Source organism: Onychostruthus taczanowskii, unplaced genomic scaffold (assembly GCF_017590055.1).
Source record: "Onychostruthus taczanowskii isolate IOZ18803 unplaced genomic scaffold, ASM1759005v1 scaffold53, whole genome shotgun sequence".
Lineage (NCBI taxonomy): Eukaryota > Metazoa > Chordata > Aves > Passeriformes > Passeridae > Onychostruthus > Onychostruthus taczanowskii.
This window is the reverse complement of record NW_024502902.1, coordinates 3,174,944-3,449,981: the sequence shown is the minus strand read 5'-3', so window position 1 is coordinate 3,449,981 and position 275,038 is coordinate 3,174,944. Positions and strand designations below refer to the sequence as shown.

At 52.4% G+C, this 275,038-nt stretch overlaps 17 protein-coding genes across 32 annotated transcripts in view; 10 read left to right on the top strand and 7 right to left on the bottom strand.

The window, feature by feature from the left end:
* Positions 1-4,290: 4,290 nt before the first annotated feature.
* On the bottom strand, positions 4,291-7,141 carry ELFN2 (extracellular leucine rich repeat and fibronectin type III domain containing 2). The gene has a single exon (XM_041416776.1). It carries the CDS (start codon positions 6,807-6,809, stop codon positions 4,383-4,385), a length of 2,427 nt encoding a protein of 808 aa, XP_041272710.1. The 5' UTR covers positions 6,810-7,141; the 3' UTR covers positions 4,291-4,382.
* Positions 7,142-77,830: 70,689 nt separating this feature from the next.
* MFNG (MFNG O-fucosylpeptide 3-beta-N-acetylglucosaminyltransferase) lies at positions 77,831-88,320 on the bottom strand. Its single transcript, XM_041416775.1, has 8 exons — positions 87,471-88,320; positions 82,817-82,865; positions 82,213-82,315; positions 81,972-82,125; positions 80,856-80,941; positions 79,378-79,543; positions 78,783-78,868; positions 77,831-77,954 (listed from the first exon to the last, which is right to left on the bottom strand). The coding sequence occupies exons 1-8, from the start codon at positions 87,807-87,809 to the stop codon at positions 77,888-77,890; spliced, it is 1,050 nt and encodes a 349-aa protein (XP_041272709.1). The 5' UTR covers positions 87,810-88,320; the 3' UTR covers positions 77,831-77,887.
* Positions 88,321-92,630: 4,310 nt separating this feature from the next.
* CARD10 (caspase recruitment domain family member 10) lies at positions 92,631-121,038 on the bottom strand. Of its 4 annotated transcripts, none has more exons than XM_041416932.1 (21): positions 120,985-121,038; positions 106,326-106,547; positions 105,866-106,003; positions 105,208-105,533; positions 103,174-103,356; positions 102,669-102,824; positions 102,424-102,549; positions 102,085-102,279; positions 101,849-101,986; positions 101,053-101,168; positions 100,765-100,805; positions 99,947-100,064; positions 99,297-99,477; positions 98,345-98,468; positions 97,753-97,993; positions 97,399-97,468; positions 96,962-97,061; positions 96,483-96,641; positions 94,404-94,525; positions 93,647-93,762; positions 92,631-93,436 (listed from the first exon to the last, which is right to left on the bottom strand). In XM_041416932.1, exons 1-21 carry the CDS (start codon positions 121,016-121,018, stop codon positions 93,229-93,231), a joined length of 3,114 nt encoding a protein of 1,037 aa, XP_041272866.1. In that variant the 5' UTR covers positions 121,019-121,038; the 3' UTR covers positions 92,631-93,228. The 4 variants fall into 4 exon arrangements, with proteins under 4 accessions (XP_041272866.1, XP_041272869.1, XP_041272870.1 ...); XM_041416935.1 differs by lacking the exon at positions 120,985-121,038 and adding an exon at positions 108,413-108,442; XM_041416936.1 differs by lacking the exon at positions 101,849-101,986.
* Positions 121,039-122,909: 1,871 nt separating this feature from the next.
* CDC42EP1 (CDC42 effector protein 1) lies at positions 122,910-131,213 on the top strand. 2 transcript variants are annotated; one of them, XM_041416819.1, is made up of 3 exons: positions 122,910-123,352; positions 126,825-127,707; positions 128,744-131,213. In XM_041416819.1, exons 2-3 carry the CDS (start codon positions 127,263-127,265, stop codon positions 129,538-129,540), a joined length of 1,242 nt encoding a protein of 413 aa, XP_041272753.1. In that variant the 5' UTR covers positions 122,910-123,352; positions 126,825-127,262; the 3' UTR covers positions 129,541-131,213. The 2 variants fall into 2 exon arrangements, with proteins under 2 accessions (XP_041272753.1, XP_041272754.1); XM_041416820.1 differs by lacking the exon at positions 122,910-123,352 and adding an exon at positions 124,657-124,761.
* Positions 131,214-132,145: 932 nt separating this feature from the next.
* On the bottom strand, positions 132,146-138,206 carry LGALS2 (galectin 2). The gene is made up of 4 exons (XM_041416967.1): positions 137,989-138,206; positions 133,788-133,870; positions 133,417-133,576; positions 132,146-132,292 (listed from the first exon to the last, which is right to left on the bottom strand). Exons 1-4 carry the CDS (start codon positions 137,992-137,994, stop codon positions 132,146-132,148), a joined length of 396 nt encoding a protein of 131 aa, XP_041272901.1. The 5' UTR covers positions 137,995-138,206.
* Positions 138,207-151,394: 13,188 nt separating this feature from the next.
* On the top strand, positions 151,395-161,704 carry GGA1 (golgi associated, gamma adaptin ear containing, ARF binding protein 1). Of its 3 annotated transcripts, XM_041416759.1 has the most exons (17): positions 151,395-151,550; positions 151,934-152,018; positions 152,318-152,393; positions 153,008-153,106; positions 154,338-154,461; positions 154,929-155,029; positions 156,021-156,101; positions 156,397-156,534; positions 156,682-156,763; positions 156,962-157,069; positions 157,348-157,503; positions 158,266-158,330; positions 158,464-158,642; positions 158,754-159,037; positions 159,258-159,427; positions 159,669-159,779; positions 159,953-161,704. In XM_041416759.1, exons 1-17 carry the CDS (start codon positions 151,520-151,522, stop codon positions 160,061-160,063), a joined length of 2,001 nt encoding a protein of 666 aa, XP_041272693.1. In that variant the 5' UTR covers positions 151,395-151,519; the 3' UTR covers positions 160,064-161,704. The 3 variants fall into 3 exon arrangements, with proteins under 3 accessions (XP_041272693.1, XP_041272695.1, XP_041272694.1); XM_041416761.1 differs by lacking the exons at positions 152,318-152,393; positions 153,008-153,106 and having other exon boundaries at positions 151,517-151,550; XM_041416760.1 differs by lacking the exons at positions 151,395-151,550; positions 152,318-152,393.
* Positions 161,705-163,635: 1,931 nt separating this feature from the next.
* On the top strand, positions 163,636-174,778 carry SH3BP1 (SH3 domain binding protein 1). The gene is made up of 19 exons (XM_041416860.1): positions 163,636-163,828; positions 165,662-165,704; positions 167,117-167,221; positions 167,605-167,681; positions 167,985-168,096; positions 168,194-168,270; positions 168,650-168,785; positions 169,422-169,490; positions 169,882-169,972; positions 170,263-170,405; positions 170,503-170,614; positions 170,702-170,783; positions 171,075-171,155; positions 171,262-171,378; positions 171,833-171,924; positions 172,103-172,232; positions 172,400-172,515; positions 172,951-173,290; positions 174,659-174,778. The coding sequence occupies exons 1-18, from the start codon at positions 163,767-163,769 to the stop codon at positions 173,283-173,285; spliced, it is 1,980 nt and encodes a 659-aa protein (XP_041272794.1). The 5' UTR covers positions 163,636-163,766; the 3' UTR covers positions 173,286-173,290; positions 174,659-174,778.
* LOC121342432 (pyridoxal phosphatase) lies at positions 173,824-176,196 on the top strand. Its single transcript, XM_041416861.1, has 2 exons — positions 173,824-174,411; positions 174,659-176,196. The coding sequence occupies exons 1-2, from the start codon at positions 173,835-173,837 to the stop codon at positions 174,982-174,984; spliced, it is 903 nt and encodes a 300-aa protein (XP_041272795.1). The 5' UTR covers positions 173,824-173,834; the 3' UTR covers positions 174,985-176,196.
* A 19,706-nt stretch (positions 176,197-195,902) lies between these two features.
* On the top strand, positions 195,903-199,679 carry LGALS1 (galectin 1). Its single transcript, XM_041416730.1, has 4 exons — positions 195,903-196,130; positions 197,641-197,720; positions 198,921-199,092; positions 199,471-199,679. The coding sequence occupies exons 1-4, from the start codon at positions 196,122-196,124 to the stop codon at positions 199,612-199,614; spliced, it is 405 nt and encodes a 134-aa protein (XP_041272664.1). The 5' UTR covers positions 195,903-196,121; the 3' UTR covers positions 199,615-199,679.
* Positions 199,680-201,997: 2,318 nt separating this feature from the next.
* LOC121342480 (urotensin-2 receptor-like) lies at positions 201,998-203,107 on the bottom strand. Its single transcript, XM_041416966.1, has one exon. The coding sequence runs from the start codon at positions 203,090-203,092 to the stop codon at positions 201,998-202,000; it is 1,095 nt and encodes a 364-aa protein (XP_041272900.1). The 5' UTR covers positions 203,093-203,107.
* A 2,531-nt stretch (positions 203,108-205,638) lies between these two features.
* Positions 205,639-212,854, bottom strand: LOC121342429 (arf-GAP with dual PH domain-containing protein 1-like). 2 transcript variants are annotated; one of them, XM_041416855.1, is made up of 11 exons: positions 212,411-212,854; positions 211,288-211,418; positions 210,336-210,427; positions 210,155-210,237; positions 209,349-209,461; positions 208,565-208,711; positions 208,065-208,148; positions 207,687-207,749; positions 207,103-207,174; positions 206,383-206,614; positions 205,639-206,295 (listed from the first exon to the last, which is right to left on the bottom strand). In XM_041416855.1, exons 1-11 carry the CDS (start codon positions 212,499-212,501, stop codon positions 206,267-206,269), a joined length of 1,137 nt encoding a protein of 378 aa, XP_041272789.1. In that variant the 5' UTR covers positions 212,502-212,854; the 3' UTR covers positions 205,639-206,266. The 2 variants fall into 2 exon arrangements, with proteins under 2 accessions (XP_041272789.1, XP_041272790.1); XM_041416856.1 differs by lacking the exon at positions 207,103-207,174.
* Positions 212,855-213,351: 497 nt separating this feature from the next.
* On the top strand, positions 213,352-217,513 carry NOL12 (nucleolar protein 12). Of its 2 annotated transcripts, none has more exons than XM_041416857.1 (6): positions 213,352-213,786; positions 213,939-214,044; positions 214,143-214,191; positions 214,616-214,758; positions 215,575-215,732; positions 216,741-217,513. In XM_041416857.1, exons 1-6 carry the CDS (start codon positions 213,710-213,712, stop codon positions 216,910-216,912), a joined length of 705 nt encoding a protein of 234 aa, XP_041272791.1. In that variant the 5' UTR covers positions 213,352-213,709; the 3' UTR covers positions 216,913-217,513. The 2 variants fall into 2 exon arrangements, with proteins under 2 accessions (XP_041272791.1, XP_041272792.1); XM_041416858.1 differs by having other exon boundaries at positions 213,395-213,786; positions 215,632-215,732.
* Positions 217,514-221,028: 3,515 nt separating this feature from the next.
* On the top strand, positions 221,029-243,880 carry LOC121342468 (TRIO and F-actin binding protein). 3 transcript variants are annotated; one of them, XM_041416948.1, is made up of 22 exons: positions 221,029-221,062; positions 222,166-222,370; positions 223,692-223,825; positions 224,214-224,325; positions 224,848-225,049; positions 225,450-225,771; positions 226,540-226,672; positions 227,033-228,019; positions 228,291-228,386; positions 233,617-233,673; positions 234,022-234,090; positions 234,495-234,584; positions 235,383-235,492; positions 235,941-236,496; positions 237,079-237,189; positions 239,148-239,295; positions 239,795-239,906; positions 240,378-240,537; positions 240,877-240,990; positions 241,284-241,370; positions 242,236-242,393; positions 243,082-243,880. In XM_041416948.1, the coding sequence occupies exons 2-21, from the start codon at positions 222,257-222,259 to the stop codon at positions 242,389-242,391; spliced, it is 3,870 nt and encodes a 1,289-aa protein (XP_041272882.1). In that variant the 5' UTR covers positions 221,029-221,062; positions 222,166-222,256; the 3' UTR covers positions 242,392-242,393; positions 243,082-243,880. The 3 variants fall into 3 exon arrangements, with proteins under 3 accessions (XP_041272882.1, XP_041272883.1, XP_041272884.1); XM_041416949.1 differs by lacking the exons at positions 221,029-221,062; positions 222,166-222,370; positions 223,692-223,825; ... (4 more) ...; positions 227,033-228,019; positions 228,291-228,386 and adding an exon at positions 229,620-230,449; XM_041416950.1 differs by lacking the exons at positions 221,029-221,062; positions 222,166-222,370; positions 223,692-223,825; ... (4 more) ...; positions 227,033-228,019; positions 228,291-228,386 and adding an exon at positions 229,621-229,972.
* Positions 243,881-249,225: 5,345 nt separating this feature from the next.
* Positions 249,226-250,168, top strand: LOC121342469 (histone H5). The gene has a single exon (XM_041416951.1). The coding sequence runs from the start codon at positions 249,427-249,429 to the stop codon at positions 250,003-250,005; it is 579 nt and encodes a 192-aa protein (XP_041272885.1). The 5' UTR covers positions 249,226-249,426; the 3' UTR covers positions 250,006-250,168.
* A 1,766-nt stretch (positions 250,169-251,934) lies between these two features.
* Positions 251,935-256,771, top strand: GCAT (glycine C-acetyltransferase). Its single transcript, XM_041416965.1, has 10 exons — positions 251,935-251,967; positions 252,074-252,335; positions 252,414-252,544; positions 253,147-253,248; positions 253,755-253,901; positions 254,177-254,331; positions 254,850-254,932; positions 255,302-255,473; positions 255,881-256,002; positions 256,400-256,771. Exons 1-10 carry the CDS (start codon positions 251,935-251,937, stop codon positions 256,549-256,551), a joined length of 1,359 nt encoding a protein of 452 aa, XP_041272899.1. The 3' UTR covers positions 256,552-256,771.
* Positions 256,772-256,912: 141 nt separating this feature from the next.
* On the top strand, positions 256,913-268,887 carry GALR3 (galanin receptor 3). 5 transcript variants are annotated; one of them, XM_041416798.1, is made up of 4 exons: positions 256,913-259,542; positions 261,975-262,041; positions 262,664-263,035; positions 263,615-268,887. In XM_041416798.1, the coding sequence occupies exons 1-4, from the start codon at positions 259,230-259,232 to the stop codon at positions 264,507-264,509; spliced, it is 1,647 nt and encodes a 548-aa protein (XP_041272732.1). In that variant the 5' UTR covers positions 256,913-259,229; the 3' UTR covers positions 264,510-268,887. The 5 variants fall into 5 exon arrangements, with proteins under 5 accessions (XP_041272732.1, XP_041272731.1, XP_041272735.1 ...); XM_041416797.1 differs by having other exon boundaries at positions 256,913-259,665; XM_041416801.1 differs by having other exon boundaries at positions 259,244-259,460.
* Positions 268,888-269,022: 135 nt separating this feature from the next.
* The window catches only part of ANKRD54 (ankyrin repeat domain 54), a 9,835-nt gene continuing 3,819 nt past the window's right edge, over positions 269,023-275,038 (bottom strand). Inside the window, exons 3-8 of one of the 2 annotated variants that reach the window (XM_041416804.1) lie at positions 273,604-273,702; positions 273,083-273,154; positions 272,624-272,671; positions 272,386-272,510; positions 271,445-271,552; positions 269,023-270,786 (exon numbers count right to left, since the gene is read on the bottom strand). In XM_041416804.1, coding sequence (XP_041272738.1) covers positions 270,712-270,786; positions 271,445-271,552; positions 272,386-272,510; positions 272,624-272,671; positions 273,083-273,154; positions 273,604-273,702 — 527 coding nt within the window. In that variant the 3' untranslated portion in view covers positions 269,023-270,711. The remainder of the gene's footprint in view (positions 270,787-271,444; positions 271,553-272,385; positions 272,511-272,623; positions 272,672-273,082; positions 273,155-273,603; positions 273,703-275,038) is intronic. The other variant, XM_041416805.1, reaches the window with a different exon arrangement.

The window sequence follows — 275,038 nt, the reverse complement described above, 5'->3', positions numbered from 1 at the left end:
ATACCTTATTCATCCCTACTGTGTCTGCCCCTCGTCTCTTTCTCAGCTCCTTTTCCACCTTCCTCCTGCATCTTCTCCTCCTTCCTTCAAGCCTGCCAGGCAGAGCCTCCTCCAGCCAAGAAGGCTGATTAGCATTGCAAACACACTGAGGCCTCCTCAGCCCGACATAATTCTTCATTTGTCAGTCATGAATATTTCACACCTGCCTCAAGAGGGATTTATTCAGTATGGAAGAGTGGGGAGGGGGAGAAGGGAACATGGTACTGCAGCATAAACTGGGGCAGCACCAGCAGATATGGGAAAGAGCACTGCCCCACAGGAACAGCATGCTCAGCTAGAGTCTCACCTTCTCTCTCCTGGGTGCAGGACCCCAGCCCAGGCTCCTCCCCAAGGCTGTTCTTGGGGCTAGAGGGCAGGTCTGCATCCAATCTCATTCCTCACCCTCCACAATTACTAGTGAGATGAACTAAGCCCCTGTTTTCTCTGCGAGTATTCACCAAGCCAGAAATAAAGTGTGAAATGTTTTGGTCTTGGTTTGGCCCCAGAAGCCCACTTTCCCCTAGGAGAAGGCAGCACTGAGGGACTTGCCAAAGCCAAGCCCTAGAGGCCTTAGAAACTTCAGGCAGTCTCTCCACACTTTTTCCCAACAAAGAGGTTTTTGAGGCCCTGCCCTCTGTCAGGCCAGCCAGAGTAGAGAATGCATAGGATAAACCTAATCCAGAGGTCTACACAGCCAACAAGAGGAAGGTGGTGGGAGATCTTCCAAGTAATTGCAATCAGCTGCACATCAAGTTTTCACTGTATCAGATGTTTCCCTTCAGCTAAAGCACTCCACATTCCCTCTAGAATAACCTTGCTTTTTGGGAAAGAGCAACCAGGGCAAAGGGAGGGCAGTGACGATTTCTCTTACAACATCTATCTTGACAGGCCTCACTCCTGTTCCTCAATAACAAGGAGAGACAATGGCCACCAGAAAGAGCAGGCCTTTGGTACATAACACCTACCCCTTTACACACATGACTGTGAAAAGCAGCTGAGAGACCACGTTTGGAGCACGGGAAAGGGGGACACTGGAAAGAAGAAGGAATAAGGTTTATGGGGTGATTGGTTTGGGTTCTCCTTGGGGTATGTTCCCTCTCAAACTGGTAGGAGTCTCTCATAAAATCACATCAGGGATCAATGAAAGGAGCAGAGAAAACAGGGACAAGGACAGGAAAGACTTGGAGGGAGGAGGTTAAATTCCAACAAACTGGCACATACACAACAGGTGTTTGCTCAGAAAAATACAGTAAAATTGTCATGCAAATAGAACGTTAAATCTGCTTTCCTCCAACAGGGCTGGCATCACTTTGTGAGCCCTCATCCTGAGGGAGGGGGCAGGACAAAGAAGAAGGGAGGAGGAAGGAAGGTGAGACACTTTGTTCCCCTTCCTTGCCCTCTTCCTCCCACAGAACAGTCCATCTTGTGCAAACTTCATCCAATGGTTTGAAATGGGGGGCTACAGCTGGGAGAGAAATGGCTTTTCCCTCCTATCCAGCCTTACCCCCACTTGAGAAAATAGAAGGGCCTGATGATAGCTGTATCCCTGACCTTTCTTTTCTATCTTGTTGAGGTGTTGAGGAGAAAAAGCAAAAACCCTTACAGGTTAATGCTCCCCCTTAAAGTATTGACTGAGCAGAACTGTTTACAAGACCACACAGCAGAGAAGCACAGGGAGGGAAGAGCTGGGGAGAGGAACAAGACTCCATCCCCCCTAGCCTGTCATCCCCCTTTTTCTGTCCAATTCTGTGCCCCAGCCACTGGTCTTTTCTGCCTGGATGGTTGCCCTGCTGGAAGACCACTGAGCCTGCTCCATGTGGTAGCTGGGGAGGTCCCTAAGCATCTCTCACAGCATTTACCTGTCTTGGTTTGCTGCATGGTCCCAGCATGGAGGTACACTTGCCAGCAGTGATTGACTTCCCTTTGTGACTTCCCTTCACCCTCCTGCACACAGGTGCACATACACAGGTGCACACACATCCCTTCCTCTGGGTTGGTTTGGCTCTTACCATGTGGAGTCAGTCCCACAAACACCTCTGGACTCAAGGCAAAATAAGGCTTTGACTGTGGGAAAGCAGACTGACAGTGAAAAGTCTGAGGCAATGGGGTCAGGACCTGGCTTAGGACTGTTACCATCAGCATCCCTACAAGGAAGAAACTCCACAGATCTTCATAGGTTTACACTTTGGGGATACCTGCTCTGGTTTTCATGCACCAGACTCTGCCTACTGCTCCACCTCACTTACAGAAGGTGAAATTGTCATGTGTGGCATAGAAGCCAGCTCTCATAGCTGGCATTGCTACTACCTGGCAGATAACAAGCAAGTTCTCAGCATGCAGCACAAAAATCCCTCCTAGAGAAGCTTCTACATCCTCATCCTTCTTCCAGGGCCCTCTAAAACACTGGGTCTTCTGAGGAGCACCTCAAAGAGAAATAACTACTTAGGGAGGACCAACATAACATAGGCCCTCACCCTCATCCTGACAGAGGTGATCTATGGTCAAGTGTTGGGCAGATCATGGAGAGGAGGCTCACTGTGCTGCATGAAGACGTGTTCAGCAGGCAGCACTCCTGCCTGACAGAAAAATAGTGGGGGAGGTGGTGCCAAGATTGTGCTTTATTGGGTTGCTCAAAAATGGGAATAGGTGGAGAGGGCAGTAGGCTCATTGCCAATTCTGTGACAGATCTTCTATGCAAGAGGCAGAGGTTGCGACCTAGCAAGTGCAACTAGGATTTTGTCAAGACATGACAGGATCCCTAAGAAAAGTTTGTCACACCTGTGAGGATTAGGAGATGATATGTTGTTCTCACTGTCAGGAGGGCATCTAAGTAGTCAAAGGAACACTGCCATCCAGACACTGGTGTCCTTTTCCAGCCTGGCACGCACAGTGCAGCTTCACACACAAAGGGAGCTTCTTCCAGGCCATCCTTCTTGGGCTACTCCCAGGCCCCATTTTCACATCCCATTTGTTCCCTGTGCTCCTGTCTTCACCCTAGGCTGTTCCCTATCCATGCCAGCATGTCCATAGCCTATACAAGAGAAAGACTCTTTGTGAGGCCAACCCAATGAGATGAGCAACTGAAATCCTGTTCTTCACATTCACCTGGAACTGAGGAGGTTGGATGATGCTCTTCTCATGGACACCCACCCCACAGCCCCTGGTGAAAATCAGTTGCGAAGAGCTGCAGAAGGTTAATGGAGAACTTGTTCTGCTGAGGTCCTCTCCAGGTCCCTTCCTCATAGTAAGGGGGACATGAACAGGGAGTATTAAACTGAATAAAATAAATACTGTGAGTATTAAACACAAGGGCAGCCTGAGCGTGAGGGGTGAGGAGGACCTCTGACCTGTAACGCTTGTGGAGAGATGGGAACCCCATACACCTCTGATACACCAGACCTTCCTGCCTTTTCCTCCACCACTCCTTGAGGAGTCAAGGCTTTCTTTGGCTTGTCATGCCAAAGAAAACATTCACAACCTGTTTCTCCCCACTAACTGGCAGAAAACTTGCTCTGAGAAGGCCTGAAGAATGCCTGTACCTCCAGATTGCTGGTGTTCATCAGCAGCAACCTGGCAGGAGAAGGGAAGGAGGAGGAAGAGTAGCAAGGGCACAGAGCCTGTTATACGGCAGGTCCTACCTGCCTTGGTCCTTCACATCTCTTCTCCTTCCTCTGAGGAGGACAGAGGTTTGTGAAGTATCTAGACAGGCAGTTCAAGCCTAGGGATCCTTAACAGAGAGGGATAGGGAAGGGCAAAGAAAAAGAAGGGAGACAACTTCTTCCAGCAATTCCCACCTTTTTTGGAAGGGGAAGGGGACTGGAGAAAGAGAAAAGCCTCCACTGCTAAAGAAAATGAGGGAAAAAGTTAGTGATGGAAAATTTGGCATAGCAGGTGTACAAGGTGGACAAGGAAGCTTTCTTAACCAAGGTCCTTCCCTCCCACCCAAAAGAAAAATCAGCCTTCAACAGGAACAGAAAGATGAATAGTTCACAGCTGAGTTTCATGCCCAGTGAGTGTCCATCTCTGCCCTTCTCCTACCACCACTGCCACCCACTCCCAGGCCATTCCCCACAGTGTCAGTGCAGGGCGCTCCTCCCAACCATCTGTGGGCAGAACAATGGTCCCCGTAACACAGTAGAGACAATTCGGTGTGTGTGTGTGTGTGTCAGTGTGTGTGTCTGTGTGTGTAAGAGTTGTTGTAAACTTTAAGAAAAGGTTTTGTCAGTTTTATATTTGTCAGGAGTATTTTGTTGTTGGTTTATTTTTCACAGTCAAGTGGCTTTTTTTTTTCTGGTTGTTGGAGGGGGGGGTCTTGGTTTGTATTGTTTCCTTGTGAGGAAGAGTCACAGCTTCTGCTGAGCAGAGACTCCTTTCCAGTAATCCAGGATGTCATGCAGATCCTCGTCCTTGGCAAATTGAACTTTCTTCCGCAGGGCATGCCCAGCTGCCATGTAAACCTCCTCCCTGTGATGCTTCTTGTAAGGCCGGAATCGCTCCCAGATCTTGTGGGTGCTCTCTGAGGAGTACTCGGGGCTGGAAGAGTAGCCCGAGAAGTAGTGTCTGGGGGACAGCTGGGAGTACGTGGAGTCTCGCTTGGACCGGGACAGTGGCTTGAGGAATGACACCCGCTGGCTCAGGGTGTCAGCACTTTCCTCATAGTACAGGGCCGGGAAGGAGTGACGGTGCTCACTGCAATGGTAAGAAGGCTTGACCTCCAAGTGGTGGATGGCGCTTGGAGACACCAAGGGAAGACGATCCAAAGGGCTGTTTAGTGGGCTGCCCTTCTCAATGTATTTGGAGTCAGACTTGCTGAGTGGTGGGTGGTCAGGCACATCCAAGCTGAAGACCTTGGCGCTCTTGATGGAGCCACTAGAGGAGATGCTGCAGGTCTTTCTGGCCACCGCAGCATCAGCACTGAGCTGGCGCTGCAAAGGGTGGTGGGAGCTTTCCTTGTAGGGTGGGGAAAGAAAGCTGGGCCGCTCTAGCCCACTTGAGGAACCGGCTGGGATGGACTGGCACTCAAAGGCCATATCTGAGTCAACACCAGTCCCACCACCCAGGAAAGATGCTGTGTCCAGCTTGAGGGCATCAATACAGTTGTTGATGATCTGGTTGACCTTGTCTACCTCCTTGGCTATAGTAGAGATCTCAGCAGCTGAGCCTTGCCCATTGTCAAGCTCCCTCAGGTCCTCATCTCGCTGGGTTCTCTCCAGCCCATCCCCACCACCTGTCCGCACCTCAATGTAGTTACCTTTAGTGGTGACTTTAGGAGTCTCCATCCCAGCATCCATTGACTTTGACGGGGGCAACTTCTCCCCAATCATGGAAGGGATGGAGGACATCCGTGAGACAGGAATGACAGGTGGCTCACCCAGCTTCTGGGAAGGGTGAACCATGGTACTGGTATCAATATCTGATCCATAACGCATTTCTAGAATGGTCTTTTTGACATTGAGTGACTTCTGTTTCTCCTCCTGCATCCTCCGCTTCCGCAGGCAGTAGTACACCACCCCCAGGACAATGACCATCCCAAAAAGGCAACCCAGGGTGGTCATAATATAGTGTGTAGTGGTGGAAGTACTGGAAATAGGATCCTCCCTGCCTTTGCTCCGGGTTGCAAAGGTCAGGCAAGTATGGTTGTAACGCCTGTTGTTGCGGATAGAGGCCACACAGAATGTATAATCAGTGTGGGCCTTCAGCTTGTTGACAGTGACATATTCCTTCTTGCTCTTCAGTGTTGCTATGTCAGAAACGTAGCTGTTGTTGTATTGGACCAACACATACATCTTACTGTAGGGCATGGGGATGGTGACCATCAGGATGGCTGAAGTGATTGTGACATCATGTAGCTTGATGCTGGGACTGAAGGAGGAGTCAGTGGTGGAAGAGGCTGGAGGCTTGACTGAGAGGAAATCCCCAGGGCTGATGGCTGACCCCTCATCCAGATCTCGCTGGGAGTCAGGGGTGTAAGGAGTTGGGTTGACCCTGGAGAGAGAGGGGATGGTGCCTCCTCTGCACATGGACTGGAAGATGGTGATGGCATTGCGGTTGTGGTGAGGCCGAGGCACCAGAAGCGGATACCCAGCAAACTCCCGTGGAGTCTCACACTGGAGGCGGTCATAGTTCTTGGTGACGTTGTTGAAGAGAGCCAGCCAGTTAAGAAAGCCGTAGAGGCTACAGTCACAGTTGAAGGGGTTGCCAGCCAGCTCGCACACCATCAGGTTGCTCAAGCTGGTGAAAGTGTTGCCCTCCAGACGGCTGAGGCGGTTGGATGACAGATCAATGCTAATCAAGCTGGGGCACTCAGAGAAGGCAGTGGGGGTGACCAGCTCTATTAGGTTATGCTGCACAAAGAGGAACTGGAGGCGGGCCATGCCCCGCAACATGCCCTCTGTCAGGTTGGTGAGTTTGTTGTAGCCCAGCTGCAGGACCTGGAGGTTTGACTGACCCATGAAAGCCCCATCCTCAATGTAGGAGATCTCATTCTTGGTCAGGTTCAAATCAGTCAGGTTGCCGAAGCGGTTGAGGGAGGAGTACAGCACCACCTTGAGCTTGTTCTCGTTCAGACGCAAGTCGTGCACTGTGCTGTTGATGTGCTGGGGGATGGTCTCATACGGGGGCTGGTTCTGGCTGCAGATGGCCAGCCACACATACCCTTTGTCCCCCTCAATCAGCCAGCAGTCACCTCGCACAGTGCCAGGGGAAAACAAGCAGAGCAGGGCAGCTGCCCACAACCCCAGGCACAGCATGGTCTGCAGTGGTGCCCTCATCAGGATGGGGGAAAATAAAACCCCAACAAAAAACAACGCCAAATCTCAGGACAATGGCAAAAAGAAACTAGGGGGCAAGAACTGGGATTCAACAATGGAAGGGAATGAACACCGCAGTCCTATCAGATGTCATCACCATTATTTCTTCTTGCCCTCTGGGTCAAGCCAGGAGCATAGAGGAGGGGGAACACATGCAATATTCTTCCAGAACACTCAAAAGCTATGACCATGGATGTTTGGTCTGGAAGGGAACTACCTTGTGCTTCTTTTCTAAACAAAAATTCAGGCCGAGGATAATGAATCTTCTTTGATGCTCATGAGCGACTCACACACTTTTTCCCCTTTTCACCCACACCAAACCCACCCCAAAACAAACCCAAGTCCTCCCCCTCTAGTCTTCCCCCGCCCCTCCACAGTGTGATTTGGAAGAACAAGGCAGGGCTGCCTCCTGTGACGCTCACGCTCCCTTGATTTCTACTCCTTCTCTTCCTTCTTTCCTAGGTTCCCTCTGAGAAGCTTCAGAGCTTTGGATCAAACATGTCGAAAACAAAAATACAGAGAAGGAAAGAGCAAGTGTGCACGAGAGAGATCCATCTGTCACTGGAATCTGGAAAAGAAAACACAAAAGACATGAAGAGGCATCATTTGGAAGGGTCTTTGAAACAAGTGTATAGACAGCAATGTTTCATGAGAGGAGGGAGATGGGGAAGAGACACTTTAAGGGGGGTGCAAGCAAGAGAGGTGTGGTACTGCCTGCCGTGCTGATAAGCCTTTGAGGAGGGAACCCTCATGATGTAGAATGTCATATCAGGGATATGCAGAAGGGTATCTGGGCTCCCTTAAGTAGTGTGATCACAGCCAGGGACCCGAGGGAAGGCAGTGGTGTGGGAGTAGAAGAGGAAGGGAAAGGAGAGTGGGAAACATAAAGCTGTTATTGCGGGGGCTGAAAACCCCTAGTGTAAACAAAGGCAAGCCCCAAGCACAGCCAAAGCCATGAATTTTCAGCTGCCTGGAAGTGATGTACACAGAATGCATGAAGCAGGGAAAATGCAGACAAGCTTCTCCCCCCAACCCCCCCAAAAAAGCCAAACATTTTTTTCCTTTCCTTCCTTCCTTGATGCAAGAGGGATAAATAATTCAAACCACGTGTAACCACTTCTGCTCTAAAAATTGTTCCTGACTCTCGGTGCATGGACAAGGCTGTTGAGGTGAACCAGTCTGGCTTGCACACAGTGAGGGGGTGGGGAGCAGGCAGTGTGTCAAATACCAGCCTCCAGTCTCTCACCCAACAATGCCAGAACTCCTAATCTGAAGCACAACACCCATCTACCCCCCATCAAAGAGTGGTGCACAGTTTACAGCTTTGAGCTTTACTACCTCTCTTGGGGGCTATGAACACTGCCCCTTTGTACGAAAACACACCTTGCAGACAAAGTGACATTTGCCTGTTAAACCACAACAAATGTATTTCTGGGCTCTGGGCAAGCTCCTGGTTCTGACTGCGAAACACAGCCTGGAGCACCTTTCTCTCCAGCTACAGCTTCAACCCTTCTCCCACTGTGCTGAGACAGGAGCCTGGCAGGAGTGTCCTCAGGCAGCACAGAGGAAATAATTTCATACAGTAGATAAAACATGTGACCACTGTGCTATATCTTTTTTTTTTTCTTTTTTTTTTTTTTTTTTTTTTTTTTTTTTTAATTTTGAGGAGAAAGGAAACACTAAAAAAACAGAGAAAAGGATTATGGGTTAATGAAAAATAAAGATCCCCTCTTGCCCCTTTTATTTTGGGGGGAGGCTGCTCACTAAAGATATCACTGAAGCTTTTGCTGCAAAAGCTGAACCAATTTCTAGCACAGAGACACAAAGGGCAGAAATAAAATGAAGGAAGATAAATGAAGGAGGAGTGAACCCTTGAGGAACAAGGCTTACGTCTGTGGAGAAATCTGAGCTGATTTGGGTCTGTGGAATTACCAGGCCAGCTGGATTAAGGGATCAGAGATAGTGTCACAGAGAAACACTTAAATATTCAATAATCCAAAAAGTAAAGCCAAGACAGAGAAGGGAAGGGGGAGAAGAGCTACACCAATGGAAAAGACAGAGAAAAAGCCTCCATTCTCCACAGCTCATCATCTGAGACCATCAGACTCATGTCACTTATGATTGTCATATGATGGCCTTCAGCTGCTGCCTCAGCTTTACCTCAGCCAGCAATGAAGCAGAAGGCAGAGGTGTTTACAGTCTGTTGATTTGTTTCTCAGCCTTGTAATCCAATGAGAAATAATTTTCTGACACTGTTTCCCCTGATGCCTCAGCTAGGAGGCACATCTGGCTCTCCACAGGTTGGGACCCACAGGCCTCTGATATTCCTCAGCACCAGTCCCCTGCCTTGTTCCACCATTTCCAGAGTTGACTCCATGAAGAGACACAGCCAATTCCCCACACCATCTCTGTCCCTTCACCTTCCTCTCTAATGTTCCTTCACTTTGCCTGATTTCTTCCACTAAACAAAGGAATGGCAGATACTATCATGCTTTTTGCACTTTGGTGCCCAAAGTATGTCTACCCAGGCAGAGGCCAGGGGCACCCCCTGAGCAAGCAGTGGAAAGATTTAGAGATTAGAGATTTTAGCCACCATCCTTCTCTGACCATTATGTTCTGGCCTGCCTGCCTCACCTCACCAATTAGTCTGCACAATATCCAGCTCCATACAGGAACATCCCAGCCCACTTGCTTTGACCCCTTCTGGTAGGGCAGACTGCTCCAAAAGGTGTGCTGAAGTCACCATTCCCTGCTGTAGCTTGTTCATGGTGCACATGCACAGAAAGAAACTCTTGCCCAGGACCATGTTCCTCTGCAGCAACCCCAGCAATCCCTGAGAGCCAGCCCATCCCACTCAAGGAGCTGCACTCAGGCAAGACAAAGAGGGTTTGGAAGGGCAGATGTCCTAGTAGCCTGGAAAGAAAAGAGGTGGGTTAGGGATGGATGGAAACAGAGGTGGTGTTTATCGTTGCTATTTGTCAAAACCAAGAGGGACCATGCAGAAATCCCTGCCTACCTCCCACCTGGGCTGTGTAGCTTTGCCTCAGTCACAGGCCACAGGAAGGATCAAGCCACCCCTCAAGCCAAACTCACTGGTCCCCTTGTGTCCCCAAGGTAACCATGTATGAGAAATACACAGACCTTGACATTCTTCCCCCAATGGCTCCTGTCTCCCCACCATCATGCTGGTTTTAAAGGCGCTGAATCCAACCCAATCCATGGCCTACTGCACCCCTGCCCATGGCCCAGAACCCCATTTCTGCTCAGCCCAACACCATCAGACCCTGCTAGAGCAATGCTGTAGGAGTGCTGGTCTCCAGCTCTACCACAGCCATGTCCTGCCCTCTAGCGAGCAGCTGCTCCCTCACCCTCGCAATCCATAGTCAAAGGGAGGCCAGGAATGAGGGGCAGCACTATGCCTTCCTTTAACTGTCTACAGCCAAAAGAACATAAATCACACAGCACTGGAGTCCAGCAGCACAAGGAAGCAACACTCTGTCCTTTTTGCTGGACTGAAAGGTGCTGACAATGGAGTTGGCTGTTTCCCTCTCTTGCTTCTCAGGCACCAGGGCAAGAAGGCACAGGGCTGGAGTGTGGGCAGGGAAAGTAAGAATGAACAAATCCAGCACAGCAGAGAGCCAAGGAAGGGGGATGCAAGAGTTGTGGAGAACTTATGGGCAAGAGAAAGAGTTAGAACATGGGTTATGTTTTATAGGGAAGGTATAAGATAACCACCTCCACGTGCTGGGCTTATTTAGTTGTAGGTTTCCAACACTCTCCAGTGTCACCCAAGATGTACAGCAAGCCCTTGGCTCCTGGCCATCCTCACGTATGTGTGAACATGAAGGAACAGTAGTGACATGGCACCCGTGAAAGCTGTGCTCTCCTTGGCAGGCACAAAGCCAGCCTAGTGGCTCCCAGGTGATTTCCCTCTCCTTTACTCTCTCTTAATGGATGTCCCAATGTTATTGGCATTTATCTACAGCATGTTGGAGAAGAACAGAAGGCCACAGGGATGGTCCCATTGTTCACAGGAAAGAAAAGAGAAGGGGAAGTGAAACAGAGGGTGGAGAGTCCCACATCAGGAGGTAGGTGTCAATGGCCACAAACATCCCTTTGACTTGGAGCTCAAGGTAGTACAGGGGATGACACAGGATTGAGGTCACTAATGAGATGGCAGCATAAAATACACCCAGTGAAAGTATGGACAGGCAGGATAGGAGGCACAGAGGCAAACTGGGGCCTGAGGGAGTGGAAGGACCAAAACTGAGAGAGAATACAAGGCAACCAGAAAAGTCACATACAGCTGCAATTTTGGCCTGAAATTCTGACCTTGTCAGCCTTGTCTTCTTGGGGCCCCATGCACTGGAAAAACCACCTCTTAATTCTACCATTGCTTAAACGGTGCTAAGAGCCTCCCATTTGAAATGCATGCATTAAAAACTTGCCAAACACTCTTGACTCCTCTGGGGACACCCCGAAACCAGGCCAAAGCTCCTGCTGCTTTCTTAAGCTTCATGCTGCAGCTGAGCATCATCCCTCTTCCCAGCTCAGTGTGCTGCCTGCTCCTGGCAGGCCTCAGGGCACAAACACCATCTCCAAGGGACTCTCCTCCTCTTCTTGCCTTTAAGGTCCTTCCAGGATTCTCTAACTACTTTCTGAAAGAGGAGCCTTTCCCAGAGGTGCTTGGCACTCAAAATTCATGCTTTACTTGAAGGGACTCTCCCTGTCTGCTGGGTAGTTTCTGTAATTCACAGAGGTCTGAGCATCACTGTAGCCACCCTAAATCACCACCCAGAGATTGTTCTTGCTTTTGCATCTGGCTCTAGTGGAAGCACAGTGCCATGGGAGAAGCTTGCAGCACAGCTGTGGCACTTACAGGACAGTAGTCCCTTCCCTCTCAGCCCTGCATCTAGGGAATTATTGCAGGAGTTACCTTCAAGTCATGCAGCAAAGAACCTGTGACTGTGCCCACAGGTGCTCCAAAAGCTCTGACAGGTCTGGGACCAAGAGAAGAGATAGCAGGAAGCCTGATGGCCAGTGGTTTTGTGGCATGGAAGACATTTGTGCATGTACAAGAGAGAGAGAGAGAGAGAGAGAGAGAGAGAGAGAATGCCTTCTACTGTAGATTCTCTGATGTTCACCAAGCGTTGAGCTCCACAACACTCTTTCCTTTAATGGGCCTCAATGAAGGTTTCTTTCTCACATTCTCTCTTCTCTAATTTATACCCTATCTTCATGGAACACATTGTAGGAATTTTTAAAATTTGAAGCTTTTAAGAAAGTTATAAAAACTGAGTTTTCTCTCTGTTCCATCCCAATGTTCATTTGAAATCAGCTCCATAGTTTCAAAACTCCAGAGGTCAAAGGAGCTGTACAGCCACACTAGGAAGTCATGCGACAAAAGGTGTTCCCATGTCACTAACCAGACAAAGCCTTACAGGAGTTGAACTGAATTTCATGAGTCCTGCTGAAGGGTGTCCACTCAGCCTCAGAGGCTCTGTGAATTTGGCAGTGTTGCTGCAAGAAAAGTCTCATGCTTCAGCTCTGGGCAGGTTCATTTCACTCTAAACAAATTCAAAATGCCTGCGGGTAGAAAACTCATTCCTCTGAAAGCTGGGCTGGCCCCGCCATAAGTGGGGAGGAAGATTGCAGTTCCCTAACTCCAGCTGTCCCTGACATCTGGAAGCCCAAACCACTAGGATCCCAGCAGGACACTGGGAACCAAACAAGATCCCAGCTGTCACAAGACACTACTGCAAGGATACTCACGAAGCTCAAATTCCAGGCAGCAAGGATGGGACCCTGCAGAGAGGAAGGGAAAAGGGATAAAATACAGGCTGCACTACTGCCCCACGGATATGCTGCTCTGCACTCTTGCCCTTTGGCCAGTTTGGGGCACGGGAAGGAAGAATTTAGAAAGAAAAATTCAGAAGGAAGAATTCATACACCCGGTCTCAAACTGCATTTGACTCCAAATCTTTGCTGCGACAAACAGCTTAAAGACTAACCATGAAAAAAACCCCAACACGTTGCTGGATATAAAACCCCTGCTCTCCCATCGCGTCTCCCCAACAGCGATTAGATGCCTAATTTGTTAGGCAGCAAGAGAGAGAGAATGGGAAGGCTCAAGGGAGAAAAATGAAGCAGCTCAGAAGCATGAAAGAGAGAGCTTTAGAAGTATAAATCTTATTTTAGAGTGATAAATACTGGCAGAAAGGTCTTTCATATGCCTGTGGTTCCCTGGCAGGCCAGAAAGCCACTTTTGTTTTCCAAAGTGAAATGGTTACCTTTTATATTAATATGATTATTGAAGATTAAGGCGGATTTGCATCAAGCCAGCTCCACCCAGACAGCCTGCAGCAGCAATCCACAGAAGCGTGTACATGGGGGTAGGCTTGGGAAATAGCCTGCTCCAGGTAGAAGAGCATGTCAAGAGATTAGAGGTGCCACAAAAAATATTATCAACAATAAGGCTGCCTTCCGTGCTCTCCCTCCAGAGCGGGGAGGAGGGCCTGGGAAACATACTCCCCTTGTCATCCCATGAGCCCAGACATGAGGCAGTAGAGAGAAATAGAAATAATTAGAAACAATTCCTGCTGGCCATGGGGAGGGAGCATGGGGCCTGTGTGACTCTCTGTAGCCTCCTGCCACAGGGAGTGTGATAGCAAGGCTGGCTCTGCCTGGCGCACTGGAATGGCTGTGAGTCACTGTAGGGAAAGACGCGGCACTGTCGGCTCCAGGAGCGCGAGGCGGAGGGGGTGTGTGTGCGGAGGAGTCGCTGCAGGTGATGGGGTGGATGTGTGGGCTGCGGGTGCATGTGGTTTAGTCACTCTGTGAAGCAGAGAACCAGTGCTGGCTCCTGGGTAGGGAGGAATTGCCATGGAGAACCAGGCAAAGGCTGTTTGTGAGTTTATGTGTGCTTGCATGAAGCAGGCACCTCGGAGAAAGGGGTGGGAGTGTTTGCCTGTGTGAGAGGCGCTGCAGGGGACGGGGTGGGAGTGCAGGCTGCATGGCGGCGTGCAGGGATCATGGGAGACAACCAGTGTGTGTTTGGGAGAAGGGCTGCAGGGAAAGGGGTGGGAACACTCCTTCTGTGTGTCCCCTGACGCGAATCACTGTAGGGAGCAGGGTGTGAGGGCAGGCTCTGTGCATGTGCATGAGCACGTGTGAAGGAGCTGCTCTAGGGAGCAAGGAGTGACCTCTGCTGTCTGTGAGCCACCGAGGGGTAAAGGGACAGGAATGGCAGCGCTGTATGAGCGTGTGTGTGAGCTGCTGCAGGTAACAGGCCAGGAGTGGGGGCTCTGGTGCTGTCCTGTGCTGGCCTTGGTGCCCTATTTCCTTCAACAAGTCCTGGCTCTCAGCAGTCTGACTATGAACAGCAGGAAGCTATTTGAAGGATGCCCTCACTCAAACCAAGCATACCGCCAGTATTTCTGGATGCTAATAAAATCCCCAGCAATCCAGCAGTGCCAGTTTAGAGGGCCCCCAAACATGCTACCCTGCAGGTGGGATAGGAAAAGGGTATGGTCCTTGAATTACAGCTCACTACTGTCGCTTACAGGGAGGCCTCAGAGCCTAAGGAATCACATATGTCCTGGAGTGACAATCACTTCCTGACATTTGCCCTGTGTAAGACACCTCCAGGCCTGCAAACTCCTGCAGGGCACAGGCATTGGCATTCAAGCATCCTTCAACATTCTCTCGCCTTCCAGCCAACCTTGTCCTGGGTGACCACCTGGGAGAGATTTCCTCACTGGCAGTAAGACCCTCAGCCCCTCAAAGCTTTTCCTCTGGTCAATGCATGCCTAGATTCAGCAAGAGGAGTAGCCTCACACTGGACAGGGCATTATGTTTCCACACGGATGCTTCCACTTTCCTTCCATCCTCCACCTGCAGGCAGTGGCACAGCTCAGCCCTGCTGGGGAGGGACCCTCCTCCCGGCCGGCTCGCCCACCTAGATTTCAAGCTAGCATCTGACATGCATTTTGACACAGCCGTGCCTCCCCTCTCTTTTCCCCACTACCTTGCCTTGTTTAGAGCCTGGTTTTTTCTTCCATTGCCAAAACACAATGACTGTTATAATTAACAGATTATCTCAGTGCGACAGCTGCAGTCCTTTGAAAATTAGGTTGAATAACAGGATCCTGCCGTATGGTAATTTCTTTTCATCTCTCAAATATTTTCTCTCTCTCACTCTCGTTTCTACCTCATTTCTATTTTTCTTTCTTTCTTTTCTCTCTCCCCCCTCCTACATTCCACCAGCTCCCTGACTGCACGAGCAGTATCTTTGGGGTGAGACAGGCTGAAGGGCTCTCTCTGCCTTCATCAGCTGTTTTCATTCCCCTTCTTTTACTACCACACCTCACAGAGGCAGTGCTTGCAAGTAGGTTCATAAACACGTCAGGAAAATCCGTGCCCACCAGAGGCAATGGTCAGGGGCCCCACTGGTTCAGAAAAGCAGCCCAGGGAATTTCATGGGGAGGGGAGAGACTGGGATGCAGTAGCCCGAACCACTGCATGCAACTTTGCCACAGGGAGCTGAGTGCAACATTGCAGCTGAGTGGTTTGCACAGTTAGCCAGGGTGCTCTACCCACCCACTACCCCTCCGCCTTCTTGCTGACTCAGTATCTGCCCCTGACTCACCACTTGCTCACTGAATGGGGACTGGCAGTACTTACACGGCATCCTTCTCTCTCGCTCAGGCAGTAGCTCTGCCACTTACCACCCCCTTTCCCATTATCCACCTACATCTGTCTCTCTACCAACTCAATCAACCCAAGACAGCCAGAAAAGCAGCTTGCTGGGGATTCTGGGTTTCAAAACCAAAATAAGAACCGCTCCCAGCTGGACCCAAATTAGAGGCTCTGGAAATCTCCTCCTCCAGGACTAGAGATCCCCTGGCCCTAGCTGTAAACAGGACTGATCCATTCACAGAAGTGGCTGGACTCCTCGGTCTCTGCTTGGGCAGATGCCCCAGCACACAGCATTTCAGGCTGTGAGGATGACCAGCCAGACACGTGGGATGGGTCTGTTGGAATGGTGTCCGGGATTTGGCAACTGAAAGGTTTCAAGTTCATTATGTTCTGGACTCAAGAAGTCTGCAACTTTGTTGTTGACTGCACCGGGAGCATTAGTTAATTATTGTCAATGCCTGGCTTGAACTCACGCAAAATGCCTTGGTCCTGCACTGCTTATTTCAGCCATGCCTATAATCTATACAATATCATCTGTTACACTTAAACACTGCTTTTTCCTTTTGAAAAACAGGGAGGGATTCCTCCATATCACATGTCCATCACAGCCTAACATTCCTCTGCAGAAACCAGTTCCAGCTGGGTCCTGGGCCCCCTCCTGCCTCCTCAGCACAGCCGTTTCCTCTCCTCCCATGGAGTTCCACCTCATTTAATTCCTTAATCCCAACTCAGTAGAACAGAAACTCTTTGTCACTATTATTCTGCCAAAAGCCAAGTAGTTTTATAACAAATACTCATCCATTCCATTGTATTTCAGCAGTCTCCAGCAATGCTTCTCATCGTCCATGATCTCTCTTTTTTCATCCTTTGCCATCCTCAACCCCGCATTTTCTCTCTGCTTTCACTCCAGGCCCTGTGATAGCTCATGGCATTTATAGCACATCTCCTCATTCATTCACTGTCACTTACCCAAATGTTACCTTCATTTATTAATTCTTCTTTTTTCTAGTAGCATCCCTCTTCTGAGTGCTTTGTACAGTCCTACTTACATATCCAATAATAGTATTTTCCCAATGAGTGAGTCATATACCCCTTTGCTGACATTTAGAATTCTCCTTGTTCTTTGAAACACGTTTATTCATTCCCCATCTCTACAATTATATATGTCTACTCATGGCGTTGCATTTCCTACAGCAGCTGTGCAGCGAACAGATGATTCGTGCAAATAGCCCAGCAAAATACTTTTTCCTCCTGGTACCTTGACATCCTCCATTTTAATTATGTAGGCCAAAGCTAATTCAGGCTATGATGCAATCAAAAATGGGGGACAGCTCAATTTAAAAAACACCCCACCCTTTCCTTTGTTCTTGCTCAGTCCAGTTTTCCATCTTATTTCCCCACCTGTTCTCTGCTCTGCCTCTTTCAGTGCTGTCGGTAGCAGAGTACATGGAGGCTGCAATTTTTATTGGGCCTCTGATTTCATAGGTGCTGAAAATATTTTCAGTGAGAAACAAACTTTGTTTCAGACTGTTTCTGGGCTGAAAGGACCAAAAAAACAAAGGATCATTACCCAGCTAATACAGGCATGTAAATGTCTTACCCACTAACCCGCGTAATAGGTACTTCATGGCCAGGGAATGATGCTTATCCCACTAAATCTCTCTCCAGGTAGCCCTAGAAAGCAATTAATCTGGCAGCCCCTCCTTGTTCCTCACTGTGGCCCTATTCCTTCCCCCACAGTTCTTTGCTTCTCTTTGAGTCCTTAGTCACCCTTGCATATTTCATATTTTATTTATTCCTTGCTACTCCTCTTAATCTGCATAGGCCAAACCCTAAGCTCCAGAGTCACCCTGAGTCATTTCCTACCCAGGAAAAGCAATGTTTTATATCAGTGGGAAAGCCTGTGATGTCAATCTGGACAGAGACTGATTCTGCACGGGGACTCCCGCATGATTATTTCTTGTTCTCACTCATTCAGGTCTCCATTTAGCAACATGCTTAAGCATGCACCCAACTGTAAAGCCATGCAAGTCCCATTCAGCTTCTCAATTGCTTTCTTCTGCAACATCTGTGTTGATGGTTCCCACATCTTCCAAACACAACAGATTATCCCTCTGTGCTTCCTCTTCCTAACCTCTCTGTTACCCACTCACCAGCATCCTTCCTCTTGCTGTGAGAAATTCAGTTTTTTCCATTTTTTTTTTTCCTTTGCTTGTTTGGATTTTCTTATTTTCACTGCTGCCAGGGGAGTCCAGCTTGTAATTTCACCTCCCTGTTCCTGAGATTGCTATGTTGAATAAAACACTGACTTCCCCCTCTTCTCTCCAGCATTCTGAAATGCTGAATTGGGCCACTAAGGAGAAAAGCTATTAGCCAGGACTGCTGTCTCTGATACTGAAACAGAGCTGGCAGCAATATTTACAGGCGACTTTGAAAGCTCCAAGGATGGCTTGTGGCCAAAGCTGATGATATCCACCCCCTCTTTTTTTTAATGATGTCTTCCTATGACTCAGTCTGGTCCATAAGTCAAAATAAGATTTTTTTTTTTACCCATCTTCCCTTTAAGCAATGAGAACAAGAGCCTAAGAACAGAACGCTGTAGCATCACGGACAGGACAAGTTACGTCACGAGTAATGCAACTTGGGGTGTCCTTGGTAGCTTAAAAAGAAGCAGAACAAAAGGCGTACGTCCTCTTTCCGGAGAAATGAGTTTTGGCAGAGCTAAACTGGCAATTGCTTGAGTTTTCTAAACTTAGTTTTATCTGTAAGCAAAGCAAGAAACACGCGGGAAGCAGAGACACGGTGACCTCGGGGGCTCATGACTTCCCAGGCTCAGCAAGGAGCTGCGGTGCCCTTTATTATCCACCACTGTGCGGAGGCAGAGCCTCGAATAAAGGGACGGTGTCGGGGGAGCTGTGACAGCTCTTTCAGAGTGGGGCTGCGGTGTACCCAGCCAGCCTGCCCACACAGCCGTACCTCTGCCACCAGCCACGCAGGCTGCGGCGACAAACAGCCACTCAAACGCCTGATAAACGAGCAGTTCGGCCCCAGACCACTTAATTTGCTCCTTGCCTTCTTTGTCTGCCAGTGGCAGGGAAAAAATGCATGTTTGGAAATTGGTAGTGTTGTGTATAGCATTACCAGGCTGGAGTTATACTGACTGCTAGACTGCTACAGGGGAAAAAAAACAAAACAAAACAAAACAAAAAAAAACCACAAAAATGACCAAACAAACAAACAACAACAAAACTCCCACAAAACCAAAAAAAATCACCCCACCACCACCACCCTAAAAAAAACCACACCCCCCCCAAAAAAACCAACCAAACAAAAAACCCCAACAAAAAAAACCCAAACAAATCCAACAAAAAAAACAGGAAAAATTAAAAAAAAAAATCCAGAAGAGGATAGCAGGCTGAGAGCTGCGAAGAAGGGTGGGGTGTGAGTGGGGGAGAGCCAGGCAAGGAAATAGGGAGAGAAATGATACAGTACTGTATCCAAGAGTAGATACTATGATGATGGGGACATTAAGAATATGATAGATAGGCAGGGAAGGAAGGCAAGCAGACAGAGGAAGGTACAGAGAAAGAGACAGTGACGAGGGAGGGAGAAGGAAGAGAGGCAGAATTAATTTAGGAGGAATATATTGAAAACATAATCTTCTCAACAGAGTTAAAAAAGAGAGTGAGAGAGAGAATTAAACAAACAGCGACAGGAAACTGAGAAAGAATAACTTTTTTTTTATGAGCTTGTTAACATTTGTGAAGTTAAGTAACCCTAAATTTATGCCATTAATTTGCATGTATTACATTTTTTTTCTGTGCTGCCAGTTTATAGTCTCTGTGAAACCTTTAAAAAGTGGGGTTTTTTCTCCTTTTCCCTTTGCCTGTGTTAATTAAGGCTTGTGATATATGTATATTTTTACACTGCTGCTGTGTTCTAGCATTTAATCATGAAATGGCCCTTTTTGCCTTTTCTTAGGGCTGCTCCTGCCTCATCCTTTCACCTGCACAGAAACCTGAGGAGGCTTGCGGGTCCACCCACCTGCACCGATCTGCAAGCATGCCTAGAGCCAGACTGAGATCCCATGATCCCAGGCTGGGATTCTCCCTGTCAAACAAGGCAGCTTTCACAACAGAGAGAGGATCTTCAGCTGCTGAAGGGTTAACAGTCCCGATGCACTAGGGCATTCACATTGCCATACTGAAGCACACGGTATTTACACATTAGCAATCACTGGGGAGCCATAAATCGGATTCTCAGGGGAAATCCAGCCAAAGAACAGAGTGAGATTCCTAATGAAGGAAGTCACAGCCAAAGCTGGGGGAGGCACAAGTGACAGATACCCTCTAATCAGCTGCTGCAATGAAAGGGGATGCAGGTCATCCTCCAGGGCTACAATTATCCAACCTAGGATGCACATAGAAAGAGCTGCTGTAGAAAATGCAAGTCCAGTTTCTCCCCTGCTTCCAGGGGACTGCACCACGCCGGTTCTCAGGAGCAGTGTCCCTCTCTCCTCCCAAGGACTCTTCTTTCTGGGCAGACAGATCTCTCTCCTAAGCACATTGCTGACTTTGGAAGTGCCCAAGGCCAACACAAAGCGTAGCTGGTGGAGCCCTTTTGGCAGCTGTCCCAGCGAGCATATTTCTGAGCTCAGCTGGACAGGAGTCCTGGTCCTAAATGTGCTTTGATTGCTCTGCTCCTCTCCAAAGGCTGTTTCTCCCAGCTGTAAGCAGAGTTTGCTGAAGCAAGAAGCAGGTTGCTAAGTCTGGTTTGGATGCTGTTTGGTCCTTAGTGGAGCTGATGGGACTCATCTTGTTAAAAGCCAGCTGAGCTGAGACCACGAACATTGAACATTGATTCAGACCTAATCACCCTCCACGGGAGACACAGCAACTGGAGGAGGGAATAAGGGGGATTGCTGGTCACAGCAGAGGTGGTGTTCCCTCATCCCCTGTGGAGGAAGCTTGTGATCTCCTTGGGGTCTGACAGGCATATGAGAGGTCTCTGGAGCATCTCTGCTGAACTGGAGCTGGGAAAGAAAGGTAGGGGAGACAGACCAGGCTTTCCACACTGTCATTTATTTTGCCATATGGGGGTGTTGAGCACCAGAGAGGATATTCTGATTTACTCCCTGGCTTACCGTTGCTGTGGCAACGGGAGAAATACAGGCCAAACCAGGCTGCATCTGCAATGTGGTGGTAATAGGGAGTTTGGATTCCCATGTGCGTGTGTGTTTGTTTGTTTGTTTGTTTGGCTGTTACAGGAGCCACACGGTGAAAAAGCACCATTGCGATGAAAAGGGAATGAGGTCAGAATTGTACCCAGACAAATACTCCCTCCTCTCATGCAACAGCCAAACAGCCATGCATGCAGTTCTGCCAACAGCACACAGCCCAAGGATCACCAGCAGACACATGTGGCCTTTTTTCCCACCACAAGTACACCCCTGGAGCTGAGGGTCCTCAGCTGCTCTCCCACTCTTAAAAGAAGCTGGAGTTCTTATTTCATAGGTACAAAGCCCCAGTGCACCAGATACTTTGTAGTTGGGCTCTGAAATGCAGCTGAGAGTCCAGGACCCCCCTAGTGCCAGCAAGAGAATCTCCTCTGCTGTGAGACCCACACATCCCAGTCAGCTGTGACTCTAAGGGATCACAATGCCCCCACTGGTTACTGACAAATACTCCTCCCTGCAAATACTCCTCCAGCACATCGTAGTGACAAGTCTCTACCACCCCCCACACACACTCCCCAAGCTGATCAACAAAACAAACTCAGCCCTTTCTCCACAGTCATATCCCCATTTGGGAGAGATGGCCTTCCTTGCCAACGTCAGAGTGAGCCCTCAGGTCACATAATCGGCCTGCTGCAGACACCAGCCTCCAGCTGTGCACGCTCATGAGTCTGCCAGCACAATTCCCACCCCAGAAGGCAAGTTGTGGAGCTCAGTTAAGTACAGCCTCTTTCCTGCCCTCTCCACCAGCCTGCTGGAACCTGAGTATCCTCAGCCTAAAGACTGGCCCTCTGGAGAAAGGCTCCATGTCCAAAATACTGGCCCCAAAGACCAACTTTAGGTTAAGCGGAAGGAAGGCTGTTTTTCAACTGCCCCTCACAAACCCAAAGCTTCTCCCTGCAGCACTGGAAGCACAGAACAGCCTTGTAGCGAGACAAAGTTGCTGTTCAGCCCTACCATGATCTGTTCTTCCTCATCCCACAGTCCATAACAGGATGAACATGGCATAGCTGCAGGGAAGAATGGCCACATAACAGGACAAAGACATGGTTTGCTCAGGCACAGAGACTTTGGAGTTCCTGGAAATCAGATTCCTAATCAGCTTTGAGGGTCCTCTGTTGCAACTTTTGCAAAGGAGAGGAAAAGTCCATGGCAGAGATAGACTGAATTTCCTCAGTCTGGCAGAGCAAGAGCCTGTGAGGCAGGATTTCTCTAAGAGGACAGCACACTTGGGGTGAGACTCCAGCGCAGACAAGGGGTGTCACTGAAAGGCTGGTGATGCCAGTAACCTGTTGGCTGCTGCTAATAGTGACACTGAGATAAAGAATGGGGAGGAGAGGGGAAACAAAGGCACTAAGGTTGAGCTGGAAAAGATGAGGGGATGCAGATGAGAGGCTCTCCAGGTATGAAAAGCTTCTATATTGTGCAGAAAGGAGATGTCCAGCTCAATCCCAGCGAGGACAGCCACAGGAAATGTTTGGTGGCTGCTGGTGTGCTGCAGGAATGCTGTGAGTTTGCAGAAGCCTATCCACCCAGGATGTGCAGGAGAGGTGAGACAGGATACAGATTCACCCCCCTTGACTCCTGGCTGCCTTTTCTCTCATTATTCCTGAGACTCCATCTGGCCTCACTATTTTTACACACATACATATTAAAAAAAAAAAAAAAAAAAAAAAAAAAAAAAAAAAAAAAAAAAAAAAGATAGAATAAACACTTAATTTCTAACCTAATCAGCCCTTCTCTCACTAATTAGCACCCTCTGAGCACATCCACAGGCTGTGAGAGACACTCTGGGGCTGATAATGACCCCCAACCTGCAATTGCATATGCTGAAGGGTCAGCAGAGCCAAGAGCAAGCCGTGGGGAGGCAGGGAACAGAGCGACCTCTGTCATTGGGTTTTTTTCTCTGAAATGTGGGAAGATGGAAAGGGGACATGTCTTTTTCGGCAGGGTCCCTTGTGCATCCACGTGTGTGTGTTTTTCTGTGAATGTGTGTGTGCACACATGTGTCGAGGAGGGGGGAAGCTGGAGAGGTTTGGAGGGAGGGGACTGGAACAAAATTCTGGCACTGAGCCCAAACCTGAAACACATGCCAATTTATGCCTCTTGCTGGTGGTAATGAAGGGCTCCGTTCAGGACACACGGGACACTAATTAAGGGGCTTCAAAGGCGGCTTTCTGCAGAGTGCTCTCTAAAGGGGGGCTGAGGGGAGGAAGGAGCACAAGAGGGGGGTGTTCTCCACTCAATGGAAGACTTCTGGCTCCTAGTGCTGCTGGGGAAGGCACTTTTTCTTTCTCGCTGTCTCCCATAGCAACTCCTACCCGTGAGAGCTGAGAAGGTGCAAGCATCTGGCAGCTCCGGGCCAGCCCTCAGCAGCCAGCAGGCAAGGCAGGCTCCAGTAGGCAAAGGTGGAAAAGCAGCATGGTAGAGAGGAAGAAAAGAAGAAAAAGGTGGAACTGGGGGGGTAAGTCAGTGTAATTACAAAGGTAGCACCTATAGCAACAGGAGTTACCGTTAGTCTCCAGGGATTTGGAGGGACAGAGCTCTGGATCACTCCAGATCAAAACTCCATAGCTAAGGCTTGTCAGCTTCATCCCATGGGATTATTTCATAGGAAAGTGTGGGTGGGGAAGACTTTGAGAATAGGACAATGGGCAGAGCTGGGAACATGCCTCCATCACGTCAGTTTGGGAACAAGGGCTTAGCTGGGCACCAGAGACAAAAAAAAAACTGCACAGGCACCCAAAGAGCTCTAGCCCACTTCCAGGAGCTTCGCAGACTTTGGCCCTAGAACCTCTAAGCATTGCAGATTCACTTGTAGCTCAGTGTTCCCGTGTCACAGGAAAGGAGCCAGGCCATGGAATGGGTGACGTGACTCAGCCATGGTCACGAAAGGAGGTCTCAGTTCAACTCTCCTGCTTCCTACCTGTTACCTTACCCTCACACCTGCCTGCCCTCCCTCCAACAGAGTAAACATGAAACAGCAGCTCTGGTGAGAAACAGGACTGTGCTGAGATTGATGAAACGGGGACAGAGTGTGGGAGGAAAGAGAAGAATAAATTGGCAGGGGGAGCAACAGAGTGTTAGTGAGAGACACGAAGAAAGGATGAGTGAGAAAGGTAGTGAGGAACAGAAAAGAGAGAACAGAGGGTTATCATGGATTATAGTCAGTGGGCCATGCACCACACAGAGAAAGTGAGGGAAAGAAAAGAGAGGTGATATGAGCACATGAGAAGGAGAAGTGAGAAGAGGCTCACAAAGAACAAGAGAAGCAGACGGCTTGAGAGATGAGCAGTGTTTTACTGATCCTGCACGACAGCATGTTGTCTGCCATCACTCACTACCCCACAAGCTGCCAGAATGCCCCACAGCTTCCCTTGGTTTTTGACAGAGCCCTCTTCTCTATGCCAGGCAGTCTCAGCACCACACATGGGTCATCTGGACACAGCTCTTTGGGAGTCAGAACCAGTCCAGCCATGGTGAACCACAAGTACACATTATTTAACCAAGGTGAAGCAGAAGATCTTCAGTACCACTCTAATGCTTCTCCACAATTGTATAGTTTTAACTAAACTAAAGCTAGTTTTTCTAACCTTTCTGGCCTCTCCTGTTCACTGTCCTCCTATGCACCAGCCCACATTTAACTGCTTATTCCGGATGACCTGCTCCATGTCTCCCATGTTCAGTGTCACCCAGCCAAAAGCACGGCCACCTACAGCCCAGAGCAGTTCATCCGGGCTGTGCCTGCCACTGGAGACAAGGAGGGAGGAGGCTTACCCTGGAAGAAGCACCTGGGGTGAAACTGGCTGAGGTGTGGCTGAGGCCAGTGACTGCCCAGAGCAAGGACAGTGCAGTTCTTAACAGCAGCTCTTGGGCAACAGGCTCCACATGCACATCTAGAAATTCAGTTTTTTCTTACTACTGCCCAGCAGTAGTAAGAAAATGGTGAATCTTGCTGCCCAGCCTGAGCAGTTTCTGAGAAGAGGCGGTCAGGTTCCTAGGAAGGCAGAATTAAAAGGGGGTTGGATGCAGAAACACATTATGGTGCTAGAATCAGCCCTACAACAGATCTTGCAACTGCCTGGGCTGATTGCATCTGGGGTCTGCTAGGATCTGCAGAGAAAATAGATCAGCCTCAAGGAGGTACAGGCACAGTCTCGGATGCAGTTGCGAGACACAGCCTTGGAAGGGCTTAGCTCCATCACTGACACTTCCCTCATCCAAGCATAACAACCAGGCCAGACAAGTTCAGGGCACTCATGGGCCTGCCCCCACCCATCTCACAGACCACCAAACACTTCCCATCAGCTGCCAACAGCTGCTGAGTCTTTACAAGGAAACCCACAAAAGACCAAAATAGAATGGGAGGACAGAGCTGATCATCAGCCTCTTCTGACCATAGGGGAAAAACAGCAAAGATATTCAGGTTCACAGAAAGACACCAGCCTCAATTTCCATGGAGAGAGGAAGCAGGAACACTCTCCAGCTGCCCCCTTCATCTCCCAGTTCTTCCTTCTCCCCCTGCACCTCACCTTTCTGCCCTGTACAATCCAAAGTGGACACCATGCCAAAGACAGATAAACAGGCAACTAGTGAATCACTCTTATTAAGTTTGAACTTATTATAAAAAAAGAAAAAAATAAAAGAATAAAAATTTAAAACATGAAAAGAGGGAGAGAAAATCAAAGCTGGGATTACAGGCTTAGCAAGCATGAGTGCATATTCAGCCTACACTGTTCCCTTTGTGCCTCTGTCACACCAGTAGACTGCTAAGAGAGTTATACCATTACTAACATGACAGCATTGTCCTATACAGCCTGGATTAGAAATCCCAGTGGCTGTGTGGAGGGGAAAAGTCCCTTGGCAGTGGCAGGCACTTGGCCTCACGATGCCTTCCACTCGCAGCATGCTGGCCAGGCAGCGAGAAGTATCCAATTATCAGACAGGCTCTGCCTTTTCCTAGACCAGCTTTCTTTCATTGTCTGACTGCTTTCTCCCTGGCCAGTGATGCCTGAGAAGTCTGTCACGCAAGAGAAACTCAAGATGGTCCAGGCAATTCCTGAATCAGGCAGACTTCTCACAGCTGAACCCCTGCTCTTCCTCACAAATACGGTCTTCTCCAAGTATGGATAGGATTCAGTCTTGAAGGTGGTGAATATCTCATTCACCAACAGAGGACCTCCAACAACTGCCTGGAAAACTGGATCTCCTTGTTCTCTGCTGGGCAGGAACACCAGTCAGTTGTGATTCCTTCACATTTCTCTGGCCTAAAAATCATCCTACTGCACCAAGACTGATTGCCCTCATTACTTGCACTTCTTAAGCAGGACCACACCAGTTTTTAAACACATCAAAGACATGTATGTTGCTCTGATGCATTTTTCAAAAGCTTCCTTTTCCAAGTAATCCCCATAAAAACATCACCCAGAACACCACAGCAATCAGATAATCACCCACACCCTCATCCACTGTTTGTACCCTTTGTGATGTCCTCGGGGTCTGTGTTTCCTCACTGGGACAGTGGTGTTATAGGGTGTGGGTGAACTGGCACGGATTGACAAGAACAAGGCAGCTGGCAACAATAAATGTATCACCCCAGCCAGGATGCAGAACGAGGAAAGGTCATTGTGTAAAGTGGTCTCTCATTGCTCTGGCAGCAGCCAGCATTCCAGCTCATGTGGTCACCAATGCAGGGGCTCAGCTTTGGTACTACTGAGGGAAGATGAGCTGGATGCTGCATGAATTGGCTGTGTCAGTCCCTGGGTCTTCAGAGAGGGAAAGAGGAGCTGGAGTGAGAAAGGCAGTGAGCTGAGAGGAGGAAAGAATTGGGTATGCAGTGCCTGGAGGGTGAGGGTCAGGACCAAGAGTAGCAGAAGGAGCTGCCTAGGACAGCTGCTCACCCAGATGGTCCCCAGTCTGTAGCCTTCAGATCTTGCCTTAGCTCCAGCCCTGTGGCTGTGCTTGTGGCCTCACCTCCCCACATCTCTGTTCTGCAGCCAGTAAAGCCACTGGTGGGGCAGGCTCTGTACCACTACAGGAATTGGGGCAGAGACCATTCCTCATTCACAGAACCCCAGTACTATTTTCTCTGTCCCAGCCCAAAGAGACAAGGGGAAAAAACCATAGTTTTTCTTTCCAGAGCTGCCCTGGGGCTAAGATACAATATTTTATGGCCCAGTTCTTAGCCTATTTGCATTTTGTATTTTTACTTCAACTGCTGTTTGTTTCCAGGCATTTGGGATGCCTAATGATTTTCAAAGCACTGTTTATTTTAATCCCTCTAATTTATTAATAAATTAGTTGGCCTCAAAGTGCTTGGGAAAGAAGGGCAAGGAAGTTGTAACCAGTTCTTTGAATAAAGCATCAAACTGTCATATGATCACATCAAAGCAACAGCAAGCAGATCATTTTGTTGGCTATATCATGATACAGCCTCATAGGTCCTCCAGCTTGGTGTCAGGTTTCTTCATACATGTCACCCTGCAACACTACCAGGCTCACCAACTCCAAGGATGAAGTAAAAAATAGCAATGCCGATGAGATGGGAGAAAGGGGATCTTTATCCCAGTGGGATCACTGAGATCAAATGGGCCGAGAGATCAATAGCAATGCCGAGAGCTCCCTCTGAAAAGTCTGCCCCTTCTCACCCTCTGCGTGTTGTGAGAATGTAACATGTCACCGTGGTGCAGATAATATAAACCATGCTGACATCCACGTGGCTGTGCAGGCAAGGTTGTAATCTTCCCATAAATCACAGGTGCACTCAGCCTCCACTGCACTCTCTTCAGCCCAGTGCTCTGTGGCAAGGCTACAGTTTCACACACAGGGCAGTCCCTGAAAAAACAGTGAGCATAACCCTGTTAATCATGTAAATGAAGGTCTTGGAATCTCTGCTAGTCAGTCCCAACAGGAACGTGCCAGGTTTTCTCATCACCAGAAAGCAACTGACAGATCCTGAAAATCCTAGGGGCTGCCCTCAAATAACTTTTCCCATCTCCAGAGAAGCTGTGAGTGTGCCCCATCACGTGTTTATGAGCCTGCCTCCATCTAGGGCCTTAAGACCATGTAAAGTCTTTTGCAGCTGATAACTTCACCACATCCCCACTGCTGCAAAGCCCATTTGATCTCAGTGATCCCACTGGGATAAAGATCCCCTTTCTCCCATCTCACGCTGACCTGTCAGCATTGAACATGTTAGTCATGGGCTAGCATTTGCTGGGGACTCGCAGGAAACAGAAGCCTCTCTCTTCTGCAGTGGCAGGGCTTGCTGCAAGTGTACATCTTGTGCTAAAGGGCTGAGGTGATTCCACAAACAGCTCTCTGAAAGCAGCCTGAAGTTGCTGCTGGTTGTCATGATGAGTTAGTTGTGCTAGATGTCCTCCAGAAGCACCATTCTGCCTAGGAATAGACAATGACTGCTGTTTAGAGGGGGTGAACACATCCTGCCTGAATGAGCTGATTACAACAGCCAGCAAGGCTGTCTGGCACGGGGGGGACCACCTGCACTCGTGTTCCCTTTGTACTTGTGGATAAATTGACAGAAACAGAGATGCCTTAAGGAAGGAAATGGTGGGATAGAAGCTCTTTCACATCTTTCGGATGCAGAAAGAACAAAAACAGTGCCAGTTGCAAAGTGGATTCCAAAGTGGATCTCCTTGCTGATATCCACAGGTGCTGTCAGTGCCGATGAAGCCTGAGCAGAAGTGAGCCCATCCTGGCTCTGCACCCATCTAAAGGCAGGTGCCTGCATGCCCAGCAGCTCAGATGCAACATATTTGCAGGAGAAGTGTATAATCAGGAGTGCCAGGTCAGGCACCTTCCTGGGATCAGCAGTCACAGCAACAGATTTCTCCCCTCTCCACCACAGACTAGGCCCTCAGGTCCAGAGCAGCTCCAGTTCCTGCAGAAACATCACTGCTGAGTGCTCACTGTGCATTGCCATAGCCCCAATCATCATATTAATATTTTTGCTTCTGTTCTTTAAGTAAAACCCCCCTTCTCTCCAAACTGCATTTCCCATCTGATGAAGGTGAGCCCAGAGCCAGGGGCTGACTACCACAATGCTTGCTGGCTCCCCACCACCTTGAGGGGTGCCAGCTTGCCAACAGAGCATCCCCCCTCCCTTTCTTCTTTCCCTGACTCCGTGCACTGCCACCACCTCTTGCCAGCACAACAAGAGCCACGTGGGGAGGCACTGAGACTGCTCACCCTCTTTCCTAGCTGTTTCCTCTCTCCCATCTCCTCCCTGTGTGTGGACACCCTGGTGGCACCTACCCACTCACTGGGAGGGCCGCCAGAGACATCGTGTCTGCCCTGCCCCTGGTACTCAACATCTGACACCTTGTTTTGAGGGCATATCAACCACTCCAGCAGCCTTTCCCTCTCACCCAGACCCCCAGAGTCAGCAGGCAGTAATCCATGCTGTGCAGGAAGAAAAGGGATGGCATGAATCCCAGCACTCTGCCCTGTGTTGTGGACAGGGAATTATCTTCACCCTATAAAGATGTAACAGGTGTAACTCTGCTCTTGGCTTGATTGTGGGCACTCAGTTGATACCTGCATGCCCTGGCAATGCACCAACTCTCCTGTCTGCCCATCTTCCCTGGGCAGGGACCCCCCTGCTTTAACAAAGTCTGATCACCCAGCGAGTTCTCCTGTGTGGCAGAGGAAATAGAGATCTTCAAAACAGGATTTGAATTGAGTCCTCAGTTTGATGATGTACCACTTAAAGAGAAGGCCAGGGTGGATGAACCCTGATCTTTGCTCTCAAAAAGGTGCACGAACACGTGATAAGGACTTTGGAGAGAAATAACAAGGGGAACAGCATCTCTTGGAGCCTTCCTGAGAGAAGCATAGCCAGCTCATGTACTTAAGGCTGTAACCTTTCTCATTCTCCCCATAGGTCTCTTGGTATCTTTTCTTCTGTTGCCTCTCTGATCCCTGAGCAAAGAGCACAGCCTTAGCAACCCAGCCTCTGCAGGGAAGTCCAAGAAAGGCCAATCCCTCCAGGATCATGCCTTACTTGTCTAAGGACACAGGGAAGACTCATCTGCCTCCAAAATGCTTTCCCCAGCAGTGGCCAACACTGAGGCCTGGGCAAAAGGAACAGAAGTTGGCCAATAGAGAGATGCCTCCCCAGGCCTCCCAGACAAGTTGAAAATGCTGGATTTTGTGAGTTGGCCAAAATTTGCTATGAAGTTATTAAACCTCACAAAATGATTCCACAAGGATCTTGCCCAGTGTTCACTTTAACTGTGCTTCATTTTTACATTTCACAGCTACACACCAGGTGCTTTTCTGCTGGGAAGAAAGGGGGGGCTGTAAAAGGCCTATCCATGAACGAGAGACTGCTTTGCACGGAGTGGTGTGTCTGTGGGCAGGGAGGAGAGCAGGCATTTCTTCTCCGTGCTCCTCAGCAGGAGTGGACAGTAATGAACGTGCTGGGAAAGGCCAGCAGCGCTCAAGTGAGGCATGTGGGTCTTTATGTAAGAGATGCCAGCCAAAATGAAGAGACCATTCCTGTGTTAAATCATGTCCAGTGTGTCCATAAAACTGGTGAATGCAAACGTCCTATTGTGAATGTTCACATGTGGCGTGCCCACAGTGGTCCTGGGACGTGTCCCCAGCCCCACGGGGGCTGCGTGTGCATTGTCTGGCTGCCAGGGCACCTGCCCACTGGGGAACTTTCCATCTAAACCAGCTGACAGCTGCTCTCCTGAGTTTCCTGGGCACCAATAATGTTTTCCCTTTTCTAATCTCCCCAATGTAAATCCATTCACAATGAGTGCCTAGAGACTTTTAATTCCATCGGCATTAAACTCACTAAAACCTCTATTACCAAAAGCTTTTAGGATTTTCCCCAGAATCTACAAGTCAGGTTCATAACATGACAGAACTCCACCTCTCTAGGGTGTCTGAGAAATTAATTCATGCTTTCTAAACACCAGGATCACTGACCAGACATTCAAAGTATCCCTCTTGCCGTTAGTAAGCTCGAGCTGCTGGTACAACACAGCCCTTGCCAGAGGCTGAGCTGTCTTCTGAAACACCGCTGACAGTCTGAGAGGATGCCCCTCCCTGTACCTGGCAAGAGCAGATAACCTCACAGCAAAGCAGTACCAGAAGTTCACAGATGCTGTGTTAAAGGCAAGTGGTTTATTTCATTGCTCCTTTGCTGCATTCTTAGAGTGAAGGTCTGGCAAATGCATCACAACACCAGTGCTCCCCCTATCCCAAAATAACTGAGAAGATAGTGTGGTCTCACCTCAGTGCTGCACACAGGCAGGCACTGTAAAAGCACACAGATTATCCAGCTACACCTCAGCAGAGAAGGTGGCTGGGTGCCGAGACAAATTGAAAGTGGTTGTGGTGGAGGGGTCAGACAGCTGTGAGTCAGTGAGTGAGGTTTCTAAGTGCTGTAATACTCCAGTGATGGTGCATTTATCCTTTGGCCCTGGAGGTTCATTGGCTGCTGTAATAGAGCAGAGAGATGCAATCATCTTTTGATCCCAGAGGTCTTTTTAGGTGCTGTAATAGAGTAGTGATGATCAAGCCATCTCCAAACCCTTGGGGTTGCTGGCATGCAGCATGGGTGACGTCAGTGTCTCTCTGCCCCCACAGTCCCCAGCTCCTGGATTCCAGGAGAGGTGTTGAAGATGTTGCTTCCAGCCCAGAGGTTTGCAGGGGCTGTGGTGATGTCAGATTTGACACACTGCCAAAGCTCCCTCTGGCCTCACAGGAACTTTTAGCCACGTGGAAGGGTGTGATACTGACCCCAGGTCTCTTGGCAGCAGGATACAAGCCTGGCTGCTCCCACTCTATCCACATCAGCTGTGGTGGGTGCAGCTCCAAGCTACCCACCAAAACAAATCAAGCTCTAAGAATACAAGAGAGCTCACAGAGATCCAGCAATGAGCAGCATGCAAAGATGATCCCCAGTGGTTTTTTGTCTATTTCCCTGTGCAAGCAGTCACTCTGCTCACACCTCACGGGCTGTCCAGGAAGGAGACATACTTACAGGGAGTCTAGGATTTGTGTGTAGCTACACATGCATTTGTAGCTACACACAAATAGCTAGAAATCAAACAGGCTAAGTTTGATTAGCCAAGCTGTTGAAGATTTCAGCATCCTATATCGTGGACTCAGGGGGAAAAAAAAAAAAAGAACAAGAAGTGGGACCTTGCTCCTAGGTAGGGAATGCTGCTGGACCTGGAAGATATGTTTGTAGACTCAGGTCCTTACACTGAAGAGACGAGGAAGTAGTCAAATAAGGTTTCAGGTTTCCATAGGCTCAGGGATTTCTCTTCTCCTTTCAGCCCCAGCAGATTTTTAATTCTGGGCTCCAGCTTGGCCTAGAAATTGGAAAGTTTGCTGGATACCCTGTTATCCTGGCACTGATTCCTGTATCCATAGTTCAGGCAGAAGATGGAAGCATGTGCAATCTCCCAGGAATGTCAGGGAACTTTGCAGGTTAGGTTTCTGATCTGAGACCATATCAAGAGTTTAGGTGGGTTTGCACCTTTTCTGTGGCAGGAATGGGGTTTGGTTTCCCCCAGAACTGAGTTCAAACTCAGAGGATGAAAATTCTCCTTCATACTATGGACTTCAACATGATTAGACATGAAAAGAATTTCACTGCTCATGTCCCAGCAGGTACCATGAACCTTTGTAAATTCTTGGACCTGACAAATTCTCATGCTTTAGACCTCCACAGTTCAACCCTGCAAACCTAAATCCCATGCATTTTAATTTCACTGTGCATTCCTTCACTCCTAGGTGATGAGGAAAGGAATAACAGATATCCTCATATCTCTCATGATTTTATTTCCTCCCACCATACACTCCCAGTCTGACACCAACAACCCCTTGTCTCCTCCGTATCTTCACTTGGGGGTGTTCACAGGTTTTCTGCCTCACCTCAGAGGCCCTTCAGTTCTCCAGCATCCCTTCAGAAACAGGCTGACCCGGGTTTGGCTTGCTATTCCAGATGAGGCAGCACTGCAGGTGTACCAAGAGCTCTTCCAGAGCCCTCTCTGCTCACTGCCTCTGCATCCAAACAGCTTTTGCCTGCTCAAGGGCATCACAGCATGGGGCAGAGCTCTGCAAAGACATTCACCCCCACTTTCATTTGGCTGATACTCTTGATTCAGGACCTTTTGGGTGTCTAAAGAGTTTTGAGTCTGCCCTGCAATACACATTACTTTGAACGTACCAACATCCATTTTCATTCACCAGAGCACAGTGTGTTCATTTAACTTAGTTCTCTTTCCCAGGCATTTCCCACAGCCCTTTCTGTCCACAGCCAACATAATAATTTTGTCTCATCTGCTGATTTCCATATGGTGTATCTCTCCTCCCACCCTTCCAATTCATTAAACAATAAGGTAAATCACAAGGGATTTAGAGGAGAACCTGGAGGCCACATTAACCTTTTGCCATGGTGAAACTTGACTGTTTAATCCCCTCATGCTTTCAGTCTCCTGCTCAGTTTTTGATCTATGTCAATATTTTGTCTCTCACAGACTGCTTAGCTTCTTTAGCAGCCCAAGTACAGGATCTTTCAAAAGCCTTTTGGAAGTCTAAATACGTTATATCACTGGGTTTTCCTTTATCCACTGCATTATTGACACATTCAAAAAGTGTAGGAGATTAGCATGCTGCAGTTTTCCCCTGCTGAACCCACACTGGATAGGCCCTATCAGACCACAATCTTCCAGATGTCTTCAAGCACTGCTTTTTAATTATCATTCCCACCAGTTTACCAGACACAGATGCAAAGCCTACTGATCTTTAATTCCCCGGATCATCACTGAAGCCTTTTTTTAAATATAGGTACAACATTTGGTCTTCTCCCATTCCCCGAATCAGTAGCTTTTTTTTCCACAAGAGATTGCATATTTTTGTTAGCAGCTCAATCACTTAAGCTCCTTCCAAACTCTCGGATTTAACCATCTGGACTTGATAACTTATTGTTCAGGAAAAGGGGGGGTGGAGGTTTTGTAGTTGTTGGGGATTTTTTTACTGTGTTTGTGGGTTTTTTATGAGTTGCTTTGTCCCAGCACCCATTATTCTGCCAGCATATTTTCCAACAGATCCTCATCTAAGCAGATATAGGAAAAGAATCTCACAAATACTGTTGGTAGGGACAGCTGATACAAGAGAAATCATAAGAGAATTCAGCTCCCCAGCAACATCCTAAAAATGGAGATACTGAGTCACTTTAAGCACAGGAGGTGACTGGAATTGATCAATGCGAGTTTTCTTGGATAACATCCACTCTGTTCTGACCAACCAGGCTAGTTTTGCTCATTTGTTTGGGTCTCTTGCTGAATAGTGATTTCCATCTTGACCCCAGAAGATTCAGGGCAGGAACAGTGCTAGCTTGATTATATACAGCCTAAGGTGTGATGAAAAGAAAGTGACCTCAGTGCTGGGGGATGCATGAACCTGGGAGGAGATGAAACCCGGCGAGGATGAAAGGAAGTAAATCAGAAGGTGAGCAGAACATTGCTGGGCTGTTAGCTCCAGTGATTGCCTTTCAACTGCATCAGCCACAAGACATGAAATGTAATGGGCAATGCTGGAGAACTCAAATAAGTAGCCCCATTATATGAGTGTTTCTCCCTTTGTGCCAGACTGGTTCTCCATAGATTTCACCATGCTGGCTGGCTTTAAAAGGCATGGCAGTTAAGAACGGGGCACAGTCCCATGGCCCTGATGTGCCACTCACTTTAAGCCATATCTTCTGCTGGTCCTGCAACAGGGAGTCAGGGAGGAAGCTTGAGATGGAAAAGAAGCACCCACAGGTTTGTCACAATGAACACACAACCAGCTGTGGATACATGTTCACGTGTCAACCTGCCTGCAAGCCAGCACAGGCATTCCAGCTTCTGGAAACCATCACACTCGCATCAAAAGTGACACTTAGAACATCTGTATGAAATCCACCTACCCTGTGACAGACCTGGCATACCTACCTTACCTGACAGACAGGTACTCAAGTGTCTTTCATAAAAGAGGAAGAGAAATTTCCATAAATCACTCTTATCTAATTGCTGCTCTTCAGTTCTTGTGGGACATATTTGTGGGGCAATTGTAGAAAAAAAATGTAGAAAAAATGGTGGAAAAAAAATGTAGAAAAAATTGTGTAGCTTGTTGAATACATTCCCTGCAGACACTGCCTGTGTGGGGTGATGTGACCATAAGTTTTTCTGGGAAGCCATCTAAAGGCAAGTCTGTGCCTCCCTCTGAGGCCTCACCAACATCCCTCCAGTAGAGAGCAAGGCAGTTCTCAGCAGTGCTGGGCAGCACGTTCACTTCCTCTGGCTCTGTGGGGCGAGGGCTGGGAGGACAGAGGACACCAGGAGAGGTTTCTCAGCCATGTTCCCTCCTCCATATTGGGAGCAGAAAAACATGCACAAGAAGGCGGCATCTCAGAGCAGAACAATTACAGGCTGGCTATTCTCTTAATGAAGAAGGTGGATAGAAGATGAGCAGTTTACTGTGCAGAGCTGGTCCTCCTGCCACAGAGATTTTGAGACCACATCCTGCCCAGTACAAACGTGGTCAGGTCAAACTCTAGTCTGTAATATCAATATAAGATACTTCCATACCACACTGTCACTGCAGGGACATGCTGCTCTCTTTCTGCCTCCCTCTCCATCCCTTTTTCCTTTGCTGCTTCTGTCCTTTTTCTCTCAGGTCCTCCCTCTTTCTCATCTCAGTGTCTGCATCCTCTCCATGCTCTGTGTGTCTCAGATTCCCCTTTCCCTCTGCAACACCTCCCTCCACTGCCTGCAGGTCTCCACCTCCACGAAGCAAGAGAGGGCTCACACTGGGATGAGACAGAGAAGGAACCTGAGGGAGAAAGAGGTCTTCATGCCCTGACTTAGCCCAGCAAGTCTCCCTACACACCAGACATAGCCCTGCTGAAGGTGCCTATTTGGGCTGGAATGAAGCAACATGGACTCTCACACAGATGCTGTTCTACTGTACAGGGCACAAACCAGGCAGGGAGGCAGCACAAATTCCATCCAGCTGCGTTTCTAGCAAGGCTTTTAAATAGTCTCCGTCTCTTCACATGCACTGGTGTGTCCTCTGTGTGTGTATCTCAGGGCTGTCCTCAGCCGCTTGGCAGTGGCTGTGCAGAGGGTGCAAGGGGGAGGTGAAATGACAGGGGTTGGGGATGGCCAGCTGCCAGTCATGGCCTGTACCAGGGTCCCCTTAGTCCCCTGACACACACAGACACGTGGCACGGCTGCTCGGGGAGGCCCAGCCAAGGAGCCTGTCCTTCTCCACTGAATCTCTACTCTGTTTCCCAAGTGACAAGCCACAAACTCCCTTTCTCTTCCCAAACAAACAGAGGCTTGAGTGAATCGCTGTGTCGGCCCTGGCACGCAGCCCCCTGGTCATTACGGATTCTCCTGTGGCATCCAGCCCCTGCGAGTGACAGCACTCAGCCATGTCAGCAGAGTCACAGGCTGAACCTCCCTCTCCCCACAGCATCCTTCTGTGCAGCCTCAAGTGTTGCTCCTTCACATCCCTACCCCCCAATCCCCTCCTCTCCCACTGTGTTTGTGGCTACTGCCTGTTCCACGTAGAGGCAGGGGAAGCTGTGGCACAGCATAGTGACCAGTGTGAGAGTTTGCTAGGATTAGGACCCTTAGCAGCAAGGTTTGGTAGACATTGTCACCTCTTGACTTTAACCTCCAAAAGCTCATTTTGCTGGGATTTACAATAAAACTTGCTTCAGACTGCTAAACCTGGTCAACAAATTCTCCTCCTAATCACCAGAGACTTGCACACATCCACACAAAAGCATGAGGCAAATCACCCCTCACCATCTTCCTGCCCTTTGGCCCTTCAGCACAAACAAAATTACCTCCCTCAGCAAGACAAACACCTGAGTGACAGACCTGGAACAAGTCCCTGCAGCACAACAGTGAGGGTTTGCACTCATACTCTGTCCCAAACAAACAAATGCCTCCAGCGGGGCTGGCTTGGCCTCCATCCATGGTGCAACCCCATTTTCTGCCAACATGATCCTGTGAGGAATGAGGAATGATAATGCCTCTCCTGGAGCTTGTGCACTGACCTGTGGAGTGGTCAGGGCTGGAGAAAAACATTCTCCTGCTGAGACAATGCTTCCCTCCCCTTCCTCTTCCTCTTCAGCACGATGCCTGCCCTCCTCCCAACCCATGCCATCCTCTCCAGCATCTGTCTGATGTGTGACATGGCTTGCTCCCAGACTGTAATTTAACCCTCTGTCAGACTGGCTTGCCTGACAGGAGGGACTGAACCAGGCTGGCCACATTGTGCTATTACATCTGTCAGATTACCCATAGCATGCATGATCCGGAGCACATGTCAGATGTGGCACACAAACAGCACTCGAGCCAGCACCAAGAGAGGGTTGTGCAGACAGATAATACCCAGCACAACATAAATCTTGCCAGTACAGACTTTTCTAAACAAATCACAAACAGCAGAGTGCATTCATACTGGATCAGCATTTTCTACCATGTATCTGCAGCAGTTTTGACCCAGTACCAAGCTCCCTAGAGCTGGATTTATTGTCTTGTCCACCCTGAGTAAGTGCCAAAGCCATGTCCCGAGAGGACTGAGGAATGAAACCAATGCCAAATGACTTTGGAGGCTCCATACAGGAAGAGCTTGCTTTCTTCTGCAAACTCCTCAACAGTGACACCGAATGTGACTGCATGGGCACGCTCCCTGCCAGGCCAGGAGGAAGAGTGACACATCAACAACACCACGGTCACTTGTCACCCCAACACACGCCTGCGCGCACCGGAGGGTGTGAACCACAGGGAAAAGGATCGCTTCACGGTATCATCAGCTGGCACCAGCATCCAGAAACAACCCCAGCAGGCAGAACCAGCCCTTCCCAAGGCTGACCAAAGCTGGCCTGGTGCCTGGCATGGCATCCTGCCTGGCATGGTGATCACACAGGAGAAGTGAGGAGCAGCACAGAAGGAAAAGCAGGGCTCAGGGCACCCCAGAGAAGGAAGAAAAACAGCATGAAGCAGCAAAGAGAAGTTGAAGGCAGCAGTTTGTGTAGAAGGGTAAGTATTGGAGTAGTGGGTCTGGGGGCATTGAGGAACTGCAGATGAGGAAAACTGATGGCAGAGTCCTGCAGTGGCAGCAGAGAAATGCACTGGAAGACGCAGTGGAAGACGTGCATCACCAGGTGGGACCTGGGCAGGAGGGGAGCAACTCATCACCTCCTTCAGGGGACACCACACCAGCACCACTGTTGGGGCTGCACAGTAGCACAGACCCTGCAGTCCCTTTCCCTCAAAGAAACACAACAGCCCCCAAAATCTGACTCTGAAAAACTCTGGTCTCTGCCAGAGTCTGTTCAGAGCCTGAAACCACAGCCTGGCAGGCTGCAAACTCACAGACCTCCCCTTTAAAATCCACTCCTCTGAGGTTACCCACTACTTAGCCAGCAGCTCATTGCTTTAGGGTCTATTTTGGGGAGAGGCATCTCCAGGCACGTTCATGCTCCTTGAGGACTGGCAGCACATCTGGGCCTGCCCAGGCACTGGGAGAAACAGCTGCTCCCACTCCCCTCCCACCCCCACATCACAGCAGCTCCAGCAGCACGGAGACATGGCATGGAAATAGTGCAGCTGATCTTCCTGCTTTCCCTGCAGAGGAGCTGAGGAAAGGGGCACTGAGGGCAGCCCCAGGCAGCAGGAGGCCCTTTCAGGTGCTCCCAAGAGCTTTGCGCCCCAAAATGGGTCAGGCTCGGCACAGGGCCCCTTCAGTGCCTGTGCAGGGCACACAGCGTTCCCAGCTTATGAAACACACTGTCTCCAGTAGGAAAACATCCCTTCCAGTTGAGAAGAAGCACCAGGGGACAGCAGATAAGCAGTGACAAAGAGCATGCCCATCACCCCAAAAGCTGTGGCAGGCTGAGCTGGGTATTCAGAGGAGGTACCTGGCTAGGAAATGGAGGCCAGCATCTTCTGTGGGGAATTGGAATCCCCAAAATATCTGTGAGATGAAGAGGGAGGAGGAATCCTCCCCTCTCTGGCCCACTCCCGGTAGCACGATGCCCACTCCTGCTCTGCTGCAGGCTGCATCTCCAAAGTGACCCAGGCCAGGGCTGCGGAGCCCAGCTTTGCTGCTGGCCTGGCTGCAGCAGAGTCAGCCTGGCTGCTCCTTCTCCTGAGAAATAGGGGAGGTGGAGAAAAATGACAAACGGAGAGGAGCAGACAGGTGTGTGCCCAGGGAGGGGTGGGGAAGGGGCGGAATGCACTCGGGACTGCGTGCGGGGGACCCTCAGCGCGTCCCTCGGCTGCTCTGCAAACAACCCCTCCCTGCACACGCATGCAGAGCCGCAAGGAAAGGGGCTCAGAGGGGAGGGAGCAGCTCTCCGTTGTGGGGAGGGTGCTGATGAAAGCCAAGATTTTGTTCACAGCACAGCAGAAACCCCTGCCCTTCTCCTCCCTCACACCTCTGGGGAACGAGAAACGAGAGGGAGGGAGGGCGGGATGCAGAGAGGCACAGACAGAGGTGCCGAGGCTGGCTTACCTCGCAGTGCCTGCGCTGGGGGTGCCCGGTGCACGGGAGGTAAATCCAGGGCTCTGCTCTCCTTGGCGAGTGCTGGGAAAGGTCTCTGTTCAGTCACATGAAGGAGTGGCCTGTGAGTAGGTGCTCCAGCTCACCGCCCGATCGAAGCTGCCATGGATTCATTGCGAACGACTTCGCCTTCTGTGAGGAGGTGAGGAAAGGGGAGGGAAAAAAAAAAAAAAAGGAAAAAAACCACCAGCTTAAGACTTGGAGGGTAGATTCACTTCTTTCTTAGGTTTCCAATGGCAACTGAATATGCCACATATGAAGATCCAGGGTGTGTGTGTGTGTGAATGTGTGTGTGTGGGAGGGACGGAGAGATGCACAGCTGCTGAGTCCACAGGCAGTGTAGGGTGTGAGCTAGTCAAGGCGTATCGGTGATTATGGGAACAGACAACTGGACACGGGCAGCAGAGTAGACAGACAGCCAGATGGAAAGAGACTGAAAGCATGGAAGGAGGTTGGCCTGTGTGCTAAGAGCCTGGCTGTCCCACTGCACACAAAAGGAGAGAGCACCTGACCCAGCACAGGGCAAGGTGCTGACAGAGCTGCTCCGGGAGAAGGTGAAGTGTGCTGACACACATGGCCGTCCACACACACACACACACACACACACACACACACACACACGCCACCTCCCAGCCCACACAGTCACCCAGGCACGCTCCTGCAAGGACACTCTGCACAGACAGGACAAACACACACACACTGAACACACACACACAGACATTTACTCACTGGTCTTTCCACACCAGCTTGCACACAACCCCTAAAACTCAGAGCTCCTCTAAAGGATGAGGTGCTTCTCTTCTTCACATACACCCTGCACCTACCTACAAGGTTGCACATCTGTATTAAGATGCACACGTGATAACTCAGACAACGATCACACAACACCACATCAGCTCCACCCAGCCTATTCCACCACTCCTATGAGTACACAGCAAAAACATTTTATAGCACAGCAAACAGTGATCCCTGCACAAATGCACGTGGAATACACAAACATGTCTACCACACACCAGCTCCTGACCCCTTATACAAAACTGTCACTGCACAAACACACAGTGTTTAACGAGACCACTCCCATAGCGGAGACCAGAAAAGGTGCCATGTACACACACACACACATCCATGTCAGTGCAAACACCACACTAGCAAATGACATATCTGTAAGAAAATGAGGGCACATCAAAGATCCGCATGCACTCAGGAACATAAGTCAAGCAAGCACCAGTGGCTGTATATCACACACAAACATACTCTGCCTATGAATTGCCTGCAGCATACAAACTGATTGTATCAGACACTGTTACCTACCTAAACTCAGCCCACACAGTGGTATAGCATCCTTCTGGATCCTAAACATTAGCCCCAGACATATTCTGTCACATGGAAAACACAAATACTCATCAACATCCAACACAGGCGGACAAATACAAACGAGACATGAAACACAGACAGCCAGCACCACTCACCAAAAAAAAACCAAAAAAAAAAAAAAAAAAAAGACGTTCTTGAAAGTTATGAAGCTGGAACTCACTTTGGAGACAGCTGTATTAGTCTGTGCAAGTGCACACACACACTCCACTGCCACACCAAATCTGCTTTAACTGCCCCATCTCTGAGTAAGATCTTCCCTTTTTTTTTTCCCACACTTCCGCTAATTCTGCCCATTCTACAATCTCCCATGTGTCTGTCCACGGACTGGAGTTGCCACTCTGGGGGGCAAAGTTTCTGGAGCAGAAAGCCTGCAAAAGCAGCCACACTCATCCCTTCTCTTTCCCTCTGTTCTGGTGTTAGATGTGCATAATTTGCATGCAAAGAAGAGTGCGCAGTCCCACCAGCCCCGAGTGCTGTGAAATTGGCTGATAGTGGCATCAGGGGATGTGACTGCAAAACCTAAGCGTGGCAAAGAAGTACATAAATCCTTATGGGAAGTTGAGGCACCAGCTTTCCCCAGGCCCCAGGAAAGACAAAGAGATACACGAGGTGGGTAGGAAGGGGCAAGGGAATGAAAGGAGATCGGCCCAGCACCAGGGACAGCACAGCGAGCACTCCGCCAGGCCGGTGTAACAAGCTCGGCAGTGTCACAGCGGGATGCTGCCAGCGATGACGGACCATGATCAGGGTTCGACATCAGGGCAGGCAAGCATACCTGTGTGCCCCCGGGAAATGGGAGAGGCAAGGGAAAGCATGAGATTTGCAGCGGGGAAGAGCAGCTGTGGGTTATATGGCATAGGGGTCCATGGCTGCACTGGGATCATTGGAGCAGTGGTGGCACAGATAAAAAAGGAAGAGCTCACAGGCAGAAAAAAGGCTGGCATAGGCGTGGCTTAGACACAGGCAATGCAGGGGTTGCAGTCGGGTCTAGCCCCAGCCACACGGAGGAAGTGTGAAAGGAGTCCTGTAAGTTCTTGTCCCATGCTATTGCACAGCATGGGCTTCCAGCACATATGGATACGCCTCGGTGTAGGTCAGTGGGATGGACATTGCAATGGCCTCTTCAGGAGCTCCCTGCCCTCACACGCATTACATGCCCCAGCAGCCTCAGCCCCTTCCCAGTTCATGTGCACTTTCCACACTCTGGCATGCCAACTCTCCGCTCCTCAAAGCCACCTGCTTCAGCACACTCCCACCTCCCCACATCCATGTCCATGTGGCAGCATCAGAGGAGCCAGAAGAAACATGTAGGGAAGCTCCCACTGCCACCTCATCCCTAAACACCCCTCTTCCCCTCTGCCTTCACCGGTGCCACCACCATTCACTTTTCTTAAGTGCTCTGGAGAAGCAGAAATTTCCTGTCTCTCTCAGCTAAGCATCGAGGCAATTTCAGCTTGCTAGTAACGTCAGTGCCTCGGCACTATGCTCAATTGTACCTGCGTGCCTCTTCCCACAAACATCCATTGTGCATTACAGCAGATGAATAATTTAGTCTGAAAGGGGACAAGTGAGAGAGTCTTTTGGGTCTCAGCAAGGCACATGTACAAAGCAGAGTGGAGATGGAGCTGCCTCATTTGGTCAAAGCTAACAGATGCTGTCAAACCTAGAAAAGCCACTATGGCCTGAAGTGCTACTTGGGTTAAAGTACGGTCATGGGGGCAATTTAAAGAGGCATTTGGGCTCAGAATTTCTAATAGGTGCTGAGAGTGTCACAAAGGTGTTGTGTGTGCATGGGCAAGGAGGATCTTCATCTCTGAGACACTTAGCACTGACCTAAGCAGCTGAAGAGAGCCACTAGTGGTAAAGGGAACCATCATCCTAAACTGACCTGAAAACCATCTGCTCCTGTGCTTCAGAAGCATGGAAGAAGTACTGTGATTGGCTAAACAGGGAAAAAGAGGTTGAGAAAGCACAGCAAACAGGAGCTGAGTGGGATGCAGATGCATGTTTGGATATGTGCATCAGTGTTCCTCTCAAACAGATGCCACATCACAGTTTTGTGGTGGCATGCAGGGGGACCTGGAAGACGCAAACATGGGTCTGTCAGTGCTGCCCTGAGTGAGCCCATCTGCATGGGGTAATGCTGGAAGGGGGCAACGTGGACAATGTGGCACCACATGTGCAGGTGGGTGTGCAGGAATGCATGGCCTCTGGTGAGCACCTATGTGTTGGTGCTGTGCATGAGCCTGCTGTGGGGAGTGGATGCCAGGTATGGATGTCTAGGAAGTGCCTGTGTGCATCAAGTGCTGCAGTGCAGGGTGAGCAGTGACTGTGTGTATGAGCCTGCTCCTTGCTGAACACAGTGGCACATTTGTGAGGTGCCACAGGGAGCGGTGGGTCCCTGTGGGCTGCCTTGTGTGTGTGTGGCAGCATTTATCTCGGCGAGACACCGGTGTGGTACTGCACACCTGCAGAGCCCTGGGAAAGCAGTGCAGTGCAGCAGCACAAAGCTATGGCAGTGTGCATGTACTGGAGGGCACCCCTGCGAGCGTCCAGGTTGGCAGGATGGGATCCCCCCTCTGGGTGGAACAGTCTGTCTGGCTCCTGCACTGCCTCTCCTCCTGGACTCCGCTTTTCCTTTCTCGCCTTCCCTCAGCTCCCCTTGCTCACTGGCAGCAGCATGCTCTGCCCTGGGAACCAACTCCCACTCACCACACAGGGAGGGAACTCCTTTCTTAGCAGTTCCCTGGTATTTTCCCATATTGAGAGCCAGAAAGTGAAGGAAAAACTCACTGGGCAACCTGAACTGGACCTATTCCCTTTCCATGTCCTTATTCCTCTTAACTGCATTACAAACTCACAGATTTTACCCAAACCCACAAACTTCCACCACAAAACCCCAAAGACTACAAACCAGACTCAGCTCACATCTGAGCCATGGGCCATCTCAAGCTGACACAGCTCAGGTAGGGCAGCTCAAGGAAACAGAGTTAGGAGAGAGGGGTCCCTGTAGCTGGGAATATGGAGAGGCTCCTGCAGCTGCAGCCATACCTGTCTGACTTTCAGCTCCCCAGACAGAATTACCCATAGCTGGGGTTGGAGTGAGAAATTTTATGCAGGAATTGCAGTCAGCACAGCCCAAACTCACGCTTCTGGAGCCAAAGCAACATGTCTTAGCTGCTCTGTTATTGCTCCTATCAGAAGGCTAAACATTCTGCCAGACCCCACTTCCAGGGGAACTTCCAGGCTGGATTCCAAAGCATGGAGCCTCTCCACTTGGAGCACGTCCTGGGGCAGTGGGACTTGAGTAGGAAGAAAACCCCAAAGATATTTATTTATTTATTTATTTATTTAGCCAATTCTGCAGATCACTACCTCCCTCCCAAACACCCTTCCCAGAGCTCTACTTGTTTGTTCTGAGGCTGATCTAAATTACTCAACTCCCCAAACTGAAATGCAAACAACTGGCCTCCATTTCAGGCTTTGCTTTTGCCCTATATCCCACTTCACACCTATTCCCTCAGGAGGACAAAACTAGCACACAGGAGCCACTTGTGAAAATATGCTCACTTTCCCTGGAAGGCTTCGTGGGCTCCCAGTAGGACCCAGTTTCACCCAGGACCAGAAACATACAGTTTTGCCATGAAGTTGAGCCTTCACACTTAAGCACCATCTGGTTTTTTCCCAACTGCAGTCCTGAATCTGGGGTATCCCCAAACTTTACTCAATCCTATGCACTGAAAGCCTCACCTCTAAGCTCCATTTTGAACCCTTTGTCTCCAGTTTTCTTCTGAACTCAGCCTTTCACTTCACACATGAGAGTGTTCCATACCAAATTCCTTCTCTGATGTTTTCTCCACACCATACAAGACGACAGACTGGGAAAGTCTGGCTGTCTGATCCACTGCCTAGCAGCAGTCACAACCCACAGTGCAAGTCTCCAGGAGGCAGGACAATATTTGCCAGATTTTTTTTTTTTCCCTACAGAGGAGCCCTGTTTATGGCTTAGACAGTTTGGGTGACCTTTTCACTGCTGGCAATCACAACCAGGAAAATAGCCCTCTGTGCTAATATTTAAATGTCCACCATGAAAAGCACAGAATCAGCCTCAGCACCTGCTTCGGGCTTTCCCCTGTGCAGCACCACAGCATTGCTACTCCAATTCTTCCCTCACACTGAGGTCTTTCCCTCCAGCCCTGCATCCTTCTCTTCCCTGCTCAGCTTCATGAGCAGCTCCAGCCGATGCTTTTCCCATATCCTGCCCTGCAGCCCTGCCAGCTTTCCAGGTCCCACCAGGCATGCAGAGAGTGAGCCCCTGATTACCATTCAAGCTGGATTCTCATTAGGCTGAAATGCCCCTCCAGGAGATCCATTAACAGTCCATAAGGTTAACTTAATCCAGCCAGTCTTGTGTGGTCTCTGCCCAAATTCCCTATTACATTAACAATCTTGAGCCTTAATTAGCATGTGAGGCAGAGGTGGCATTATTAATGGAGATAATATGGAGCGTTAAGAATAAACAGGCCAGGCTGTCTCTCCCCCACCATGCATGCAAATCCTCTTCTGTGCAGAAACAGTGTGAGCTTCCCCCATGAGCAGCTCACTTGAAGGGCTCGGGTGCCCCAGACCAAAGACAAACCCTGGAGCGTACAGCCAGGCTGCTGCAGGAGGGTGATGGGGAGGAAATGAGATCCCGGAGTGACCCTTCATCCGCCTGGGAGATGAGGGGCTGATAATGGGAAGACCACAGTGTGGCAAGTCCTGTGAGGCAAATCCTTGCACCAGGAAGGAGCAGTCATATCCTTGGCTAACCCAGCCACCCCATCTTTCTGGGAGGCTTGGCAAAGCAAGGCCAAGGTTATGTGAACCTCAGTTCCCTTGCAGGTTCCATTCACGCTGCCGTGTGCGTGCACGCAGGATAACAGGATGGGTGTAAGGGCTTGAACACCGCGTGTAGGGAGGGCATGTCTGCCCGAGGGGAACAGGCTGTAGGAACCAGCTGCAGCTCTGCAAAATGCTCCTCATGAGTCTCCTTTCTGACCACTGAGCCCCAGTACACTGGGAATACAGGACAGGACAACCAGCTGAGGGAGAGAAGCAGTAATCTGGGGGACCAGAGAATCAATGATGGGGATTCCAGCTTGGTGCAGATTGACCATGAGGTGGGGAAGGTACAGGTCCCTTTTCACACGGGCTGGTGACTCGCCACACAGGTGGCTGCTCAAAAGAGCTTGGTCATTACAGGTGAAGAGTCAGTCTGGGGCAGACCCTCTCCCAGGCCAGGCAGAGCCAGCACAGGCTTGAGAAGAGGAGGGGAGAACTGGTGCTGCCAGCAGCAGCGAGGGGCTAGGGTAGCAAAGGGTCAGGGATGTGCTGAGTATCATCCAGGAGAAATTGCAAGCCTGACACTTTCTTCTAATACAAGCACTTGCAAAATCATAAGGCAAAACAGAGGAGAAGAGAAGCAGAAGCAGCTAAGCCAAGGAAGCAGAGCCTAATGACAGGACCACTGGACTGCTAATTCGCTTCCAGCAGCACCCAGCAGGATGGGGGCGAAGAGAGAAGCATGTCCCAGGGACCCACAACTACAGGGAATGGCTTCCTGAGTCTGGCTTGTCCCTGAGGTCTGACCCATGCTGTTGCAGCATGGCTCTGTTGTGCTGAGTGTGTCCCTCCGGGCTTTGCAGAAGGGCTTGCACTGAGAGCAATGATCCCTGAAGCACAGAGTGATATCCCTGTGCCTCGGCCCTGGAGCACTCGGCCAGTGCTAAGTAGCCTTGCTTAGCGAGGAGCAGTGCCTCAGGCTGGGCTCTCTCCCAGGGCTGCACTCAGCATCAGCCCAGCTGCCTTCCCATGCCCAGAGGAGCAGCAGACAACAGCAGAGGCCCTGAGCAGGGCCCAGTTCTTCCACTTTCCAGCACAGCAAGTTCCCACTCCCCCAGGCCCACCAGCCAGCCCCTGCCAAATCCATTTGTCCAATCTTGTGCTTTCTACTAATCCTGTTGAGCCATCCTTTAAGTTGCTCTGAGGCAGAGATAGAAAAATACAAAGATGCCCTAAGAAGCTTCCCCTGACCTTGCTCAATTCAAGATAAAGGGCTTTGATTTAAAAAATTACAGTGGGGGTCTGTCAGTAATCCATTGCATGGATGAAAGGGAAACAAACAGAGACACAGGATGCAGCTAGTGCTAGGTGAGCAGACAGGGAGGGGAGAAAGGTTACAACCAGCATGGGGGAGGAGACAAAACAAAAGAAAGGACAGAAAATGAGAGGGGAGGAAGAAAAATAGCTTCTTCCTTGCCATCTCTGTACTTGACTATTGGTAGAAGAACTCTGTACATTCATGATGTTATACAATGCCCCATCACCTTTCATGGCCTGTAAGGAAGAGCAAGGCAGCTGCACACTCTGTGGTGTGGCCAGGCTGGGGACAGGGCAGTAGGACTGAAGAGGAGCTCCTTGCCCTGTCAGAAGCATCCAATGGTACCTGACCGAAATCCCAAGGCACAAGTGCCTGCTAAAGAGGCACTTTCATCACTGTCTCTCCTCAGAAAGTTGTTCAGACTTTTCGTCTTCCACCCCTTCTCCCTTCCTTCACACCAGACCTCTCAGCTCATCTCCTTCCCTTCCTGACAGTGCTGTCTCCCACTCTCCCTGCTGCTTGTCCTGGCCCACATCACATCTGGCAGCATCTAAACAGGCTTCCCACCACCCACCTCAATCCCCTGCAGCCCTTGACTCAAAGGTTACTCAGAACAATTTTCCTCTGTAGGAAATGTCATAATGTCATAAGGACTGGTGACGGCAGCTTCTTCGTCCCTTCCCAACATTTGTTGCACCCCACAAGGGACCTTTAGTCCCTGGCAGGAGCCTGTTTCCCCCTTCTGAACCTCTTCTGTTTGAAGATCACTCACAAGATCGCTGATGTTTCATTTTCATTCTTCTTTTACAGGTATGTTAATCAGAAAAGGAAGCTTAAAGAAGGTGTACACCTCTGATAAAAAACTGATAACAATGGATGAGGAGAAGGCTAAGTGCTCAATAATATTTTTTTGCCTCAGTCTTCAATGACATTTCTTCCCACATCTCTTGAGTGGATGGACAGTGGAATGGGGACTTGGAGAGCAAAGAGCTTCCCACTCCAAGTTCAGGTTCATGAGCACCCAAGGAACCTGAACATACATAAGCCTATGGGCCCTGACAAGATGCATCCCAGAGTCCTGAGAGAATTGTCTGATGTAGTTGCCAAGCCACTCTCCATGATATTAAAAAAGTCATGGCAGTAAAATGAAGTTCCAGGTGACTGGGAGAAGGGAAGCACTCTACCCATCTTTAAAAAGTGTAGAAAGGAGAACTCTGGGAACTACCAACCTGTCAGCCTCATTTCTGTGCCTGGGAAGATCATGGAAGATCCCCTCTATTGTTCAAGCCTCCTCAGAACCTGCCCACTTCTATCTTGATGACCAAGGGCACCTTCAACTGGTTTCAGAATTTTTGCCCACCTTCTTCAGCTCCTCCTGTACCATATACGGGCACCGCAGCTGACTGAAACATTTTCACCTGAGTGGGACCTGGTGCAGCTCATTGCTGTGGTGTCACTTCCCACCCAGCAATGCCCCATGTCCTGCTGCTAAAAGCTACACCACTGTCACCATGAAGGAGGCAGCAGATAGATGGAGAGAGATGAAAGGTGGAGGGATACAGGAAAAGAGACAACACAGACTGTGAAATTATACAGGTCTATAAAACCACAGATGACAGAGGAAGGGCAGGGGAAAGAGGTGTTAACAGCCTCTTCCCACTCAAAGATCAAGGGTCAGGAATTAAACCAGAAAGTTACAGGTTCAAGACAACTGCATGTGCGTGCTGAACAACTTCCTACTGTGAGATTCTGAGGATGCTAAAACTTTATCTGACCTCAAAAATCGGCAGGACAAATTCAGGGAAGAAATAAATCCACTGAGAACTATAAAGTGCACAGCAGATCTTCCAGCATTGGGTCCCTCTATGCTGAGGCTGAAAGGGTGTTCAGAGGTAGTGCTGCTACACAGTTATCCTGCCTGTATGCTATTCCCTCTTTCTACTGCAGCTGGAGATACTGCACTGGAAGAATCACAGCCCTGGCTTGGTAAAGTCTTTTTTGTATTCCTATGGCTTTCCATAGCCAGGCTGACCCAGATGTCATGGGCAAGAGTAGCTCTGTGTAACAATAGTGTTTTGGTGCATTCAACCATTTTGGAGATGGGTGGACAAGGCAGCAAACAACATAGCTCATGCCAAGAAAGATTTTTTTTTTCCCTGACCAAAAGCTGGAAGGATGTCAGGTGTCATTTCAACCAGTCATTCCAGTATGGATCTTTGTTGGGAATAAAATCTCTGCTTGAGCCCTAGCTCTCTTGATGCCTATTTCCAGACTTTTCTAAGAGCAAATCCCCTTTCCCTGTTGATAAACACAGAACTCTTTAAACAGACCATCTGTAACAGGTCCAACCCCCTTGAATTCCCTTCCATTTCCCTGACCTGTCTATCACACTATTCATGGCAGGCTCTCCACACTAATCCTTTTATTATGATCTCGCTCAATTTTCCTGGCCTATGACTGCAAAGAGGAAAAAAGGGAGGGGTATTAATCCTTCTGACCTTGTTGTCCCAATTCTGGGCCATCTGTGACTAGGAATTCAGAGGAGGAAAGTCTGATCCTCCTGACCCCACTATCAACCCCTTGCTTTGGGAGGTTCAGTTTGTACTGTCCTAGAAAGATGTTGTGGAAAAACCCCTTTTCACTTACAGGCACTTCCTGTGAGATTGCTTCCTAGACTACCTTTCCAGCCAGAGAGGCTGGAGGGAATAACACCCTCCACCTCCATCAGACTCTGTTTACTTATTCCTCCTGTATCACCTCTCTGCTCCCTCAACAGCAGTGTCTGTGGGTTCTTCCCAGCCATGAGACAGGGAATCAATAAAAGGTGAAAGACAATCAAGCACCTCTCAAAATTTCCCTGGCAATGCTGCACATAAAGAGGAGGCCTTGCAGCTCACCCCCTTTCCACCAAGGGCTGAGTGCAGCCTGTTCCCTCCACTCCTTCCCACCAGCATGTTTCCTTGCTGCCAGCAGTTGCATCTCCATGAACCTGCCACACTATTTCATAGATGGTTTGAGCACTCACAGCAGGAAGCTTGCATGTATCCTCAAGAGACAAATATTCTCCTCTTTGCTCAGCTTCATCCACACCTCTGACTTTGCCCATTTTTTGCCACTTTAAACAATCTCCTCCTTTCCTTGGTGTTTACAGTCCTCAATACACACAAACTGTTACATATCATTGTTTAGTCAAGCACTACATATTTTGTTCTTTTAATCTCTTCTCATAAATAAGTACCTTCAGCTCTTTCATAATTTTTATTGCTCTTCTCTGAACTCCCTCCAATTTATCACCCTCCTTCAGCTAGCACAGCACCCAGGTTTGCATGCTAGGTTTTCCAGACTGATCTTACTAAGGCCTTGGAGGTAACATGAATTTGGTCTCCCTAGTGCTTCAAGGCTTGATGTTTCTGGGTGTGCTTGAGTTTCTGGATGTCAGGAAAGCTGTCTCACTTCATACATTTGGCACCAAGTAATACAACTCAAGGCTGTCTCCCCAGGGAGAGGAAGAAGTTTCATGAGAGGTGGGGAGAAGAAGACTCATGGACAGGTGGGACAGATGTCCTGCAGCTGAACAAGGGACATGGCTACAAACCCTTACATACTCATACACCTCGAGAAGAGACATCAAATCCTGGATATGGAAAAGGTGCATATGAACACACACATAAACCCATTTTCACTCCACAAATAAACCCCCAGTGACCTGCATCACACACAAGTGCACACAGGGATAATACCACGAGACAGGAATGACACACATGTGCATGGAGACTTTGGGCATGCATACGTAACCTGTGCACACAAGAGGACAGGACAAAGTCTAGCAGAAAATGGTGTTCTCCCTGCTCACAAACATACATGTTCTCATGCATAAACCAATGCTCCCAGAGGAAAGATAGCAGTTCATGGAGTCCTTATAGTAGCCTAAAAATACACAGGCAGCTCTGACCCATCTGGTCTGCAGATTGAGCCTATGAGCCATGGAAAGAATGAAGACAAACATATGACACCTTGCCTTAAGGCAACTGGTAGCACATGCATCATACTGAGCCAGTCTTCACATCTACAGACCCTTCCATAGTGATTACATTATCACCAAAGCTATTCAGAAGTGAGGTGAAAGCTGAGGACCACAGAGGGGACGAAAGGGACTCTACAGGGCAGTTGTGGCAGAGCTAGGGACCCCACCTCCTACTCTGTGACCCAAGTCATGTTACTTATGATCCTTCCTCACAAGGATGTATTTGCTCCATCTTTCTGCTATCAGACATCCAAAGGAGTCAAAAGCACCCACAGTTTCTTGCAAACAGTCCTTCCCCTACAGCTTACCAAAACCAGATATTAACATTTTGTGAGAGTCACTGTATAGAGAACACAAATTCTTGGCCCCCAGACACATCTTCTCACTTCTGTGAAATTCATACTGCACCATCAGCTCCCCAGAGCATCACCTGGAATGAAATTCTGTGCTAAAGGGCTGAAAAGCTGGAGATGCACTCCCCAGGGTGACTGCAGATGAGAAAGAACAGCCCCTGCATATCAGTCGGGTCAGCACAGAATGGGCTTCACCTTCAACAGCAGAACAGACTCACCTGTGGGGTTTTGATCCCATGCCTATCTCCATGGCATCTCATGCTATGCTATAGGGCACCATGTAGCCACTGAGACTCCCAACACCAGGGATGCCTGGAGACCTTTGAAGACTCCCTGCAAGTGGCAACATCTAAGGACAAAACACATCAAGTCACTCACCTCAACCTGACTCCTGGTTGCTTGTTTGCCACCTCTTAAAACGCTGTGGAAAGAGTGGCAGCTGCCCTTCCCTCCTTCTGCACCTCAGCTGGTCAGCTGGAACTGGGTTTCCTCTTGGCTTATGAATGTTGAGAAAATGAGGTCATTTCTCCTCAGTGACAGAAAATTATTTGGTGAGGAAAGCAGTTCATCTCAGGCAATGGCTATGTACCCCTGAGCTACCCAGGAGACCCTTAAAGAGGAGGTCAGGGCAAAGCAAGGCACGAAACCAGGACCAGCTGGGGAGCACAGGAAAGGGCACAAATGTAGTGCTGCTAAAGTGGGGCTGTAACTGCTGCCAGACCAGCTCACCACTGAAGCAAACACAACAGCAGTCCCACACTCATTGTCACCTCCGAAGTGTCAAGCTTGACTCATCTGAGGATTTAAATACAGCACTCATCTGGCTCACAGCTGTGAGAAACTCATCCTGACCCAGCAGAGAGAAAGGGCTGGAGGTGGGTCACAGCCCCGTGGTCTGATCCCTGAGTTCTTCATTCTCCCCTTCCAGACCACAGAAGGGATTTCAGTGCCCCACTACCCTGGCAAAAGAGGTGGCTCCCATGCATGCAGCTTGCCTCTCCTTCATTAGGTCACTCCATGTCCTCCCTCACCCTCTTCCCACATGGAAAGGCACTGGAGGACACAGAGCTCTCTGCTCCTTCAGAACTGCTCAAGCACCTGCTGTAACTCCAGTCTGGGCAATCCTCACCAGCAGAACCTGCAGAGCTACCAGGCAAACTCCAGCTTTCCCCCTAGCTGCCAGCAGCCTGGGGTTCCTCACTGCTCAGGACAGCTCTGCTCCTCCATGAAGGAGAAAAGCAAAACCACCTCTGTTCCCAGAAAAGGGGATGTTTTGCTGGAACACGTTTGCTCTGCACCTAAGCTGCTCCTGTCTGCTTTGGTGTGCAGGCATGGGCAAGGGTTGCAAGTGATTTTTGGGACATCACATCCCTTTATCAGAGCAAGGCAGCCCTCGTGAGCTCACAAGAGTGTGAGGACGGAGGTGTTCCCTACATGTTCTCTGCCCTCCCTCACACCAATAAAAGAAACAACTTAGCCCAGGTCCATGCTTACAGGCGACCAAGGGAAAAAAAAAACCCACAGTATTTAGGATGAAGGAGAGAGCAGCCAGGTCTCTCTCCCTCAGCAAATGTTCTGATATTTTCTGACACAGCTGATAAGAGCACTGGGTGGTTTCAACAGGCCCTGATATGACCAGTCGCTTTTTTCCCAGGTGGGCAGAGCTTTTCACCACTCTTCAACAGGGTCAGATGAGGCAGCTGCACTCTGCCTGGAGCTGCATCTGGCTTCTGACATGACCCAGGTAAGAACAAACATCGCGGACATCATCGCAGCTATGCTTCCCCTCCTTCTGCCTTCCCTGCAGTGGTTACCTTTCCCATTTTAACCACAAGCTGCCCCCCAGCAAAACCTACACCTCTGTATGCCCCCGTTCCCCAAATGCCCTCCCTATCCTCCGAGTAGCTTCTGCTCCACAGCATAGCTTTGCACCAGTGCAGCAGATCAGACAGCATATTCCCAAATACCCACTTTGCCTGGAGGTGGGGAAGAGCGGGAAAGGCCATGCATCCACAGTTCTTCCCTTGGTGTCGTAGTTTTTGATGGGGGAAAAGCAGTGAAGGCAGTTTGCTTCATGCCAACAAATCTGCATGCTTTGTGGGTTGGGTGCCCTGAAAGCCAATCTCCCCCCAAGGAAAATAATGGCATGAGGAGGGTGACAGATGGGGAAGGGGCTGGGGGTGGGGGGAAGGTTGGTATGTTGGGGAAATCAGTGGGATTACAGTGTCTGCTTCTCACCCCTGGCACTGCATCGGCACCCTTCCACTCCCTGCAGCTTCCTCACTGCTGCTGGTACGGTCTGCACAGAGCAGGGAGGCGAGAGGGGGGCTGTATTTAAATATATTAATAATGCATGTTCCATGCAAATGAAGCTTCCTTTGAATATTACATTAGCGATGCTGTCAGGCTGCGCTTCTTGGGACCCAGGAGTGACGGGATGTGTGGGGACTCGGAAGGGGGGTGTGGGGAGGTAGGGCTCACCAGAAATTCCCTCATACCCCAGCACAGCCTCCTTCCTCCCCCTCCGCCCCAGCTCCCCCACATTACACACACTCCCACTCCCTCCCACCTCTCCGTGCGTGACAAATTCCTTGGCTCGCAGCGTGCAATGCAGCCAGGCTCCCCAGTCCCCAGGCCCCCTCCATGGCATGGGACCCCCCTCCATCCCTACACCGCCTTTACGCCCCTCCAATCTCAGCAGTGCTCTCCCTGCTCCACAGCTTGGGGTATAGATCTGTGCCTCCAGAGTGGGGAGAAGGGTCCTGCTCTGCAGCCTTTAGGGGGAAGGAAGGGGAGCAGTACCTGGGTCCGGCCTGCACCCTGTGCACCCCTTTTGTTTGCAGCCACCGTGCCCGTGTGAGCCCAGAGCGGGTGCCGAGGGACGGCGGGCTGTGCCAGATGTATTTGCCCGCAGCACAGGAGCGATGCTGTCCCTCCCCATCACAGACAGCCCGTTGCCTGGGCCCCGGGGAGCACGTTTGGTGTTTGTGCAGGGCCAGCCCGGCTCTGTGCACACTCGGCCGCGGGACACACGCGTGTGCTGCGGGCACGCGTGCAGGGCTGGGGCACACCAGCGCACACCAGACAGGGCATTACGCACAGCGGCTCCCGAATGTGCTGCCTCCTGCAGCATTAGCTGATTTATGCTGCCTTTCCCCAGCCAGATCCAAGCTCTGGAATGGGAACAGCGGCAGCTGTGCACTCCTGCCTGTCCTGGGATAAGAAAAGGATGCGCCTGTTCGTCTCTCTCCCCCACTCCCCATCACTCCTCCTTCCCCCTCCTTTTGCTCCCATTCATTCATTCAGCTTCTCCTCCTCCCCCCCCCACCCCATCCCATGCCCCAAAGCAGGAAGATCCTTATGCATAAAAATGTGGGCATGCTTTCTCTGGTGGAATAAACGGGCATGCAGACACCCTGCAGGCAATACATATACACTTACATATGCATTTGAGTAGCTGTCCTGGGCCCCTACATAAATACCCAGCTCCCACCACCACCACAGACACATTCACACACCCGACAGACACCACGCAATGACTTTTCTGCAGCCAGCCAGTCTCCCAGCAGAGCAGTGTAAGAGCAGAGGAGAGATTTACTCACTCCCTTGCATGCAAACCAGGCGAATATTCACACACCACACAACGGACAGACACACAGACAGACAAACCACTGTCCGCAGAGGCTCCTCTGCAAAGTTTGCAGAGAGACAGGGAGCAGGGGGCTGAGGGATGAGACTGACTCCTTCTGTGTCCCATAACTGCAGGCAATACACAGAGAGGTCTGCCTGTCTGTACATGCACATGTGTGCATGTATGTGTGGGGGTATATACATACACCTATAGCTACACCTATACATGGATACACACATGGACACGCACAGACCATATATTCACATGTACTCACACATATCTATATTCACAGATATAGATACATGTATATATACATACATATATCGCCTCCTTTTGCAAGGTCTGAATAGATGCAGACGGGTCAAACCCAGCTGTGTGCAGCAAGCCCTGAACCTATTCAGCATCCCGATCCTAAGCAGAGCACACACACACACACACACACACACACGGTGAAAGGGAGACCTGTCTCCAAGCCTCTCTCCCTCCCTCCCATCACCCCATGTAGGCATAATCTCCCCCCAACCCCCACAGACACACACACCCTGGGCCACTTCTCCATCTCCTTTGCACTCACCCCTCGCCTTCATCCTCGGATCAGAGGCATCCAACCCCCGGGGAGTGCGTGCACAAGCTGGAGGAAAAGGGCAATCCGTGCATCCTGCCCTTCTCCTCCTTTTCCAATCTCAGCTGCTTCTCCGAGAGGCAACACGGACGGCAGCCGGGAGCCGAGGACACGCGAGGCAGCAGCACAAGGACTGCACACAAAAACGTGTCACACACACGCACACACACACGTACCTGCTTCTGGAGGGGTGACTGCTCCCAGCTTCCATACGGGGCATGACAGAGACGAAGTGGAGGCACAAAAGACCCCGGTCCTCAAGCAACTTGCAGCCCTGCAGATGTGTTTGTGTGGGGGGGTGTCCCCACTTGTGTCACCCCTGGGAGCTGTAGCGTTCCTTGCCCCGCAGCTGGCTCATTCCCGGCCGCACCTAGGCAGTGCTCCCAGCCATGCACAGGCGCGAGCACGGCAGGCGGGGATGGAGCAGCAGTCCGGGGAGGGCACGCACAGCCGGAGGATTTGCTGCCTTCGCCGCATCCGCATCACTGGGGGAAGAAGGCAGAAAGGGCTGTATTGGCATTTAAAACGCAAGTGATTAATTCGCCACAGGCTCGGCAGATAGGGCTCTGGGACCAGAGCCGGCGGCACTGCTTCTCCCAGCTGGGAAGGCTGTGACAGGCAAAGGACCCTCTCCCATGGAGCCAGTTCCGAGCTCTCCTCGCCTGCACAGCCACTGCTCCGGTGCAGGCGGAAAGGGGTGGGCCTCCACCGGAGACATGAGCACACACATGCAACAGCTGCTGGGAGCTGCACACACACGCACAAACACACACAGACACAATTCCCCACAACAGCTGCTCAGGAGCTACACACAACACACAACAGCTTCCCAGGAATACACACGAACAACAGCTGCTGGGGAATCGCACACACACACACACAGAGGCTACAGCTTCTCAGGATTAAGTCACCCACATCAAAATACAACAGCTTCTATGAACCACACAGCTACAAGCAACAGCTGCTGCGGAGCTACACACAAACACACACAGAGAGAGAGAGAGATGCATGCAACAGATATATACCTACTGACACAGGTATGTGCAGCCATCAGAAACTACACCTGGATACAAGCCCCTGTGTTATTTGCTAAAAAAATTGACACATAAAAACGTAACAGGAGGTGGGGAAAACCTTTAATCCACACACAAACACATGCATATGACTGCTCTGGGGACATTGTCTATCACACACCTCCTCAAATCACCACCACAGAAACACAACAGCTCCTCAGGAAGCCCCTGGAGCCCCATAGCCTCCTGTATGTCTGGAAGACCTTCCACCTCCCTCTCCCCAAACCCACACGTGCCATCGCCAATGGAGATCTTGCTCACAGTCAGAAACAAGCATCCATGTGCACCAGGTGTTGGGGACTCAGTATTTGGCCCCCAAATACTTCACACACTCACTACCTGCTAGGAGAGCACATTACCAAACACAGGGTCACTCTTAAGAAATTACTCCCCAGTTCCTTGACAGAAAGCAGAAGCACACATGACAGACATACATCATCTCTGTAGAGACATGCAAGACCACAGCTGAAGGGACACGATGCACCCCTCACACTCACCGCAGCAGTGGAGGGACTGCCTGTCTCACTCAGAGACATGCACACATGCAACAGCTGAAAAAAAACTTAGGGACATTGGATGGGAGCTGGCTTCCTGGGATGTGCAATCCAGCCTCCTGCTATTCCAGGCAACCACATCATACAGTCTTGCTCAGAAATGTCTCAAGATCCATCTGAGTACTGTGAGACTATTTGCTTCCAGCTCAGAAGCCACGTTGAAGTTAGAAGCTGGCCCCAACATCTGCATTTACCCAGGCCCAACTCAACCCCACGTGTTCCTGGGCCAGCCAGACACATTCTTCACCCGGGCATGTTTAGAGGTTGCAAGAACAAGTGGAAGTGCTCTGAAAGCTCCATTCCCACCTGAACAGACACCTCCTGCCCTCCTGCTTCACACAAACATAACACACACACAACATCTGGGTGAAGACCTTCCCCTCAGCATAAACACCAAGATGCTTGCAACAGCTTCTAGGTAAACAGACACCTAGGCCTGCCACCCTCAGCACTCACATGCACTCAGGTACAGAATATACAAACATGTATCACTCTAATGGGAAACTAATGATTTCCTTCATGCAGTCCAGAAACTGAAGAGGAATTAGGATGACACACTCACACACCGCTGCAAGCAGCACTGTTATTATATGTATTATATTAATGGTGTGAAACTGCAGCAGGGAATATTTAGGTTGAATATTAGGAAAAGATTTTTCACCAGAGGGTGGTTGACACTTGAACAGAGTCCCCAGGGAAGTGGTCACAGCACCAGACTGACAGAATTCCAGAGACATTTGAGCAATACTGTGAGGCACATGGTGTGATTTTTGGCTTGTCTTGTGCAGAACCAGGAGTTGGACTCAGTGTTTCTTGTGGATCCCTTCCAATTCAGGGTATTCTATTCTATTCTATTCTATTCTATTCTATTCTATTCTATAATATTCTATTCATTTTGTGACACCCATTGCATCTGAAGAAGGTCATCTGTGGCCCACCTCCCCATCCTTCCAGTTAATATATGAGCACAGAGCAATGTAAATGCCCCATCTATCTCATGCCTGCAGCTTTATAGAAGGAAGGTGAGCTCAAAAGACTGGTCATGCATAATCATCTCATGTAAATCCAACCCCAGCAAGCGGAGGACTGCCCCCAGTCTTCTCACATGCATACAAGAGCCTCAAGGACAGAACACCAAACCAATAAACCTCTACATGGGGAGGCAAACAATAAATAGCTCCAAGGGAATGAGTTGCCTCCCTCAAAACATAGGCAAGCACAAAGGACCCATCTACACAAGGAGGCCTGGATCACACACATCATCTGAATGGCATGAAGAAACAAGTTGACCCACTAGGCACAAACACACAAGTCATCAGTCCTTTTGAAAATGACACACAGGAAGCTTGTTGTGCCCTCTTGTACTCCAAACCTACAAACCCAAGTGGGAAAAATCACCCAGACACAAAATTACACACAAAGACCCACACACTCCTCAGGCAGACAGGCATGCAGCTCTAAGGACACTTCTGGATGTTCCTTGGACCATCTGTAGACATCTGTTCCCAGTAGATTAAATGCCAAAACTACTCACACCTCCCAGAATCAGAGAAGGAAGCTTGTCTTGGCAACTACAGACTTAAATTTCCTTGCCTTTATCACTTTGGGGTGTTATGACTGTGGGGTGTTTCCTCCAAGCTCTTTTGAAGCTAAAAGCTAAATGAACACAGACTTGCTTCCATCTCTCTCTACTTCCTCCAAGGACAGACAGTATCTAATTTTGGAGGGTGTTGAAGTAGGAGAAAAGGTTTCCAAGTCCAAATTAATGCAGGATTTGTTCCTGCTTGAGTTCCTTCAAGATCATCTTGCAGTCTGTTTGTGATGAGTCTCCCAGAGGCTCTCCTGCTGGCACACATCCCTTCAGGACTCTGAAGTGCTGGGGCAGGATCCTTGTACTGCCAGGGCTTTTGGTGGAGGGGTCAAATTGTATTTGCTCATACTCCCTCTGACCCAGGAACAACACTTAACTGCAGCAGAACAGAAGTGCCCCAAGAGACAAGCAGAAGCAAGTACCACATTTCCAGCAGTGTGGGACATTTGGGTCCTCAATCTGATTCAAAGCCAGTCCCTCCATGCCTATTTGTCCCATTGCAGATGCCCTAGAGGGTACAGAAGCTCACCCCCACGTTTATTTTGCAGAGGCTCTGACCTTGCCAAAAGCCCTGGAAAGACTCTGTTGTTTTTTACTTCACAAATGAAAAAAAAAATCACGGAGAGAGGAAAAAAAAACCTCCTAAGGACGTCATAGATACTTTAAGTCAGCTGCAGAGGTGCCTCATTCCCTATGTCCAGCAGCACAGAAAAAGAATCACCTTCTAATTCTTTTGTGCCAATGTCTTTGAGACCACTACCTACAGTCAGGCCTGACCTTTCTGCCCCCCTAATGGGGATGAAAACAGCCCCAAAAACCACTTTGGTTTATACCTTTCTGTTCAGCTCCTGCTCTGTTGGGCTGCCACATCCTCTAAGACTGGAGATGCTGTTAGGGGTGAACAAGGGAGCTGACCTTATTAGAGCAATTCCCTAGTGATTTTCCAACATATGCCAGGGAGTTGTTAAGTCCTAGAACAACCCAGAATCTGGGAATCACAAAAGTGATGATAAAACTGATTTTTTAACCCTCCGTGCCCCGCCTGGGGATTATCAATTCAGTGGGATGGTATCTATACTCCACGTAAGGAGTGGGGGCGGGGAGTGCAGCCAGCCATCCCTCTCTCAGCCATCACCTTGTACCGTTTATCCCAGAAGGAGGGGAGAGCCGGGCAGGGAGGGCAGCCACGCAGTCTGCCTGCACTACCTGCGGTGTGTGCTGCCAGGGAAGGGAGCCTCGCTGGCAGCGGTTCCAGCTCACGGCAGATCAGCCCTTCTCCCTCTCTGCCTTTTCCCCTGCCCATCTGCCCGTCTCCCACTAGGGCACGACTTGGTCCCACGGAGGGGGAAAACAGGCCAAGGGAGAAGGCTGGGCTCTGCCCTCGTTGCAGTCAGAATCTCTCCGCTGATCTATACTGCGGTGAGCAGTGACAGATTGATTTTACAGCTCTGCTTGGAGCCGGCCGCTGGCCCTGGGCTGTGGATGAATCAGCTTTCTCTGGTCCTTGGCTTTTATTTCATTATTTTACTGCAACCTCGCTCACAGGCAGCTAAAGAGGGAGCGACAGGGAGAAACATGAAATTGGCAGGTTTCCTTCCCTGCTCTTGTGCACCCAGCCTCCCAGCCTGGCTTTGGGACTCCAGGAGGAGGGAGGGAAGGGATTGTTTTCCAGGAACTGACATCTATCAGGAATAAAGACATGAGGCTCCTTCTACATGGGTAGATGCATGTTGCAGTGGCTGTGGGAGACAGCAAAGACTGCACAGGCTCTGCACAGCATGAACGGTTCCTGCTCTGCTATGACAATGCCTCGGTCCTTGCCAAATGGAGGGGATCCAGTTTTCAATACAAGGGACAGCATGTTTGGAAATAGCAATGCACTCAATCCTTGACTGCATTGGACACTAACCTGCTTACAGACTCCAGCATGGAAGTGATACCAGGTTCTCCTCTTACAGCTGTGGACATGGAGCAGGGGGCAAGGGCTGTACCCTGCTATCCCCAGGAGGTCTCAGAGCATGCCACAGACACAAGGTTCTCCTGAAATGAGGTAGGTCCTCTAGGAGTGGAATTTACTTCCTTCCTTCTCCTGGCTGTGGATATTGTAGACGTTGCTCAGAGAAAGCCAGTTTTGACTCGCTTGGTTCTTGCACCATCAAGAAGAGCAACAGTGAACTCAAGCAAGCATGGAGCAACAAAATCAAAGGGCAGAAAGGTGTTGGGTTTTTCCAGCTCCAACCTGTAACTACAGTATGACAGCTCAGTCCAGACTGTTAAAGCAGTCTGGAGAGAGAAGAGCAGAGAACCGAGGGACCAACCAAAGAGCAACAAATGTTCCTCTCCATACCCCCAACATCTCAGGTGTGAATAGGAGGAAATATCTGCTCTATCAGACTTGCTTTGAAAAAATCTCTTTGTCAGAACTGAAGATCTACTCAGAGAGCCCCTCACCTGTGCTGGCACCTACTGTGTACGAGGAGGAGTAGCCAAAGGAACCCTACACCAGTTTGGCCTGCTCCAGCCTTCTTCCCACACGCTCGCTTCCCAAGAGGAATTCACATCACAATGGATGGTACTTCCATTGCAGTGGATTCAGGACACCTTGGAGCTTTCTCCTGCCTTATTCCAGAGCTCTCCAGCCATACAGACTGCCTAGGGAAGGAGTGTTCCTCAGAGGACAAATGTCTGAAGACAGACAGCTAAAGCATTGTGTCATTGGGCTCCCCCAAGCTCACACATATCCTTTCTCTCCACCTGCCCCTGCGCGAGCATCAGAGAGTGGCCTTGGAGGTGGCCAGCACAGCTCAAACCGTCAGAAGGCAAGGGCCTTTTGATCTGCAAAGATCAAGGTGTGAGAGGGAAAGGGAGGGGAATCAGGACAAGAAAAGCAGGAGAGGCTTCCCAGTGGTCTGTCCCAGCAAGAGGGAGGGAGACAGCAAAGTCCATCTCATCCACTTTGTGTAATCTTTTAATCTCTTGGTTTTTAATCTTTCACATCAAGAATGAGACACATCATTAAGAGTAGAAAAAATCCCAGTTGGAAGGGAGATGGGGATGGTGAAGGAGACAAAAAGTCCCTTATTTCTAAGTCTTCTGCTTTGTTCCCTTTCTCTATGTCTCTCTCCCCCCTCCTTCCTTTTTCCTCTCTGCTTACAAGCAATAATATAGGTGAACTAGCAGACACAGAACACACTGGAGGCCTCAGCACCCAAAGGGTGGGCAGTGCCATGGCCTAGGTGTGGTGCAGGTCAAGCCCTGCCTTGGTGGCAGTCTTCAGTGACACACAGGCACGAGGTTCAGTGTGCCAGCTCCTCTTGAAGATCTCTTCTGCAGCCAGAGGGACAAACAGCAAACACTGCCAGCCAGGTTTCCTCTTGTCAGAGACAGGGTGACCTGTAGAAGCCAGCCCACCCCTCATCAGGAGAGGAGAAACAAGTTTTTGGAGGGCAAAGGAGGACCTGGTGGCACTGACTGACTTGTCCCACAGCCTCAGGCTGGGCACTCCACATCTCAGCTTCTCCCATCTGTCCAATCCCGTGGATAACAATCCTCACCTCAGAGGGTGATTGAAAGAGGTTAATGAATTAACATTTGTAAAAGCTTTAGATAAAAGGCTAAGGATTATTGCTGTTGTTATGCATGGAAACAACTCCTAACGAGCATTTCCCATCTCCTCCCTCCTTCCAGCCTGGGGGATCATCTGACACAGATCCTGCCACACAGGAGCTCCCCCAGAGATGGAATTACAGGGAGCAGGCTGCAGGCTGCCAGAGACACTAATCAGGGGAAGACAAATTGGGGCCACTCCATGAACCAACAACGTGCTGGGCTGTGGGGCTGAGAGCCTCTCCAGTCACTCTCTAATGATTGGTGACAGGTCCATGCCACTCCCGTCAAAGTTCAGCAGGAAAACGCTGCTGACTTCTGACCATAGCAAGCCTGCCCCTCCTCTTGCCCTTTCAAGGCTGTTGACTGACCCAAGATAGATGCACAAGGATTTGCTTTAAGAAAAGCTTAATCCCCAAAGGAAACTTCTGGGCTGCTGGCTTGCAGCAAGATTCAGGAACAGGCCAGACAGACATTCCAACCACAGGCATAGGAAGAGACTAGCTGGCATCAGATTTCAGTATCTTAAACCTTGAGCAAAATGTTTTCTAGGCTAGGGATGAGAAGTCTTAACATTATACATCTCTCCCTTACACACAAATATAACCTCAAGGGAGAAAAGCCCTCCCTAACTTGCCTGCTATAAATACACCAAACCACTTAAAATGGCTATGTTAAAAGAGAGCTGGTAATTTGATAGTGGTCTCCACTTAATTAGATTAGGCTCTTCTTGAACTCAAGGGCTGAAAGCAGCTGATCCTCCTTTCTTTTTCAGTATTATCCCGTCAGCTGCCACGCAGGAAATTATTGTAGTCACCCATGTCTTGGGCAGCTGGATCACCAACCACATCTGTGCCACAAAGTGCAGAGCTCCAGGTCCCAGAAGAGAGGGGCTGCACCAGCACAGTGCCCCGTCCGGGCTGCTCAGCACTGCTGAAAGTAAACACTGCTGGGCACAGGTGGTGACAAAGTTCTTCCATCACATCTAGGGCACAAATCAGCCTCCCTGCACTGCAGCGGGTGGGAATTACACTTGAGCTAGGCAACTAGCAAACAACACAGTTAGTCCCCCCTGCAACAGGAGACCAGAGGACAGCAATACCTTGGTCTTCTCAGGAGACTGGAGCATTTCTTTAAAAACCATATACACAGCCAGAATCTTTTTTAAAGTACCTTGTTCGCCTGACTTCTCACTAAGAAGGAAGTAAGTGACCTGTTTGTAGGTTACTGGAGCTAGTTGCCAGGGTCTGTACCTGATCATCATTGATAATAAGACAAAAAGTCACTTGGAAGGGAGAGGAGTCACTTGGAAGGGAGAGGCAAAGCTGTTGTGGTCTTAGGACAGTGACTTGAGTTCGTCAGCTCTCGAGGGATTTGCCAAGCCACCCCAGCAATGCAGTCAGCCTGTCATTACCTTTCTCCCTGGAGTCCAATCCAGTTCTCATTCAAACTGAGAATAATTGTGGGACTGCTATTAAACTGCTGTATTGGACTGATGTCCTTCCTATCCGGGTCTTCCAACCTTTGCTCAGTGAACTTTATTCTGTCCCTAGCAGGGCTGCATTCTACTCCCTCCACAAAAAACCTCCAGACTTGGAGAATTAAAATTGCCAGACCTTTTGCTCTCCTTCAGCAATGGAGGAAGTTTGTTTTAACAACACACAATTTTCTATTCAGTATGTTCTTAATTAATAGTAAAATATGTGTCGGATTGTTTTGTTGTGGGTTGTTTTTTTTTTTTAATCCTCTTTTTTTTGTTAGTTATTCAGTTTGATTTTTTTATTTTACCTCGTTAATGTAGTGGTGATTTAGATGCAGTTTCCTCTCTCTGCTGCACTTAATGAGTCGTCAGCTTTATTCACTCTCACCCGCATCCTCATGGGAGCATGCTTTGATTTTCTAGTGGGTGCATGAAAACACAGATTAAAGCAATTAGACAGAAATAATCTTAGGGAAAGGGGAAAGAGATCCAGAGCACCTAATTATACCATTTTAATCAAGATACAATTATGCAGAGACTTTTATAGATTATAAATTAACCAAACTCCAAAGGCAGAAAAAATATCATTTTAAATATGGTTCATTATGCTTGTTGTTTCTGTCTTGTGAACTCTCTCAAACTGGACTTCAAGGTTCATGTAGAAAAATAATCTGGACAGGGCTGTGCAGAAATGGAGGAGAAATAGACTTAGCAGACCCTGCTTGCTAGGATCAGGGTCTGGAAATGGCCTCTAAGGGAAGGTGGGGAGCACAGCACATTTCTCACTCCCTGGTTTCACAGTGTTTTCGCAGTGAGTATGTGCACCTGCTGGTCAGCCAGGCTGACTGAAGACCTCCAGCCACCTTGCATGGCTCAGGTAAGGAAAGCCCCAGTTCATGTCTGGGTCTTGCTTTGCCCAAAAAGGCTGTGCCAAGCTGCCAGTGAAGGACTGTGGGTACTGTAGTCTAAGGAGCAATTTTCCAAGCTACAAACATTCCAATTAGAAACACAGTGAGTGGGCAAACAAAACACATCAGGCTGGATGTGTTTTCTTCTGAACCCTGGAGGAAGTTAAGCCAGCTGCTCCAGATTTATAGCTGCTCCAGATTTATTGCAGCAAAACCACAAGGCACTCAGGCTCTCAGAGCACGTAGGAAGGTGCTCTGCTCCTGACATCTCTGCAGAGGAGACAGGGAGACCCCCATCCTCCCAGAATCCCAGGGAATCCCAGTTTCCCATGTAGCTGTCATACTGACTTTATGATGGGGAAGACGTCCAGACCTTGGGCAGAAGCAGGAGGGCAATTCAGGCACCTCTGGCTGGGTGGCTGCAGCCCAGTGATGCCAGTGAGGTATCCTGCTGGTCACTTCTGCTGTGAGCACCGTTCCAGCCATCCCTCCTGTGCGTGGCACTCCTTGAGCTGCTTCCAGGTGATGAGGAGACAGGAGAGGCCTCACCACAGTGATCCTCAGCTTCCTCAGAGGTTTGCCAAGTCTCCTGAAAGGTTTTGCTGCACTGCGGCCTGTGCAAAACACTTCTCCAGAAGAGTCTGCTGCCAGGCACCTCTCACAGGGCTGTCCCAGCCCACCAGGGCTTGTCTCCATGGCCATGGCCACCCTGTGCCATCAGCAGCAGTGCTGAAATGGCTCCTGTCTTCTCCATTCAGGGCCACACTCTCATTTGCCAAAGGACCAGCCTTGACCATTTCCCACCTGCGAGTCAGTCCTGCTGACACTGTCTGCAAGGTGAGGGTGGCTGGGATGTGCCCAGGGCTGGCCTGCCACAGTGACATCACCAGGAGAGGCAGTTGGGAAAGGAAGGGGACTGACGGGTCCTGCTATTGAGCCCGAGGCTCCAAGGAGTGAAAGACAGCTGCCCTTTCCCTCAGCTGCCCTGTGCCAGAGCTATGCCACTGCCTTGGCAGGGAAATCCCTGGGCTGTGTGTACTCTGTCTCCCATCCACGCCTGTGTCCGAGTGAGCTGATGGAGCCAGACACGGGAGATTCCCAGGACTCCTGTCCCTTGCATCCTCCTCACCATTTCCTCCTTCCCCCTCCCGCAGTGATGAAAACACGGCTTGCAAGGCTGCTGCACTTCATCACCACCGCCCCCTTCAGTCAGGGCAGAGCCCCTGAGGGCCGCGGGGTTCGGGGGCGGCCCCGCTGCCCCTCGGAGGGCTCGGTCTGGCGGGTGAGCGCGGTACCGGAGTGCCATCTGCTGGCCCCATTGCCGGGCTGCCTGGCCGGCCCAGGCCTGGCACACCCCCAGGAGCCCTGGGAAGCTGGGCCTCGGCTTGTCCCCACCGCGCCCGACACCCCTGCCATGCTGGGCACCACTCCAGGAGCAGCACGGAGCCCTGCTGCCTTACAATCATTTCTGTCTCCTCTTCCCCACCCTGCTCCCAGAACCGCGCCCGACACCCCTGCCATGCTGGGCACCACTCCAGGAGCAGCACGGAGCCCTGCCCGTGCTGGGCCAGAGCCCAGAGGAGCCAGCAGGGTGGGGAAGAGGGGACAGAAATGATTGTAAGGCAGCAATTGCTCTCCTGCTTACCCAGTGCTACGGCGGCCATGCGGCAGAGATTCCCAGTGACTCGTGGGATATGTGCCCCATTCCGTGGAAGGAAAAGTCCATCCCCTCCTCCTTAGCCCCGAGAGGCAAGAAAATGAGAGTGGTGGTGAAAGGGGCAGAGGAAGAGCACTCTCTCTCCCTTCAGGCTTGGTGCCATTCAAATGGTTGACCTTGTGACTGAGTCTCCACAGAGCTGGGGCAAAACATCCTGACCATTTACCTGTTCCGGGTGGTTGGGATCTTCCATCACACTGGGATGTGTGTGCATCTTATTCTCTTATTCCTCACGCCAAATTTTCCTGCAGAGCTCCCCTAGATAATTCCCAGTGTTTTGACTGTGCCAGCCTTCCATGGTGAAACTGGCAGGGAAGACTGGAATAATTCTATCTGGACCCAGGACACTAGGATTCGGACCCACCTGTGGATTCCTGAGTGATGCTAAGAAAGCTCCCAAGACTGAGCACACAGAGTGGGGGTCTGAAGTCCCTGTGGATCAATGCTGATTTACACCAGCAGAAAACATGCTGTCTCTGGGCTCTGGAACTAAAAAGGTGACATTGAGTTGCTTGCAGGAGTGGAGAAAATGAGAGAGCGAGATGACAATCCAGGGAGCTCAGGTTCCTCTGTGGAGCTGGTCACTGGGTGCTCCAGCACATAAGGCGCTCAAGCAGGGATCACACTGACCTGACAGACACGAGATGAGCTAATTAGCAGTGCTCTTCTCAGGCTCCTTCCAAGCTCAAGTGCTGCAGAAATGCTGAATACCAGGTCTAGTTACTATTCAGGGCAATTGTTAGCTGGAAAGAGGTAATGGAGACTGGTTATCCAGGGAGACTACTTGAGTTTGGGTCTGGGGGTGTGCTGAGGTATTTGGGGGCCTCTGAGGGAGAGATGCAGCGAGGTGCTGAACATGCCAGCATGAGCGGGCCTGACAGAGCACAGAGGAGTCCCAGAGGAGCCCTGGAGGAGAATTCCTGAGGAGAAATTTCCTCCCACTTGTCATGGGTAGGCAGCTGAGCCCTGCATGCTCTTCCATCAGGAACTGCCCTTTATAAATATTACAGAACAGTGACAGAAAAAAAAAAAAATCATATGCAGTGGAAGGAGGGTTTTTTAATGAAGAAAAAAAGGTGTCCTGCAACCTCATCAAGGGGAGCAGTGCTGCATCCTGCACTGGAAGAAAACATTCAAATTGTTTAGAGATGCAGTACATCAAAAGACTTCATCATGGGACTAACACAAAGTGTTGCCACCCTCACTGGGATTGCTTCTGGTCTTGAAATGCCATGCATGGCAGCTCTCTGCCAGGGAGGGAGTATGAGTAGACACCATTCTTTCCTGGCTTTCATTAGAGTAATGTAAAAAATAAGCTGACAGTATCCAAGGTGAAGTAAAAACTTCCCTTTCCCTCAGCTTTTCATTAAGCACTGCTGAAACCACTGCCCTCTCTCCCTGTCTGATAGTCATCTAAATGTTGAGCCACAGACAATGAGGAGCCAACCTCTGCTCCTATTAACCCAAAGTGCTGGAAAGATTGCAGGGCAGAAAAACCACTTTGCCTGGTAAAAATATAAACGTCACTTTATAGAGGACAACTTCAATTTGACAGAAAATCCACCACCTCTTCCAAACACTTTGTGAGCTCTTTTGGATGCCATGCCATGGCTTGTTGAGCAAGCAAGGTGGAACACAACTGCTATTTTTCCAAACCCATCCACTCAATCTCCATCTGCAGTCCATTTATCTGTCACTGGATAGGCCTGTCACTGCCACAAGGGCTCCCCTTTTTAAAAAGCACCAAAACCAGTGAAAGGCAGCCAAGATCTCCTTCCTGTCTCCTCACCAGACAAATTCAGATCCGTAAGATGCTGGCATGGATCCCATTCTCCATGATCCCCTGGCTAAATCCCAACAAAAGTGGTGTCAGACTGGGAGTTCCCTGGGCTCCTCTAAATGAAAATTATTTTCTGCCACTGAGATTGAGATCCCATCATCCCATTCTGGATCACTTCCAAGTAGCACAGGAGCCTTCAGCCTGTTTTCTCACCCACTAGGTACCAGCTCCTACCAAGTAAATCAATACTCTCCTGTTGTCCTGCAGCAGTGCTGGGGAACAGCTTCAGGGACATCTCAGGATTTGCAAAGCTCCCAGGGGGAAGAAGCCTGTGATTATTCCTGTGCCATCAAAACTAGACTTTCAGGAGAAGAGCTGAGAGACAGAAATCCACAGTCCTGGAAGTCCTGGAACAAGCCCTGACTACAAAGCTTTGCAAGCTTAATTTCCTCAATGTCTCTATGGCCTTCTGCCCCATTCCCAGCCTCGTTGTTTTGTGTTGGCACAGACCACATGAGAAACAAAGACCAGAATTCCTCTGAGATGTAGGAAATTCTTTTTATCAGAGCTCTACCCAACCCCCCCATCCATCAGTCAGTGAGTCCCACTGTCTGCCAGACTGTTTTAATTCCTTTTCTGTGAATGCTTCCTGCCTTCACCACCCTGGAAGTTCCTCCTTAGATCAGGTGGAAGGCATGGGGCAGTGTGTGCAATAGTTAGCTCCCCTGCTGAGGATGCCAATTTCCATCAGCCATACTAGGGTTCCAAAAAAAAAGAACACTCCAGGTATTTTGCACTCCAGGGCACAGAGGGCTCTCAGAGAAATTCACAGCACTGTGGAAATAACCACAGAGAAACAGTCCAAGAGAGAGAAAGAGATATAAAAAGGAAAGCAGAAAAATGCACACATTTGAGGGCAGGGAAAGCACAAAGAGCAATGTGGACATGCAGAGCAGCAGAAAGTGAGAAGATAATATGATATTCACAGAGACCTGGCTATAGGGAAAGAAAAGGAGAGAGAGCCATATAGAGGGGAGAGCACAGATGCAAGGAAAGAGAACACAGGGCATGGAAGAGAAGGGGGGAGTCAGACCGGGGGAAAGGGAGGGATCTGGAGAGATTGCCTGATGTCAAATCTGATAGAAAAGAGGATTTATCTGCAAAAATAACCCAGATCTAAGCCACAGCTTCAGAGCAGCTGCGCACAGAGCCACAGCACATTTGCTCTTAAACAAGAGAAAAAATGCGCTGGTGCAGGTTGCAATGCAAAGCGGGGTCGTGCCACACCGGGAGGCTGCCCACCCCAGGCTGCCCCTCAGCCCGGACCAAGACGAAGGGAAGGCAAGGAAAAGAAAGACAAGACAAGGCAGAGGAAGGCAAGGGCGAGCAGGGGCGGCGGGTCCGTCCCTGTCCAGGGTGCTGACCAGAGCCTGCTGCCTCCAGACCCGCCCGCTCTCCTCCTCTGCCCCTTCCCGGAGGGCTGGGACCACTCTGGATTGCAGGCAGAAAAAAGCAGTGTGTTTCCCGAAGCGAGCTGAGCAGCGGGGGCAGAAACACACAGTCAGCTAAAAAAAAAATGTATATTCTTCCCATTCCTCTCTCCTGCCAGTGTTTTCAGCAGTGGGGCTGTGCTTTCTCAGAGCAGGACTGGATGACCAGCAGTAAAGTGTATGCTCATGGCCGGGGAAGTGAATGAGCATAAGGGACCTCTGGAGCTGCACTTCTGACCTCTCTGGAAACTTCATTGTATGGACTGGACATCCCCTTAGTGAAGGACAGCCCTCACTCCTCCTTGAACTAGCCTGTGCTGCCCTGGGTCTGTAGGGGTGCTCTCTGCCTCTTTTGCTGCTGTATGCCAGGCTGTCAGAGATAGAGATGGGAGGATGAACTAACAGCTACCCCACCTGCCCCTGATCCATCCAGATTACATGACCAGGAAATGGCAGTCGCAAAAGCGCGGTGTGTGTTGGGCCATGTTTGCCACCAGGGAGCTTTTGGTGGGGAGGTTTCACTCCATGGCCTTGATGCTTACAAAAGGCTAAGTCTGAAAAGAGGTCCTAAAACTGTGGCCCACCCACAGGTGGACAGCTGCTCTGTCAGGACAGCAGCTTGAGCTGTGACTGTGGCCTGCCAAGCCATTTCGAAAGATGAAAGGGCTGGAATGGAGCTTGGCCTCCTCTTCCCTCAGCTCTAGGATGTGTCTCTACCTCTTCCCAAACATGTCCTGGCCTCCCCAGGCCATTTTTGTTCCAGAGAATTGCAAATCAGCTGCCCCACAGAGGAGAAAGCAGTGCCCAGGACCCTGACAGAGCTGCTCAATGGGCATCTACAGACGGTGCTGGCACAGCGCTGCAGAACAAACCCGTCTTTTCCAGATCAACCAGGTATCAGTGCTTTACTGGCAGAAACTGGGCTGTCGGTTCCAGCACTGATAGTCTGGACAGAACAATGTGTTTTAAGAGCCAGTTGGACAAACATCTGATGGAAGGGGTATAAGGTGGCTGGCCCTGCTGCAGGATTAGATAACCTCCTGACAGCTGAGTAACAGCATCTCTCTAACTCTCTGCGATTCTAATATGAGACCAAGTCAAAGTGCAGTTTCCAGTCACACAGGTCGTTGTGCTACCAGTCTAACAACAACACAAACACATCTTTCCAACACTGAATTCTTGCTTATATGTCACATGTAGCAGGAACTTGATATGGCATAAACATGATTCATGCCATGTCCATGTATCAGTTATCACAATTCCATAAGCACTTTTCCCCAGGTCACTGTAAGAGGCAAAATGACCTCCAGGGATGCAGATGCAGGGCATCAGCTTGGTCCCAACTCTCCTGTGAACCAAGCAAATCAGGGAGCTTTTAATCAACTGGGTCCACATTACACAAAGATGTGCTCCCTGTCAGCATGCCAGCCCAATCTTTTAGGACGACTGAAGCCAGGAAAATAAACCAGGAAGAATCAAAACAGCACAGTCCCAGGTTAGCTAGGATAAATTACCTGCCTTGTGGCATCTCCCCCAGCTCTGCCCTCCTCGGCTGTCCTGTGCCCAGTAGCTTGCTGGCTGAGTAGCCATCCCTCTCTGGTGGCCAGTGCCACACGTTTAAGTTGGAACATTATTCTCCAGTTCTAGGAAATTGGATTAAGGTTCAGACAATACTGACTGTTATTTACCTTTGATTAAAACCAGCCCTCCTCCCTCCCGGGCCAGAGAGACCAATGTTGCTGTTATTTACTCTGCTGCCAAACCTGGAGTTCAATCCCTGCCCTGCGGCACTCAATAAAAGTCAGCGCAGAGGTGGGGGTGTGCAGCAGGCAGGGCTGAGTGGGTGGAAGAGGAGTGATTATCCAGGCCACCATGTCCATTTTATTTCTTTTGCAGTCAGACTCTGGCTCAGCAAGGACTAGGGTGCTCATATTGCCTGCCTCTGTGGCTGAGGAATCCAGCCAGGGTGATCCCAAGCAAGCCCTGTTTGCCTCTATGCCTGCCTCTGGTCCTCTCCTTCAACAAATCCCCACTTTCACACAGCTTTCCTTTTTGTTTGTGCTCTTTTCTCTCTCTTCCTTCAGCCTCCCCTCTCTGCCTCCCCTTTCTGCCTTTTCCTCTCTTCTGCTCCCACTCTTCCCACCCTCTTCCCCCCAGTCCCCTTCTCATTCCTCTCATTCCCCTCCTTCCCTCTCCCCCACTCTCCAAGCCGCTATTCCAGGACAATAGAGCAGATGGCAGGCTGTTTGTTTTGTATGTCCCTTTGGAAAATCAGCTCAGCTGTTGAATCTGCGACTTTTGCTAAAAACAGACACCGTCCAATACAGCTGAATGCCAGGGAGAAAGAGGGGGGGGGGGGGGGGAGCTGCTCTCCCTACCAGCTGCACCAAGACTCTGTCTGCACCCCACACCATGGGAAACAAGCCTGTCAGAGAGCTCAGAGAGGAGTTTCTCCTCTGCAGAAAAAAAAACGTGGCAAGCAGAGAGCTTGGCCAGCTTCTACAGTCAGCCTCACTCCAGCCAAAACTGATGGTGATGTGGGAAAGGTGGGGCAGTGTGGAAGGGGCAGACTCTTGTCAGCACATCCATCCTGCTCATTGCCCCAGCCTGCTACTCCTCCCAGTGTTCGTGGAAGCTGAGTTACGTGGGGTATGCTCAAGCAGATGTAGAACATAGTAAAAGCTTTGCCAGCCCCATATCTCCTCCTCCTAGGCTACTGGGAGAGCCACGAGTGAGAAACCACCAGCCAGCAACGAGTGTGTGCAGAGGGGAAGACAGTCCTTACCTTTTTCCTTCTGGCTTTCCCCTCTTTTTTTTTAACCCCTAAGCCCCAAGGTACTGGTCATCAGGCCACCATTCATTATTTGCCAGCACAGCCATGAAGAGGGTATAGATTTTTTTTCCTATGGTTCTTTCTCTTATCCAAACCACTTGCTTCATCCCTCACCTCTCCCTTCACATGTGCTTATGCCAAAAATCTTTCAGATCTTCATGGTATTTCTGGGTGGAAAGGAAACTCTGCTCCTGAACTCTGCCCCTCCCTGGCCCAAAAATCATCCTCTTCTCCCTGCTCAGACATAACAATACTGCCTCATCGATCCTGGAAGCCCACTTCTCCTTCCTCACCCTGTCCCTGCCTGTAAGTAATTCAGAGTAAGCACCCTGTCCAGTACGAAGTACAGGCTTGCCTTGGCTCAGAACCAGGGCTGCTGGATCCTTTGCCAGTGCAATTGCTGGATATTTCGTGGCTTATCCTCCATCTGATACAACGTGGCCAAAGGCACCAGCTGTGTGTTCTCTCTGTGCCCCACTTCTGGGGGTGGGATGGGGAAAGCAAGGTTTCAGAATAGCAGCATCTCTCCCCATCCAAGTGCCCTGTTTCATCACACTTCTTCCTACACTGCTAAAATCAACATTGTCTTGTTTTCAAGCAGTGGCAGAAGGGTCAGGGCCAGCAAATCCTGTTTAATTTGTTCTTAAAGTTCACTATGGATCAGATGCAGCTCCCAACAAAACCAAGAGAGGCTTAACCGAGGCACAGTCAGCTGTAAAATCCGAAGAGGCTCCTTAGCCTTGCAAAATCCTGGAAGGCAATTTAAACAGAAGAGATAGGCAAGGAGCCCATTCTTGGGGTCTCTAATTAATCACTTACAGTTCAAATAGGGAGAGAGATAAGTTCCCAGCTTTCTTGGAATCCAAGCTGGATCAAACAGGAAGAGAAAAAAATCTCAGGCTGTCAAGGAACAGCCTTAAGAGGCAATGCCATCTGAGCAACAACAGCTCAGTTCTGCACTCCTTTAACCTCCCAGGTATATAGGTAGAACGTCTACAGGAAAAAATCCTGCACCAGCTGGTGAGAACAGGCACAGCTACTTTAACATTTATGATGCTGCTCTTCTTCCTGGCCTTGCTTACATCTATGGCAACCCTTGCATCCTCTTCAGTGGAGCCACGTGATGAGCACCATTCGGCAGAGGAGACAGTTCCAGTTAGTCCGAGATGCCATCTCAGGCACCAACTGCTAGCAGGTTCCTCAAGGAAAAATGTAAGGATGGCCCATGCCTCCCTGTGACCATGCACTTACTGAATGGAGTAGTCACCCACCATCCTTCAGCTCTGCATCCATCCCAGAAGTGTGCAGAGCCAGCTGTCAAGTCAGGTTTTTCAGAGATAGAAGAAAATCAAAAGAAATTTAACAAATTAATTAAAAGAGTTGCTGATTCCACTCTAGACTATCTAAAAAGTCTGCATTGTAAGCAAGAGCAGAAGAAGTAAATTAAGAAGCTAAATCTGTTGTAAGCAAGTGACTCCAACACTGATGAAAAGCCACTGACTTATCTGGAGTGTTATTAAAAAAAGGTTCAGGGCCAACCAAACTGATCTCACCTCTTCCAAGGTGGACTCTTGTCTCACAGGCTGGCATCCTCAGTGGCATTGGTGACCTGCAGCTGCCCTGATCACAAAAAAATCCAGACCTGGGGGGCCAGGCAACACTCCCTTTCCTGCTCTTGCTGGGCAGCCCCCAAACAGCACTTGCAATGCACTTTTAAAACTTCCATGCTCCTCCAAGGCCTCGCTCGATGGTTTCTTTCCTTCCAACCTCTTTTCTTCCTATTTCTATTTCTCATCCTTTGACTTCTGTCTGATAAACTGCTCTCCTTTTGAAGGCTGCTTCCTCAGCAAGAAGCCTGGGGAGAGAGCTGAAGGCTGCAGTTTGGGTACAAGTTGGGCAAATCCCACAGTGGCTCAGGAATCCGTTTTTCTTTGGCAGCAGAGCGGTTAAGAGGAGTTGGCACCAGAGACAGAACCATTGTCTAGTGTTGCTATTCTTCTCTCTCCCCTTCAAGTCTTTAGCAACAACTGCATTTTCCCACCTATTTCAACTAACTTCTTTTCCCCTAAAGAAAGGATAGTCATTAGCATTTTTTTGCACTGTCAAATAGGGCTTTTCTTATAAAAATTCTTCACGCTAAGGGGAAAGTGAAGAAAAGATATTGTTAACATGAAAGCCTTACTTAATATTTTACATTTCAAATACTGTAACTGCTTTATATTTTTTTTCCCTCCTTCTCCTTTTTCTGTATTTTCAGTATACAGTTTAAACATCATTAATAGTGTTGGTTGCTATGGTTTTGGGCAGGCAGAGGTGTCTGTACTTGAAACCTTGAACTACACTTAATGTTGTACAACAGTAGGGTCATGCCAACACCCTTGACTTTGACCCCATTATTCCCAGTAAAATATAAAGACCATGACTCCATTCCTTTTCGTTCTTGGGAGAGGGTTTGGTGGTTTTTTTTTCCTGCAATAAGAAAATGAAGTATGAGGTAGAGATATTAAAAATTTTTTAAAAAAGAAAAAAATACAAATTTAATAGACCCAGCAGAATCTTTCCAAAATCTTTGTTACATCAAGAGAAAGAGAATAAAAGAAGACAGCCCCCTGAAAAGTTTCACTTGAGATTGTTTCTTATTTTCCCAAGCAGCTAAACATTTTAATAAACTAGGAAAATGAGACTGTAAAACCACAATATCTGACAGCAAGCCCCAGGGACAGGAACCATTCCTGAAACTAATTTTAACTCATGTTTTAACGTTGATCAGATTTCATGCGGTGAGCATCCCATTAAGCTGTCTCTCTGTTCTTAGAGAAAACCTGGTTTCTTTTGTCAACTCAGAAGCTATTTTCTTTCCAGTGTATTGTCGTCACAGGCATAGCAGGACTTTTCTGTCATTCATTTCTCTACGGCCCAAGAGATGCCCTGCCCCAGACATCTTCTCATCTGTTCTGTTTCCTTATGAGACAAGACATTTTCCACAAAAGTGGCACTTAACTGCTCCAGCAACGAAACCCAGTCTTAAACGGGTCCCCATGCAGCCACTCAAGGATTCAACCCATTAAACATCTGATCTTCAGCCATGCAAAAGGCACCAGGTCAATTCAGACCACTGAAGCCAGGATCCAAAGCAAGCTTTTGGTTTCTCTGCTTTGCTTTTATCCCAGGGAAGTGAGGCTGCTCTACCAGTTTCCTCACATGAATCGCATTTTGCTCTGATTGCCACCAGGACATCTACAGCCAGGACCAGCTTTTTAACTCAAAGTCTCTATTAACATCAGCTGAAAATCTGAATGGGGAAAAATGATATATCCAAGTAGTGTAGTTTTCTCTTGAAGACTCATTTCTTCTCACAAAACCGTATTTCATCTTCTGGTCATGCCCAAACCACTAGTCCTGTGGGGCAGGACTTCTGGGTGCTGCATCCCTCTTCCAATAGCTGTGTCCCTGTTTTGTGCCACGTGGATTCCTGGCTGGCATAGCCAAGGGCTTTCCACAACTCAAGGAATGGTCACTGGCCTCAGCTTGCTCCTGTGCCTGCTCAGGATGAACTTCTACTTCAAAGGTGCAACAGAAGAAAGCAAGACTGTGTGCTGCTACACAAGCTGACTAAATACCAGTAAGAACAGCCAGGTTGGAAAACAGCTCTGCAGGCTCCTGCCTTCTGTTTTTTTCAGAAATTAAAGTGCTCGTTCCTTTCTAGATCCCCCTTCTCAGAGGTGGAAGGTCTTTCTGACGCCTTTCCTTTAAACTTTGTGTGCACTGTGTAGGATATGCTGGTGCTTGGGGGTGGAAGGAGGTGACAGAGTGGCCAGTTTTCAAAACGGCAAAGCCATAGTGACAGTTGCCTTTGGCTCTTGCAGCCCACCAGCAGCAGGCTTAGTCACATCAGCAGCATCAAAGCTGAGCAGCTCTTTAGAGAAAGGGCATTTGTCCTTTCATCTGGAGATTACAGGATCTCTCACAGATCCAAGCAGTCTGTTTTGAAATACTCTTTAAAGAAAAATACCTGTTTGTGGCACCACCTGCCATTTAAAACAGCCTCTCTGCCTTCCAGGTTTCTCTGCAAAACCCTCCCCCAGCCACTTAACTGTGTGTACAAGGACAAAATGATGCCCAAGTTCATTCCCCAGCAAGGACCATTGCCCAGTTTTCACACCGGGCACTGTATTGAGAAAAGGACCCTTCACAAACATGCCAGAAAGCCTGTAACCTATTTGGGTCCACTCCTTCCCCCTGTTATGCTCAGCAGGGAGAGCAGGAAGGCAGAAAGCTCCTATTGGCATCTGGAGGGAAGCCCCACAGAGATAAAAAGCTCTTTGCCTTGCTGTTTCCATTCCTTCATGACTTAATTTTTTTGGTTGGGGACAGAAAAGATTACAAAGCTGTAACCTCTAATCCACTCCTGAGCACTCCTTCTCCATCTCTTCCTTCCTCCTCTCTTTCAGCCAGCTCTAATCCTTTATGTCTCTTCTCACAGATAGGAGCTGGACTCTAATCTCAGACGACAGGTCAGTAATTAGAGCAAGAGATTATCCTGACCCCACATCAAGAAGGTAAAAGGAGAGGAATAATGCAGCACCATACAAGATCAAACCTTCAACATTCAATGCGGGAACCATCCCCATCTCACTCAGTTTCCCCCTGGCTCCCTTAGTCCATGCCCTCTCGTGTGTCCCAGCAGAGCAGGGGATTCCTGATTCTTTGTACTTACTGCCCATCTCTCCTCTGTTGAGCAAGGACTATGCTTTTCCAGGATTCATTCAGCCCAAAAATGGTCACATTTTCCATTTCTATAGACTTTGACTATGCAGAGACTCAGCATGTCTGTGGCTGGGGAGTGTGGGCAGTACAGAAAGCACCGATATGGAGGAAGAGGCCCTGCTCAGAGAGCCTGGAGCCATGACATGCTGCCGTCCACCAGCAGCTGGACACCAGTTATGCACACACAGAGCCCTTCTAGTCCAGCAAGATGCAGCCAGGGCACAGAGCAGCAGCAGCAAGTCCTCATCTCTACCCAGATGCCCAGCAGTCACTATCCAATCCTTGATCTGCTCAGAAGGATACTACTCCCATCCCTTGCACATATCCCAGCTCAGATGAGAAGCTCATTCATGTGTCCAGCCCATCTTATCCATCTTTGGATCAGACCTTGTCTCTCTCTCTGACCAGACCAGTATTGAGTGAGGACCAAGAAAGCCATCATAGAGCACCAAGACCACCAGAGTGAAGGTGAAATTGGGAGCACCTAGCTTCTTCAGTGTCCCACTCCCTACAGGTGAACAGGTGTCACCTGGATCTGCTGCAGCTGATGCTCAGGCATCACCAGCCAACAGCCTGCAGGCACCAGGAGGTGTTGGGATAGAGGTGGCAGTGGAGGGATCGAAACCTGCTGGGGAGAAAGCAAAGTAAGGTCAGAGGACAGTTTTTACAGCAGCACACAGCGAAAAGACGGAAGACCTCTCCCTCATGCCCCATTCCACATCAGGGACCCACCCTGCACCACAGAGCTCAGGAATGGTTGTCTTTTCTCAGCAAAGCCTCCTCTGATACCCAAATCCAACTCTGGCCCATGGAGCCCAAGCCCACAGCTCACCCTGATCACGAGCAGGGAGATGGGCACTGCACCAGCCCCTGCTACATGGTTCTGCTGATGCTCTTTTCATCACCTTGCTGCTTCCCACCCCTCCTATCTCCAGCCAGGATCTTCCTACTCATGCTCTGCAAATAACAACTTTAGGTTTGTTCACTCAAATAGGAGAAGGTAAATCAAAGAACAGTTTTGTTTGCAGTCAGCCTGAAGTGAACCTTTTTCTTTTTTCCCTTCAGTTTTCTCAGCAAAGCATAAAATGAAAAAACAAGCAGAATTTCCTTTCCTGAGTTTAAAAGAACATTTCTGTTCCTGTCCCTGAGGTAAAAGGTTAGCTTGCTCAGCCTCAAAATGGGAAATAAACAGCAATACTTTTGGCTTCGGCATTGTCCAAATAAAATGTTTTGAATGCTTCATTTCTTCCCACTCACCCAAAAAAGTTTGCAACATTTATAAGCGTTCACAAATAGCTTAATGCTGGGGTGCCCCTCACCTAATAAGCCATGTGACTATAAGGTTCCTGACCCTCCCTCTAACCCTCCTGCACCCCATTGGGCTGCCTCCCCCTCCCAGCCTGCTGCTGAGGGCTCACACAGCAGCAACACCCAGAGCACTCATGCCCCATACCTTGAGGGATCCTCCTGGGGCGAGAAGGGACCGCTGAGCTCAATGACATTGAGATTGTTCTCAAACACACCATAGCTGAGGGTGACCTACAAAGCAGTGGTGAGAATGGAGTAGGGAGAATGAGATGAGTTCAGGAGCAAGGAATTTGCTGTGGCTGACAAAAACTCCAATTCTAGCTCTTTCTCTGCTGGCTTAGCCTCTGCCTTCCACATCTCTCCTGTCTTCCTTCCCATGATGGTCCACCCTCCTAGTCCTTTGCAAGGCAGAGAGAGTGCCATGTCAAAGGTCCTTTCCCAATCAATCATCATTTCTGCTTGTCCTTGTGCCACATTCTCTCAGGGATGCCCTCAATCCTCCCATCACTCCCCCTACGTGTGCTCCCCACCAATGATCCCAGGGCACTGTTACTGGCAACTGCGCTGCAGGCAACATCTGCTCCTTATTTCAAAGATGCATTTGTCAGGAAAGCCTCCCCAGAAGAGCAGATGGTTGTTTCAATGCACATCACTGCCATCAGTGGAACAACGTGCCTGCAAGCCTCCTTCCACTCCTCCTTCCTCACACACCTCCCTCTTGCTTCCTCTCCCCTCCTCACCTGCTGCAGGAGCTGAGAGGTGGGGATGAGCTGCAGGTTCTCCAGGTGGGAGTGGAAGAGTGCATTGGGAATCAGCTGCCTACCGACTTTGCACTCGATGATGTAACCCACGGTGCAGTCATCCGGCAGGCGGATGAGTTCGGAAGTGCTCAGGAAGTTCCTGCCACTGGAAGAGAGTAGGGCTCCATGGGTTAGGAAAAGGGTAGGGGCAGATGTAGGCATTCACTTGGGCAGGAGATTACTGAAAACCAGAGTAAATTCTGTAACTAGGCAAGAAACCCCTGAGTTCTGCCTGCACGTACTCAGGAACGGGCTTGCTCTTTCACCATTCCCAGCCATGCTGACCCTGATACATAATCCAGGTCCTTGGGAAGTTGATGCAGAGAGCTGACAGACATCTCTGAGTCACTTCTCCACATGTTTGGTGAAGTGCACTGAGGGGCCTGGGGGGTCTGGGGACACCCCTGGGGAGTCAGACAAGCCATCACAAGAGAAACAGTGGGAGCACATGGCCAGGTCCAGGGAGAAGTAAAAACAGGACATGCAGCTTGGATAAGCCATCTACTGCAATGTAACACCACATACTTGGCCACCTTCTGATGACAGTCTAAATCCAATTTTAAGGCTTCTGGAATTGGAATTATTTACACAGTATGAAGTGCTGTCCACTTCAACAACCCCCAGAAAACTGAAATGTGTTTTAAGCACTTTAAAAACAGTAGTGGCAGACTTTATGTCAGGTTAGGCATAGTCCATCTGTGCCACTTTGACTTTACCCCAGATCACAGATCATCCTCTTGACTGGGTCTACCATAAAACACTTATAATGGCATTTCACTAAAGCAGCCACCTGGTGTGGATCAGATCTGTCCTTCTGGGAATGCTCAGATCTGGGTAAGGCTGGTTAAGGCACAGCCAATGCCCACCAGTGTACGTGCCTGTGGTATAACCTAGGGCATCATCTTGTTCTAGGCTGGGATAACACGACCTTGGGACCTTCCTCTGTTTTCCAAGCATCAAGCTGAGGAATGACAGTGGACACCTGAGAAACCAAAGAGGGCTTGGGGTGAGGGAACAGAAAATTAGCTCAGGAGGGAGGTACGGAAAGCTGGAAAGAGGCAGATGAAAGGGAGATGAGATAGGCAGATGGAAAGCTGAGATAGTCAGACAGATAGTCAGACGAAGCTGAAAGGGATGGGAAGGAGTGAGGGGCGTAACCAGAGCCTTAAGGAGAGGGGAGAGAGGAGTGCATCATCCTGTGACCATGTTTACTGATGGTGCCTGCTCTTGCCAGTTTTCAAACAGTTGGCAGACCCACCCACTACATCCTTCCTGCAGTCTCACATCTTGCAGACATGCAGCACGTGGCACTCTGCACCTCTGCAAACACCACATGCACAAATCCAGGTCTGACACAGCCAGGAATTAATGTGCAGCCATGTTCTCATCCCCAAAGGCTCCCACACTCCCCAGCTCACCTGGCCCAGGGCACCATCTTCCTTGCCAGCTTGCGGCTGATGCAGAAGCCAGCCCCTCCTGTGGCAAACCAGAAGTGCACAGATTTCTGGAGAGAACCAGAGAAAATCAATGGCAGAGGCTCAGACAATACCATACTCCAAGAGCTGGGAATGCTGGAAACCCAGCTTTGATGGCAGGACAAACACAGCCCCGTGACTGCTGCCCAGAGGAAGGACTTGCTAGCAGTACAGCATGGATTTTCACTTCCTCATAACTGGAACAGCCAGTTGCTCCTGCTGGCAGCAACAGGTGGGGTGCCTAGGGCAGGCTTTTGTCCTGTCAGACATGTACCCAAAGGAGAGCAGCAACGTGGGACTCTGCCCCTTGGATGATCAAATTTAGTCAACACCTACAGCCATGTTTAGACAAGATGGCAAGTTTTCAGCTGTTGCCATTCCTCTTGGGACCTGTCTCTCCTTGCAATACAGTGCTGGTTTTGGCTGGAGTAGAGTTAAGTTTTTTCACCGTGGCTGGTGTGGGTTGTGTTTTGGATTTGTGCTGAATACAACTTGACAATACAGAGATATTTTTGTTATTGCTAAGCAGGGTTTACACAACAGCCAAGGCCTTTTTTGCTTTCCTACTGCCACATTTGTGAGGAAACTGGGGGTGCAAGGGAGATTGTGAGGAAACACTGCCAGGACTGGTGACCCCAACCAACCAAAGGGATTTTCCAGACCATATGACACCATGCTTAGTATATAAAGTGTGGGAAGAAGGAGGAAGGGGTGGGACATTTCGAGTGATGGTGTTTGTCTTCCGAAGTCACCATTACACGTGATGGGGCCCTGCTCTCCTGGAGGTGGCTGAACACCTGCCTGCCCGTGGGAAGCAGTGATTTAATTCCTTGTTTTACTTTGCTTGCGTACATGGCTTTTGCTTTCCCTGTCTTTATCTCAACCCACGAGCTTTCTACCTTTTGCCCTTTCAATTCTCTCCCCACTCCCTCTGGTGGGAGAGTAAGTGAGCAGCTGCATGGGGCTTGGCTGATGGCTGGGGTTAAACCAGTCAAATGTGAGCCAGAGCACCAAAACAACCCATTGCCCCCACCCCACCACCACTGCCACAGGCTGTACCGTCTGGTTGTTTGGCAGCGTTTCGGAGGCCCAGATGGGTCGGTTCAGGCTGGGTTTGCCCAGGTAAACATCCCACGTCTCTGCGTAGGAGGACAAGAGCTTCAGGAGCGCCCGAGGGTTCAGGTAGTTGTCATCATCCAAGTGGCAAAACCAGCTGGGGCAGACAGGAAGACACAAGAAGCTTGCAGTAAGGAGGGTGCCTCTTGCTCTCGGGGGTCCCCCCACGGCAGCCCTGCCTCACCTCAGGCCGCTGGCCAGGAAGGCGTCGAACTCTGCAGCCATCTTGCAGGACAGGGCCAGGTGGCTGTGCTCGGCAGAGCAGTTGGTGAAGATCACATGGCCACCTGCCAGAGGAGGGAAAGCTCAGAGCCAGCGCACTTTGCACGGTCACAGGGAGGACATCTGGGCAGGAGGGAAGGGGTTTGTTCACAGACAGTCTCCTCATGGCTCCCCAGAAGGCATCCAAGCCCATGGAGACACGGGTTCCACTCCTCCCCTTACCAGGAAATGAAACATGGACAGAGCCAAGCAACTTGGCCAAGACTAGGACGCCTGCCACCCACATGTCCACCCTGCCCACTGCCAACCATGATGCAGAGATTGTGGGGCTCTGTCATGTGCTGCTTCTACCCATGGATGCTTTAAAGCAGACAGCACCCTGCCTCCAGTCGGCTGCATGCCCTGGGGTAAGCCAACCACACCAAATCATCACTATCACAGGACACAGCAAAGGATGTGTTTCAATGGGGAGTGCTGGTGCAGGACAGCCAGCCCTCACACCAGACCCCCTCTCAAGGCCAGGACAGTTCAGGGGCTGAAGGTGGTGTCATAGGATAGGTCATTACCCATTCTCTTTTTCAAGGCACCATCTTCTTCATCAGTGAAGATGTAGGTCTGGGGAAACAATGAAAAGAGATTACTCTCAGGGATGGAGCTGGTGATTTTCCTGGTTGCCCACTTCTTCCTCCCACAGCCAGACACACTTGACATGGTTACCCCACTCCATCCTCTGCTGCTGTGCCCACTCCCAGGCAGCAGATGAACAGAAGGACGGCTGTGCTCCCCCTTCCTGCAGGGCACAACCATCAGTACTTGTGTGGCTTTATTTTCACCCCCATGCCACTGCCTTGGGAACAGGGGACCCATGACACTGAGCGAGGGGGCGAGGTAACCCTGGATTAGGTGTCAGTGGTAGAAAAATTAAAGCATTGTGGTTAAATGACGTTTGGGGTAAAAGAACATCTGCTTGTGTGTGAAGTGTGCACAGCCCCCTGCCACTTTCTGCCCCCTCCTCCTCCTCCTCTTCCACTCCCAGGCTTCTCTAATCCCCCTTGCTGCCATTATGTGGCACATCTCCCCCTCTTCAGAGCCAGGCGAGGATCAGAGCTGGTGGAGAAAAGCTTTCCTCAGGCAGAAAATGAGCTTTCATGAAATGAAAAAGGAGTCGCGAGCCATAAACAGTCTCCCCACCAGCTGCCCACAGGCTGGTTAAACACAGCACCTGCGCAGGCACAAAGGGAACAAGGCAGGCAGACAACAGCTCCAGGAGCCATCACTGCTCCCAAAGACTCTGGCAGGTAGACACGAGTCTCTACATCTCCCCCCACCCAGCATTTGGGAGATATACCCCTATCTAGAGGACACAGCAGGAGAAATGTCCTGTACGTGAAAATAAGGCAGTGAAGGACCCTCAGAGATACCTGGCTGAACCAGAGACAGCAGGATGGTTTCCTGATCTCAGATGGATGAGCTACAGCACTCAGTGAATTACCCTCGCAGAGCTGAGATGCAGCAATGGAGCAGGCACACATTCCTACCCCACCCCACCAGTGAAGTCTCCCAGTTAAAACCACTTCCAAGGGGATCATGTGACAAGCAGCAATTAGCCAAATCCCAGGTAAAGGAACTGCTCTGGGTCAGGGGACCATATCACAACCTTCAGGCAAGGCACGGATTGTCAGCAGCACGGGATTTCCCTTGCCAGCATGTCAGAGTCAGAAATTTCCACTATGGCAAATATTTTCATCTTAAGAAAAGCAAAATCTGAAGCCGTTGAAACTTTCTGACATTTAAAAAAAAAATCCCAAGAAATATTGTTGCTGGAAATTACTTGCTTACAGATATAAAACCAACTTGATATCACGTGTCTAACAAACATCACATTTGATTGACTTAAAATAGCAAGATGCATCTTTTCCAAAGTTTATACTTGTAAAAATATTCTGAGGTTCCCAATTTTCTCTTGATGCAATATGAGAAATGTTAGGGTTTTTTCTGCAGACATCCAACATGTTCCTGTGGAACCCAAGGATGAAAGTACACTGTCACCACAGGCAACACCAGACTGTCCAAAATAACTGGGAAAAGGAAAATATGAGTGTGGGGACCAGGCAAGTCCAATTTTTCTCGCACTTTCAAACTCCGATCTCCATGGCACATCTGGCTGTGCTCAAGAAGTGCAAAAGATCACAACAGCACATGCAGCTGCCTCCATCCTCATCTCACCATCCCTCACATACCTGAGGGTGGGAAACCTGGCACAGCAGTTGCTGCCAGAGATGAAGCACAGCAAGTATCCCTCCATTCTGGAGTGGAGAAGACGTCTGTGTAGGAAAGGATGTCTGCTGGACAGCAGGGTGAGCAGTGATATGGAGCCACTGTGTCAAACAGCTTTTTCCTGGCACCTCTTCATGAACAGAAGAGCCCAGGCAATGGATAAACACTGGACTTTGAGACCTCCTCACCCCAAATTGGGGAAATAGCCTAGCCATAAAAAACTAGGAAAAGGGAATAAAGATGTGGAACCTGACAATCCAGGGCCATGTTCATCGCCTAAGCTCCCAGGGTATATTTCCCTATGAAGAAACCCTCTCCAAAATGCAAACTCATCAGAGGATTACTGTTGTGTCCTGCACAGACAACAGATTGAAAATCTGAGGTGCGTTCACATCACTCAAAATCTGAAAGCCAATTCAGGATGGGCCATTCAAAGGTTTCCTTCCAATTGGCTGGATGTGTGGGCTTCTAAAAGGAGGGGAAGTGCTAAAAATAGTTCACGTTACCAAACCACACCAGAAAGCTGGACTTATCTCCATGAAAACTACTGGGGCCAGGAGTGTAAGTCACTCCAAGATTCTGCCCAGCTAAATAATCATCAGAACCCACACTTGTATTTAGATTAAGCTTCTGCTGAGGAAAAGGCCTTTCACAAAAATGGCTTTCACATCAATCTCCAGTGGGAAGTTTGTCATGGATCAGTTCTCATGAGGCAGAGCATGGTCCAGCAAAGAGTGCCCATCTCACACTTCCCCATCTCTCACCAACTGCATTTCTTCAGATTAAACAGAGCATTTTCAGATTAAACAGAGGTATTTTCTACCCCAACAGAGTCCAACACAGAGGATTTTTAATTCAGCTCCCATACAGTCTGTCCTTGCCATCAAAACCGCAGCTGTTCCTGCCTCCTGTTACAGTCACCTAAACCTGACCTGGGAGGTCTGGGTTGCTTCCTCCAGGAGGAAAGCATGCAGGTATCCAGCTCTGAAGCCAAGCTAGGCATCAGCAACACAGCCAGCTGGTAAAATTTCCCTGCTGGCTGCTGGTGGAGAAACACTCACTGAATTGGTCTCTGGCCATGATTAAGGGCAAGTGAGACAGTAATATGCTGGACCAGCCCTAGGAGAAGGCAGCCTCTGCACATCAGGACTTCTGAGACCTACATTTCTCCAGGACTGATTCCTAAAGCCTGTCTGTCCATAAGGACTCAGTAATAGGAGGTCTGGTGCACTATTCCTGTCCCCACAACAACTGAATGTCCTTTGCAAATTGAAAGTTGTCTCTTTTTTTGCTAAGAGAGGTTTTCTATATTGTCAAATTTTCAAAACTAACCCTTTCCTGTAAACTTTAAAAAAAACCCTTAAGCAGGAATATATTAAAAAAAAGTTTTTGACTTTCATGTACTTCTCTTTACCTCTCTTTCTGCTCCCACTCCCCTTCCCTCAAAGCCATTTCGTAAAAAAGAAGAAGAAAAACACAGAAAATTTAGGAGGGGGAAGGAAAATATCGAGCTTGCAACAAAAATTGACAACACTGAAAAAACTCTGTTTAAAAATGAGTGACACTCCCATTATACCCCTTCCTTCCTATTTTTCTGCTCAGTCTGTGTAGAATTCTGGAGGCTGGCAGCAGCATGGAAAATTCAGCACCTCTTCCAAGGTTTGGACATCACTTGCATTCCAGAGGGGATCAGATGAGTCTGGGGAGCTAGTACCTAATTCCTGTCATCAGCAGAATGGCCAGGCACTGATTTGTCAAACAAAGGAGGGACAGGTGAATTCCCCCTTAAAAACCCTCTGGGAAGGCCCCCCGTGAGCAATATCCTAATGCCAGTGCAGCCACTGGTTGGGTTTGGTTTCTCCAAGGAGCTGCTGGGCTGGAGCTGGTTGGAGAGGAGAAGCACATCTGCAGGAGGAAGCAGGGCATCTCAGACGCTGAGAGGGACACGCAGCCAGGAGAGGAAGCGTGCTCAAAATAGGACATGGCTTCCTGTGACGACCGCAGCAGACCAGACAGTTGCAGCACCATGAAGTGGAAAACCACCCTTACCCAGAAAACCCCGCAGTGCTTCAGGCGCTCTCCTACCCAGCACCTCCGCCCCCGTCCCCCTTCCTCACTGGGGCCTGAATTTGCCTCACAGGCACCCATCACACACAGGCAGAGGCAAAAAAAACCACCCTTCAGGGCAGCCACAGGATTTCTTCTTTCTTGAGGAGCAGCTCTGCGAGGGAGGAAAAAGCACCGGGGCTCTGGGGAGTACTGCTGCCCACCAGTAATCCAGCCTGCACAGCACCACTAATGTGGTGCCCCACATCAGTTTCTCCAGCAGGAAGGAAACTATCCAAACTGTTTTAGCAAAGGATGGAAACATTGGGTCCCCAGTTTAAAAAAAGGAAAAAATAAAAAGTCAAAAATACACCCGCATTACTTCAAGATCATGCACATGAAAGCATCTGCCCAAGAAGTATGGACTGTGCTGATACGCTGGGGGTGAGCAGGGCTAACTACAGGAGGTCCTCCAGGAGCCTGCCTGCCTTGTTCTTTTGCCCACTGCACTGCACCTCTCCAGGGCAATGGGTGCCCAGGCACAGTGTAGGCATCCTGACAAAGGGCCAGGGGAGCCTGTCAGTTCCAAACCCAACAAACTCATGGCACTAGGAGAAATGGAAAGCCACCATTTCATACAGACACAGGATGGTCTGTGCACTCAGTCTGGTATGGCATCTTCACCAGCCTTTCCCAGGAAGCAGCTACCGATGAAACATTTTGCTGAATAGCATCTCCCTTTGAATGTGAAGTGTGAAATAGAGAAAATGAGACAAAGTACTGAGGGGCACTACAGTGCCCAGCCTCCCCTTCCCCTAGTTTTTATCCTCTTGCCCAGACACCCCATGCCTACCCCATTACTAACACCTTCTCTCCAGTCAGAATCCACACACTCACCTGTTCGCTGGCCTGGGATATCCACGTGTCCAGGAGCAGCTCCATCCTGCTCTGGTGAAACCTCTTGGTTGTCTTCACAGCTATGAAAATGTCCCCAAGCGTCAGGCTTCCCTCAGTCCTGTACACCCGCGGCGCATGGAGTCTGAGGTCCTTCTTCCCCCTGCCAGCAGCTCCCTCTGGGCTCCCTTCGCTCTGTTGCTCTGGCTTCTCCAGCATCCCCTCCCCGATCCCTGGGTACTGAGCTGCTTCCCGAGCCCCACGGTGCCGCATGGAGAGGAGAGCCACGCTGGCAAGGAAGACTGCGGCCCCAGAGACACCACGGATGAGCCGACGGCCCATGGCTCCCAAACCGCTCCTGCTGCAGCCCGTATCCTACTGAGCCAGGACAAGCTCTGCCCGCACCTCTGCGTGATGCTGACTGCTCTTCTCGAAGCTTCCAAGGGGACAAGCTTAGTCAAGAGCAAGGTCTGAACAGATGTGGCCAAGGAACAGGGTGGCCAAAGACCAGGAAGCCAAAGACTCGGCAGAGCTGAAGGATCCCGCTGAAGCAGGGGGGATTTTCAGACTACGGAGAGCTCAAAGACCCAGCGAGGCAGGGACACACGACTGGAAAACACTCCGAGGCGACGGCACGTGGCTGGCACAGCCTGCCAGGAGGAAAGCCAGCATCCCAGGCTGGGTGTCGAGGGGGCGGCAAAGGACATCAGAGCCACGAGTGGGAAGTCCTGAGCGAAGGCATCAGAAGCCACCTGCGCACAGAGGTGAGCCAGCGGCTCGGGCAGCATGCGGCCGGGCTGCCCGGCACCTGCTCCCTCCCGCAGCCCCGCTCCTGCCAGCCCCGCTCCTGCCAGCCCCGGTCCTGGCAGCCCCGGCTCCGGGCAGCCCCGGCCCCGCCAGCCCCGGTCCCGCCTCCGGGCACGGGGCGGGGCGCCAGCCCCGGGAGGCAGGATGGAGAAGGGGGATGCCTGCGTCTGACAGCGGGTTTGGCTCACCAGGGAATCCCCGCGCTGGGAGACCCGCAAGGTGACAAACTGGGAGGACAAACCTGTTGCTTGACTGATGTCCCCGCTTCTCTGTGACAGCCCTGCTCATGCCGCTGCTCTTGAGAGAGGAGGGGACGGTGACACTGATGTGGGCTCTGGTGGAGTTAAGGTGCGGGGTCCTCTGTGGTTCTTGCGAAGAACGATTTACCCCCCGAACTCCCTCAGCCCCAAACTTTTCCTATGGATACAGGTCTGGGTTGCTGCCCCTGCCTTTTAGTCCCAGTTTGCCCCAAAGCAGGATCATGTGTTCCCTGCTGTCCCTCCTGCTGCCACACCCGAGTCTCAAGCTGGGGTGTGACCCCCACTTCTGATATCCATCTCCCTAAACCATGACTCTGCTCCAGAAGGTCCCTTTTCCTCTGTCTCCAGCCCTGCAACCCCCACCAGGATATCCAAGGACATTCTACTGCCCAGGTGGCTGCAGAACCAGTGACACTCACAGGAAGAGGTGCAGCAGCAAGCAAAAGCATGAGGAAGGGTGTACTGCCTCCCTTCCAGCTGTAGAATCACAGAATGACTTGGGTTGGAAGGAACCTTAAAGGTCATCCAGTTCCAAGCCCATGGCCACGGGCAGGGACACCTTCCACTAGACCAGGTTGTTTTAGAGCCCCATCAAACCTGGCCTTGAACACTTCTGGGGGAGCACAGGGTGGGGGTGCAGTGTCACTGCTGAGTTTATATCCCACCCAGGGCCTTGCCCCCTGCAGCAGGGCTAAGCTCATCTGTTTGTCCCTTGTGGCTTTCGTGCTCTCCAAGATGTCGCTTCCCTTTCCCTGGGAAAGGAAAGGGAATGTCCTCTCTCTGTGGACAGCCTCAGAGACCTGCAGGCACAGCAGCACAGTGGCACCCCCAGCTCCTTTCTCACCCCCCACCTTCACCACTGGTCTCCCCTGAGCCACCTTTACTTCCAGCCTTCTGGGTGCCAGCAAGGGTTAGGGATATCAGAGGATAGAGACAAGGACAGAGACCACCATGGAAGGGAAATTTTGGGGTCAGCACCACAGATTGCTGCATGCTTTTGCTGATTCAGTTAGACACGGGGTAGGTGACCATGCAGTCCCCTTCCCACTACCTGCAGGCTACTTTATAGAGTAGCCAGAGACATCCAGAGGGACAACCAGCCCAGGAGGGGGGAATGATATCCATGCCCCCATCTCAGCTTCCCTGTGCAGCAAGCCTGGGGACAGCAGGATGGTAGTGCTCTACATAAGCTGCCAAAATCAGAGCGCCTCCTCGGGGAGCTACAAGCTGTGGGCATCCCATCTCAGCATACCAAAAAAATAAAAATAAAAAGTAATAAGTTGGGGCCCTGGAAAATTGGCGGGGGTGTGGAATGGCTCCATGTGGAAAAGGACACCCCCCTCCATGCACATGTCAGATCATGGGACCTTAGAAGAGAGGCAGGGCAGCCTGCCAGGGTCCCTCTGTTCCACAATCCCAGCGTGTGTCCAGCCACAGGCACTTCCCAGGCACACAGGGAAGACCTTCCTGTGGGGCTAAACCCATGTGCTCAGTTTCTCCACATCTCAGACACACTTTTGTTCTGCCCATGTCCCTGGCTACAACTTTTTACTTTTGTGAGGAAGAAACCACTGAATCCACTTCTCTTTCCTCCTCCCCTGTACTTCTCCAAGTCTCAAAGACTCCTGCCTTTCCCTGAAGAAAGAACATCTCCAGAGCTTCTCCCATACCCCTTTGGAGAGTCCCTGCAGGTTTTATTTTTAGATTCTTTTGAATACTGAATGCTTTCTTACACTGATTTGGGGCACGGGGGGAGTCATTCACCTTCAGGCCTTACATTACTGCAGGGATGTGAACCTGGTGTGACTGGGATTGCTCACATGGCTGGCCAATGCTCCTGAACCAGAAATTAACCTCCTTGAGTGCTCCAGCCACATGCCAGCAGCCTCAGGCACCTGTAAAGGAAGCTTCTATAGCTCCAAGGCATCCTGCAGCACCTCCCAGCTCTGGCTTAGGAGATCATTTGGGAGGCACAGGTGGGGCACAGGCAGGGCCCCGTACTGATGGCTCCAGAAGACATTACAAATACAATTCAAAGCTACCTCATACACACCATGGTGCCAGGAAATTCTGCTGGGGCAGGGGTCCACTGTGGACTTCCCAAGGTGACACATGTGCCACCTCAACAACCCCCTCCTGGAGAGAGAAATCCTGCTCTCAGTGACTCTTTACAGGGGTTTGCACAAGGCTGTTACAGCTGGTAATTGGTGCCCAGGGCTGCTAATTGCATTGTGCCTGTTACCTAACCTGTGACTCATTCCTCCAAGCAGCAGCTACCCCCTAGGAGGTAAAAAAAAAGGTGGGCTGGGGTATGCAGGGCAGAGAGGGTCATTTATGTTTGTCTTGGAGCCCTCTGCTCCACTTCTCACCCATGTCCATAACAGGTTAAAGCTGGACTTTGAAAGCCTCAGGGAGAGAAGCTGGATGGAGAGCCTGACCTGGAAGAAGCCTGGGAGCAGGGGAGGCAGTGCTGCTGCTGCCTGGCCAGCTGGGCAGTGCCAGCCTGCCTCTAAGCAGCCTCCCTTTGCCTCCCTTTCCCTGTGGTTGCTGGGAAGTGCTGGGGGATGTGATTCTTTGGGAGGGCAGCAAGGGCTAAGCTGGGAGCACAGCCTGACTATCCAAGGTGGAGGGGCTGCTTTTAACCCCCCTCAGCCCAGGCCATAGGGCTGGGGCTGGTTCCCAGTGCCAGCAGGGACACGAGGAAGTTTGAAGCCCTGAGTCACAGTGTCTCACACATAGTGTTTTCCCTGAATACTCAAATGCTGCTTTTCCGCAGCAAAGATGCAAATTCCAATCTCCAAATCCATGACAGGGTGAATGGGAACTTGTTTTGGGACTTGTCTTCTCATCAGCTCAACAAGAATCACACTTTGTTTGCCTGCAGGGCAAGCACCCTCCCAGGGGACTGGCTGTGCTCGGATGCTCAGGCTGCATCCCCTGGAGTGGATGCCACTTGGGAGCTTTCATCTGGAGCCCTGTGTGTGCCAGCTCCCCCTTCCCTGAGAGAAGAGCTGCATGGCTCCAGGGCAGAGTGAGAACTTTGCTCTACATTTTAGTGACTGCAAGTTAAAATCTTCATTTTCTTTCCTCCCCCTTTCACTCTCGTCCTCATAAAAGACACAGGCAACTGGTTTAGAGCCTGAAATAACACCTCACAGGGGACTCATGAAGATCTGCAAGTTAATCTTTGCTCAGAGCTTCACAAGTGCATGACACCAGCAGTGCCAAACCACAGGGGCAAGGGGGACACAGAGAACCTGACTCTGGTGCTGGTTGCCCATCTTCTCCCACTGACCCCAGCGTCAGCAGGCTCTGCCTGACCTCATGCCCCAAGAGCCCCAAGCCTCCCAGAGCCACAGACTTCATTTTCCTCTGGCATGCCTCAGGAAAGACCACCTACCACCACAACCACCACCTCTCCACAGCGTGGGTATCCTGGCACCCCTTTCCTATGGCATCTGCTAGTGGTGGCTGCATAACAGGATTCAGGACCATGCAGCCTAAGTGAGCACTGCTGTGGCTACCCAAAGCCTCCATCTTCCCCCTGCCAGAGTCTGAACCCACTCTTGGCCCCATGTCAGGGTGAGGAGCCCACCTTGCAGGGGCACCGTCCCCCTTTCTCCTAGCAGCATGGCTGGGCTCAGTCTCCTTGTTGTCCCCCAGGAGGGTGAGGTAGCTGGCTTGTCACATCATGCCAACCAGGGCATGGAGGGATGCAAAGCTCTAGGGACCCCAGCCAGACACAATTCAAAACTCAAGTGAGTTTTTCCCTGACTTTCCTAAGGCACCCTGACCAACACCAGTGCTGGGGAGAGCAAGAGACTGAAAACCAGGGGCCAAATAGAAAAGGGAGGAGACTTAGTCTGTGGCACACTTAGCCTGTCCTCTCCCCACACTTCTTGCTGCCCTACAAGAGCAATGGCAGTGCTCCCTCCTTCCCCTGGAGGGCTGGGCAGTTGGGTCTTACCCGAAGGAGGAGAAAAATATCCCATCGTGCATCACCCACACCTCCCCAGTAACACACAAGCCCGCAGCCTGCCACCCATTCCCATTATGAATGGTATTTAATTCTCCTTTACAGGCAGTTTGCCAGTGAAAGGCTCCATTAATAATTTACAAGCAATAAAGAGTACAGCTCCTATAAAACGAGGGTTTGTTGTAACCTTAGTGTCACTCCAGCCTCAGTGGGTCACGGGTGTATGAGCCATGCTCCCTGTGCCATGGGGCCAGAGGCGAGGTAGATGAGAAGAGAGGACCCGGAGCACACGGTGCCACCGGGCAGGGGAGATGGTGTGACAGGAGAAGAGCTCAAGAGCTTGAAATCTGTGTGAGAAATGTTCCTACGCAGCCTGATCCCACACAGCTCCCCTACGTTCCCTGTCTGTCAATCTGACCACGTACAAGGGCAGCCCAAGGTGACAGGGAACAGCCCACAGGGGTGGTTTCCACCATGATGGAAGATGTCTTTCCAAGGAAATACAGAAAGCTCAGACAGGGGAGGCACTGTTATCTGTTACTTCCTGGCTCTTGGCGGCCCTCAAGGGGATGAGAAATGCTACCCTGGGGGGCCTTAGCTGCCAGCATCCCCTCAGGGAGGAAGAACACACTACCTGGAGGGGCTTGGGAAGGTAGGGACCTCTGAGAGCAGCTCTTGGGGACAGTAGGTGGCAGCAGCCACTCTGCCACCCCCCCACTCAGTCATCGCCCTCCTCAATCCACAGCGGGCGGGTTTGCTCCTGGAAGATGCATCCACGAACCACCTTGGGCAGCTCCTCGGCATGGCTCCAGGCGTGGGGCTCCACTGGGGCCCAGGAGCATGGCAGGGTGTGGAGAGCCCGCTCCACAGCACGGCACACCTTCAGCACCTCCGAGTCCCGCTGGCCCGCCTTCCCCAGCAAGGTCCTATGGAAAACACAGGGACAAATGTCACCCTGGGTATAACAAGATGGGGGGACAAAACCACCACGTACAGAAAGGAATTACTCCCCTCGCAGCGCCAAGCCCAGCGCACACACCCAGTGCTCTCGCCTGATCCCGTTCTGTCTCTGAACAGAGACCAGGCTTCTCTCTCCTCCCGTTACATGCTCCATCCATGCCACGCTTTTTCCTCACCTGAGTCCTCTAACGTTCTTCTCAGTGACCTCAACATGGATAACGATGGGGTATATTTCACTTTTAATTAGATCCCTCACACCCTCAACTCCCAGCTCTAGCAGGCAGTGTTTATTCTGGAAAGGAAATTGAATAGATTTACTGATTTAAATGGAGAAAAAATAACCCCAGCCCCTGACAGTTACATTAAATCAAACCCCATACTGTGCAATATCATTGCTTTTCCAATACTAATTCCATTAAAAGTGAGATTTATGGACAGTGCCAATAGAAAAGGGGAGAATTAAAGAGCAGGGTCACCCACTCCATCACTGCCAATCCAACCCAAGAGCTCACTGGACCCCTCTCTCAGCCACAGCTCATCTTCACATCCTCTTTGTCATCGCTGTCACCCACAGCCTCACATTTCTGCCCTGAGCAGAGCTGCTGCCACCTTGGTGAACATGAGGAATGTGAGAGCAGGGAGGTCACTTCTGAGTATGGCATGTCCCACTGCCTCTCCCACAAATCCCCATTTCCCATTTATTTCATCTGAGCTCATCAGAGACTCAGGGAAATGTCCTTATCTGCTGCTCCACAACTCCACAGCATCTCGACCTGAAACACCCTCCAAATTACACAACCCCCAAGCAAGCAGCTCCTTTTCTATCACCACACCACTCTCCCTCTTCCCCCACTCAGCTGCCCCCTCCTCTCCTCCAGTCTGAATGAGCTGCCCCATCCTGGCCCTTTCTCCCCACACCAAAAGCCTCAGCACCTTCTCCATTGCCTCCCGGATCATGTGGATTCGTCCACTCTCCCTCTGGTCCTGGGGGGCAGTTCTAGACACAGGGTGCTCCTGAGCGTGGGTTGCGCTGGGATCCCCTCCTGTCAGCTTCTCTGCAAGCCAAGAAACAGGAAGAGAGAGATGTCAGCCCCCTCTCCCTCTTGCACAGACTTTCTACCTCAGATCCCACACGCTGGCTGCTGCACTGGTGCTTATCAAGTTCAGTGTTTATGGATTCTGGAGAGCAAGACTAATTATACAGCATCACACTTTGGGCATGGATATCCTGCAGCTTTCTGGTAGGCAACAAGCGAGATATCACAGCTGAAGACACCTTGCACAGCAAGAGCAGCACCTTGTGTTGTACCACAGCAGCCTAAGCTGGCTCACAGACATTATCCACCCACTTCCACACTGTCCCAACCCTTCCCTAACAGAGCATGGCAGGAAAATAACCACTTTATCTTGCCAGATAGGTTTTCTGCAGGGTTTGAGCACTACACAGGCTTACAGACTTCTCCTGTAAGTGAGCACCATGGCTGGGGAAGCAAGAGGAGTGGGTGTATGCTGGGAGAGGGGGAGGAAAATGGGGATGAGCTGCACCTCCTTTTGCTGCTGGCAGCCTGCTCAGAGGCAGGACAGCACGCAGCAGCCAGCACCAGGAAAGCAGCAGAGAGGTGATGCTGGGACAGAGAACTGGGGGACGAGCTGGATGCAGCATGGTCAAAACAATGGTCAAAGCAAGGACAGCCAGGTGCCCCTGGTCAATCCCAAAGGAGGCTGACACAACATACACACCCAGACCTGGCTTGGGGGCCACAGGCTCTGCATCCCAGTGTGGCTCAGGCAGGAGCCAGGCTTTACCTGCCCATCATGCTGCTCCAGGCATCTGCCTACACTGCTATGGAAACATGAGGAGGCATCATAAAAAGGCTTTTAGGAGCTGCTTGTCCCTAAGATGGAAATAAAGTAATATTTTTAGCAGAAGGCATGTTTGGAACTGGGTCCAGAGCATGTTCCAGTTATCCCAGGTTCCAGGCTGGCTGGGCATCCTCTGCCTGGTGACACAGTCCTTCCCAGGCAGACCTGGATCCTGCAAAGCCATTTTTCCTTTGCAGGCAGCAGACTCTCCTGGAAGATGGAAATAAATACCAGCAGCAAAAAAAAGAGAAATGGCTTGGGGCTCATGGATTATTTTCCTTCTCTCACAGCCAGCAAAACTAGCAGGGGACAATGGAGTTTTTGCCCTCAGTGTATATTCCCAATGGCAGGAAAAGCTTGGAAGCAGGTCCCCCGTGCAGTGTGAGGGGGACCCTGCAGAGGGCTCAGCAGGACAGGATATATGGCCAAGTCACGCAGCTGAGAAGCCCAGCAGCCAAAACTTTCAGAGCCATCCTTCAGCAAACCACAGATTTTTCACTACCTCCATCATTACCCCGCAAACAAATAAACCAACTCATTTTTCAGTCCCACAGTTGGCAAAGGGAGAACTCTAAACACCGGAAAAAGAGAGCACTGGAGACATGAGGAGGAAGGAGGAAAGAGGAAGGTGTCCTCTCTGAACATTCCCTATAGGAGAAATGCCCTTTCCCCAGCAGCCTCTTTAGCTGTGTGTCAGCCTCACATCTCCTGGCAGAAAGAGGGGGATAACAGCTCTAAGGTTGGATCCTGCCGTTTTTGGGCAGGAAGAGCTGGCATGAAGTCAACCTGCAGGTCCCACATCAGCCAGGGTTTTCATCTCTGGGAAGAGCCACCCAGAGCAAGGCAATGCTACACCACCACCCACTCAAGGGGAGAGAGAAGATCCCCATGCCTCAGGTGACCAGAAGGGAGGGCTGGCTTCCCTGTGGGCCAAAGGGATAGGACACAGTTAAAACCAGCAGGGAATATCTTGCAGACACTCAGCCCAAAAAAGTGACAAGTATGACGTGGGAAGACCGAGAGATTCCCACACTTACGGTCTGAAGAGAGATCTCATGGGCTTTCCATGAGACCATAACTCAACCTTCCAAGTAAGGAGCAGCTCTTCACTGAAACTGACTGAGCAGCCACATATTGCTGCCTGCCTACCTGCTGGGCACACGTGGAAATCCAGGCGAGAGGTGGGCAGGTCCAGCAGGTTCCTGATGAGCCGTGGTGCAATGCAGCTTGGCAACAGCACCACAGGACGGGGTGTCTTGACCACCACAGGACGCACCAGGCTGTAAGGCTTCAGGTTCGTGTCTGGGTCTGGAAGACAGCATTGAAGAAGAGAAAGCCAAAGGTGAGAACACAGGAGACCAGGACAGCCTACGGACCATCCCATTGTTCTGTACCACCTCCTCATCCTGAATCATGGAGGCACCTACCAAACCATCTTATGTCCCAGGAGAGACCCTACCCTGGCTACAACACTCACTCAAGGACAGATACCCTGGATGTAAACCCCCTGCCCGTTTTCTGGGACTCCCTTGAGTTACACAGCAGTTTATTCCCCAGAAAAGGTTGGAAGACCAGAGGACAACTGGGTCTCCAAGGGTGACAGGGCAGGCACAGGGCTAACAGCTCACCTGAGCAGGGGTCCAGCCACAGCTGCTGGGGAGGTTGTTCTGGGCTCCTCTGTGGCTTGGATTTCACCAAGCGCAGTTGGCCCAAGGCCCGTTTCTTTAGCTGAGGAGAAAGTGAGGGCAATTAGGCTGAGAGCACTGCCCTTTCCACACACATGAAGAACTGGCTGCAGAACATCCTCTGGCAAAAAGGATGGAGCACCCTTACAAAAAGCAAGGGATTAGGACTGCCATTCATTAGGTTCAGTCTGGGAAGTGGGGAAGTGGTAGAAAAGCAGCCACAGAGCAGTAACACTGCCTGGCCTAAAAGCTTTGTTTGCTAACCCATCTGCCACCTCTGTACAAGCTGGTTTACCAAGAGAGTGGGGCAGATGTCTCTGAGATGGTGAGATGGCCACGGGCACACACCACGGCTCTCATCACCCTCTTCTTTGACTTACGGTATTTCTGTGGCCTCTCTGCTGCCCAAGCACCTGGCGCTTCTCCTGGATCTTCAAAAGCTGATGAGCCCTGAAAAGACAGAGAGCTTGCACTCAAGCAACTCCAGAAGCCCCAGGGACCACAGCCTGCTGGGATCCTCTTCACCAATCCCACAGACCTGTTGAAGCATAGGCATATCAAAGCCCTCACTCAACCTCCTCAAAGGCTCCCAAACACTTCCACACCGATCCCCAAACAAGACTCACCCATCCCACACCACCAAGAGGTCAGTCTGCAGCCCCAGGACAGCGAGGGCATGGCCAGCACAGGCAAAGGGGACAGGTAGCCCCTGCCTCCCTCCTCTTGCTGCTCACCTGCTGTAGTTGGGCACCGTGCCCTTGTCCAGGTCCCGCAGGGTCAAGGGGTCGACGCGAGAGCAGTACCACTCCAGGCGGCCCCTGTGCATGGTGTCCGTGACGTGCAGGATCTCCCGGCTCTTCACGCACAGCGCGTACGGGTCTGACGGCTCCAGGAGCAACACGTTGCTGCGGACGTAGAACGAGTCTCCAGAAAATTTCTTCCCTTCCTCCAGGGCTGCCCGCAGAGGCCGGTATCCTGGAGCATAAAACACAGGTCACCACAGGCGGGGACGCAGTAGACAACAGTCACCAGTAAGAAAGCCAAGTCCCCAGCACAGTTGTGATGCTCTGGATTGGGGCTGGGGTGCAGAGGAGGCAAACAGACAGAAGGTCTGTACCTCTGTCCCGTAACTCAGAGGATGCACAAGTCACACCAGAGAGGGAAAGCTACTGGAGCTATGGCCAACCCCTGTGTCTGACATGGTGGCCTAGGACCAAACAGGAGAGGAGAGAGAATAACTGAGATTAATCTCCAGGTTTGGGTGGAGGGTCTAGAAAGGAGGCAGAGAGCTCAGGTTGAAAGGCAACCTAGCTGCCAGCACCTTACCTTCTAGGTCAAGCTGAAAGATGAGACTAGATGGCTCATCCCAGTGCAGCAGGCTCAGGTAGGCAACCTCCCGTGTGCAGTTCTCCAGGGAAAGCACCTCTTCCTTCAGCGATGGCACCCTCAGCTAGCAAGGACCCGATGCCATTAGACCTAAGGGCCGGAAGAGCACGCACCCCCCAGGCTCCCTCACCCATCAGGGTTACACAAAAGGTTTTACAGAGTGAGGCAGGTCTGGGAAAAACTGTATCTGAGGACAAGGCATCCTCAGTCTGCTCTGGCTCCCTCCTCTGCCTCTGAAATACCTGCTGCCAGCCATCACCCAGTCTGGATGGTGGGCTGTCATGAAAGGAAATGTGTGTGTGCATGAACGTGTGTGGGAGCAGGAGCACTGGTTTGTTTTCACTTACAGGTGGGATATTAATTCAAGTGGTGCAGCTGTATTTCAAGTGGTTTCATTCTTGGCCAAACAAATGCCCTTCCCCTCCTCCCAGGAGCCTTCTTCAGAGCAATTATTCTCTATACTCAGGAGGGTCACAAAGGCCTGAGAAATCTTGCTCCAGAATTGATTGGTTTGCAATGGGCATGTGCAGGATGCAGGAAGCAAACTGCTCTGAAAAGCCACAAGGTGACAGACACAAAGGTGAGGGACACAAAGCTGTACTGGCATCTTAATTGTGTGACTCATTTTTGTTTCTCCCTTCCCACAGCTCAAGGAAGGGTTTCAGAAGGTCTTGGCATTTTCACATGCACAGGTACACTCAAGTACTGTGAGACCCGGGTGGGTGTTTGTGCTGTGTAAAGCTCTAGACAGGGAGCAGCCCTGGAAAATAAGAGAAGTGGAGGTGGACTTCAAGCTGGGGAGAGGTCATCTTGCACTGGGGATCACTCTGCACTCCTTGCATCATCTCAGGTGCTTTGCAAACCCACAAAAGGAGCCCATTCCCAGACTCACCTCAATGAGCCGGCACCCTTCCCTGAGTCCTGCTTTTTCAACCCGTGAGCCCGGCTTGACCCACTGGACATAAATTCCTGTCCTGTTCCCTCCAAGGATGGAGATGTCTGCTCCAAGCCTCTTCTCCTGGGGTGAGGGGTGGCTGGGATGACCCACACTAGTGAGCTGCACCACCAGTGACCTGGTAAGGAGAAATGCCAAGTCTGGCAACCGAGGTTTACTGCCTTTTCTAAGAGCCAGTCCCCTGTGCCTTGTGTCCAGCTACAGGGTGTTTACTGCAGCACAGAGCTCGTGACTCAACAGGGTTGACACAGAGCTGACAAAGCCCCACAGCCCCTTCTATCCCACCAGCCCCACCACCAAAGCCAAGCTGGGCTCCCACAGTCCTTCCCTACCTAGACAGATGCATGTCCAGCCCAGAGCAACATCTCCACCCCTGCCATAACCTATAGGACAGTGCAAAAATTGAAGTCCTACTAGGAAGCAGGGACTATAGGATCTTCATTGCTCTCCTCTCCCACTAGCAAGAAAAGGCCTGCAACTGCAAGGGAGGGGCAGAAAAGAAGGGTCTCCCAGGCATGGTCCCTGGCACCACAAAATGCCCCCTCAAGCACCACCACAGAGAGCCCAGCTCAGAGAGCAGCAGTCACCTCCTGGTGACCTCCTTGTGGCTGGAAAGCGTGGACAAGCAGATCTCCGACTTCACCCTGGCGTAGGTGCTGCTGGAAGAAGAGAAGGCCTCCAGCAAGGTTCCAGGAAAACTGCTGCCTAGGAAAGAGCAAAAGCGAGAGGGAGCGCTTTACCTGTACTAATGCCGCAGGGAGCTCGTGTTCTAGGGGTGGCAAGGGTCTGCCATCCTCTCCTGACCACTTTCTAGCATCTGACTGGGAGACTGAGGCTGCAGGGAGGCTTTGAATGGTCACCCTCAAGAAAAGGGTTTCCCATGTTTCCTGAGAACCAGCAAATCTTCATTCCCTTCATCAGCATGTTGGTCAGAAGGCAGCAGCAGCCAGGGCCACCTGGATGTGCCCACAGATCAGCCACCAGCACCTACCACAGGACCTGCAAGCACCAGGATGCAGGATGCTCCTCTTCACTCCAGGAGACTTAAAACCCATCACACAGGAAGTAACAGATAAAGGGAGTATCCAGTAACACCCCAGGGCAAAAGTATTTCCCTCTTCTATTACCAAAAGTATTTCCCTCTTCTATTACCGACTCCCCTCAACAGCTCTCCATGAGCCAAACAGAGCTGATGCAAATAGCTACCTGCTCTGCAGAGGAAAAGCCAGCTTTTCCAGCTGCTGTGCCTCACAAGGCACAGGGGATATGAGGGCCCATGCTAGAGGTTCAGAGCCCTTGCAATGAGCTACATAAACCACAGGTGTGAAGGAGGGTCACTTGTCCAACCCCTCTCCCCACAGCACCCACTCCTTTTTAGCTAAGCCCATTGAGGAAAGCCTTGTACCTGTTCCATCTTCAATGCTGCTAAAGGAGCCACAGGACAAGCTAAAAAGAAGACACAAAATGGATCTGTAAGGTAGCAGCTTTTCCAAAGCCTGTTTGCATTCCATGCTCTATCTCAGTTCCACAGACTTCCCCACCAGTCCAAGCACCCCTAGAGCCTTCCAGACAACTTCCAGACAGCCTTTCCACTCAGTTTCCACTCCAGGTTCTCTCCTAATCCCGCCAGGCATCTCTTCCTGAATCCCACAACCCCCACAGAGGAGACAAGCAGCCCTCAAGCAGCAATCACCTTTTGTGGGGCATGCACCTCTCTTCCCGCTGCCGACGGAGGATGGAGCCGATGCAAGGAGGGAAGGGGAAGGTGGAAAGGCGGTTGATATCCTTCTCACTGTCGGGAGTCTCATCCTTGGGCAGAGTGAGAGACATGCTTGCTAACACCAATACCCAGCACCACTTCTCCCCTCCCCTTCAGGCCAAGGGAGCAAACAGCACAACCCTCTTTAGGATAATCCTCATCCCTTCAAACTGCCAGGGGTACCTTGTTTTCCCAAGCAGATAGCTCAGCTAGAGATCCATGACACTGCATCCCCACCTTTTTGCAAAGCACAAGCTGTGGGAGCACTAGCAGATGGACAGACTATCCAACCCTTGTCCTTATATTTCTGTTTTATCCACCACACACCCAGATGTATGAATAACCTGTGGGACTGCCCATTTCAGGGTGCTCTGGCATGGCAGTTCAAGGAGTCAAAGGAAAGAACCTGACTCCCTTAAAAACAACACAGTGCTGCTATAGGGTTCATTTCTCCTCCAGTATGTGTAGATTAAACAGCATTTTAGGGAGGACAGCATCTTACATGAGGCTGTTGGTTTATAGGGTGTCAAATGGAATGAAGGGTTTTCACACACTTTAGGGAAGCATTGGCCAGTTTGTTAGAGACTGAGAGCTTTGCATCTGAGATCTGCTACACCTTACACACCACCCCACACCAAGGCACAGCCTCACAATGAAGCCGCTCCAATGCCTGTGTGCCCTTCCTGAGCAGTGTCAGCTCAGGGCCAGCCTCACATGGTCAAGCACTCACCATGCTTTGAATGGCTGAATCCCCTGGGAATGGGGTAACAGAAGTCCCCAGGGTATCCATGAGTCCATTTGCAGGGTTGTCTATGAGGCTCCAGGTGCTGCTGAGGTTGGAGCAGAGGGAGTAGGAAGAGCTGCACATCTGGGAGAGAAAGGACTCCATCACCCCATTTGCATCCCCCAGAAATCAGTCCTGACCCCTCTGCCTTCCCTCTTCCCCCTTCCTCGAGCCACCCTCACCTTGCTGAGGCTGCGGCTGCCTCGGCACCGCTGCAGCTGTGCCTCCAGCGTGCTCTTCAGCCCTTCTGCCTGGCTCAGCTTGCTTAGGAGCTCATCCCGCTCCTCCTCCAGGGCCCGCACTCGTTTGCGGTACTGGTCCTTCTCAATCAGGCTCTGGGAGTATTGCAGCTGCACCCCATCACGGCTCTGGATGGCCTGCAAGGAGCCAGACAGCGAGAAAAGACACAGAGCTGCATTGCTGATCCACACCTCCCACCCTGGGCATGGCTGCACAAGATCCACTGGGGAAGGAGAGCTATCCAGAGGCCTGTTCTTGCTGGGCAGTCAAAAGCCATTTACCTGGTCCCGCTCTTTTTCGATCTCCTCCAGCTGCAGCAGCACTGTGTTCATACGATGCTTGTAGAGATCACAGTCCTTCTGCAGCGTTCGGTATTTCAGCTGCAGATCTTCCACCTCCTGGAGGTACTGGTAACAGCAAGCAACCAGCATTAGCCTTCCTGAAAGCAATTGCTTTACAGCATCCCTCCCCTCTCTTCCAGGCCCTGTTCGGTGTGCAGGGACAGAGGTGGTGATGAATGCTCTACCTTATCCCTCAGCTCTTCGGCCCACTGCAGCTCACTCTGCAGGGAGTTGAGTTTCTGACAGAGATCCTGCCGGTCGTCTTGGGCTTCCTTCCAGTCATGCTCCAGGATGTCCAGGAGGATCTGCTCAGAGCCTGGCACTGGGCCCTCACCGGGTTTCTAAGAGGCAAGAGTGCACTGTCACTGCACCACAAGCACCAAGGGGGCGAGAGGCAGGGCAGTGGCTGGCAGATTGGCACAACTGCCATCATCACGCAGCATCAGTCTGCTGTGCACTCCAAGGCACAAAGTCATACTTGTGAGCCCAATTAAGAATTACAGAGCTGGAAAAAAGCACCTGTCACTACCCAAATGCAATGGCAGCCACCACAGCCAAGCAATATGCTCGGAGGATGGGACAGGCCAGCCCAAACCAACAATTTCCCCATCTTTCCAGTGGCTATGTAAACAACACTGGAGGTGGCCCAGGAAAGGAGGTGACCTGGACCTGCCCTGCCCCAGCAGGTACCTGCAACATGCCCTGCAGCTCCTGCAGTGATGCTGTGAGCCGCTGGTTCTCAGCCCACAGCTCAGACACGGCGTCAGGGTGGCCGCGCTCCTCCGCCTCTCGCTGGGGCGGTGCCGACGCCTGTCTCCGCAGCAGGCTGCACTCCTCCTCCAGGCTGGAGACTTTGCATTTCAGCTGGTCCACCTGCAACCCAGGGAAGAAACAGTCTGACACACGTGGCCCTGCACCTCTGCCTTACTAGGAGAGCGAAGCAGAGAAGGTGCTGAGAAGAAAACAGGTCTGGAGGCGAGTAAGGCACGCGAGGCAACCACAGGCAACCATGTGAAGGAGTATCCTACTGCTGGGCCGAGGTTAGCAGCACAGCTGCACACAAAAGCTTCTCCCTCAGGGAAAGGAGGAAGACGCACTTGCATAAGCACATTCAGGATCATCTCTTGGTGCAAGAACTTTCTTGCTACCCTGGGGCATCCACAGTGCAGCTAGCCTTGACCGTGGGTGGATGTGGGACCTCTGGTGCACTGCCAGGGCCAGCAGCTGTGAGTATCTCAAAGATTCCTAGAGCAGCTGAGAAACAAATTCACAACAGAAAAATCCACTGGAGGCTACTCAGTGTGGGAGGCCACCTCTGGCTTGGGAGGTGTTTGAGGTTCAAGCTGCTGGAGGCTGCAGAGTACTACGGGGGCAGGCCTGTCCCATCATCATTCCCTGGCCTGGTCCCACATTCCTCCATCAACACGTCACAGGAAACAGCAGAGGTCAGCAACTTTTAAGGATAAGAAAGATCCTCCCAGACCTGTAATGACTGCTGAGATTGATCAGAGAACCAATTCCACAGGTAAGTAAGGCTTTGAGAGGAAATGGGACAGGAAAAGCTTATCAAAGCCACCAAGAAGCTGCCAAAATTGCCTAGGAGGGATTCAAGGAGGGACGAATTACTTCTGTGAATCTGCCCAAAAGACCTACAATGACTTTTGGGGACCAGACACTTCTGGACCCAAGAGTCAGGAGGGGAAGGCAAGCTGAGACGCTGCTTCCATGGGGATTTCTTCAGCCCACAGTTGCCTTCAAGTGATTCACCTCCCTATTCCAAAGAGGCCCAGGGGAGCTGCTATTGGCAGGAATACCGGAAAAAAGGTAGGGGAGGTTCCTGCCACTGGCAGGAACAGAATGAGGTATGAAAGGCAATCACAAGACTGTGTGAGAGGTCCAGGCCCAGACTGGTAGGGGGAATGCCAGGAGGCAGCAGAGCACTTAAACATATGGGTTATTAATAGGTTCGAGGCAGGGCTGTCCTTGCCCAGGCAGGAAATGGGTGCATGTTTGCAGGAGGTGAGAGCCTGGCAGCTGCAGTGCAGTGTCACGAATTCCTGCAGCTATGCAGGGCATGAGTCTTACAAACGTCATGAGAGACATGAGGAGGCGGTGGGGAGTGGCAAGGAGAATGGAGTCTGGGCCAAAAGGCTCCTAAGCTCAGCAAGGCAGGCTGGGCAGCTCCAGGCAGCACACACACACACAGTGTGAGTGGCTGCACAGCCACTGGCCTCCCTAGGGAGAGGAAAACACAAACCCTTGAAGGGGAAAAAGTAAATACAAACACACAGCTTGACAAAGGGGAGCTGTCTGCTGCCTGCCTGTGCTGCCCAGAGAGCAGGGCAGGCAGCACAGGCAGGAGCACACACGACATCTTGTGGTGCCAGCAGCCAGGCTGAGCATCGAGGGATGCCAGGGAAGGCAGCAGCCCCGCTTCTGGCTCCAACCAGATATATCTCCAACTACACCAGCTGGCAGGAGCTGATGATGCATCTCCAGCTGCCCCCGGGCAGTGGCGAGCCTCCTGCACTGTGCCCATGCCTCAGCCTCTCTGCAGGACACACTTCCACCAAGAGCAGGGCAGGATCCCCATCACGCATCCTGTGTGCCATCAGCTCCTTCACGTTCACAAGCCACCAGGTGTGGACATCCATGTGCATCCTTCTCGGCCGTCAGACCCCCAGCACATCCTGCTGCCCACCCTTGTGCTCCCCAGGACCCTACCAGCAGCTGCAGGTCCCTGCTCCGCAGCACAGCCACGTTCTTCTCCTCGCAGAGCTGCGCGTAGCGCATGGCCATCATGTAGTTCTCGTCCTTCAGCCTCAGCAGCTCCACGCTGTTGGAGTCCCACTCCTCTCTCAGCCGCTGGCAACGCTCCTGCACCTTCAGGAGCTCCTTCAGCTGCTGCTCCAGCCGGACCTGCTCTTGCTCCAGCGCCTGGTTTTTCACCTGGAGCTGGTGTTCCTTCAGCAGGTGCTCTTTCCGTTGAGCCCTCACCTTCTTCACCTCCATCATCAGGAACTGAGTTAGTCCCTCAGGGCCTTCCTCATCTGGGGAGAGACAAAGGAGAACCTGTTCCTGGCTGCTGAAACAGGGGTAACCCCAAGAAACAGATTTGCCCAATGCTCTGCTTTCCACCAAGAGGTGACAAGTTCTCCTGAGGGTTTGCAGCCCTTGTTGTCCCAGGCTTACGGCACCACAGTCTTTCACACCTGTATAGGTGGCCCCCTCCCTGCCAGCTCCAGAGTACAGAACTGTCAGGATTCCTCACACCCTGCCAGCACAAACCCAGTTATTAAGCAGACACATGAACTTGCACAAAATTTTCTGGTCCTTCCCATGCAAGCAGCAGCTGAAGGGAGAACAGAGCACCTGCTCCTACCCAGGATCATAGAGCAGCGCTGGGCCGGTTCCCTCCCCGTGAGCCGTGTGTAGTGCTCTGGGTAGTAAAACTCCAAGGATTCCAGGAAGGCTTCGTAGCCTCGCTTTCCACGGCGCCGAAGGATGTCCATCAGGTAACCTGGAAGAACAGATAAAGAGCTAGGATGAATTCCCTGCAAAACAGAGAGAACACTGTGTAGCCCCACTTCATGATATGAAAATAGCATCTCCATCAGATCTACTTCCATCCACAGAAATGGGAATGGCTAGAGGAGAGAGAATGAGGTGAGAGCACTGCCCTCTTCTGTGTGCCTGCAGGCCAAGGCCCTGGGTACAGAGCACCTCAGAGAACAGCAAAGCTGAGGGAGCAGCGCAGTGTGTGCAGCATCCCCTGTGTGTCAAAATCATGTTATTCCCCCCAAGCCAGGCCCATCCAAGTGCAAGCTGGTGTCTTCTCCCACCTGTCTGGTTGCTCTTGCAAGGGAATCGGCAGGAGTTCAGCACCTCCTCCTCATCCTGCTCGTCTATGACGCGGCACTGGCGCAGGTACGGGGTGAGCTTGGCCGGGTTCAGGGAGCGGGTCAGCTGGTGTCGGGCACTCTCGATCTTCTCCCAGATGGTGTCTTCTTCCTCCTCCTCCTGCTCTGAGAGGCTGCTTGCTTGGAGAGGCACATTCTCCACGGCTGGAAGGATAAAAGAAAAGGAGAAAATGATGAGGAATGATGGAGAAGCACAGGGAGAAGGCATAAGTAGGCATGGGACAACATGAGTCAAGGTATGATCCTACAAATGTTCCACTTGTCCAATCTTGCAAATGAGACTCAGATACATTAGAAAATATTTTACATAAAAATGGGTTCAGCAGCATCTTGTGTGTCCACCTAGAGCCTTAGATATGTAGAAGGCAAGTGGTGCATAAGGGAGTTAGAAGCCTATAAAGTAGGAAGTCTAGAGAAGATATCCTTATCTCTCTCAAATGTTCTTAAATCCCCCTAGCCACACCTTCCCTTTTGTCCCATTCCTGAGAATGGGAAACTCTCAGGACCAAGATTTTTTGCAGCCTGGGACATGCTTTCTCATCCTTGGGGCTGGAAAGTACCCAGCCAATGAATCCCTGGCACTGTGCACCAAGCACTGGCGACCAAACAAGTTCTCAAGGGCACCATTCCACAGAGAAGCTTGGCTACAGGTACTGGCATCAGCAGGGAATCACATGAGCATATCTTTGGTGTATCTTCCACACAGCTGTATGGAGCCCTGAAAATATGTAGCAACAAGGCAAGCACTCTGCCAACCAAATAAAGCAGGAGAGAACCCCTCAAGTGAAGGGGCCCAAACCTCTCAGAGCCATGGTGAACCTGCTCCATTAAGTCCTACAAGCTGTGACGGAGCAGGTATGTGCAATGTGCTCTCTTTCCAGCTGTGGATCAACCCAAACAGAGTTATCTGTTTTCACTTGAGAAATGAAATCTGCTTCTCAGGCCAGCACAAATCCTTTTAGCTGTCAAAGCAAAGCACAGCAAAGATCTCCTGAGACTTAGAAGCCATTTCTCCTCCAACATGTGCACGGTTACCTGCTGCTTCGGTGCTGGCATTAAGTCCAGCTTTGGCAGCCAAGGCACACAAACATCCCCAGAGGCAGGGCAGAGGTTCACATTCCATGGGGGAAGGAAACGTCTTAAGTCTTTTTCCTTTTCTTTGGAAATTTGAGGGTGGAGTTCTGTTTGCTGGTTTTGGGTTTTTTGTTTACTTGTGGTGCAAATTATAGCATGCTATTTCAGACTGATAGCCAGCACAGCAAGGAGGATGGCTAGGAGAGCTGTCTGTGCAGAAGTGAATCCTCCAGATACAAGCACAGGAGGCTTGGGGTCTGATGGATGGAAGACAGCAGGAACAGAGAACTGTTGACACCACAAAAGATTCCCAAGTGTCTCATTTTCTGCACCAAAGAGTTTAGGAGCCTAAATACAAATACAGATATGGATTGTTCTGTGTTGAATAAAACCAGTGTTTCTTGCAGAAGCTGAACTCTCATTGAGACTCTTGTCACATAAACGCAAGCGTGCTGGAGGAGGAGACAGCAGCAGGTCACAGAAGTTGAGCTGTTTCAAACTCCACAGCAGATTTGTCCCTTTAAGTCAAACTCTTCCTCCAAGAAACTCAAGCCGGCCGTACAAGCCGCGACCAGCTTCTCGGCAGAGGTGGAAAGGGAGGGGAGGGGTGGGCAGAAGGTTCCAGAGCCGCAGCCCCGCTCCCGCCCGGGTACCCCCCTCCCGCGGCGGCGCAGGGAGCGCTTCCCTTTCGCCGGTCTGAAGGCGCCCTTCGAGAAAAGCCGAGCCGCAGGCCATTCCTGAGGAGGGGGCTGCCGAAGAGGATAAGGAGCGCAGGCATCCCCCACCACGACCACCACCACCACCACTCCCGAGCCGGTGCGAAACTCACGGCCCGGGGCGATGCCGGCGAGCAGCCGCCGCCTCCGCGGCGCCGGGGGCCCGGCGGGGCTCCGCCGCTCCCGGGACCCCGTTCCCGGCCGGGGCTCGGCCCTTACCTGCCATCCCCGCTCCGGGCGGCTGCTCCCCGCTCCGCTCCGCTCCGCCGCCCCGGCAGGTGTGTCTGAAGCGCCCTCCCCACCCTCTTTCCCTGCCTCCCTCCCTCTCTCTCCTTCCCTCCCTCGTCCAGCCGGCTGGAAAGAAGCCGGCACCCCCTCGGGCTATGGAGAGCTTAGCTCTGCCCACCTCCGGGGGTCGCGGGGGCACTCACCGGCGGGGCGGGGGCGGATCCCCCTCGGCCACTCCCGGTTTCTGAGATCCTCCGGCTGCTCCTCACCTGGGCGAGCCGGGAGGCGTTTTTCTCCGCGTGTGTCCTGTCCTCCTAACTCACCTCGGTCCCCAGCCCCGGGACGGAGCTGCTCCCCGGAAGGATGTGGCTCGCCAGCCGCTTCTCTTCCGAAACGCACCCGACAGACCGGCGGGGGAAGGGGGTGCCCGCCTTATCCAGGACCCTGCCCGGGCAGGATGGGGGTCTCCTCGGCAAGGCACGGCCCTCCCGCGCTCTTCCACAAAGATGAGATTCATAAGGAGAGGCTTCCCTTGGTTCCAGGGCTGCAGAAATTGTAGCCAGGCCACCCAAGCTGTAGGTCTGGTTCTGGATGGAGGGGGGATCCAAGTAAGGGGAAAAAGTTGAGAGTGTTGGAAAGATGCCTGATCCAGGCCAAGAAGAGATCCCTAGGCTAGGTTTTGGCCCCAGTCCTCAGCTGTGTCCGTGGGTGGAACTGGGTGTGGAGACACCCCAGGGCAGTGTGATGGAGATGTACTCCAGGGCATGCAGGGGCTTGCAACCTGGGCCTGGCACAGGCCAGGAGTGGATGCTGGGAAGCCTCCTCTGGTCCAAGCAGCCACAGCAATCCCAGGAGTGGATCTGTGTGTCCACACAGCATCCCAAAGAGTTTGCACAGAGTACCCTGCACACCTGCAACGTAGTTAGTTGCCCAAATCTATGCATGCCACTGGACAAAGAGGGCTCTGGGAGAGATGGAACTGGACACCAATATCAACCCTTCCCCCTCAAGGCTAAGTTGTTCTTCATTTTCTCTAGCAACCCTATTTCACTCTCATTTCTTCATTCTCAGCTGTGTCAGACCTCAATAGCCAGGCTACGCAGTGCAGGCTCTGTACAAGAAATTCCCAATGCATTATCAAGCTCATAAGAAATGGGAGTTCCCTGGTTCTCCCAAACTTTGGAGTCAGCCCAGTCAGAGTACTGCTGTGCATCCCTCCAGGGCTCTGAACACAACATGAAGGAGGCCTGCACTGCTCCCGCACCTGCCAACACACTCGGAAAAGGGAGGTGCATTTAGCACCTCACCTCTGCAGCTTCTAGACCCCACCTTTCCAAGGAAATCTTTCTCTCCTCATTCACATAAGTGAAGAAGCAGATGTATGAACTGGGCCACCCTTTCCTAAAGAATTTCTGCTGCACCCAAACTGAACATCTTCATTTGTGTCTCCTCCAGGGCCAATGGCAGGGCTCCTGCACTAGTTTCAGTATGGTGATTTGAGGGAAGGAAGGCTTTCACGAGACCCTTTCCCCATGCTGCATAGCTCCTTTCAAGATCAAGCACAACCACCACCTGGGAACTGAGAGTGCATCTGTGTGATGCACAGAGCACACAGCCTTTTTGTTGCAAAATATACACAGATATTGAGCAAACGCCGGGCACACGCATGCACGTGGGGCTTTCAGCAAACTGCCCTTGGATGAAATCCATCCCAACAGGCACTGGTTGACATTCTGAGCACATGAATTTGTTGTTGACTCACCCACGCCGGGAGGGGTCCCAACAGCCCCCTCCCCTCTCCTGTAAGCCCAGCACTGCACAGCTCCCACACAGAGGGTGCATGGTGACCCAGGACTGCCAGCAGCAGGGCACAGCTCCTGGCTCCAGCCCTTACCTCCAGCCAGAGGCATCCAGCTGAGTGATGAAAAGCAAGTACAAGCAAGGCTGTCTGCTGGAAACCCATTCTGACTCAGGCCATGTCAATTTTTGCCTGCTAGATATTCTCTCAAAAACAACTCAGGTCTCTCTCTCCCCCTCTCTAGTGAAAAGACTTCCTGAGCTGGGTATTATGTGGTGATAGAAGATAAGATCTCCACAATCCTGATAAAAGTCCCAAAGCAAGAGTTGGTTTCTCTCATTCACACAGACCAACTCAAGGCTGATGACAAAGAAATCCTCTTCCTCCACCCACCCTGACCCCACGGGCAGTGGCTGCACTGCTTTGTGACTCAGAGCACTCAGACATCAGACAGAGCAGGTCCCACATCAAGAACAGCTAAAGAAATATCTTCACCCTAGATTGCCCACGGAAGAGTCTCAGACATCCAAGCCCAGGAAAAAATAAATAATTCAATAATTGACTGGTACTGCAGTAAGGGCAGGTCCTTAGACTGACTAAGTGACTAATTTCCTTAATTTTTTTACAAGTTCCATTACCTATTCTTCATGGAGAGTATCTGAGCTTGGCAGGTACTCCACAAGCAAGAAGACCACCCCTGGCTCTGGGCTGGGGATCTGATCCTGACAGCTCCTGAGAGGAACAATACATTCCACACTTGTTTTTGGGCCAGGGTGTTGGGGCACAAGGATGCAAAGCTCATGCTTTGGAGGGAAGCTTCAGTTGTACAAGCCAACCCCAGTTTACTGGAGATACACAGTCCCACCAGATTGTATGTGATCAGAGCCAGATATTTATTACATTTCCAAAACAACTTTACCAGTAGCACTAGCTTTTGTGCTGCCACACTTGAGTTCACACTAGGAATGACACTGGGGTGTTTGGGTGGGGGTTTTTTTGTTCTTATATTGTTGGTTTGGTTTGTTGTTTTGTTTTTTTTTCAAATCCTAACCAAAATAGTTGCACTGGTAATACTTTCCAAGCCACATGGGCTCACAGAGGAAATCTGTAAGAAACTAGCAAATGGTGAGCCACGTGTCATTTCCACCACCAGAAGGTGGGCTTAGCACACATGGCCACAGAGGGTGGCAGCTGCTGGGTTTTCTGCAGAACCTTGCACTGTGGGGTGACCGGTGCCACTAAGAGGTCAGAGGGATCCCGCCGAGGCCACTGAGCCCGTGCTGTGGAGAGCTGGGCTGGCCATGCCTCAGCACTGCATTGTCTGCTCCTGCCTGGAAATAGCTTTAGGAAGGTCTGCAGCAGGGCAGGAATGCAATAAATTCCTGATTGTGTGGCTAAAAGGCCATTGGTACAAAGCTGAAGCTGTGGTTACAGATGGTGAGCTGGGTGCTCTGTAAAGTCTTGCCATGTGTTTTGGGAAGCACAGTAAATTTACAAAGCTGAAACTGCCTACCCACACAGTGTCCAGAATGTGAGCCAGTTCAGAACATCTTCAGCAATATATTTCTTACTTGGTCCTTCTTTTTATTTTTTCCTTCCTCAATCAAAATAAGCTGTTCTTCTTGCAGCCTGGTGATTTGCAGAGACTTACAGTTTCCATTGAAATTTTCGGAGGGAGATTTACTAAGGTCTTCAGGGTGATCTCCCAAGTCAGGTTGAGGAAGTGAGTTTGAAATAATTCCCCTAATAATAAAAACTTCCACCCTGTAATAGCTGTCCCAACATGATTTGCTGTCATGAAAAAATTCTCTGCAGTTTCTGTTCCTGTGTGAAACAAGACAAATGCCAAAAACACAAAAGGACTTGTGAAACAGAATTCTCTGTGAAACAGAATTATCGACTCCAACCTGCTCTAATTGGCTCATAGGCTGCTTCACGCTGGATTAGTTAACACACACAGAAAAAAAGCTTTTCTTAATGACACTCTTCAAACCCAGTGTTTATATTAACAGCCTTTGCAAGGACTTTGACTACCTGCTCTTTTGCCCAACACTTTTAACAGCAGATGTAAGAGCGCTGCAGCACTGACAGTGGTTTATTCCCCTCACAGTAGCGCCAGCAGAAGGGAGGAGGAATGAGGTCCCCCCTCAAAAACCGAGCGGCCTTTACAGCAGGAAGGAAATGCGTGTATCTGTGTGGAGATAGCAAAACAAGCAAATATTTCCTTCAGCATTCCTCCCCCTCACCACACACACACGCCCATCGCCTGGAGCTACAGGAGCCAAAAGCATGTAGGAGCCTTATGGTAAAATAGTGGCAAGAAATCTGTGTCCTCCTTAGGGCACCAGAGGTGTGCAGGGTCACAGGGAAGACCTGAATTAGAGCAGAATGACGGGATTAGAGTCACTGGGATGAGCTGTCTCGCTCCAAGGCTGCCCAGCTGCCCCTGGCAAAGGGGTTCCAACTCAGCAGTCGCTTTATTCTTAAACCATTATCCCAGTGGGATTAGTCCCAGCTTTTTTCCCCTTGCTTTCCAGAATATAAGGCAATCAAGAGTCTGTCTCACTGGTCATTGTGAATCCAGTCTGGTTGGTCACCCTTTGCAAGAGGACCATTAAGGTCTGCCCTCGGCTGCATAAGAAGGGTCTGAAGAGCGACAGCACAGAGGTTGCAGTGAATACAGGGGAGCATCTGCTCTCCCCAGGTATGACCCACTGCGTCTAGAAACTGGGAGTGAATTCAGCTCTTTGATGTTTACTGGGCTGTGTGCAAGCAGGATTTGTTTCTTAGGGAGAAGAACTACATGGACTGAGGGTGTACTCACAAAGAGTGGTTACCCGCTTCGAGAGGAAAACAAATTACTGTCTAAGAGGAGAGGCGGTGGGGAATGGAGCCTAGAGAAGGAACAAACCCGACGGCATTTCAACTGCAGCAAGCAGCTGCTCACCAAACCCAGCCCGTTTGCCTTAGTGCCTCCTTGCACGCCAAGGCTGCAGCCACCAGAGGTCAATGTGACCACATGAACCTCACCCAGCTGCTGGGTGCTGCACCCCTTTGAAACTGGGACGTTGAACACAACTATGAAGTAGTGTTTTCCACCTCTTAGGACATAACTTTGGGACAGATTTGCATGTAAACCAACATTCAAAGCATTAATCACAATAGGACCTCAGGATTATCCTGGGGAAAAAAAAAAGAAAAAAAAAAAAAAAAAAAAAAAAAAAAAAAAAAAAAAGCTTGGGAATGGCAATGTCTCCAGTTAGCATCCTGCAAGCTGAATTGAGACTCTTACTTGGTTGTGGACCCCACAAGTGCTCCTGACACCCCGAGCATGTCTCAATCATGCTGATTTCAGTATCACTCAGGTATTCTCACTAATCCCAGCCTTGGTGCCTTGGTAGCAGGAAAGGGGTAGAAAGGGGAAATCTGTCCTTCCCTGAGTCCCATTCTGCTTTCTGGCATATAGATCTGTCGTGGTGAATGAGGACTGCTCCAGATCCAGGCTGGCTAGATAAAACAAGTAGCTGACCTGCAGCAATGGGTTAAATGGGTTCAATGAGGCAGGATCATCAGTCTGGGTTAGAAGTCAGAGAGGGATGGTGAGACTGCAGAACAGAAATCAGTGTGTCTAGATAGTTTTGTAACAGCCAGCCATTGCTCTGCACGCCCATGTGTGCCAGTTCTCCTCTCTATCTCCCCTATATCCTCCTCTAGACCTCCTCAAACAGTCACCTAGAAGCCCTTTCCATCCTGGCCTCCCAACCCCTCCATCACCTATGTGGACACCCACCTAGCCTGAGCAAACAAAACACTCCTACTCCACCCCCAGCAGAGCTCCATCCTTGTGGGAAGGACAGGTTTCCCCAGACAGTACACATCACCTCTCCAAGAAGACTCCACTGCACTGCAGGATCACCAGTGACCCCCTCCACAAGGCCAGCTGCCCAGACCAAGTGTGTTTCCACCATCTCCCAGGAACATTAGCTCAGGATGGGAGCAAAGAAGCACCAAGAGGCAAACCCTGGCTTGTCTTCACAGGGCAGCTGAAGGCAAAGACACTGAGACAGTGAGAAGAACCGGCTCAGATGTCATCATAGAGATGATGATGTCTGTAAGCAGTTTGAATTCAGAAGAACAAATTGTCACCAAGACATCAGCTGCTTAGCTGGGAGCGCTGCTCACCCCGGTTCAGAAACACTCTAAATGCTTCAACAGGAGAAAAGGAAGAAGCATAGATAGAAAACCACTTCCATCTTCCCTTCCTCTTCTCTGAGATGATCCAAGTCCTGTATGGCTTCTCTCCTCTGCTGGTACATAAACACGCCCCAGGGTGTTCAGCTGCCAGAGTCCCTGAGTCACTGTCAGGCTGAGATTGGCCAGATCCTGATGGAGGAGAGGCAGGAGAGGTGATACCATCCCACAACACTCATACTGAACATGTGCCATATCAGGGAAAGGGACAGGTCAGGACTGCATCAGGATCTTTTCCTCTGGGCTGGAGAGCAAACCTGTCCGGGACATGAAGAGGGAGAAGAGCTGAGTACATGCTGAGAAGGATAAAGTCTCTGTAGAGAGGGCAGAGAACAGCCAAGTGCTACCATCACTTGTAACACTGCTCCAGAGCCATAGGGTGTCACCACCCCACCAGCCAACTTCGTGGGGAAGGAGGTGCCTGGGCAAAGCCAAAATGCTTTGGATCAGCCTGGTCTTAAACTGGAGCCCTTGCAAAGGGAAGGATATGGGGAGCCAAGGGCTGTGCCTGTTCCTGCCCCACAGACTTGCCAGGGCTCCTTGCTTCTGGCTGTGGGGCCCTTCCCAAGACCGTTCATGGAATGGCTTTAAAATGACAGAGAGCAGGTATAGATTAGATACAGGAAGAAATTCTTAGCTGTGAGGGTGGTGAGAACAGGCTGCCCAGAGAAACAGGATGGATGCTCCAACCCTGGAAGTGTTCAAGGCCAGGTTGGATGGGGCTCTGGGCAGCCTGCTCTAGTGGAAGGTGCCCCTGCCCTTGGCAAGGGGGTTGGAATTGGATGAACTTTAAGGTCCCTTCCAACACAGACACTTTTATTATTCAGTGATTCTGTGACCTACACTGCATTCAGCTATTTGTATCCTACAGCTGCTGCACTGAGCCAGGCCTGGGCTCACTTGCGGGACTGCAAAGGGGCTGTAACTCCCATCTGCTCCTGTTAATGCTGCCTAATGGTGTGTCCTCCAGGGCATCCACCAGAGGTGGCACAGAGCACTCCTCCACCCACGCTCAGCGTGAGCCAAGGACTACAAACCAAAGCTGAGCTATGACAAATTCAGTGCAGATGTGACCTAAGCCAGAGCAGTATGGTGCCAGAGGTGAAGAAAAGAGCACGGCATCTTGGACCTCATTTCCTCCTCCACATACCAGCACAGCCACACCACATGCCCCGCAGGATGTGACCCTAGATAACATGGGAGGTCTCCAGCCCTTCTGGTGGCTGTATGGGATCTATTCTGGAGCCATCATGGCTGAACAGGCACCCTCCCCTAAACACTCCTCCGTGCCTGGCGTTCCCAGTGCTCCCCATTCCTCTGTCCCAAAGCCAAAATACCCAGCTACCTCCTTGTCTTGGCCTGAGTGGGTCTTTGCCCTTTAGACCATCCCACGGAGACCAGCGTCAGCCAGAGACAACCATGGGAGGAATCAAAGCCTGGCATGTGGCAGGAGCTGTCCCTCACTTCCCAGGAAGCTAACCACATTCTCTCCCTTAGAACAGAGCTTCACAAGGCCCCAGAATGCAATCCTAGCCCTCCCTGGAGCTGGATGCCCGTTTCCCCTGCAAAGAAGTCACACCCTGCCACATAGATGCAATCCCTGGGCTAAGAGTCATAGACAGTCGCTGCTGGAGCCCGCCCAAGAGCAATGAGCTTTCCAAGTCCTTTCCCTTTCTTGGGGGTCTGGTAGTCACATAAACAGGAAGAGCCTGGCCCTCTCCCTCCCCCTTCCAGGGCTCTGCCCCCCTCCCCTGCTCTGCGGCGGGCGCCGGCATGATGCAAGCCCCAGCGCTGGGCTGCTTGCCCCCCTCGGGAGGAGCTGCCGGCTGGCCCCTGACCTCCAGGCTCCGCATTTCCTCTGGCAGCCGAGGAGGGAGACGAGGCCCCTTCTTCCAGACGCTGGGGCTGGGCGTAAAGGGGCCTCTATGGGCCAGCGTGTGGGGGAAAAGGAAAGGTCACGGCGGTCCTTTGGCTGCAGCAGCCCCAGGTCGGAGGAGGCAAAGATGCCAGCAGCCCCGGTGGAGGTGGGAGCAGCGCTGGGACACAGGCGTCCAGCCTAAATGACAGGGCGAGGGCCATGCTCCTGCCCCCGCCCTGCAGCCAGCTCTCCAAACCCTTCTTTATCTCCTGGCGTTTATTTTTAAAAGCTTTGTGGCCTTCTGTCCCAAAACCAAAGGCAGCCACACCAGGTCTGGGCTGCTGCCCAGGACGGAGCAGAGCCCGTGCCTGCAGAAGGGTGCAGCTGCAGAGCCCAGTGTCGTTAACCCTCAGCAAGCTAAACCCAGCTGCAGGAATAGGTGCCCGTCCTAAAATTGCCTGGGTGGGTGTTAGCCCTTTCCCCCAGGCCCCTCTAGGGAGGACTAAGCTGAGACAGGCATCCCTGACTCCTCCACACATCTCCCATGGGTCATGACAGGGAGCAGGACTGAGACCTGCAGAGGGAACCAGGAGGAAGGACAGAGCCTTGCTGAAGGCATTCCGTTTAATTCAGGTTAAGAGGCATATCCCTGTCTCTGGGGTCCCCATCCACGCTTGGGCTCTGTGCAAGCCCTGGCTTCTAAAGGCCCGGGATGCTGAGCACACGTGATGCCCGCTCTTCACAACCTGGCAAGAGGTGCCGGATGCCTGGGGAGAGCAGGGAGGAGGGATGGCATCCCGGATGGAAACCTCTGGTATGCCTCTGCACTGATCTCCACTCTGCCCTGGAATGTGCCGGCCAGCAGCATGTGGGAAAGTGGAGGCAGCAGAGACCTTGGATGTGTCAGCTCCCCGGCTGAGTAAACAAGAGGAGCCCTGGCAAGCATTCAGCCCCAACTACACAAGACCTTGAAAAAAAAGGGGGCTGGAATCAGGGAGGTTCTTCTGTCCCTTTCCTGCTCAATCTTTGCAAAATATGTCCTAACCTCTCCCCTACCTCAGGTGCTAACACCACCTCCTCATATCCCTAGCCAGCCTGAAGAAGTGTGGGGAGAGACTCTCCCTGAGGAGTTTCCAGCACCATGCTGTTAGATCTAACATCCGGGAGAGACACTGCCTCAAAAGGAGGGTCTGGAGAAGAAAGAGGTAGGATAAAAGGATTTATCACCCCCCACCATGCACACATATCCATGCCCCCTGGCAATCTCCCAGACAGCAGGGAGCATAGAGCATGGAGGGAGCTTCCACCAATACTGGCAGTGCCTGGGGGAGCACAGTGACAGCTGGGACAGAGGCACGGTACAGCTCCCAGATAAATCCCTACCAGCCCCACCTGGAGACATTCCCACTGGGGGTTGCAAGCTGCAGCCACACTCCAGGTTTCAGAGGCTGGAGAGAGGCTGCCAGTGCATTCCCCAGTGCTGGTTGGAAATGTGTTCCCAGCACTTTTCAGGTTGGCAGCATTGCCTCCCTGGCCTCCTCTATAAGTGCACCCAGTGTGAGTCAGCCGCTCATCTCCTCTGCATCTGGGCACAGGGACCTGGGGAAGAGGGGTGGGCTGGGGAAGGTCCCCCTGCATCCCAGCAGTGGAGCCCATCATCTCCTGGGGGCTGAAGCCCTGCAGCAGTGGCGCTAGGAGGTTGTGCCTCTGGCCACCATCCCGTGTCCCCTATCGCTCCTCCACAGGCACAGACTCCCGGAGAATGAGCCATTGTTCCCCAGCCCCGAAGCCTCTTCCTGTCCCTGTAGGGCTGTGAGACAAACAAAAGCAGAGCCAGACGCCATGGGGAGGAGGCTGGGTCTGCTCCCCTCCTCCAGATCCTTGCAGCAACCCCACAGGCAGGCAGACGCCTTGGGGGAATGGGCAGGGACACCCCTATTTTTAGCTGCTCCTGCATCCCCACCCCCTTCCTTCCGTGGGCCAAAAATACATGGGCTGGATGGACAGGCAAAATCATTAGGATAAAAGAGTTGTCCAGGCCTTGTGTCCAACCACTCCCCTGGCTTTCACCTCTTCCCTTTGACCAGAACGGGTTCCCCAAGCATGATCTCCCACTCCCAACATGGACAACTTATCTCTTAATCCCCATTCCCTATATCCCCATATCCTCTCTCTGTACATTGTACCCTTCCTCACCCCTGCATGCCACTCCCCCTCTGCTCTATGGATGCATCTCCCATTCCTTGATGGTCCCCTCTCCCATGCCACGCCAGTTCTGGGGACCTTCTCCCTTCCCTTGAAATCCCCCAGCACCTCCTTTCCCCAAAACACCTTTCTGCACCTCCTCATGCAATTCATTTCCAAAAGGCTCTTTCCTCACAAAGGCCCGGGGTTTCCCACTCACCCCCATCCCCTCCTTCCCTTCTGCATCCCTCCTTACCCTCACCATCTCCTCCTTTCTCTCCCCACCCTAAAAACCTCCATCCCAGCTGCCTCCAGCCTACATGGGCTTTAAACTCCTGTAGATGTGCTCCCCCTCCTTGTCCTGCCAAGGGAACACATTTGAGGAAGGGCAAAGAGACTCACGGACCCCCCTGCACAGAGAGAGCTGCTTCTCCACGCACCAAATTTATACCTAAGCCCTCCCCCCAGTCCCTCCTGCTCTGACATTTACAAGGTCTGTGAAAAAGAACTGGAGAATCAAGGGTGGGGTTGTTCTGGGGAGATGTAGTCTACATACATAAATATATATCTTTATATTTACATCTCCTTTCCTAGTACGTGGAATCACAAAAGTGTTTCCAGGCCACAGGCAGCTGTTCCTGGATTACTTCTGGTTTATGCAACATCCTCCCTCCCCCTCCCAGCTATGTCCCAAACCCCCCTTCCCTCTCCTCTGTGCCCATGTAAAACTTGGAGGGAAAGCATAGATCAAGTCTGTCCTGGGGTCTGTCCCTCCATCCTCACACCCAACCACACCCCACAACACCCACACCAGCCCTCCAGCACCCCACATCCCTGGCCAACAGGAATAGCATACCAGGAGGAAGCAGGGGAGTGTGGGGGGAGGAGGAAAGATGAAAATATTTGGGATAGGAGGAGATGGGCAGAGGGAGGGAGGCAGCCCGCCAGCAAGCCTGGGAACTCATCCGTACCTCCTCCTGGGCTTTGGCAAACCCCGAGGCTTTGAGTTCCCAGCCCTGCTCCCAGGGGAAAAGCACACACTCCCCCCTTTGCAAATGCCACAAGCAGGACATGGTCAGTCCCATTCCTTCGTGATCAGTCCCATTCCTTCAGCCTCCCACTGCTCCAGGGGAGAGGAGGAGTTGGTGGGGAAAGTTAGAAGTGGGTGTTGACGGGGTTATCCACCCCACTTCTAGCATGAGTGGGTCTAACCCAATGCTGCTGCCTGCCTGGTGGCGCTCACCACAATCTCCCCGCTTTCCTTCCCCAGTGCAACACAAGGATTCGGGGAACCAGACCGCTCCAGCCCCTTTCCCTGGTTATCTCAAAGGCAGCAGGCAGTGTGGGGGACTCGCAGAACAGGCACAAAAATGGGTTGAGCCTGGCTGAGCACATCTGGGGATTCAGCCAGAGATTTCGCCCCAGTGGAGAAACTATAGGGCATGAGGGACCCAGTGCCTACAAAGCCAGAGCTGGCATCAGACCAGGGATGCTCTTGGCAAGACGCTGAGTGCTTACACCTATCCCTTGCCCCAGGGTGTCACCTCCTGCCACCACTCTGGCTTGCTCACCCTAAAACCGGCTTTGCCTTCAGCTCATCCCCAGGGCAGTGAGACACGGACTGGAGGCAGCACCGAGGGCCATGGGCTGGGAGCAGGGAGGAAGGACCTGACAGCACCAGGGTGAGGGGGAGCTGGATGAGGCCATGCCTGGTGGGGCAAGGGAGCTCTCTGCACCCCCATCCCCATCGTGGCAGGGTTCTATCCCCCACCCCGCTGCTGGCAGTAATCCCCATACCCATGTGGTATGTGCCCTCACAGCCCCTCTTCACAGAAAGAAGAATGGAAACATCTGGAAGTCACCTGCAAACGAGCAGCACTTTCAGTTAATGAGGAAATATGAGCCAGAGACCCTGGGCAGCAACAGGATATCTGCTTCTTGTGCACTGAGCAAGGCACCCCCTTCCCACTGAGTCCCCTGCCTGCCCTCTCTCTTCAGGAAGTTTCCAGCACTGTTGTGCTCTTGGAGGTCCATCCCTAGAAATTTCCCTGGGAAGGAGGGCAGGTGGGAAGGCAGCAAGCTGAAATGGCAGGGAATATAAACCCGTCGGTGAGCACCCTATCACAAGCCGGGATGCCCTCATCACCTTCCCTTTGCTTCTGGGCACTGGGGAAAGGGAGTAGAGGGATTTTTCTTTACTGGAAGGGAGTCCCATATCAGCCTCCTTCAGGCATTGAGTCTGCGAGCGGAAGGCACTGCAAAGTGAGACAGGACGAAGGACTGAGCACCAGGAAGTGTGGGGCAGAGACTTCAGCCCCCCCACATCCGTCCACTCCTCTCTCCCTGCCCATCACATTCAGTCACCCATAAGACCTCAACCCTGTGTTGGAGGGATGAGTGCTGGGAAGATGAGGGGGATACAATTTGCACAGCCCTGTCTTTGATGTTGTGGTAGTCAAAGCAAATCCTCACCTGGGAAAGCTGCTGGGCCACTTGTCTGCTCCATGATAAGCCCAGTAGCCGGTCTCTCTGTAATGGTGAGACTGGTACTGCTGCCTGGGGCTGAGGGTTACAGATGGGATGAAAGGTTGGGGTGACTGAAGGTAAATGAGGTAGCTGGGCTGGGAGGGGTCCAGGCATAAGCTCCTGCCCAGGATGGTGCAGTGACTGCAGCACTGTCCAGCCTCACAGCCACCTCTCATTTATCAGCTGAGGTGGATAAATAGGCTGAGAAGCAGGATTGCATGGGTTGACTTTCCAGGGTGTTGTATATGAAAGAAGGGGGTGTAACCGAGCAGCAAGAGGCCAGGATGAGTACTGAGACCCAGAGCTGGCACATACCTGAGGTCACCAAAGCACTTCAGTGCTAGACCTAGAAGTACAAAACAGAGCTTGGCTGGCATGGCTACAACATCACAGGTTTGGGGAAGGATGCTGAAGAGAAGGCATTTCCAGATACTTTCCTGGAAGTGAAGCCCATCCTGGCCCGGAGCACAGAGATGCTTGGAGCAGGAGTGAGAAGGAGGCAGTGGAGAGCCGGCCGCCCTGCAAGAAGCGGAATGTGGCCCCTGTCCCATCTGGAAAAGATTTGTTCTGCATTCCCCTGTAGAGGTGGCTGCCATCGCCCAGGCTCTGCTTCCTGACACAGCCTCTGCTGCAGGGCGCAGGGATGGGGGTGAGGGAGAGCCCCTCAGGCAGGGTGGGGGGAAATGCCCTGGCAGGCCATGCAGAGGGAGGAGACCCAAAGAAAGCATCTTTTCCTGCCTCTCCCACCACCCCCATTAGCTTCCACTGAGCAGGACCTAGGGGAAGGAATACCTACCATACTCCTGGCAAGCCAGGAGGATGCATGTCACGATTTCTCCTCCTTTCCTCACTGATGGCAGAGCTCATCTCCTGTCAGAGCTAGGCTTCCATCTTCCTCCAAGACATAGACCCACTTAAAGTACCACCAACATGCACATACGGTCTTAATTCCTAATGGAGGAAACTTCCACAGAAGGCAGAAACTCCTACTTCCATTTTGCAGAAGAGAAGCCAGAGAACAGTGCCAAACCCTACTGCTGCTGCTTAGCAAACCTCTGAGCAATAAGGTGCTCCTGCCTGGGCACCCCAGCACGAGCCACCCGAGCGCAGTGAGCGGCCAGGCTCCATTTTGACATCTCTGCAGACATCTTGTCATCCCTTCAGCCAAGCCCTACTTAACCCCAACAAGTCTTGTCTCGCCTTCACCAGCAGAGACACCTCCCTTCTCCTCAACAGGGCCCTGAATAGGTGCTTGTGTGTGGCCAAGTGGTCCCCGGCAGAGCCACCAAGCCAAGCCTGAAGGCCATGAGGGTCACCGATGGCACTGACGATGCTACATCCACCAGCAGGTTGCCCCTCATTGGCACTGATAGGGTCTTCTGCCCTGCGACCATCAAGGGATAACACACGATGCCAGAGCGCTGTGGCGTCCCACATGTGGGCAGAAGCTCTCCCTGGTGCCACCAAAGAGCACCTCCTTGCATTTATCCGCTGCCACCCCCTCAGCCCGGTCTGACACACTGTCGCTGGTATGGCGCTTGTCCTGACCCTGTAGCAAACACCAGCGTGGCCCACGTGGCTTTGGCGAGGCTGTCATCCTGCTCTCGCCCAACCCAGCGCTACCACAGCTCCTGCCGCGACCACCCACCCGCAGACCCCAGTCCTGGCTGGCAGTGCTACTCCCCTGGGAACTTCCTAACCAGTATGGGAGCGGGGACCCTGTGTGGTACCGGAGGGGTCACACACACACACACACACACACACACACACACACACACAGGGTTCAAGCCCCTTTCCTTTGCCCTGCAGCCGGGCTCCTCCAACCGGCTTAGACAGCAACCGGGCCTTCCCCTTCCCCCAAACCCACCGGAGCCGGCACCCGGGAGCGGGAGGCAGCCAATGCCGGCAGACGGGAAATGGCACCGGGGAAGCGGGGAGGAGGAGGGGAGCGGCAGAGAAGTTCCTGAAGTTTTCTGTCCTGGATAGTTGGAATAAATCTCATTTTCTCTGGTCTCCTTGCCGAGTCGAGGATTGGCTCGGCAGTGCTGCAGCCCGCCCTCCTCCTTCCCACGTCCCCTCCCCGCCAGCTTCGCTCCCTCTCTCCCGTGGCATCAGGGCGTCAGCCTGGGAGAGCCAGCCTTGGGGGGACAGCCGTGGGAAAAGGAGGGGGCAAGGCCCCCCCCTTTCTCCCCCACTCCACTCCGGAACACAGCACCGGTAATCCTTGGAACAAGTTACAGGGGCCTGCGGAGAGTGTCTCGCAACTTTTCGTCTGGAGGACGGGGAAAAAAATAATAACCCTGGTTGGAAAGAGGTAAATCCTGAAAGTTTTGATTCATCAGTTTGTAGAGCTGGGGGCAGGGGGGTGTTGGGACAAGAAGGAACAGGGTGGAGGGGGTGTTTGGAGAGGGTGTTTGGAGAGGGGAGAAGCGGGAGGGGTGGCAAGGCGATAGAGACGGGAAGGATGGTAAAAATAAAGGGAGCAGAAAGCAGGAATGCAACAGGAAACTGGGAGTGAGGAGAGGGGACACGGGACGGGAGCAGGGGCGGGAAGGAAAGGGAGTGGGAAGAGGGTCCCACGGATGGGGGAAGGCAGGACGCCTGTCTCCCAGACCTTGCTCCGGATACCCCTCAAAGCCCCACAGGCTCTCGGCACCTCGATTTTAGGGGTGTGGAGGAAGAAAGGGAGCCCTTTTTCACAAGTGGGCAGGGAAGGGATGGCTGGAAACTGCCCACCTCCGTAGCTCCGGGCTCCCTCTATGTCCCAGAATGTCTGCTTGGAAAAATATCCTTGTTATACAGAGATATCACTGTGTATATATAGCAGCCAGCAGCACAGGAGTCAGATTTAGGCGTCTGCCTACTGCCCGGCGCTGCTCCACGGAGACTGAAAGAGCCCCAGCCCAGCCAGCCAAGCCCCTTTCCCCCTTCCCCAAAAGCCTGTCCCTGCTGCCTTTCCTCATGCCAAAGCAGTCACCCAACAGGGGAACTCTGCCTCCCTTCCTTCGGGGAAAGGGAGGTTTCTCATCACTCAGGAAGGCTGGGAAAGCCTTCCTGGCCACCCACAGCCATTTCCACCCGCTCTTCCTGCTGTTGAGACCACCCCAAATTTCTCCCTCTCTTTTGCAGTATGTCCCCTTTGGGGGAGGGAAGAGGCTGCTTTCAGCAGCTCCTTCCAACTAGACATCTGGATTATTTTCCCCCCCTTTCTGGTTTCCGCTCTTCCCAGCAAGCAGAAAGCTCTGGCCATTCCCAGCTAGTGGAAAACCAGTGGTAACCAGCTGAACTCTGGGGGAAACGGGGGAGGCCAGGCTGGGAGGAGGAGGAGGAGGTGCTGGCAGTGGGTCTTGGAAGGCAGGGGGCTTCCCAGAGGAGGCAAGAAGGGAGCCAGAGAGGGTATGCCAGGGAAGGGGAGGTCGTGGTGGGCTGTGGGCTTGCTGTGCCAGGAGCTGGTGAGCACCAAGGGCTGCCAGATGGAAGCGGTGGCACCCGGACAGAGAGGTGGCCAGGCAGAGGGGTCCCTTTGCCCAGTGGAGGAAAGGACAGCACACAGGTCACCCTTTGCCCGCAGAATCACGAGTTTCCCTGGCCTGGAGAAGTCTGTTCGGGTAACGGGGAGGGCTCAGAGGAGGCAGGGAGCCACACCAGGGGCAGAAGGAAAGAGAAAGGGGGAGATTGGAAGGAGGAAAAGCCCAACAGGCCTGCCAGGAACCTGCCATCCAGGTAGGGTTGGGCACCAGCTGCTTCACTCCCTCCCTCACTCTCTCCCTCCCTCCTCTTCCCAGCGCTTGCTGCCTGCCAGCAGGCCAGGAGAGCCAGGGGCCAGGAGTTGCTGGCTTGCTTCCCTGTGGTGACCAAGAGACAAGGAAGGAGAAACACTTTCCTCCACCCCACTCCCTCACTCAATAGTTGTCCAGATGGGGAACAAGGGGATGCTCTCCTCCCACATTCCCCCTTTTCCTTGCCTCCCCCCCCATCCCAAGGTGTGGTGTCCCCCATAGGGGTGGCTGTGGACAGCTGTGTTGTGGGGGGATCTGGGGTGGGGGTAAGAGTGCCCTGGCTGGTGCAGTGCATGCTAAAGGGAACAGTCCCCACTCTGGGTTTCTCAGGGGCTCCAATGTGCAGAGGAAAGGGAAAACTTGAGTGCTGTAGCTCAGCTAATCCCCTCTCCCAGAGTCATGTGCTTTCCTTGGAATACCTGGGGACAGCTCAGAAATGCAGTTGCATCTCTCTCCCTGTGGTCCCAAGAGCCCGGTTGTGCTGCAGGGACCAACCCAGTAGTTTCCTTTGCACTCCAGGAGAGCCCTGACCCAATGGCTATGGGTGGGCTTCTGCCACGGAAAGGAAATAGCTCCCCAGTTATCCCCTCACCCCAAATCTGCCACATGCCTGGTTTGTCCTGGCTGCAAGGCAGCCCTGCCTGGCCTCTGTGGGCAGGAGGAAGACATGAGCTGCATGAGCTGGGGGCCAGCAGGAACCCAACCTGCCACCATTCTATCCCTGCTGCCATCAGCCACTGCCACCCCAGGAGGCCACTGCCACCCTGGGGAGGCAGCCAATGGTGCTGGGCGCTGCTGGGGGAGGTTTGTTTTCCCTTCCCCAGTCATTAACCCCTGGCAGATAAGAGAGGCCCCGGGTGAGCAAACACGGCCAGGGCAAAGCAAAAATGCATCTAGCCAGCCAGGAAAGCAATTTCATGTCCAGGACTCCCCTTCTCCAGAGCCTTTGCCATCCTGGCACTGCCTGGCTGCTCCAAGGCGATGCATGGAGAAGCAGGAGAAGCATTGGGAAGGCAGGGGAAGCCATGCAGCAGTGGGGGTCCCAGCACATGGAGATGTGAGGCTCCTGCGTCACCTCTTGGCATGCTGTCCTCCAGAGCCAGCCCTGCTGCAGGACTCAGCTCTGTCCTGATGCCACAGAACTGAGCCCAGGGAAGGGTACGTCCCCAGCTGGCTGCCCAGGCCATGGACACTCTGAGAGGCACCTTGAATCCTCTCCTTGCCCCAACCCACCCTCTCCAACTTGCTATGCACACCAGCAGGGGATCTGCTGATCTGAGAGTCCTCCCCGCTGACTGGGAGGTCATCACCCTGCCGTGCATCCAGCTGCTGCTTCCTGCCTGCCCCTCAGTGCTTCTGGGAGTCCCTGCCTGAGTGCAGGGACCCACCCCACCTTCTCCTCCAGCCTCAGGCAATCACCTCCCTCGCTGTGCCTCAGTTTCCCGTCTCCAGAGCAGCTGCCCTCCCCACACTGCCAACTCCCATGCTTCTTCAACGTGTCTGCCCAGCACACGGGACCCAGCCAGTGAAGGACAAACAAAGCAATATACAAATATTGCATTTTTGCTTCCCACCACTCCTCCCTGAGAAGCACATGGGCCCCAGGCCTCACCCTCTCCTCAAGGGTTCATCTGAATAGCAAAAAGGAGGGAGAGGTTTCTCGCCCCAGGAGCTGGGGCAGCCAAGCAGGGCATTGCTCTGGGAGGAGGTTCTGCCTCGGAGGGAAATCCTCAGCCTGTGTTGTGGCGTGGGTCTGGCAAAGCTGCTTTGCAGGCGGGAAACTAACGCCTATTGAGGCAGGTCAGCAAGGTGAGGGAGACACATGTTTTTGGAGGAAAGCCTTTTTCTTCCTCCCTGAGAGAAGGGCCAGATAAAGTGTCAGCCAGTAGCAAGCTCGCCACTGCCTTATGCACCGCCTTCAACCTCCTCAGGCAGCTCTGTGGATACAGTCAATGGGATTGGGGAAATCCTGTCCAAGGGCTTTACTGTTCCTCTTGCCTTGTTTAGGTGGCCAACAAGGGGACCGATGCTCTTGCCCTACCAGTCCACCTGAAGCTCTCTTTGTTGCCTGCTGCCCCATCCGTGACTGGCTCCCACTCACCCAGCAGCAGAAGAAGACAGTGGATTAACCTCTAAGTCCACGACCAGACACAGCTTCCGGTGACCTCTGCAGAACGGGGGTGACCCAGACACCCCCTGGGGACATCTGCGTGCCACCACTGTCCTCACCACTGAGGACGTACGCTCTGGGGGTGATTTCATGAGCGCGACGTAGTGCAGGGAAGCGGGAAACTGCCGAAAGCCGAAGCGACATGCGCTGTCACCCCAAGAGCATCGGAGCAGAAGCAGTGGGGAGGCTGGGGATGTGACAGACCCCCCCAGTGCCGGAAGCCTGGTGAGGGCTGATTTTTGGAGCTTTTTCAAAGGCAGGGTGAAGGGTGCAACATGAGCCTGGGGAAGCTGCCGGTGCTGAGCTGGGTGTCAGGCTCCCACGGCAAGCGGCGGCTGAAGTCGGAGCTGACGCCGGACATGATCAGCCCGCCGCTGGGCGACTTCCGGCACACCATGCACGTGGGGCGCGGCGGGGACGTCTTCGGGGACACCTCTTTCCTTAGCAACCACGGCGGGGCCGACGCGGCCAAACCCAACAACTTCTTCGCCCGGACGCTGCGGCACGTCCGCCGGAGCCCGCTGAAGAGACGGGGCAGCGGGGGCCAGGTGGGGGCCTCGCCCGCGCCCCCCGCCGTCTCGCCCATCATCAAGAACGCCGTCTCGCTGCCGCAGCTCAATGAGGCCATGTATGATGGGGACAGCGGCGGCCGGGGCCTGACCAGCAAGTTCTCCTTCAAAAGTGCCTCCAACAGCTTCTCCAAAACACACCAGGCCTACGGTGAGTGAAGCGCGAGGCAGAGGCGGGTGCCCGGGCACTGAGTATCCTCTGCAGCCCTTCTCCATTGCTCCATGCCTCAGTTTCCTCCCCAGTGAGATACTTAGGGTTTGAAGGAGAGGTGGGATATTTAAGACTGCCCGGTCTTGACAATCCCTCCAAGCAGATAAACCTAACCTGGCTCTGAACCTTGGTCCTTGCTCCTGCCCTTGGAAGTTCTCCTCGCAGGGTGTCCCTCAAAGTGGGGCAGGGATGGTTTCTCTGTTTCTGCCCCTCTCCTGTAGCCCCAGGCAGCTGGCAGCCTCTGTGCAGTAGCTGTAAGGGAGCACCCCCCATCTGCCCTCAGCCCTACAGCTTTCACTTGAGCAGCTTCCCTGAGGAAGCCAAAAAGGTGCTGGGACAGTGGAGCAATTCCCACTCCAAGGTTGTGAGGTCAAGGAGACCCACAGCATGGCCTTCCCCACCCCCACACAGGTGGTCTAACCCTGCCCTTAGCTGTGCCAACCTCTACATCTCCATGTGCTGCTCCTTAGGGATTCCATCCACCCTTCTCCATCGTGTCCACATCCCTCCCTGCCAGCCAGAGTGCCCTTTGGGGAAGGGTTGTGGGAAGGACGGGACAGGACATCTGTGTGGCTCCTCTCCAGCCTCACAGCACTGGGCTGTGCTCAGCTTTTCCCCAGGGAGGGAGGTCTGGAGCAGGAGGTCTCAGGGTGGGGGTTGTATCTGGGGTGCCTGCAGCAGCCGGGGGAGCTGGCCGGGCTCCGAGGGAAAGGCAGGCTGAGGCAATGCTGCCATCTCCTGGTCTCACCTGCCTGGCTCAGCACCCACTGCCATCTTACCGAGCCCAGAGCCCACCTGGAGACCCTCTGCTTTAACACTGGGCTTTGGGGATGTCCACAGAGACACTGACCTGTCCTTTAGAGGCCAGTGCCACTGACAGGAGCATGACTTGAGCCACTTTGTCAGCAGTGTCCCTTTTCCCCTGCAGAAGTAAGTCAGGCTTGTTCCCTCACCAGCCATACCTTCTGCCTCACAGGGCTGGAGTCTGGATTTTGCACCATCCCTCGTGTCCCTCGCTTGGAAAAGGCCCAAGAGAGCACCTGTCCTGGGGAAGATGAGCTGGATCGCTCCGACTCCCTGCTGTCCTTCCGCCTAGACCTGGGGCCCTCCCTGATGAGCGAGCTCCTCCAGGTGATGAGCTTCTCTGAAACCAATGGCAGCGAGGTGGGGGAGGATGGCCCACACCTCCTGTGTGAAGAGGGAACCAAGGACAGGGTCCCTGCAGCAGTGCGTGCATCCCAGGAAGAGGAGAAGGCAGCATCCAGCTTCTGGGACCACTCCAGGCAGAGCAACGTGTCAGGGGCCAGCTCACTGCCGGGCCTGTCGGTCCATGCCAACGGAGAGGCATGTGCCATTGAAGGCGCTGGAGCGAACTCTGTCTGGGCTTCGGGGCCAGGGGCGGTGTCCAGAGGGTCCCCGTGGCAAGGCCACTGGAACGACTGCACCATTGAGGCTGGAGAATTCGACCGAGCGACCCAGGTCCTGGCCCGCCACTATGGTGGGACCAGCACCCCGCGGAGCTCGGAGAAGGGTGAGGGTCCCCGGCAGGCCCGGACACAGACCCCGTGGGAGAGCCCCAGCAGCAGCTTGTGGGGGTCACAAGTGACAAGGGAGAGCCGGTCCCCCGAGGCCAGCTGGAGCCAAGGAGAGGAGGAGGAGGAGACCAAGCTCTCCAGCCTGCAGGAAAGCTACAGCGGTGCCCGAGGGGGCCGCAGCAATTCCTTCGAGTATGCCGATGAGGAGGAGGAAGAGGACGATGAAGTCAAGGTGTGAACAGCCATCCTGCCCATCACAGGCCCCACCAGAGACACTGGTGCCACGGTCTTTGCCCTCCTCCCTGTGCCCCGCCCGCTGGTGCCAGTGTCACCACCAGACCCAGTGGGTGACCTCCTTGCCAAGTGGGGGCACTGGGCAGGCCGGGGAGGGAAGGAGGAGAGCCCATGTCCTGGAGGGCTCCCTGGGGCTGGGCCAGGCTGCTGCAGAGGGCCAGTGCGCTCCACAGAGCCAGGCATAGCACCCCTTCTCCAGCCTCACGGCCATTAGACATCAAAGGAACATTCCCATGTGCCAAAGGAACCCCCAATCCTTCCTAGCCCATCCCATTCTCCCCAGAACCCTCTCTCTCAACCTTTAGCCTAGCTCCACCAGCATGTCTGGGGAAATACTCCATCCTTCCACTGATGTCCACAACCATCCTCTGCAATGGCATGCATGCCTCCCCAGAGATATTCCCACTGATAGCTCTGGCACTTAGGGGATGGGGTTTCCCCAGCTCCAGCTGGTGCAAGACCCTTCAGAATAGCACATCTATCAACAGGGGAATGTCAGCTGGGATCCCAAGGGCAGGCAAACCCCACAGAGCTGAGCTTTCTCTTTTCCCCTGCCCTCCCCAAAAAGCTGCATGCTCAGTGTTCAGGAGGTGACAGCAAGCACAGAAATAATCAGGAATGTTTTCACTTGCCTCCTGCTGCTGGGCACCGCTTAGGACAGCTTCCTTCCTGACCCCCACTCCCCTCAGCAATTGAGAGGGGAGAAACTTCTTGGCTGACTGGTGGCAAAGGCAGGTTGTCAGGTCACCAAATTCTGCAGTACAGGCCCTAAAAGATATTGTCACTGATTCCTTTCTTTTCCCCCTTCCTCAGAACAAGGAGATTCCTCTGCAGCCACTCAGTTTGTGCCACCATCCTCGTGGTGGTGGCACAGTTTGTGTCTCCATCCTTGTCTCCCTGCCCATTCCCCACACACACACCCCTCTTTGCAGCACACCCCTTCCCGAGGGTAATGGCTGATGTCCCTTGCCGAGTGGCCCTGGTGACACAGCCGCCCTGGAATGAGCTGTCCCCCACGCTGGCCCGTGCGCAAACCAGCCCTCATAGAAGCGCCTTTGTGCCGTGGCGTGGAGCCGGCGTGCTCGGGGGCTGAGGTCAGCGGAGGGACCCTCACAGGACCCCCCTTGTTCTCTGGGACAGGAGGGCATGTGCCAGATGCTGGGCCATGGCTGCAGGACTCTGCTCCCACGCAGCTCACCCGCCACGCAGCTGCTTCTGCCAGGAAGCTCTTCAGAGCGGGATAAAGAGCTGCAGGGTGCACACGTGCTGCACGTGGAAGTGCCACTTGCAGCCAGACCACCAAGGTTAAGGGCAAGCCCATGTTCCCCAGCCTCCCCAAGGGGCTGCCCCATGCCAGCCAGCAGCAGCAAACCAGGGCAGGCACCAGCTTCAGGAAGTCCCCAGGTCTGGCCACTGGCAGCCAGCAGGATCAGCCTTATTCTCCCTTGCACCTTCCAGGGTGGGGACCTGGGCTCTCAGGATGAGCTCTCCTCTGCCCCCTGCTTCCCGGACCATAACACAAGACCAAAGACCCATATCTGTGGAATTATCCTTTCTGCCTCTCTTCTGTATCCCATGCACTTATTATTGTCCTCATTAAAACAGTTTTGATACTAACTTCTCTGGTGCGTCCCCTTGGCTGCTGTGACCTGATTGTCTTCCTTGCTATGGCTGTTGGAGCCCCAGCCACCAATCCCTCCATCTGAGGCAGTGAGGAAGTGGAGAGGGAGGGCAAAGACACTGACACCTTGCCTTGGACCAGGCTCTCTGTAAGATACTCTTCTACTCTGCCATCCTCCCACCCAGCCTGAAGTGTCCCAATGTTTGCTGTCACACATCAGTCTCACTTTTGGGCTGGCGAGATATTTTTCAATTAGTGCAACAGCATGTCATAATTGGGACTGTTTGCCTGTAGTCCTGTGCAAGGAGGTACTGAGGCACATAACTCAGCCCAAATCCCACTGCCTCATTTTCGATGAGTAGGATCATCAGTGGAAATGTCAGAGTAATGGCTAACCTGACTGGAATGTGCCAGCAGATAAGTGAGGTGAGCTGGAAGGGAAAGTTGGAGACAATCCCTTATCTATGGCAGGAATGCTGGCTGGGGGCACACCTGTGCTGTCACCCATGCCACCTTTTAATGATGCACTTTTGTAGCACCTAATGCCACATCAAATGCCCTTCATTTACATTTATGCCTTCCTGCCCATTTCACCATCTCCCCTTCTGGAAAGCTGGGCTGCAGGAAGTGATGGAGCTTTGTGAAAAGATTACACAACCATTTCCCCAGCAATCATAGAGTGTCCTCATCCTGGACCCCACCTACAGCCTGCTTTGGCCTACCTGCAACCCCTTCAACCCCACAGCCTGTTCTGACCTGGAGGGTACCTGGCATTGTCCAACAATGCCTTCTTTCCTATTGGTGGGAGAACCTTGGGCTTTGTCAGGGGCTTGGACAGGGATACACAGCTCTCACAGAAGACAAAGCAGCTGGAACAAGCAGTCTTCCACTGGCTTGGGTTTTTATTAGAGCTAGGAAGCAGTGCCCATCAGCTCAGCTTGAAGGAGATGATCTTGAGGCCTCCCATGATGCTTACGTAGTTGATATTGCGGTAGCCATGCCGGTTGGGGAAGCACACTTCGTGACCATCCGGCAGTTTCACACGGAATTTGTCTGACAGCATCTCAATGAAGAACTGGGAGAAAAAAGATAAAGAAGGGCAGGAATTGGGGGCAAGGAGAGTATTTAGAGCTCAGCATTTAGGCAAAAGGCCTGACTGTTACATAAGAGGGTCAGACCTGTCCTCTACAACCTTAAGCAAGGTGCTGCGGGTTGAGGTGAGGGTGATTCAGGAAGTGAGCAGTTGATATCAAGGGTCTAAGCAGGAATACAGACTATGACTGGGAATAGGATCTCTCCTAAGGCTGTTTCAGCTACTCAGACTGTAAACTCAGAGCAGCTAAACCCAGGTATGTCTTTACATGTATTCACAGAGCATATGGAATGTGTACATCACCATTCTCCTCTGAACAGGGCAGAATAAACCTGACCCCCCAATGCCCTCAGCAGCTCACCAGGACTCAGAGAAAGGAGCTTTGCTGATAAACATGCTCAAGCAGACAGGACAAGAATGCATCACTGGTAATTGAAAACTAAAGGCAATGTTCCCCAAAGCTGTCACCTCACTACCCCTTCCCCAAGAGCCAATTCTGTCTGAGGAAACAAGCTTCCTCTCCACAGCTATAGCAACTGGACTACTCCTAAATGCAGCTCTCTTAGTGATTTGGGACATCAGATAAGGTGAGGCAGCAACTAGGACAGCATCCCTGGCAGGAAGAGAGAAAGGACAAATTGGCAGCATGGATCCAGGAGTAATTAGGACAGAAGAGTTCAGGGAGAGGCTTTTGGACATTGCTCCAAACTCGGGGTTGCCTTAAAGCCTGTGTTTACATAGGAAGGAGGGAGAGAAAGAAGGTTAACAGCAGCAAAACCCTGCTTCTTGGAGACTGCCTTTACTTCCATACATGCCCCAGGTACACTCACCTGCTGGGCAGATAGAGGGGCCAGGAAGTACTTACAAAGCATGAGACAGACATAACTCATTTAAAATTCCCAGAAACAGCATTGCAGTTTTGAAAGAGGAGTGGAAATGGCAATCAGGACCAAAAACCCAGAAGAGAGGCCATGGTGAGGGAGCAGGAGGTGTTGGGTGGGACCGGGAAAACTATGGTATGGGAATCTGCTAACCAGGGGCTTCCCCTCACACCCCATACCCCCCCACACCACACACACCCCATAAGGCCATGCTGGCACCCTCACCTTGACAGTGCAGCCCCTGAAGAAAGGGAGGTGGCGGTCACGATGCTCCGTCTGCCAGGAATCGGAGCACTTGGAGTTACAGACGATGACAGACTCATTGAAGCGGGGATTGAAGTGAAATGCCAGATCTCTTGAGCTGCAGCCAAGATTGATGCTGAAGCTATAAATGAGCATGAGCAAAGTCATATGCATGGACAGGAGAGGGTCTTGGAAGACTTGAGATCCAACACACATCTCTGCACCCAGTTCCTCCATCAGTGTTACAGGCAGCATAACAATGTGCTATTTTGTATCTGGCGACCTTGGAAAACCACCTTCCTCCATAGCCCACCTTCAACCCTGGCACGCCAAGGTGGTTTCTTTGTACTTACCCAACAGTATCAGCAGATATTTTGCCCTTCACCTTCAGGGTGTTCCCAGGCTTCATATTCAGGTTTAAGATTTCAATATTTCCCTAAGGCAGAGAAAAATAGTCTGTGGGGCTCCTTCAGCCATTCCTCCTGACTTGCCACTGCAATTCAGAGGGTGCTGCTTGGGGGCATCCCAGCCAGGAGAACATATATTGTTCTCAGCCGGTACTCCTCTCATGACAAAACCCTCCACGCTGCAAGTCTTGTGTGAACTTCTCATTCAGTGAGAGAAGAGTGGGCTGAGTGAAACCCGCAAGAGAGAAGAGACATCAGAGAGAGAGGAAGAGAAAACTGGCTTGTCCTCAGCAGAAGGAAGAGAAAGCAGGACAGCAGAGACAGAAAGAGGGTTAAAGCAGAGGGATGCTGTCCAGGGTTTGGTGGAAAGCTGATGCTCTCCAAGAAATGCAAGTGGTGAGAGTGGCTATGACTTGCCAGTCTCATCCAGCCTAGGTGAGCTGAGGACCCTGGGTGACAGAGGACAGGAGCAGCAGCCCTCACAGTCATTTTCCTCAGAGGGCAGAGCAACCAGGTGGGGAGACACCAGCAGTTTAGCTCAGAAATGCTTTGCACATAGGACCTTACAGCTCTAAACTTCCCTGTGGCTTACACATTAACATGACTCCTGCCTCTGCAAAGCTCCAACAGCTGCTATTAAGCCAGAAGACTTTGATCCTAGGAAAAAACTTCCATATGTGCACTTCTTACTAGGGATTCCAGGAAATAAAAGCAAGTTCCAGCCTCCTTGGTGGGCTCCCAGTGGAAGAACTACGAAACACAGCCCTTAGGGGTGCTGCTGTAGACATGAGATAGGGCAAACATCTTCCCAGCTGGTCAAGGAAGCATGACCAGCATGTTGAATTCTTTCCTGTGTGTAACAGCTCACCCAAAAGAACATCCCAGCTCCTTCCTTTTGTGGCAAGGGCAGCTCCAAAATCCATACCAGCAGGCAAAAATGGTCTCCACCATCCTTCCCCACAGTGTTCCAAGGAAGGGGTCAAAGGGGCTTGGAGGAGAGGACAACCAACACATTCCCTCTAGATGGTATGAGTTATGGAGTGAACTTTGCAGGAGTGACACAGTGGCATCCAAGCTCCTTCCCTTCTTGTGGCTCCAGATTCAGCTGTGTGGACTGCAGTATCCCTATGTGGCAGCTCTCTGCAGCCTCCAGTCCAAGCCCCATCTAGACCCAAACCTTTTAGCCTGAGGAGCCACACACCAGGCCACTTCAGGTTCAATAGTCCCATCCTGCCTAACCTTTAGATTAGGAATGTTGTCCTCACAGGAGAGTATCACCCCTGCTGCCTTCTTCCCAGGTAAGAGCTAAGGTGTAAGTCAGTAAACAGTGCTCCTGATTTTTCAGACTCCAAAAGTCAAGTGGAAAAGGGAGACAGAGGAGGACGTGAAGGCTCAGGAAACCATTCATCCCTCAGTCCCCCTCCCAAGCCCTACAGAGAGCACCTGAGTGCTCCTGCTGCTGCACAGACAGCTGGTAGGCAGCTTCTACTCTTCCCTGAAACATCATGAAGAAAGGAGAAGTCTGATAAGCACTCCTTCCCTGGAGATGTTTCCCACAAGCAAGGGGTCATAAAGTCCAGCAGGCTTGGGAAATTTGTTTGCTGTGGAGGATGCTGAAACTATTGTGAAACCTTCATGGGCTGAGCATGGAACCAGCAGGAATCAGTGCTGGGGAAGGTGTTTTCTGGCATTGGGACACCACACTGCTGTGTCCACAGCACACCTGTACACACCTTCACATCACACTGCTGCCCTGCAGCCATCCCAGGGATAGATTATACAGAGCCCAGGGTCCCCTTCTCAAATATTGGAGCAAAACTGAACGGCTGGCTAAATTGCACAGTAACTCGCTTTTTATCTGGGGAGTAAGGATTTGCTCTCTGAACTGTATCCTGGGTATTCCAGGCTTAGTAAATATACCCATGAGGAGGGGGTCTTCTACAGACTTAGGCAAAAGCAAACAAGCAGTAATTGCTTATTTTCATTAAGTATAAACATATTAAACCAAGGCATATCTTTCCAACACAGTTTATAAATGCCATACTTGTTAACCTTCATTACTTGGTTAAATTTGGAAACAAAACCTAGAGATACATACACAAATTTAAACCCCCAAAACACAGTATGCAGAAAAGCTAAAAACCCCCGTGGATACCTCAAGTTGGAATAGGAGAACCCTCAGCTCTAGGTGCAGTTTCTAGTATGTTTTCTATAAGCTGGAAAAACCATAAAACAGAATTGCTCAGTTTTGTCTAACCAGTGCACAGTGGGTTAAAGGCAGGGCATTATTCATGTGACAATAATTTGATGTATTTTTCCAGAACTATCTTTCACTTCCCAAGGGTAACACAGAAAACTTTAGTTCTGTCACCACCCTATCAATAACTGCAACAGCAGGTATTGTTAATTGAATCAAGTCTTGGTTTAGATTTTGGCTTTGCTGTACTGGTATAAATTTGACAGACTCACCAGGGGGTTCAGGTGGCTTCCCAGAGGTTGCTCCAACCCATCCCATATGGCACCCATAATTCCCTATTTCCGGGGCGAATTCACACCAGGTAGGTATGTGAACTTGGTCTATAGGTGGTTGTGCCACTGCTGCAGTAATATTCATGGTGCCATCCATTTGTATGTGATCTTGGGCATTTGATACAAACATTTTCAGCCTATCTGGAAGGCCAGGAAGGGAAGGAGTTAATAGGGCTGGACTGACAGGAGCTACCCTCAGGACTCACCTTCATTGATATCTTTCATACCTTGCTTAAATACATGCTAAGTTTTGCACAGAGGCTGCCAGATCTGAGAATCCTGTGGTTTTAAAGAGCAGCAGGCTTTCCTGTGTCCTGTGGGTCTATGCCCCCAGCCCAGCAGGCAGCTCAGGTACTCAATGAGTAGTTAGTTACCTGGGCTAGTAGTTAAAAATACTTATGTCACCAGAATCTTTCTGCCTCTTCCTCACTCAGCAAGATCTGATCTCTGCCCAAAAGGGAAACTTGTGTTCCATTTTGTATTCCCCTGAACATCTAGAATGTTCTTCCAGCAATCTATCTTACTCAGCAGGGAGCAATAGTGCGGGTTTCTCCACCCCCCCATCCACAGTTTCAGTTTCAATTAAAGGCTGAACTTTTACTGCTTTTGGGGTGGGGTGAGAGCCTGCCTCTAAATCATCATCACTGTACCAAATGTTCCCATCGCATGTTTCAGGACCCTCACAATATACCACCCTATAGATGTGCTGGACTGAATTAGAGGATGATTCATGTGGGATTTTATCAAGTAATTTACCTGGATTTTCCTGCATTTGTTTTTCTCATATTTCAGCTGCAGACAGTAGTTTTTCTAATGGCTCATTTTTATTTAAAAGAATAGCTACTAGTTTTTACAATTTCTCCTGTATCCCTTTCTCAAAAGACAATGCTGTTCTAAGAACCTCATTTTTCTGACTTCAAACTCATAAATTTTACATCTGCAACCCTTTTCAGGTGGCAGAAAGCTTTTGATTTTTGCACACAAGATAAACAACCTCCCAAAACTGCAGAAATAACTTACCTTCTTACCTTTCATGGGCAACTTACCTTTTCCTCATCCCATTTTTCATTCAACCTGCAAACTAGTAATGTGGTCAGCTATTGCCTGTACATTATCACAATCAGTTTATGCCCATTCCAACCCTGGAGGAGAGAGGCAACTGCCAAACTTCTCCAGGAGAGAGTAAAACTTCAGCTTTACACTGGTCACCCTTGATAATCATTTTTCCTTCGGTCTCCTTCAGAGGGAGACAACCTGGGCACACCAGGCAGGAGAGAGCTGTCACCCACAGAGGGACAGTAAAAGTAACAGTAAAGGCTTGGTCAATCTCCTGAGAGATTCAACCTCCCTCAAAGGGTCAATCTCCCACCAGGCGGGAAGAACAGTAAAAGTTCGGAACTGTTGAACGGCACTTTGGGTCAGAAAATGGTGATGCCCATTCAAATTTTATGATTCACTGTTGAATTCCCCTGCCCAAATTAAAGTGGAAAGGAGCCTAAATGCCAGTTCAATGATGCCGACTTTATTTTGCAGAATTAATCTCAACTGGAAAAGAGAAAGGGAGAGAGAAAGAGAGAAGGGGAGAAGCAGCAAGATAGAGCAAGTAGAAGGTAGTCACCTCCATGGATCTAGCAGCCTCCCGTTGGTCCTTCTGTGCCTTGGGCTTCTGGATGGTGGGGTCTCATCCAGTTCACTTTATTTCCTGAATAATTGTTATGCAGTCCCTTATTTGGGTAAAGAGCAGAGGTAGAAGTGACTTTCAGTTCCACATTAGCATGTGAGGCAAGAGTAGACATGGTTCTGCCATCGCGCATACTCAGATCTTCATTCAGTGGTCACCGGGGGTCTGTTCTGGGGGTTGTGTGAGACAAGTACCTCGAAAAACACGTGTCCTGTTTGTGACCCCACTTCTAGCACTTGCACAGTAGTTCACTTCTTATCCGACACACCACAGTTGAACTTTGACCTGAAAAGTTTTGGTTCAGTTGAACTGAACCAAAACTGAAAACCTGCTTCCTTCATGGGTTGTGCATAGGCACTCGTGACTTTTTTTCCGCAACAAGTTCACCACCAAGCCCTTGTTGAAGGCATGTGCTGCAAATTACTAACCCTTTCCTTACAGCTGCCTGAGAGGGAGGGCAGTGTGTGCCTCTCACTGTGTCCAATTCTGGGCTCCTCAGCAGTACAAGGCAGCCATGGAGCTCCTGGAGTGGGTCCAGCAGAAGGCTGGAGATGATGAAGGGACTGGGGAATCTCTCTTATGAGGAAAGGCTGAAGGAGCTGGGCCTGTTCAGCCTTGAGAAGAGACAACTGAGGGGGGACCTCACCAATGTCTGTCAGCATCTGAAGGGAGGGTGTCAGAATGATAGAGCCAGACTCTTCCCAGTGGTGCCATGCAATAGGACAAGAGGCAACAGGCAGAAACTGATACACAGGAAGTCCCACCTGAACATGAAGAAGTGCAAGTGACTGCACACTGGAACAGACTGCCCAGAGAGGTTGTGGAGTCTCCCTCACTGGAGATATTCCAGAACCATCAGTATGCAATCCTGTGCAATGTGCTCTGGGATGATCCTGCTAGAGCAGGGAGGTTGGGCAAGGAGGAGATGACCCCCTGTGGGCCCTTCCAGCCTGACCCATTCTGTGATTCTGTCTGAGGGATGAGTAAAACTCCCCGTGCAGAGTGCAGAGCCACAAGTACCAGGGATGCGAGAATATACAGAGAGGGAGGCGAGCAGGAAAGAGGCACGAGCTGCTCAGAGAGGGGCCGTGAGATTTTATCAAGATAACATTTACCCCCTCCTACAATGCTCAGCAGGGGCGTTCACCCCCCTTTTATTTGCCACTGGGAACAATAGTGGGAAGCCAGGCAGCAACTCTGCCAGCACTGGCGATTTCCTTCGTCTGCAGAGCTGAGCCTCCATATGGTCAGACACCAGCCCTGTGCTCCAGCCATGGTCTCCCTCATGCAGGGGTAGGTGCTCCCCACATCAGAAGGGAATGAGACTTTAGGGACCCCAGAAGAGGCAAAATTCTCCACTGCAGTTGGAGAATTTTGGAGGTGGCGATTTGGATGATGAAAGGAGGGTGACAGGGGCAGGTTGACACTTCCCTGCTGACACTGCAAAGCAGAAAGCCTGGGGAAACAATGATAGCATGGGAATGTAAATCCCAAAGAAAGAGGAAATCCGGCTAAAGAGCATCTGCAAAAGAGGTGGAGGATCTGTGCAGTAAGGAAAACATAAACAATAGCTGTGGAAGCTGGCAGCCACTGGTGCAAAGGATCCAGGAACCCTTCACTCCCCAGAGAGATGATCCTATAACAGGATACCTGATTGGGAGTACCCCTCCAGGGCCCCCTAGATTTTTACCCAGGCCAGAGGGCAGTTGGCTTGTACTGATATGGGACACCCATGTTCACATCACTGTGACCAGAGGAACATTTGCTGCATTCCCAGAGGGACAGCAAAGACCCAACAAGTAGTCATTGGGTGTGAGGGTGGGTGCCACAGGTGACCCAAGGGCAGGGTGAGCTTCCAACAGGGAGCAGGCAGGCCTGCAATTTTCTATGGAGAAAACAAAATAACACCAAACATATTTTAAGAAGGGAAGAGGCTAATGCAAGCACGCTGGCTTTCAGCCAGAAGGATGGCAGGGCAGGTCTCCTGCAGAGAACTTTCACCCCATAAAATGAAGGAGCTCTATTGCAGAGGTCCCACATGGTAGATTTTGGGGTCAACAATCTTTCCTAGCCTTCCTGCTAGTCCTGAGGTTATCTCAGGCCACCAGGAGTACCAATGGGATCTCAGGACCCTTGGGGTGCTTCCAGACAGCAGCACCTGATGTACCATGGCCTAGAGCTGCCACCTCAACCACAGGGCACCCACACAGCTGTTGAGAACAGACTGAATGCCACCCTCCCCAGCAGGCTGCCAAGATCCTCAGCAGGATCCTTGCTGGCAGCAGTATTTATTTTGTTTTCTTATTTGGGCAGGAGATAAGCCAGCTAAGGTGTGAAGCCCTGAGGAAAACCACAGACTTCCCCACTTCCCAGCCAAGGTAGACTCAGCAGTTAGAGGATTCTCAGGGCCTTTTGTGGCAGAGACAGCCCCCAGAATTCATACCAGCTTGCCAAAATCGTCCCCACCATCTCTCTCAACAGTTCTCTGAGGAAGGCCTGCAAGGGGCTCAGAGGAGAGGACAGCCAACACATTCTCTGTAGACAAGGTGAGCTATGAACAGTCCCCTGCAGGACTGACATAGGTCACCACCAGAGATAATGCTCAGTCCAGAAGGCATCAGGAAGATAGAGGAAGGCAAGGCAGCCATGCTGGGTGCATGGATGCACGTGCCACTGCCTCCACATCAACCCAAGCTCTGCAAGAAGAGGGGAGAGATCCCTTTAGCACCCTCATGAAAGGCTTGGTGCTAACTAGGCACCAAAGAAGTGGCACTGGAGAATGGCACTGCAGCGTGGATAAGGTACCTGCCCAGTATTGCACTCCAGGCACCGAGGGAGCCTGTGCCTTGGACCAGGCATCAGTGTCCGCTCAAGGCAAAGGGAGCTGGAGAGATCAACCATGCATTCTTTCTCGGAGTAGCAGCTGCTTACTCTGCTATTATTTCCTACTGCTTCATATAATTTGTACTCCACAGCAAGCTATTGTCCCTTTCCACTGGCTATTTATTTCCTTGAATAGCCTCTGGGGAAAGATTTCAGTGCGGGAGTAAAGAAAAAAGAAAAACTCCACACAATAAATCTCAAGCAGTGACCTGATTTAAACTGTGTTCTCTGACCTCATCTGGGCCCTGGTTGCAGTTCCTCATGGCAGTTGTGATTAAGGCCTGTTTCTGCTTTGATTTCCTCTCTTCATTAAGCCCAGGGGGGAATGACCCCTGCCTTAGAGTGCTGTGGGGTTGATTTTCAGAGGCCAGGGCTCAGGATGCAACCGAGCAGAAGCTTCCACCACCTACTAATGGAGATGCTCAGTCCTCCACCTGGGAGTACAGAAATTCCTGAATAGGACTGGCTTCCCCTTCAGTCAAGAGGTGTTGGTTGGTCTCTTAGCAAAGAGTGCTGCAACCTACACCCAAGTGATCCTTGAGCTCTGAAAGTCAGACAGCTTCCTAACGGAGGAGGACCGAAAGAACAAAGTGTACTTACCTCAGCCAAACACTGAGGTAAGCAAGAAACTGGGTAAGCAGGTCTGTGGATTTGAAGGGTGTTTACAGGAGAGAATTGTCCAGGAGATGCAGGAGAAGCCAAAGCAAGGATGAGCACAAGAAAAAAGTGCCTGGGAGCACCAAGCTCCTGCCTAAGACGTTACCCAGAGTGGGATAGCTCCTCTAGAGAAAGCTCTGGTCTCCACATTCAGATCAAGTAAAATGGGAGGGAACAAAGGACTAGAGGTTAATCTCCTGCCACCCCTCCTGCCCCAGCTCCCTCACAGTGCACCATCCAGAGCACCTGTGGAAACTACAGAAGTAGCACCATGATCTAAACCAGAGGGCAAGACATTAGAGGCCATCAGCATCCAGTAGGCTCTCCACGAACATCACCCCTCCTCAGCTGTAGGGTGCAATCTCTCTTCCTTAGGATGTGGGGGAAAAGAAAGAAGGACAAAGATAGCTGAAGAACTAAAATGTGGGGGAAACCCCACATCTTTCTTCAGGGCTAGGGGCAGCAGTGAGAAAGGGAATCTGCGTCAAGCAGTGGAGCAGATCAAGAGCACAGGGAACAAGTACAGCCTCAAACTCCATCTCTCTCCCTCCTCTGTCAGAAGGGCGGTGGTGCCACAGCAGCTGGCATCTCCCATCTCCATGGGGACCTCAAATGTGCTCTGATGGATGGTTTCCAAGTTATGTCCTTGTACCTTTGAACGGAATGTCTGTCTCAGGCAGCTCTGAAGTCTGTAGAAACATTTCCATGTGGTCTGAGCCGTGCACAGGGAAGGGGAGAAAGGTGGTTCATTTGCAAGGAAGTTGGTTGATAAGGGGTTGTTTTTATCAACCCAAGCAGCCAGATGACTCATGTCTTCTGGACATGAGAATGTCCAGATTCTGGCAGGAGAATGAACACAAAGGCAGAGGGTGGAGAAGGGAGGTCAGAGGACTGATGACATGTCACCCAGTTCCATTTCCAGACTCAGTCTCTCCAATTCTTTCACCCATAGGTGCATGTCAGGAATGCTGGTTGTGGGAAAGGCTTTCACAAACATGCCTGGAGATAGTAATTCACTTGTGTCGAAAGCTTCCCTACTGGAAAAGAGAAGATGTATAGAAAGCTCACAGCTCCTCTCTCTCTCTCTGGGACTTTTGGGATCATGCAGCTTTACCCACATCTTCTGGATGAGATATTATTAGCTTAATGGGACAAAGATCTTCCAAAGAGCACTCACAAAGAATCAGCTTCATGAGGTCTTATGGTCCACTTGCATCTTCCACCAAAAGATTATCATCTACAACAGTTTTATCCTATCATTGAGCAAAGAAGATGGCAGCTCCCTCACAAGAGGAAATTGAGGCACAGACACCCAAGTTCACATCCAAAATCAACTCCTCCTGTTTGGATTCTCATCTTCAAGTTTTCACGGCCACAAAATCAAATCAAATAAAATCAAACTGTTTTGCAGACCTGTGCAAAAAGCTAAAAGGAAGCTGTGCTCCCCTAGCTGATACTGCTTGAGTATCAAAGATGCTGGTCTCTCATCACACCATCTACTATCAGCAGGAGGTACTGAGGCATTCAGTGCCTCTGGAAAAAATCAGCCCTTGGGTGGGTCCAATTAAGTCTGAAAACCAGAGGCATTCAAAGAACAGAAGTCTTCCTGCAGTGGAAGCCATGGGACTTCCAAGATGCCCCAAGCCCAACTTCACTGACTTCAAGGGGACCATTTCCCACAACAGAGACAGCATGAGACCAGCTGGCTGGAACTAGAATAAGCAAAAAAGCAATGCAGCATTGCACCATTATACAAAAGGTCCTTGGGGACCTCCCTCCACAGAGCAGCAATCCTGGATTCAACCCCACAGCACAGCAAGCCCATGAAGTGAGAGTGACTGCCAAGTCTCCATCCCGCGCAGGGACAACGAGGCTGCAGGACTCGCTTTCAGAGTGTTTCTCACGGCTTCCTGCGCTGAGCCCAGGCAGGTTGGACAACTCTTGAGGACTTGCAGGAATCTTTCAGACAAGCAGAATCCATCTGAGTCACACGCACGAGGCACAACGCCAATGGTGGCTCATCCACTGGAAAGAAAAAATAGAGAAAGAAATGCTAAGGGAGAAATAGCAAGTTTTGAAAAGCCACAAGAATTAACAGCTCATAGGTTGGAAAGAAGGGGAGCAAAAAAAAGTCTGTTCTCCCATGCTCACGTCACTAAAGCCAAGTATCCTTCATCTCCACTGGGAAGCAGCAAGCCACCTTACCACACATCAGCTTTGAGAGCATCTGAAGGGGCAACCCACCCTGGATCTAAGGCCATGACTGAGGTCTGCAAAGGAAGGGGTTGTCAAGTCAAAACTATCTATTGCTGCAAAATCAGCTTGAACAAACTCCCTTTGATGGCACTGCAAAATGAAACAGTAAAAACCAAACCAGATGAACATGGGAAAGAAAAGCTGCCAAAAAAAAAGGAGTCCAAATCCCCAAATGACTGACTCAGTGCAGGAAATGGGCATCTAAAGAGGGAACTGCAGGCATCTGAAGGAGAACTAAGAAAAGATCAGGCCCACAGAAATGACTCTCCAAATTCCTCTTCTCCACTTTCCAGAAGGGCACCAGAAATACCTATGGACCTTCAGAGTGAGACACAGGGAAGGAGCTGGGCCACAGCACTACCCTGAGATATTTCATCTCCACAGGATACTCCAGGGAGCAGGGCAGTGACTGCTTTGCATTGACAGGACACCTAGTCTCCCTTTCCAGCACTATGCTGGGCACTAAGGGACACCCTGTCCCATACAGGCATCCTGTCCCTTCTCTGGACTGCACCCATGAGCCTCTACTCTTGTTTCTGACCCCTGTAGCCAGTAGTACATAAGCCCTCACTTGAGCACAGTGGATGTTTATTTTGCATTCCTGGCAGTCATGCCAAGCTCTTTGTTCTCTCTGGCTCTCTTTCCCTTCCTTCCAGTTTGTGCCTTTTCCTGCTGTCCGTTTTTCCCTCACCACTGGCAACAAGCAGGGGCCAGAACCTGGCTGTGTCTCTCTAGCTGCCCCCAAGTTTCTTTGTGCTGCTCCACTCCTGGAGAGCCCCCAGCAGCAAAACAAACACCAGGCTTTAATGGCAGTCAGATTCCTGGATGGAGGATGCTTGATCCAGAGAGGGGAAAAGAGTATTTGAAACTAAATGCCTTCAACTCGACTCACCCCAGACTAATCTTATCATATCCCAGGCTGAATAGCCTCAAACACGTTGCCAACAAACAGACTCAAACAGACTTCCCAAGCTGGGAGATCTGATAAGCACAATGTGAGGACAGGTGGCTGCACTGCCAGGCAAGTTCCCATCTGCAGGCAGATATCTTATCTCTTCTGTCAAGATGGGACACACATCCACACAGTAGGGAAAAGCTAGTGGAGACCTGCTTTCTCGTCCTGAACGTGCACGTAGCACTGCTTACAACACCATCCCTAAGGAACATCTCTATTATTCACTCAGCCTCATTAGGAAAGGGGTGGGAATCTTTCCTGAACATCTCTGTCAGAGACACAGCTTCCCTGAGATCTGGCTCAGGATGAACTGAAGAGTGCCTCGAACTAGCTCTGGACACCAGCAGGAGAAACACAGCAGTCAGTGGGAAGAAGTCTCATAGCCCACTCTTGAACCATGCCATGACACCACAGCTTTTAACCCTATCAAATCCCAGCACCCTCCTGAAATTCATCCGGAGCACTGCTGCTGGGAACCAGGCTACTCCAGATGCAAAGCTGCCCTGTTTGAGTAGGAGCAGCCTCTGTGGAAAGAGGAGCAGCCTCTGCTAGGAGCATCTCCCCCCCTCCAAGACGAGGGGGCTTGGGCTGCACATCAGGGACAGCAAAAGTGCAACATGGCTGCAGCGAGATCCAGAACGTGGACACTGCCTTTGAAAAGCCTGCTGAGCTGAGGGGAACAGTGAGTTGCTTGAATAAAGCCCCTCCAAGTGGAGACAAGGCAGAGGCAGGTCAAATGCACCTGCTCCTTCTTCTGGCTGGGGGATGTATCTGTCAGCAGCACATTAAATGGGGGATACATGAGCTCTGCCCCCGTTCTGCCCCCTGACTGAGCTCCCAAGCCTGCGTGGCTTGGGGTGGCAGGGAAAATAGAACACAGGTGTGTGTGCATGGGAAGTTCTTGCAGAAGCATGTGCTCCATGGGCTCCTTGTCCTGCCAGCCTCAGGCAGGAGAGCCAGAGGGGCAAATTCCACATGTTTGTACGCCCAGGCCTGTCTGATCCCTGCATCCAGGAGCAGGTCCCCACACTGACCTCATTTGCTTGGGCAACATTTTCTCCTAATATCTCACCCACCCCACATGACAGAAGGTCAAATGCAGCCAACGATGCATAGCATGGAGTATTGGACACTGAGTCACAACCCACAGTTCAGCCATACCCAGCAGACAGAGCATTTCCCAGTTTCAGTCTGGCACACATACCTACATCCCACACACTCACCCACGACCTGTTGCATGACATTCCCCAATCTTCAATAAGGAAAACGCTGGAAAATTAGAGGATAAATATACAGGCTGCAAGTGACTGGACTTCAAAAACCTGCCTTCTGAAAGACCTGGGCTTACAGGGTGTAGCTGTTTCACCCTTGGTCCCAAAAGCCAAGGAGCAGAACACAGCTTCCATCCATGGGTTTAAAAGCATGGCAACAAGGCTCTGTTAGGAACAGTCCCCAGCCCACCCTGTCCCCCAACCATGCCTGGGCACTGTGGCACTGCTCAAAACCAAGGCAGGGGGACTGCTAACAACTGCACTGCATAAGCCATCATCCTGAGGCAATGCTCAGGCCCAGCACTGCTCCTGTTGCACTTACTAAAACAGATGAAGCCAGAGGGACTAGAAAGGAGCCTACAAAAAGCCAGGTCCACCCTTGGGTAATCTGCATATGCAGACTCAGCGTCTCCCTCCCCCTCCTCTTGGGTCACAGCTTTCTTTTCATCCCTAGCTCCACGTCCACCATGCCCCAGCACTGGGATCGCTCTGCTCTGCTGCTCCTCAGCATCACCAGCAGCAGGACAGAAACTGGCTGCAGTGCCAGGTGGCAGAGACTGAGCAGCCAGGCTGGAGGGAGGGCGCCGCCGGACTGCCTCCTCCCACTGTTTCACAGCCCGGACTTTAGCCAGCACTGGAGTTTCCTAGGGAACCTGAGGCAGCTGCAGCCAAAACGAGATTGCTGGCAATGGGAGATTTTCAAGCCTGGGCCAAAACCCATCTATTCAAGCTCATCATGCCACACTTGAGCCAGCTGCACAGCCGAGTACACGTGCAGTCGGCACTGGGGCACTCTGCAGCGGGAATGCCTCCTCCCTGAGCCACGCTGGAAAAGAGGCATTGCACACGAGTGCATCTCTGAGCTCCCGGGCGGCTGCTACATTAAACATCCTCAGCAAACGCTTCACTGAGCCACGCTTCGTTGTCGCCGCAATGCGGGGATGTGTTCATCACCCAGGCTTGGGGATTTGCTGCAGCTGGGCTCCTCAATTTGCTTCAGGATGCCTAGCTCCACGTTGCCAATTTCTGCTCAGATCACGCTTGGGTGCCCGTGAAAAATGTCTTTGCAATAGGGTTTTTCTCCATCTCCCTCCTGCTGTTCTTTAGAGCCAAAGTGTATCTCAGCAAAAATCCAGGCTCTTGAACTACTTTTCTCCCCCCAGTACTTGCGCTCTCTAATCATGCCCCTTCCATCTGCCAGCTGCAACTCTGCAAGCAAGGGGTAAAGCAAGAATGGGTGAATCTGTTCACGTTTTCCAGTGCCTCTGCCGACTCCCGAGCACCGAGTGCACAGCACTGGTCATGGATCTGTTCCAGTCTGGAGCTGATCTCATCAGCAGCGCTGTGAATGACTCCATCGAGGCTCCCCCTTGCGGGCTCAAGGCCCTCCGTGCTCACTTCAGCCCCATAAATCCAAGCAGCTCGCACTAACCTGGCAGGTCATCCTCTCCTTGTTCAGCTTCCAGCTACAAAACCTACCAGCCCCCAAGCCACAGCTACAACGAGGGCTTCCGTCCCATCAGTTTTATTTCATCTTTGCCTGCTGCAGATACAGTTCCTCAGCAGCAAGAGCATTTCCATATTCTCAGAACACACCCCAAATACCCCATACTTGTTGGAAAGAAGCTATCAGCATCAGCAAAACCCACTTGAGCCTTCCCCAGGGTGTAAGAAGATACTTTCACACCCCACACTGAACAGAAGGGAACTGCTGCCTGCTCAGCCAAGGAATCAAGACATCCCTTGAGCTGGGAAGCAAGGCTTGAACATAAGGAAACAGGGAGTTGCACAGCTCACCCCTAACTCTGGTATTTGCTTCTCTCACTGGTCTCGCTGAGCCAGTTGCTCTAATGACAGAACCAATGCAGAAAGGAAAATTGGTGTACAGAGGTCAAGGCAATTCCCCAAAGGAAGAAAACGAAATTATACCCCCATGCTAAGAACCAGGGAAACTGAGGCAGCAAGATTAGCTGAGTATTTCCCTGAGTCTTGCTTCAAGACATGCTTAATTGCAGAGATCTAGCCAGCAGGTTTTCTGATCCCTTATGCAGCATCCTGTTTCCTCATTCTGCTCCTGTAGCTGCAGAAGGATGCCTTTGATCACGGGGGACAGGTCTTCCTACAGCTGAAAGGGAAACTGCTGAAAGAAATGGAAGGGAGCAATCCTGGTAGATGATTGCATACAAGAAAGTGCTGCATATGAAAGGGAAGGAGACATTTCCTATTAGATTAAAGGAGCTCAAACCTGCTCTTCCTCTAGAGAAGTATGCAACTCTATACTTGCCTCTCTAATTGCAACCCTCTGCTGGGAAAGGTGCTTGAAAGTATTGCAAAAGGAAGGAGATCAGCCAAGGTCAGGGAATGGCAGGACTGCAAATCCAGAGGACTGTGTCAAGAGGTGCATGGTCCCAGGTGATGTCAGGAGAGGTGCTGCCTGCTTGTTGGAGAGAAAGTAGCGGAGTGAAAACTGAGCCAGCCCCCCAGAAACCTGCTGCTGGAGTCAGCCAGAGCAGGAAAACAAACAAACAAACACACACACACACACAAAAAAAAAAAAAACAAAAAAAAAAAAAAAAAAAAAAAAAAAAAAAAAAAGTAACAAAGCCCACAGTACCAAACTTAATGAAGTGAAAGGTCTCTGGCAGAACACCTTGCCAAAGAAAGAGGAATATGATGGGGAAAGGAGAGCTCACGTCCTGGGCCAGAGCTGATGACCCAGGAGGAAGGGCACACAAGCACATCTGAAAAACATTGCAGGGTTCACACAAACACGGCAGAGAAACCAAACAAACACTGGGACAGAGACAGGGTGACAGGGTGGTTCTGGCCAGCAGAGAAGACGACCTGGCAGGTGGAAAACCCCTCTCCCAGGCAGACCGGCCTCTCCTGTGAGGCCTTTCCTTCCCGATGGAGAAGGACTTGGCCTGTTTGGGATTCACCTCGTGCGCACAAGCAGCAGGAGCGTTCGCTGAGCCCGGGCTGCTCAGGCAGATGCTCCCCTCCCTGCCGGCTGGTGCCCTCTGCGGGCGGTGCTGCGGAGCCTGGCACCCGGCGACTGCACCCCTGTGCCGAACCTGGGAATGTGCCTCTGTGATGAACCTGGGAATGTGCCCCTGTGATGAACCTGGGAATGTGCCCCTGTGCCGAACCTCGGACTGCGCCCCTGAGCCCAGCCCGGGACTGTGCCCCTGTGCCGAACCTGGCACCCCTATGCCAAACCTGGGAATGCACCCCTGTGCCATGGAACTGTGCCCCTATGCCAAACCTGGGACTGCACCCCTGTGCCATGGAACTGTGCCCCTGTGCCAAACCTGGGACTCCACCCCTGTGCCATGGAACTGTGCCCCTGTGCCAAACCTGGGACTCCACCCCTGTGACATGGAACTGTGTCCCTGTGCCAAACCTGGGACTCCACCCCTGTGCCATGGAACTGTGCCCCTGTGCCAAACCTGGGACTGCGCCCCTGTGCCGAAGCTGGGACCGCGCCCCTGTGCCCAACACAGGTCATACTCCGACCCCAGGAGCTGTGCTCATCCAGGCCTCTGGCTTGCACGCTATCACTTTCCTCCGCAACTGGCTACGAGCTAATTATAGCTCCAGTACTTTCCATCGGGAGCAGTGTTAATTACAACTTGGAGCGCCTCACTCCGTCCCAACCTAGCTTAAAATTCCAGCTGTCGGTAAAAATAAATCGAGGGGAGAAAGGTTGTTCCTCACACATCATCTAGCCGCTCTTACAGGCAGCAAAGATTCACATTCCGATCTCTTTTTCCATCGGCTGCACTTTGGGTCCCTGCTATGTGGAAAGCAGATGTACCAAAGGGGAAAGAGACTCGTAAATCTGTGCGAAATAAAAGCAAGGTCGCCGCTGACAGGACTGTTATGCACGGGTTCACTCGCCATTGTTTGCAACCAGCCGAAAAGAGGTGCAGCCTTCCATTCATCCTGGACTTGCTAACCACTGGGTGTTGCCTAAGACAGGAAAACAAACACGCTTGAGACTCAGACGGACCGAAACCTGAGTAAAAGGGGGCTGTGTAAAACACCAGCCTGCGAAACCTCATTCAGAGGCATGCTGTGGGGGATGGAGCGGTGCGTGCCTTCTATGCAGATCGGACATGACCTGGAGGGCTCCTAGAGATGACTTCAGGATTCTCAGAAAAATCAAAGGAATAGTGACAGGCAGGGCTGACTCATAAGATTAAAATAATCTGCGTAAAACGTGCCTGAACACAGCAAGGGGAAGGATGTTGCAATTTTCTATGAAAAGCACTTTAAAAGGGCTTTGTGATGCAAGGCAGTAACAGTTAAAAAAAGAACTACATTCAGGCGCCAAAAAGTGCTTTTTAATGACCAAAAAGCCCTTACCAAAACAATGGCTATCCATCAGGAAAAGCCATTAGGTGTGACAACAGGGCAGTTCCCCCGTCAGCCGGGGGATCGGCGCTGTAAATGAGTAACCCAGGCCGGGCTGCGCTGTGCTCGTACCGCCGAGGCTGCGGCCCGCCCCGGCCCCGCACCCCGCCAGCCTCACGGGGCAGGCCCCCTCACAGGCGCTCCCAAAGCTCCCCCAGGCCGCTCGGGATCGGGAAAGCAGGGAAGCGAACTGCAAAAGCAGCGAGTGCTGCTGCTGCTGCCGCCGGGACCCCTGGAGCACAGAGGGAGCAGGCGCTGCTGGGTGCCACAGCTGGCTGGCTGGATCACCAGAGCCACACGGAAAGCAGGGACAGACGGAGAGTGTTTTCCTGGAACACTCCAGGGACTTCTGGAGCATCCCCAGCCACCCCCGCCCGCCCCACACGCCGCTGGGCCAGGCAGAAGGGCCGGGCCGGGCGCTGCCCGAAGATCAGCTGCTATTTAAAGTACAGTGCAGGGGGCCGCACTTGCTGCCATTCATATTTATATTTCATTTTATATTTATCACTGGCCGACACCAGACGCGGCTCGAGTCCGGGGCCCGGGCGGGCGCGCACTGCGCAGGCGCCGCGCCCGGCGGGCCCGTGTCCTTTTAAAGGACACGCCGCTACCGCCCGCCGGAAGTGCCCGTTCTCCGCACCGGAAATGGCTTCACCTGCCAGTAACAGCGCTTCTTCCGGGAGGGGCCGGCTCGCCCGGTTTCCGCGCGGCCGCTGCTTTCCGGCGCTGCGCCCCGCCCCGCGCTCGCTTGCCCTCTGTGTCCTTCTCCGGGCGGGCCTTCCGCCCTCTCCCGCTTCCTCCCGCCTCCCGCCTCCCGCGCTTTTCCCTGCCCCTGCGCGGTGGGCTGATGGTGGAGCGGGCGTGCGGCCAGCAGGGGGCGCGCTGGCAGCGGAGCGGCGCTCTGCACGGCCGACTTCCGGCTCTCTGTGGCCAGAGGGATCGGGGCTCTCCATGGCGCGGCCGCGCCGGGCCCGGCGGGAGGGCGGCGGCGGAGCGGCGCTGCCCCGCTGAGGAGCCGCGGGCCGCCGACATGGAGCCCGAGACGCTGGAGGCGCGCATCAGTGAGTGCGGCTGCCACCACCGCTCCCCTCCCAGTGGGGCGGGGAGGGCGCGGGCGATGGAGGGCGCAGGGGTGTGAGGGAGAGGGGCTGGGGGTCGTGCTTGGTGGCCGCGGCTGCGGGCACACCTGGGGGCGGCGGGCGAGATCCCAGGGCCCAGCCGGAGGCAGGGATACGGTGGCTCAGCCGGGAGGAGGGGGCGAGAGTTTGTGCACAGGGCTGCCGTGGGAAGGGGCGAGTGGACACGAGTGTGTTTCTCCTCCCACACCATCCTCTGCTGCTGTACCCGCTGGAGTTGGCAGGGAGGGAGTGGGATCAGTGATGTCCCTCCGCAGAGTGGGAGCCTGTTGGGTTTTTTTCTCACCGTCCCCTCCTCCTGCCCGCAGACAAAGCCACAAACCCCCTGAACAAGGACCTGGACTGGGATGGTATCAATGCGTTCTGTGAGCAGCTCAATAAGGAGCTAGAGGGGTAAGTGCTTTGTCCTTTCCCCAGGCCTCTCCAGGTCACAGGCCTGGTTATGATTTCCTACCCAGCAAAATCCAGTGGGAATGTCCCCAGAGCTGAATAGGCATGGAGGCCCTGAAGGTGGGGGTAGGTGGGGGGTCCAATAGCGGAAGGTTCCCTCCGGATTTTGAGGTGTCTTAGTGCCTTATCAGCATCTTCAACTTGCAACATGCTTTTCAACTCTGGATTCCCAGACAGAAATGCAGGTACCAGACATTTTGTCAATAACCGGCGAGCTTTTCTTTTCCCCTCGCTCCTTCCAGTCCTCCACTTGCCACCCGGCTTCTTGCCCACAAGATCCAGTCTCCACAGGAATGGGAAGCTATCCAGGCCCTCACGGTAAGGGCACCTGCAGGCTGGTAGAACTAGACGGAGGGGCAGGGCGTGGAGATGCTCCAGCTTCACTGGAGAAGCACGGGAAGCTTTGAATTCCCTCTGAGAAAGCCCTGGAGCACCTGGGCCCTTGGGTGGGAGAGGGACTGAAGGTGGTTCCACAAGTCCGGAGAGGTTACTTGGAAAGGTTTTGTTCCTGGAAGGATCATAGCCTGTTGAAGTTAAATAGGAAGCTTTTTGGCTTTTGTTGTGCTGGCCTTGGCAGTGCTGTGTTAATGGTTGGACTGTATGATCTTGATGGTATTTTCCAACCTAAAGGATTCAATGATTCTTAATCATGCAGTGGATCCATGCTTTGAAACCTGGTGTTTGTGCCCTCTCTAAGGGTCAACCTTTTGGATGGGGTGTTCAGCCATTCTCTGCAAAAACCGGCCCCAAAGACGGGAATCTTTCTTCCCTGTGGGAGGGCGTGTGACACCTGTGAGGGAACAGGGGATGTCCCTTTGTGCTGCTGTGACAGTAGCCACAGGCTCTGTAGTGGTGGGGGGGAAGCAGGAAGGAGCTGGCTCCTGATCCTGCTGCTGGCCCCATGCTGGGACTCACCTGGCCCCTCTCCCCAGGTGCTGGAGTCCTGCATGAAGAGCTGTGGCAAACGCTTCCACGATGAGGTGGGCAAGTTCCGCTTCCTCAATGAGCTCATCAAGGTGGTGTCCCCTAAGGTGGGTCTCACAGCATCGTGCTGGAAGGGACTGGTACCTGGTGGCAGGAGGGCTTTGGGAAAAAGTGGTGGCTGAGAAAAAGGCTCAGACACCCACTAGGATGTGGGCGAAATAGGGCAGTGTTAGTAGGAAATCTAGCCCTTTTTTCCCAGTGTGTTTTCTAGTGGGAAGTGAGTTTTCACCCCACTGTTCCAGGCTGATTCTTGTTGTAGGAAGCTGAGGGCCAACTGGACATGGTGCAGCCAGCACTTGTGAGACTACTGAGCTCATGTGCGTGCCTGGAGTCACCTTCCCCGCATCCCTGTTGGGCTCTGTCTGGGCTGCATGTGCTCAGGAACCTCCCCCAGCTTTGACAGGACCATGTCTCTCTGGGGTGTCCCAGCCTCATTGAGACACTCTTGGAGGGCAAGCCCAGGCTTGGTCAGTGGAATTCTGGCGAGTCCATCTGAAGGACCAAGTCAGTACCTGCTCGTCTGCTGATGCTGCTGTTCCTGCAGCAGAACAAGCTGTGCAGGCTCCCCTGTTTCAGTCTAGGCAGTGAACACCAGCAAGTGTAGAGTTAAGGGAACACAGGCTAAATATGACTAAGGAAGACCTTTGTCTACCAGTCACAGCTCGTGATCTGTGATGATGAATAGCCCTGACAGTGACAGCAGCATCCTAAAGTTCTCTCACTTGGCACCCTAGAGTGTGTCCTCTGCCTTAAGCCACTTGTTCCTGGTGGCACGTGCGCTGTTTCTACCACCAGTGCTCCCATCAGGCCCCTGTGAAAAGGCTGAAAGATGATTGCATGGCACCTGCTGGGTGCTGGTCAGCTGGAGCTCACCTTGCTCGGGGCCCTGCCTCAGAGACCATTACCCACATCCCTCTCCCAGCCCTGCCGTGCCCTCATTCCTAAAGGGCTGCCTGGCCGAGCAGCTTCTTTTCACAGGACCCTTCCCTCCTCAAGGTGACAGGAGACCTGCCTGAGCCTTCCCACCTGTCCCTGTGTGTCGCTGAGGAGCTGCTGCTGCAGCATTTCTCACACCTCTTGTTTTTCCTGTGATGGAAACCAGGCACAGCATAGGATGTGTTGCAAGGCCCTCATGAGCTTTCCTGCTTGCTTCCTCTTTCCTCCTTGTGCCATTAGGAACGGTCTCACTTCTCCTGGGAGGGCGAGGAGAGGAACAGGCCAGACTTGCAACGGCTCAGATCAGCCTCAGCCTCACACTCTTCTTTTCTCTTCCTCTAGTATCTTGGCAGCCGGACATCAGAAAAAGTGAAGTCAAAGATCCTGGAGCTGATGTACAGCTGGACTTTAGGGCTGCCTCATGAGGTGAAGATATCTGAAGCCTACCAGATGTTGAAGAAACAAGGTGAGAGGCAGTGGTCTGCAAGGGGCACTGCAGGTTTTGCACTCCTTCATTTTTCACCTGGGAAAAATCTGAAACAAGCTCTCTCTTCCCTCTGCCCAGACCCAGGGCGTCCATCAGTCTGACTCAGCACCAGGGTCAGGAGTCAGAGCAGGTGCCTTGGGGCTCCTGGCTGAGCAGAGGGAGAGTTGCTGGGTTGGAGGGCACATCTGCTTGCTCACATGGGAGATGGGGCACTGGAAAGGTCTGGGGCTGAAGGGCTGCGAGTACTTTGGCACAGTATATGCTGGAATTTTCTAAGAGAGGATATTTATGGGGAATGGAAACACAATCCAGGATCTTGTGTAGCAGGAGCTAACCCACACACCCTCAGTCCCAGCTGGATTTGGTGGGCCATTAGGGAAAAAAGACCTGGGTGGCAGTGCCATCCTTCCATGGTTGAGTCCTCCTGATCTGTCCTTCTACTGCAGGGATTGTGAAGTGTGACCCCAAACTTCCTGATGACGCTCCTTTCCCACCGCCTCCTCCTCGGCCCAAGAACATCATCTTTGATGATGAAGAAAAATCCAAGGTAAGGGCTCTGTGCAAGGAGAGGGACAGTAGGCATCATCTTCCTGCTGCGGTACCTTATGTCCCCCTGATGTGGGAGAGTCAAGGTCCCTGCTGCAAATGCTGTCCTTCATAAAATGCATCACAGGAATGCTGAGGGCCTGTTCCAAAATCATGACAAAGGCAACATGCAGAGGAGTGGAGCATGTGGGTCTGTTTGACCTTTGGAGCACTTAGCTGCAGGATGGTGCAAAGGGTGAGGCGCTGACATTGGCCCAAGCAGGTTTGGGGAGGTTTGCTGCTGTGAGCTCTCTAGACTTCGGAGTTATCTGGCCATGAGGATTAAATCCCAGCCCCAGATGCTGCTGCTGTTATCTCTTCCCCACCCCCAGCACTGCAATCTGCTTATTGCCTAACCACTTATAGCCACCTGGACCCATCCTGTGTTGTCTTTCCATGAGAATTGTGTCACCACTCAGGCAAACCTCTGCAGTATCAGTGCTGATACGTTTAACCAAGTATTGGGCTCCTCTGGGTCTAGTTCTGCAGCAGGAGTGTGATGCCAGTTTGCTGCAAGGGATATAGTTTGACTCCATGGGTCAGAGTCTGCAAATGAGGTACTCCTACTCTGAGTAGGAGTACATTGCAGTTCTTGCATTCTTTCAAGACTGGTGCATAAACCAGGCTCTGTTCCTGTCTCAGTGCTGCTGCACTCCAGACTCTCCGTGGTGGGTAATGGGCAGGCCAGAGCAGGTTTTGAATGCAGGGGATCTTCAGGAAAGAGCTAGCTTGCATAACCAGAACTACAACAGGAAAAGGAAGGCCAGTTGTACTTCTCTCCCTAGACTTTGATAGCCCACAGGCTCCTGTGGCTGGGTTTTCTAAGTGGTTGTAGTTGTCCACTGCCGCTGCCAGATACAGGTTTGGGATGGGGGCAACTGTTGGCTCTGTTGCAAGAGTGACTCCGGCTGCCATCCCTCAGCTTGGGCTCAGAAGTACCTTCTCTTTTGCAGACGCTGGCTCGCCTCCTGAAAAGTTCCCATCCTGAGGATCTCCGGGCTGCCAACAAGCTCATCAAGGAGATGGTTCAGGAGGTGTGACTGGGGAAGAAGGGAGCTGGGGGGTCATGGTCTGGGTGGTGATGGCTGGCACCAAAGAAAGACTGGCTTTGTGACCTCATGCAGACAGACAGAGCTTGCTGCAGCACTAGATCTACAGCAATTCTATCCCTGTCTGGCATGTTCCTGCCCAGAGATGACCTGGAGTTTTCCACTGGAGTGGGAGCTGTTTTGAGGGCAGTGTTGCTGGGTTTTAGTCCAGGGTGGTTGGCTGGCCTGGCTTTCCTCCTCTCCAAGTGAGGACATCCTTCCCCATGTGCTTCCCCTCCAGGACCAAAAGCGCATGGAGAAGATCTCCAAGAGGGTGAATGCCATTGAGGAGGTGAACAACAACGTGAAGCTGCTGACAGAGATGGTGACAAACTACAGCAAGGGGGAGACAACGGAAAGCAACGAGGACCTAATGAAGGTGAGGAAAGACAAGCCCAGAATCCTCCTTGGGCTTAGCAGAAATGGGTGACCCTTATCCCCTCATCCTCCTGCCTATTTTGCACACCCAGCTGAGCGTCCTGCTGCTCAGGATGCTCGCCTCATCACTGTTTCTCTGCTCCCCCAGGAGCTGTATCAGCGCTGTGAGCGCATGAGGCCCATGCTTTTCCGGCTCGCCAGTGACACAGAGGACAATGATGAAGCTCTAGGTAAACATATCTGACCTTTCTCATTGCTGCTGAGACTGCCCTGGAGGTGTCAGTGTACCCTGGTGCAGTCTGCAGCAACAATGGTGAAAACGCTCTCTGCAGTGGTTTTGTTTGCAGCAACTTGGGCCTTGCTTGGGGGAAACAGACAGAGTTAGTGAAGAGAGTAACTTTTATACCCTATTTGACACTTATTTTCAGCGGAGATTCTGCAAGCCAATGACAATCTGACCCAGGTGATCAATCTCTACAAGCAGCTTGTACGGGGAGAAGAGATCAATGGGGAGACGGTGGCCAGCCCCCTTCGAGGTGAGAAAACTTAAAGAATGGGGGCAGGAAGGTCAAGCAGAAGGAACCCTGTTGCTGGTTTCCTGCAGCGTAAGAGAGGACTGAGAGAAGTGGAAAGGGGAAACCTGCAGGAGCTTAGAGTGGGGCTGGTGAGATAAGGAAATGGCTTGTGGATGTGACTGGTGCATAAAGAAGGGGAACTGGAAGGGAGAGCAGGGGGTTGTGAGGAAGGATGGGAGCCAGGCCTCACCACATTGCATAAGGACTGGATAACGTTTCAGATTCTTTTCTTTTTGCAGGCAGCACCTCAGCACTTCTAGATCTGTCTGGCCTGGAGCTTCCAGCAACATGCCCTTCCTACCCAGCCTTGCCCACCCTTTCAGGTGGCTCAGCAGTCCCTGTGCCTGACCAAGCTGGCTCTGTCTCCTTGCTGGATGATGAACTCATGTCTTTAGGTGAGAAATCCAGAGCAAAAGCTCTTCATTCTTTGACTCTGAATAGTTCTTCTTTGGCAGGAACATGAGTAAGAGAGAGCTCTGGTAGAAGTGAATAATGAAAGACAAAGAGGTTCCTTCATTTAGTGTGAGGGAGAGGAGGGACTCTGCTGTGATTCTGAACTTCAGTCCCATGGTGTTTTCCTGGCTAGTCAGAGAGAGCCTGTAGAGATGAGCCCACTGATTTGCTCTGGTTAAACTGACCTGGCAGGTAAATCAAGAGTGATGCAATGGCCATGCCCAGATGGGATCACAAGGGTGGGTCACCCCCAGCTCCTCATGTTTTCTGCTTGCTGTTGAATTCATGAACTGACATGAAGTCATGACAACAGATGCATGGGACATCCAGAACTGTTCACATGAAATCATGTGAGGTGCCAATGCTAGAAGACTCTAGAGTCCTGCTTTGCACAACAAAGTATCTGTTTCCTAAGTGCCATGGAGTACAACAACATCAAGCAGACAACATGGTCAGTCAGATTGGTCAGCTCAGTAGCAGTCATTTTTCTGCCGATGGCAGTGAGAACTGAACTACAAATGAAGCTATCTGAACAGAAAAAAGCCACTGTCACCCTCCTGGCTCTCCCCCATGCAAGGATGGGGGCCAGAGATGGAGACCACATTGGCAGTTCTGCCCTGCTGCTTCTGTGTCTTACTCAGGCCATATTTAATGGTCTTGCTGATTTGGTAGGTAAGCTTCATGTTTGCTTATACTCCTGGCAGGCCTGAATGACCCAGCACCACATCCCGTCCAGGCCAGTGACAGCAGTGGCTGGAACAGCTTCCAGGTAATGCGCTGGGAGCTAGGCAGAGGGTGGGGAGGGTGGTAAAAGCAACAAATGTAGGTAGGGGAACGTGCCACATCTGATGGTGCTGATAGGCAGCCCTGCTTTGGGGCTTTCCTGTGTGCTCTTTTCACAGTCATCTGACAGCAATGAGCTCAGTATCACCCCTATCATGGCAACACCACCAGTCAAAGCAGATGCTGGTGCATCCTCCCCAAAACCATCTCCTAGCAGCAGTGCCCTGGATGACCTGGACCTCCTGGGCAAGACACTGCTGCAGCAGTCTTTGCCTCCAGAATCTCAACAAGTGCGATGGTAAGCCCTTGGTAGTGCAGTCTCGCATCTCTTCCCATTGTTTCCATTTCTGGCGTGCTGGACATCATTTCAGTGCCCTGTTCCACTCCTTGCTCTCTCTCCCCCCTGCAGGGAGAAGCAGCAACCACCCCCTCGGCTCACCCTGAGGGATCTGCAGAACAGGAGCAGCTCTGGCACCACAGCCCACAATCCCAGTGCTCCACCTGTGCTCCAGAGTATTTCCTCTAACCCCACGCTGCCTCTGACCTCAGAGCTGCCTGCCCCTGCCACACTTCCAAAAGCCACCACCACACCAGCAGGAAGTACTGCAGTGCCACCACGGCCTCCTGCCACTGCGCTGCCCCAGGAGATCTCGCTGGCCAACATCACTGTGCCTCTGGAGTCAATCAAACCCAGTGAGCTGGGGAAAAAGAGGGGGGGAGGCAGGCATGGGGGGGTTAAACCCTGCACACATGGAAGGGAAGAACGTGAAGAAACTTCTTGTTTGCTGGATTTTGTGGAATCTGAAGAGGAATGGTGTCTCTGTCACTTGTATGAAGTTAGGGTGATGGGGAAAGGTGCTGTCAGGCCAATTCCCTCCTGGCTGACTGCTGCATGTCCGTACCTTTCCCACAGGCAGCATTCTCCCCGTGACAGTGTATGATCAGCATGGCTTCCGTGTCCTCTTCCACTTTGCTAAGGATGCCCTTCCTGAGAGGCCTGATGTGCTTGTGGTGGTGATTTCTATGCTCAGCACGGCCCCGCAGCCCATCCGCAATATTGTCTTTCAGTCTGCCGTCCCCAAGGTAAGACAGCTGCTGGGGCCAAGGTCCCAAACTGGGCCAAGGCATGATTCTACTTCTGCAGGAAAAGCAGGGTGGATGGAGAGAGCTCTGTGGGCATGGGAGCAAATTCTGTTACCTTCAGATTAGCACAGTTTTTCTCTTTGACTAGGCAGCGGAAGCTTCCCAAGTGCAGGAGCAGGGCTGCTGGCTGCCAAGTCACTCTCAGGAATGTGGTCACTCTCTTCTCTCATTCTCTCCCTAGATAATGAAGGTGAAGCTACAGCCTCCCTCAGGCACGGAGCTGCCGGCGTTCAATCCCATCATCCACCCCAGTGCCATCACCCAAGTCCTGCTGCTCGCTAACCCACAGAAGGTAACAGCATTGTCCCTGGGGCACGAACAGAGGCTGGTCTTCGTGCTTAGGCAAAGCCTCACTACCCTGTCCCCACTCCCTCTACTCAGCAGTATCTGAGATGTGAATGGTTTGTGCCTCATGCCTTTCTTCCCCTTCTTCTGACTGCTTATCCTTTTTTCTCCCATCTGCAGGAGAAAGTGAGGCTACGGTACAAACTGACTTTCACCATGGGAGAGCAAACCTACAATGAAATTGGGGACGTGGACCAGTTTCCCCCACCAGAATCCTGGGGAAACCTCTAGGGCCTCATGTTGCAGACACTACACTGCAGATTCCTTGGGAAGCCAACCCTGTGGGGCTGGAGCAGCCAGAGGAAATGGGAGGGTGGGTGGGAGCTGGAGCTCACACTCTATTCTCCAGATGGCCGGGCAAGGGCCGGAGGGAGCATGCCTCAAGGAGGAGAGCAGAGATGCCAGGAGATGTTAATCTCACAGGACTAGAAGTGGAGTGGAAAGCTTCATGTGTGTGAACAGTTGCCTTCCCTGCTCTTCTGAAGATGACGCTCCCTCCCCAGTCTGTCCAGCTTCTCTTCTAACCCTGCTTTCCCGCTTTAGGTGCATAGGGGAACAAGGACGGGGAGCTTTAACAACCTCAGCCCAGGGCAAAGCCTAGCAAAGGAAGATCCTTTTCCTTGTCTGCCCCCTCCACACTTCTCAGCCCTTCAGCTACTTTGTGCTCTATGGTGCTCTCTCTTGTCCCCCTTGTCCCCTCCTTAGAGCTGGGCCCCAGTGATTCCATCTGGTGGGATCACACTGGAGCTGATGAGGAACAGGGCTGAGCAGAGCCTAGGTATCTCTCCAGCACTAGAGAGCAGACAGCTGTCTTTGGTTTGGGGGAGGTGGGGGGGTGGTCAGGGCAAGTGATCATCACATATCTCTGTCCTAGCTGCTTACAGAGCTGTTGGTGGGAGGTGGGGCCTTGGGCTGGGAAGGGCTTGCTCTGTGCCTTCCCAGCCCCTTCAGCTGGCATTCTGAACCCCTGCAGCAGGGAAGCCTACACCATTCCCACAGGCTTTATCTATCATAGGAGGCTTTGGGATCAGTGGCCAGAGAAGGGTGTGCTATGGCGGTTCAGTCTGCCTGCAGCCTCCTGGCAGACGGGGAGAGGAAGCAGCAGTGAGACTTCCTTTCCCAGGCTGGGCTGGAGAGCTCGGTGGGGCAGGGGGGTTTTCTCAGCTCTTCAGTGTCCTCTTGCAGAGGGCTGAGTGATGGGCTGGGAGTTGGGGGAGATGGGAGCCCAGCTCATCACAAAGCTCTGCACTGGGGCGCAGGGGGTTCAGCTGTGCCTTGTGCACCTTTGCTGCAGCTGAGGGCAGGCCTGGCTCCCTGTGGCAGGGAGGGGGCTCACCCCAGCCGCCTGATCACTGTGACACGAGAGCTGGGATCTGCAGGCACAGAGGAGACCGAGGGTAGCACATCCCAAGCAATCCCCAATCCCATGGGACTTAAACCATGGAAGCTGCTTCCCATCCTTGAGCTGGTTTGGAGAGGGCCTGATTCATAAAATCAGAGGCAAGCTGTGCTCTGCACTGGCTTGCCAGAGGTAGAAGGAAGCATGCGTGAGATGGAGACGAGCAGGGTGCCTCGCACTCCTGGCTCAGGGCAGCAAAGGTGATGTGTCTCAGAGCTGGGCACAGCGGGCAGTAAAGGGGAGGGGGAAGCAAGGTCTTTATGCTGGGATTCTGCTGTCTTACTTCCCTTTCCCATCTCTTCAGGGTTTTGTATGGGTTTTTTCTTTGCAGATCTTGTTTGGTTCTTGAATAGACTTGTATATATTTTCAGTGCAAAATTCTGTAAATGGAAGAAAACAAACAAACATTTAAAACGAGACGCCCGGCGCGAAGAATCTGCTGTATTTATGGGAAATAAAGAGTTCTTTCCGGATCTTGCTCCTCTGTCTTTTGACCCAAGGAATGCATTTTTCCCCTTACCTTCCTGGACTCCTGAGGAGCTTCTCTGCACCCTGCCCAGCTCAGATCCTGCCCCTTCAGTCCTGTAGTTCATCCCTCAGTCACTCGGGCCCTTGCCACAGTGATTTCCCTGCTCCCGGGAGCAGGGATGGTGGAATTCCCCTGGCAGTTCTCAATTCCTTTTTTGAGAGCAGTCACTTCCAGGCTGTGAATTGGGTGCTGCCCACTTCCCTCCTACCCCATGGAGAGGCAGTGGGCAGGAATCTGTGCCTGACAGCCCACGGGAAAAAGTGCTTGAGCTCTCTCCCATGCCCCACATGACTGCAGCTTCACTGCTGGCAGTAGCACGTGAAAGCACCTCCATGAGGCAGTTTTATTTCAGGAGTACAAAGGGGGATCTCCTCTGGCAAGCAGCAGCCCAGGGCTGGGAGCAGTTATGATACTGCATACAAGGAACAGCCTAGCCACCCCTTGATGCAGCCAGTGAGGATCTGGGGGGCCTTTGCTGCATCTTTGCAACAGGGGCTTGAAGCAAGTGCCTGTTAGGAGCACCCGGGGTTGATGGTGGGGGATCAGATGTGCTCTGCCACAGCTTGAGAACAGCCTGGTGTTTTGGGCAGGGAGACAGAGGTGCTCTGTCACCCCATAACCACTTGAAAACAACTGCCAGCACTGCTTTGCAGTAACTGCAGACTTGACCCTTGCCAAGAAGCACAACCTAGCAGCCCTCAAATTTTTGCTCCTCCAGCTTCAGGGCACAGATGGAGTGGCCCTTCTGCCTCATTTTCCTTTGCTGCTTGCCTCTTCTGCCCATGAGCTGACCGCTTCTCATTTTGACTTGGTTTGCAGCTTCCTTTGCCAGCCACGTAACCCAGCCAACAGCAACCTCTGCCCTCTCTTAGTGCAGGTGAAAAGTCCTGTCTGCAGGTAGCCAGAAATAAGATGAGATACACATCTCATAGAGTCAACACCAAAAGCCGTGGTGGTGCAAAGTGGATGTTTTTCGACAAAAAGAGAGAAAAAAAAAAAAAGAGAAATAAAAAAAAAAAAAAAGGATATGAGCTCTGGTGCAGCTCTGCAGAGAGCAGGCAACAGCTGAGCCTGAGAACCGGGAGTTTGCGGTCCCCGTGCAACTGCGGGCGCTGCTGGCCCTGCTCGGAGGAGCTCCTCTGGGGGGAGGGACCTCCCGAAGGCACAAGGCAGCAGCCTCGGCCACAGCTTTGTGGTGGCTCCGGGGAGCCTCAGCGACGGCAGGGAGGGAAAGCAGCCCGAGGGGTGCAGGGGTGGCTTTGCTGCTTGTGCTTGGCTGCTTTTGTCACAAGGCGGTATGTCGCGGGGGAAGAGGGTGGAGCTGCGCCCGTGAGCATGGAGCGGTGCCTGAGGAGCGCGGGCAGAGCTGGGTGACCAGGTGGGGCAGGGTGTACATCAGCCCGTATGAGCTGCACAGGCAGCTGGCACCGGCACGGGCTGCCCCGCGGCGCAGCTGGTGGTGGGCACGGGAAGGAAGGAAGGAAGGGGAGCCACCCCAGCTGAGACAGAGCAAGAAAGAGCGTGGGCCCTTCACCCGGGCTCGGCAGCGGCATGTGCTTGTCCTGCCTTGTTATGTGTATGCTGTAATAAAATTTCCCCTTTAAGGCTGGGCTGAAGTTATTTTTACTTGTGGGCTGGTGACAGGAACACAGAACAGAGCAGGAGCTCTGAACTGTTCTTACCTGATCTGTGGCGGAGGGGCGGACGGAGGAGGAAGGAAGCTCAGAAAAGGAGAGGGAGCGAGAGAACGGAGCTCAAGGGAGGGGAAAAGAAAGCAGGCAGGGCATCCCTAGGGAGGGACTAGGGAGGGGACCAGCGGGGGAAACTGAAAAAGAGGGAACGAGGGAGGGAAGAAGAGGAGTAAGGAGGGAGAGGTCCTCTGGGAAAAGCAAAGTGGCTCCGGCGAGAAGAGGGGCTGCAGGCATCCGATGCCAAGCATTACCGAGGGGAGCTGAGCAGGTACAGCCAAGCAGAGCAGCTTTTGTGGTCTCCTCCTGACTATCAAGATGATGAAAAGACAGTTTAATCGAATGCGCCAGCAGCTGTCCCATCCCAACGCCACCATTAGGTAAGGACTTCTGCACTGCCGGTACCGGAGGGAGCGGATGCGGGTCCTGGAGGGCTTGTGCTGGGGCTGGTGACCTGGGAAAACGGGAAAGCAGGAGAGAACCTTTAGGCTTTAGAGCATCTTCAGCATAAGCTGAGTGGCTTTGGGAAGGCTGCATTGGTGCTACTCAGCAGTAAATGATCCTCCAGCCCAGCTATCTCTCCCAGGGCCCACATTCCTGCGTTCACTAGGAAGCAGGACTTTCCCAAGCTTGCCTTTGTCAGGATGTGGGGCGGTGGGGCAAAGGGGGGGGCATCTTCCAGCACATGCCCCTGGCTATGCAATGACCAGGAGGGGGATCAGGCTGGGAGCTGCCCTCCCTGCTGAGTCTGGGGTGCCCCACAGGAACCAAATGCCCTGCATAGCTCTAGCCAGCCCAGCAGCGTCAGCAGCCCAGCGTGCCCTTTGAGGAGAGAACCAGGGGTCCTCAGATGGACTTACAGCTTCACACAAAACCCTCTGTCCCTGTTCTACCTCTGCCATTTCCTTCTTTTTCTCTTTGGCTTTCCAAAGCTCTCCCCTTGCAAAACCCAGAACTGAAATTACAGGGCTGGGCCCTCCCTGCCCAGCCCCCTCACTCCCTTTCCTACTGCCACCTCTGCAGGTTCCCAGCACTGCGTGGCTAAGTGGGACTAAGCGTGTCCCCTGAACCACTGGGGTCTTTCAGCCAGCCCAGCAAATCAACCACAAGGAAGCAACTCCTATACATCCTCTTGCTCTCCTTGCACTCCCTGGAAGGGAGCATGATGCCCCTTCCCATCCCTCTTCCCTCAAGATTTCTCATCTCCATGACAGATGTGCCTGCCTCCCTTTTGCTTAATGTCAGGCAGGCAAGCCTCAAGCACCTTGTGAAGTCCAAGAGCGAGCTCTTCACCTGCTGTAGAGCCTCTCCTCTATGGACCATGACCTCACATGATCTTTCTTGCCTTCAACCAAACCACCCATGTTTCCTGCAGCTCCACATCCTTGTCCCACACTGGCTTTGGCAGGCAGTGAAAAGAGAGAAATGTGAACTGGGGGAAAAGCAGCAGCAGATGGAAATCAAATGGGGTTCCTGGGACATAGCAGGCTGTGAAGCAAGGCTTCCTCTACAGGAGGCATCAGCAAGGTTTTAGGGTCGTGGTGGCTGGTGAGTTTTGAATTTGGTTTTGAGCAGAAGCACAAAAAGATGGATTTGTGTAGGCATTTCTGGAGGTATCAGGGAGGTTTTAGGGTCATGATGGCTGGTGGGTTTTGAATTTGATTTTGAGCAGAACCACGAAATGCTGGGTTTGTGTAGGCATTTCTGGTGGGGCTGGTGTTGGTCTTGGACCCCAGTTGGACAACAAGGACACCCTTGCTCCCGTACCAGTGGCCCCACAGCTGCTGACTACCCTGGCCTGCAAGGACACGTGCCAGACTGCAGCATCACTGCCCTGGATTCAGCTTCAAGGGAGAGATGGGGCAGTCAGGGGGAGTAAACTTCCTGCTCCTGTTGTGGCCCTGCTGAGCACTCTGACTCCAACACAGGTCACATCTGGACTTTTTGAGTGAGGTGCACTGAACTGGAAACCCTGTCTGATGGGGTGTCCACCAGCCAGCAAAATTGGCTCCCTTGCCCTGCTCCTGCTGTTCTTGTCCTCCCAGGCTCATTCTACCCACAGCCCTGTATCTGATGATCCAGGCTATAGCCTGTGTCTCCTGCTCCCGGGAGCCCAAAGAGAGGCGGGTAGGATGCATAAGGACCTGCCTTCCCAAAGAAGCTGGGTGGAGGTCATCCCCGTTCGCTTATGGTTCCTTCTCCTTCCTCTGCAGAGCCCAAGAAGCAACTGAGCTCCTGTCAGAAGATTTGCTGCAGGTGAGGTGTGGGCTGGGCCGGCAGGCCTGTGTCTGCTTGTGCCTGGGCGTGGGAGCCTGCCCTGCTCCTGCCTGCCATTCGCCCTGCCAGCACGTCCAGTCATGGGGCTGGGATCTGCCCGCCCGCCAGAGGCTGATTTCAGGACCATGGTGTTAAGGGATTGGCAGACTCCTGCTACCAGGAAGGGCTTTCCTAGCTGCTCACAGAGGGATGAATCCTCACCAGGAGCTGTGCTCCTTTTTCACTGGACCATGTGCTCCAGGCTGTGGCAGGATGCTGGGCAGGTGTCGTGGTTTGACATGACACCTGCCCAGGTCGAATGCCATGCACCCATGAAAGTTGCTCACTCATCCTCCCCTGCCACAGCTGGGCAGAGGAGAGAAAAATTTAATGAAGGCTTAATGAGTTAAGGACCAGGAGAAAACACTCCAAGGGCAAAACAGGCTCGACTTAGAGGTACAAAGTGAATTTATTGCCAACAAAATCAGAGGAGGACAATGAGAAGTAAAATAAGCCCTTAAAAACCTTTTCTTCCTCCAACCCTTCCCTCCTTCCCACTGACAGTGCAGGGAACAGGGCGTGGGGTGTTTTGTCAATTGAACATCCGAGATCGTCTTCTGCTGCTGAGGGAGAGGAGTCCTTCCGCTGCTCTGCTGCACCATGGGGTCCCTCCCACGGGAGGCCTGAGTTCTCTGTGAACTCCTCCAGCCTGGCTCCAAATCTCATGAGCAGAAGTCTTCCCAAAACTGCTGCAGCATGGGTTACTCTTCCACGGTGTGCAGTCCTCCAAGGACAGCTGCTCCAGCCTGGAAGCAGAGACCCTCTCTCCACTGGGTCTCCCACTGGATCACAGCCTCCTCCCGCTCCAGCATCAGCACCTCCCCCAGGGGCTGTGGGTGGATCTCTGTCCCCTGTGGATCCCCATGGGCTGCAGGGGCACAGCTGCTTCACCATGGTCTCACCACGGTGTGCAGAGGAATCTCAGCTCCAGTGCCTGGAGCAACTCCTCCCCTCCTTCTCCACTGACCTTGGTGTCTCCTTGTTGTTTCCCTCACATGTTCTCACCTCCTTCTCTTCTCTGGCTAGGAAAAAAAATGTGTCCCCGCTTTGCTTTGATTTTCTTCTTAAATATGTTTTCACAGAGGCATCACCACTATCTCTAACTGGCCCAGGCTTAGTCAGCAGCATGTCCATCCTCAGAGCCATCAGGGACTGGCTCTGCTGGACATGGTGGAAGCTTCTGGCAGCTTCTCACAGAAGCCACCTCCGTGGTCCCCACTGCTACCAAAAACCAGCCCGTGCAAAACCAACCCAGCCAGCCATCCTCTCCCAGAGCTGGGTACTGGGGAGATGGCCTCGAGGTGCCCGTGGTTGACAAAATGGCTTCCCCAGTCCCATTTTTCTGCCCACAGATTGAGCAGAGGATTGAGCCGGCCAAGCGAGCAGCTCACAGTGTGTCCAAGAGGCTCCAAGCCTGCCTGCAGGGACAGTGTGGCTCCGAGATGGACAAGCGAGTGGTGAGAAAAATCTTCCCACTGCAGCCTGTGCTCACCCCAGCTTGTCCCTTGCCAAAAACAGGGACGCCAGCCCCCTGCTTTGCCAGCTTTGCTGAAGGGTGGCCCAAAGCTGTGCCAAGCCCAGATCCTATTGTCAGCAGTGGCCTTCAGCATGTGCCTGGGATGAACAGAGCAGGGCCACCCTCTCAACCATCACGAATTTGGGACACTCCTGAGAGACAGTAGCTTTGCATTGAATAACCCTCCAAAGCCCTTGCTGTCTGTGTTCCTTCCCAAACCCCCATGAACTCTGGCACCCATGGTGCCCTGTGGTGAGGAGCACCACAGTGTGGCCAGGCACAATAGTGTCACCACTTTTCTCCCAAATCATTGGCTCTGTGCAGAAGAAGCTGCCCTTGATGGCTCTGTCCATGGCGATGGCTGAGAGCTTCAAGGAACTGGACACAGAGTCCAGCCTTGGGTAAGTACTGGTAGGAGAATGTGCCAGGGTGACCCTAAAAGGTGCCAGATCCTGGTAGTGACACTGTCTTGGCTCAGGGACTGCCATGGCTCAAACCATGTCCCCAGAGCAAACAGTGGTGTTGCACTGGGAGAAGGGACAGCCAGCACCTTCAGCCTCCAATTGCTGAGGCTGAAGTAGGAGTAGGAGTAGGGCCAGGGGCTGGCTCAGAGTCCCACGTGGGTACAGGTACAGTGGGGATGTTGGGTCAGACAGGGGCATGGCTCCAGCCCCTCTCACTCATTTCATCTCTGTCCCACACAGGAAAGCCCTGGAGATGGGTTGTTGTATTCAGAGCTCACTGGCCAAAATCGTGGCTGAGTTTGAGATTGCCCTGGAGCACAATGTCCTGCAGCCGCTCAACAAGCTCAGTGAGGTAGTCCTGGCTGCTCTACTGGCTCCACTCTCCAGTCTCACCACTCCTTCCTGTGTCCCCATGCATCCCCCGCTCACTCCTGCCCTCTCTCCCCCAGGAGGAGCTCCCCACCATCCTGAAGCGCAAGAAGACTCTCCAGAAGTTGATTTCTGACTGGAACACAATCAAGAGCCGGTATGGGGCACCCTGCAGCCCTGGGGGCCCAGGGCATACAGAGCACAGCCCCCAGACAGGTTGTGGGAGGGAGGAGGATAATTGCCCTGGAGAGTCAATTTCCAATAGCTCTTCAGGAGCACCCAGCTAGCTCCTCTCTGTGGGTGCATCCTGCTCTGGGCTCAGATGCTGATTCCACGGCACCAGAGAGAAGGGCAGCTCTGCTGGTAAAGGCAGCAAAGTGCCCTAGTGCTGCTTGGTACACTGAGATCGCCTCGTTCCAACTCTTGCCAGGGGTAGCCCTTGCCATGCCAGATTTCTCTGAAAGTCTGCACACCTGTTTTACACAACATTCCGGGCACTGAGACCATAAATGCACCTCTCCTTTCCCACCCCAAAGGCTGAACCAAGCTGCCAAGAGCTCCAGTAACAGCACTGGGGCTGGTGCTGGCCCAGGGGCATCTTCTGCTGCCAACAAGCTGGAAATCTTGAAGGAAGAAGAGGAGGAGGTGAAGAGGAAGGTGGAGCAGTGCAAGGTGAGATGGTCACTTGCTCTCCCCTATGGATCAGCTCTAGGGCTGCAGACCTGCTCCCCTCCACCAGTCTTGTCCGAGGTGACCCCACGCTGAGATGGACTCCAGCCAGCCAGCGTGTCCTGCCCTCTGAAAGCAAATGGGCCCTTCAAGCAGAAATAGGGAGATGGCCCAAACCCAGGGAAGAAAAAGAGTAAAGGAATTCAAAGTGCAAGTTGCTGCAGAGAAGAGGGTCCAGGGTCCAAATCAGGGAGCATATGGGGTCCCCTCAGGCTGGAAAACAGCTGAGCTAGGATCTGCCATGCGTGGCAGGGAGGTTTCCCATCAGCTTCCTCCACTTCTGCCCTGTGTCTCTGAAAAGCCCAGCACCTCATCTGGCAGAGCTCGTGAGCTCAGTGGAGCTGAAGGTGCAGAGACCTCTTGTTCCTGAGCCACTTGTGCCAGAACTTTGATCATGGGGCAGGCTGCTGCCACTACCCAAACACAACTAATGGAAGCAAGGAGAAAGCCCCACTGCACCCAGAGACCCTGTCTAGACCACTCACAGACCAGGTGAAAGGGCTTAATGAAGGTGTCTCCTCTTCCTTGGGTGCCAGAGTGGGGATGGAAGATCGCTCTTCTTTGTGTCTCCCTTCCCAGGATGAGTACATGGCTGACCTCTACCACTTCTCCACCAAAGAGGACATCTATGCCAGCTACTTCATCAAAGTAAGTCCTCTGTCTCACTTTTCCCCACTGTGTGAACATCAACTGCAACGTCTGAGCCCAGCCTTGCCCCCCTCCACACCAAGTGCCCCCAAGCAGGGCAGGGGACAGGTCAAGGCATCAGCAGATGCCTACAGCTGGCCTTGCCCCAGCCACTGTGGGTTAATGCCACCACTAGCACCAAGTGCAAACAAGCAGCTTGTCCTGGTGATATCCCTCTCCAATTTGCCCTCTACCCCTCACTACAGACATAGTCTCATGGACCCCAGGTGGGCTCCCCTTGCAGCTCCCTCTTTGCCCTGTCTTCATGTGGGTGCAATGTCCTGGGAATGGGCACCTCTCCAAGAGGGGCTGGTGCCAACTAAATGCTGTTTGCCTGTCCCCTGCCTGGCAGCTATTGGAAATCCAAGCCCAGTACCACCGGCAGTCACTGGAATCTCTGGACTCAGCTCTAGCAGAGCTGAGGGAAAGCCACAGACAGACAGGTACTCTCTGGCTCTCCATGCAGCCTGGCAAGGGCTGCAGCTGAGCCTGGGGGATATAAGTGTGGCCAGCAAAGCTGGAAAAGGCTCATTTTCCCTCCCTACACCTGCTGCTGCCTACCATGTTGGGCTGGTAGGCTGGGGGCCACAGCTTGACACGGGCTGGGGATGCTGCCTGTCCTGCCTCTGCCTGTAGCCAGCCAAGTTTGGCTTGGAGCAGGATGTTGCCATGGCCAAATGCTGGATGGTGCCAGTGTCCACCATCCCTCTTGACATCTTCCTTCCTCTTCCAGAACCTTCCTTCACAACAGACACCCCAGTGGCAGGGTACTATGGTGTGTCCCTAGAGACACACCTCAAGAGCTTGGGCCGGGAGATTGCGCTTCCCATCGAAGCCTGTGTCATGATGCTGTTGGCTTCCGGCATGAAGGAGGAGGTAGGGAGTGCTCCAGACCCCCTCATCACCTTTCTTCCCGCAGATGCACTCCTCCCAAACTCAAAATCCATCCCTTCCCTCTTCATCCCATCCCCAGGGACTCTTCAGGCTGGCAGCGGGTGCCTCAGTGCTGAGGAAGCTGAAGAGCAGCTTGGCCAGTGGCTCCAATGCCCTGGAGGAGTTTTACTCAGACCCCCATGCTGTGGCTGGTGAGTGCCAGCAAGGCAGGGTGGGGGGACATGATTGGGCAGTCCCTGCTATCCCTCAGTTGCCACCAGCTCCACCTCTCCTCCCAGGTGCACTGAAATCCTACCTGCGGGAGCTGCCCCAGCCTTTGATGACCTTCGAACTCTATGATGAATGGGTCAAAGCGGCCAGGTGGGTCCAGGCACTGGGGTGGAAACCCCTGGCAGGTCTCAAAAAACCCCCAGTCAACCCCTTCCATCCTTCCGGGCACTTGGAGCAGGGGTGCTCTGTTCTCACTTGGGGAGAGTCAGACACAGAGCCTCTGTGGATGCCTGCCTTCACTGCCCAGCAAAGCAGGACATCTCCACCTCCAGGGCTATGGCCTGCATGGGGCAGCCAACAGTGGCCTTCCTCCTTGTCCACTGTGTCCCCCTGTGCCACAGGGAACAGGCCGAGCTCTCTGCTGCTCCTTCTCTCTTACAGCTTAAAGGACACGGACAGCCGCCTGCAGAGCCTGCGAGACACCTGCAGCCGCCTGCCCCAGGACAGCTACAACAATCTCAGGTGCTTTGTCGGAACAGGCTTCTTCAGCCCCAGGCAATCACCAGCGGTAGCCATTCCCTCCTCAAATCCCGACCTGCTAAACCCCTGCTCTCCTTTCACCCCACAGGTATCTGATCAAGTTTTTAGCCAAGCTGGCTGAACACCAGGAGGTGAATAAAATGACTCCCAGCAACATTGCCATTGTGCTGGGCCCAAACCTGCTGTGGTCACAGCAGAGCACAGGGTAAGGCCCGGTTTGAAGTGGTGGGAGGCAGCTCCCTAGCCCCAGCTGGGGTGCCCTGAAGGAAATGCCATGGCAAAGGCTGATCCAGCAGCCTTCAGGCTGGTCTAAAGCACTTACACGTCTTCCATCCTCAAGTCCTGTTCCTTGTTCCCATGCTCCCCCGGTTGGATGTCCCCTCACCAAGCACATGTCCTCTTAGCCACTCTGCAAAGTAGCAGAGAAGGGGGCTTAGACCCAAAGCACTCATGACATGGGTGGCTTTCAACACCACAGGTCTCCAACACCAAACCAGGGTTCCCAGGACAGGGAAAAAGCCCATCACCCATGTTGTCATGGCCCTTGGCTGGGCTGCCTTCCCGGCAGACCCTGACCCCGTGGAATGAACACAAAAACCCATTTGGGGTTAATACCTCCAAACCCTTTTTCTGATGCCTCCCCCACCCCTGTCTCTCAGAGACCCCATGCAACTGGACTTGGCCTCGGTCTCCTCCATCCAGGCTGTGGTGGAAGCCCTCATCCAGAACGTGGACACTCTCTTCCCCGGAGGTAGGGCCAGGGCATCACTTGGTGGGGCACAGCAGAGAGTGACAGGGAGTGGAAGGGAAGGGAACATTTCTCCATCTCCAGGAGAGAAGTGGGAGGCTGCTCTGGCTCCCCGCTGTGAGGTCATTACTCTGGGTGGCAAGTGCTTCCTCACAGGATCTCCTCCTTTCTCTTCACCCAGAGGTAGACTTCAATGTCTCGGGCATGTTCATGCCACCCACAAACACGGGACTTTCCAAGGCTGCCCCAGAGGAAGAGCCAACTCCTGCGACCCCTCCAGCCAGCACCCCCACCCTTTTGGAAGGAGAGGCGTAAGTCTGATGGGAGCTAGAGGCTCTGGCTGTCCCAGCTCTTCCCACGTCCTCCCTCCAATCCCACCCCACACCAGGGCCATACCCTCACAGGTGGCTGCAAGGTGCCTCACAGCCGGGACCTCCATGCCCAACCAAAGCCTGACTTGCCTTGTTCTCTTGCACAGCACCTCCAGGGACCCCGAGGCCAGGTCCCAGCCGGCATCCCCAGGACTGCCCAGGCCATCTCCTGAAGCTGCAGGGCCACCAGCTCCAGTGACGACTGACAACGCCACCCGCAAAGGTTGGGGTGCCCCAGATGCTTGGGAAATTACACCACCCCTCGATGCCACCTCCTGTGGTTAAGTCATCATCCTGCTGTTCCCCACACAAGTGGGCACCGGGGATGTCCTTGTTGCCAAATGAGGGGAAAGGCCTCTGGCCAGGGCAGCATGGCCAGGATCCAGCCAAGATGGGACCATGGGATGGACGAAGTGTTGGGCTGAACACCTCCGGTAAAGAGGTGTCAAAGCTCATGGCCCTTTGTGAGGGGAAGAGGGAAAAGCCCCCAGAAACGCTGGTGTGTGTTTGTGCCTTCAGGACAGGAGCTGGGCAAGAGGCAGTTTGTCTGACGGCCTGCCTGCAGACCCCCTGCCTGACCCATGGCACTGCAGCCCGCTCTGCCCTTTGCAGAGAGCCCGGTGGACAGGATCCCTGCCCACCTCCGCTTTCTTTCCAGGCAAACGCCCAGCTCCGGCCCGACCCGCAGCGCCACGGCCGCCTGCGGCGCAGCCCCGGAGCACAGCTCCTGCCCGGGCAGCCAGCCCCAAAGCCCTGCCACGACGGACAGCGCCCAGCCGAGCCCCCTCCGTCCCGCCGCCGCTCCCTCCGCAGCCAGCACCCCGCCACAGCCGACACACCCCGCCGTCCCCCAAGGCTTCCACCGGCGAGGCTGACACGGCAGCGGCTGCCGCGGACTGTGTGCCGGGAACCACGGAGGAGGGGCAGCCGCTGCCTGCAGGAGGAAGTCCCCCGGCCACATCGGCCCCAGAAGGACAGCCCACAGAGAACTGAACAGGGTGAGAGGCGTGGAAGAATCACAGGTTGGGGAGATGGGATCTGGCCCCTCTCTGGGACCCAGCAGACGCTGTGGAAGTGCCAGGGTGGCCTGAGGAATAGCACCTCTCGGTGCTCCACCTTGTTCCCTTGGCTCACACCACCTGGCATGCTTTGCCTGCCTTCTCTCGCTCTCCTGTCTCGGTCTCCACCTCCCCACACTACCACATCTCTGCCAGAGTCCAGCCACCAGATCCCTGCCCGGATCCCTGCCCGGATCCCCCACTGCAGGCCCAGACACTGCTTGCAGCTTTCAGGCCAGCACGGGCAGCTTGGCCCCATGGGGCCATTCGCGGATGCTCAGCCATGATCCCAGCCCCGTTTTGCCTTAAAATGCATTGGCCCAGGATCACACAGATGGATATGTATAAATATTGATATATAGATATATATAGATATATATATATATCTATAGATGCATATGTTTGGAGTGCATGTTCTATTAGGCTGAGGGAGCTGGGGTTGTTTGGCGTGTAGAAAAGGAGGTTCAGCGGCGGCGGCGGCAGCATGGCGAGCTGCCGGCGGCTGAGCGGCGCGGGGCTGCGGGAGGTGCTGGGCCCGGCGCAGGGGCTGCTCTTCGACTGCGACGGCGTCCTGTGGGCGGGCGAGCGCGCCGTGCCCGGCGCCCCCGAGCTGCTGGAGCGGCTGCGGCGCAGCGGCAAGGCCGCCCTTTTCGTCAGCAATAACAGCCGCCGCTCGGTGGCCGAGCTGGAGCGGCGTTTCAGCCGTCTCGGCTTCCGCGGCGTGCGCGCCGAGCACGTCTTCAGCTCGGCGCTCTGCTCCGCGCTCTTCCTCCGCCAGCGCCTCCTCGGCGGCGGCGGGAACGGCAGCGGGGCCGGCCGCGTCTTCGTGCTGGGCGGCGAGGGGCTGCGCGGCGAGGTGCGCGACGCCGGGCTGCGGCTGGCGGGCGAGGGCGAGCCGGCACCCGGCGAGCCGGTGCGCGCCGTCCTGGTGGGCTACGACGACCAGTTCACCTTCGCCAAGCTGGCGCAGGCCTGCGGCTACCTGCGCGACCCGCAGTGCCTGCTGGTGGCCACCGACCCCGACCCCTGGCACCCGCTCAGCGACGGCCAGCGCACCCCCGGTGAGCCCGCGCCCCGTCCCGCGCCGCCCCGGGGGGAAGGGGCCGGTGGCGCGGGGGGCCTCGCGTGGGGTTCGCTGTCCGAGGCGAGGCGAGGCGGTTCCCTGAGCGGCGGGACGAGCAGGGATGTCCTGGCGCGTCCCTGCCTGCTCCCGCAGCGGGGCTGCCGGCATCCCGCGTGTGCTGTGGCGGGAGCCGGGGGCTGAGCTTCCCGCCGCTAGCTCTGTTCCTCCTCCTTCCCTCCCTGCAGGGACTGGCAGCCTCACGGCCGCAGTGGAAACGGCTTCGGGCCGCAAGGCGCTGGTGGTGGGGAAGCCCAACACGTACATGTTTGATTGCATCGTGGAGCGTTTCGGCGTCGACCCATCCCGCACCCTCATGGTGGGAGACCGTCTGGAGACAGACATCCTCTTCGGCAAGAACTGCGGCCTTGCCACCATTCTCACCCTGACAGGCGTGTCCCGCCTGGAAGAGGCGCAGGCCTACATGGCCAGCGACAGCGCCGCCGCCAAGGATCTGGTGCCCAATTACTATGTGGACAGTATTGCAGACTTGATACCAGGCCTGGATGAGTAACAGTTTGTACATGTGGGGGCAGAGGGGTCAGGTTCCCCATCCCAGATCTCCATCTGTTCCCATTTCTCTCTCACTGCCCTATTCCCTCAATTCCTGGTTTCTTCACATGCCAACATCCTTCTTTGGGGCAAAATGGGAAGGGGATTGGCAGGAGGGGACAGGTTTCAAGTTGTCTCCTTTCTGTTGAGAGCTATCTATGATGGACAGAGTCCTTGTCTCCCTCACTGCCAGCTGCCAGCATCTTTGGGAGAGAGCTGAAGGCCTTGAGGCTGCCAGGGGGGTCAAATCAGTGTCTGTGTGGCCTCTCCAGGGGCTCAGGACTGGCTGCTTTAGTGTTATTTTTCCCTTGGATAACCAGTGGCGGCCTTTTACTGGTGTCCTTTGACTTGTAACTCTTTACTTCTGAGCAGCATCCCTGCAGTCCTTGTGGTAACCCCCTCCTTGCCAGGAGATTGGCTGGCATTGTCACCCCCCACCCCCGGTGTCTATCAGTGCCAGGACATGTGGAAGGAGTATGGCCAGACCTCTGGAATCATGAATGAGAGCATCTCTGCCTCCCACAAGTGAAAGAGAGCATTGCCTCATCTCTTCTCTCCCCTGTTCCTTAGAGATGTTTCCCCCACTACCCCCCTGCCCCAGTTAATAACTGTGCCAGTGTCCATCTGAAGGACAGAAGAGGCCGGTTTGAGGGTTTTTTCCTGTGCCAAACAGACAAGCTGTGACTGCACAGTGGGTCTGCAGTTGTACCTTGTTTTCAAGCACCCTTTCTGAAGGGGCTTTTGAAGGACAGAGGGCTCTGAGACCATGGCAACCCAGCACTGGTGAACTGTATGACTCTCCCTGGTTGCCCCTTCTCAGTTGGATTTTGTCATAGTACAGTGAGAGAAAAGTGCTGATGGGGGTCTGTGCTCCAGCTGCCAGTGTGCAGGTGAGGTGGTAATGGTGTTGTCACTGCTGTGAATGTGTCACAGTCTTCAAAATCATTCCTTGCTGCTTTGTCTTTCTATGGTTTTTTTTTTATTTTCTTGATCTAATTTATCAAACTTATTTATTGTTCAAATATTGTATTATTTGTATAAATTATGCTGACTGGTTGCACCAAGGGGACAGAAGGGAGTGCCTTTGGGCATCCCCTACTGTCCATGTCCCATGTTGATGTTCTTACAGTCACTGTGTCTCTGTATATAATAAAGTGTGAGCATAGGCTGGAAATTACCTCTTTTCTTTGCACTCATGGTCCCGTCAAGATGGAACTGCCTAGGTATCTTTGAGCCCTTACAGGTGAGGACATGGCAGGACCTTTCCTCACTCAAGGGGGTGCTGCTGGGTAGACAAGACAGCTGGGTAGTCTGGTGGCTAGTGTCTTGGAGCTGCCCTTTGCTGGAGCACTGGTGCCTCAGCACCAGTGGAGGTGGCGGTGTGGCTGTGGTGGAGATGCAGGGTCCAGCCAGCTCACCTGGAGCAGGGAGAGATGCAGCCTTGCCAGCTGCCTTTGCATTTCACAGCACAGGGATTCATTGCTGGGGAACAGTGACCTCTTGTGCTGCACCTGAAGGCTGCCCTCTGCTAGCCAGGTGGAGCCCAGTGATGTGTGTGGCCCTGCTGGGGAAGGGGTGAGTGCCACCTCTGTTATGTGCATAGGGTTTGCAGGGAGAACTGCCCAGGCAAGGCTTTGCTGTGACCCTTCTTGACTGTGCTGTGCTTTAAGTGACAGGGAGACGGCTGTCACCGTTCCCCTGGGGTGACCTTAACTGAACTATAGTTGCCATGTCCTGGGTTTGTCCGTACTCCCAGCCCAGAGGGCGAAAATGGATTGGGTAAGAAAAGTTGGAAGTGACTCAAATGTACTTTGCCTCCATTCCCCATGCAGGAACCAATCCTGCCCTTTGTCTGTCAGACCCCTTTAACTGCTCTTGATGGCAAGCAAGCATCCCATCTCCTGCTGGAGAGATCAGCACTGGGCATTCAATAACTGTGCTCTGTGTAAGGTGTCAGCTCACACGGGAGGATTGGATGCAACTTATTGTCCCTAGGATAGCTCCAGGTGCCAAGTGCCTTCTTTGTTGTTTTTTTTTTTCTGTCCAAAATAACCTAGGAAAGAGCCTTCCAAAAGAAAAGAACATCCAAAGAGCTTTCTGAAGATTGCCTGTCATTTTAATCAGTCCCCTTTGTATATGCCCATTTCTCTCTTTTGTCTGTCCCATGTCCAATTAGGCCATCAGAGGACTGGTAGTCCCTTAAAGAGTACTTCATCAACACTTGCATCATTAAGTAGAGCAAATTGAGACCTAATGTGTCTGCTAACTTGGCGTGCCAATCTAGAGATACCCAGACCCTGGTTTTTATTTTTCAGAGCTCTCAGTTCTTGAATCAGGCTGAAATTTTTTGTGACTTTGGGGCCACAGCCGGAAGTGCTCAGTATGGCTGCAGATTTCCCAGGCTGAGTTGGTTACATGTGGGTCTACAGAGGAGACTGTGCACAGTGAGAACATCTCCAGGACATGCCCCCTTTTCTTCTAGGGTGCTTTGAGGGTGAACGCTTGTCTGCTCTGCTCTTTCCAGTTCTCCCAGACAGCAGATGGGATGCTGCAGGCTGCAGTCTCCCAGGCTGGCACACGGGAAACAAAACAGGAAATTCAGTGGCTGGTCAGAGTGCTCCAGCCTGTGTTTGGGGCCTCTCCAAAGGTACTTTGGAGTTTGTCCTTTGGATTCCAAATGGTGAGCCTGCAGAGTAGGTTTTTTTCATGTGACTGCTGCTGAAGACAGAGCTCAGCAGAGGTGATGGCTCATCCCTATCTCTTGTGACCATGTAGCTTCTTTTCATCTGCTGTGTCTCTCCATGAGGGCTTTGCTATGAAGCAGAGGTGGACTTGGAGCAGAAGGGTTTATCTGTCCTTCCCTTGGTTCATCATGTAGGTGAGGACATTAGGCAGGAGTGACTTCTGCCCTGTATACCTCAGTGCAGCTGCTCCTGCTCTGAACGGGGATGGAGCAGCACTGTAGGGGTCCATCAGCTCTGCCAGGCTTTGGTTTTGTGTGGCTTCCCCCTACTAGTAGCACTCCTGCATGTCATGGATGTGCATGTGGGCAGATCTTGTTAGGAAACTAGACTGACAGCACCCCTGGGGGTGAAGAGCTCCCTACCCAAGCCTGTCAGACATCCTTCAGCTGCTGACAGTAAGGGGTCTGTGATCCTCATGGGGTTCAGGCTTTGGCTCCCTCTGGGATAGATCTGGTAGGGCTGCATATAACATCTGCTGTTTAAACTGAAAAAAGCAATGGTTCTTGCCTAAGTCAGCTGATTTCTTCTTGTCTAACACAGCTTTTCTTCTTGGGTTGAGTGTTTAGGGAAGCAGTGTAGTTGCCAGGGAGGACAGGGCTGTGAAGAGTAGAGCTGTGGCAGCACACAGGAGGGTGGAACAGAGGATGGGAAGCCCCACTTGGTGTAGTGTGAGTAAAGGTATTTATTTTCTCATCCTCAGAAACCTCATTGCCCTCTCCTGCTGTGCAACAGAAACAACACCCAGACAGGTGGCAGTTGTTCCATTAGACCAGAAAACTCCTGTCCTTCATCCATAAGTGCAGTTACTGTGGCAACCACTGGCTGGATGATGTCAGCTGCAACTTGCTGAGAATTGCCTGCTCTGGGCAAGGCTTTATTGCCTTAGTCATCTTCGTGCCCCTTCTCTGGACTCCCTCCAATATGTCTCTGACTCTTGTACTAGGACCCCAGGCCCTTTTCTGTCATGCTGCTTTCCAGATGGGTGGTCCCCAGTATTTACTGGTCCCTGGGGTTATTGTTTCACAGGTGAAGGATTTTGCACTTCTCCTCATTGAATTTTTCGAGGTTCCTGCCAGCCCATTTTCCCAGCCTATCAAGGTCACTCTGGATGGGACCACAACCCTCTGGTGTGTCAGCTGCTCCTCCCAGTTTTGTGTCACCATCAAACTTGCTGAGGGTACGCTCTACCTCATCATACAGTTCATTAATGAAGATGCTAAACAGAATAAATACAACAGTATTGACCCCTGGGGGACACTCCTAATTACAAGCCTCCAGCTAGACTTTATGCCACTGATCAGCTTTCCTTAGGCCCAGATGTTCACACAGTTTCCTGTCCACTTCACTGTTACCTCAGCCAGCCCATACTTCCATTATTTTCTCTAGGGGAATTCTGAGTGAGGCAGTGCCAAAGGCCTTACTGAAGTCAGGGTATATGTCCCCTGTTGTTTGTCCCGGCTAGATGGTGACAGACAGGAGTGTGACAGCCCCCCTTCCGAGTTCGGCAAAATCCCAGTTACCAGTGGGAGTTCGGCACGGAAACAAAAGAGCAGCACCACGGGTCCTGGGGTGGAACTGGGGTACCTTTATTCCATGATAAAACTTCCCCTCTCAGCGTCCCAGGGCCCCGAACTGGGGGCAGACAGTAGCTTATAAACAGGGGCAGGTCTCAAGGGAGGATACAATCTTTAACTAATCAGGAGAATTGGGAGTGAAAAACAAGGCTGGGAATACAATGTAGAAACCAATAAAGAATTTCAAGGGAGGAAAAGAGTTTCAGTGAACAAATAGAGTTTGGAGAAATACAAAACTGACAAGGATGTTTCTCGAGGGAAGGCAGGTTTGGGGAGAAACAGGCATTTAATGAAAGGAGGAGAGAGGAAAGTTCTGGGGAAGGGGCAGGGTCAAAAAGGACAGCATAAGGAAACTACAAAATTACAAATCAAACAGTAAGCGTACTAATAAAACAAAAAACCACACTACCACAGTCCACTGCTTTTCCTCTCATCAAGAAAGCCAGCCATTTCATCATGGAAAATTGTCAAGTTGTTCAAATGACTGACACTTCAGGAAGACAACAAATGGGTCCAAAGATATTAATTGGTGAGCAGATGCCTTTAACATGAGGAGCTGGAGATCATCCTGGCTGGGAAGCTGTTAATGTTCAGCCACATGACATGGTAATAGAACTGGGACAGTTTGGAAGGTGTTGAGACTGGCAGGACAGAGGAGGTTTTTTTGCATGGGAAAGTGCCTCCAGAGCCAAAAAAGGATCATGATCCTAGGAACTCGCTCAATACTTGCCCAACCTGATGTGAGAGTCCCCCTCTGCCAAGGCAGGCAGCTCTGGCGCCACCCTGTCCTGCAGCAGCTGGAGCAGGGAGGAGGAGAAGGTGAGGAGCAGCAAGCAGCCTGTTACTGCCTGCCCTGGTGAACTAACCAGCATTTACTCTTCCTCCAGCAGCAGTGTGGGTAGAAGTCCCTCCTCTGCAGCACAGCTTCCCTCTCCTCACTCTTTACTCAGGGCATTGTCCCATCCCCACCATAACATGGGTTTTCAGGTTCCCCTTTGCTATCTCTCAATCATTATCAATTTTTTTTCCTTCCTTACTGCTGCCTCATTTGCTCTATGAACTCTGATCCCAGAAAACGCACCAAGCAGCCCAGGAGAATGACACGGCTATGCACATCTAGGAACTGCTGCTGTTGTTGGACTCTGTCTGGGAATTGTCTGTGGATAATGTATTGGAAGTGCCCCTGGCAGACAAGCTGCTCTGGTGTTCCTTATACTCCCTGGGAGATGGTGAACTTGCTGAGGGAAATTAAAAACCCTTACGGATTCCACCAATACACCCCTGCAGCAAAGCACTGTCAGCTCTGTAAGCATGGAGACAAGGGAGACGTGATGCCAGAAACATTCCCAGATCACAGGGCAGCTGCCTGTGACGATCCAGGTTGTTCTGCCCTGTGATTTAGCCTGCTGGCTGTGCAGCTCTAGCAGTTTCCAGTCTGTATAGGATATTGCTGAGCACTGAGATGCTCTCTTTACACATTATGGGTGAAAGAAACCTGTCCTTTTAATGGGTGTCCATCAGGTCACTCAAAAGCCTTGTGCCAGCCTTTCTGCCCTTGCTGAACCTCTAGCCTGGCTTCCACAGAAGCTGGACAGAAAGTGGTACCTGGGTAAAATTTAGGGCAGGAATTGCTTCCATACTTGACCTGTTTCAAGCAAGATGAAACAACTCAGGTCTGTGTTTCTGTTTCCTCCAGGTACACTCCACTGTCATACTACAGCTGCCTATGTGCAAGTAAGATAGTTTATCCCTGCAGCATAGAAGCCAGAGGAAACTGAGTCTTTGTGAGCTGTAGATTAGAGATTTCCCACCTGCTGGGATAACATGATTGTGGCCCTGGCAAGGCTTTCTTCAGGAAACAGAGGTGTTCCTGACTTGGTGTCCTTCTCTGGCCTAGTGTTTGGAGGCTTTTTACTCCACTGGGTTCAGGCAGTGTGAATGGCACAGAGCAGTGCCAGTCCCTGCTTGTGCACTTGCCAAGGCTGGGGGTAGACGTGTGAAGAGTGGCAATATGCCACTGCTCAGCACCTGAGTACAACTAGAGAACCATGTGCCTGCCACAGTCTTGGTTACCTGGACACTGACACAGCTCAGGAGATGGGGTGGCCATACTCCTCCAGTGGGGAGTGTAGGCTGTGTTTAGGTTGTTTCATGATGCTCACTGCCTTGCAATTCATCACAGTCTCATTAGCTGCCTTCCCACAACAATTTCAGGGCTGAAAGGACCCATGTCATTGAGCAATCCCACGCTGTGTCTGACTCTTGTTTGGCCATAAGCATCTCTGAATGCCCTTGAGCCCATGTTGCTGGAAATCTGCCTGTTGGCTCAGGTTCTTGAGCTGCTTTCTTGTCAGTTATGTGTTGGGGCAGCCTGGTATTAAGGATACTCAGTTGAGCTTCCCACAGAAGTAGTCTTCCTCTGGGTCACTTGTCACTTGCTGATGACCCAGTAGCAGTGACAGCAGTAGTTCTACTGCTACTGTTCAGTCCTTCTAGAAGAGCATATCTGATCCTCAGGTCACCCCAGGGACTGGGGTGGCAGGTAGCACACGGTCCTGCCTGGCAAACCCTTTAAGTAGCAGGATCTGAGGCAGACCCCATAGTACTGCTTGCTGATGCAACTCAAATCTCTGTCACTACTCCTTTGGGTGTGTTACAAGTTTTCCAGGACAGCATGTCCAGCAATGGGACACAAACAGCATCAGGAAAACCCGTCTGATTCCTGTAGTGACTTAGAAAGCGATACATCTACCTGGAAAAGGAGTACATGAATTACCCTGGGACTTCTTCTGGCAGCAAGCCCCCAAGCTCAGAACATGGAGGCATCCTGTCTGACACCCATAATTCCTCCTTTTTCCTGGAATTGTTCTGCAATGCAGAGGGGCAAGATACCTGTAAAGGATCATCCTTATAAGCTCCTTGTCTCTTGAACTTGGATGCTATACCAGGTGCAATAAGTCAGTTAGACAACCCTGGTAAGGCATCAGTCCAGGGATCTCACCCTCCCATCCCCTGGACTATTGTTCTTTAGTCTGGAAATAAATCTAGAAGTAGGAGGCTCCTGTATTGTGTTAGGAGGCTCCTGTATTGTGTTCCCATTGTGCTGGCTGGAGTTAATTGACACCAGATTTTTCTTCCATTTCATAATATTCCCATGACATCTTCTCTTTCCTTTTACCTTTCTGTTACCACTACTAGGGCCTCCACTGCCTGGCTGTTCCTTGTATAACAGTGTGAGTTGTGCATCCCGGTCACCATCCAACCTGCCAAGACCAGCTGTTACCCTGTCCTTTAGCACACAGCTGGGTGATACCTAGAGGCCTCGGTGTGGGCATGGTAAGAGACAAAATTCAACTGATCAGAAAGAAGTGCAGCTGAAATTGCTCTCCAGCAAGACCTCACTTTCACTGTTGCCTGAGCCTACTGTCTGTCTGTCTCAGTAGGAGGAAAGGAGTGGGAGGTTCCACATCAGCGTTTCTCCATAGATCTGTAAACCCAACGCAAGCTGGTGCTGCAAAAAGCGCAGTTATTTTCACATCAGTCTGATGCTCAGCAACAGGAATGCTTTCACGACAAGACAAGAGGCTTGCCAGCAGGGGTGAACAGCTGAAGGTTGGAGAGCAGAATGGGAAGGTGTGGGATGTCGTCCCAGCCGATAGGAGCGAGCTCACAGAAATATGGGTTGATAAATGGCAGCTGCTTGGGGAAAGAGTGTGAAATCCTGTTCCTTTGCACATTCAAATCTTGCATTCCTCTGAGTTGTTCAACAAGACCCCTTCCCGTGAGCTGAAAAGCTGGATTTATACCCACGGACAATTTTGGCTGTACTTTGGGTGTCAGCTTCTTTTACTAGACATTGTTGACACTGCAGGGCCCTAACTGCTGCTGGCTCCCTGGGTGCAGCCAGCCACCCTGCAGCTGCAGCTCCCTGCTCCAGAGCTGTTTCTCATCACAGCTCATTCTTACTTCAGCCCACAGCTCCGGTCGGCAGCGGCTTGGTCACGCAAGCGTCTCTGCTCAGGAGAGCTTGGTTGCTGGCATGAAAAAGGCTGTGTCCTGGAGAGCAAATGGCACACAATGTGGCCAGCAGCCCTGCAGTCTGCATCCAAGTCACAGCTCTCTTTTGTGCATGCTTAATCAGCTCCTTCTGTGACGGGCATTTTCTGTCATACTTCCAGGGGACCATGCCCTCCACCAGTGCTCCATAGTTTAATTACTATAGATGTATGCTTTCCAGTTTGCACATTATCCTCCTTTCAAAAGCTGACTTATGCAGTATTCTTCATCCACTCCTGATGAACACCAGATACTCTGTTTGCTGCTTTACTTGTTGCTCCAACAGCTGCATCACTACAAGAGTCTCATCTACTTTTCAGAACTGCAGCACATTGGTTTTGCCTTTCCAAGTCAAAATGAAAAAGGATGCAATATGTTCAGGCACTGCTGTAAACCTCTTAGCAGCACTTCCAGATACTTAAATCTCTGTGATGGGGGAGACATCCACAGGCACCTGCAATCCCTTCTGAGGGGTACAGCAATCCCAAACACATGTGCAGTGTCAATTTCTAGGCTCACATGGAGGGCAGTTATTGATCCAGTGGGTGAGCATCCAGTTCCACTGCATGGAACAGTGCCCCTTATGTGCAGTGTCAATTTCTAGGCTCACATGGAGGGCAGTTATTGATCCAGTGGGTGAGCAGCCAGGTTGCATGGAACAGTGCCCCTTCTCCTCTGCAGCTACACAGGGCTGACCAGGCAGGGGGAAGGAGAGCACCTGGGACTGTGGTTGCAGGATGCTGGGAAGCTGCATGGATGCAAACTTGATGATGTAATAATGGCAGCCTTCACCTTCATCCCAACTCATTCACTGGTGCCCGGCAGGTTTGCCCTCAAGGAGTGATGTTTCAACAGGAGGAGGCCACAGACAGCCAGAGCAGGGCAGCTGCCACACCACTGAGGCTGCCACCACAGCATGCCCAGCTATCCCAGCCCTGGGAGAGCCAGGCCTGTGGTCACAAGTCCCACGGGCACAGACAGCAGCGAAGCTGGGCTTGGCACCCTGGTGCAATGCAGAGAGGGAGCTCACTGGGCTTCCTCAGGCAGAGCTGAAACCTGCCAGCTGGGCAAAGGCTTGCTGGGGAGCTGGGGCCTGTCGGTGCTTGTCCTGGCTGCAGACAGAGGAGGACAGGGACTTGGTCCCCCAGCAGTCAGGGTGGTGTTGAGATGCCACCAGCAGTGGGAGCCAGGGGAGCCACCTGTGCACGGTGTGGGTGAGAGGCAGGCTTTCATCCAGCACCCAGATTGTCTGTGATAACAGCTGGTGTGCCAGCCCTCTGCAAAACACACAGGCAAAATTGTTTTGGTGGGTTATGGGAGGGACCCAGAGATGTATGGTAATCCCCCAGGGAGGAGCTGCCTTGAGAAGTCTCAGGATCTCTGTTGTCATCCCAAAACACTGCTTGCTCACTGGCCATCCTCTCTCCCCCTGACCAGGCCAGCTCTGACTCTCTCCTGTGCTACGTGCTTAAACCTGCATTCCCACCAGCACTGCTGGTGCTGCTGAGATCTGATCCACGGTATGACAGTGCTGGATGATTCTCTTTAGCAGACATCATGCTGTTTCTGGAACCATGCACACACAAACCAGAAGACTGAACAGCATTGCATTAAAAAGGAAAGTAGGAAACAAAAGCAGTGCATTTCATGTTTCAACCTCTTGGAGGGACCAAAGGGTATACTGTCTTTAGAAATACTACAGGAAGCTAAAAAAGATGTATGAGCTCAGCTGTGAAACATAATACATTTCTGCTTTCTGGCTTCTCCTGGGATTCACCCTTCCCTGCCCACTGCAGGTACCCACACCCTGGCACAGTTCTGGGGCTCTGCACGGCTGGGCTGAGCCACCCATCCTTGGGCCCTGCAAACATATAGGGGTGTCATTCTATCTTTGGTGACCTGTGCCAGGCCAAAAAAACCCAAAGCATGCAAACTTTTCTGAACTATGTGTGAGTCTGCCCTGAAAAAGGGAGAGCACGTGCCCAGCAAACTAGTCCATCCCATCTCCAGCAGTTCTCACCCCCTGCCTGGAGAGTGCTCATGACACATTATTTGCCAAGAGCCTGCCTTTCTCAGGAAGTCTCCCCATGAGAGTATCACTCTGAGCCAACAGTTACCCTCCTGCCTAAAGAGGGATGGTCAGCTCACAGCATGGCCAAGCATATTCCCACTTCTGTATGGGATGGTAGTGCAGAGCCCAGCACCTCAGTTTCACTCTGAGGGGTAAAACCATCAGTCTCCCAAGTGAGATAAGATGCAGCCATGTGCTAGGCACAGCCTAACCTTTCTGCAGTGGGAAAGCAAGTTTCACAAAGGGGAAATGGCAACTTGATGAGGAGCTGGTTGGCATCCAGGGTCAGTCCTTGAGACTGCTGCTGCCTTTGGTGAGCTGACCAGCTGTGGTCAGTCATGCTCTTCACTCACATTGCATGCTTTTAAGAGGTTGAGCCCAGCATCTCTGCAGCTGACCCTGCCAAACCTCATCAGCCCTGTGATTCCCAGGAATGGATATGAGGGGTTGGGTTTTCTCTGTCAGGGCTGCTCCAAGCAGAGCAAGGGATAAGAAGGAGATGAGAATACAGCAGAGGTTCTGCATGAACCCTACCTCCTTCCCAGCCCATGAGACACATCACAAGGATGATTCAGTCTACACAGAGCTTGTAGCAAGACTCAGCTGTGTCTCTTTTCACCATAGAGCTTTCTGGAAAGGGCCAGGTGCTGCCTGTGGTTTCTCTGCTGTGTGTGGGGTCTGTGCAGGGCTGGTGGAAGGAAAAGAGTGGATAGTGATGAAGCAATGGTGAGCTTGAAGGGAGGCCAGCTGAGACACCCTGAGAAACAAAGCAAGTAATAAAATCCCAGAGAAAAACAGCACTCCGCACCCAGCCGGGCCCTCTCCTGGAGCTGCCAAAAAGGCATCCTTGGCTCAGAGGTAAGCAGTCATAAAATGCAGGGAGAGACTTCCCAGGGAGGGAAGGTTTTACCTGTCGAGCAAGTTCATGGGTACCCTCTCACACCGGCAGGGAGAGCTGAGCATGGCAGGCAGTCATCCCACAGCCTCCAGCACTGCAGGAGGAGAGGGGGAAACAGAGCCCTGCTTCCTCTCTGGCACCCAAGCAAAGAGACTGGCTGGGTCTTTCTGAGAGGGGACCAGGCTCCAGGGAATGTGGGGTGGGAACCAGTGCCGAGTGGGTGGGTTTCCAGCTTGGGAAGACTGAGTGCCCTGGCTGATTTTGACAGGCTGATTGTATTTTTGACTACCCTCTTCAGACCCAAGCCTTCATGGCTGGAGAAGCGGTTCTGTCTACTCGTAGGGCTGTCCCTCAGCAGCCAGCCCCACCAGACCTGATGGGTCCTTCTCCCAGCCACTGCTCCCCCTCCACCACTCATCTCTGCTCATGGGCACAGGTCCTCATGGACTTGCTCAGCAGGTAAAACATCCCCTGCCCACAAAGCTGAGCTTGCACCCCCAGGGCAGATGAATAAAGCACCACGTGGGGCAAATCCCTGTTCTGCTCTCTGCTGTTTCTCCTTCCCTTTCCCCCAAATAAATGGGACACCACAAAGAGAGACAAATGCCTTTGTTTTCCATGGAAGGACTGTCAGAATGGCATGTCTCCCTGCATCTTGTTAGGGGTAGATAAGTCCCCAAGAGCCATGGGGAGCTCTGTCACACAGCACAAGTCCTTGCTGACAGTACTATTGTTAAGAAGGGGTGCATTTTGGGAGGCTGGGGCTTTTGCCCCCTGCTTATTTCTCTCCAAGAAAGTCACGGCTCATGCCTGCTAGCCCAGGGAGACTTTCCTCCCTGACAGCTCTTATCCTGAACAGAGAGCAGATTGGCAGTCACCAAGGGGTGTGGCTGGCCCCCATTTCTGGACCTCTCCATATGCCCCTGGGCTGGCAGGCACTTCATGGTGCCAAAACTGTGCTCTAAAGAAGTTGCCTTCTTTTGGGGCTGCCCAGCACCAAGTTCACAGTGCTCCAACCCAACATCTGCACCCAGCAGTGGCCCTTGCATTGCTCCTGCCAGCAGCAATCTCTCTCTGCTCCCAGCAGAGCCAATGAAACAAGTCCAGGATGCTCACCCTGCCTGGTATGGGGGATGCCTTGCCCAGAGCTTGGCTTTGGGCTAGGTCCTGCAAAGGTCCTGTCCCACTCAGCGCAAGGTTACACAACAGCAGACCTTGTAGAGACAGAGCTTTTCCTATAAGGTTACCTTCTTATCATGGGTTTGACCTGGGAACTTCTCTCATCTCCCATCTTCCCTTTAAATGGGAGGAGGTGGATTATATTACAAATTTAACCTGCCTGACTAAAAATAGCCAGTACAGAGACCAGGAGAACCCCCCTGGTTTTCCCCTGTTTGCTTTGTTAGGAATGGAAATAATGAATCCCAGCTGTTTCCTGTTCTGGAGCAAATGCCTGAGGGCCTGGAGGCCAGTACCTCTGGTATCCATGATTTTTGAAGATAATCCACCCTGTACAGGGAACCTTCTGGATGGTGCAGGGGCCCTTGGCTTCATGGTGAACCTGCTGTGGGCTGAACAGGGAGCGTAGACATGCCTCACAGACTAGCTGCCTATGGGGAAGGGAGGGTATATCCAAAAACACCTGGCTGGCTGCTGGACCCTCCCTCACCTTCTGTGCTGGGTGAGAAGAGCAGGCTTCATGCTCATGCGAGCAGCACTTGCCACCAAAGCACCGGCGTGTGGATGCTGCAAGTGAACGTCCGTCCCTCTTCCCCCAGGTTCCCACTGTGACAAGGTGAATCAGAAGCTGATATTACATCTCATCAGCCCCTTGCTCAATCTGTGATCCTTCTCTCTACCAAAACATCTCTCAACCAACAGCCCACGGGCTAAATACGCTTCATAAAATCCTCAAAACTGTCCCACAGAAAAGCCCCCCACCTAACACATGGTCGAGCAGTTGGCTGGCATGTCAAGATTTATCCCCCCAGCAAAAGTCAGGAGTCTGTCAGTGCTTGGCCTCCATGTCCATCACAAGAGCAAGACTACAATCCTGTAGAACAAAGCCATGTTGTTCATTTTGGCACGAAGTGCGTCAACATGCTTTCTGCCCTTTTCACAAGTCACCCACTTCTGCTGGGACATGAGCTGGTCCTTGGCCTTCTTCTGGAAAAATGACCTGATCTTTGTTTGGGAAAGGCTGAGGAGCCCAAGGAGCTTCTGCCCAAGAACACAGGGCAGAAGAGAGGGAGAGTATGTCTGTGCTGCCAGTGCTGGGACCGTGAGAGCTCGTGCTCCTGACAAAATAACCTGCATTACCACCCCACCAGCTGCTGCTGTGAACCAGCCCCAGCTCAGGATCTGCAGGAGGGAACCAAGGAGATGCCCACTGTGGATCCTATCTTTTGCAAGAGGTGTGGACAGTTGACACTTGGACTGGGCTGAGCACCAAAGGTCAGTTCTTCCCAGGTGCTGCAGGCTGGCAAAGCCCAGCTTGGGTGTTGGTGGGCTGCTTCAGCACCTGCTCTCTGCCCAGGGTGCAAAGGAAGCTGGAGAAGCCAGAGGTGAGGGAGAGCAGGCTCTTGTGTGGGACATGACGGGGGGTGGATGTTCTTGGTGGTAGCAGCAGAGATGGCTCTGCAAAGGGCTTCTTTGGAAGGATCCATTTGCAAAAGCTCCCAAAAGAGCAACACAGCCTCATGACAGCAGTGATGTGTGTGTGCCCACCAGCCACAAGGGTGTCTGGGCCCCCTTGCAAGGGAGTGGGAACCAGCAGCATGGCAGAGAATGACACATCCCAGTGCTTTCCACAGCCTCCAAACTGTGATAGCATCAGAAAGTGCCCTGCACTTTCTCCCCGCCAATAGTGTAAGCCTCAGGGAAATGAGGGTGCCAAGCCCTGCTGAAACACCCTCCCATTTCAGCAGCTGATCCTGGCAGATAACAGACAGCTTACCAGGGTAATTGTTCCAGCTGGCTCTAGGGTGGCAGGCAGCAGCTGCCTAACAGAACTCACTGACACCGAAATGTTTGGGGCACCAAGTGAAGGATGGCACATGTTACTGAAACCCCCACGGGTGTTTTGGGGGACTCAGGGTCCCCAGTCAAGCCATGGAGGAGAGTCCCAGGCTGCACCAGCTCTGTCCCTGCCAGAAGGATGCATCCATGTTGGGGAATGATGAGCTGTGCCACCCACAGGACCCCCAGGGAGAGCAGCTGCATATCTGCCCAACACAATTCTGTTCTCTCCAGCCCTTGCTGTCTGGTGGGGCCCCATTCCCCTTTGGAAAGGCCAAGTTGGTCTTTTGCCTGCCTTGGCTTCTGTTCAGCTGTGTTGATGCCTTGTGGTCCCACGTGCTTTGGAGGCTCTCCAAGCACGAGATGTGCCCCTAATGCCAACTCGTGGGCTGGCTGCAGATGAATGCATTTGCCAAAGTAGATGAAATGGCCCAAGCAGGGTTTGTCTCAGGCGGTAAAACCTGATGTGCTCAGGCTCCCTGCTGGTCTCACCTCCTGAGCATCTCTTCTGCTGTTTCTGACATGTGTGGAGACTAACATCACAGCCCACACCCCAGGTACCATTTCCCATACACACAAAAAAATACCAAACAGGTGTTTTCAGGCTTCTTGTCATTCCTGGCAGCAAAGCCTGCACATGGCAACCCTTTTCTTCAGGATTATCATTACACACTGGTTTTTACACACATTGCTTGCTGAAAAATGGCATGCAGCTGAGTTTCGGTCTCAAGGGTGTTGGAGGAGGACGTGCCTGTGTTCCATGAACATACTTCTCCTGAGCACTGTTTGTTGGAAGATCTGAAACCAGCACCTGGGTTGCTGCAACATGTTCAAACACAGCATCCACTTACAATTTGCATATTAAGTACAGCAAACAAACTCTGCCTGGCGCATCTCAAAAGTCACTTTAACAAAAGACAAAAAATGAGACAGCGAATATGCCTCAGCAGGTTGTTTCTAGGCTTGAAATAGGCTCAATAAATGGCAGGTTTCTAAGGCCACCTCAAGGACACCAATTTGGGTATTGCAGCAGCGCAGAGCCGGTGGCCACAGTTGGGCAATAGCCAGCAGCTCTCCTGCTCGGGCACACCTGTGACGAAACATCTGACCATCAGGCATGGAGCTACATTCCCTTGCCCTTGAACTTCCAGCACTAATGAGCAGCAAGGAATAATTCTTGGCGTCATATTTTAGCACAATTATACCTTTCAGTCCTGCAGCAGTGGTGTGGGGCTCGTGTTGCAGGCCCTCTGGAAGTCATTAGCCAACATCCAGACAAGCAGTGGCAATGTTTTCCCCTCTATAGTCAGCATTTGCTGAGCTTGCGGCCCTGCTTTCAAAATTTGTCATTTCTTAGAGGTTAGGTTTGAAGCCTTGCCTTCAGTGCCTGCACAACCTGAACAATACATGCTGCACCCCAACTCATTTTCACTTCTACCTTTACCTTTCCTTCTGTTTCTTTGATTTATTTGAAGAAAATTGGAAATTCATGCCACCAGTCAGAAGTTGATTTTGCACTTTTTTTAAATAAGAAAAATATTATCGGCTTCAAAGTCAGACTTGTATGAGGTCCCTAATTGTACTTTGTTCACAGCAGAACTTAAGACTTGCTCCATTCGCTGTCCAGCTCTCCCCAGTTTGCTGTTCCCCTCCAGCTCAGCAGCAATTGCCACGCTTTGTTTAACCTGTGTTTGTAGCTTTTGGAAATACTCTACATGCAGCAACGCCCTGGTCCAGGCTATGTCATTGTGAGCAACCTCTCTGTGTCAAAACCAAGAACGTGCTTTCCTGAAGCGTTCCTCCTTGACTTGCCTTTGCTGTGCTGCCCTGGGCCAAGCGTCTTAAACTGAAGAGCAGATGGCCTGGAGCCTTCCCGATTAAAGATCTGCTAACACCCCGTGCTCCAGCCTCGAAGTCAGCATCCTTCACTCAAGGTAACCAAAGGCTCTTTTGCTGTGCTGTCGGTATTTCCAGCATGGTCAGGTGAGGAATCTTGCTGCCTGTCACCCCAGCAGACAGAGGAGTTAGCCCTCACCAGTGGATGTCCCCTCACTGATCTCACATGCCAGCAGAGCACTTGAACAGCTCGGGCCAACTACCTCTGTGGGCTGACACAGGCTGGTCTATGTTGCCCATGGCCATGACCCAGCACCGAGCTCCCTCCCTGCCTCCCTGGCCAGGGTGATGTGTCCATCCCACAGCCACAGGGATACCATCTCACTGGCACACCAGGAACACTCCCTTCCCCACCAAGCGCTGCAAAGACTGCAGACTTTGCACCCCAAAAGGCAAGATGGAGCCCAGAGTGAGCAGCCAGAGGTGCAGGGGAGGAGGTTGGGAGCATGGATTTGGGAACCTCTCGGGATGCACTTAGAGGTGTGACTAACATCCCAGCATCATTAGTGCAAGGAGTCATTCCTGCTTCCCCAAGCTGTAACATCAGGCTCACCCGGATAAATCACTTGTCCAGGTACGCTTTGATAACATTTGCAGGATTATCTTCACCACTTGGGAACATATTACCATACTGATTCAATGAAAGCAGAGATTCTGGAGTCAGCAGGAGTTGGAGCCTCACAGACGGCTCCTAATCCAGGAAATTGGATGTGGTTGGAAATGTTTCAGCAGTCAAAGCTTGGGAGATCCTGCTGTGGCTCATTCCTGATGTGAGGCTCTGTGTCCACAACATAATAAATCTGCATTTAGTACACCTAATTCCTAGTTTAAAATACCACAGGCCACATAACACAAAGTGGCTGAACAGGTACAAAAGCTCTCTCCCAGTGGAAAGGTGTGGCAAATCCCTGCCAGAGTAACTGCAGCCAAAACAGGCTTTTGCCAGCTGAAGAACAGAGTGTACAAGCGGGCTTTGGTCCACAGGCTTCTCAGGCAGGCCCTTTCCCACTCCTCTCAGGCCATCACTCAGGATGCCCCATCTATTGCTGCATCCCTCACAAGAAGATCTGGGGTAGATCTTCCCTCTTTTGCTTCAGACACTTGCCTGACTGGACTTCTCCTTTGGCAGCTGCCAAACCGCCTTGTTTAGAGCCACCCCTCGGCTCAGCCCAGTGTTCCAACTGAACCCTACAGCTTGCACTAGCTGGACTCCAGCCCTCAGACCGCAGGACCAGTCTGGCTATGCTGAGCCACACCAGTGCTATCAGCCAGACCAGAAGGCATGCTCAAAATCAAAGCTGCTCACAGTGATGAAACTCTCTTTTAGCAATCACGTTTCCCTCTTCAACCTAAGGTGTATTGCAGCTTGGAGGTTGGGAGGCATGAGGATGTCCATGAGGGAGGCTGTGATCTCAAGAAAACATGCCATCTCAGCACAGAGAGATCAGCCTGGGATCTTTGAGTGCCAGGGAGAGTGTAGGAAGAAGGCTGAGGCCCTGACAGAAGAGCCACAAGGAGCACCATGAGCAGCCCTAGGGACAGACAGGGATGTGTGGCCCCTGGTATGGGAATGTTGGGTCACAGCCAGCACTGGGGGATGGGTTCAGGCCCCAAAGGCATTAAAAGCTCGAAGACTGTCTGGGATTGCTCACAAGGGCAATTTGCACTTTCCAAGGAGAGTGAGCAGATTGTGCAAGGAAAGGCTAGCGAGAGGTTAGCCAGTTGCTCCCAGGACGCAGCTGACTGAAGCACAGGCCACACTGGAGGTGCCCACGGTCAGGACCTGAGTGGGGTGCCTAGACCTAGCACAGTACATGCTTGGTGGGTTTTTGCTGTGATGCCTGGGTTTGAATACCTGTGTGAATTTTCTGTGAATTTGGTCTGTCCCCATCATGGCAGCTGGCTCTTCTACACCCGCTTTTCCTGGCTCCGTCCTGTCCAGGACACAACCCCAGTTTGCAGAAAGCAGGTGCAGATGCAAACACCACCTGCCTCACTCTCATAACCAGAGGAGAGGCACTGCTGAAGTCATATCCCACAGTCATTACTCCTCTCTCCACACACGGCTCCCTCTGGCCAAGAGTTTGGCATGGACAAGAGCGCTGTTTGAAGCAAGAGCATCACATCCATTCAATTCCCTTTGGACTGAGAAAAGAAGACCTTTCCTCCCCCAGTTACAAAGCAGATCAGTGACTCTGCCTCTAATACAAAGCTAGGATTTAAAATGTTATGCAGGAGAGCTCTTCTGGTGAGGAGAAGCAGGAATGGTGGAGGAGAAGAGCCCTGTCCCAGTATAGAGCTCCCACACAAGCTCATGACACTGAAGCCTGTTGTGATCTGTCCTCATCTTCCTCATCTACATCCTTTGCAGATCAAATGGGCTGCTAAACTGCTGGCACATGCCCTGGCTGGCCCACTGCACACTGATAAGGAAGGAGGTGACAGGCGGTGAAGACTGCCAGCTCTAGCCAGTCTGGCTCTACCTTTCTCAACCCACAGTGGCTCTTCCTACACCACATTGCTCCTGAAAATCACAGGCAAGCATCTCTGTGTCTCCAGTGTGGTGGAGTAGGTGTTGGTACACCTGGGGACACCATCCCTGCCTGCTGTGACACCAGGGTGAGCAGGGACCTTTCCTCCCCTCAGTTCAGCCATCCCTTGTGAGGGTACTAATGCTGGAGCTTTAGAGTTTGTCATCTCATCATGATGTCTCCAACAGGAAGGCCAACGTGACATTGTCCTGATGGTGGTGGCCCATGGCCTGCAGGCAATGGGGCACCCCATGGCCCCCTTGCCTGTGGTATTAGCCTGTTGTGCTAATGCCATTTAATTCAAGGTTTCATGAAAGCCAGTGGAGACACCTGGACTTCTAGCAGACAAATACAGGCTGCCTGAGGTAGACTCAAGCCTGAAACCTGAATTTCCTTGATGTGAATAGCTCTTAAAGCACCTTCTCTGGAATGGTAGCCCCTCCTTCATTATCATCTCTTAGCCATTAGCTGGTCTCTAATCTCCCCAGAAGCATTTGGAGGAAGGTCCCTGGACAGACATAACTCAAGGACTTGGTGGCTGCTAAGGCTTGGTCACAGTGCCAGAAATGCTGCAGAAAACACAGAACTTACCCCATAGCTTTTAAAAGGCCCCCTCCACCTCCATCTCCAAGAGAGCAAATATTTACACACTTCCCTTCTCCATCCAACAGTCCCTGCCAGTCCAGCCCCCTAGACCATGGCTCCAGCAGCAGCTCAAGTACTTGGAGAGATGCCTGGGGTTTAGTCTCACAAAACCTTGGATTTGAAAGGAATTGATTTAATAACACACACATCCCAAGTAGAGGGAGGCTGACTCTACTTTTTCTCCTCCTCGTATGGAGCATTTCTCATCCTGCACAACATGATCCCTTGATCAGGCTCAGGACTGACCCCTGGGGCAAGTGATCAGAAGGAGAAAGGGGAACAGGCAAGTCAGAGCAGAGGAGACAACTTTGGCCTCTACTCTAGCCCCCTTGTGTCATGGAGTGATCAGCAACCTGGCCAAAGTCTGGAGCCTGTTTCTGCCCTCTCCAGCAGGCAGGCAAGAGGGTCTCCCTGCTACCTCTGCTGGCATTGATGGCATCACCTGGAAATACTCAGCAGTGCCATCCTCAGGGGTCATACTAGAGGGGGTAACAGGGCTGGGGACTCTCACATCCTCAGCAGAGAGGGAACTGATGGGCCTCACAGTCATGGAAGAAAAAATTGTTTCAGAGAGTTTCACTTCTGGGCCTCTTAAGGAAATCACAGAGCGTCTTGTGATTTAGAGACAAATATGCAAGACAAGGAGAGCTCTAAGCCACAGGCTTGGCACACTGCCTGAATTTTTCCCTCTTCTTTCAGTGTAATTACAGTTGAGCCATGTAGTAATTGGGTAACTTTTTCCAAAGGAATCCTTTCACCCAGTGAATCATACTTGCCACAAAGAGAACACAGAGGCAGATAAAAGACATATAGATCCTAAGGTTTATTGTGATAGAAGCATTTTGCCCCCATCCCCTTCTTCCTCAGGCCCCTAGCTGTGTTCAGGGTAGAATCAAAAGCCAGGCTCTCCACTTTCCCAGATAATTTCTTCCCAACCTTCCAAGGTGTCTTCCTCCTGGCTTACTCTGCCCTGCAGCCAAAATGAACTGTCCAGTTTTGAAGGTGCCTGTGGGGTCTGTAGAAAAAGGGCTGTTTTCCCTCCTTTGGTTCCCATACCTACAAAAGTGGGTGGTAAAGGCTGGGTGGGCAGCTGGGCACTCTCTGGGGTCAGAAAGGATTCATAGTGCAGCTGGGTGACACCGGATGCAGCTTCAGTCCTCTGTTACTGGGGTTTCACCTGGTCTACAAAGAGTTTCTGAGGCACTATGTGTGCTCAGTGACATTTAACTCCGGATTTAACTAGAGCTGAAGAGCCCCACCCTCACTACAGACCCTTCCCGCCGAGTCTCGATCCATATGACCATTTTCCATGTGGCATAAAGGCCTTGGATAATAAAACATTCATCGTAAAACTATTTTCCATTGGATTCATGGCCACACACAGCTGAATCTCCTCCTGGAGCGGCCCGCAGCCTGCTTGGAACGGTCGTGCTCAGCATCCTGGAGAGGAGGCTGGGTGAGTGTGGGAGGAGGCAGCTCTGTCTAATACACCCTCCCACCTCCCAAAACCAATCCCTGCTACCCTTCCCATTGGTGCATGGGATGGAGAAGGGCTGGGACAGCTCAGCTCTCCATCTATTTAAAGGCAAGGGTGGGGCTCTAGGAGCTGCTTGCCTGGGACCCCTGTTCGTTGGAGAAGCGGCGCGCTACCCTGCGGAGCAGCACCATGTCTTGCGTGAGTAGAGAAGGGGACGGGGCAGCTTTGCTGCAGGTGGGACTGTGTTGGCTGGGTGGGAGGGAGCCTGCACATCGGCCCCAGTGTCAGAGGGCCTGTTAGAGCTGGGTGCCTGCTACTGGGGAGGGATGATCCCTGCTACATCCACTACAGAGGGCTGCCTGCTATTTTGTGCTCTGGCAGCAGTGGGTTTTTGTTCCTGTAGGATCCCTTCGGGGCCATACGTGTGGGGATCCTCACTGGGTTGAGTCCTAAGCTGGGATAACCTGTTTTACTGCCGCTCTGCTCTGGAGAAGCTGCTGCAATAACATTTATTGCTGTCTGAGCATCTTCTCTGGGCAGCCTTGCTGCTTGCTTTCTGCTGAAGTTTTCATGAGTCACTGTGTTGTTATTCTTCTCTTTCTTGGAAGGAATGTGCCTTACAGAAGTGTTCTGTGAATGTCAAGGACTACCTTCAAATACCTCTAAGAAGTTAGAGAGGTTATCTTAAGGGCAGGTATCAAGAGTATGGGGCCAGGCTCTTGACAGAGTTGCCCAGCAACAGGGGAAGGGGCATGAGGCACAAACTGAAACAAAGGGAGTTATAGTTGAATATGAGGAAAAACTTCCTCACTGTGAGGGTGACAGAGCACTGGAACAGGCTGCCCAGAGAGGTTGTGGAGTCTGTTGTTCAGGAGGTATTCAAAAGCCACCTGGACATGACATTGCAACCTGCTCTACATGAACCTGCTTTAGTAGGGGGGTTGGCTGTCCAAGATCCCTTTCCTATCTGTTCTGCTAGGGATCTGCTTGTGTTGGAAGAGTGATTGCACTTCTTTGATTTGCCTTTCATTAGGCTTAGGGTGATTAAGCAGGTTATTTTTTAAGGTGGGATAGGAAAAGATTTTCAGTGTTCTTGAGGTCTTGGCTCTGCTGTGATGAGAAATGAGTAAATATGGGTTTGCCAGGATGCTTTGGTCCTCCTAGAGAGAAGGTGGGGGGCAGGTGTCTCTGTGGAGCAGAAGAACGTTCTTGCAAATACTGAGCCTACATTAAAAAAAGCTGAAGCTGTTGGGAGATGGGAAGCAAGGTGTCTGAGCCCTTGGACCTGGGCAAGGCTTGAAGTTCAAACATGAGCTGGGGAAGGGAGTGGAGTCTCCATCCCTGCCATCCATCCCAGACAGATTTGTGTGGGATGACACAAGCCCTGCCAGGCACATGGGTGTGTTTGGGATGGGGTGGGTGTGATTGGAGTGTGCAGATACTTACACTTCACTGCTGTGAAATAAAGATATGTTGATGAGAGCAGCAGGAGAAAGATTAGGAAATCAAGCTCTAATCAAATGTACCATGTGATTGGGGTAACTTCTCTGGGATGTCCTTGGTGCAATGCCCTAAGGCAAGGGAGCTTCCCTGTTTCTCCATGGGTCCAAAGCAAAGCATGTCTTGTAAGGCAGCAGGGCAAGCTGCCAAGTCAGAACAAGTGATCCAGCAGGTACTGAGCTAATGTCTCTGCTTCCACGTTCCCCAGGGACCAGTGTGCACCAACTTGGGTCTCAAGCCTGGCCAGCGCCTCACTGTCAAGGGGAAAATTGCACCAAATGCCAAGAGGTGAGTTGTGCTGTGCTGCCCAGGCACGGCCAGGGCACCGCTCTGAGGGGTCTGCAAAAAGTGGTGGCAAAAGGACTCTGTCTCTTGGTAGAAGAGGAGAAGGGGTTAACAGCAGCAGTGCTTCCAGTGAGTCAACACCTAATGCACATTGCAGACACAGTACTGCCAAGGGGCTAAGCCAAAGCAGATGCGAAGTTCCAACTGCACACGCTGGCAGAAACCACATCCTTCTAGTGCAGGGTAAAGGAAATGGAAGCTGTGTCTATACTGAAATTTGGTTTGAGACCATCTGCTCCACCACATCCTCTCCCCTGCACGAAGGTGGCCAGGAGTAGGGACACTTATGGTGCCCCAGTGGATTTGGTGCTCTCACATGATGGTAGGGAAAGAAGGAAGAAAGGTGGAGAGCAGGCAGGTGGGCTGAAGTGAAAATGTACCCCTAAATGTGCAGGGATTGGGGTGGCTGGGTTTCCCAGCGAAGCCTCTGCAGCAGCCCCCAGCCCTTGGGCAGGGGGGGCCCTTTGCAGGCAAGGTGGGGCCCGTAGCTGCTGTACCAGAACTAGCGGTGTTCCAGGAAACATGTCCCAGCTCTTCCCAGTGCCTTTGAAGTTTGATACTGTCTGAGTGAAGCCTCCCAGGCTTTCTCTTGCCAACTAATATGCCTCTTCTCATCTGGGTGAGAGGCCTGAAGGCAAGGTGGACACTAGGCTAGGAAACTTCCTCCCACTGCTGTTGCAGATACTTTGGGATAGCTAATGACATGGTAATTATTTCAGCTGCCTGCAGGATGGGGAGAAGGCAGTGGCTGTCAGGCAGGATGCAGCACTAGCTAACTGTTCAAGACTGAAAGGAAATCTATGGAAACCAACTGACTCCTTGGGAATTGGTTTGGGTGTATGATAACTCTGTTCAGGGCACTGTCTATGAACCATTCTCTTGTTAAAAGCTTTGAGGAAGTGATGTCTCTCCCCGGGATGGCACTCTGGAGCCTGTCACTCCAGAAAAGTGCCCCTTACTGCCACAACACCACCTTTTAAGGGAAGCTGTATAATTTAGCAAAGGGTTTCTCTTAGGTTACCCTCAGCTGGGCTTGAGGAAACAGACCCAGGGGTGCTCATGGTAATGAGAAACATGCTACCATAGTATTGACTTTTTCTTTTTTTTTAGCTGTATTGATGCCTGCTTTTTTTTTCTCTGCAGCTTTGTGATGAATCTGGGCAAGGATGCTACCCTCCTCGGACTTCACTTCAATCCCCGTTTTGATGCTCATGGCGATGTGAACACCATTGTGTGCAACTCCAAGAAGGTGGAAGAGTGGGGTGCAGAGCACAGGGAGGCTGTCTTTCCTTTCCAGAAGGGGGGCACAGCAGAGGTGAGGCATGCATATTTATATATATACACACTCTCTGTACATGCTCTGGTGAAGGGAGGGTGTTTGGCACAGGACACCCAGCTGCAAGGGCTATCTGTACAGGAGGTGGCTGGCTTCTCCTGCTTGGCCAGTGCCACCACTCAGGGCTCTGAGCTCTGATGGAGGGTGGGGATCAAATGTTTAAGCTCCATCTGGCTCAAAGATGTTGCTACTGAACAGAGCAGAAAATGGGCATCTCTTGGGAGACCAGAATAACATTCCTGCTGTTGATGAGCAGGTTATTCTACTGAGCTTGTTCACCCTGTGAAGCAGAGGGTGGCACAGCAGTGCTGCAGAGGCTCAAGGAAACTTTCTCTAACTTTTCCATTTGCCTTGCAGATCACTTTTAGCGTCAACCAAAATGATGTGACAGTCCACCTGCCAGGCCACCAGTTCACGTTCCCTAACCGGCTTAACCTCTCTGTCTTTGACTACTTTGATACACAAGGGGACTTCACACTCCAGTCCCTCAGCTGGGAATAACTTCCTCTGACACCTCCATCTCAAAGATACAGAAAAAACAATCAATAAATATGAGCTTTGGTGTACTAAGTCTCAAAATCTAATCTGTTAATTGCGAGTCCTCATGGCTTGGGCATCTTACTGGGAGTGGGTGGGGAGAGGTAGCCAGAGTTGCTTGAGTACCATAAGTGGATGCAATTCTCCCAGCCTTGGTCCTTGGAAGTCATGGATGGAGAAGAGGATGAACGTTAAAAGCCTGGGAACACAGAAGGTTAAATGTCCAAGGAGAGTTGTGGCAAGAGGCATTGGGGCTAATTGTCACTCAGGGGAGAGTAAAAGCATCCTTTAAACGAGGTCACAAGCTGTTGAGGTCTAGGCTGACACCTTACACTGCCTGAATAAATTAACTCTACCTAAACTAAGCACTCCTGGCTGACATCAGACAGCATTGAGTGGCTGTGTTAGCTGAGCCTAGTGGGGCATGGGGTGAGGGGAAAGTCCTCCACTGTGCTAGTTTTGGCTGCAGCCTTCTGTAGAGGCTGTTCCTACTCCTATGTGTGCTTGGGACCTCTTGCTGCTGCATGGAGACAGTAGAAAAGCTGCCTTGCTGGGTGTGGCAGAGCATGTGGAGTTCCTCATCCAAATCCTTTCTTCAGTAAGTGCAGGAGCACAAAGTGTTGTGCTGTGGCACAGGAAGGCAGTAATGTGGAGGTGTCTGGTTTTATTCTGCCCCTTGTGCTTTGCCTGTTCCATCCACAGCTGAGGGAGGCAGCAATGTCCAGCTGGAGTGTGGGATGCTAAGGATGTGTGCTCTATGCTTTTGTTCCCCTTTTACTTGGTCCACATGAACCCGAGCACTTCTCAGTCTAAACTGAGGCTGGACTGTGAGGAGTTTGGGCAGTCAGGCATGTTTGATGTTGCTGCAGAGCTGCCTCGGGGTCTCTCTCAGTCTGATGCTGCCCTGGTGCTGCTGCTGAGCATGCTGTGCCTGCTGGGTGGAGGAAAGGTGGGCCCTGCCCCATCCACAGTGCACAGCAGTCACCAGGTCGGTCTGGGATGAAAGGCTTGGCCACAAGCAACACAAAGCACTAACAATTTGATGTACTACAGCATTCCCTGCAGGCCTGGCTGGGCTAATTCCTCACATTAAGCAGTCTCCAGAGCAGCTGGAGAACAGGGACTTTCCCCTGCAGCAGCTGTACCTGTCACTCTTATTTCATAATTCATGAGGCTGTGCCAGGTCCTGTGTCCTGGGTACCCATGCAGAGAGGCTGGGCTGCTAGGAATTGTGAGTCTGAGGAGGGATAAGATTGTGAGGAGGAGGGATAAGATAAGAGCTTAGCAGAAAGGCAGGGGCACTTGGGGCATACAAACAACTTGAGGCTCTGAAGCTGGATCTCTCTTGAAGTCCTGTGGTACCCAAAGCCCATCTGCTTTGGATGATCACATCACACTCTTTTTAGGGCTACATCTACAATTGTAAACATGACATCTAGCATTGCCACCCTGCACACTGGCATGGCAGGGAACCGCATAGCTTGGGGACTCTCCCCATGGCCTGGTAAGGATTAAGCCTTCCTTCCTGGAGAAGAGAGGTTCAGCAGTATGGAAATGAATCCTGCTAGGCTAGATAGTCTCAAGGCAAGAGGCCTGGCTCAGTTTGCACAGTGGTGTTGACACAGTCTGGCAGACTGAGGTACATTTGGTGGGCCAGAGAACTGGGTATTTCCCTCAACCACAGCAGAGCCGTGGTGCTGGTGAGGATGCCATGAACTGTCATGATGGACACAGAGGAGAGCTCTCTCCTTGCAGCTTCCTCTGCTGGCTGATCTTGAAAGCTGAGCAAATGTACTGGACTGGGCTAGGGAATCTCACAATGCCTCTTAATTGCACTTAGCAATATTTCTATAGATTCTTCTAAGATTTTTCTGTGATGGTTTCTTGAAGAGAGCTCAGTGGTAGCTTTACCACAGGAGTAGGAACCTTAGTGAGGTCTCCTGCTAGCGTGGCTGTTTCTTGCAGTGACTCACTGTTCTTGTGAAACCTATGACTCACTGTTGTCCTGACTTTGTTATGGCTTGGCCCGTTGCTAGCAAGGAGATGAGGGGTGGCAAAGGTTCCCCAGATGTATAATTTAGACATATCGAAGCTGACTGCTCCCTTCCACCCACTCCCCAGCCTTGTGCAAGGTGGAGGCTGGTGTGTGAGAGCTGAAGGATCTAAGGACGGAGTCAGGATCCCTGAGACAAGCACTCTGCCCGCCCAGCTGAGCAGGATGAGCAGCCATGCAAAGGGGAAAGCACTGCAACAGCATTGATGGAAAACACTGCATGCTGGCATGGAAGGTGACACACTTTTATTTCTCAACATGACCCCAGCTGAAGGTCGGATGTCCCCAGCTTGCTCACTGCTCTCTTTCCCTCACAGACCCCGAGAACTCCCTGAAAGCCAGGGGGCTGCTGTGCCTTCCCGCAGCCTGCTGAGAGGGTGCCGCAGGCCGCGCCTCGCCCGTCCCAGTGCGGCCACGGCGCCGGCGGTAGCCACTGGCAAGCAGGGTGTAGAGGAAGGGGTTGACACAGCTGTTGCCATAGGCCAGGCAGGTGACACCGAAGTTAAGGTAGGCCTGGGCAGTGGGGCCGATGCCCAGCCCCTCTCCCTGGTACAGCCCGGCCAGTTGCCAGGCCCAGAAGGGGAGGAAGCAGGCCCAGTAGGCCACCACGATGGCAGAGATCCTGGAGAGGAGGCGCCGCGCAGGAGCCCGGCCGGCCGCCGGCAGCCCCAGGCGCCAGGCTGAGGACTGGTACACCCGAGCCAGGCGGGTGTAGACGATGCCCAGCACGGCTCCGGGTGCCAGGACGCTGGTGGTGAACAGCACCGTCAGGTAGAGCCGGAAAGCCGACGGCGTCCAGGTGGGGACGCAGATGCGCTTTTGGGGGCCGTCCCCCTCCCGCAGCTGAGTCATCACCATCATGGGGGCCGTGAGCAGGAGCGAGAGGAGCCAGAGGATGGCGCTGGCCAGTCTGCGGTAGGCGTTGCTGGCCCGCCGGGCCCGCAGAGGCTTGACCACCGCCCAGTACCTCTCCAGGCTCATGGCTGTCAGGAGGAAGATGCTGGCATGCATGGTGAGGAGGTCCAGGCTGAGCAAAAGCCTGCAACCCACATCCCCAAAGAACCAGTCGTGGGCAAAGTAGGTGCAAACCACAAAGGGGATGGTGGAAAGGTACAGGAGGTCAGCCAGGGCAAGGTTGATCATGTAGACCCCCAAGGAGCCTGCTGAGCAGCCTGCCACCCTGCCAGAGGCCACTGCCACTGTGTAGATGTTCCCCACCATCCCAGTGAGGCACATGACCAGCAGCACTGCACCCAGCGGCCCTGTGACCAGGCTGTCCCCACCCAGGACATTGCTGTCATCACCCCCACCATTGCTTTCCTCCAAGAAACTGCCACCCTTGGGATCCTCTCTAGGACTTGGACTGATGAGAGAAGTGTTGTAAGGCATCTTTGGGTAAGCTAAGCAAGAGCAAATCAAGCTCTCAGGGACCTGTTCCTTCCTCCTGCCTTCTGCCCTCACTGTAAGGGACACGTCTATCCTTAACAGCAAAACAGCCAAGGGAAGAATGGGGAGAGTTCATCAGACACAGACAGGGTGCTCCAGAGAAGTCTGTTCCTCACCTCCAACAGTCCAGTCCATTATGCTGATGTTGTCCATCACAAGCTCTGTCCAGTTGTTTTCCTCAACCATGAAAGAGCCAAGAAAGGGACACTGCCTTTTCCTTCAAGACCAATACATGCAAAGTAACCTCTGCCAGCCAGGAGGAAATGTCTATTTTCTTCGCTAGCCTTGTTGCTTCTCCAGAGTTTGCTGGGCCCACAGAAACAGTAGATGAACAAGTAGATTTCTGCTCCCAAGTCTGCCAGCTCAGCTCAGACAGACTTTGGAGAGGTGGGCCCTGCCCCACTGACCAACCCCCTGAGAGCTGCCTTACCACTGCATGGAGGAATGTGCCTGGCTCACAGCTTCACACACCGGTGTGAATACAGTTCCAAATTTATACTGGGCTTTTAGCCACTAGCTGAGGAGCCCCACTGGCTCCCTCCTCTTTCTGGCAGGCATGCTTTCTTCCCCCATATCTTCCTTTATCCTGCTCTGTCTTCCTCCTTGTTCTTGTTTCCCTTTCTTTTTCCCATTTCTCCTTTTACAGTTGTCCTCGTTTTACACAGGAGACAACTGAAAGACAAGACTCCATAATATGGCAGGGAGGATGGAAAGCATCATGCTGTGGCTTTAGAAGGGAAACATGGGCCAGCCCTGGAAGTGCAATAGGCAGGGAGCAACCACACAGCTGTCCCCAGCCAAGCCAGACTGACAGAACCTGTCCCCTGCTCCCTCCCAAGGACTTCAGGGCTCTTTGAGGTTTGGGTGTTGTGGATGCAGTCCCCAGTTCACAAGCAGGCCCACCAGATGGTAGGACCTCTTATGTTTTCTGTCCTGGCCCTTTTCCACCTTTGCCCTCAAGTCATCAGCAAGCTCCCAGAGACTCAAAGGACTGGATATTTTAGACTCGGTTTTTCCTTCCTCTCCACAAAGACCATCCTGCTCCTCCTCTAAGCTTTCCCCCTCCTTCCCTCGAAGCCCCGGGCAGCTGCCTGGCCTCAGAGCAGGGAGCAGAAGGCATTGCAGAGGCACCACCGCCTTCTAGCGAGCCACCATCGCACGACACCCGCGCCCGATGCTACCCGGCCCTTTCCTCGCCCACATCTGAGCCTCGCTGTCTCCAGGAAGACACGGTGGGACAGGATTTGCAGAGCAGAGACAGATGTGCCATACTACACGTACTCTGCTGTTAGTTTAGGGTTTCAGGCCGCTCCAGCCACACTCTTTTGCATCATCAGTGTATGAGCTTCATAGTGGCTGAGTCAAATGCCTCTGCTCATATCCAGCCGTGGTAATTCAACAGTAAATGGGAGGAGGAGGAGGCATCCCATCAGTATTCCCCACACTGTGCAATGACCAGTGGTTTTCAGGAAAATCATGCTCCAAACTAGGAGAGATCAGCAAAATGCAGTGAAAATATACTTTTAGGATGATATTTCCATTGCACCATGGTAGCAGGGTGAGTGATGCTTCTACTACGTCCACAAAGTCGATGCTCCCAACAGATTGTGGTGGTCTTGGCACAGAGTGGGGTCCCCAGAGGAGCAGAGGGGTGCTGTGAATCTGCCCATTTAGCTCTGATGGGAATAATCACAGTCCACATGCCCCAGGAAATACAATGAACAGCTATGGCTTTTTGTCTGATCGTCTGTACTTTTTTCTAAGAAACAACCTCATACCTCAGCAGTTAACATGTCAGCTAATTTAGGAAGTTAAAATAAATTACAATGGTATTTTTAAATTATTTCTTTAGGAGCTAATTAAAATACTGGTTGTCTCATCAATTCCATTTAGCTCCCCTTAACACATGAGATACCTTGTCTCACACTGCCTGCGTAAAACTGCAAACACATCAGATTCTACAGTCAGCAGCAGAACTCAGCTACCCCTTCCAGCACGTGAAGCACAGCTCTCCCAAGAGAGCTTTAAGATATGAGCTTTAAGACATGAATCACGGGTTGATTTAGTGTTTTAGGCTAACTCTTACTAATAGAACATGAACATATAGACATGTATGTGTGATGGACAAGATAAACATATGCAATGTGCAGGGCAGAATGAAAGTGCCAGTTCTTTGACATACAGGGAACGAGGGAGCAGAGATCCATGTATTACTATATTCACCATCAACCCTAGGCTCTAGTAGAGACATCAGACTCTGAACTCTATACACATTATCAGCTCCTCTCTGCAAGACCCAACCCCTCTCCATTGGTCTGATAGAGACTCAAGTTTGGCAGCTGGCATGAATATCCCTCACAGTATCTTCCCTAGGGCAGTATTCTGCCTCCATCACTTTTTGTTATGTGTGTGCATACACACATTATCCACATACCCAAATGTATATCCACATTATTTTTGAGATGATCTCTTAATCTTCTCTGAAGAATTTGGAGGAAGATCTGCACACAAATGTCATCTGAAGAAGCTTTCAAGCCCATACATGGCAGAAGAAAACAAGCCTCACATTTGGTTGTTAGGTTACATCTTTTAAGTGACCTTTCTCAACCACTGCACTAGCTGATCAAATATCTAGATGTTTCACATCTCTGTCACCATCAGGTATGATATTTCTTGTAAAGGAACAGGCTCTTTTAGTCCAGCAGCCCCTGTATCTCGCTGTGGTGCCTGGCTCCAGCCAGGCAGCTCTCGTCTCGTGTAAGGTGGGTGGCTGGCTGCGGGTTCATGCACAAGTGATGCTGGGTCTCACGTCCAACATAGTAAGTGCCAAAGTTTTCAAGGCCCAACTGACAGGCAAGACCTGTCAGCATCCAGTCAGATGACAGCAATTTAACAGGGACAGGTTCTACTGAGGATTCAGATGCACAAAATCTTGCACTCAAAAAGAAGCAGCTTAATCGGGCCCTCAAAAAAAAGTGGATATTCTATGAGGGCAAAAGTGCTCCAAAGGGTGCTCCAAGAGCACTGTTTCTCTGATGTCCATCTCCTCTCCTGTCCTGACAGCCACCCAATAGGACCAGGTAGAGTTCAGTCACAGTGAGATTCCTGCATGGCTTCCTAGGATTTAAACTTGAAGTAGGCTTCAACTGTAGTGAAAAGAAAAGGTGGTGCATTAGAGCAATACCCTGAATGGGAGTGGCAGGAGGGGAAGGAAACAGCATCCAGGCTCTTACTTGCATATTCCTGTGGTGTCATGGCCTGGTTGATGACACTAGTGAAGGCTCTGATCCACTCCAGCTGGTCAGTCTCTGTCTCGCAGGTGAAGAGGTATTCCCGGTCAGGGGTGACAATGGTGATGCCGTAGTGCCAAGAGAAGTTGCCCTGTGTCCCTGAAGGCAATCCCTTCTGGACACTATATCCATTCTCTCCACTGCCCACAAATACCTCACCCTTAGCAAACGCGTCCTGCACATCAGAAGGGAAAGACAGTGATTTATGATTTATGGAATCCCAGAAGAACAAGAGAATCATTACAGGGCACCTAAGGACAAGAGGAGAGTGTGTGAGGATTGGGGATGGTGCAGCAAAAGGTTTTGGAGCAAGTCAAGGAATTCAGAAGAGCAGCGAGCCTGTGCTCAAAGGCAGTAGTGAAAAGGAAAAAATAAGGGCATAAATCTCAAGAGGTCTGAGAGAGAAACTCATCTCCCTGTATCACCTTCCCATCACCACCTTTACACTGCTACTCTCCCTGTTCCCATTGTTTGCAGGCAGTGAAACAAACACAGAAAGCATGTGATGAACTAAAAGGGATGGAAAGGGGAAGACCTGGAGTCCATTCACAGCACAGGGAAGCCTGCAAGCCACCCTTCCTGCAGAGCACAGACTCTGTGTGCACTTTGACCCTGCCCTCAGCACCGCTGCTGCAGCTGCCGGCGGTCACATCTCCCTCTCACCAAAGGATCCTTGAAGTACATGAGCCTGCGGTGATCCAGCGTGAACCAGCGCTTCTTAAAAGCCTCTCTCTGCTGTGAAGGGAAGAGGTGACATGTGTGAGGGGACAGTGCCCTCTGCTGCGAGCAGTGCGAATGGGTACCCCAAACCCATCCCAACCGCTTGAAGCAAGCCCCTGCCTTAACAGCAACCTCCTCCTCGCCCTTTCTGAGCTGAGAGTGGGGGTCAGTATCTGGTGATTCACTCCCAGCTGCTGTCCCCAGCTCCTGAACTTCGCTGAAGGACCCCAGAGTTGAGACAGGAGAAATCTGGACACTAAATACCTGTAAGGTCATGCACACACAGACACATGCAGAGAGATCTGTCGCTCTGGGAGAAAGCAGGGACTCTGGCTTCATCTACTTTCACATGTGTCCTTCCCCTTCCTTTCATTCTCCCCTCCCTTGGTGCACACACACTCTTCCCACGGGTGTCTAAAGAGTCAGGGGGGAATGAGGAAACAGCAGGAGAAAAACATTGAAATAGGGAAAGCCAGTGGTGCTCTGGCAGGCCCCTGTTAAGGTTTTTTCTACCACAGCAGGCTCACCTTGGGACCAGTCTTCTCCATGTATCCCTCCTTCAAGAAGTTTCTCGTGAGACGATTTTTAATCTGACAAAATGGCAAGAGTAACATTCACTTAGCTGTGCCTCTTCGCTATTCATTTCCCTCCCCCACCCTTCTATTCCCCCAAATTCAGTCACCTTCTAAATTTACATTTCTCAAACTGCCTAGCTAGGCATCACTTCTGCCTCCAAAATGCCCAGCAGAGAGCAGCTATTTTCTGACCATCACAAGCCCTTTTAAAAACACCTTCTCATCCTTCTGTCTTTACCCTGCAATTTCCACTTCGGCACCTGGGGTTGTAACAGTAACTAATGAGCTCTTTTATCATGTAAGCAGTGGGAGACTTCAGTGCTGCCTTACCTCATTATCGCTGGCAATGGGAAATGCTACCTTCAGGTAATGGAACTGCACAGAGCGGATGGCGTTGAACCAGTCCACCACCTCCTGAGGATGGAACAGGACAGGACAGAAAGCTTAGCCAGAGCAACAGAGGGGCATCTAAATCCACCCAGCTGCACCCAGCCCTGTGTTAACTACAAACACAGTCAGCTCTCCCTCTGCAGCATCTCCCTCACATGCACACAGCCAGACAGCACGGTGCCCCATTCCCCACATGCACAGACAGCACATCTTCTGTAGAACTCCTCCCACACAAACCAACTCAGCCAGTGCTCCTGCCCTGCTCCCTGCAGCAAAACTCTCTCACAGATACACAAACACAGAGCCAGAACCCCCAACCTATTACCTACAGCAGCTCACACTCACACACCCCATCCTACCCATGCTTCATATTATTTATTATCATCAGCTTCTCAAAGCACCTCAATGGCTTTGCAGTGTTTGATGCTAAAACCAGATACCTTTCCACTTTCATGGTAGACAAATATATTCCGGGTCTTATTGTCTTTGAGGTAGGTGATCTGCAGGCCATTGGGGTTCCCAATCTTCTCTGGCTGGAATGTAGCATTGATGACATCTATTTTAACGTTGATTTTGGGTTCTTTAGCCTGAAAACAGAATGGCATTGACCATGCATGAGCAATCCTAGAGGAAAGAGATCTGAGCTACTGATTACGTGGGGTAAGGCAGGGTCAGAGGCCTGACCCAGGTAGAGAACCTTGTACTTGGCCTTTTTAAACCTTCTGAGGTTCATATCAGCCCACTTCTGGAGCTTGTCCAGGTTTCTTTGGATGGCATGTCCTGCTTCTCCCTACCCTGAGCCATTCCCTCCCTTGTGACAGCATTTTAGCTCTCGCCCCACTCATTTCAGAGAGATGAATGAGCAGGAAAGTAGCCCTCCTCAAAATCAACCAGAGAAAAAATTTGCCAATTCTTTGGCTCACAATGGGGTGAGGTTGGTTCCAGGAATGGTGCAGGATTACACATCCAGGCAAATAGATAGGAGTGAAGTGAAAGATCAGTCCTTTTCTCAGTAGTGAGGGAAGCACAAAGGGAGAGCACGAGGAAAAGTCACTCTGACAGTAGGAAGGGGACCCTTCTCCTTAGTGACATGTTTTGTTATTATCTCTGAGCTGGGATGAACAAGGCAACCCCAGAAACACGCGTAGGAAGTCAGAATATCTCTGTGACCCCGCTGCTCTGGGTGGAGCACACACTGAGGTGGGAGTTGACCACCATACTCACATCCTGCTTGGTGAAATACTTCAGACATCCCTCTCTCTCAGACAACAGGAACTTGCGGGGTAGGAACTGTCCGTTGTCTCGACCACGCTTCCAAAGGATGCCTTCCTTCACCCCTTAGAGCAGAAAAGCCACTTATAATAGCATTCCCCACAGGCATGGTAGGCACCAGAGAGCTGCATGCAGCCTGGGACCCAGCCACCCTTCTGGGACAAAGAACATGATGCACTATTGCTGAGAGTAAACACTTCAGATATTTCACCTCTGACTTACAACTAAAGATGGTGTGTTCCCATGTTTGCAGTGCAGATAAGCGCGCACCAAAAGACATTCCCAGATTCTTCCCAACTCCTAGTCCTGCTCCTACAACTACCTCTGACAGTGTAAGAGCTGTCCCTGTGAACTGGCAGACTCTGGTGTAGAACCAGAACTCTTCCCACTTGACTCTGCAGGCTCTTGGGCTCTATTGCCCTTTGTCACAGGACTGGCAGTGCCATTTCAAGGACAACTGCCCTGGTTAGAGGGTGTGGCATGCAGCAGGACAGATATGCATTATTGTAGATGTCTGTCTCCAACAAGACAACAAATGTCTTTGAAAAATGCCACCTGGTAACACCAGGCTTTTAAGCTACCTGTGGCAGTGCCAGTCTATGTTGTCCACAATTTGACACCCCAAAATGAAGCCCTGTAAGTACCACTTGGGTTCTCAGGAGTACTTGTGGGATTTGCAACACTGACATCTCATGATGCGCAGAAGTGTACAGCAAAGGCAACATGCAGGACGTTTTGATGCTGTGTTCTGCTCTTACCATCAAAATATGGCAGCTGTTTTCCCGGCTCAGTGAATTCTTTACGTTCATATTTGGCCCGTATCCACTGTTCTCTCAGCACTCTGTGGAGAGAGGGGACAGGTAGCTCAGAAACGAACTAGAGGAATTAGAGGAACAGAGAATTGCCCTTCCCCCTTTTCTTCTGTATGCAGCAACTTACTGGCAGTCATTGTAGGTTGGCTGGTAATAGTAAATAGGCATGTGAGCTTCATAGATGGCTTTAGTCACAGCATTCCCATGCTTGGACAGAAACTGCAGAGTTAGACAGAGAGTTAGTGCCTTGCCTTTGATGCAGACTCATGTTGGACCTTTTACTTCCTGACCCACTACAGGGTCAAATGCATATCAAACTCTAATGGAGCATTCTCTTTCCCCTCCATTGCAACATCCCAGCAGCGTGGCTGCAGGAAGGTGGGTCTCAAAGGTCTCATCTACTCTCAGACATGACAGAGTGCCATAAACGTCACTTCCGTAAGGCTGGGTGTGCACACATTCAGTGGATTTGCTGCCATGCCCCACATCTCCTGGAGAGTTCTACAACACCTCTGCAGTGGCATCTGGAAGCACATTCCAACCTCTTCCAAAGAGCAACAAGACACGGATTATTTTCTTTGGATCTCCAGAAAATATTTTCAGTCCCCTGAAGATTAGTGAGTTGAGGGGGCTGTAATGGGGAGAAGTCAAATTCTCATAAGTGCCACTTTTCTCAAGAGATTGTATTATATCTGGAAACTTTTCTTGGATAATGGAATTGCCCAAGATTTTCCCCTTGGACTGCGGAAATCAAAAGGAGACATTGAGGCAGAATGGTCTTAGCAAGTGGAAAACAAGTAATCTGAAGCAACAAAGACCCTAAGCCTTGGTAAAATACATTGCAAGAGCTTTGCATTTGCCATAAAGTAACAGGGCATGAGGAGACACACAAGGCAAGTGTATCCTCCCTGTCCCAGTGGGTTGTGGAGAGTTATCCCTGATTTTCATGAGTAGAAAAGAGACTGAATAAACCAGATTACATTCCAACTCTGTGAGGTCAAAGGACTAATTTTGCCAGGACACTGAGTGTATAGCCTAGTCCAAACCACCTGCCCTACCCATGGGGACAAAGATCTCACCTGCACCTGAGCAGCATCCCAGTAGTCCATCTTCAGGGATTTGACTTTGCTGATGCTAGGGATGTTGCGGTGAATTCCTGAACAGCTGAGGCATATAAACACACCCAAAGTAGAGGATGCCCAGTCAGGATCTGAGAATATGGAAAAGGATATAACTAGAAGCGGTGAATATCCCTGGGAGATGTCTCAGCCTCACCTGAGAATGTAGTCCTGAGAAACAGGGAGCTGATGACCACAGTTTCATCTGAGCTGAGTAATTAATGCCCAAGGCATGGATGCCAGTCAGGAGAAAACACAGCTATTGGTCCCTCATTCTCTGTTCAAATCACTTTGACTGAATTTTTAATGACCTGTATCTTGAAAAACCCCAAAGTGCTCTGTGAACTCACTTTGTGTAAAGGATCATCCAGAGGAAAATGAAACCACCTCTGGGAAAAGACTCCAGGAGTTGTTTAGCACATCACAGCAGACGCCTAACAGTGTTTAGCTCACAAAGTGGAAAACAACCTTGAATCTAAAACTCTCCTGGAATGATTAAACAGGGCAAAATTGTACTAATTTGCCCAATCTTAATTTGGCTTGGGTAGTACACTCCTTTTGGAGGTGTAAGATTGGTGTTTTTAGTAGCACATGTAGGACCTCAAACTGGGTACCCTTCTGAGAGGGCAAGCCCTTCAGTAAATGAAATTTCCTAGGCAACTGTGGCAGGTTGTCTGTTCAGAGCTGAGTCATGGCAGAGACAATGCCCTCCTGAATCATGCCTTCTTTCTGGAGAAGTTAGGATTTCACTGCGAGCTTTCCTGTCAGGTCCTGACTGGGCATGACCTTGATTTGCATTTGAGATCTGACATGACTACAACCCACTGTGCTGCAGCTATGGAGCCCCTGCTAATCTGGCACTCCCACATCCCTGTCCTTCCCACCAGTGCTATGGCAGCATCTTCTCCCTCCTCCCTTGCCAACCCACCTCAAGGGAGAGGAAACAAATACCCAGAGCGATGCGACCCCTTTCTCTCCACCCCAGGCTCCTGTGCAGTGCAGATAGCCAGCACTAAGCGACTGCTAGAGATCAGCCCCAGCTCCCTACTTCCAACCCTTCCTCCAGCATCCTTTAGGGACTCACCTGGCTTCCCGCAATCCGCACACAAAGAGTTCTCTGCTCTTTTCCACACTTCCTTCAGGGCCTTCATGTCCCGCTCGTTCCCTCCAGCCATCACCTCGGAACGGTATCCCTCCAGGCAGGACAGGACAGGGCCAGGAGGGCAGCTGCCTTCACCTTATGCACCTGCAGGCCAACCCACTGCGTTATCCAGGAGAGAAGGAGCCACCAGAGAGACAAGCTCCGGCAGCCAGAGGGAAAAGAGGAAGATTAAGGGTAAATGGAAAGGGCGGAGAGGCCTGTCGTGCACCTGAGCCGGCTGAGCACAGGCAGGGGCAAAGAGGCTGGAGGCTGAAGTGCACCCAGACTGTGCGTGAGGACTGAGGAGGAGGAGACCTGCCCCATGGGCGTGGAGGGAAGTGCAGCAACTAACCACAGAACTGGTTTTTCCACATTTCTGCTGGTGAAAGGACAGACCAGGAAAAGAGCGAAAGCAGCAAGCAAGCTGATAAAGGAAAGCTGGCTGTAGACAAGTGACTGCCAGGCTGTGACAGGACTCCTGTCAGGACTCGTCATGCTCTCTGGGCTGGGGGACTGGCTTTGGCTGCCCCTACAACACTTCAGAAGCTTCCACCGAAGGCAGCTGGCCACCACACAGGCATTACACCCATTTTTATGGTGAGAACAGGGGAGCAATAAAGGTTCAGGAGCTCAGCCAATGTCACTCTAAGCCATCGGAACATGGCAGTCTTGATGCCCCCCACCAACTCATGCCAGTACCTCTCTCCACCACTACAGAAATCATGGCTGTCAGCTGGGTGCTGCGACTTGGGCACAGCATCAGAGCCAAGACCCATCTCCACAACTGCCTTCCACGGGTAAAAGAAGCAGCACATGCTCTGCTAACACCAAGAAATGACAATAGCTTGAAATTAACTCAGAGCTCTATTGGAGAATGCTCAGTTGAAGAACTGCAGATGTTAACTATTAGGAAGAGTGACATTTATTTAAGAGATGTAGATGCAAAACACTGGAGTATCAGAACGAGTCTAGGGCTACACTGTGAGAGCGGGTGCTACACTGCCATGCTCTCCGCACAAGGCAGCGCCACAGAATCTTTTGCTGGGAGGAAGCTGAAGAGGAGCGCGGCCGGAGACTCCCACGCCTGAAGCAAGCCCCGTCCGCGCCAGGCCGGACTCCGGGGCCGGGCACGGCGCCTGCGAGGGCCGAGCGGCGGCGGCCCGTCCCGCCCGGGCCGGGGGAAGGACAGCTCTGCCGGGTTCCGGCGGAAGGGGCGGGCGGCGGCGGCAGCGTGGGAGCGCCATGGGCCGCAAGAAGAACAAGAAGGGTTCTGCCCGCGAGGGGCGGCTGGTGGTGACTTTCGACGAGAAGCAGCGGAGGTGAGGCCGGGCGGGCCCCGGGCGCGGGCGGGGAGGGAGGGAGGGAGGGCAGCCCCCGGTGGCTGAAAGCCGAGCGGGCCCCGGGCCCGGGCGGGGACCGAGGGCAGCCCCCGGTGGCTGAAAGCCGGGCCGTTCTGTGTTGTCGGCGGCAGGGAGTACCTGACCGGCTTCCACAAGCGGAAGGTGGAGCGGAGGAAGGCGGCGCTGGAGGAGATCAAACGGAAGCTGAAGAAAGAGCAGAATAAAATTAAAGAGGAGGTGAGGGAAGGGTCTCGTGTCCCCCCTCGCCAGGGCGGGCCGTGAGCGGGGCCGGAGGGGCGGGCAGAGGCGCCCCATGACCTGTTTGTGTTCCTCAGCGGCACCAGGAGTATCTGAAGATGCTGAGCGAGAGAGAAGAGGCGCTCGGTACGTGCTGGGCGCTCGGTGGGGAGGGAGGTGGGCGCCCGTGCTCCGGCAGCCTTGGGTGGGTGTTGAGGGCTGGGACAGGGATGCTCACACGCTATCCCACAGCAACAGCTGCTCGGGCCTGTCGTGTTCCCCAGACAAGCTGGGCAGCAATCTGAGCAGTGACCCCGCAGCCCTCTGTCCCGGCAGTCATGGGGGTTGTACAGAAAGGAAGGAGCAGGAGGACATCTCCAAGGTGTCACCAGGTCCCCTCAGTGGGGAGGAGGAGCTTGCCCTCCAGGCTCCAGTGCCAAGCCCCTCTGCCCTTTATCCCTGCATGCCAAGGCCGGGCGTCAGCCCAGCCCAGCGTGGTGCATCAGAAATGGGTGAATTTATCCTGTGAAAAGTTGGGCACTTTGTAGTGTAGGATTTCTTGTGTTCCCAGAGGAGGCTGATGAGCTGGAGCACTTGGTGACATCGCGGACGGAGTCTGTGAACATCGACCACCCAAACCACATCGTAACAGTGACCACCATCAGCGACCTGGACCTCTCGGGGGCACGCCAGCTGGGACTGACCAGCCCCGTGGTAAAGCCTCTTGCTACTTCTCTGTATCACCTGTACACACTCCTGGGGCTGGTGAGGTGGGGCTGGTGGTCCCTGAGTATGTCCAAGGCCTTGCAGCTGGCTGGGAACAGGGATGAAGAGGGAAACTCATAACTTTTCTATTTTTCCACAATTTAAACTGGGCCTCTAAAGAGAAGAAAATGTTCTGTATGAATGGCTCACTCCACACCTCTCTGGAACCCTTTGCTGGTCCAGAGTGACCCTGGTTAAATGAAAAGTGTTACTGGACTTGATTGCAACAGTGTAATACTTTAAAAGCTGATACAAGACAAGCAGCAAGATTTCAGACTTTGCCAAATGGTCCGTCCTTGACCTCTTCACTGTGTCCTGTTCAGAAATATTACTGTTAGCATGAGGAGGCATTTTTCTCTCCCTAATCCCGTGCTTGGACCACAAATAAGGAAACCATTCAGTTCTGGTTATGGTCACTTTTATTCTCAAAATACATTGTAACTAAGAGCTTGTATTTGTTTCTTAGAGACTCTCAGGTGTTGGTTGTGCTTATATTTTTAAGGTCATCTAATCTGAAAGTCCACTCAGAGATGTCTTGGTAGTAATTTAAGCAAAAGCCAAGACCTTTGGTTCATTCAAGTTTAAACTTCAATCACATGGCCATTAAGATCATGCTGAAGTTTTTGGATCTTGGGGTGGATTACTGTAGCACATCTCTAGTTGTGCCCTTCTGTGGGACTGTGACAGGAAACCTTGGCATTTGGACAGTAAGGGGTGCGGAGAATTAAGAAATCTTCATCTGTGACTAGTTACTTCACAAAACAGGATGAAACCAAGAAGGCAGTGGAAACACCAGAATCACAAAAGTGCTTTCTTGTTAAGGGAAAAACGGATGGATCCGAAGAAGAGAAAGGGGAAGAGGTGGTGAACAAGCCTGTGAGAACAATGCCTAAGAAGTCCAGAAACCCCTTCCTGTCTGAAAAGTACGTACAGATTGCTCCGTGCCTCTGGAAGTTGATGGCGATGCTGGGTTCCGGGACGCCCGGTGCGGCCCGGTGCGGTGCAGCGCGGGCCGGGCCGGCAGGGGGCGCTGGCGGAGCGCGGCCCGCCCGCTGAGCTGCGCTGCGCCGAGCCGAGCTGCGCTGAGCTGCCCTGAGCTGCGCTGAGCTGCGCCGAGCTGCCCTGAGCTGAGCTGCGCTGCGCCGAGCCAAGCTGCGCTGCGCTGAGCTGAGCTGAGCTGAGCTGCGCTGAGCTGAGCTGCGCCGCGCTGAGCCGAGCTGCGCCGCGCTGAGCTGCCCTGAGCTGCGCTGAGCTGAGCTGCGCTGAGCTGAGCTGCGCTGAGCTGAGCTGAGCTGCGCTGCCCTGAGCTGCGCTGAGCTGAGCTGCCCTGAGCTGCGCCGCGCCGAGCTGCACTGAGCCGAGCTGCGCTGAGCCGAGCTGCGCTGCGCTGAGCTGCACTGAGCCGAGCTGCGCTGAGCCGAGCTGCCCTGAGCCGAGCTGCGCCGAGCCGAGCTGCGCTGCGCTGAGCTGCACTGAGCCGAGCTGCGCTGCGCTGAGCTGCACTGAGCCGAGCTGCGCTGCCGCCGCCCCGCTGAGCGGGCTGCGCTCCATCCACACCTCCCACCCCTCCTTCACCGCCGCGCGCTCAGCAGTGAGCAGAGCTTGTCTCTAGGGTTGAAGGTCAGAGGTTTCTAAAGCTGAAAGCTAAGGCATTCTCCGCATTTTTCAGTGGCCAGGTTTTACAGCTGCTTTGAGGGTGTGGAGGGAGAGTTGCTTCAACTCTGGGCAGCACAATGCTCACAACGTTAATTTTTGTTGTCACTGCACATGGAGAGTTGCAGGTTTCCTGCAGCTTAGAGTCCCTCTGGGTCTTGCTGTGTCTGGCATCCATTCCTGCTGGGCCACACAGAGCTCTCCAGATATTGTGGTGGTGTCGCCTTGCTTCTGCAGGCTTTGGTCCCCAAACACTTTTCTCTTTCTGCCCTGCACAGAATCTCTTCTCTTACTGCCACGCTGCACATGCACAGCCAGAAGAAGACAAAAAGAAAGAGATCCCAACGCGGGCAAGGCCCACGTAAGAAAATCCAGAAGTCCTGCACAGGGCGAACCACCAAGACACAGCGTCGGAGGCTGACTGGCAAAATGGGCCGTGACCAGGATTAACAGAGAATCTAATGTTCAGACCACCACCTGGGACAGTGCTCCACATCTGGCCTGCTGCTCTTTGGGACCCTGTCATTGAGGGCAAGCACCTTGCTTACATGGCATTCTGACTAGCCATTAACCCAGGCCAGTTCAGCCTTTCTGTAGCCTCCTGAGCACTGGCAAGGGTGGCTAGACACTCTACCCATTTCTTTTTGCAGTGATCTCCAGCTGAGTGTCTGGGTACCACAGAATCTTAAAAACTTCTGCTGAAGGTTGTGTTCTCTATTTGGCATAACCCTTCTGTCCTTGGCCCCCCCTTTCAGAGCTGATACTTGGCTTTATCAAAGAAGGGGATCTGGGGCAGAGTGCAACAGGCACATCGTTGTCAGGGCAATTTGAGAGACTTGGGAGAGCTCTGCTTGCACTCCTGCATCAGTGCCCTGGCATTTCTGCTGTGCAGTAAATCCTTTTTCCATGGAGACGTGGTGTCATCTTGTCTTCTGTGTTACTTCACCACACAACACAGTGCCACACCTGAATGCAGGGGTACTTTTTGTTTGGTACTTGTGCCAGGTGAAATTGGGTAACTTTGTGAATAAATTTGAAGTCATTTTGCTAAGAAAAAAAATAAATCTGTGACTTATTTGAAGCATAGTGGGGGCTATGCTAACGCCAGTACCAACTGGAGAGTGGGGGAGGTAATTCCTGGTGTTTAAAGGATATTGAAATCCACTGGTGCTTGGAAAATGGAATAGCTAGGAGCTATTTCTGTGGCAAGGCAGAGCCAGCTAGAGCAGGAATGGCTCATTCCATTGTCTGCTGAATATGCCGATCGTAACTGCGATAGCTCAGGGGAGTATGACATGCCCTAATGCCCTTGCTGTGTGTGTGTGGCCCTCTCCGGGTGGGAGTGGCACGGGCTGCCCTTGTCCTTTACCTCAGGGTTGCTGCAGTTATTAGCAGCTAATTGCCTTTCTTCTTAGGACCTCAGTGTATGTTTTTTACTGCGGTTGCCCTCAGCAGGGGAAGAAAAAAAATTGTATGGTTGGGATTTAGGAACATCCGTGGCAAAACTGTGAGTGAATCCTCTGAGGAGGAGAGTGAGCCCAGGCAGTATGCTGGCCTCTGTCCTGGAGTATTCTGCCTCTGTCAGCCAAGCCTCCTCCCATGCCATGTGTGCACTGAAAAGGAAATGACAAAGAAAGAAAAGGCCTGTGTGTCCAAAACCCACACCAGAAAAATTTGCAACCCAGGAATGGGCAAGTAAATAGATTCCTCATGCCAGAAATGGGAGGGAAAAGAGTAAAGCAGTGCCTGAGGCTGCATGGAGGAACATCAGAACAATGCTGACGGCCACCATCCGCTAAAGTGAACGGCACCAGCCTGATGTATCTCTGCATCGTTCCTTGCAGGGTGTGCACACAGAGCTGTTCTCCACAGTGTGTTAAGGGGGAGGGTGTGACCTCAGCACTGACAGCAGCAGCACAATTTCTGCTAGAGGGAGGCTTCTGGAGGGAGCCAGGCAACGCACGACACACGTGTTGTGGTAAGGAATGGGGTCCTCTTGCACTTCCCTTTCCCTTCTGAAGAAGGTAATTGCTGAGGAAGTGGGCACCTTATCACTGGTGTCTTGTATGCTTGGATTCAGAGTCCCACCCTGGGCTGAGTTCTTGAGCACTAACACAGAATAAACTCAGTCACATTATTAAGGTGTGTGTGTGTGGTTTTCTCACCTCACCTTTTAATGCTGTCTTAAAGACCACTCCAGAAAGGTCATGGGATTTGATGGGTGAGCTTACCTATCCACCTGTCTCACCTGGGGTTCTTGGGTGTTTCAAAGCTGCAAAAACACAACCCAGGCAAGACCAAAAGTGTTACGCTGAACTGGATCTCAGCCAAAGTATCCAAGAGGTCCTGTGTGTGGAGTATAAATTATTTCTTGTTCTGGTTTGGGAGTTACATGCTCTAGAGCATTCTGTTCTTGGTGGGTTTGAGAGGGATGAAGGCAATAAGGAGAGGGAAGTTCTGTTTGGAGAGGCGTATCACACCGAGGGCACTGCAGCTCAAAGCTGGAGGACAGGGTGATATCCTTGGTCTGGATCATGCAGCAGCTTTCCCTTCCTTCCAGGACGTAGTGCCTTGTGGAGTGACTGTGGGCAGAAGGTGACCTGTATGCTTCCTCACCCGAGGAGTTTGCTCTGGAGCTGGGATGGCCACTGTAAAAGAAATGGACTATCTGAGAAATCTGCTGGAGTGTGGAATGTGGCTCAGTTCCCTTCCCCAGGTGTAGGCAGCCTGGCATTGTAGCTGGGACAGAGCTGGATGACCTCATTGTATTCCGGATGAGGTGCTAAGAGTGGCTTCAGTTTTGTCATTTTGCTGCCAGGTGATCTAGAAGAATCTCACTTTTAGTTTGCTGTTTCCCTGGCCTAGTAACATTTTTGACACCTTTCTCAAGTGTCACCTGAAGTCTCCAACAGACCCTTCCACACTGAAATCTTTCAGTTCCTGCTAGAAAATGAGTTTTAAAAAAAAAAAAATATGGAAAAACTGAGAACTGAGAACAGAGCTGTTATTTCCTATGCAGCATTAACCATCAGGATTGTTCACTACACTATTGATTTCTCCATTTGATTGATTAAAGCTTTATTCTGTAATGTGAATTACTGACTCAGCCCTAGTCTGCTGCTTTTGTTATGCACAGAGTATACAGTCAGGCTACCCCTGGATATATTGAAGTGAGGATATGAGTTTTTGCACACAAGTCAGTGAGTGAAGAGTTTGCCAGACATGTCACAGTTCATACCAGACTCTGACTTAAAATTCTTCTTTGCTGCTTCCAGTTGTTTTCAAGATGGGTTTGAGCATTTTGGGGTTTCTTCCTCCCCTTAGCTGCTCAGGAGGAGGCTGCTTCCAAATGTAAGGTACTTGAAAAATATAAGGTACTTGCAAAAATGAACATGCTAGTGCAGTTGCTGCTCGGTAAAGGAAAAGCAGAGACCAGCAGCTCCCTGTGAAGCCCCTTTTCCACAGGCGTTTCACGTGTGGCTTTGCAGAGAGGTCACATCGGGCACCTGCACATTGCTGTGCACGTGCCCCAGGCTGGCAGAGACATGCAGGGCTTTGACATGGACTGCCACACTGGGACTGCCATGCCTGATGGCTTTCACTGGCTAGGCTGCAGCTACGCACACGTGCACATACAAAAATATAATTGGGATTACAGAGGATCAAAAGCAGACTGGGAGCCAAAAAGATCAGACAGTTGGGGGGAAATTGGAGCACAGCAAAAGGGAGGAATGGGAGTGTGTGCATGAGCTGTGTGATAATCAGTGCACTGTAGTTATTGCTTTTGTCGTGTATCAAGCTCAAGGCTGTACTCAGTACAGTCACACCGCTGCTTCCAGCACTGTGTTCCAGAAATGAACTCGAGGAAAAAAATTACTGGGAGAGTGATGAGAACTTTCAGGGATTAAAAGGGAGCTGAATAATGGGTTGTGTGAGGTAGGTAGGTTTGAGGGGTGGATTGCAGACTGCCCCTAATGAATGAACAAAACGTGAAATTGAATTTTTTGTAACTGTTACCAGCATCGGGAAGAGAAGGAGTTTGAATTGTAGAAGGAGCAGTGGAGGACAGATTTTAAGGGCGTTCTGCTAGAAATAGCGAGGGTCAGGCAGGCAGGGCTTGTTCTTGGTAGGTAAAGCCCACGTTAGTCAAATCTCTCTGAGTGCTGTGGGCGGGCATGACCCCCTGTTGGAGCTGTGCTGGGACACGGTGGCGTTTGGCATCTGTTTCAGCTTGGGGATAACTAACTCTTGGGGTGCTGCCCCGGAGGAGCAGCGGGCAGCCCCTGGGCAGGCGGTGGGGCGGTCCCTGGGGCGGGCAGAGGCCGAGCCTCAGCGCGGTGCCGGTGCCGGTGCCGCTGCCGGTGCCCGGGCCCGGCCCCGCCGCTCGCCCGCTGCCCGCGACACGTGGGAGCCCGCGCCGGGGGCGCCATGGCCGCGCGCCGCCGCCGCCCAATCAGGAGGCGGTATTCAAATCGCTGCCCGGCGGCGACCAATCAGAGGGGAAGGGGCGGGGCCGCGCGCCCCGCCGTTCCCACGGCGAGCTTCATTGAGGGGGGAGCGCGGCGGGCGGCGACGTGCCGGGAGCCGTGGGGAAGCCGAGGTACTGGGGATACTGGGAGCTACTGGGAGCACTGAGCACGACCGGCTGCATGCATGCCAGAGGCCCTGGGGGTCGCAGCGTTATCCTGACAGCAGGCCCCAAGGGATGTGGGGAGTGATGATTTGCCCATCAGGCCGTGGGGTACCAGGGGTTCCAGCCACGGGTGGCAGTCCATGGGCAGTGGCGGGCAGCGATGATGGCGTGTTTTGTGCTGCATCCCTCGCAGGGGAGTGCTTAGGCTCCTCTCAAGCATTTTGTGTGAACAAGTCAAGCAAACATGCCCCAGTGTGAGGAAGGATGCTGCAAGGCTGGCAGCTAGTGCAACTTGCTGAACTAAAAATGGGTGCACTGACAAACAAAAATTGTAGCTTTGTTTTGGCAGTGACGTTTGGCCTTTGTTGTTTTGAGGAGCAGCCGTAGCCTTGATCAGCTGCTCTGACTCAAATGTCCATGTTTACGGCACCAGTGGCATGTTCACCTCTCAGATGCTGGTCTGATTTCCTGTCCTTCTGTTGGTGCCCCCTCCAGGAAAATTAGGCAGAACCCTCCCAGCTCAGATCACATTCTCAAATCTGAGGACTCACTCTCAAATCTTGCAGGACAGAGGAGGTGATGGTGGGCAGGATGCTTGCAAGAAAACAGAAGAGAAATGTGGATCCCAGCTGTCGTGCTAACAATGCTTGTTACCCTTCAGTTTTGCAGTCCGCTGTCCTACAGGTCTGAAAATTTTAGCAGGATTAACAAGAGTCTCAGTGGGTTTCCAAATTTCCTAAGCTGCTTAGAGCCATCCCTTTATGACCAACATAATTAAGAAGAAAGGTTTAGTTTTTGTGGTTTTTAAGGGAGAAAGAACATTTCCATCAAACAAAATAGCAGGACATGTGCATCATTCCCTCTGTTCACAAGGACTGCCAAACAGAGGAGAGTCAGCAGTCATTTCAGAGAGCAGTGCCCCTTCTAAAAGAGGTCTCTGCTAGAGACATTCTTTTATTACCTGTATTTCTATGGTATGGATCACCTTGTACCTGGGTTCCCTTTGATTCCACTCTTGACAGTTGGGAGCAGCAAACTTCAGTCTGGAAATAACATTCCTGCTTCCACAGCTTCTTCTGCTGCTGTTCCTTCCTCCTTTTTCTCCTGGCTGGCCCCTGCCAGCAGCCCATCAGCCAAAGATCTTCGTCCCTGCTATGCACAATGTCTGGTTCAGTGGATGACGTGCCTTGCATGAACTTTGAAGCCAACATATTTGCAAAGAGCCTGTGCCAGCACTGTTTCCGAGCCGCAGGGGCTCACCAGCATGCTGTCCAGGTGAGCTCCTCCATCCCACCTGCAGGCTATGGACACTTCATTAAGGGCCTCTTTACTGGGACTGCACCTGCCTTTTTAGAGATAGAAATCCCTAAGACAAAGGCTCAGCCACGATTTCTAGATTTCTTGGTGGGGAAAATCTCTATGAGGCATCCCTTTCCAGGCATAGGAATGCTTCATTTAACTGTTCCAAATCTGGGAACCAAGCTGAGCAGGGAAGTGCTGGACACTGGATACAAGGGGCTTGATAGCCTTTCCCTGGAAGGGAAAGCAGGGGTGTCACAGATGCAAAGCTACAAGGAGGGAACTGGAGCCTGGCAGAGCAGGGACCCGCCCTGTATTAATCTCTGCTTGACGCTTGCTGGCATTTACAGCTTTGCCTCACCTTAAATATGGTCCTGGTCGATTCCCTATGGCCTCAGCTGTTGGCTTGGGGCCAGGGCTCCGTTCTGTCCCTGAGGCAGCTTCAGCAAGATGTTCCCAGTGGAGAAGGCAGGAGAGGGGTAAATCTCATGGGGTTTTGTGCTCCAGATACCTTGATCTGACATGATCCTTTGGGACAGGACTGGACACACAAGGTACTTGGCTGTCTCTGACTGGGCAGCAGCTGGTTTCATGTTCACAGAGGGTTTCGTGTTGTTTGACGTCCTCCAGGAGCGACTGGCCAGGGATGATGAAATAGTAATGAGCCTCCCTCTCTCTCTCACCCTCTCCCCCTCTCCTCCTGGCCTTGGGCCCTCTAAGGTTACCTCAGCCCTTCACCCTCGATCTGCTCAGAGCTGTCAGCTCTGAGTGAATCCGGGTGCAGGCGAGACGCTGGAGGGAAGGCGGCGCAGACAGCCGGCTCCCCGGAGCATCCCCCACTGCTGCTCATACCCCCGCAGGTAACGGGGGCCAGGGAGGATGCTGAGACGCCTGCAAGCCCTGACAGAGAGAGGCAGAGGCTGGGACTACAGCCTTTTCTGCAAAAATCTTCCTTCCTCTCGGCTCCACTGCCTCTCCCTGAGCTATCCTGCTGGTGAGGGAGAGCAGCTACCAGCAGCATCAGTGCCGACATGGGGGGGCAGATTCCCTGACCCCTCATGCACACATGCAGTCTCTGGGATGTCCGCAGCATTCAGCATCAAATAGGAGCGTGCTGGGCCTCCCTGGCCTCTCGGTGTAGGAGAAAAATCTCAACGGTGGGCTGGGAGAGATATCAAGAGCCCTGGAGGCCAGGCCGCTCTCGGAGGAGGTAGAAGGAGCAGGCATTTCCAAGGGGCAGCCTTCATCCTCATCCTTGGCACGCTGACAGCACCATTGCACCCCTTCTTCCTCGCAGGATCATGGCACAGAGGTCACAGGGCGCGATGCCTGCAGCGACGCAGCCCCAGGAGAGTCCTGGGACTCCCTCCATATTTTAGCCCCGCAGTGCGAGGTATACGTGTGTGTGGGCCCGGCGGAGGGCACGGAGCGGTGAGTACCAGCCGGGAGCCCTGCTGCTCCAGCAGGCCCCTTCGGGGGGAAGAACAGAGGAGGGGGAGCGGGAAGCCAAGCAGGGGGAAATCAGCTGCCTTTTTCCTGATGCTCTGCACACTGGTGCCTGGAAACAGGTCTGAGAAACCCCCGTGCCATGCCCTCTAACCATTCCTCTGGGCTGACCCTGGAGAGGTCAGGGGGCCCCTGAAAGAGTCTTCTTCATCCTCATTCCCTCCAGAGCAAGGCTGGTAGTCTCAGGATCTGCCAGCCTCTGCCCATCCAGTAGAGACTGAGTCAGTGTGGCTTGGGCTGCCAGTGCTGTCACTCACCCCTGAGCTCTGCGGGCTGTGGTGACCACCAGCTGTCCTCTCTCCCTGCCCCACAGCTGGCACGAGAGCAGGCGATATCCCCCACTCAGCCCCGGAGCTGAGGGCGAGCACAGAGAAACTGGCACCGACCCCAGCGCCTGTGCTGAAGCCAACTCCACGCTTGCCAGGGTGAGATGGGGATCTCTGGTGGTTTGGGTTATTTTGGTCTCCCCAGCTCCCTTGGCCCTTCAATGCTGCTTTTGCTGGGCCCATTCAGCAGGTTCCTGGGCACACAGACACGTTGACTTTGCCCCTCTGGCTCTCCTGCCTTGGGCAGATGGAAGAAGGAGCCCATCATGTGCAGGGAGGTGGATTTGATGACTCTTATGGGTCTCTTAAAACTTGAGATATTCTGTGATTCTAAGGGGGGATCAGCTGAGACTCTTAGTCCCCACAACGGAGGCTCTCCCCCTAAAGAGCTCACGAGATTTGCTCTTGTGTGGACTTGCTCCCATGTGGACTTTTCTATGTTGTTTCTTGCCATCGTTGGTCTGGCAACATCTTACAGATACAGAGCTCCTTTTCTGGTTCCTTTTTACCAGCAGCTTTGAGCTGAACAGGCTGTAACTTTTCATATATACTCTTACCTCCTTTCAGCCCACAGAAGTTACTAGTCCCCATTGCAGAGATCTGCCCTATCTTGTCTCCCAGGAAGGGGAAATGACCCGGCTGTGGGACAACACTTTGGGATCGGGCAAACGGGACATGATGAGCTACTTGGGCCATAAGGAGGAGGTGCGGTCACGAGCCCCACAGGCAGACAGCCCCCGGTGGGCTCAGCCTGTTCCCTCTGGATCCTGGGTGAGAACTGAAGCCCAGAACTTTAGGAAAGAAACCTGTCCACTGAAAGCAGGTACTCTTGGTTTGCTCCTGTGTGAGATCCTGGTTCTGGTTTGCTTTCCATCCAAGGGTCTCTGAGGTTCAAGGCAGATCTCTGTTTAGGTTTAGCATCTCTTTATCTAATTCTGGTCCCAGGAAGTGTTCACCACATCCATGGGCACCGTGTGAGAGTCCATCTGTATGTGTGCTGACTGTGAACCGTGGGCGTCTCGGGTGCTCTCTATCTGCATGGTTTGGCATGCCCTCGGCTCGAAGTGTTCCAGTGCTCCCACCCTGCCTCGAGGGAGTCTGGGTTTTATCTCTGCCCTCCTGGACCATTTCTAGCTCTCCTCCGAAGACCTGCTTTGCCGTGGACGTGGTGGCATCCCGCGTCGCTCGCGCCTCCCCCAGTAACGGCCTTCTCCCCGTCCCAGAGCGCCGTCCTGCCAGCCAGAAGCCCGAGGAGAGCTGGCCAAAGCACCGAAAAACAGACCCTCCCTGGGCATCCACCCTGCCGCGCGCCCCGGCCGGCTCCCCGCCGGCCCGCAGCGACCTGCTGGGTGGCAGCGGGTCCCTCTCTGGCCCACGGCTCCGGGAGTCCCACGGGCACGGGCTGGAGAGGCAGGAGTACACGGTGCTGGCAGACCTGCCCAAGCCCAAGCGCCTCGGGCAGCGGGACGCTGCTGACCGCTGTGGTTCCCGGACACTCAGCCCTGGCCGAGTGGAGGTGGAGAGGATATTTGGATGCGAACGCAGGTGAGAAGTAACGGGACTCCTCAGTGGTCAGAGGCAGGGGATTGCCCTTCCATGCTGTTGGGGGGCCCCCTCCCGAATTGCCGTTCTTCAGGAGGAAGGCAGGGCTAGATGGCAGAGCTCAGCTTTCAGCTGCGCTTAAGTTTCCCTCAAAGCAAGGGTTGGATCTAGGCTCAGAGCCTCCTCCATTGCAGCACACGGGCAGCTGAGGCTGTTGGAAAGGTGGAGCTAAGTTGCACTGCTGGAAAGGAGCAGCCCACCTTTCTCATCCTCACAGCCACCTGGAAGCTGCAAGACGTGCTGCAAAGCAGGGCTCCCCACAGTAAAAGGGCCAGGAAAGAGGTGTTCCCCAATCCAAGCACCAATAGCTCCCCAGGGATTCCACATTCACTGTAGGAGCCACTCAGGAAATGATAGGGGATGCCAAGAAGTACCCAGTAGCTGTTTAGGCTTTAGCTGGAGGCGCGAGAGTGACTCCAGTACTGGTAGCACAGGGCAGGAGGGGTCATAAAGAGGGAATGTAAAAGTATCAGCAAGTGGGTGGGATGTGAAGATGGAGGGAAGCTTGAGGAATAGTATGAAGAAGACACGGGTGAGGCAGCAGGATATGAAAGCAGAGGTGGTTGGTGGGGACAGGGAGAGGCTACAGCACTCACGGTGTCTGGGGCAGGTGCAGGTCGGTGGGGTCAGGCTAAGGTGGAGCAGGGTTTGCAGAGGCTCTGCTTCCAAGCTGAGCAGGGTGGCAGCTGGAACAACTGTGTGTGCCCACAGGAAATCAGAGACCCTGGAGGCCTTCCAGGCTCTGGAGGAGGGCCGTGTGGAGCGGCTCGATGGCAAGACGCCGGTGCCACCCAGCAAAGGCCACCTAACTCGGAGGCGGTCCAGCCCCAACCTGCCCAGGGAGGTGAGGTTTGGCTGCACAGCAGGACCTCATCCAGCTCTGCAAGCTGAGTTGCTTTTTCCTGTCACATTTTCCTCTTCTTCTGCCATGTGCTTCTCTCTTTCACTCTCCTTCTCCCTCTTCCCTTTAATCCCAGATCTCCCTCTGTCATGGACTGGGACCCTTGGCTCTTAAAATGCAGCAGCCCTTTCACCCTTTGGGTGCAAGAGGCTTCTCTACAGTGTGGACTGGCTCCATGCACAGGAATGCAACTGCTCTCTGGGGAACCATTTAACCAAATCACCTGCCAGCCCTAATCCCATCTTGTCCTGCTCATTGGCGCTTCTTTAAGAGGATCCCTGCTCTCTCTCCCCTGTGACCCAGGCTCAGCGACTCTCCTGGCAGCTCGAGCAGCGCAGCAGAGACCCCAAGGAGCCCCGGCGTTCCCCCAGCCCAGCTCGGCACCCTGAGAAGGTCATCAGGACCCGGGGGGACTCCCCACGCCCTGCCAGCCCTGGCTGGCTGCTGGAGAGAGGCAGCCGGAGCCCACGCTCCGCAAGCCCATCCCGCAGGCCGGAGAGGAGAGCAGGGGAGCCCGTGAACCCTCCCTGTCGTACTGAGAGAAGCTGGAGAAGCCAAGGGGAGCCTGCCCGCCCCCCAAACTCTGACAGGGGCCGAGCCACCTGGCAAGCAGGGGGTATACGGCAAGCACTGGAGAAGAAGAGCCGAGGGGATTCCCTGCACCCCACAGGTGCTGGGAAGGGCTCAGATAACGTCAGGCTGAGCCGGGCAGGGCCACCACCACCACGGGCCCTCAGTCCCGGGAGGCGTACAGAGAGCACGAGGAAAAGCCAAAAGGAGATCTCCCCTCCCAGCTTGGTGCGGGGGGCAGAGAAGCAACGAGTGAAGCCGGGGGAGCCGCCACAGCTAGCAGGGCCCAGGAAGCCATCGGAATGCAGCTGGCAGAGCCTCCGGGAAAAGCTGACCTCCTCCCAGCCCGCAAAGGGCACCAGCAGTGACCGGAAAGGCCGGGGCAAGCCCCTGCGCCCCACAAGCCCAACACGACCACTGGAGCAGGACTGGAGGGGCCGGGGGGATGCCCATCAAGCACAGGCATGGGAGAAAGACTGGAAGCGCCAAGAGATGCCCGTGTGCCATGCAGATGTGATGCGCCAGCTGGAAAGGGACTGGAAAAACCCTGCTAGATGTCTGGATGTGGGACTACGGCCTGAAGACAGCTGGAAAAGGCCTGAGAGTCCAGTACAGCATCTGGAGGAGGACTGGAAGGGTCCCGAGCACGCACGAGATACACACAGCCCTGAGAAGCCACTGGAAACTGACTGGGGGAGGAAGAGTCATCTCATTTACCATGTGAGTAGGGCAGGAGCCGGAGGTGATGGGGACCCTGCAAGGCCTAAAACTGGCAAGCACAAACTCGGTGGGTCCACTGGGTTGCAATTATGTGCACCCTGATTCCCTCGGATCCTCTGCTTCTCCAGGGAAACTGTAGTGGCTGCCTGGCACTGGGGGGAGGGAAGATGCTTTCTTCCGTGCCTCATGCCAGGAGATGGATGCTCAGATCTAGGAAACTGAGGTAAGGACTAAACCCCAATGGCTTCAGCTCCTGCTTTCTCCCCTGCAGCCCCAGCTGGGTGGAAGCCCCTTCCCACCACAAAGCAGCACTGGCTCCTCAGGAAGCCCACAGCCACATTTGAATGCCAGTAAGAAGCGCAACAAGGTAGGGGCCAGGCCCTCGGAATCGTGAGGGAGGGCAGCTGCCCTTCTTTGGGGGTCACTGAGGGCAGGACCTAGGTCTCCAGCACTTGACCTGAGCAGGTCCAGCATGGTGCTGCCTTCCCCTGATGTCCTGAACACTGTGCTCACCAACACTCCCCTTCACTTTTTCCTTCACCCATTTCTCAGGTAGGGAAATTGAGGAACAGAGCCTTTTTATAAAGCCAGAGAAGGGCAAACAGTAGACCTGGGACTAAAGTCTCAGTACAGCTGCTTTCCTCTTCTTTATTATTGGCCAGTGCTGTGATGGCACCGAGGGTTTTACAGGGATGAAGTGGGCTTTAGTGGTGTGAAAGAAGATACCGTGTATTGTGTTGGCACTCCTGCAAAGTGGCATTGCAGGAGCTATGGGGGGCTGCAGGAAGTATTCCAGGAGCCCATGTAGCTGGCAGCTGCACACAAGTTCCTGCCTCTGTCCCCCTCTGCGCACATCAGTCATCTCAGCCAGGTCATCCTCTGCTAGGACCTGCCTTTGTTCTTTGTACAAGGACAAACTGCAGCCAGGAAAGAGGCTGTCAAAGGCCTCTGAAACTCGAAACGGGTGACATCCTCTCCCTCACTTCCCTGCATCAGGCCAGAGAGGAGCCCAAAGCCCTGAACTCACCCTGTACAACCGGGCCAGATTGCCCCAGCTGTGTTGGGTTTCTTCAGCACTGAGCTCTGGCATCTTCCCTTTGCCTTGCAGCAAGAAGCATCACTTTGGTGTGATTGCACAGTAGAGCCTGGCATATTGTGATGCACAGCCCCTCTCCCCTTTTCCTTTGGGATCCTCTCTAGCAATTCCCAGCGGCATGGCTTTCCAGGGGCACTGGGACCCTGTGACCTCCTACCACCCCTGCCATGAGCCCAGAGAGGTTCAGTTCGCCGGATAAAACCGAGCGGCCCCAGGCTCCAAGGCGAGGACTCCATTGTGTGCACTGCTGGAAACCCCTGCCTTCGAAAAATCCCAGCCTGGGAGCAAACCCTGCCTGGGTAAGGGCTGGGCTCCCGGCAGTCCCTTCCCGGGGCAGCAGCGGCTGAACCCGTCCCTCCCAGGGCTTCACCTTTCCCGGGCCAGCGAGGCGGGAAAGGGACACGGCTCAGCCCCAGCATCGCCCCCATCCCGTCCCGTCCACAACGCCCCGGGGCCACCGCCCCTTTCCGTGCGGACCGGCGGCCTCGCCCGCCCCGGCGGCTCCATTGGCTGCGGGCGGTCGGGGCGGCGGCGGCGGCTGCCATTGGCCTGCCCGGGTCCTCCCAGGAAGTTCTGGGGGGAGGAAAGAAAAGTTTTTTGGGGTGGTATTCTTTTTTCCCCCCCTCCTTTCCTTTTCCTTTTCTTTTTTTCTTCTTAAAAAAAAAAAAAAAAAAAGAAAGAAAAGAAAGAAAAAAGAAAGAGGCGCGCGGGGATCGCGGGCGGGCGGCGGAGCGGGCATGGTGGGGCCGTGGCAGCCGCCCGGGCGCTGAAGCCGCCCCGCCGCCCTGGCTGCCAGCGCCCGGCCCCGCCGCGACCCCGGCCCCGGCCCCGCCGGCCGCGGCGCCCCCGCCATGACGGTGAGTCGGGACTTGGGGTTCGGGCTTGGCGGGCCGTGATCGCGGGGACTCCTCCTGCGGAGCCCGGGGTACAGCCCGGGGCTGGGAGGGGGCGGGGGACCCCAGCTGTCAGCCGCCGCCTGCGGGGCTCTCTGGGGCCGCAGCTCCCCGGGGGACTGTGCTCCCGCTCTCGAGAACCCCTGTGGCGGTTCTTCCTTGGTTCCCTTCCCCATCACCGCCGGGGTCCCCCCAGAGCTCCCCGTGGCCGCTTCGGCCCCGGTGGGCACCACCCACGCCGATAAGCGTGAGCGTGGACCGGGCTGAGGCCAGGCCAGCTCAGCGCACCTATGACCGCAGTCGGATGCGAAACTGGTGCCCCCCCGGGCGTGGGGAGCTCCGGCTCCCTGTGGGAAACAGATGCGGTTTGGGGCAGGGAGCATCCCACCCCTGGGGCGAACCTTCCTTGGCGCAGGCGGCTGCCGGCCGCGAGCGAGCGGGGTAATGGAGGTGACAGGCTGGGCTGTGCCCGCCGGCGTTTCGCACGGGGGCGGTGGGAAAGGGAGAGCCCGTCGTCGCTGGCTCTTCTCACTGCACGTGTAGATTCGGGAGCTGCATGTGTGCTCGGGCTGGGAGTGATTTTGCTTTCGCCCAGCTGAGCTGGAGCGGTTTTGCTTTGTGTTTTGGCCTGAGGCCCGCGCCTTATGAAGTGGGTTCCCTTTTTAGAGGAGAGGAGACATTGTGTTTTCCGGGAGGCTTGAGAGCCCCTTGCACCATCTCCCGAAGGTGGGAGGAAGCAGTGCCTCAGAGCCTACATTGCTCAGGAGATTTTGGGAAGAGCGGGAGGCAGGTTAATGACAAAGGCTGGTGATGAAAGGACACACCTGACTATCCTGCTTGGACACTGAGCTTTCTCAGCCTCCCGCAGCCTCTTCTCCTCCACTTCTCCATCCTGGCGCCTCAGTACCACCCGGGAGCAATTCCTTTGCTCCCACCCTGTCCCTTTTCCTTCTTTGGTGTTTACATTCTTCGGATACTTACAGACTGTTATCACCTTCCCTGTAGCCCTTCTTCAACCAGAGCAGGCAGCAGCCGCTCCTTAACCTGCTGTTGCAAGCCAGTCTTTCCAGAAATCACCTATGTCCCCAGCTACCTGGAGCCCCTCCAGTGCCTTTCCCTGGCCAGCTGTGGGGCTGAACATAAAACTTAGAAGGGTATGGATGCAACTGGGCAAAATCACTGCCACCACCTCCCAAGCCCGCCGCAGCCCCGAGCTGCAGGGCTGCGCGTTCTGCCGGGGGTGCATCCTGCCACATCATTGCATCTCTGGAACCCGGATCTCTCCCAGCAGCTCGGCTTTCCTGGATGTTTCCTCCTCCCACTGCTAGGCTGTTTCCTCTGGATGAGGGGTCTACTTGAGCTCCACACTCATCCCAGCTTTTATGCTGGGTGAGGAAATGGGATTTGGTTGTGGGGAAGGGAAGAAAAGTGGCTTTAAGCACTTTGTGTATAAACTGAGGCCTTTACTTATGGTGCTGACCCCGCTGTGACAAGAATAGTTCCAAGACAATTCTATAGAAGATGCAGCTTTGTGTCTAAGGCTGGTAGGGAAGGCAGAAACCCTGTGCAGTTTGCCTGCTTGGGAAAAGCCCTCCAGGGGGATTTTCTGGCCCCAGGACTGCACTGGGGGCAGCAGTTTTGGCAGGACTTCATGGCAGTTTTTCCAGCGGCATGCATCCCATTAATATTAATTATTTTGGCACCTAATTCTTTGGGATTGTAAATCCTCAATAAGATGAGACCCAGCTGATCTGTACAACAGCCCCACTGTCTCCCTGTATTGTTTTTCTGCCTCCATGGAGCCTGTCCATCTCTCTCTCTTCTGTTGAGCGCACGTGCGTCCCAGGAGGGGGCTGGTTGTACTTTGATGTTTTGTCTCCTTTCCTTCCCTCTCACCACTCTGAATTCAGAGCTGGAGCTTAAGTCACCGGACTGGAAGGAATAACGGGAAAAAGGGTGGAGCTGCTGCTGCAGAGAAAGAATTAATTTTTGGGGTGCTTTCTCAGGGCAACAATGGAGCCACCATAGATCTGGGTTGATGCAGGTGCATAAATCCCCCTTGTCTCCTGGCTGCCAGCAGTGCCTGTCACTTCAGCAGCAGATGAGGTTTGGGAGCCCCCCACGTCCTTTCGCTCTGGTTTCCCTCCCTTCCCAGGGAGCTCAGGACTGCCGGATGCTTCTGGCCAGGCCTGAAGCTGCAGCAGGCGGTGACCTCCCCTTGGCAGGACTCCTTGCTCCTGCTTGAACCAACAGCCAGAGCGCCAGGGTGGGCCGGCACATACTCTGCTCTTGCCGCCCCATAACCTTGGGTGTAACCCACGAGCAGCAGCTCAGGGAGATGAAAGCAGGGAAAGGCTTGGCCTGGCTGTACAGCCAGGGAGCTGGGCTTGTGGGGCAGTGTGGCTGGCCACTGGGCTTGTTCTGGGGATGTAGAGTGGCCGTCGGCTGCTGAGCCACCTCCTTCTCTCCAGCTCTGTCTCAGCTGGTGGTTGTGACATGTAGGGACTGCTGGTGGCTTGCACAGGACTGGCAGGTTTGGTGCTGGACCTCTGGGAGGTCCAGCTCTGGTACCGTGGCTTCTCCAACTCTGTCCCTGCCTGGTTCGGCTGCCTGAGAAGGGGCAGGTTGGCAAACTGACTTCCATGGGAGAAGAGGCGTTGGACTGAATTCTTTGATGGTGCAACTTCCTGGGAGCCGGCAGGGGTGGGAGGAGGGACTAGCTCGAGCCTGTTTGGCTGGGGCCAAAGCTAGGGAGAGAGGTTCCCCTGAGTCAGCTCTCTGGTGCTCCACCTTGGGAAGAAGATAAACTGGTTGGGATGCTGCAGCAGCGACATGAGGTTAGGAGGAGGTAGAGAGTGTGTGGAAACTTCTTTGTGGCACAGGGTAATCTGGGTGAAATTCTCTTCATTCTTATCTTCTGTAACTGTGGCTGGGCAGAGGGCAGACTCTGTAGTGGGGGGGAGCAGACAGAACTGGGTAAGAGAAAAACTCAGAATCTCAGAAAGGGTTGAACCTTGGAGGGAGAGGGGAGAGGATCAGGCACTGACTTCATCTCTACCCTGGGGCACATCGTTTAAAGTCAACGTGTTTTCACAGCTGTTGAATTGCCTCCTGTAGGTTTTTGGTGAGAGCTGAGCTACTATGTTTTTAATAAATGATTGGTGGTGAAGTTACCAGAGGGACGTAGCTCTGGGGCATGGACAGCTAGGGTTGGGACAAGGCGTGTCTGGTTCTTTGTGGCTTTGTCTCCATCTCTGAGGCAAGCCCCATTGGTGGTGGTGGAGCACTCCCTTCTGCCCACTCTCCTTGTCCCTGCCTCCCCCTCTCTGAATAAATACCTCTGAGGCACCTTGTGGAAACCTCTTTGCTGCATATTTTCCTTTACTTTTTTTGAACCTCTTCCCTTATCTCCTGCTTCCTCTTGCAGGAATGACTGCTGCTGAGAGCTATGCCCAGTTTTCTTTTGCCATAGGGTTGCATAGCCCTATGAGTTTCCTAAAAGGCTATTCCCATTTTTGTTTGGCCACAGGGGACTCACCTTCCACCAGTGGCATGGAAAGCCCTTTTGTGGGTCACTCCAAGACAGTAATTCTCTGGTTTTTTTCCAGCCGGATCTTCTCAATTTCAAGAAGGGATGGATGTCCATCCTGGACGAGCCTGGAGAGGTAAGCCTCAGATGAGAGTCTTCCTCTTCCCCTATCCCCTGCTGCTGGAGAGCCCTGGTGAGCCAGCTGATTTCCTTCCTCCTTGTTTACTGAGGTCTCTCCTGCTGGGAAAGGCAGTGGGAAACCTTTGGTGGAGGTCCTCGCTCGGTGTGTGGACACAGAGGTTCATCGAGTGCCTCTCTCCCAGCTGAGGGTCACGAGGGGTATCTGGGAGGGAGGAGGGGGAAGAGAAGGCCGAGAGGTCATAGTGCAGAGCGTCCTTCCTTGTTCCTACGCTTTCCCTGGTAACTGCCTATCCATTTCCCTCCTGTCTTTTCCCTTCCCTCCCCCTGCCCGATGCGCCTGCAGTGGAAGAAACATTGGTTCGTGCTGACCGACTCGAGCCTGAGGTATTACCGGGACTCGAACGCAGAGGAGGTAAGCACGGCCGGCCTTTCACCAGCCCTTCCTTCCTTCCTGGCCAGGAGCAGAGGAGCACAGCTCTGGTGTGACCAGGGACAAGCAGCAGCACCATGTCCTCCTGTGGGATGGCTGAGGTGCCAAGCTGCTCTCTGCCAAGGGGTGATGAAAAGGATGAAGGCAGGGTGGCAAAGTCTGGGGGGACTGTCAGTGGAGGGAGTTGGGGAGAAGGGCTGGTCCTGTGGCTGGGTATGTGGGATGCTCTCCATCCATGCTGCTGGCAGCCCATGCTGGGCTGGGGAACTGAGCCTGGTTCCCAAAGAGCTGAGCCTGGCTCTTAGGGAACCCTGGGATGAAGGCAGAGGTGGCCTTTTTCAAAGCTGGCTGCGCACTGATGTCCTAGCGGGTGGCTCTGCTTGCAGGCTGATGACCTTGACGGAGAAATCGACCTCCGTTCCTGCACGGATGTGACGGAGTTCGCGGTGCAGCGCAACTATGGCTTCCAGATACACGTGAGTGTCCGGCAGCGGCGGCACCGAGGGACACGGGCTGGGAATGTGTGCTCCCTCCCGTGCCGAGATGCTGAGAGGCAATTCGTACAGATCTTGTGCCAACTTGGTGGCCCAAGGTTGTTTTTTTGACACATGCGTGACAGTGCTCTGGGACATCAGGGCTGCCTGCCTGCAAAGGAAGGAAGGAGGAGGAGGAGGAGGAGGAGGCTTTGCAGGGCTGGTTGAAGGCTGTGCTGGAGGCAGTCCAGGAGCCAAGCTAAATGCCAGGAGTGTCTGAGTGTGTTGGCCAAGGCAACTTTTCCACAGCTGCAGGGGGGAGTGGTGAGCACTGCAGATCTCGGTGTAACCTGGCTGACCATGCTCTGAGTGACAACCTGTGCCCTGGATCCAGCCCCAGTACGGTTCTGTCCTTGGCTATTTGTTGTAGCAGCAGGAGGTGGCTGCTAAGGCAGCATGAGAAATGGTATTTCTGTGGGTGTGCAGGGATGGGCACTTCATGGTCTGGGTTTCCCTGCTGCTGTACACCCGTGCTGGCACCTGAACAACTGGATTGCACCAGTGCGTGTTTGGCACAGTGTGCCGAGGTTTCTTTTGCCTTTGCTTGGAGATGGTCTCATGAAGGATCCACCTCCAACACCCCTCCCACCTCTCCACCTGCCCCCAAGAGCCTGAGAGAGGGTGGCCATTCTAACAGCCCAGCACAGGTGTATGCAAGTGGCTGTGGGTCTCAGGGAGCAAGAGGGAGCTGCTGCACATCCCCTGGGTGCTGACAGGGCCTCTGTCACCTCCCTGTTGCAGACAAAGGATGCCGTCTTCACCCTGTCAGCGATGACCTCTGGCATCCGGCGCAACTGGATCGAGGCCCTGAGGAAGAATGTGCGCCCAGTCAGTGCTCCAGACGTCACCAAGTAAGAGCTGCCAAGTGCTGCTTGTCCTCTGCTCCCTTGCTGTCCCTCTACCCTGACTGGCAGAGGCAAGGAAGGCCCCTCTGGAAATCTCACCAGTCCCAGAGCAGCCCTGCCCTCTGCTCCTTCTGAAAGTGGTTTGGTTACACCAGCCAGTGACAGGGGTTGAGAGCCTGATGGCTCCCTTCCTTGTACCTGCTTTTTGCCTCACCACGTAAGTTTAGACTAGTTTCTTCACCAGCATAGCTGCAACCAGGATGGATCCTTGCTTCCTGGTGGAGAAATCCATTTCCCTGAGGGATGGGGTGCTACAGGCCCAGCTCTGCACTCAGGGTGGGGTTTTGTAAGTCTGGGCTGAGTGAGGGTCTGAGCCTTGAGCAGCTGGGAGTGCCCTGCTGACATCCTTTCCCACACGGTGCCTCTCCTTCACCAGTTCCTGCTCTGCTTTCAGACTCCCTGACTGTGACAAGGAGAACTTCCGTAACTGTGTTCCCCAGAAAGGCTCACTCCGGACGGAGGAGCAGCAGCGGCCGGGCTCAGGCTCCGAGGGGAGCTCGAAGGGCAGTCACTGGAAGGCGGAGGGGCAGCGCCATGCCTTTGACTACGTGGAGCTGTCTCCCTTGCCACAAGACCCTGGAAATCAGGGCTCCCTGCAGAGGACGAAAGGGAGCTTGAAGGTCTCTGACCGAACTCCCAGGTATGAGGAGCTGGAGCGGGATCTGGCCATGCGTTCAGAGGAGAGGCGGAGGTGGTTCGAGACCCCCGATGGCAGGATCCCAAACAGCGATGGCCCAGCAGGGGACCCTTCCCGCAAGGCCGGGGAGCAGGACCTCCCCACTCCTCCGCTTTCGGAGGACCAGCGGATCCGTCTGAACGAGGAGATAGAGAAGAAGTGGCTGGAGCTGGAGCGCCTGCCCTTGAAGGACTTGCGGCGGGTGCCCTTGACAACACTGCTGAACCAGAGCAAGGGGGGCCAGGGAGACAGCAATGAGGCGCTGAAAAAGGAGGTAAGAGCATCGCTCCTCTGAATCTCTGGGATTCTGGTGGCCCCTTAATGTGGTGCTTGGCTACAGGAGGCTCTGCAGAAGAGCAAGGCAGAGGTGCAGGGAGATGTAGGTTCTTTCTGGCTCCTCAAGTGCATGGAAGCTTTGGAACCTGGTAATGCAAGGCTAGAGGCCAGCTCTCACACACCTGCAGAGGTTCCCCAGAGCATGTTTTGGTCCAGGATAATTTATTTGCTGGCACTACTTGTGTGGAATCTGTGTTTCCTGGGAGTACATTCACAGCCTTTCTTCTTTGGCTATTCCCAAGCCTGCAAGCTCTTCACCTGCCAGCTGTGGTGATTTCCTCCAGCATGGATCCACCTCTGAAAGCTGGGATGTCTCCTCCCTTCCTTGCTGGCACTAAGCAGGCTGGGGCTGGCTTTGCCAGTGTGGTCTCTTGGCAGGCTGCTGGGGAAGCAGAGGCCTCCACTGGCCATGTGTTGTCCTCCCCATCCCTAAGCCCAGGGTTTGGATGTGGCACATTGGTCAGGCCATGGCACTTTTCCACCCTTGGCTGAAGATCTTTCTCTGTCCTGCCTGGCACAGATCCAGTCACTGCGGGCACAGCTGGAGTCCTGCCGGGCCAGAAACGAGAGCCTTCGGGAGGCAGCAAAATCCCAGGGGGACAGCCATGTGCCCCGAGGGTACATCTCACAGGTGAGTAGAGTGCCGGACCCGGGGCTTGGGGGTCCCTCCCAGTACCAAACTGGGAAATTCTGGCATGCAGCTTATTGCCGAGCAGGTATCGCTAATCATTGGGTTGCCATGGTGACCCTAACTGGGCCCATTTGTAATCAATGTTAATTACATAAAGGCTGATGCATGTTGCCTGGCCTTAAAGGGGCCAGGGTTATAAAGGGAGAGAAGGATAATTTGGGGAGAGGTGCAGGATCTGTGTCATGCTTTGCATGTGGGCACGATGCTGTTCTGGGCTGTGGGGTGAGCCATCCCCCAGCTCAGGAGGGCATCAGCAGCTTCCTGCTGAGCCTCTGGTCATTCCCTGTTGGTTTGGTGCTCACCACATGTGGTTCTTGCTAACTGGGGCTCCCACGTGTCTTGTTAGAAGCAGTCAGTCAGTCAGCCAGTCCCTGGGGACAGCCCCAGCCCTGAAGGTCACTGACAGCACAGCCCATTCGTTTGCTGGGACAGCATGTGGGAGAGCCAGCAAAGCAGAATTTGCTCATGCTTCATCCTCTCACTTCTCTCTGTTTATTTATTTTCCCCTCTCATGGACTGATCCAAAGCAAGCAGGGTCACATCCCGCAGGGATTTCCTGTGTGGAGGCTGCCGTTTGACCATAGAGTGGGATTTTCAGGATGGGCCTTATGTGCTGGAAGATACCGGGGCAGAGGGGGGTGGCAGGGCAGGAAATTGGGGCTGGTGAAGTCTGTTCCACAACGTTGGCTGTACCTAGCGCAGATAAAGAAACCCACAAGCCTTGTAGTACCCAGCCCAGAAACTTACCAGACTCTGTGTTATCGTGATTTAATATTTACAGCTTACAGGCCTCTTTATGGTAAAAAAAAAAAGCAAAAGCAGGGGGGAGGAACTTCTTTATCTTCCTAATAACTTGGCTCAAAAAGACAACATTACACATCTGAGACCAAACTTGGCCTTTCCCCAAAGGATTCACTCTCTCTATCTGCCAAGGGTTGCAACTGGTCCCTGGATAGATCACCAGGTTGATTCCTCACCTTTTCCTCTGTTGTTCTGTGAAGCTTCCTAGCTCCCCTCATCACAGCAGAGAGGAGTAGCCAGGAAGGGTTTGCATTCACACAACATGTTCCAGTGTCTTTTGTATGAGCCTTAGTTCTCAGATGGCAAGGAGCTGTTGGGGGATGTGATGATGTCTTAGCTCTCTGCTGATGTCCTTGAGGCCCAGGCTGTTAATCATAATGACATGGTTTGTTGGTGAACAAATCCTTCCTCAGAGGCTCAGGGAGGCACTGCCAGCATGTGGAGGAGGAGTGAAGGCGTAGTGCCAAGGTGGGAACCTCTTTTCTTTGGTCTAGCTCGAGTTAATCATAGCACTCAGCATAGAAAGAACCATCCCCTTGGTCTCAGAACCATGAGAAAGGAGGGAGAGCTGTGTGAGGAGGATCCCTAACCACTAGGCTGTGGGGAGGGCTCTTTGGCAGCCTCCATCCTGTCTCAGGGTACTGCAGGGTGTCACTTTTCAGGAGAGGAGGCTCAGTTTTCATTGATTCCAGGGGGTGCAGCTTCATTTAAAAGGCAGATACTGAGATGCAGTTCCCTCTGTTGATCTCTTCCAGCCAGGCAGTGCAGCCTGGTGTAGGGTTGGGACTGTGGTGTTGGGCATGTTATTCCCAGCTCTTGGACCAAGAGGGATGTTCCTGTCTTGCTTTAGTTTTAAGAGCTACAGGAACATTCTTCCTCTGTAAAGCACAAAGCAGAGTTGCAAGATGTGTATCCCTGTAAAATGGTTGTGTTCAGTGATTAAAGTGCCACCTCACTTTCAGAAGGAAAAGACCCTCCTGGGAAGTAGTCTCACTTCTTTCAAAATGTCCCTGGACTTGGAGCCAGGTGTCTGTCCTGGCCCAAGCCCTTCCTCCTTCTCTTCTGGTCTCTCACACCTCCTTTCCTCCTCACAACAGGAGGCCTGTGAGCGCAGTCTGGCTGAGATGGAGTCATCCCACCAGCAAGTGATGGAGGAGCTGCAGAGGCACCACCAGCGGGAGCTGGAGCGGCTGCGGCAGGAGAAGGAGCGGCTCCTGGCAGAGGAGGCGGCGGCTACAGCAGCAGGTAGGAGCAAACACCACGCTGTGGCCCTGCTCAGCTGGGTCCCTCCTGCTGCTCCCCAAATGTCTCCTGCCAGAAGCCAGACGCCCCAGTCCTCTGGAGCCACACTGTCGACTGTACTGGTGTGAGGCTGGCGCTCTTGGAGCACGAGCTTTGGTGCTTCTCGCTCCTGAGGCGCTGGTGGAGCTGGGGTGGTAAAGATACTGAAGGAAATGGGGTCATGCCTCTGGATGGGTGGGAGAGGACCAGCACTTTCTTGTAGGTAGGCAAGGCACAAATGGTAGAGAGCTCCCACAGTGCCCTGTGTCAGTCCCCTTGGCAGCGTGATTATCCTGGACTGTGGAGATGATGGGGAATACCCTGAGGGAAGAAAGGGAAGAGGGGGAATCTGCAGAGAGGGATCTGGGAACCTGCAGTGGTGAGAGCTTAGCCAGTTCTCCAGTGTGTTTTCCATGAAGCTGCCACAGCCTGATCCCCCATTTCTCACTGTCCCCCTCTGCAGCCATTGAGGCACTGAAGAAAGCCCACCGAGAAGAAATGAATAAGGAGCTGGGCAGGACACGGAGCTTCCAGCAATGCAGCTCGCTTCCAGAAGCCCTCCAGAAGCAGCACCAGTAAGAAAGCTTCTCTGTCACTCCCCTTGCCCAGTGATGCTGCCTTGTGCTGCTGTCACCACACTCCATCTGTAGCTCTAGTCCTGGGCTTTTCCTCCTGCCACTTCACCCTGCTTCCTCCTCAGGGCTGGGTGCCCAGTAGTGGCTCCCAGGGCTGCTGCAGCTGTAGGGATGTGAAGTTTGTCCCCTGCTTGGCTTTTTTCCCTATAGCACCTCCTCATGCCTATAGTTATTTCCCCTCTATTTTCTTTATGGAAAGCTCCTCCGTTTCTTCTGCATGGCTCGGAGCTCCAAGAAGCACCATGCTCATGTGCAGGAGTGCAGGAACTGAAGCTCGGGTTCACAGGGAACTTTGTCTTGTGCTAATGACTGATGTGGGCAGAGACTGGCCATGGCAGGGGGAGGGCAGTGCCGGGGGCCAGGAGCTGGCAAGGGTTTTGGGGCTGCGATGAGCTGGTGCCTCTTTGGCAGGTTGGATGTGGAGTCGCTGAAGCGGGAACTGCAGGTGCTTTCTGAGCAGTATTCCCAAAAGTGCCTGGAAATCGGGGAGCTCACCCAGAAGGCAGAAGAGCGGGAGCAGATATTGGAGCGCTGTCAGCAGGAGGGGAAGGACCTGCTCCAGAAAAATCAGGCAAGAGAATGGCTTTCCTGCCAGCAGAGAGGAGCATTGGAGCATGTTCCTCCTTCACACAGCACAGCCCCTCTGTTAAAACTCCCCTGTTTGTTCATATTTCATCCCTTCTGAGATTTTACCATCAGAAATAAAATGATTAAGAGTTAGAGGCCATCTTAACTGTGGCGTTACATATGGCGAGTGTGTTCTGCTGGATGCAGATGCTGCCATTATCTATGGACTGGGGCTTACAACATGGTCTCTAAGCTGAACAAGGTCTGCCAAGGAGATGGAATGGTCAGGACAGTGAGAGCTCTGTGCCATGGCTACTCTGACATCTTTTGGCTTTGCCTGCAGGAGCTGCAGACCCGCCTCTCGGACGAGATCGGGAAGCTGCGAAGCTTTATTTCATCACGGGGCTCTGGGGACCGCACTTCGCACAACAACGAGCGGAGTTCCTGCGAGCTGGAGGTACGGGGGTCCCCCTGGCTGCCCCGCTCCTCCATCCCCGCCTGTCCTGGGAGTCTCCTCTTGGTGGCTTTGGCTTGGAGCAAGTGGGAGGGGGTGACGGATGGAGCGGTGCAGGAAGCAGAGCGCAAGGCTCCTCTCCGCTGCTCTCTCAAGCTGCTTGCGCCGTTTCCTGCCCCAGCCCTTCTGGCCCTTCCTTCCTTTTCCACCGCTGCGCTTGCGCCAGGGCCTGCCGGCCCTTCCGAGGCGGTGGCTCTTGAGTCACCTCTGGTTCCTCTCCCCCTTCTCTGGCCCAGGTGCTGCTGCGGGTGAAGGAGAATGAGCTCCAGTACGTAAAGAAGGAGGTGCAGTGCCTCCGGGAGGAGCTGCAGATGATGCAAAAGGTCGGTGTTTTCTGGGAGCAGTTGGGAAAGAGCAGGAGAGGGAAGGCAGGGAAGCAGCAGGGCTGTGTATCAGCAGGGTCAGGCTGGGTTTGATGGGATGCTTGAGACAAACCCTCTTGTTGCCTGTGCTGTCCTTGCTGGCAGCAGAGCACATAGCAGCTCCAACAGCTCAGACTGGCACAGGCTGAGCTTGTACAAGGGAGGAGTCACAGAGCTGCAGATTTCCCCAGATGTATGCACACACAAGCATGGACAAGGCAGGAGACCACCTTTGCAAGTGGGAAACCTGGATGAAAGCTGTCTGGCATTCTGCTTCCTCTAGCTGTCCCCTCTCTGAGTGGATGGGTTTCCTTGGGCACTGTTTCTGGGTGTGCTGCTCCCTCCACTGGCAGCAGCTCCTTCAGAGGAATTTTCAAAGGCCCCTACCAAAGGGGAACCTGAAAGAGACTTTGGAATTCAGTGGTGCTCCAGGAGTTTATAACTTACTCACATAAGTTTTTGGCCACATAACCAGCTGCACCCAGCTCACTCAGTGGCCTGCGTTCCTGGTTATGTTTCCCATATGGCTGCCCCACATGCACACAAGCTGTGTAAAAGCCCACATTACCTCCTCAACCTGGTGCTGCACATCCCTGCTGCTGTGGGACCAGTGTCTCTGCCTTCTTCCCTGGCCTGGTGTGTGCAAAGTGATACCTCCATGCTTCTCTTCTGAATGGTTTCTGCCTAGCCCAGATTGGGATGGGCTTCAAACCCAAGGCTAGCTCTCCCCTCCTCACCTGCTGGCTCTCCTTCTGGGCTCACCTTGCTGCCACCCTCCCTAAAATCAGCCCTGCAACCTGCCTGACCCTTCTCCCTTCCCTGGCAGGACAAGAGATTTGCCTCAGGGAAATACCAAGACGTCTATGCAGAGCTGAATCACATTAAGGTGCGCTCGGAGCGAGAGATCGAGCAGCTGAAGGAGCACCTGCGCCTGGCCATGGCGGCTCTGCAGGAGAAGGAGTCGCTGTGCAACAGCAAGTAACGGTGAGCCTGGGGATGCTGGCATGTCCCCTGCGGGTGCAGGTGGCTCAGACTGGCTGCTGCAGGGCCCTGGAAGCTGCCAGTCTCTCCTGCTCCAATCCGTTTTGAAACTTTAGGCTTAAACTTGTCCTTCTCGGCTTCTCGCATCCTCTTAGCCTGCACTGCTGGCGCTCCTGCTGGCCCTGATGTCCTCCCAAGGGCTCCAGCTCCCTTCTCATGGTGCTCTTGATGCAGCCAGTGCCCATCACTCCTCACCAAGCTGCTTGTGGGAGCCAGGCAAATACTGGCCTTTGCTCCGTGGCTTGGGTGACAGTGTGGGTAGTCCTGTGTAGGCAGTGTTTCTGCTCCCTTCACCTTTGAAGTGGTTTCCCTATCGCAGCACGATAATTTTAGGTCTGCATCAGAGCAGGCCCGACTAGACCCAGCCCTTCTCCCACGCTCACCTGCAGGCATCTCTGCCGCAGATGGGGGGAGCAGGGTGGCAGGAATGGGGGCGTCCTGTTGTCCAGAGTGCTTCTGCTTCTTGGTTGTATTGGGCTCACCCTGCTCCACCAGCGCTTGCTGATGGGTGCTGAGATGAGTGGGAGTGTAGCAGGGCACCAGACAGCCACCTGCCCAGGGAGCTGAAGGGATGGCATTTCTGTGTTCACTGGAATCGTTCTAAACCATGTCTGGTTTTGTCTCTCTCTAGGTCTGCTCTACGTTTGTTATCTGTTCTTGTTTTGTATTTGCTCCATTCCTCACTCATGGGGAGAGGGAGGTTGAATCCCTATCCGTTGCCACCTTGGCAAGGAGTCCCACACACCCCCAACCTCCTCACTCCCCTCCCAAAGCTTTTTTGATGAACCCTTTTTGCCTGCATACCTGAGCACATTGTTTGGACTGGCTCCTTACATGCACCTTCCTCAGGATTTTATATGTGAAAATTATATTTTATAGAGGAATTTTTTTCCCCATGGAAAGGAGTTGAAGAGGAGGAGGAAAATTTTACTACATCACCAGCATTTCTCTAACCTGAAAAAGAGAACCTGGTTTTTCCCCCTTTTCTAGCCCCATTTCTCCTGGCCACACACAGCCACCTTTGGCACATATTCCCTCTCTTCCAAATGTCTCCACGGTCCCCCTGGGATGTACGGCAAGGACCATGCTCCCCCTCCCCGTGCCACCCCCAGGGACCTGCGGAGAAGACGCGCAAGCCATAGGAGGGAGCCGCCGGGGCTGTCTGCCATGGCTGTGCTTGCCTGAGATGGTTGAAAGAGGACACCTTGGCAAGAGTCCACATGACCGAGCTCTCTCTCCGTGGCTGCCCTTTTGGCTCCTGCAAGAACCTGCATTGGCAGGAGCCCAGAGCCACGGGGCTTCTTTCTGGGGAAGAGGAGCTGTGAGGCTGCTACTGCACCCGCCCGAGCCAACCTCCCCAAGGTGACAGCTGCTGCTGCTCCGCTGTGCCCTTCCACTTTTAACTTAATAAAATCTTCCCCTTTCGCTGAGAAAAATGTGTTTCTTGAGAAGAAGGCTTGCCATGTGGCCCTAATCCAGTGGTGAGGGCTGTTTATGTGTAATTTTTTTTTTTTAGGTTTTAGTGTATACTGACCAGTTACTTCCTTTCTTCAGGATTTGGTGAGGGAAAGCAACAGGAGCACCCCTGACCAGAGGGTGAGAGGAGCCTTGCAGTGCTGTTATCGAGCAGTTTGCCCCACCTTTGCATTTGAGGGACAAAATATCTGCTTCACTGCACTGCTCCCAAAATTCCATGTGACCCTGAGCCTCATGGAGGAAGAGCTGAGCCTGGGCTGCATTAGTAAATCCAGTATTGGAAGGGTACATGGCACTGCAAATTGCTGACAGAGTAAACAGTATAGAGAGATCCTGGGGAGATGACAGAGACTATAAATGCTTTCTACCTTTTGGTTTTTGTGTGAAGCATGTTGTTTTTTTGTCAGGACAGAGGACCTGGTGGTGACTACTACTAATTCAGCCCCATCCTGAAATAAATAGGAGCTGTTGTTCTACAGAGAAGAGATCTTATTGTGGTCACATGCTGGGGCTAGAGGCAGCATCTGAAGAAGGAAAGACAAAGGGGTTAAGGAGGATTCTTGGATGGAGGTGACAGATGTGTTGGCTGAGAGACTGGAGTACTGTGAGACCTAGGGATAGAAGCAGGGTGTAAGAATGCAGTGGCAGCTGAAATGAGGGCTATTAGGGTAGCACTGTTTTGCCATGGTATTGGCATCCCCTAGGGCAAGAGGGAGAAGACCTGCCCTTCCTTTGGGAAGGGCTGCAGGGACTACTTTCCCTAGGAAAAGCAGATCACTTTGTTAGTCACCAATTCTGGTAAAATTGGGTTGCAGATTTTAGTCATGTGCACAAGGCCCTTGGGCAACCCAGTGGATGGTGCAAGAGTCCAAGCAATGAGCTCAGCTCCCTAGTACGCCTGTCAAGCACCAGGGCTTGCTGTTGATGGGTTTTGGCCTCCTGCCTCTGCCTAGAAACCCTTCTGTCCCTATGCTGCCCAAGGTCCAGGCTTTTCCCTCTGTCTCCCAGCAGGATATGGCTGTTGCCATCGTGTTTGGAAAGGGGTGAGCATTTGGGGGATTTGCCCATGGGATGGCAAGAGGTGAAAGAACAGCTCAGGGCAGCTGTTTTCAGGCTGCACAGCTTGGTCTTGCCATGAGGATTTATAGGAGCCAAAAGAGGAGGAGAAAAAAGGGTTCAGGACAGTGTGTTTTTTAGAAAAAATAACCAGTCAAACAACAGTCTGCGTAGTTGTACCTGCTCCTGGGGAAGGAAACTCCCAAAAGTGGGGCACTGGGGGCAAGCAGAGGGGAAGCAATTGCACAGTGCTCAGCACCCTGCTCACCCGTCCCTTCCCCGAAGAGTTTGGTATCTTGTGTTTGGGTTGGTTTGTTGGGGTGGTGTGTTGTTTTCTTTCTGCCTTTCAGACGAGGGCTGCTCAGCCCGATAAGCGCGTGGTGTAAGCACAGACGAAATGTGCGTGCCCCTGACATGCGGTGGAGCTGCCCCTCCTTGAGGCTCTGTGGCTGCAGATCAGCCCCTGGCAGGGCCGAGTCATCCCCTCATCCCGGGGCCATGGGGGACGCGCCTCCAAAATTGGCACGGCGTTAATCAGGCAGAGCCTGTCTCGCCTGCGTCGGTGCGATATGGTCACCCCGTCGTCCCCACGTCCTTATCTCCTGGGAACAGGGGTCCTGGGCAGGGGAACAGTGGCCAGGAGAGGAGATGGCCAAAATGCCCGCGGGTGACAGGTGTGATGGCTGGCGGAGCCCAAAAAACATCCCAAAGCGATGGATGTGCCCCATCCGCTTGCTTGTGAGAAACATCCCAGCCTCAGGCACAGGGAAAACCCACAGCTCTACAGCACCGTGCTTGTGTGGGAGCCAGCACCCCAGCTCACATAAGGAGCTTGGCCTTAAAAAGCAGCCCATAAGTCTTTTAAAACAGTGGTAATCAGTCCAGCAGTCAGGGGTGATGCCCCTTTGCCATTTATTTGTATCCTTCGCGCCTGCTCTGCCCCTAGAAATGGCCAGGCTGAGTGGCTTCATGCTGGGCTGACCACACTGCATTGCACACCGGGGACTCAGATATGGAACTCTTATGAGCACAGCTGGAACTGCAGCTAGTTTCCCTGTTTTGCTCTTAAAAAAGCACAGAAGCACTTGGATCTGAGTGCCACCAGGACCAAGTCCCACTGCTGGGGATTTTGAGTCTCTCTGAAATGGAAACTGGGTAAAATGAAATGTTATCTCTGGCATTAATTACCAGAAGTGCCCTGGTGCTCTCAAAGGCCTGTGAACAGCTGTTCTGCCCCTACAAGGCAGGGGCTATTACCCCATGGATCCGTAGCACATCCACAGTGGACACGGTTTGACCATTTAAGACGAAATCTGCAGCTGGAAAAGTGTAAATCCCCGTGGGGTCTGGTTGAACTCAGTGCAGGCAGGGAGGAGAAGGTAAACAGGATTACAGAGAGGATTCTTCTGCCAGGCTCTGTCCTCTGGGGTTTGTTGGAGATGTAGGATTTCCCAATCTCTGCAGAATAATGCCAGAAAGGGAAGGCTTGGGAGGCTTGGAGTACTTTGGTAGCAATTCCTGAGGAGAAAAGTGGGTGCAGGTGGTGACCCACCTCATCCTGGGCATGGTGGCAGGCTCCTGTGGCCAAAAATACAGGCATGAACCCAAGACTGCCATGGTGGCACGTGCCTATGGGAATAACTCTTCCTTCTGGATGAGTCCCCTGTGCTGCCTGCAGTGGGGTGCCAAAAGCGCTGGACCCACTTCCCAGAGGCATCAGGGCTTGCATTGCTTGGCAGCATCTGCCTTCCACCTCCAGGCCTGACATCCTGCCAGGGGCTGGAAAACGCTCTCATCCTCTCAGTCCTGACCAGTTCATGTTAAAGATGCATTGTCAAAACAGTGCAAAGTTCAAGGAGTGCATTCCAGTGTCAGCTGGGGTGCTTGGGGGTTGCTTTGGCCAGGTTGCCCCCCATGTGCAAAGCCAGCAGCAGCCCGACGAGCTGTGACCACCTGTGTGCCTACCCTCCAGTGAGTTGCCCGGGGGCACGGGATCTTCCCCTTAGTTTTACTGACTAAAAGTAGGGATCTAGTCTGCGTGAAAGGGCCAGAACCGCCATGCACAGGGGAGAGCATGTTTGTTTGCCAGCAGCGGCACCCGCCGGAGGAGGATGAGCAGCCCGGATCAGCAGCAGGAGCTGCCCAGGTGAGCGAGTGAGATTAGAGCCCTAAGGTGGCCAAAGTTAGGTAAAGCATCTGCCGCCTTTCCCCGCTCCGCCTCGCCTCCCATCGCTGCACTGGATTGATAATCGCTGCCTGGGTTTTAGGGCTGGAGCTCCTCGGGCAGCCCGTGGTGCTGTGCCAGCCCCGGGGGCCAATTCCTAAACCTCCCCTCAGAGCCTGGCCGGGGGCGAGCCACGCGCGACGGTTACAAACTTGGATGCAAATAAAAACAGATGGTGCCTTATCTGCGCGCCTGGGGTTGCCTACGTGCAGGCAGCCAGCGCCGGCCGTTCATTCCCAGATAGGAAAAATGAGAGGTCCCTCGGCCGGTCAAAGTGTTGCACAGAGGCCAACAGAGCTCCGTGTGCTCCATATGGGATGGAAAGCCATTTATTTGTTAAACGAAAGCAAACCCCAAGGGAGGCAGGAGGGTGGGTATTCCTCTCCACAATTAGGAACAGTTTGCTCCTAATTAAATCAAAAGGTTTGCAGGTGCTGAGAACTTTTCCCACTCCCCAAATGGAATAGAGCATGTGAAGAAACTCCATTGGGGAGGAAGACTCAAGGAGAAGCACTTGGGTCCTTCCATGTGTGGGAAAGCATCAGGGGCCTGAGTGTCTTCTGCCAGGCCAGGTCTTCACATCAAAGATTCCTAGTTCTATTTAAATGTAGTTATGGGACAAGGGGGAATGGCTCTAAACTGAAAGAGGGCAAGTTTAGATTAGATATTAGGAAGAAATTCTTTACTGGGAGTGTGATGAGGCACTGGAACAGGTTGCCCAGAGGAGCTGTGGATGCCTGAAAGTGTTTAAGGCCAGGCTTCATGGGGCTCTGAGCAAGCTGGTCTCGTGGAAGGTGTCCTTGCCCATGGCAGGGAAGTTGGAACTAGATGATCTTTAAGGTCTCTTCCAGCCCAAACAACCCTATGATTCTATTATTCTGTTTCTATTATTTCAATTTCTACTATTTCTATTATTTCAATTTCTGTATTTATGTTTGTATTTATGTATCTATATGGATGTTTTATTGATGCATATATCTGTGTTTCCCTGGCAGGTGGTTTTCATGGCCCTGAACACACAGGGCACTCAGGGGCTATTGAGAGGTGCTCAGTGTGTATTTGAATGCTAGACTGAACCACTGGGAGGTCTGGTTCACCTCTGATCTGAGCCCTGCATGGCATGTTGGTGGGCACAGGTGACTGCACCCGCGTGTTTTTAAAAAATAAGGGGAAAACATCATCTGAATCCTACAGGCAAGATGATGATAGTGGCTATATTTAGACTCCCAGGAACAGCCGACTGCTCACCCAGCGGGGAAAGGATGGCTGATTGCCACTATGTCCCTACTTTGTCCCTGCACTCAGTGTTGTGTGTCTCCCAAAACAAGGGCACAGCTTGTTATTTGTGACCCCTCATTATCCATGTGCAAGGGCTGAGCTGGTGTTCCTAAAGCACCTGGTGGAGAGCAAAGGGGCAGAAGGGGCAGAAGGGGGAGTAGCAGCACTTGGCCATGGGGCATTGCTGCTGAGCTGACTTGTGCCCAGTGCTCCCCGTTTTCTCCTTGGTGCCGTGCCCAGTGTCTTCTCTAGTGTCCCTTCTTGCTCCCTTAATCTGTTCCAGTGTCTTTCCTCGTCCCCTGATATTTTTCCAGCACGTTTCCTTCTGTTGCCCCTAAATGTCCCTCCCTAACTCTGTGTCTGCCCTAAGTGTCCCCCTGCATCTCTTGAAGTTGCTCTGAACATCCCTGACATGCCTGTCCCTGTCTTACCAGTGTCCCCAATGTCCCCCCAGTGTCCTTCTTTGTCCCTGCATAATATCCTTCCAAATGCACCTTGTACCTAAGTTGCCCCACTAAAAGTCCTCGCTCTTCACTGTCCCCCACTGTTCCCGCCAGTGTCCCTCCTTGTCCCCACCATGTATTCCCCCAAATACTCTTATTTATCCCACGGTGTCCCCCGCACTGTCCCTCCCTGTCGCTCCCGGTGGCTCGGGTCAGGGCGTGGCAGGGGACACGCGGGGACACGGGCGGCGGGTGGCGCGCGCGGGGCAGTCCTCCCCGCGGTCCGCACCGCGGCTTTAAAGGGAGCCGGCGGCGGGCGCGGCCGCAGAGGCACCAGCGGGGGCACCGGCGGCAGAGCGGCACCGGCTCTGCTGCGGCTTCACCCACCCTCCGCTCCCTTGCCAGCCTCTCCCCGCCCAGGGGCGGGGGTCCCAGGCCGGGCGGGCCACGCTTCCAGCCGTGAGGGCATAGCGGGGCATCGCGGGACGAAGCACTCGCCATGAGCGACAGCCCGATCCCACTGCCACCGGCTTCGGCCACCAAGCCCAAGCGGGCCCGGTCAGCGCGGCGGCCGGCAGCCCACCCTGCGTACTCGGACATGATCACGGCAGCCATCCGGGCCGACAGGAGCCGCGGCGGCGCGTCCCGGCAGTCCATCCAGAAGTACGTGAAGAGCAACTACAAGGTGGGCCAGAATGCCGACGTCCAGATCAGGCTGGCCATTCGGCGCCTGCTGGCCACTGGAGTCCTCAAGCAGACCAAAGGAGTTGGTGCCTCCGGCTCTTTCCGCCTAGCCAAGTCCAGCAAGGCGAAGAGGTCTCCTTCCAGGAAGAGGAAGAAGGCGGCCAGGAGATCCACTTCGCCCCGGAAGCGGGCTAGATCCAGGAAAGCCAGGTCCCCAGCCAAGAAGCCCAAATCTGCTGCCAAGAAGGCCAGGAAGAAGTCAAGGAGCCCGAAGAAAGCCAAGAAGCCAAAGACTGTTAAGGCCAAGTCCCTGAAGGCATCCAAACCCAAGAAGGCAAGGCGGTCGAAGTCCAGAGCCAAGTCCGGTGCCCGGAAGTCGCCCAAGAAGAAGTGAGAAGTCTAGAGGCGTTTCGGTACTCTACCCATTGGTTCTGTAAATAGCTGTTGCCTTTGTTTTTACTCCTTTCTACTGCATTTTATAAAGAATTGCTCTATTCGTGAATTGAAATAGCTGAAACAAGGCAGTGATGAATGAAAACAAAAACAATTTAAAAGTGTTACTGGTCTGGGTTTTTATTCTGAAGTCTCAGAAATTTCTTGTGTGTGTGTCTGTTGGTTTTATTAACGCTGGACTGCTTGTTGTGCATTGGGAGTGATGGTGACTCTGTGTGCCTGTTGGAGTCATGCAGGATTTCAATTCCTGGTCCTTCCCCATCTCCTGGGGGTGTTACGTGTTTGCTGGGGCCAGGCAAACACATTGGTGGGGAAGCCAGAACAAATGGCTGCGAAAGCCCTGGCCTTCCCTGGAGGAGGAAAAGGGGTCCCTGTTCCCTCATCCGGTGCTGCAGATCCCCACCATGGGGACGACGTGAGGAATGTCGGGCTGCTGGGTGTGAGGCTGAGCTGGCGCTGGAGATAACCTGGGCTGCCCGCCTGCTGTGGAGCTGCCTCAGCACAGCTAGGCGGTGGCAGGGACTTTTGGGGCAGGGATGGCACAGAGGAGGTGGAGCGGGGCCAGAGTGTCCACATTGGCTTTCAAGGAGTTGAAGGTGTCCATGAAGTGGGATCACCGTGGGGAGAAAGGACAAACGCAGCCATAAGCAGCTTTGCTCCCCAGGCAGGAACATCCTGAGGCAGTGGACAGCTCTGCAGGTGGGATGTGGTGGCCAGCCAGGCAGACCTGCTGGGCTCAGCCCTGCTGTGAGCCGAGGGCTCTGGCTTTGTGCCCAGTGGGGGCTGGCACGACTCCAGGGCCTGCCTGTCCCCTGCCAGAGCCCCTCCCCGGGCTGGGCTGGGTGATCCTGACAGCCAGGGATGGCAGGGAGCCTGTGGGCTGGCCTCACTGCTCAGCGAGGTCTGAACCTCAGGCAGCGGCTGCCTAATCCTTCTTGGCTAGAGACAGATAAACTTCTTGTTCATCAGGATCCCCAGCCACCTGGGCCAGGAGCTCTGAAGTCCATTGGGCTCTGGGTGTCCAGGGCCCTTGGACTTGCTGTGCCTAACTCTCATTGCCCCAGGGTCTTCACCCTCTCCTGATGGCTCCCAAATCCTTCAGCCTGTTCTTCCTAAATCACTTGGGCAAATGGTGCCTGAGTCCTTTAGCCGTTAAGGACTCAAAATTCAGTACTTCAGCATACTGAAATCTTGGTCTGGATGCACCTAATCCCTGTGGGCTCCTGTTCCTAAAACCCTTGGATCAAAGGCTACCAGAATACCTAGGCTGAAGACCCTGAACACCTTTCAAGAGCCTGGTACCTTAGTCCCCTGGAATGAGTGCTCTAAACCACTCTGGCCACAGAATTCCCCAGACAGTTGTAGTAGAGGAAGGAGATACCTAATCCAGATGGAACAGGGTGCCCAGAGAAGCTGTGGATGCCCTATCCCTAAAAATACTCTGGCTGAGTTTTGATGGGGCTCTGACCAACTTGGTCTAGTGGAAAATGTCCCAGACCACAGCATGAGCTTGGAATTAGATGATTTTTAAGGTGCCTTTGAACCCAAACCATTCTATCATTCTATGACCCTTTGTGTCTAAAGCCACTGAGCCTATAGTTTACAAACACATTTGGCCATTTGGCTCAAATCCCTTGGGTCTGGGTATTCTAATTTCATCTGGTAAATTCCTAAACTTCTCTGTCCAATGGACTGTTGGTCACCTCAGCTGGATACACCCACATACTACAGACCTGTGGCTCATTATCCCTAGTGGTGAGCACCCATAAACCACCTAGCTGCAAGGATCCAAGTCAGCCGTGCTGAGGACCCCAAATCCCTAGGCAGAGGCACCCAATGCCCCTGGGCTTGTTGATCCTTGAGCTCCGTGATGCCCTGTTGCTACGAAATCCCTCAGACCCTAGTACGTGACCCCATTACAGTTCCTAAATCTCATGGATGGCGTTCCCCCAAAACCCCTCAGACTCCGGGCATATCTGGCTCTGGGGTGCCTAAACCCCTTGGGACAGATCCTCGCCTCCAAAGACGCCGAACGCCTCCTACGGCAGGCGCCCGAGCGCCGCCAGCCGCGGCAGCTGCGCCGGCGCTCGCCCCGCCCGACGGGNNNCGGGGCCGGGGCCCCCCGGGCCGCGTCGGGAGCGGCGGCGGCGCAGCTCCGGCGGCGGCTGGAGAGCGAGCTGGAGGATATCCGCGGAGCCGGCACCTGGAAGAGCGAGCGCGTCATCGCCTCCCGGCAGGGTCCCCACCTCCGCTTGGCGGGCGGCGGCGCCGGTGCGTGCGGCGGGGAGGAGAGCTCTCGGTCCTTTCCCTCGATGCCATGCCCCCGCTTCTCTCTCTCTGTTCCCGCAGGGATCATCAACTTCTGCGCCAATAACTACCTGGGGCTCTCCAGCCACCCCGAGGTGATCCGTGCCGCTGTGGAGGCCCTGGAGAAGTTCGGCGCTGGGCTCAGCTCCGTGCGCTTTATCTGCGGTACCCAGGTACTGGGCAGCATCCCTTCCCCGGGTCTTTCGCAGGGTGTCCACGTAGCCTCCCCTCTCGGCGCTCCCACTCGGCATGCGTGCACAGTGCTAACTTACACGTAGCCCGGTGAGAAAAGGAGCCTGCCAAATCCCCACTAGCCAAGCATCTGGAAATAGGCCAATTTAAACCATTACAACACCTGAGAGCAAAGAAATTGAACACCCCTCTGAATTCAGAAAATAAATGCCTTTTTCTCTCTCTTTCTGGTCAAAATTGCAGTGAACCTGACTTGAAGTGGCTCTATCAGCCCAGCCCAGTTTATCCCTGCTGGAGCCTTTTTTGAGTCCTGCCTGGTTAAGTGCAAAGAACAAGTAGAGCTTCTCCCATGTGCAGGGGGAGCTTGGAGTCTCCCTGCCGAGCTTTGGCATCCAAACCCATAATCATATTTAGGGCTGTGTTTGCTGAACACAAGAAACTTCTCCCACGCACACACACCTTTTCTGGATAAAACCTGGCTGTCTCCTTCCCTTTCAAGTCAGCATTTAACATCACTGGGCAAGCAAGAACTTGTGCTGCCCCACTATTGACTCCTGCTCCTCTCTTCTCTTCTTCTCTTCAGAGCATACACAAGGACCTGGAGGAGAAGATTGCACGCTTCCACCAGCGGGAAGATGCCATTCTCTATGCCAGCTGCTTTGATGCCAATGCTGGTATCTTTGAGGTTCATGAGGCTTCCCTTGTGTTGTGCATGGCGGAGGGAGGTGACAGCAATGTGGCTGCCATGCCTTCCAGAGGCTGCTGTGAGCGCTAGGCACCAGAAAAGATGGCAGTGGCTGGTGGTGAAGGACCCTGACTTGGGGCCCTTGCACCAGGGAAGCCATGCAGAGGCATATAATCACCCTCGCCTCTGCTGTCTGCAGCCAGCTCCAGCTCTTGGGGAGGGCTCCCGTTTCTGCACCCTTAAAGTGTAGGTAAGGGACGGGGGTGATCTCACAGGTTAGGAAAGGGGGAGGGAGATTTTGAGCTGAGAAGCCAGAAGCAAGAGCCTGGCATAAAGAAATCAGGGGATAAGGTGACTAGGAAGGAATTATAAAGTTTAGCAGTGCCAGGAGAGATGTGGCAGCTGGAATCAATCACAGCTGAGTTTTCTGTACTGAGGGAGGCTGGGAGATCTCGGTGAGGTGGCATCCAGAGCAAAGGATGTTCCTTTCTGTTTGGCACGGCCAGGCCCTGCTGACCCCAGAGGATGCAGTGCTGTCAGATGAGCTGAACCATGCTTCCATCATCGATGGGATCCGCCTGTGCAAGGCCAACAAGTACCGCTACAAGCACATGGACATGCAGGACCTGGAGGCCAAGCTGAAGGAAGCGCAGGTACGGAGCTCTGCTCCCACCCCAAGGCCAGGGTGCTTGCTTAGCTGGGCTGCCTGTGCAGTAACCAGTTCTGGAGGGCGAGCTCTCCCCTTTCCCATGCAACAGGCATTGTTTTTGCCAATAGGCATGGATAGGCAAGGTGGCAAAGAGCTGGTTGTGATGCCAGTCCTCTCCATCTCAGTTGGGTACATCCTCTCCATACAGGGGTTTGAGTGTGTCCCTTTGCCAGCCACTCTGCTCAGGGTGACATCTTCACTCCTTTTTCCCTCCAACAGAAGCATCGACTGCGGCTGGTGGCCACTGATGGTGCCTTCTCCATGGACGGTGACATCGCGCCCCTGAGGGAAATCTGCCAGCTGGCCCAGAAGTATGATGCCCTGGTCTTCATCGATGAATGCCATGCCACAGGATTCCTGGGACCCAACGGGCGGTAAGTGGCTGCCTCAGCCCTGTTTCTTCCTCCTACCCTGACGAATTCTGAAGCAAGGACAAAGGTGCTGATGGCCGACGTGTTTTTGTGTGGGCACTCCTTGAAGGCTTTGCACCTCACTTTTGGATTGAAAGGAGATACTTCAGCAGTGATCCATCCCCAAGTGACAGCTGCTTCTCAGTGTGTAACAAATGGTGTGGCCATCTCATCTGGGTACCACCTCTCCTGGCAGGTGCTGTGTTTGCACTATTAAACTTCTGTGTGGGAAGTCTGAGCATTTTCCCGTCTCTAAGAGATGAAGAACACATGCTCTTACTTGGTGAGGTCTCAGCGTAGGATTTCTGCAGGAGAGGAAGGTCAACGCTTGGGTTGAACTATCTCAAGGGCCTATTCCTCCTTGCCTAGAAGGAGGGATGCCAGAGACCTGGCTGACAGTGCTTTGTTTTCCTTGAGGTATCTTGGCAGCTTCCCTGGTGCATGCTGGCAGAGCTGATAATGTGATGTTCCTTTTCCTACAGGGGTACTGATGAGCTCCTGGGAGTGATGGACAAAGTCACCATCATCAATTCTACCCTAGGAAAAGCTCTTGGAGGAGCTGCAGGTGAAGGCATCTTCCTGTCCAGCATCCTGCATGCTCTGAAGAGCTCTACAGCATCAGTCTTACTTTTCCTTCCTCTGCCTAATGACAGAGTAACAAATGCATGTTATCCCTTTCCACTGGTGGCATAAGGCTTGGTTTGTGATGTTGCTGCAGGATTAAGGGAGATCCTGCCCTGTGCCCCTTACACTGTCATCTTTTGCATGCTTTGCCTTTGGGGTCAAGGTGGAAGCTTTTGGTCAAAAGCATCAGCTGTGATTTTTAGAGCTGCTAAATTCCTGCTATAGGTGCCAGGTTGGCTTTATCAAGAAGCCTCACTCTAAACAGGTCACCCTGGGGTGCCTTGTCCAATTCTCTCTCGTCTGTCTGCAGGTGGGTACACCACAGGTCCCAAACCCCTCATCGATTTGCTCCGCCAGCGTTCCCGCCCGTACCTCTTCTCCAACAGCCTGCCCCCTGCCGTGGTGGGCTGTGCATCCAAGGCCCTGGACCTGCTCATGGAGAGCAATGCCATTGCACAGTCCATGGCTGCCAAAACCCAACGGTGAGGGGGCCATATTGGGGTGGGAGCAGGGGCAGCTTTGTTAGGAGTGAATTGTCTGTGATTTAGTCACCCCTCCTTTCCCAGTGATAACTGTGAGGACAGTTGGCAAATCAGGAATCAGGGGAAGCTGCAGGATGTGCCTGTCTGTGTCAGGTAGATGTGTCACATCTGGATCTCTGTGAGTTGGGGCACACTGTTCACTCAAAGATCTGCAGTCCCATTATGCTGAGCAGGACACGGCAGGAGGTCACTCCAAGAGGAGAGATCTCTGTCTTGCACAGAAGATGAACAGCAGAGCAAACCGTACCCAGTTCTCAGTGGGCAGGGCTTCCAGGGGAAAGAAAAGTAGTGGTCTCCAAGGATAGAGTTGTTGAGGTTTTTACTCATCCTGCTGTTCCCTTCACCAGGTTCAGAAGTAAGATGACGGCGGCTGGCTTCACCATCTCGGGGAAAGACCACCCCATCTGTCCAGTCATGCTGGGGGACGCTCGGCTGGCATCAGTGATGGCAGAGGACATGCTCAACAGAGGTGATCTGGGGAGGGAGCTCAGTATGCAGACACATTCCCTGAGGGAAGGGACAGTTGGTGGTGGTGCCACCACAAGCCCTCCTTCAAAGGATGTTCCTGCATGAAGTCCAGTACTCCTCCACCCTCCTGCTGCAAATGTCCTCATGGTCTCCCCCAGATGTTGCTGGCTGCACTTTCTTTCTTGTTAGGGAGGGGATTTACATTAAGGTTCTTGTCCTGCTCCGCTGGACTCCATCCCCATTGCTGGCCCTTAACCTCATTTCCATGCCTGGGAGCAGACGGCACTTGAAAACCCGGAAGGCTGGAAGTGGTTATTGGGAGAGAAGCTTTTCTGTCACCCAGTACATCTCAGCCTGCCTCCATCCCAGCCAGCTCTGACTCTGCCTTTCCTCCCCAGGCATTTATGTCATTGGCTTCAGCTACCCCGTGGTCCCCAAGGGGAAGGCGCGCATTCGGGTGCAGATCTCAGCCGTGCACAGCGACGAGGACATCGACCGCTGCGTGGAAGCCTTCACCGAGGTGGGACGGAAGCACGGAGCGCTGCCTTGAGGGGCCAGAAAACACCTCTTCAGCACCATCCCTGTCCACAACCAAGTGCCTCTGATGGGGAGAAAGGCCTGAGCAGCAGGCTGCCAAAAGCAGGACCGTTCCTCAAGGCATCACAGCCTGCGTCACATGAGTCAGGCCGCTGGCTGTTGCAGCGTGCTGGCAGTAGCACTGGCAACCAGCACTTAAAAGTGTCATTAAAGGTGTCCTGCGGTGCAGAGGATATTTGTCTGCCTCCTATTTCCTCATCCAGGAGCTGCACCCCATGCCCATCATCTCATGCTGTGACCAGACACTCTGCTATGCCTTCCCTGAAGCCTCAGTCCAGATGCTGAAGTGCTGCAGTTCCTGTTGTCTCCTGCTGATGAAAATAACAGCGTTGCTGATGTTGCCTGCTTCTTCTCTGCTATCCTGTGGGTCCAGCAGCATCACCCTGGCAGATCTGACTGCTGCAGTTCCCCACTGAGGCAGGGGTGTTTCCCAAGCCCTTTGCGACCTGTGCCACTGGCAGCTGGTTAGGGAAAGAGGACATGGGCCCACCAAAGCTCTGGTGCTCCTTTGTCTCTTTCTCACTCTCAGGTGTTAGACACGAGTTTTGCTTGGTCCCCACTTACAAGGCTTTGCCCATTGCTTCAGTGGTCCCAAACCTGCCCTGGGAAAGACATCTTGCCCCAGAGAGGCCATCAGGCAGTGAGCAAGCTGAGGTGGCAGAGGCCAGCATCATGGTGAGAGAATCTGCATCTGACTGAGGCCAAGGCCAGGGACAGAGCAGGTGACAGAAACGTTTAATTTTCTTCCATATGGCAGGAATCTCTGGATTTGTTCCTCCAAGCTGTGCTGTAGTATTTCAGCGTTCAAAAAGGCACACGTGGGGCCTGGCCATCTCTTAGGATTGCTTTGTTTGCATCATTTTTGTTCCAGATCAGAAATTGTGTGTCCTGCCAGCTGCCTGTGTGCTGTATGAGTGCAGCCAGGGACAGATTCTAGCTGAAGTGGAGTGTGCTGTGCCTGAGTGCTGGAGCGCTGGGTCGTATCAGCAAAGACCTGCTCTGAAGTCCTTATGTGTCACTGGGCTGTCAGGGAGCAAACTACAGGGCAATAATGTCTGACCTGAACCAGAGCAACTGCAGAAGAATACAGGTGTTAATCCAGGATTGTAGAGCTTTACAAGGATGCAAAGGACCAGGGGAGAAATGTGTCCTGTAGGTTCAATAGCACTGCAGCCAAACCCTTTTAGAACAGCTGGTAGTGTAACTGTGTGCTGATTTTGTTTAATTTTCCATTCTCACAGGCCATGAGCTCAGCCTGCTGATAAACTATGGTATGGAGTTCCCTTCCTGTGGCACCAGGCCCTCGCAGTGCTGCAAACCCTTTTCAACAGGCAGTATTTTGGCATGGGGAAGGCAGGGAGATTGCTCTCAGGCTCCTTGTGCAGCCTGGAAGAGATGAAAGTTCAGCCAGATGGGCTCAGGGAGGTTTGAGGCCCTAAACTGAATCACTGCTGGTTTGAGTCCAGTGCATGTGCACCCCTTGCTCCCCCTACCTGCACACTTCCATTGTATACCTGTACCACCCTCCCTCACATTCCTTTCCTGCTGTCCCCAGCCCTGGTCTCCCTCTCTGCAGGCATCCCTGCTGATGCCTCCGCTCCACTCAAGGCAGACAACCCAAGCAGTTTAACCCTGCTCCAGCTTTCCAGTCCTCCTCATTGGCAGAGCAGCCCCACAGATGTCTCTCTGCTCAGCTGCAGGCCAGAGCAGCGAGAGCAGCCTCTGTCCTGTGATGCTCACAGTTGTTTTTGCATGCACGTGTGGGCTCGTTCTTCTGCTCCTCTTCTCACCAGACGCACTGACCTCCCTCTCACCTCCATATCTCTTGGGTGCCTCAGCAGCCAACTCCCTGCGCTCTGCCTGCTTCAAGGCCAAGCTCAGCAGCAGGCTGTGGAGCTGTCTGGGGAACAGACTGTGTGGTGCTGGAATCCCAGGAAGGCAGGAGGGTCAGATGATGGCACACTGGTAATGAATAATGCCGTACTCATTGACTTGGAGGCATCATATTAATATTGAATTGAGGCACATCCTCCTGCTCTTTATTGCAAGGCCTTCCAGTCTCGGTCTGATCTACAGCTCTAGGCAGCTTTTAGCCCAGAAAGCAGAGGATTGTTTTGCTGAGTCGTGCAGGTGCCACTTTTTGAGGATGCAGTTCCCACCCCAGGCTCCCTGACCTACCCCATACCCTGTATGCTGCTCAGGCAGTCCCGAGTCTGGAGCTGTCACTCTCTGCAGTGTGGGATAGGTCCCATCCCATTTTCATGCACACCTAGCCCCAGAAATGCTTCCAGCCCTGGGTCATGGCCCACCTCCCACTTCTACTCTAACTAGGCTGCCTTCCTGCAGTCCCAAAATACCCCACTGCCCACTGATTCACTGCAGCCCTCTCCACATTGCTGTTTCCCCCCCGAGCAGTGACCCACCCCTACCTTTTGCTGGAATTCCCTTGCCCTGGCTCCCTGCCTGCAGCCCAACCAGGGATGCTCCAGCTTGAACTGAGCTGTCTGGGGCTGGTGCAGGCGTGTCTGAACCTCCCATTCAGTGCCATAATTTCTCCATCCCTCATCCTTTGCTGGAAATAAATGCTGCACAAGGGCCTCTGCTGGTGCTAATGCCTCACGGCACTGGTGGATGAGGGGCAAAGCAGCCACACCCCCCACCCAGGGGTTTTGGCGAGATACAGCAAGGACCGCAGCCATCCCCGCTTCCTTCCTGGAAGTTTATTTCTGTTTGGGAGGGTTTCCCCCAGCTCCGAGGGTGGGTCCAGACAGATGTTTGCCTTTTCAGGCCTTTTGGCCGCAAGAACAGGCGCCGGGGGGAGCCCGCTCAGCGGCAGGAGCACTTGCAGGCGGCCACGACGGGGTAGGGGATGTGCCGCCAGGTGCAGCTCGGGGGGCCGGGCTGCTGCGGGCCCCAGCAGTGCCAGGCCAGCAGCTTGATGCGGGTGAGCTGTGCGGGCCGGCAGGCCATGCCGGGGGGCCAGGAGCAGCCGGGGGGCCCGCTGTCGCACGTGGTGTGGCGCACCCAGCGGGGCCAGAAGACGGGTCCCAGGTCGACCCAGGCGGAGGTGAGGCGGCAGGCGGCCCGTTCCACCAGCCACTGCCGCAGGCGGCGGGCCACAGCCCCCGCCAGCTCGGGGGGCAGCTCCGGGGCGGGGGGCAGCAGGGCGGGCAGCTCCAGCCCCTCCGCCTCTCGCCACAGCTTGCGGCGATATCGCCCGGCACCCTCGGCCAGGTCCCTGCTCACGGACTCCAGGTTCTCCTCGAGGATGCTCCCGTTGCGGCCGCGGGGCTCCTCGGTCGCCATCCAGAAGGGGTCGAAGGCCGGGCCCAGGAGCCGGCGCAGCCGCCCGGGGCGCAGGTGCCGGGGCTTGGGGGCGTAGCGGTAGTCCTCGGGGGACAGCGACAGGCTGTAGGGCCGCGCCGGCGCCCAGGGCTGGCCGCGCAGCAGGTGGGCCGCGGGGTCGGCGGTGCTGGACGGCGGCGGCAGCGGCTGCTCCGGAGGCGGCGGTGGGCCCGGGGTGGCCGGTGGTGGGAGCAGACAGAGGAGGAGGAGGAGGCAGCTGCGGTGTGGTCCCTCCATGGCGAGCAGCGCTGTGACAGGCTGTGACCGGCTGCGGGCTTGCACTCTGCCGCATCCCCTGGGTTATCACCGCGTCCCGAGACATGGCCTTCCCCTTTTCCCTGCTTACAGCGGCTGATAGGGAGCTGGCGGGGACACCTCGCTCCTTCCCACCAGAGGGGCAGGTGGGGGGAGAAGCCGCATGGTCCCTCCTGACATCGAGCCATAATTTATTTATCGGGGATAATTTGGGCTGCTGTGGAGGGGAACGGGCCAGCGCCTCCTTTTCCACATCCTGCACCGTCATTGGAAGGGGTACCCACAACCTTCCCAGTGAAGGGAAGCTGGTGGCCTTTGAGTCTTGCTGAGAAAGAATCACCAAGCTGCACTCAGTGCAGCTGGAAGTCCTCAGGACACAGGTCGTGTCACCAGGATGGGCATGGCAGTAGGGCTGCGTGGGTCACTGTCCTCTCCTGCACATCATCCAGCCCCCGTGTGTCTCCAGGCAGCTGTGATGGAGCTGGAGCTCTGGAGGTGGCCATCGTGGAGGTTTTGTTCTCCCTCCCATACTGTAGTACTTGTGGAGTGGAGACCTGGACTGGATGGAATCCAAAACCAGCTTTCTCCTCCTTCGCTGGGTCAGACATTGTGGGAGAGGCTAAATCTGCTCAGTGCTACTAACAATTAATTAATAACATCTAGTAGCAGCAATTAATTACTCATCCTGCAGAGGGTTAAGACCCTATATTTGAGGGACAGGGCAGAGATGAGCCTCACAGTTGTGGGATATTTACGTTCCCTGGAGGCATTGGAAAACACATCCTGAACACTCAGCATTGAGAGGTGGCTGCTGAGGTCCAAGGGACCCTTTCCTCCTCCCTTTTCCATCAGAGTAGTGAGCTTTCTCTATGCCACCCCCTTCTCAGCAGGAGGAGCAGGGAGCAGCTGAGCCTGCAGGAAAGCTGGGCAGAGAGGAGTTAACTTCAAACCCAACCTCAGGGAGAGGGGAAAAAAAAACAACAGAGAACTATGGATCAGCAGCAAGAGCAGAGGGAGGGAAAAGGGGGAGTCAGAGAGAGAGGAGAGGAGCTCCAGAAGGAGAGGGAGCAGAGCTGGTGGCGGGCAGGGGGAGGCAGCGGAGCACCAGGCAGGAGTGATGGGATGACCGAGCTGCCCAGATAAACTCTTCTGTGGTCTGCATCCTCCCGGTACCACTGCGTGGGCTGGACTGGAGGTCTCCCCCTAAGCAAGTGGCAAAGCTGCAGGCCCTTCCTCAGAAAGGTGAGTGCCAGCTTCCAAAGCTGAAAGGTGGCCTCAGGCTCCCTGAGCAGAGACACCCTGGTGCATTTTGCATGCCCAGAAGGAGACTGGGTTCCTCCGCTTCAGTGAGGAGATCCCATGGGGCCAGATGGATAAGCTGGAAGGTAGCTATCAGTAGGACAGAGGGGACCAAAGACAGAGAGGCAGGGACGGTCTCTTGGTGTGGTACACAAAGAAGCTGGGAAGCAGAAGTGGCGTGAGCTGAGGGATGGGGGAGCATGGAGTGAAGGAGCTTGCATGACCCAAAACCGAGTTAATTGCTTGTCAACAGCAGCTAGATAACAGTGTCTTTCCTTCTCTGTTTTTGCTCAGAGAAGGACAATTTGTTCTAATGATAGCATAACAAGGAGAAGGCTTATTCAGAGATAGGCTGTTCGTGTTCCCTGTCTGAGCACAGCGTTACTCAGGGCTGCAGGAAGTTTTGCAGCAAATCACAATACCTTAAGCCGTGATAATAACGGGCTTCTTCACAGTGATCATCATGTTGTATTTCAGGTGGCTCCAGGGTCTCCTCCCCATCCTCACCTACCTGCCACCATCCAGCCCTCAGCATCAGGAAAAGGTGTGTTTAGCTGCCTGTCCTCTGTGGAGCATAACTACTGCATGGGGAGCAAGGAGCAGCCAGCTCCAGGGTGGAGGGGGTCCCAGCTTAAGGAGTTCCCTTGGGGTGGGAATGTGTTGGGGTGCTGCTGCTGTGGGGTGTGATGCAGGTATCAGGTCCCTGCTGTGAGAGGTGGCACAGCCCTGGGCTGAGTGTGCTGACACCACTTACAGCCCATGGGAGCCTCCTACCCCATGGCCCTGTGGCCAGACCCTGTTGAACACTAGCCAGGGTTTAGACTTGCCAAAGCAAGAAATCCCTAGGGGTTTAGCAGATTTGGGAATGTAGGAGGAAGGTGGGTGAGGCCAGGTGGCAGGGCAGGAGGGATCCTTCAGGGTGCTGGGAGCACAGGAGATGTTCTGATGGCAATGTGAATCTGGGCAGGAGAAGGAGGCCTCAGCTCTGCTCAAGCCAGGCAGATGTGGGCTGACTGACCACAACAGCATTCTTGCCAGTGATGTCACGAGTGTCTTGGTGACATCATTTAACCAGCTGGTTGGGATTGGCATCTCTGGGAGAAACGTGAGTGTCAAAGGCTGGGGTCAGGCACCTCGGGGCCTATTATCCCTTTCTCCCAATGCAGATCCCTGCAGTCTGACAGGAAGATGCCAGGGGGATTGAACATCTCTTCTGACAGCCCGGAGCTACGAGCAGCGGGGATTATTGTGCCCATCATCTTCTCCCTCATCTTCCTTGTGGGTACTGTGGGAAATGGGCTGGTGCTGGCTGTGCTGCTGTGGAATGGCCAAGTCAAGTACTCCACCACCAACCTCTTCATCCTCAACCTGGCTGTGGCCGACCTGTGCTTCATCATCTGCTGCGTCCCTTTCCAGGCTACCATTTACACCCTGGATGGGTGGCTCTTTGGGGCCTTTGCCTGCAAGGCTGTGCATTTCCTGATCTACCTCACCATGTATGCCAGCAGCTTTACCCTGGCTGCTGTCTCTGTTGACAGGTAAGTGCCCCCTTCCCTTTGAGTTCTGCAGCTCAGGGACACTGTGTTTGCCATTCTTGAGCTAAGGGTGGGAGAAAGGCCACTACTTGCCCTGTTGGGTGTCCTGTAAGAAGCAGGTTGGGTCTCCCCAGAGGCAGGGCCAGCAGAGCCAGTCTCCCCAGCTCCCCATGCCCCACCCTCTACCAAGCCAAGCTCTCAGCCTAATTACCCAGTGCTCACTTGGGAAAGAGGGGAATCCACCATGCATAAGCAAGAACAGCAAAACCTCCAGGGCAGCAACACAACTCAGAAGGAACAGGAGAGTCCTGCTCCTATCCTTCTCTTACCCGCTTCACTGCTTGCCCTTCCTGAGCTAGCACAGCCGAGTGGATGATAGAGATCCCAGGCACACTGTTGGAATGACCCTGATATTTTTGTGAATTCACTGTAACCCTCACTCCCGAAAGATTTGGGAGGGAAGAGATGGGTGGCTGCATGGGAAGGGGTACGCAGATGACAGCTCCACAGGGCAGGAGGAATACCTACCTCATCTCACCCATGTTGCGTTTTGTCTCTCCTTCTCCTTCCCCTCCTTGCCAGGTACTTGGCCATTCGCTATCCACTGAAGTCCCGGGATCTCCGCACATCCCGAAATGCAGGAGTGGCCATTGTGGTAATCTGGTCACTGTCGATGCTCTTCGCAGGGCCTTACCTCAGTTACTACCAGATAATCCATTACCATGGTGTGCCCCTCTGTGTCCCCATCTGGGAGGACCAGCACCGAAAGGTTCTGGACATCCTCACGTTTGTATTTGGATACCTGCTGCCCGTGACCGTGGTGAGCCTGGCATACTCTAGGACCATCAAGTTCTTGTGGACTTCTGTAGACCCCATAGAAAGAATCTCAGAGTCTCGGAAAGCCAAGCGTAAGGTCACCAAGATGATTGTCACAGTGGCCATCCTGTTCTGCCTCTGCTGGCTGCCCCACCACCTGGTCATCCTCTGCTTCTGGTTTGGCCACTTTCCCTTCAACCGGGCCACTTACGCTTTCCGCCTGGCTTCCCACTGCCTTTCCTACACCAACTCCTGCCTCAATCCCATTGTCTACGCCCTCATCTCCAAGCATTTCCGCAAGCGTTTCAAGCAGGCCTTCACCTGCCTCTTCTTCCAGAACAAGATCAGGAAAAAGAAGAAGAGAGTTGGAAGGAAAGTCCATATGGTCAATATGGAAAGAGGTTTTGCCAACAGGACAGGAGATTTCTATGGAGGCAACACTGAGGTGACGCAAGCCCCAGAAGAGAACACCAGGAAGAGGGACTATGAAGGTGCCAGTCGTACCGGAGCATGGACTCAGCAGGTACAAGATGCCATGGTATCTGTTCAGAAGGAGCTACTGGAGGAGGAAATTTTGGCAACAGCTGGCCATTCCCTAGGTGTGACCCCCCTAAGAGGAACTGTTATACAAGATCAAGAAGAAGCCCTAGACAAGGGCTAGAGAGGCAAAAAAGACGTCTCTATTTGCATCACATTTTCTGACCACATCACAGTGGTTTTGCTTTCCTCCAGGATCATCATGCCCATGCCTATCCCCACTGAGATGGTTTTATGTTGGCAGTGAGAGATGAGCTCGCTCATTCAGACCCACTAAACTGAGTTCAAGACCCCCGGTACTCCTCTAACACCTCCTCTGTGATCCTGTAGTCATGTCTGAGACCTGCCATCATCCCAGCTCAATATTCACAGTAAACTTGAAGTGACTGCAACAGCCGTCCTCTTCTTTAATTGTGTATGGTGTTTTATTAGTGCTGTGTGGATCCTGAATATGTAACCCTTAATGTGAGGCATGTCTGTACCTGTAATTTCTTAAGAGAAGGTGAAAATTGGGAAGCTTAGGAAAAAGTGTTTAGGGAAAGCTGTGACATTGTGGGACACCCAGACTTCCACACTGAAGAGGAAACAATTACAGGTTGTCATGGCACTTGTAAGTGTCCTGAGCCCTGCATGGGCTACAAAATCCTCTGGTGTCCTCACTTGTCCCTATGCATGGTGCTGGAAGTTGTGTCAAAAGTAAAGGAGTTTTGGCCCCAGCCAGTGCTGTAGGCATTGGGGCTGGGTGACATCAGGCAGCTTGCAGAGCTGTGATGTGCATGAGCAGAGCCATGATCTCCCCCTAATTTCTCTTATTTTTCTGTTCCCTACTTCTGTTTGCATAAATCTTTCCTTTTTGCTTTGTCCTGCCCACTCTTAATTCCCAGCTGACATGGTATTTCTAATGCTCACTGAAGCTGTTGTTCACCTTGCTGGAGCTCGGCTCCAAGGACATCCCTTTTTCTGTGCAGAGGCTAACTGAAGAGGAAGGCCAACAGTGCTGGGAATTAGTTTTCTTTTTCCATTCAGGTGCTTGATGTTGCTTTCTGCACTTTGGGCCTCCCTTGCCTCTCTCCCTGTTTCTGATTTTTCCACGTCTCTCCTTTTGTGGTGGCTGCCACTCCTCTACAGTGGATCTCTTTCAGAAACATGTCCAGTGTGCCTTCCTGGGAACAATGAGTTCTGCAGTCACCCTCTGCACATTATGCCATGGCTGGTGGCCAGCTCACATGGTCTCATAATTTCTTCAGGTGAAGACTCACTCCACAGCCCAAAGCATTGCAGGGAGAAGGGAACAGCAGTCAGAAGCAATGACGTGGCACAGCTGGACACTGCCTGTTCTTGCCTAGGAGCAGCCGGGATGTTGCTCACCCCTGATCCTGTTCTTCCTGGTCCCAGATTGCAAATGGAGCAGATCAGACCAGGACTGACTGCTGCACATTGAGGTGAAGCCTAAATGAAACAGGACAGAGAGGACAGGGAAGATCTTGGAGAGAAGGTGCATTTAGCACGACAAGTGGCTGCAAGCCCTGGACCCCTTTGCTACGTTCTGCCTGGTGCTAAGGCCCAGTTTGGAGGAGCACATGAGTAGGAAGGGCAGGTGCTGAGCCTGGGTTGGGAAGGCTCTGGAGCCAGAAGGAAATTCCTGTGTATCCAGTACCAGTTTACATGCTCCAGCTGGTTTCTCAGCTCAAAAGCAGAGGTGAAGCAAAGATGTCACATCCTTGATAGAGCGACAGGTTTAATTAAAACTGAAGGAGTTTGATTGCTGCTTTCCACGCAGCCTTCCCTCCAGACTGATTGTCGTTCTGCAGTCTCTGCTCCCAGCTTCTTGCCTTAATTAATTACTGTATTCTCTTATTTTCTATCCTACTTTTTATCACTCAGGCTGACAAGCTCATATTTAACCCTGCAGGGTCTGGTTTCCCACATCAGTAGAGTGCAGCTTTTCCAAGATCTGGAACAGGGTAGATGAAATGGGAGAGGTGTGAGCAGGTCAGGGTTTCGTGTCTAGTGGTAAGCGTCAGCTCTTCTCTGTGCAGTAACTTAGTCCTGCCAACTGTGTGCTGGTTCTGGTGTCTGGCATCTCCCTGGCATGTGTGACATGAGCCTGACATACTGGGAAGTGCCAGACCCAGGTGCCAAGAAGCTCATCCTGCTTATGACCCTGTGTGTAAATCTGGCAGCCCTGGGGAAAGGAATTCTGGTTATTTGCTTTTGGGTTTAGCTGCTGGTTGCTAATCTAGATCAGCACTAGCAGGTTGCCAGGTGATTATTTTAATTCTTCCTCTCTTAGAGATTTCATAAAAAAGCCCAGAGGAACGCTGTTTGCCATACCTCTGTTATTATCTTCCTAATCAAAATTTGCTGATTCCTCCACCTAGTCACCCCATGGGCCCTGACCTGCCCAGGGATGCTCCCCCAGGCTGGCCAGGCACAATGCATGAAGAAGGCATCTTTTTGTAAGTATCCTTCTGTAATGGAAGAGATCTTTGCTCACAGAGTGAGCAAAGGAAGTGGATGAAAGAGTGAGAAGTTTGCCAGAGATGCTTCATGGGGCTTCCTTAGCAGCACAGATAATTGCTGTGTTGGATTTGAAGTCTGCTAGAAAGGCAAAGGTGGAGGAAATAAATGAGTTTAGCTGTTGGAGATTAATTATTTCAGCTGCTGAAGAGCTGAACAAATTCTTGATGTTCACACACATTTCAGTGTGTGCTTTGCACTCGATAGTGTGGGTGAAGTGACTGCTCCAGAGAAAGGTCATTTGCTTAGTAACATCCATGCAGCTTTGCTGGGAGGCCTTGTCAGAGCTGTTGCTTCTGCTATGGCTCCTCTGTGAGACACAATCAGGTTCTCAGCTGTTTGTTTGCTTGGGGCAGATCCTCAGTCTGGCTGGTTTTGGTTCCCCTCACAGTACAGCAGCAGCCTCAGAGCCAGGGAGGTTGCTGCTGGGTTCAGTAGCTGGGAATTCTGCAGATCACATGCTCTGAATGAGGAGGGGAAATAGAGTGTATTTGGGGGTCAGGTAGTGGTGAGAGGGAACCAAAGCCTAAAGTCTCAGTTGATATCATGGCCCTGGGAATGGGGACTAATCATTGTCCAGGAAGGGATCTGGGGGGTGCATTTGATGGTGTAGAACAAAGAAAATGAGGAGTTTGGACTGATTCTAATGGCAAAATAAACAGCAGAGGGAAACCTGTGCTGTTGTTTCCATTCTCCATTACTGCAACAGAAACCTCTGGGAGACACAGACAATTGCCACCAGCCTCACGGGTTGTGCAGGGAAATCTGTTGCAGAGCTGCTGGGAGAAGCTGAAGCCTCTAGGCCAGAAGCAGAAAGAAAACCAGGCAATGCCAGTCAACAGCTCTCAGCACAGTGGGAAGCCATGTTTTCTCCTTCCCTGGAACAGCTTCTTTCCTGCCCAGCACCTAATTCTCATTCTGGATACAGCTGCTGAGCATGACAGGGTAGATAAGGCTCTGGGTATGACTGGCTGATGCAAAGAAACCTAAAACTTTTCTCCATCCAATGCCAAACACATGATACGGCTCAGGGCAGCCCACAGCTTCAAGCCCTGAGGCAGGAAAGCAGAACTGACTGTGGTGATTCATAGAACACAATTCCTACATGATACTTTTCTTTTCTCCACTGAAAACCAGATGTGCTTTTCTCTTTCTTACCTGGTGTTACTGCTAAAGCAGTGGCGAAACTTCCTATAGCCATTTGGTTTTTTATTGCCTCTCCTGCCATGGTGGGAGCAGTGTGGCAAAAGAAGCAAGACAATTGCTCCTGGCTGGCTGCAGCACCCCCACCTTTCCCCTTTGTCAGGAGCTGTTAAGAAAAAACCCAGCACCAGGCAAGAAAAAAGCCTGAAGAGCTGTGGACAACATCACGTGTGCCCACACTAAAAGCTTCACTCTGAGTCTCAGCTAGATGTGTTCCTGGGTTTGAGGTAAGCTGGTAAGAGGTGCCTACTTAGAGACAACATCAGCAACTGCTGGGATAAAGAGTGTTTTAGCCACGTGCTCTTCAGGCACCTTAATGGTCTCCTCAGCAACAAGGCTGCTGAGGGCAGAAGCGCTGGCAGCTGAGTGTATGTGGACATCAAGACTGGGCTGTAAAGATGGGAAGAGACAAGGTCAGTAAAGACTGGGCAGGAAGGTCACCTGCTCCTCACACAGGGGCCGTGCTGGAAGCTCCCTGCCCTGCCCCTGTCCTTCTCCGGTCCCTCATCCTCTTGCTGTCTCTTCACAGCACAGCCATTTTATTCGGCATGGGGCAAGGCACGACTTCTGCCACTGGGAAAGGCTGCTTTTCCTCTCTGCAAAATATCTCCCAGCTTGAAGCACTCCTGCCGGGATTCCCTTTCCTCTGTTTGTACGGTTTCACAGCAGCCTAGATTTTAAATTTGGATTTCTTGGCTCTGGAAGTCAGGATCAGAAAAGGTCAGCCAGCAACCCTGTACTTCGATCTGCAAACAGAGTGGTGATTGAACTCAAACAACTTTGTGTTGTCACTTCTGATTTGAGGACCAGGTATGAGAGTAGCATTTACCAAGTCCAGTGCTGTGCATGGGGCCTGGAACAGACATAAAGAAAGAGGCATGGGCTGCTCTGAAAAAGAGAACTTGGCCAAGGAATTGTAAAAGGCTGACAGGATTTTATTGAAGTTGAAAATACAAAAAGGTCAGATTGTCTCCCACCCTCTCGGCATCCTTCCCATCCAGTACATCATAATGAAGTATCAATATGCACAGTGACAGCTCCAGCCCAACCATGAGACTGCTGCTCCCAGCTGTGTCCTCCAGCAGCCCACACATGAACCCATCTAAAAGCCATGCCTATTTCTGGTATCTCAGCTTTGAACAGAGGTCCACTTAGCTTCTTCCTGGACAAGAGGCAGATATCAGAGAGCATGCTGACCTAAAGATCTCAAGAATGCTCCAAACTGTGGCTGCTGGATATTTAAGCTGAATCTTTAATAATACACTCTTTCAAACCAGAGACTCCCAAGCTGTGAGATAGGTGTGGCTACCAGCACACCATGGTGTGGTACACGGGTGGGAACTCAGATCACTATTGACATGTCCCTGTCACCCTGTTGCTGTAGGTGCCTTATCAATGAGATTTCCCGGATCCTTGCTCCACAGCAAAGCAACCTAAATCTTCATTGCTAACCACAGTGGGCAGAAGAGAGAGAGCAGCAAGAGCATTTCCCTGCATCTTTCATAGCTGCATCACTTCAGGCTCCCAGCATAAGCCATAATTCGTTTCTCACACTGTACTTAAGGTTCTCCATGCCAAGAAAGAGATACAGAATGGCTGAGCAATGGGTTTGGTGCTGCTGAGGCAGAAGTAAATCCACCTCCATCCTAGCCCAGTAATACAGCTCAGTGCACAACACCTCCTGTCACAACTGGACCTCTTGCCTGAGACTGGCAGTAACAGGAAATACAAATGTTAGTTATGGTGGGGCTTTTTTGCAAGATGTAGATGTCTGACTAGAAATGCATTAAGACTGTGCCCTCCAATCCTTATTCTCGCAACAGGGCATCTCTGACCTGCTAGCTGTGTACCAGGGTATTTTTTGGAAGTGTTACACTGTAATATTTAAGCACTAACTTGCAGCAGACTTAAAAAATGGGTCTAGTCTAGCCATGAAAAACTTTGTATCCCATTTGTAAACAGACACATTCTCTGCCTTCTGACAACAGGCTCTGTGAAGGGTGAGAATTAAGCCTCAGTGCATGTTTCTTAAGGCAGAGTGTTTGCTCAGCTTCTAGCATGCAGAATTAAATGTGTGTTCTTCTCATAGCACAAAGCCTTCTGCTGTTCAAGGCATTCACTTTCTCCCTCATGCAATTAAGCAGTATGGAGGTGGCAAAAGGTGCCTTTTCCAAGCAGGAATGTTCCAGGGCATTTCTGTGATGCTGGCCAGCTGCTGAGTGCACTACTGAGGGCTGGTAACTGCACATGGCATTGGTCACCACCTACATTGAGCTGACATACTTAGGAGAAGGCAAAATATCTCTGGAAAGGGTACTCTATTCATTGCCAGCCCATCTGGTAAAAAGTAGAACAGCTCTTTTACCCCAAAGTCACAACTGCAGCATTCTTGTCTGTTGCCTTTTTTGTGCAAAGCCTGCTGCCTTCCCATGGGGCAGCTGTGGCAGCACCAACAGGAACAGTCTGAGCACCACTGGAGAGTCAGTCTGGGCAGGAATGGCTGCTGGCAGCAATGTTTAGTCAGTGATTTGAGAAGCAAACTTCAGCTTCCTTTTCTCTCTAAGGCTTCTCCTGTTGCTCCAGGAAGATGATTTGGCAGCCCATTACCTATTGTCCATCTTCTGCATCTGCAGGCTGAGTGATGTGAAGCTGGCCAGGAGGTCTGTAACCTCATCCACCTGACAGGAGAATACACATGGCCATCAGGGAGGGGAATGCAGCTGTGCAGCCACCCAGCCCCACAGAAGAAACCCCCATGCAGCAGAGACCACCCTTGCACTAGAATTGCCAGTAATGCCCATGCTGAACTTACACTAGGACAGGATCCTTTTGGTGCCAACAATCATGCAGAAGGGCTACTATCCTCATCATCAAACAAGCCCTAATCTAAGGCAATAGGAGCTTCTCCCCATTCTTCAGGAGGTGATGCTCTGTGTGATTTAGCCAGTCCTTAAAATACAACCATGTAGCTACATTACCCAAAACTCAGACATGGTATCAGGGCTATTTCCTCTAAGCCTGTTTCTAGGGGCCAGTCTTTAGCAGGAAAAAACCCCAGGCCCTGCAACCCTGTGTAGTTGTGCTGACCCTGGCCTTAAACTGACTGTGTCCTCAGCCCGTCTGATCCTCAGCTTCCTGCTGCTTGGCACTGTGATGCTTTCTGCATTTGGAATGTTCACCTAAAGGAGTACCATGAGTCATCCTGTAACTTGCCCACTTGACCCAATGTGAGCAATAACCATGTCTTCAGTGCCCCATTGCTCATGCAGTTGCATTCTCCTAAATGCAGGAGTCCCAATCCAAGGAGGTGAGTCAGAGTAGCTCAATGCTGCCTACCTGCTCCTTTGTGCTAGTCATCTGTAGCCTGGAGCAGAGGTCATCCAGCTGTTCCTTTTGCTCATGCCTCCCCAGACGGTCCAGGTATTCCCGCAACATCTGGATAATCTGAAACAAACAGGCGTAAGAGGCAAACATCACAGAGCTGCACCAGGCTGGAGTGTTTCCACAGGAAAAATTAAACTGCCAAGCACACAGCCTTGGAGCTGCAGCACATAGCAGAGTACATGACCCCTAGAGACGAACCCAGGCAAAGCAAGGACATGGCACGAATGGCCGCACCAGAGTCCAGCGAGTCACCAGAAGTGTTCACCAGTCACAGATGGACTAGATGTGATCCTTGTGCCTGGTCAAGAACAGGATAGAGAGATAAGCCCAGCTGAAGCAGCACAAGGTCTAGCCCTGAAAGCACCAAACTTTTTAAAATGGCTAGTTAGCTTCCCTCACTGTGAGGAGCAGGGACTTCTAATTTCAGCAGGATCTGCTCATGCACAGAGGATAAAAATCCTTGTGTCTGTGTGGCTCCTGAAGTGAGGCCCATGCCCCATGCATTTGCAGGACCAGGAGTGCTTTCCTATTCCGTGCCTCTACATACTGGAGCACAGCAGACTGTGTTAGGAATACAGAAAATGTGTACAGCACAGCTACAGCCTCGTGCCTTGTCCCTCTCCTGCCACAAGGCATCTCTTACATTGTGGTTGAAGAAAAGAGTATGCTCCATACAGCGCAAGAATCCACTCAATGCATCCTTAGCTTACCAGAGCCAAGGGAGGCCCTGGAAAAAATTAAAGTAGAGGCTGGGAAAAAGGAAGGTCTCTGAAAATGGAAGTCAAATTCTTCCCACAGCAGTTAAGAGCCTACAGACAGGCATTTAAGTAAAGGGTGCAGGAGGCTGCCAGGGGCTGCACCCCATTACCAGAACATGGGGCTGTTTCTTTTACCTGTTTCACTTCAAGGCGTACAGCCTCCAGGCTGTGGGAGAATCCTTCCTGCAGGATATTCAGCTTTGACTTAGCGAGGTGCAGTGGGGTTCTGCCAGCTCGATCCAAGGCATCAACTCTGGCCCCTGCAAGATGCACGACCAGGGACAGTGAGGTCTGTCACCAGGATTTGGTGTCCCTGGAGAGTTTCAACAGGGCAGGAAGGGAACAGGTGTAACTGTTATAGAGGAAATGTTACCTCCGCGCAGCAGCGTGGTGATGACGGGAACATGGTTCGTGCAGGCAGCTGGGGAGGGAAAACAGAGGACACACAACTCAGAGGTACAAACAAAAATGAGTTTCTGCTCAAGGACAAAGCTTGCTGCTCTCCAAAGGGCTTCTCTGCCAGAGGAAAGAGGAACGGCCCAAATGCTAAGGTACCCACCCACTCAAGCCTGAGTACTCTATCTGGAACAGATCTTGGGGCTGGCAGAGGGAGGGAAATCAATTTTTTCAAAGCTTTTCTTTGATTTTGAATCTTTGAGGAATGAAGTAGTGAGGAGTGAATCTAATGAAATGCAAAGAGTCCCTCCTAGGTGCTTAAATTTAGGGATGCACTCTGTGAGGCACAGGCAAGAGGAAGGTGGAGAGGAAAGGAACAGAAAGGAGGTTCTCACCTCACTTTTCTGCATGCAAAGCTCATCTGTGTGGCACTTACCCAAGTGTAAGGGAGTATTGCCCAGCCCATCTCTCTGGTTTGGGTCAGCCCCATGGTCCAGAAGCAGTTGGACTAGAAACAAGGAAACAGAGACACATCAGTCCCTTCCCTTTGCCCCACAGATCATGGGCCACAGATCCATGTGGCAGCCACCAGGCTGCCCTAAGGGTGCTTCTGTTCAGCCCATCAGCTTCCTTCCTGAGACAGGGCAGGGGTTTGCACAGCAATGCAGAAGGACCCAGCACAGAGCCATGCAGTGCCACTGCTCCTGGGCTCCCTGATGCGAAGAAGTGGGAGGAAGGACACCCTTCCCTCTGCACCAGTACAGTCTTAGAACAGGGAGGTCCTGCTCCCCTTCCAGCAGGCAGACATGGCAAACCCTGGAGTCAGAGTTGGCAACTTTGACACAAAAGGAACAGAAAAAAGCAACCTCTGACAGGTGCTGAAGCAAAATAAAGAGCACCCTTCAAAATCCCCACCACTTCCAGAGAGGCTGGAAGACAGAGCTCCCCTCCACTCACCGATGTGATCGTTGCCATTGCAGGAGGCAAAGTGCAGGGCTGTCCGGCCTTTGTCGTCCGCAGCACAGGGGTCAGCTCCATCCTCCAAGAGTTGCTGCACTGACAGAACCAAGGAGAAAAAAGCAAGTAAGCTGAAGGGGCACCTGATCAGAGAGTGCTATCTGCTCTTTTGGTGTACAGAAACATGCTGTCAGCTGCTAAGTCAACTTAGCAGCTGTGAGAGAATCCTTCCTACAGGATATTCAGCTTTGACTTAGCGAGGTGCAGTGAGGTTCTGCCAGCTCGATCCAAGGCATCGATCCATCAACTGAGTCAACTGGACTTGAACCAGTTACCTCCAGTATCCTAGCTCAGCAGAACCAGCCTTAGCAGTGTAACCTCCACCCTCTGATTCAGCCTTCACCACCTTCCACATGTTGCCATAAAAGATAAGCCAACAGCTCTAACGGCTAAAGATCCACCTAGCCAAATTTTCAAGGCTCCAAGGACAACCAGCAGCAAATACCTAGAGAAGAATGCAAAAGGACAGGAAGAATGTGGGGCTAACTCTCAGTTTTAGTCAGCTGCATCTCAGGCACTTCCCAAGCTAGAATTAGCATCCTGTGCTTACTACTACCCCTCCATGGGCTTGCCCTGTGGATTTACATGATCATTTTCTGCACCTGTGTAAAGTTTTGACATCAATATGGACCCGTGGTCAGAAGTTTCACAGTGTAACCACAGATAGTGAGAAAAGCCACTTCTTCACAACTGTTTGGATGATGCCCCTTCCTAACAAGTGGTGGCTACAGTTTGGGAAGCAGGCACGGGAATGCACCGACCTGCCAAGAGCCGAGCAGAGAGATCAGTAAAGGGTGGAAAGATTAGGGACATAAAAATAGCACCTACACAACATGGGTTAGGGGCATCTGTATGGGCTGTTACTTCTGTTGTTTTGAGATCATCCTGATATGCTACCTGGTGTGTAAAATAGAGCTCATTCCATAGCTGTTAAAAATGCTGATAGGTTCATTATATTTTGAGACCTTTGAAGAGCATATTCTACAACAGTCAAGACTGTTTCAGGCCACTGAAAGCCACCATTCATCTGAGCTTCTAGAAAGCGAATTATAGCCACTTTGAATTTCTTCCTGTACACATCCTACTTCAAGGGTGGTACAGAACTGAAAAGAACACCTAAAAAGATGGAAGTGGCATTAACACGGAATGTTTGATACTTCAGAAGAAAGAATGGGAAACTGACAGTGCCCCAGTGAGAACCATTAATAGGAACACTTTAGCTACGCTTCCCCTGAACCAAGTAGGAATGACATAACCTCTCCACCCCGTACCACCACAGGAAACAGCAAAGATGTTTACTTGTTGATGAAAAATAAATTAATCATAGCACACTTCCTCAAGTTGCAGAGTAAACAAAACACAAGAGGACTGTAAA

Coding starts and splice junctions, on each gene's coding strand:
- ELFN2 (XM_041416776.1), bottom strand. CDS start 6,809: ATGAGGGCACCACTGCAGACCATGCTGTGCCTGGGGTTGTGGGCAGCT.
- MFNG (XM_041416775.1), bottom strand. CDS start 87,809: ATGGGCCGTCGGCTCATCCGTGGTGTCTCTGGGGCCGCAGTCTTCCTT. Junction 82,866..87,470: donor TATCCCAGGCCAGCGAACAG/GTGAGTGTGTGG, acceptor TTGTTTCCCCAG/ACCTACATCTTCACTGATGA. Junction 80,942..81,971: donor CGCTGCCAAACAACCAGACG/GTACAGCCTGTG, acceptor GGTTCTCTCCAG/AAATCTGTGCACTTCTGGTT.
- CARD10 (XM_041416931.1), bottom strand. CDS start 106,611: ATGCCTTCTCCCTGTGCTTCTCCATCATTCCTCATCATTTTCTCCTTT. Junction 101,987..102,084: donor GCAGCCGCAGCCTCAGCAAG/GTGAGGGTGGCT, acceptor TTTCTCTCCCAG/ATGTGCAGCTCTTCCTACTC. Junction 99,478..99,946: donor CACAAGGAGGTCACCAGGAG/GTGACTGCTGCT, acceptor TCTCCTTACCAG/GTCACTGGTGGTGCAGCTCA.
- CDC42EP1 (XM_041416819.1), top strand. CDS start 127,263: ATGAGCCTGGGGAAGCTGCCGGTGCTGAGCTGGGTGTCAGGCTCCCAC. Junction 127,708..128,743: donor CAAAACACACCAGGCCTACG/GTGAGTGAAGCG, acceptor TCTGCCTCACAG/GGCTGGAGTCTGGATTTTGC.
- LGALS2 (XM_041416967.1), bottom strand. Junction 133,577..133,787: donor ATATCTGCTGATACTGTTGG/GTAAGTACAAAG, acceptor GCTCATTTATAG/CTTCAGCATCAATCTTGGCT. Junction 132,293..133,416: donor TCAGGGGCTGCACTGTCAAG/GTGAGGGTGCCA, acceptor TTTTTCTCCCAG/TTCTTCATTGAGATGCTGTC.
- GGA1 (XM_041416759.1), top strand. CDS start 151,520: ATGGAGCCCGAGACGCTGGAGGCGCGCATCA. Junction 156,535..156,681: donor GCAACGAGGACCTAATGAAG/GTGAGGAAAGAC, acceptor CTGCTCCCCCAG/GAGCTGTATCAGCGCTGTGA. Junction 159,038..159,257: donor TCTGGAGTCAATCAAACCCA/GTGAGCTGGGGA, acceptor CCTTTCCCACAG/GCAGCATTCTCCCCGTGACA.
- SH3BP1 (XM_041416860.1), top strand. CDS start 163,767: ATGATGAAAAGACAGTTTAATCGAATGCGCCAGCAGCTGTCCCATCCC. Junction 167,682..167,984: donor GACACAGAGTCCAGCCTTGG/GTAAGTACTGGT, acceptor TGTCCCACACAG/GAAAGCCCTGGAGATGGGTT. Junction 170,406..170,502: donor CTTCCGGCATGAAGGAGGAG/GTAGGGAGTGCT, acceptor TCCCATCCCCAG/GGACTCTTCAGGCTGGCAGC.
- LOC121342432 (XM_041416861.1), top strand. CDS start 173,835: ATGGCGAGCTGCCGGCGGCTGAGCGGCGCGGGGCTGCGGGAGGTGCTG. Junction 174,412..174,658: donor CGACGGCCAGCGCACCCCCG/GTGAGCCCGCGC, acceptor CCCTCCCTGCAG/GGACTGGCAGCCTCACGGCC.
- LGALS1 (XM_041416730.1), top strand. Junction 197,721..198,920: donor ATTGCACCAAATGCCAAGAG/GTGAGTTGTGCT, acceptor TTTTCTCTGCAG/CTTTGTGATGAATCTGGGCA. Junction 199,093..199,470: donor AGAAGGGGGGCACAGCAGAG/GTGAGGCATGCA, acceptor TTTGCCTTGCAG/ATCACTTTTAGCGTCAACCA.
- LOC121342480 (XM_041416966.1), bottom strand. CDS start 203,092: ATGCCTTACAACACTTCTCTCATCAGTCCAAGTCCTAGAGAGGATCCC.
- LOC121342429 (XM_041416855.1), bottom strand. CDS start 212,501: ATGGCTGGAGGGAACGAGCGGGACATGAAGGCCCTGAAGGAAGTGTGG. Junction 208,149..208,564: donor TCTACCATGAAAGTGGAAAG/GTATCTGGTTTT, acceptor TTCCATCCTCAG/GAGGTGGTGGACTGGTTCAA. Junction 206,296..206,382: donor GACACCACAGGAATATGCAA/GTAAGAGCCTGG, acceptor TTTTCACTACAG/TTGAAGCCTACTTCAAGTTT.
- NOL12 (XM_041416857.1), top strand. CDS start 213,710: ATGGGCCGCAAGAAGAACAAGAAGGGTTCTGCCCGCGAGGGGCGGCTG. Junction 214,759..215,574: donor TGGGACTGACCAGCCCCGTG/GTAAAGCCTCTT, acceptor TTCACAAAACAG/GATGAAACCAAGAAGGCAGT. Junction 215,733..216,740: donor AACCCCTTCCTGTCTGAAAA/GTACGTACAGAT, acceptor TGCCCTGCACAG/AATCTCTTCTCTTACTGCCA.
- LOC121342468 (XM_041416948.1), top strand. CDS start 222,257: ATGTCTGGTTCAGTGGATGACGTGCCTTGCATGAACTTTGAAGCCAAC. Junction 234,091..234,494: donor GGGACTCGAACGCAGAGGAG/GTAAGCACGGCC, acceptor CTCTGCTTGCAG/GCTGATGACCTTGACGGAGA. Junction 239,296..239,794: donor GGCGGCGGCTACAGCAGCAG/GTAGGAGCAAAC, acceptor CCCCCTCTGCAG/CCATTGAGGCACTGAAGAAA.
- LOC121342469 (XM_041416951.1), top strand. CDS start 249,427: ATGAGCGACAGCCCGATCCCACTGCCACCGGCTTCGGCCACCAAGCCC.
- GALR3 (XM_041416797.1), top strand. CDS start 259,230: ATGAGGGGCAAAGCAGCCACACCCCCCACCCAGGGGTTTTGGCGAGAT. Junction 259,666..261,974: donor CCAGGTCGACCCAGGCGGAG/GTGAGGCGGCAG, acceptor GTTGTATTTCAG/GTGGCTCCAGGGTCTCCTCC. Junction 263,036..263,614: donor GCTGCTGTCTCTGTTGACAG/GTAAGTGCCCCC, acceptor CCTCCTTGCCAG/GTACTTGGCCATTCGCTATC.